The following is a 288,358-nucleotide window of genomic DNA, read 5'->3' as shown; positions in this document are numbered from 1 at the left end:
GCAGAAGAGCCAGGTCTCCTCTGCAGTTACTGATGGTCAGACACGATTTCATCAGACTATCTGCATTATTTTTCAATTTCCTAGCTCCAAAGACAGGTCCACCTGCTACAACATACAACATCTTTTAAGTAAACAGTTGTGGAGTATTATAATTACTATGCCCCCTGCCCTATTCTCTCTGAAGAAGTCTTGATCAGTACGGTACATTAGTCATGATTAATGAACCCGGAATGACATATCAAAGTCTGTGCTTTGTTCAGTTACCTTAGTTTCCCCTCAATGCCCTTTCAGAACTAGGATCCCATGCAGGTTACCACACCAGATTTATTCCTTAACTGCCTCTTGGTGTGACAATGTCTAGACTCCCCTTGGCTTTGATGCCCCCTTTTAAGGGACACTGGCCAGGCATTTTATATCTGGAATGCCTTCCCCACACCCCTTGGGTTTTGGGGGCTGGAGAGATGGCTCAGTGCGTTAAGAGTACTGGTGGCTGTTTCAGAGGACCCAGATTCAGTTTCCACTATTTATTTTACTTATCTATTCATGTCAGCATGGATATCTTATACTCAGAGTCATAATCCAATACTGTATTGCTTTCTTTTGATACTAAGAGCTGCTTCAGTCTGGCCACCGACAGCTTTGCAGTTGGTTCCTGTGACTGTCTGACATACTCCCATCAGTGTGTGAGCACATGCCTGAGTCATGTGGTACTTCCTTTAAACATAAGACACTCTGCCTCATCTTGTACCTTTCCTGCTCTGGGCCCTGGCTTGGAGGAGAAACTTCAATCCCAATGTGCCCCCAAAATATGATCTTGGCTTTTCTTTGTTGTTCTTTCCTATGTAGCCAACACATGGCTATTTCTTAGTTTCTCTGAATCTATACCCCTTATTTACTACCCCAAACTGGGAAATTACTTTGTCAGGACCACTTGGATCATACAGAGAAATGGGCATACAGCCACACCACTTAAGCCTTCCCACCTCCTGGCTAACGATGAGGAGGTCTTAAATCTAGAGCTTTGCTTACTTAGAAAGGTTCCACTGAAAATCCAAGGAAAGAATGAGAGAGAAAGGAAGAAGATCCCCTGCCAGCATCACCTCCATCTTTATGACCAGTGTTTCAGTGGTGTTAAATATATATATATATCTGAGGCAAATAGCAAGTGCTAGCAGCCTCAGTCCTTGGTGTGAGAATGTGGCTGTTTTCTTCTTTATACTTGCTGTAATTCTTCAATTAAGGAAGATTTTTTTTAAAAAAAAGAGCAACCAAACAACAACAAAAAAACCCCAAACACCAACCCTTCAGTTTTTTTAACTACAAAAATAGCACCTGATTAGAGTTAGAAACTTGCAAGACATGGAAAAATACAAATGATGAGGAACACCTGAATTCACATACACTACAAAGGCAAAACCAAGCAGCGAGATGCTGAATTACTCCATGGACATAGATCTGCACACATATGCATATGTATATATGTTATGTAGTGCTTCTTTTAACTGTATATGTATATATGTACATATGCATGTGCATTGATACAAACTTTTAAATAAAGGAAGTATGTTACATGAATATTTTGATATGTCAACATAGTTGTTAAATCTAGTATTTAAAAATCATGAAAGTTGGTAGCAAAGTAATGGGTTTCATTACAGCATCTTCATACATTTGTGACCAAACACTCAGGTTTCACTTGCTCATATCCCCCACTCCTCCCTCACGAAGTCAGTCTGTGCTTCAGCTATCCTATTATGTGGATTCCAGCACTCCGTTCACTCTTTCCACTTCCCTTAACAACTTTTCCTTCCATGATCCCTTTCCTAATTTTGTGATACATACATACACACACACATACACATACACATACACACACACACACACACACACACACACACACACACACACACAAATTTAGTTTCTGCATGAGGAAAAACACACATGGAATTTGTCTTTTGGAGACTGGCTTATTTTGCTTAACATAATGATTTCCAGTTGCAACCTTTTTTTTTTTTGCCTGCAAATGTTATTTCATTTTTCTTTATGGCTGCAAAAAAAATTCCTTTGTGTATATATCCCACATTTTTGTTATCCATTTATTTGTTGGCAGAATCACAGGTTGGTTGCATTTCCTGGTTTTTGTGACATGCAGGTATCACTTTGGTACACTGGCCCAAGAGGGGGGTGGCTGGCTCATATGGTAGCTCTAGTTTCAGTTTTTTGAGGAGCCTCCATATTGACTTCAACAAGTTTACACTCCCGCAGCAGTGACTATGGTTCTCCTTCTCCCACATTCTCACCAGCATTTATTATTATTCATTTTCATATAATATGCCAATATGGTTTTCGTAATCAGTTTTTATTTTTAAAAATGCTATGCATTTATTTAATATTTACGTGTGTCCATGTGTGTGCTATGACACGGGTGGAGATCAGAGGACAGTTTGCCGAAGTTAGCTCTCTTTCTACTGTGTGGGTCCCAGGGATTGCGCTTAGGTTGTCTGGTATAGAAGCTAAGAGCCTTTGCCTGCTGAGCCATGTGAGCAGTGCCTATTGTTTTAAGTCAGGGTTTCTCTACTTTCCCTGTATGACCCTCTTGCCACCTTCTTTGGGGCTGGGATTACAGGCAAGTGTCACATGCTTGGCCACAGTTTGCTTGAATTTCAAAGGGACTACATTTTTTGTCTTCCAGTGTCCCAGTCTCCATGAAGTCTGAAGCCACCCTGATTTCTGCCCTTTTTATGTGGTCCGTTTTTCATTTCTTTATGCAAGTCCAAAGGATGGTAGGTTCGTCTTGGTGTTTCATCACAGTGTACCTCCTGCATCTGTTTTCATCCACCGTGTTGGCTTCTCACTGCACAGTTTCAGTTTCTCTAAGACTTGATTGGGTTGACTCCCCTGCATGTTATGCTTCCTTCTGACTTCTGCCGATGCAATCCTGGAGCTGATCTACCCCTCCTGGTCTCTGATTTCTCTGCTTTTCAACTTTTTTTTAAAAATTTTAATCTTTTTTTTTTTTTTTTTTTGGTTTGAGACAGGGTTTCTCTGTGTAACAGTCCTAGATGGATGTTCTGGAACTTGCTTTGTAGACCAGCCTGGCCTCGACTCACAGAGATCTGTATCTTCCTCTGCCTCCTGAGTGCTGGGATTAAAGGCAAAGTAACACTTAATTTTATCTTCTAATACTTGTAGAGAATTGCTATCAGGTTTTTCTTAAATTTCATGACTTTAATCCCAATGAGATGGTTTTAATTTAGTGCATTTTGCAAAAGAAATTCAACAGTTAATAATAATAACTTAAAAAGTGCTTGGTCACTACTACTCAATGCATTACTGAGGCTGAGGCCCAGTTTTTTCTTGCCTGGCACATCTTTTGATTTCAGAGCTTGACTTTCTGGGCTGTCCTTTGTGGTGCTGTTCTGATTCCCAGCTGGCTCCTCTCTGGGAATTGTAATGACAGCTTAAAGTTCACCCTTTCCAGTCTCTTTCTTTCCAGTCTTTATGTATTGGCTTAAAATGCCTTCCTTGGGAACAAACGAAAATCCTGGCACACAGGACATTGGTTGATCATGTAAACAGTGGTTCTCAACCTTCCTAATGCTGAGACCCTTTAATATAGTTAGTTCCTCATGTTATGTTGACTCCAAACCTTAAAATTATTTCATGTAAATATCTGATATGTAGGATATCTGATATCAAGAATAACCTTGTAGCTCGATATGCCTCTTTATTTTTATTCCTACTGTTTTGGCTACATGGTCTTTGTCTTTGCACATGAGAGTCAGTATCACTTCCTCAAAGGAAAAAGAGAATTCAGTTTTTTCTTCAGTAGAGTTGATTGACATTTGTTTCCTACACGTATAACTTACGAAGTAATTATGTTTCCCTGCTAACTGGCAATGCATAAATATAAATTTAAAGACTGATGTAAGATTTAGGAAAATCTCATATTTCTTTTATAAATAAGCTAAGATTTTGGGGCACAGTTCAAGATTTATTATATAATGCTAATCTCAGTGCTCTCTAAGTTAGTGACAGTAACTATTTTGTTACTGACATCCTTGTAGGTGACATGTCATGAGTTGTTATCTTTGTTGTGTCTTTCATATTAAACCTACCAGAAATTCCTGTCTTATCGATGTGTTCATGTGAATTGCACCTATCCATTAAATGGATTCTCAAACAATTATCATTAATATTTAAAGTTGACTTTGTCTCCTTACTGATGACTAGTTTTGGGTACAAACTGAAAATACTTTGTTATATTGCTTGATTTCCATTGATGTAATTGCTCACCTTACCATTATCATATTCATTTTTAAAACCAGTTTCCCCTCATTTTTTGTAATGCTGGGAATTGAACCCAAGCTTACCAGGCAAAGCATTCTACCAGTGAGCTCAGTTTCTCCTTTAATTTAAAAATAAATTTAAAGGTGATTTCAAAGGTACTTTTTGTATACTTATAAGTCAGAGCTAGGTCATTTTTTATTTGTTTTATTAGAAATGCCCCAAACTGCCTTTATAAATGGTGGGTAAAACACTATAATCTCAACTCATCTCCTAGTCCCACCCTAAGAAAGGCCCAGGTAATGCCAAAGCTGAGTGACATAAAGGATAATAAAAAATACTAACAACAAACAATAAAAATTAATTATGGTAGAAATGCTTTCAGTTTAGAAAAACAGGCCCATGTGACCACAAGGCTAGGGCTCCTCCTAAAGGGGTTGGACAACATTCATGCAAGTGAGGGTTCCTGAGGTGAGGTTTTGTTAGTTTTAGAGTAATCCACCTTTACATCCCCTAGTGTAGAGCTCTCTGTCGGAGGCAGACCCTTTGTCCTTCTGCTACGAGAGTGTAAAGCAGAAGGAAAAAGGGAGATGCCTGGGCTCTATACTTCATCCAAGCCTGGCCTTGAGCCCAGCTTCACCCCACTCCAGAGGTACTTAGAGTTACTAGGCCCTGAGCTGCTGGGGTTCGGTAATGGAGGGTGGCATGGTTCTTGGTATTATTGCCCAATGCCAGTTTCAGGTTTGGCTTTTTTCCACCTGTACAGGTGGGTGTGAGGCAGTATTTCATTGTGGCTGTGACTTGCATCTCCCTCAAGATGCCAGACGTCTTTTTGTATGTTCATCGACTAATATGACCACTGGAGAAACACACAGGCTTTTCTTTGGTCCTGCTGAGTTGTGAGAACTCTGTTTACACTCTGGGTCTGTTCCTAATCAGATACATGACTGGTAAATGTTTTCTCTCATCTATGGATTCATTTTAAAAAGTAACTGAATAAATGCTTTCAAGTGTTAGAGTTTAAAATTTTGATGAAGTTCAATTTACCTGCCTTTTTTTTTCTTAGATGTTCACGCTTGTTTGGTGTCATATCTAAGAATCTTTTGTCAAATTCAGTACTGTAAGGATTTATTCCTATGTTTTCTTATAGGAATAAATATATGAGAGTTTTATAGTTGGGCTCTCAGGTTATAGGCCTTTGATCAATTATGAGTTAATTTTTGTTTATGGTGTGATGTATCTCATCCTCTGCAAATGCTGTCTTGTTATCTTAGCGGTTTGTCGAGATGATTCATCTTTCGGTTGTCTTGACATCCTTGTGAAAATACCAACTGGTCACAAATGCAAAGGTATATTCCGGACCCTCAATTCCACTCCATTAGTCTATAGGCCAGTACCAGCCCAGCTGACTGCAGCTTTGGAGTAAGATTTAAGACTGGGAAATATGAGCCTTCCCACTTTGCTCTTCTCAAGATTATTTTAATTATCCGTGTCCCCTTTCTTTCCAGATGAATTTCAGTGGTTTATTTTTCACTCTTAAATCTTGTATTCATTTAGAATTTATTTTAAGTGTGTGACTAGACAGTTGGTTTAACAGGAGTTAAAATTTATCTTTTTCATAAAACTGGGTGTGCTGGCACACACTTACAATTTATAATCCCAGAGACAGAGACAGGCAGATCCCTGGGGCTTGCTGGCCAACCAGCTCAGCCTACTTGGAGATCCAGGCCAGTGAGACCCTACCTCAAAAGACAAGGCACACAGCACCTCGAGACAACAGCTGGTGTTTCTGGCCCTGACACACATTCTCGAACATGTACTATATAACCTTTTTTTGGTGTGTGTTGGTATGATTTTTTTTTTTCTTTTTCAGATAGGTTCTTACTTTGTAGCCCACAACAGTTTGGCACTCATTCTATAGTACAAGCTGACATTAAGTTCTCAGCAATCTCCTGCTTCAGCCTCCTAAGTACTGGGATTACAGGCATGTGCCACCATGCATGACTTAAAAAATGTCTTTGAAAAAAATCATGTATTCGTGTTAAATATTTCTACTGTTTCATATCACAGACAAATAACATGGGCTTAACTATTTAGGGTTACAAAAACTTCTTAACATCAAGTAAAATTATTTCCTTCTTGCTGCATGTCTTTCCCAGGTAATAGTTAGGGCTATTTTTGTTTTATTATTCAAGATGAATCATCTGCTATGGTCTCCCTCCACACTAAAACCCTATAAATATACTTAATATCATTAGAAATGCATCACACTCATAGGACTCTAAGTGTGTGAAGAACCTATATCCATAGACACCTAAGTTAACACTTAGGACAGCAATATTTCCATCTGCTCACTCAAGTTTTTTTTTTTTAATTGACCCCCTTAGTCTTAAGACTCAATTCTCTGTTTCTTTTTCTTTCCTTTCTCTTTTTCCCCCTCCCTTTCTTTCATAAATAGGGCTTCAACACTTATTTCAATGGCTATTAAGAGCCCAAAGTAATATTTAAATGTGAAACTTTTAGCTCCATGTCTTAGGTATGTTTCATGGTGGTTAATGCCCCCCCCCCATAGGCTTCTTTTTTTAAATTTTATCTTGCTGGATAATTTACCTTGTAACCACTCACCATGCCTACATACTTAACCTATATAGCCTACGAGACTCAACTGTGGAAAAGTTAGGTTTTCCAAATAGATATAGGGAAATAATGATAAAATGTTCCTTTTCTTTACCAATACTTATACCTACTTCCTGTCTAGTTACTGTGTTAGTTAGAAGTGGTCTTTTTTATTATTTATTTATTTATTTATTTATTTATTTTTTTGGTAAGAGTAAGATGGCTTGCATCTGATCTTTCACTATGAAATCTGAAAGGAGCCACTGATTTCAGCCAGAAAGCCTGCAAAGGAAGGAAATAGTTTTCTGTTGCTAGATTACTAGAACACACAAAGATTGCATTTTTGGCAAGCCAATGTCTTGGCAGCATGCATCTGGGTAAGTAGTTTACTCTCCTATGACGTACCAACGTGATAAAATGAGCAAATATGTTTCCTAATACTGAACCATCCTGTCATTACTGAAGTGTTTGCTTGGTAAAGGGCACAGGCTAATTAACCTCTATCTGTCTATATCTTGCTTTCTGATTATGACACATAGCTTATCAAAGACAGGGACTGAGTGCTTTCCTTTTCTGCAACCCTGGCAGGTACTGTTTTAAGCATAGTGCAACATTCTCAGCCTTTTGGTGAGCACTTGATGCATCATTACTAAGGACTGCCTTTCATGCCAAGTGCAGCGCTAGGTTCTGGGGACATCACGACAAATAAGGAAAACTTATGCCGTGACCTCATGGAGCTTTTATTTCATTCCACAGTGATGAATGATTAAATGAACGAGTAAAAGGAATGCACTGTCCCAAGCTTGGGTCCTGCAAAATACTACACTGTGATTTAGGGTTCCTGAAAAACACCCAAACAACTCCCCCACCACACACACTCTTAGACAAGGGTATATAAAGACCAAAAAAGGTAATGCCCTTTGGGCTTCCAATCTGACGTGTGATCAGAACCAAATGGACAAGGAATGCCATGAGCCAGCTGCAGATCAGAGTTGGCCTTTGGCCTCTGAAGCAAAGCCTGGAGAAGTTACCAGAGCTTGAGTCAAATATATATGTATGTATATATGTATGTATGTATGTGTATGTATATGTATAATACACAAATATAATAATATACAAATGTATAATATGTATAATTATATATATATATATATATATATATATATATAATTTTATGTATGAGTGTTATGCCTGAACGTATGCAAGTATACCAAGCGCCTGCAGAAGCCAGAAGAGGCTGTCAAATACCTGGAAGCGGAGTTACAGATTGTGGTTAGGTACCATTTAAGTGCTGGGAATTGAACTCAGGTCCTCTGTAAGAGCAGCAAATGCTCTTAACCACTGAGTCATCTCTCCAGTCCCTAGTGCAAGGAATCCTAAAGGGCTTTTGAGGATACTACAAAGGGAGAGGAGTTCCCTGGGTTGTTGGATATAACCCCATTGTGCCCAGGAAATGACTAGAAACGGGGGCAGATAGGATATTCCCTGACAATGACATGGGGCACACTCCCAGTGGACAGTGGAAGATGACAAGGAGGGGAACAAGAGAAAAGAAACTGTAGCCCAGCTACATTTTACCAGGCTCCCTGTCTCTCCATCCACGTGGCAGAGTCTGCTCTGGGGGGACGGCAGCAAGCATGAGTGACAGCTAGGGGTGCAGCTGGGTCACAGGAGGCTCATGGGGCTTCTTGTTCCTCCTATCCCAGCTTTCCTCACGTTCTCCTCTGGGGGCCAGAGGGGCAAGCAGTAGCCCAGAGAGAAAAGTAAGGTGTGTCCCTCAGAGAATCTCTATGCTCTGGGAGAATCAAGAAGCGGTTCTCTCTCTGGAATGGTTGTCACGCTGGCCACTCTATAAACACAAGCACCAGAGGCCAGGGGAAGGGATATTTTGGTCTCACTAACAAAATGGAGAAAATAGTCCTCAGCCTCTAACATGCCTCACCTCAGAAAGAAAACAAAAAGCAAAGCAAAACAAAACAAGTTCCCTGTGTACAGAGGAAAAGGATGCCTTTTTTTTTTTTTTCACAATAAAGAAAAGTCAACAGGATGTTCTCCAAAGCTACAAATATACTTCTTTCAAACAGTAAATATCTCTATTAGTAGCACGATGCCAGTTGGCTAATTCTGTCTCAGTGGAACCTTCCAAAAAAGTTCCTGCTCTTGTGTAACATCTATTTACAAAACAGCTCTTTTGCATTCTCCATTTGTTAGGTTTCTCAATCTTTTGTTTCCTCACCCGCCTCTACTGCAGGGGCAGAGACAACAGGCTGACCCAGATGGTGGTTGGGTGGGGATCCCCTGGGTCACCCCAGCACATCACTCAATTCCTGCCTTCTTGGGAGCATCCTCTGTGCTCATTATATGCAACAGCCGGGAGTTCAAACCTCCATACACTCTCGTGGCTTCACCTGGCCTTCCAAAATTTGTTGCTAGTAAATGGAAATCTAGGCCTGGTGGTGGAGTGAATCCCCAGAATGATTCAGGCTCCCCCATTATGTACCTTTTGATGTCCAGCTGGGCAAGAGACACACAGACACACAGAGCTGGGGGTGGGGGTGAGAAGAAAGGAGGGCTGAGCAAGAGTGGGCGGTGGTTGATAGTGGCTGAAACCCTGGCTCCCCAGGGAGTGGTCTGGGCCTGAGTCACTGTCTCAGTAAGAGAGAGGAAGGTGGGCGTGAGGCAGCAGCTTCTTCAGGCCCCAGCCCTGCCCCCATCCTTCAGAGGCTGTGTCTGGAGTCCTGTCTGCTTTGGTTTGAGACCCACCAGGCTACTGCCACCTTAACACTCAGAAAAGCAGAGGACCAGGGCCTGGGGCAGGGCCAGGCAGGGCTTATCAATTCGTGTGGCACTGTTGGGACAGGCGCTCAATGGATCTATCTTTTCTAGTTCCTATGCTGAAGGCCAGAAAAAGGTCAGTCTGAGAAAGGGCAGGACAGACACCCTTAGAGGGTAACAACCTGGACTAAACTTCTCCACCTCAGGGCCTATGACCACAACCTCCTCCCTTGGTTCATGTCAAGCATGACATGAATCAGCTGCATCCCAGACTAGAGAACAGGGAACAGGACCCCTGACCTGCTATTCATTTGAAGAGGGCATGTGCACAATTAAAGATAAAAACCATGACTCTTTGACTTGGCTGACTTGTATGTGGGACCAGGACAATCCACGGGCTCAGCTGTGATCCCTCCTTCCCGATGCTCCCAGGCTGCCCTCTGAAGAGGAGACAGAATGAATCACATGGTGTTAGGTCATGTAAACAAGGACGCCCACTGGTTAAAGTGAGCGTTTATTTTTATTTTTTAAAAGATTTTATTTATTTATTATGTATATAACATTCTGCTTCCGTGTATATCTGCACATCAGAAGAGGGCACAAGATCTCATAACGGATGGTTGTGAGCCACTATGTGGTTGCTGGGAATTGAACTCAGGACCTTTGGAAGAGCAGGCGGTGCTCTTAACCTCTGAGCCATCTCTCCAGCCCCAAAGTGAATGTTTATTAAGCATCTATTATGGTCAGATTCTAGGTGCTTCTGATACAGCGATTCACATGAAGCACTCTACTCTGTATTTCACAGGAGCAGCACTGGAGGAGGCCTGGGGTTCAAATTTTGGCTGTGCTCATCAGCTGTGACATTCACACAAGTTACCTCAACTTTCTCAGTTTCCTTACCTATAAAATAGGGCAAGCATCTACTTATCCTCCAGGGCTGCTGAGGGAGCTAAGGATTTTTTCCATCTTTTTTTTTTTTTTAATTTGAATTAGAAACAAGATTGTTTTACATGTCAATCCCAGTTCCTACTCCCTCCCCTCCTCCCCTCCCACCCCCCCCAACTAAAACCCTACCTATCCCATATCCTTTTTGCTCCCCAGGGATGGTGAGGCCTTCCATAGTGGGGGGGGTCATCAGAGTCTATCATATCCTTTGGGATAGGGCCTAGGCCCTCCCCTGTGTGTCTTGGCTCAGGCAGTATTCCTCTATGTGGAATGGGCTCCCAAAGTCCACACCTATGCTAGGGATAAGTACTGAACTACTACAGCTGGTCCCATAGATTTCTGAGGTCTCCTCACTGACACCCATGTCCCTGGGGTCTGGATCAGTCCCATGCTGGTTTCCCAGCTATCAGTCTGGGGGAGTGAAGGATTTTTAATGCTTGAGACAGCTCCTGACATGTGGAGAGATTTGCTGTAAGGGGGGTGGCAGTGCTACTGTGATGAGGTGCAAACGGAGGCCTAGAAGGAGGGCTGCACACAGAAATAAAAACACTGAGGAGGGGGTTAGAAAACTTAAAATTGTGTGTTGTTCTTGAGGCAAGCAGCTGTCCTGTAGCAGACTGTACCAAAAGCAGGGCCAAGTTATCCTTCAGCTTACAACCCTGTGTGTGTGGGGGGGGGCGGGGGTGGGAGTCCTCCCTAAACAGGGAGGAGATTTGTGCTAGCGGTCTAGAGGTGCTTAAAGGCCAGGAAAAGAGAAGACAGAAGATTCAAGGTATTTGGTGATGACTGTCTAAGAAACTTACAGTGTTTGACAGACAGGCCATCATCTCTTCTCATTCTAATTGACTAGACACAAGGGAGGGAAAGGGCGGGTCCCAAAGAGCCCGCCTCATTGCTGTCCTTTTTGTTACTCTAGAAGAGTCACCATTCTGAATCCAGGATTTCTTACTTTCTTTCTCACATTTCCACTACATGTGTCCAAAAGCAAAACCTAGTATCTTTTTCTTGGTCTAAACTTTACATAAGTAGCAAATGCCATTGAGATGTCAGCTTTTACACCCTGCAGTATACTTCTGAGACCATCCATGTTCATATAGAAACCTATACCTCGCTCTCAATCTGTAGCCCAGGGTGGCCTCAAACTCAGTGTTCCTGCCTCAGTATTCCAAGTGCTGGGATTACATGTGTGTCCCACTACACCTGGCTACCCGGCTCATTTAACATGTCACTTCACTATGTACATATATTATAGTGGCTGGTCCTTTATAGTGACAAAACTGGCTTCTGGCATGTGTTTCGCCTGGGGTCCAGGCTACTGTGGCTCCTCCCATTGTACCAGGTACCACAGCATCCAATTTACCCCTTGAGCCCCCAACAACCCAGTGAGTTCCCACTACTCCTCACCTTCGGATACCTTTTGCCCCTCTGATGGCTGTGAGATGGCACTGTTGATGTAATCTGTTTGCTGGAATCTGGCAAGGCTCAAAATTTCTATAGGCTCCCATTTGTGGAAAGTGACAGTGATGTTTTTTTTTTTTCCAGCTCCCCTGCTGTACTTTTCCTCTCTTCTCTTTCCCCCTCCTCCCTCTGTCTCTGTCTCCTTTTTGGTATTGGAGACTGAACCTAGAGTCTTTGACAAATGCTCTACCACTGAATTACATCCCTACCCCACCCTCCCTTTAGGAATTTTATTTTTAGTTAAGGTCTTATAACCAAGCAAAACCAGTCAAATAAACACCTATATTTAGGTTGCTGAAGTCAGAAGTGCTAGTTTATAGTCTGAATATTTATGGCCATATTCCTGCAAAGTCAGTTTTCAAACTGAAATCCATGCAAAATACCTATCAAATTTCTTTTGGGGGTGCTAGGTTTCTAATCCAGGGCACATAGATAGATCAATTTAAACCATGACACATTGTTTCATACACACACACACACTCATATATATATATATATATATATATTATATATATATATGTATATATGTATATTTATGATACATATATTCATATATATTATCATATATATTATATATATTCATATATATATTATATATATATATATATATATATTATAAAGGAGCCACAGAAATCAATGGAGATGACACATTCTTTAAAGCATGAAAAAGAAGGCTGGGCAGTGGTGGCACAAGCCTTTAATCCCAGCACTCGGGAGACAGAGGAAGGTGGCTCTCTGAGTTTAATTAAGGCCAGCCTGGTCTACAGAACCAGTTCCAGGATAGGCTCCAAAGATACACAGAGAAATTCTGTTTCGAAAAACCACAAAAGAAACAAAACAAAGCAAACAAACCAAAAAAAAAAAAAAAGATGCTATATATATAGAGTGCGCTCACATATACTGTATGAAACTTTAATTGTGAATGAATGTACATGTATGTGTGTGTGTGTGTGTGTGTGTGTGTGAGAGAGAGAGAGAGAGAGAGAGAGAGAGAGAGAGAGAGAGAGAGAAAGAGAGAGGTCAAAGGTATTTCTAGGGTGCAGGAGATGGCCCAGTTGATTAAGTGCTTGCCTTGAAAGCATGAGGACCTGAGCTTAAATCCCAGCACACACGTAAAATGCCAGGTAAGGTGACCAGTGCTTGGAATGCAGTGTCATGGAGACAGGTGGAGGTGAAACCCCGAGGCTTGCTTCTCAGTCAGCCTGGCTTTATCAGTGGCTGCCAGGCCAGTGAGACTTTGTCTCAAAAAAACAAGGTGGAGGGACAACTGAGAAACAACATACGAGACTGACCTCTGGCCAATACACTCTCTCTCTGTCTCTGTCTCTGTCTGTCTGTCTGTCTGTCTGTCTGTCTGTCTCTCTCTCTCTCTCTCTCTCTCTCTCTCTCTCTCTCACACACACACACACACACACACACACACACACACACACACACGTATTTCTAACTGTAAATTGTGACAAAACTATTGGGAAGATATCATACAAGAAGGCTTTCATGGTTTCTTTCTTTCTCCTTTCTGAGCTACCCTGCAGGCCATAGCCACAATAATTCAAATCATTGCTTTTGCTATACTACCTCCCTGCTTAAAAGCCTTCAATTTTCCAAAGGCCAGGCTCAATTTCAATTCCTCAGCAGGGCATTGACAGGAGTACAAAATGTGACTCCCAACTAGAGTGCCAATTCCCACCAGAGAAGCCTCTGCCCAACCACTATTTACTGCATCGGCCTCCCTACTGACTGTCCCTACCAAATACTCCCCATGTACCCTTGACAATCACCTTTCCCATACTCTTCTTGTCACCTGGATCTTGTTCTCAGGTCCCCATGGAAACAGCAGGCACTCGCTAGGTCAAAGTTCAGTTAAGATCAGCTTGGAATCGATCCTGACATCATCCTGACATGTGCTCTCTAGGACTTTCCAGGCACTTAGCAAAGGAAAGTGCTGACTCTTACAGCCTTCCAAATGTCCCTCAACATTTAGCACCTTTGTGTATTGTCAGTGTTTACCAGCATTTACTCAACACATATTGGCTGAGTACCATCTGTGTGTATCACACTATACAGCTCCATAAACTCACCAGAACTGAAAAGGGTCTTAGAGGAAGAGGCACTTACTGACATCTAACTTCCCAGACCCTCTACTCTGCCTGTGGAGGTAGCATCAGCTGCTCACTTTCCAGACACACCGTGGACTGAGTTTGAGGAACAGCAAAATCTAAGAGGAAGGAGCCGTTGTCTCTGCACACAGCCTTCATGCTTACCAGCAGACTCCTGCGGCAGAGCATCTTCTGGGATTATCTACACCACGTTACAGAGGGTGTAGACAGGACCCGGAAAGACCCTGTGAGCCATGAAACCTGGACTTGAACACAGCACTCAACTTCCTAGTCCAACTTACCTTTATGCTTTTAATTTCCTTCCTTCTCAAATGACTAGACACCTTCAGCATCCCTCCCCTCTCATCATTTAAACCTCAGATTACCCTGGTATGTGGATTCAGGGAAAGCTACAACTCCTGGAGACAGCTTGGTTACAGCCACTGTTCTTAATTTGTTTTGGATACAGGGTCTCACTGCATATCCCTGGTTGGCCTGGAACTTACAATGCAGACCAGGCTGGCCTCAAACTCACAAAGATCCACTTGCCTCTGCTTCCCTAGTGCTTGGATTAAAGGCATGTGCCACCATGCCTGGCAACTACTCTTTTCTTTCTTTCTTTTTTTTTTTTAAGATTTATTTATTTATTTATTTATTTATTTATTTATTTATTTGTGTGTACAGTGTTCTGTCTGCATGTGTCCCTGCAGCCAAGAAGAGGGCAGATCTCATGGTTGTGAGCCATCATGTGAGTGCTGGGGATTGAACTCAGGACCTCTGGAAGAGCAGTCAGTGCTTGTAACCTCTGATCCATCTCTCCAGTCCTCCTGGCAACTATTCTTAATTGTACTTAATTTTGTCTGCATACCATACTGAGCACACTTATGCAGAGACTGGTGGGGCAGGGGTGGGAAAGAAGTCGGGGCAGCATTTGATTCGGGGCCAAGAAGTGAATTAGTGCTCTGAGAGGCAAATATCCAATGCTTTCTTCTTACTAGGACAGATCACTGGTTATAAGCCTTACTGGTAGGCTAATGGGTGGGTGGGTGGGTGGTAGTGCAGGTACTCACTAAATAAACAGGGGGTAGGCAGGCTGCCTGAACACAGGAAGTAGAAAACAAAGGCCTCTTACTCTTCACGCAAAGTCCACAGTGTGCAAAGGGCATCAATATTGGGCATTTCTCACTGTGACATTTTGAAAGTACAGCCTAGCCCAGAACAATGGATACCCTTTGGGTACCATGGGCCACTGTAGCCTTAGGCCTTATTTAACGATGCTTGGCATAGTCCATGTACTTGGTGAACTTGACCTTGGGCATCAGCCTCCCATGATGGCTCTACGTCACTCTAGTCTCTTCCCCTAGTGAAAATTCCAATCTCAGATGAATGGATGGATTCATTCTGGGAGCAGGAAAACCACGCTAGGAGTGAATCAGAAGGACCCAACCCTCGTTCCTTTGCCAGCCATTGAGCTAGGAACTGAGTGCGATTGTGTGCCCAGGCGCTGGTGTTGGTCCCCTCTCTGGGAGACAGGGTCAGGGTCCACGCAAGAGATGACGTAGAAGCCCTCTACACAGGAAGAGAAAAGAATCTCAGCTTCCAGGGACAAAGCCACCCTTTTGGTGGTGACCCTCAATCGGAGGAGGTACTAAGATGTGCCTGTACTAGTAAATTAGTTCATGAAAACCTCAGTTGCTGCCAGTTACAATTCTCTCCAACCTAATGGAACTCAGGAAACAGGATACTGTTTTTTTTTTTTTTTTGTATTTTCAGAAAAAAACATTCTGAAAGACAGGTGAAGACAACTTGCATCAGCTCATCCATCCAGAGAATCTATGCTGCTAGCAGTCTCTGCCCTATTCTCTCTATAAATGCCAGGCTAAACAACAACAACAACAACAAAAGCACATGTACTTTCTGCTTTCTGCTTCAGGAAAGAAATTAAGCAAGAGAGAATCAAAGATTCAAGGTGCACAAAACAAGATGGCTGGGGAGGGGCCCAGACTGAGGCTTCGGAGAAACAATTCCTTTAGGAAAGGGAATTGCAGAAGTGCTACCTGACCCGCCAGGCTATAACAAGATGGGAAAGTTAGATTTTGGGGGTTCCAGCCCTCTGTTGGCTTCTTGGAATTAGAGGTTGAGGGGGAAATGAGCAGCTCCTGCTGGGGTTTATTGGAGTGTTGCAGGGGGGTGTCCCTTCACTGCTTCTCCAGCTGTGTGACATTTGTCCACTAATTAATGGAAGTCTGAGAAGCAGGTGGATGAAGGGGCAGAAATGGTTTACACAGTACATTACAGAGCTATCCTTGACATTGACTGACATAAGCTGCTTGTGGCCAAAGCTTGGTCTCCACTGGTGGCCAAGCATGAAAGCCTTCCCAGAGGGTGACTAGCTAATTTCATCCATTCATGGCTGATTATCATGCACTTATTTTGCATAACAGTCTAGGCTCTGGGCAAATATGGCCTCTACATTAATGGCCCTTGGGCTCTAAAGAGGGCTGATGCATCTCGTACTTCTCTGCGCGCCAATTTATTCATACAAATGCATTATAAGTAGTTGGAGTTTGTGAGACGGACGGAGTACTGTGAACACACAGGCTCTTGGGTCTAATGATAAAGTCTTTGACACAGACAGCCTTTAAAGAGCCCTAGGAAGACAGAAAATCCATAGCTTTTTTTCCTGTGAACAATAAAAAAAAAACCCTAGAGTAACAAATAAGGCTTTTGGGAAAAGAGAACCTTCTGCAAGTTAACCACAAACGTTGGGAAGTATCCACCGCGAGCTCCTCACCACTTGCAGCTGTGACACTCTAACTCTAAGCTCCTTGGTTTGATGATCCCCATAAAGTTTAAGCGAACTATGTCTGTTTCGGAGGCCCGGCAAGTGGGTCGTAACCCTGGAAAGATTCAAACAGTACAATCACACATTAAAGGGGCGTCCGTCGTGTGATTCTGGCCCCATCCATGTGAGAATCAACTTTTAAATTCTTAAAAAGAATTTTGTCTTTTGAGGATTGTTAGGGTGGTACTATTTCAGTTGTCTGAAAGCTGATGGGATTTTATTTTATTTTATTTTATTTATTTTTTGGATCAGAGAACTGTGCCTAGATAGCCTCAGTGAGGGACACAGCTCTGGAGCTGACAGTCGCGGTGGAGAGACGCTCACGGGAGCGAAGGAAGATACTGACTCCAACTAAACGAGGTTAAACTAGGGAAGAGGGAAGAGAGACTGCTCACACCAAGGAGCTGGAAGGAGAAGGCGAGTTGAGAGAGAGAGCAGGCAACAGGACCAGATGCGAGGATCCCAGGCTAGGGGATCCAGCCTGCCTTCCCGGGAGTCCGGCCGAGAGATGGAGCCTCCGGGAGGGCAATCGAGGAGGTTCCCGGAACCTCTACGGAGCGGGGCTGTCGGGTCGCCCCTGGCTCCAAGCCGACGCCGCCCGGCCTCACTCACTCACCAGCTCATGGTCCCAAACCCACGCCTGCGGTCGGGGTCCTCTGCAGAAAGTCGGTTCTCGAGGATCACTTCCGGATTCGGTCAGTCTCCAGGAAGTGATGTAGGACCCGCCTCCTCTGCCCGGAAGAGGCGGGAAGGAGGCGGGCCTAAGCGTTAACCCCTTGTTTACTGTTCGAGTTGGAGTTTCCTTTGCAGGGTACTGTTGCACCCTGGTCTGCTGTGAGGCTGCCTACATAGAGCCCCTCACCGGCTAGTCATCGCAGTTTCTCTGATATGGGGTTTCTAACCCAGAGACACAAGCAGAAACTGTCGTGTAGTGAGCTTGAGGAGACACAGTGGAAGAGAAGCTTGCGTTAGCTCTATATACTCTTTCGTACCTATAAAATAAATATTGCATCTCTCACATGCATCACCTGTAACAAGAGGGTCGTGTGCCCCCCTCCCCAAGACGGCTCGGGGCTCAAATAGAAGCACAGTAGATGCTTTTGAGAATGGACTATTCTGCGAAGTTATTCAATGAGGGAAGACACAGAGAGCACCGGTGTGATGAAATGTACCTTTATTCATAACACTCTGGAGGCTGAGGCAGAGAGGGGTCATGAGTTCGAGGCTAGTCTAGGCTACGTACATAGCAAATGCAAGGCCCATCTGAGCTTCATAATCAGTCTTTGTCTCAAGACAAAACAATACTCCAAAACCCACCAAACAACAACAAAAGAGGAGGGTGTGTGGAGAACTCTGCAACAACGTTAGGAAAGTTCCTAAGTTCTATTCCTTTGTTTAAGAAAAAAATGTGCCAAATACGGTGCTAACCTGGGGGATACAGCCTTGTAAAAGGAGTATTGATCTTGTCCCTGTGCCCTCTTGGAGCTACTGTCTTTTGGAGAGAGGTAACAACAACAACAATGATACAGGATAGAGCTAGAAAAAGGTGCTGTGCAGCCTGATAGGGAGCCCTAGAACTGTACATGGGGCTGTAGAAGAATAATTGCTAAGCAAGAAGTTGATTTGTCTTTGGCCTCAGAATTCAGAACCTCAGAGTTACACAAACTGCCTGGAGTTCTGCACTGAGCTGTATTTCTCTGCCCAAGTACCTGTTTTAGAAGAGAGAAAAGCGAGCAGTGAGAGAGCCATGCTTACTCCGACCCCCTGACCTTCTCTAGGAATTCTCTTTCTTCAAATGGGCCTTAATGGTTGCAGGTGCAGCGTGGGGAGCAGCTAAGCCCTTGGGACTTAAAAGTATATACAGTGTGTCCCAAATTCCTATGACACGGAGCCTCAGGGTAGGAGGAACAAGAATGGTTCATAGATGAGTTTAAAAGGGCTTCCCAGTGGGAGGGGGGGTCCCCAAAGGCATCATACAGATCAGCTCCATCACCATGCCATTTTCAGGAAATTAGCAAGCATGAGTGCAGGAGTGGTCTTGAAGAGAAGACCCAGAATTCTTGAAGAGCATCTCAGGCAGAGAGCTTGGGTGGGGAAAGTCTTGGTCCTTGCTGCTTTTTGTACAGGGGGAGATGAATAGGAGGGGTAGTATGTGTTTATGAATCTCTTGATGCTCCAGCACCTATAGATGGTTCAGCCCCATTTCCTCCCTTCTGCGTACTCAGCCTCTCTCAGACATTGCCCATAGTGATAAGTATTTTCAAAAGTTTTAGCCCAGGCCACTGCTGTACACCAAGGGAAGTCTGTTTGGGGACTGTAGGTTGGAGTAGCAGACACATTTTGCAGGATAAGAATGGATGAGATCTGGACTGAGAGAGCCAGGAAAATCTAGGGCTCTATTTCCCTCTTTGACATCATGACCAATTTTACAAAAGTCACATGACTCCCCTCATCTACAGGAGGGGTAGATGGAGCACGCTGCTGAAGTCTCCCTCAGTTTCCAAGTTCACTGTTACATTGATTCTAGAGCAGTGGTTCTCAACTTCCCTAATGCTGTGCCCCCTTAATACAGTTCCTCTTGTGTGGTGATGCCCAACTACAAAGTTATTTTAGTTGCTACTTCACTAACTATAATTTTGCTACTGTTACGAATCGCAATATAAACATCTGATACCCAGGGTATATGACCTCTATGAAAGGGTCATTCCACCCCTCCACCCCACAGAAGGGGTCATGACCCATAGGTTGAGAACCACTGTTCTAGGGGCTCTTGGGAAATAGGAGAGGAGACAGGATCTGAACAGAGAGGCAAGCCCAGAGAAATGAGCAGGTCTAAGCAGTCATTGATGTCTGAGAATGAAGCTAAATATGAATCTTCTGGGAGAAAAGGATTCAGCCTGTGGCCTAACTGGGGTTGTTTGTTTACCATTCACCTTGGAGTTCTAGCATAAACAGCAAGACCTTCTAGGTTACTGGGGATAATGCTGGCTTCCCCGGGGGTCTGTCTGGAAATTATCTGGAAGTCTCTGAACTTAACATGGCCTTCTTTCTTCTCAGCAAGCAGGGCTGAGGGTGGACATTCAGGCCTCTTCCTGTCTGTACATCTTGAAGCTTCCCTCTGCCGACTTGAGTGGCATTCAACCCTTGGTAGCTGTGCACAGGAACTTGTGCATACACTGTGGAGGAAAACTTGGCCTTCAGGATTCGAACCTGTGTCTTGCCTTTCTCTAAAGGACAATACAATATGGGTTGATCCTGCCTCTTCAGAGGAGGGGGAAAAGTGGGAGAGTGGGCTTATAAGTAGAAGCCAAGAGTGGAGAGGTGATGCCCCTGGTTGCAAGCCTTGTAATTATTGCTTCTTCCCCAGATGTCAGGCAGCACAGGTCTATTTCATGGACAAAGCTATAGAAGAACTGATTTATATCTACCTGGAGTCTTTAACTCAGAATACACAAATGCTCTCTATGGAACCTTGTCTCAGGACATGTTACATCCTGCTTTGTCCCAGCCTTTTCCATATGAAGCTTATGGCTGGCCCAACTCTTTTACTATGCCAGCCTCAAGGAGGTCCCAGAAGCAGACCAAGACCCAGGCATGAAGCACTCTCCAGCTTTGCACCTGCCTAGGGGGTTACCACCAAGTCAGAGTTCCCTGAGAAGCCAACACCCAATGACATGGGATGCCAAGTCAGAGTGGCAGAAGAGGAAGATGTCAAAGTAAGAGTTTGTGGAGGATGGGAAGCCCACATGGACTACTTAGAAGTGGTGAAGTGTTGTATCTGAAGCTAGGCTAGCAAGCAGCTATCAGGACTAGAAACACCTGCTGGGTCTTGGTTCTGCCTCCAAGTGGGTTGAGAGTTACTTGTTTCTTCCTACAGGCTTCATTTCCTTGACAATGCTTTGCTGTTCATTTGTAGGGAGCAATCTATTATCTTGGCAGCAGCCAAGGGTGTTGAGTCCAATGTGAAGCGGCCAGACTAAACCAAGGATATCAATTTAGACTGCCTATTAGCTATCTAGAATACTATATTGAGGAATCTGGGGACTCACTCTTCCACTTGTGAAGGCATTCTGTGATTGATTAGTAATGCCTGCCATGAATGAGCAAAGGGGGTAAGATGGTATGTGTGCCATCTTATTTTGTTATTTTGACAAATAGTTAATAATCAACTGTGCACGCTGTGCCATGTACTAATCTAGGCAATTAATCTTTAATCTTTACAACAACCCTATAAAGTATGTGGCAACAACAACACAATAAGGTAGGTGGTACTGTCACTGTTCTCACATTTTGTATGCCATGCATATAGGTATGAAGCACAGCCGTGGGGTGATGAAGAAGAGATCCCAACCTGGGCAACCTAGCTCTGATTCTGATTTTTTTTTTAATCACTCGAGTACATCACCTCTCCTTAATGACTGCCAAAGTTCCTGCCATCTCTGTCTTTAGTTCTGTCGAGGTGCAGTGGGGTCTCAAGCCAGCATATGGGCCAGAAGGAGCATCAGTTCAGAAGGGACAGCACGTGACCAGGCAGGCCCTGACAAAGAATGCTTTAACTTGTATGCTTCCTGCCCTTTGGAAAGCTGGCACCAGCAGATGGCAGCACCTGGCAGGGTGAGACCAAAGGGCACCTCCTGACTCAGCCTGGAAGACCTTCAGGGGGCCCATAATCCAGATGTCAAGGAAAGACAGGGCTAGCAAGAGTGTGAAGGAAGCTTAGCCTAGGGCCCCAAGGAAGGAGGAGGACCCCAGACCTTAGATCTGCAGGGAGCCACCAGAGCACATGGCTTTGGTTCCACCTCTCGCTTGCATTTCATGGCTCTTGCTGCGCGCTCCCCCCACCCTTTCCTCCACTCTTGGAAGAATGACTAACTTTAAGGACTAAAAAAAAAATGTTTTGATTACACTGCCTTTTCACCAACTGGGAGCATTAGTCACCCAGGATTGCTGCAGATAACGGGGAAGGCAAGCAGCGTCCCCCTCCTCCCCCTCCTTCTCTCCAATTAGCTCACAGGCCCATGGAAGAGATGAGTGAGTGTGTGTGAGAGAGAGTATATCAGGATGCAAAACAATCCCCTCTGGACGATGCACTGCCCAGGCATTGGGGTGTGTGGTGCTGGAGAAGGGCTGGGGAGACCCCCAGGTAGATCCCACCCCAGGGTACCAGGTTCTCACTGGACACAACTATCAGAGGGCATTAAGCCAATGCAAGCTGGCCCTGGGTGGCCTATTTCCCCAGGCAGGTCCAGAGTACACTGGGAAGAGCAAATGGAGGTAAACCATTAAAGACATGGCTCCTCAGGTGGGGACCCTAGTGGGGATGCTATGAAGGCCATACATAGTGAGACTAACAACTGTCCCTAAATGGGGGCTCTGAAGAATTTGGAATTTGGGACTCACTGTAGTGCTAGCACCCACATCCTATTCTCTGTGTCAGCATCTTCCCTTCTTTGTCCTCAAAGAATGTGCTGTGTTGGGCTGGTCTTACCTGAATGTTGTTTCTGCCCCTACCTTGGTGCTGTGATGCTGGAGGGCCAGCACATTTTCCTGCTCTGGCCTATTGTCCCAGGGGAGCATCTTTGGGCTTTTTGGGGAGGGCCTTTTGTCAGGGATGGGCTGACTCTGGGGATCGTGGTCTCTTTCTTGGCATAGATTTGTAGCCCATTCCTCCTATTCTGAAGAGAAACTGTTCTGTGTGCTGTGGTTATTTGTGTGAAGAATTTCAAGTCCTGGGATATACAGTGTTTTAAATGCTAAACATACTGAAAAAAGCACAGACAGGACCTTAGTTCAGTTCTTCCCAGGAGCGGGGTTTCAGCTACACCTCATTGCTAGTACAGACTGGTTTTTGCACATTTCACATCCACAAGTGTTAGATGCCCACTTTTTAGAGTAAATAGGGTTGAGAGAGGTAGAAGCAGGTTCTCCTAGACCAAGGGCTCTCAACTTTCCTAATGCTACAACCCTTTAATACAGTTCCTCCTGTTGTGGTGACCCCCAACTATAAAATTATTTCATTGCTACTTCATAACTATAATTTTGCTAGTATTATGAATTATAATGTACTCTGCTATGCAGGATATCTGATATGTGACCCCTGTGAAAGGGTCATTTGACCTGCAAAGGGGTCCCGACTCACAGGTTGAGATCTGCTATCCTGGAGGGAAGAGGCCTGTAAACTGTCACTCAACTCCTGGGCCACAGCTGCCAGGCAATGTCTAGGAGTCTCTCCTGGTTTTGCTTTTCTGCGTTTTCTGAGTATCTTTTGATTGCTTTAAGAGGCTTCCCACTGCTACTGTGCCCTCTGCAGTTCCCAATAACCATAAGTTCCAGTGGGGAGTCTTGGTAGCACCCGGTAAAGAATGCATTCTGCATGTATAATACACCCTGAATAGCAGTTCAGCAAGGCAGTTCTCTATCTTCTTTTTTTATAGATGGAGAAACTGAGGCTGAACTAGTTACCCCAAGGTTATAGACTTGACCACGAGAAGGGGATGCATTTAAACCTAGGCTGTCTAAATCACCTTTTGATTAAAACAAATAGCAAGTAGCATTTATGGAAGATCCACTCGCAAACATCATCTCACTAAGTCTCGCTGACATCCTGAAGACAGTAAGCTGAGAGTCAAGGTGGAGGTCTTCTTGCTTGGTGGTTGTACCTCCCATTGGTCAGATTATGGATGAGGTCCCCCTCCAACCACTCTATAACGGAAGACAGCTCATGGCTTGGGCTGATAGTGGTGGAATGAAAATTCTGAGACTCTTGTCTCTGCCCGGGGCACCATTCCCCCTTAGATGAAATCATTGGATGTCCCAGGTAAGCACAGCTCCCAGAGGCATATGGGTTTCCTAGGGAATCCTTAAAGGTCCTCTGAGTGGGAAGCTGACCAGGATGTGGGCAGGACTGCCCTAACCTGACCTTGCTCCAGGCCTGGCTGCCCCATGTCTGCCTACTGTTGCTGTGGACGAGACAGCCCCCAGACACTGGCAGGACAGGTGGCAATTATCCCTGGGCACTGATTACACCACAGGGCCAGCAGTGCCTCAAATAGCCCAGCAACCCAGTCTGGTGCTAGGAGTGGGGGAGGAGAAGGGTCCTACAGGAAAGGAAGGGGCAGGACTATAGGGCATGGGGTGTAGATATGTCGGGAAGGGCTGTAGAGGCGAGGGGAGTATTCCATCTCCAGGTCTCTGTCTTTTGGATGGTCTAGAACAATCAGAGAAAGGGATGAGCTGTTGATGAGACAGACTGGTCCTAAGCAACAAGACAAGGCACATGTCAATCAGTGTGGTCAAGGTGGAAAAGTGGTGCCTTGGTTGAGACACAGGCGGCAAAGGGCTCACTCCTGTAGATCAGTAAGAGCCGAATCACTGAGTCAGGCCAGCTGTTACCTATCTTGCTTGACCACTTCACTGATTAGGAAGGGGTCCCCATGGGAGATGTGTATCATGGAAGAAGAAAGTCAAAGCTGGGGTGAGGACTCCCAGTCCCCCACCTGGGGAGGGCCCAGCCAAGACACTCCAGTCCCCAATAAGTCCTCTTTCGGCCTTGGCCCTCCTTGATCTTGTGTGGGACTGTAACTGCCCAGTTCCAGGGCACCTTTCTCAGTGTTCCTTTCAGTCAGAGGCAAAGCCACAAAGCTACAGGCATCCAGGGTGCTGGGGGATGGGATGGATGGTGGCTGGCTGGAGCATCTTGTAGGACTGGGCTTAGCTCAGGGAGGTCTGGCATGCCACCCACGCCCCCCATTTTTATTTGTTCTGCCTTCTGCAAAAATATTCTTGCTCCTTGTCCTTAGACCGTAGTTTCCCTCAGCTGTCAGAGAGGCCTGGGCTTCTGCACCTCCACATGGAGGACAGCCCTGTGAGGGTCAGTAGAATGGCCCTGATGGCCATCAGGTGAGGCTAGAGAGCTTCCTTTGGGGACCTGTCCTGAAGCTGGCTTCTTTTCAGACCTGTTTCTTGGTGAGCAGCATGGATGACTAGAATGACAGTGGAGAGGGGACATTGGGAGGGACAAAAATGAAAAAGAGAAGTCTCCTCATAACATGACCCCCATTTCTCCCACACACCAACCCTTCCTATTTGAAGAGTCTGCACTCACGGTGGCTTCCCTGCCTGTAATCTAAGGGAGGGCCTCAACTCTTGGACCCTATGACCTGAAACTAGCTGCGGGCAAGCAAGCCAGTGGCTGTCCCTATACTTGACAAGCTGGAGACCAGGCAGGACTGACTCTGGTTTCCCCAAACATCATTGAAGAGGGTAGCAGAGACCCATGGTAATTGGTGTCTATACTCTTATCTCTTCCACTCCAGGGACCCTGCCCAACAGGTGTACCTCCCCAAGTGCCACGGGAAAGTTTTGGAGACCAAGGCCGAAGCAGGAGGCTGTCAGTGGCTCCCAACCACCTCTCCTAGCAGCCCTGCTAATCCAAATAAGATAGGAAGAAGGCGGTGGGAGGAAATGATAGTTTCATGGTTATTTTCAGAAAGGAAAGAAAAAAATGCAAACAGGAGCACACCCTGCATTTTGGTACAAAATCTAGGAGTCGCATGGAAAGGAACCCACAGTTCTTCCTTCTTCTTGTCCCTCTCACCAGATGCTGGGGAGAGGTGGCTGGCTTGTGGGGGTTTTAGGCTGCTTCCCTCCCCCCATTCAAGGAAAGGGAGGTGGGGGGGCTACAGTAGACAGATGTGGGAAAAGTCAGCAAAGACCCTATCTATAAGGGGTGTCAGAGAAAGAGGCATTTTTGTTTTGCGGGCCTCCAGGGGCCCACCCTTTGGGGGTGGAGGATCCGATGCAGGTTCTGGAGCCTGTAAGAGCACAGTGGCAGGGGTGGGATTGGTGGGTTGGGAGGGTGTGTCTTAGAGACACAGTGCAGAGAGAGGAGAGAGGGGGAGGAAGAGCAGGAGCTGCTGAGTGCATGTGTGTGCAGGGTGTGAGCAAAGATCGGGGCGAGCTGCACACATAGCCTGAGATGCACACAGAGGGGATTTCGGAGGGTCTCACCATCTCCAGGGTGCAGTGTGAACAGAGGCAAAGCCCAATTTCTTGTCCCTTGAGGAGACTTGGGCTTCACTGACTATAATCTGTGCATTTCCTTAAGCAGGACAGGGCTGGTGGAGAAGGAAGCAGGACCCTGGATTTGTGGGAGTTTTGCTTGAAGGCCTATTTGGTGGGTGTCATACTTGCTGAGGTTCCCACAGAGACCCTGAGAATAGGACGTGAATGGAAAAGAGCAGCTTGCGGCATGGATAATACAGATACATCAAAGCTAGGCAGTGATGGCACACGCCTCTAATCGCAGCACTGGGAAGGCAGAAGCAGGCAGATCTTTGGGTTTGAGGCCATCCTGGTCTACAGAGTGAGTTCCAGGTCAGCCAGGGCTATACAGAGAAACCCTGTCTCAAAAGGCAAACAAAAAACAAAACCAAAAAGATGCATTGAATTAGGACTCCTAAGTGTTTATGGACCAAGTATTCTAAGAGCAAGCGGGGGAGGATGCACAAACAGATTAGTATCCATAGAAGGGTGGCAAGAAGATCCTGGGAACTTAGCTGACCCAGTGTCCTGCCCTGAGGCAGACTTACAATTACCCCATTTTATAGATGTGTCATCCGAGGCTGAGGTTTATGGATAGGTCCAAGTTTCCATGACTTATCAAAGAAAGGGGTGGGTGAGGAGATAGTGAACAAATTTAGGAGTGTTGTTGGATGGTCTGAATGGTGAAAGGGGCTGTTCCAGGGGAAAACCAAATGAGGCTGACTGTCAGGAAGACTGGTCTTGGGAGGCTCCCAGGCTTGGAAGCTCGAGACATACAAGGTTGAAGCCTGCTGAACCAGCCCAACCCTAGGACCTGGAAGGGCTGGGAGGAGAGGGAGATAATGACTCAACCTGTCCGACACTGTCTTGACCTAGGAAGGTTGGGTAACCTAGCAGACGCCACAGCAGAGTAAGGACGGAATAAATGGCTGATGCTGGAGATAAGGGCATGAGGGTGTGCCAGCAGGGAGGGACCACTGGTTCCTGGCAGCTGCCTTTGGGAGGAGCACACTTGGACTTTGGGGATGAGAAGCATCGAGGTTCCCAGACCTTTGTGAGAGGCAGAGTCTCTGATGGTTGCTTTGGGGTTAACAACTAAATCAGAGAGTTCTAGCAGCAGGGGGTGGAGGATGGCCCTGAGATAGAGGTTCTGAGCCTTCCAGGTCTTTGCTGCTCCCTCATCAGGGTAGATGTTCCCACTAGGGCCCTCTGGTCTGAACAGGGCACACTATTGGACATTTTTGACCAGGGTGTCAATGGGACCTCAGACTAGAGACTATATTCCATGTCAGTTTCTATATATTTTCAACAAAATATAAGAGAAAAAAATAGGATTATAAACATATTCTAAGAAGCAAGCACAGATCAGAATGCTGCCTTAGGCCAAAAGGATACAAAGTCAGGTAGCCGGGCCCCAGGACTCAGAGTCCCAGGAAGTCAGGTGGAGTCCCTGAGCCACCTATCTTGAGCAGCAGAAAGAGGGATGCTTAGGTTTGGGCCTTGTCTTATATTTCTGAGCCTGGGCTTAGCTCTAGATAAGAGATAGGAAGGTGTGTTTTTGTGTATGGTGCGATAGTCCTAGGACTTCTGCAGATGGTGCTCAATGGGTCAATTGCTATGGTAGCTTTTTTGATAGGGACTTCAAGACCCAGAGAAGGACGGTGACTCTGAAAATGTCATACATCTTTGTCCCAGTGTCTGAGCCAGAAGGAGAAGCCAGGTTTTCTAACTCCTGAGGCAGTGGAGCACAGAGGCACAGACCTGTTACATGAGCCATCTTCTCATTGGTTGGAAATTTCGGTGCCCTAAAACCCAGAAGATGCATTTCCACAGAGAAGCAGGATTGTTCCTAGGCTTGTCACCTCTGAGCCATCTGGAGTCTATGTGGCTTGTTTACCTGACCTGCTTAAAGTTAGACCTGGTTTCTAGAATATTTACTCACAGCAAGAGAAGTGTCCCTACTTGCCTCTCCCAAAGGTCTTCAGGCTTCGGGACCAGGGCAGTTTTTTCCATAATCTTACATCACAGCAGATCCTCTATCAACACCTAGTGTTATAGATGGGGAGTCGGGCTAAGCCACTGAAGAGCATAAGTTCCAAAGGGACAACTTTGTCTTTTGGTTGGGATGCCTGACCTCAACACCAGCAGCAGCAAAGGAAGGGCAAAGTGACCTGGCTGGGAAAAGGGAAGGTGGCAATTTGTTCATTTCCTGCATGGTGGAAGAGCTCCCCTCTTTGAGTTCTACATGGAAGAGGCATCCACATGCCAAAGAGATGTTCTGCTTATCACAAGCAAATTTGAAGGTGGTGTCTCCTTCCTCAGCCCTCTCCTAGCTCCAGAAAAGTCTTCCCTGTAACCAAAAGAACAACCAGGATGTATCACAGGGGCTTGTCTTCTGGATTGGACAACCTCCATGAAGCCTGCTGTTTACACTCTAGAGATGCCAAGCTGTGTGTTGTCCTGGGTCCCAGAGCCACTGCTTTTTTTTTTCTCTCTCTCTTTCACCTTTGGGAAAAGGACAAAAAGAGCGAGTATCCCACTGTCCACCAAGGGAGGATCCTGATAGGTCCTCACTACGTGGAGTGCAGTGGGGGTATTTTTAGTGGCATTCTCAGCTCAGTACATGGCATATGGGAAATGCTCAATGTGGTATACTTTTGTACCATGGGAAGACCTAGAAGAGGATCCTGAGGTCCTCTAGAAATTCCTCTCCCCTTCACAACTTCCAGGCTGCTTGCCTTTCTACCTCCCATCAGACTCTTGTTTTTTTTGTGTCTCCCTACAGGGGACCACCAGTCCCAATGTGTTGAAATCATCTGCTGCTCTCTGTCTGCCTCCTCTTTGTGCCCCATAAGATTCTGGAAGGCCAAGACAATGTCTTGCTTAACTTTGTAGTGTGGGCGCCTTCTTCTCCAAGTGCTGTGAACTCTATATGGTTAAATAAATTTCTATGAATGAAAAGAATGAATGAATGAAATGTGAGGCAGTTTTGGATGGCACTACACTGCCGGGGAAGGATGGAGACTTGGGGGAGATGTGAAATAGAAGGCCCCAACTATTATAAAAGCTGTAGAAATGAATCCACAAGACTGAGGTTTGCAAGTATTGGAACATGGCACGGAGTACAACATGGTAGATCAAATTCTTCTAGGGATGTCCCATTTTCAATGTTCAGGACTGAGGGTATGTTCAGGAATATGCCTATATTGGCAGAGCCTGGCCAAGAGAGCTTTGGTCAAGGGAGGAAACATGGTTATTCCGGCCACAGACAAAGCAGGGAGTTGGCTTTGCAGCAAACCATTTATGACTGAGGAGGCCAAAGTACATTCCTTCTCCTAGGCTGGGCAGTAGGAAGAAGGGTTATCCATTCTGTTAGTAACTTGGTACCCTGGTGAATGTCAGCAGGAGTATGGGATGCTTTAGGATTGCTGTTCTCAAGGGAGGCATTTCCAGTTCTCCTTAGGTAAGCGGGAGTGTAGGAACCACCAGGGACCTCTGACCTCTCACACATGAAAAGAGAAAACCAGGGTCAGCAAATCCAAAGACAGATGAAGCGAGGCAGAGGGATGGGGGCTCTGGAGGTGGGAAGGGGGAAATGATAAGGCAACTGCCATTTGGCCTAATAGTCCAGGTGCATGTTGGGACTGTGCAGGGCTCTCGAGACTCCCCCCTTTTTTCCTTGCTTCTTTTGGATGTATGAATTTATTTTAAGGAACTGCCATGATTTGGCCCCACACTGCCACTCTGACTCCACTTCTTATAGCTGGCTAACTTCCTTTCTCTAGCCTCCCTGGCTCCCAAAATTCCTTTGAACATTCTAAGACACATTATCTCCTCAGGACCTTTGCACTTGGGTATCCTGTGCTGAGTCTGCCTGTTCACTCCATCTCTTCTTGGGCTTGTGCTTACAGGCCCCCTCCCTGTGAGGCAGCCCTAGACCACCCATTGAGCAGTAAATCCTTCCCTCCAGCACTCTCCATTCTTTTTATAAGCTCCACTCTGCTCTGTTTTCACTCCATATCTCATATCACAGTCAGCCACAACACATATTTGCTTGTTTGTGTTTTACCTGTCTCTGCCTTGGAGAAGATGAGCTTTGAGAAGTTTGGGCCTTTTGCTTCACTGTTAAATCCTCAATGTTTAGAAGAATGTGTTGCAAATATTTACTGGACTAGAAAAGCAATGGATAGTTTCCCTGGAACCCTCCACTGACCAGAAGAGGATCTGAAATGGGCTCTGCCCTTACTAGCTGCATAGGGAAAAATCTCAAATTTTTGTGACTTCTGGTCCCTTACCTAAAAAAAGAGTTGTGCTAAATGACTACAAATTTAAGAGAACCTACCCAAAGAGGTAGGATGAGAGAAGGACTTTGGTGCCTGTGGTTCTCTCACAGAACACCATGCCATCAAGTCTCAGGAACGGAGTCTACTCCAAAACTGGGGCGGGTGCCAGAAGACCTTCAACTGGAAGACAAGAGCTGAGTTCAAAGGTGGATGATAAGGAACCATGCTGGTATCAAGGGTGAGGGATGGACAGAATGCAGAACTGGGCCAGCTGCGTTTTATTTAAATCCTTGATAAGAATCAGGAAGCAGGCAACAGCCCAATGACACATTAATTGACTTTGTAGATGATACTGGATCAGGAAGGTATTACATCCACCCATCTTGGTAAGAGAGAGAGGACAAAAGAATCAAGGAAAGGGTCAGGAACTAGGTCAGGAAATGACAATAGTGAACCTCAGCTATGGCCAAGAGGGAAAAGAACCTGTGTTCTCTGGGTGGATGAAGGGGTTAGCAGGAGTGGAGAGTACCTATGTTGGGAACCACATCTTCGGTGGATGTCTAGAACTGGTGAGGGCTACACTGTCTTCTCGATGTATTTCAAGTAATGGAACCAACTTCAAGTTGGATATAGAGCCATTTCACTCACAGTGTTGTTTAGAAGGTAGTGGCATGGGACAGGATTAAGAGACAAGACTAACACTGGTAGGGTGTCTTCAACGAGCCAATACTATATAGATGACCTTGTTTGAATTCTACAACAGTTATGAAAAGATAGGCAGAAACTAAGCTTCAGTAAGACAAGAAACTGGTCTGGGTACATCGTTCAGTGGTAGAATACTTGTGTAGAATATGAAAACTGGACTTGGTTCCCAGCACTGTAAAGTAAACAATAACATCCATCAATAGTTATGCTGTGACCAAGTTGAGATTGGAATCTTGGATGGAGGTCACAGTTCCAAAGCAGGTGAAGAGTCGGGGGCGGGGGGGAGCAGAATAACTATGGGGCTGTCAAATGACTCCTAATTTTTAGAATTGAGAGCACCCCAGATGAAACTTCCTGTGGGGCCTCGAGATCCCATGGGACAACTGATTCTCTTGTTTGGATGAACTGATTTTCCTAAGCATTAGAGAGAGTATACAAGGAGAGAAAGAAGACTGTGAGAATCTATACAGCTTAAGGCAAAATACTAATTATCAAGTGACCCAGAGCTCTTTTGGCCTGTTATTGAGAAGATGCCAAAGGGCTTAAAGTCTCAGTTCTTTGGTCCCTTGTCTGATACTTTGGTAGGGACAAGGAACTGATGGATCTCGGTTGATGGGCATTACCCAGCAGAGTGTGCCACTCAAATGACACAGGCCCAGGGATAAGGGCAATGTCCTCTCAGAAAGATGAGCCAACCACACCCTCAAGAGCAACAGACCTCTCTTTTCCTTGAGGAGGGTGAGAGGTTGGGGACTTTCTAAGACTACAGTGAACAACTCAGTAGATGATGCCAAGGACAGTCACATTTGCAGTTGAGCAGTATATCTCTGCACAAGCCATGATGCCAACAATGAAAAGTTCAAGACATGGATGGTTGCCAGGCCTGGGTAAGCAGGGTGAGGAAAATCATCTCGAAGGACTAGTGACCATGCTTCATGTGAAATTATCAAGGCCCTGTGAACAACACTGGATCAGAATGGTAGGATACCAGGGGCTCCAGTCAGTGTGGAGAAAGAGACTGCAGGGATAGAAGGAAGGCCTAAGGCCTGGGGAAGGCATTTTGAGACCTACAGAAAGGGCCCTTTTCATTTAAGGACATTTGGGACCAGACCATGTGTCCTGACCCTGAAAGAATGTTCTGAGGGACACCTGAATGGGTGGCCAGGAAGCAGGTTAGGCAGTGTTAAAGAAGCCTTGGTGGGTCTGATTCCCATGAAGCCTGGCAGTTAAACTTTTGTTGATATTCTCCTTGTTTGCAGCTCTGTGGCCATGTTTTGTTTCTATCAGTGCCATATTGAGATTGTTGACAAAACATTTAGTCATTTCTGTGTTTGCTAGATGTAAAGAAACAGTGTTCTACCCTGGAGTCAGGGGCTCCTGGTGGCAGGTGGGTGGCAGCGACTGCCTCGGTCCAGTCCCGAGAGAAGCCCTGGCCATGTCTAGGATAGTAAGAGTCAGGGACACATTAGAGACCTTATTGCCCATGGGGAGAAGCCTTATCACACTCCTCTACCCTGACCTACCCCTGTTTCTGGCACTGAACTGTAAAGATGAGCAAACTTGAAAAAAAGGTAGAGTGAGGGGAAACATTTAAACAAAGGAAGGCAAAGTATTAAGAGTTGAAACACAGAGAAGCTACTGGGCCCAGATGTCCTCTAGTCTCTGATGGATGAATAAGACTATCTCCTCCTGGCTTTTCTAGGGTCTGGCCGAGGGTCTCTGAACTGTCCCTTTTCTTTCTAGACCTCTCTCTCCTCTCTCTATAAAGAAGGGATTTTCTGAGATGACTCTTTTGGGAGCATGTCAAGGATGATATCCTAATTTTAAAACTCTATGACTCCTTTTAGAAGATCACATTTCCCTGCTAGTCACTAGAGTTTTTCTTCCTTACTTATCAATCAGGATATTGATTCCTTACTTAACATCAGGGGAGCTCATCAGGGTCAGCAGAGGCAACTCACCATCCCCTCATCTATGCAGGCAAATCCTGGATTATTAAAAAGGGAACACTAAAATAAACTAAAAACTAAGGGAACCCTAACAACTCTCCAGAAGCTAAGGCCTGCATTCACCAACCTCCACCCCGCGATTCCTTTTTACATACTTATGAATATGAGTTCACTACTACTGTACAAACACACATTTCTCACCTCAAATTCTTAAAATGTACCTCATTTATGCCTAGTCCCAGTTCATGGAGTACAATTTTGCAGCCATGAGTTTTAGTGTGCCACGCCAGAGGCGGTGCGTGTGTCCGTGTTATGCAATACCCTTTCATTCTCCTCCTGACCCTTCAAATGTTTGGAACAAGCCACGGCACTAGGTTATTTGTCTATACCTTTATGTCCATTCTGTCCTGAAGTTTCAGGCTCGAATCTCTTCTCTACTTACAAAACCCAGTCAGGTTGGGTAGCAAGTGTGATGATATCTGGGGCAGCCTTATCTAGCTAGCTACAAAGTTTGAATCAGTGATTACACCACACTGGGTTGGTGCCAGCCAGGCAGGCTGCCGTATTGCCAAGTAACCCAGTGGTTGAACCAGGTTGGATTGAGTAACATCCACCAATGGGAAGTGAGCTTATTAATCATGCAGCATGGTTTACTGTTGAGAGCACAACTCTGAAGGCCTGGTTTGGTTGGAGAAGGTACAGGTGGGGCAGGATACTAACTATGAAGACATCCAGCGATAATATCTTCAAGTCTGATAAAAAAAAAAAAAAACTCACCTGAAAAACCACACAGACATCTGGAAGGAAACATCTAGTTCAGTAAAGAGCTGGGCTATAGGTTCAATCATTGAGACTTTCCCGCCATCTTGGACTCCTTTGGTTGAAAGGAGGACAGCTGTGTGGTTGTGTATAATGCTGGAGTTTAGAATTCTTGGTTTTGTAAGTGAAGGAAAAATTCAAGATGGCAGACAATGAGCTAGAATTGTGTGGGTGCAAGAATTTAAGATTACACACGGCATTCTCTTTATTCATCTCACACTTCAAAAACATTCTTTTCTAGGGCCACAGCCCACCACCCTCCCCACCCAGCTCTGGCCTTAGATTACTGGTAACTATAGCCAATCTGAAATAACATCTCTATTTCTTGCTGAGATGGGCCTGCTACTATTATCAAGAGCAGTTTCTGTGACTTTGGGCTGGCGCTCTCTCTCTCTCTCTCTCTCTCTCTCTCTCTCTCTCTCTCTCTCTGTATGTATGTGTGTAGAACTGACTCCTCATTACAATCTGGTGCTGTGTTTCCATAACCCAGTGTCAAGCATCAAACACCAAATTTTGGTGAAGCACATCATATGTGAGATACACAGCAGAGGGGCTCAGGTGAATTTTCTACAGAGAGGCAGGCAGGATCGAGTTTTCTAAAGACTGCTCTAGAACAAGAAAGGGTTCTGAGGGCTAGAGCATAAAGGAAAAGATAGATACAGACAAAGAGCAAAGGGCAAATGTTCTCTTAAGAGCAATGGTGGAAACGCTAGGCTAGCTAGAAAAGTCAGTTAAGGGTGAGGGAGATAAGGAAGGGCATGGGAGGCACTGTTTTCACAGGAGATGGAAATCACGAGATGCAGTGCATTGCCACTACACAACCTTTCCCTGTCCTGTGTGTTCTCCAAATCTCAGGAGTCCTTTCTTGCCTTAAAAGCATCAAATCTTTGAGTCACTTACAAGAACCACTTTCTAAGGAGAGTCACCTCTCTTAGATGTTGAAAAGCAGGGAGGACTTTGGAAGGTCTGTCCAAGTGGGATTAAAGCTGTAGAACTTTAAAACCAGACTCCCCTCTCCCCATTATCTGACCACAGAAGAGCTGCCAATCTCTCTGGTTATCTTGCCAACCCTGAAGAATCCCTGTCAAGTCTCCACCTGTTTCTCAGGCTTCAAAAGCTTAAGCAAGAGAATTTCTCAGAGCTGTTCCAGAGGCCCTTTAGGGTCTTGTTCTAAGACCAACAGAGAGATAGTTTACCAACCAGGAGCCTTACCCATGGAAACCATAGAGAAGGTTCTAGAAGATTTAAGTCACTGCCCCGACACCCATGAGTTCAGTTTATCCAATCTGCTCATCTAATCGCTGTTAGTCCGAAAATCGCAGAAGGGCTAGAGTGGAATCCTCTCAGAACCAGCATTCCAAACTGGATTAGAAACACCAGAACCCACACAGAATCCTGACCCATGTCCAGAGATATCTGTTCTACTCTGAGGGTTCTCAGAGCAAGAAGCATAAATCCAGGTATCACAATCTATCAAACAGACCACTACACCCCAAACAAAACAAGAGCAAAACCAAAAACAAACAACAACAAAGACCCCAGGCCAAACCAAAACTTTATACCATGAAAACAAGAAATAAAATGAGATTTAAAGGCAGGCTGATTGTCAGCAAACACAATATATTTACTGAATTGGCATTTGCTCACAGGGCAAATGGTACAACATTACACCGTTTCAATATTTGTTTTTAAAAATGCTGTTTTCATTAACTATATTATATTGGCATAACAATGTGACAAGGAGTAAATGAAATGTTGGTGAGGAACCTCACCTTTTCACAATATCAAGCATCTTTTAACCTTAGTATAAGGTACTATAAATCCAAGAAATAAAAACATCCACAAAATATATTACATCTGGTTTGTCTTTTTCTAAGTACTCAACTGTATACAAAAGTCTTTCAAAAAATATCATTCCCCATAGGTTTTCCTGTTTAAAACCTGATATTTTTTTCTCTCAGTTCACTTAAGTTAGAGTGCATTTTCTTTTGTTGGTTTGTTTAAAACATGCAGACATATAAAAAATTGGGATAGCACAACCTTTTGGCAACAAAGTTATTTTTCTCTTAGTTTAGCTTAAATGTCTGAGAACAGTTTTATTAAAACAAAGGAAAAGTCAGAGTTATCATGCAGTGACATGCATATTTCAGAAGGAGGAAGGAAAAAATTAAAGGATATTTGATTCCTCCTTCCAGTTTTGAACTGACCAAAATTTTTATGTTTTTTAAATAATCATCACATTATAAAAAGTATTCAGCAAAATACTGTCTCTGCAAAGAAAGATTTTACCCTTCAGCTGAAAAAATATGGGCCCTCCTGGCAAACTTCTCCTTCTACAAAAAGCCCGAGTACCTGGAAATTCACAATCCCCTACTCTTTTGAGTTTTCCCTCTCCTTTCACTAGAGTCCTTTTAGTATTATTTATCCACCACCAAAAGACGGTGCTTTTTTTTTTTTAGTTAAAAAAAAGTGGGAAACGCATAAAGTGACTTTAAAAACAGACATTCTGTAAACTCCAGACCTTTGTCCCTTCTCTCTGGGCAGCTCACTGGCCACAGGAGAAATGACGCTAATAGGAAACAGTATACATTCAGTCAAGACTGTGAAGGAAGCTGTGTCAGAGAGCACCCTTCTCTATGTCTCCACTTCAAAAGGGCCACCCTGTGTGAGGAGGGGCTGGGCAGGACAGCTGGGGAAGAGGGGCTCCTGAGAAGAGGTGAGGTAGGGCGGGGAGAAAGTGTGATGGGGGCATGGGGGGATGTGCCTCACTCATCCAGCAACACAGATTAATGTAAAAGTCCCCATCTGTTTCTGAGGACAATTTGAACAGAATGTGTATGCATATATACACATGTGTGCACATATATTCACATACACATACACAGGTAGATATAATCTCATCGGTTAACATTTTCATAAAAATAAATCATTTAAAGCTGTATATGCCTACAAATTCTCTTTATTCCAGTGCACTGCACTGGATAACCAAATGCCTTAGATTTTGCTAGGAATACAGTGTGTTATGTAAACATATGTGTATAAAGAAATACACACATACATCTACATACACACACCAACATCATATACATAGATTTCACTTATATCTGTTGTGTTGGCGATCACAGAGGGCAAATGAATAGAGCCAGCTTTCCCAGGAATGGGGGAAATGAGAGACCGGTATGTGACAGAGACAAACAGCCGGGTGGTTGATTGAGGCCTGCCTCTCTGGGTAAAGATCTTGAGAGACCTAGTGAGAACCTGAGAGGGCAAAGGAGACAATGGGAGGGAAAGGCAGAGGGCAAGCTCAAGAACACGGATTTTGGAAAGTGGGGGGCTGAGCAAATGATTTTTTTTTTTAAAGGCAGGCTCAGGAGATGGTGGCTCTTTCTCCCCAAAGATCAAACTGCCCTGAGGCCTAAGAGGGAAGCGCTCGGAAAGGGAGGGGGTTTTGAGGGGCCAAACCCGAGGCGGCGGCAGCAGTACCGCAGCAGCTGCGTCCGAGGCATTTCTGTAAGAAACATTAGTACGGAGCAGATGGAAGACCATCTCCTCCGGCCACATGCAGGTCCCCAGCCTGGGACATCTCCCAACGGCTTGGGGACCCTATGTGAAGAAGAGTTTGGGGGTAGACACAGCCCAGTTCAGCTCAAGAGTCTCACACACGCGTGCGCGCGCGCACACACACATACACACGCACACTCACTCACATACAGGCGAGCACGCACACACTCACGCGCATCACCGCACGCTAGCGCGCGTGCGTGCGGCGGGCAGCAAGCTCTGCGCTTTGGTGCGCTCCTTACCCCCTCCCCCTCTCGGGTATTCGAGGGGGAACACAGGGAGACACTGGAGGGGGAAACAGTGAGGTGCTTGGGTCTGGCGAGGGTTGGATGGGCCCCGCCTTCAGTCCCCCGCAGGTCCTTGGCCCGGCCCAACGGCCCCTGGATCAAGGCGATCCTAACTGAACAAAGCGGGCTAGACGCCACCTTTCCGCCCCCACGCCTTGGCAAAGGGGGGGGGGAAGCAAGGAGAAAGTGCCTCCAGCCCTAGCCCCCAACCATCGGCCGGTGTGCAAGGGTGGGAATGGGGGACATCGAAGGGGAGGCAAGGGGGCCGTACGTCCAGGACGAGACCAGGGCGCGGCCCCTGCGCCTCAGTGGCTAGCTTTCCCCGCTGCTTTCAGGCGACCAGCCAGGAGGCACTGGTAGGGAAAAGAGGGGATCTGGGTGCCCGAGCCTCAGGCGCAAGTGGTGACCACAGGGGCCAAGGACACGGTGGGCGCCGAGGATGCAGAGGGCGCACCCCCTTTCTCCGACTTCTTCTCCTTTTGCTTGAGGTGGATCTTGGCGTGGCGCTTGCGCTCGTCGCTGCGCGCAAACTTGCGCCCACAGAACTCGCACGCGAAGGGCTTCTCCCCGGTGTGCGTGCGGATGTGAGTGGTGAGGTGGTCGCTGCGGCTGAAGCTCCGCATGCAGATCCGACACTGGAAGGGCTTGTGGCCCGTGTGGATGCGTAGGTGCCGAGTCAGCTCGTCCGAGCGGCTGAAGCGGCGGTCACAGCCCTCTGCGGGGCACGCGTGGGGCCGCTCGTGGAGCGGGGTCTTGCTAGGCCGATTCGGGTACTTGCGGGGCCGGATGGGCTTGAGAGTGAGCGGCGGCTGGGGTAGGCTGCCGAAGCCCGGGTGGATCTGCTTGTCTTTGAAGGCCTTGATGGTCTCCAGAGGGGTAATAGGGGGTGGGTTGACCCGGATGGGGTCCATGCCCTGGAAAGGCTTGTGTTCCGGAATGGAGCCCATGTCGTTGGGGTGGTGGTACAGGTTGTAGTCAGGAATCATGGGGAAAAGATTGCTGTCCAAGGCTGGCTTGGCCGATTGGTAATCCTGGGGAGAATAGGCGAGCCCAGGGTTACCCTGGGGGTCGTGGAAAGACACGGGTTCCGAGTAGAGATCACCGCAGTTGGAATAGGGGGGCAGCGCCGGATACATGGCCTCCACGTCGCCCTGCGGAGGCTGCACCATGCTAGCCGTGGACGTCTGCGTACTGAGTGCCCCTGAGGCCGGGGGCACCCCCAAGATGCCGGCGCTCATGAGGCTAATGATGTTGTCCTGGCACCAGTTGGAAGGAGAGTCGAAAGCGAACTTTCCCAAGTAGGTCACGGTCTTGTTGCCGGGGGCTGGCTGGAAAGAGCCCGAATAAGAGAGTTCCGGATTGGGCTTCTCGTTGGTCAGACCGATGTCCATCACATTCTCTGCGGAGAGCGGGGGAGAGAGGGGAGGGGTGAGTGAAGCCGAGCCGGCTCCGGGCTACGGCGCCCCGGTCCTTGCCTAGGAGTAGAGGGTGCGGCCGGCTGGAGTGCGCAGCGCGTGGGGTAAGAGGAACGCTGAGCCCGGCGCAAAGCGGGCGGTGCCGCGCTCCCCGGCGCAACCTGGATACAGCAAAATACTACGGATCGGGGTGTGGAGTGGCTCCGGCACACACACCGCACACGCTGCGCACACACTCACGTACCACACACATACACGCACGCGCGCGAGAGAGCATTGTTGTTCTTCCCGAGGTGGGGCGGACAGGTAGCTGCAGCTACAGGTAGTTTCAGACCCGAAGCGCGCCCGGCTCTCGCTCTCCAGCACACACAACTCGGCCTCTTCCCCCGGCCCTGTCTACTCCAAGACGCCGCGCCTTCATGCCCCAAGCGATGTCCCCCTACGGGCGGGCGCCGAGCCCGGGTGGCCGACCCAGAGCGCTTCGACGCTTTTGTCCTCGGAGCGCAGAAGGGTGCCGCCCGTAAAGGGAGCCTTTCTGGGCCCCAGTCTCCTCCCGGCCTGAAGGAGCTTTCGGCTCGTGCTGGAGGGGAAAAGCCTAGAGCCGGCTATGAGTGGAGAGTGGCGGAAAACCGGCCGGTGTCTCCACAGCGGGAGCAGCTGCCTTTCCCAAGCTCCCGGGTCCCAGGATCGCCCCCAGTGGCAAACCCTTTCCCCCGCCCCGTGGGTGAGCCCCCACCCTCTCCCCGCCGTCCCCACACCCCCAATGGCTTTGCTGAACGCCCGGAAAGGCAGCGTCGCAGTACCTCTCCCACCGCGGGGACTCCACGCCGCACATGGCTCCATCCCGGGTGGGAGGCTGAGGGAGTAAGGGGGGGAGAGCGCGGGTGAAAAAGACGCTGAGCTCCTCCCGAGAAAGGGGCTACAGCACCACGCCTTTTGCACAGCCCAACGATCGGGGCCCCCTGCGTGGGGAGGGAGAACCCCAGAGCTGCTCGTACCTACCTCCCTCCGATCGGCGGCTGCCCCCACCCGGGAGAACCGAAGCCTCAACCGTGGCGTCGCCAACCAAGCCTTCCCGATCTCGGAGGGCGGGAGGAGTGGGTGGGAAAAGCAACTCGCCCCCCGGAAAATTCCCAGCGCGCCCCCCATCTTTCCATCCGTCTCTCCATCCATCCATTTCTGCATCCATCGATCTATGCATCCATCGCTAGCTCGCTCCCTCCTCCTCTTCCTCCCCCTTTCCTTCCTTGCTTGCTGCCTCGCCGCCTCACCGCCACCCTTACCTGTAGCCATCTGATTGTAATGGGCTACCGAGTCGCTGCTGCCGGAGAAGAGGTTGAGCGCGCTGGGGATCTCCTCAGGGTACAGATTGTCAGGCAATTGGTTTAGCAAACTGCTCATGGTCACCGGCAGCTTCTCGGCGAGTTTGCCGGTCATAGCAGTCCCGAGCTACCGCCGCCACCGCCGCCGCCGCCACCGCCGCCGCCTGTTCCTAACGCAGCTTCCAGGCTAGCGGCATCCGAGAGGCAATCCGTGGTGCAGGGGAAAAGCATGCGAGAGGGAAAGTTCGGAGGGAGGGGGAGGGAAGAGGGGAAGGGGTGGACCAGGGGAGGGGATCTATTCTTTTTTGGGGGGGTGAGAGAGGGGCAAAAAGGGTAATCCTCTCGGGTGCTTCAGCTGGTGCGCGTGCGACGCTGGGTCGGTCGTGGGGGGGTGGGGCGTGGGAGTGGGATGGGATGGGGGCTGGGCTGAATCTAGGCTCCAGGGGGTCCGACGCGGCTTCAGTATTGATCTCACAACAGACACGCGCCCGCCGACCCCCCGCCCCCCGATCTGCCACAGCCGCCGCCGCCGCCGCTGCTGCCGCCGCCACCTCCTCTGCCGCTGCTGCTGCCGCTGCTACCACCACCACCAACCCCGCCGCTTCCTAGCTAGCTCACTGCTGCCCAAAAGCTCCCAGCCAGGGAACTCCACCAGTCTATTTATCTGAGCCCCGGGAAAGCTCCGTGACGTAGCTGCCCATATATGGACAGACAAAGCCCAGCCGAAGGGGCGCGACGTCACAATGGAAGCTCCTCACAATGGAACATTAGAAAGCAGGAAGCTGGCCGCAGCCAATGTGCAGCGTCCGCACCGCTAGCCGTTCTTAAAAAAAAAAAAAATTAAGAAAGAAAGAAAGAAAGAAAAAAAGAAGAAAAGAAAAAAGAAAGCCAATTGGAAGATTAGAAAGAAGGAAAGTGGGAGGAGAAAGGAAAGAAGGACGAAGCCGAAAGCAAAGCGCGCGCTGCGTAGTGCATAGTCGAAAACCCAGTAACCAAACATGTAGGTTTTTATTTGAGGTCTGTATTAGAGATAACATTTAGGGGCTGGAGGGGTGGAATTGTTTGCAACTGGCCTCCAGCATTCCCAGCAGGGAGAGTTCAACTAGGAGACAGGTCCCTTAGCAGTCTGGGAATTGTTGGGAAGGGGGAGGTGACTGCTGCAATCCAGGTTCCCCCACCCCAACCCTATCCTTCCTTCAGCGTCCTACTCTGGGCTCAGGTGGAGAGAAAGAAGGAGTACTTCCCTTTGGGGAAGGGGTTCCAATGTCTCGGGGCTCCTTGGTCTAGTACCTAGAACTTTCCTGCCTACACCATTCTGATTCACCGCCCACAGTCCTGGCCCCTCCCTTGGCTCTTGACCGTGTGCTGACTCCCAGCTGTGCGCAGAAGTGGCCCAGGAATTTGTTGCGCAGGGGGCAGAAACCCCACATCTTTGGGGACGAGGAGTGAGTTTTTGGTGAAGAGCAAAGAGTGAAGTTTAGGGGATAGAAAACACGTGCACTAAATAATTCCCAGATAAATTCCCTAACGGTTCTAGAGCAAACCCCCTTTGGCCACAGGATGGCAGGAGGGCCCAGCAGGCCAGGGCACAGTCGCTGTTTACTGCAGCCGGCGAAGGGCTTGCGGCTGAATTACAGCAAGAAAATGCGAAACCCACAGTTTCTAAGCCGCCACAGCGGTCTCTCTTAGTCTCTACCCTCCTGGTCTCCCAAAAGGCTGTCCTCATTGTTGCCTGAGGGTGCCTTGCATTCAAGGGCGGCCCCTGTGCCGACCCGGGGTGCTGTCACCTCCCCGAGCGACAGCGGATCCCGGGGGTGGGTGATGTGTTCCCCGAGGCCTGCTCCTGAAGCTCGCAGCCTTGGCTGAGAGCGAGGGGGAGGAGAGGGAGGGAGCATGGAGGCGCGACCCCGAATCACACCGGCTTGGCGGGGGAGGATTCCCTCCTCAGTGGCCGCGTGGGCATGGTGAATCCCGCGTCCCCCGCTGGAGAGTCGGGGTTGGGGGAACTTGCATCTCTCACGGAGAGGGGGAGTGCTGACAAGGAGGAAGAGAGGATCCCCGGGCCTCACGCCGTGGGAGGTCCGTGCGGGGCCGGGGACATGTAGGAGGAACTCCCGAGCTGCGCATTGTGATGGGGGTGGATGACAACCTCACTCCTTCTCTCCTCCCCTCAGTTTGGTGGAGAACAGTGGGTGGGAAGGACCCAGACTCCCCCGGATCTTCTCTAGCTCTTAGGAAAGGAGGGATTCCCGCCGCCCATGAGCCCCCTCTCTGCTACCCCCGCCGCCTCTCCCTCCAGGCTACCCATTCCTGTGCTCTAGAGGCATTGCGCCCCCGGGTTCTCCTCCGCCCGCGCGGCGCGGGGAGACTGCGCGCTGCAGCGGTCCTGGGCTTCGGCCGGAATCAGGGCATGCAGCGCTTCCCGCCCCCGGCTCCATCCCTGGAGGGGGGAGCGGCCGGTCAGGGGCGTGGGCGGAGGTGTGAGCCTGGCTGGGTGCGGGAGGGGCCTCCGCGGCTGCAGGGAGGGTCGCGGGGCAGCGGGCCAAGCCGGGAAGAGCCATACAAGGAGCGGATCCGGTGACGCGCCGGCCGCGCCCCTTCTCCTGCTCTATTTGGCTGCCGATTCCGGTCCCCGGATTTGCATATTTTGGCATCCAGTGGAAAGGGGAAGAAGAACGGAACCCGCAGCCTTTAAAGGAACCGCACAGACTGTAGCGTCACCTAGGAAGGCGGTCGGGGTGGGGGGGGGCGTGAAAAATTAGCCTGGAGCTCTGGCCTCTGGCTGGAGAGCCTGGCAATTGGGGAGGGACAGGACGCCTAGGGTACCCGCAAGCTTTGGGCGCGCCTCTGCAGCGCTTCCTGCTGCGCGTGAGATGGGAGGCTGGCGGGCTGCGGTAGGAGGGGCGGGGTGTCTCGGTTTGTTTCCTGCCCTCTGCCAGGACGTGCCGGCGAGGTTCTCAGCCCTGGAACAAGTGGCAGGTCTAAGATTGACTGCAGTGCCCATGTCTCCCCGCGGGAGGCAGAGATCAGCCTGAGGGGGTGGTGGGAAGGAAGTGGAAGGCCTTCTGCGGCCTAGGACTCCAGATATCACCCACTTTCCACCTGTTGGGCTCTCTCCATAGGAAGAGCTCTACCTTTTCCATAGAGGCCTGTGGTGGAAGCATTTTGGATTCTCAAAGGCTTTCTGGTTCCATTGTCTGCTAATGCTCCTCCAAGGATGTCCCAGAACACGAGACTAGTTTGTTGCTTCTAAGAGGGAAAATGCATAGCGAGGCAGGCCCACTTGCACCAGGACTTTGTTGCCTACTAGGCCTTAATGGAAAGGCTGTCATTCTCCTTACTGCCAGTTCTTCTAATTGAGTGGAAGCTTTCAATTCAAAGTATTTATCAGACCTTCATTGTGACAAGGCACACTACTGAGCTTATCTATTGATTGAGGCAAAAGTGCAGGCCTCATAGGAAGAATTAAATCAGAATTTTCATAGAGTACTTAAATACCAGACCTCTAGCAAGCACCCAGGAAACTATATTCTCCTCCATCCTGCTGCATGATGGACATACTCCTTGTATGTCCAGAGATGTATCCAGACTGGTGCAGGTAGTTAGTTATCCCTTCCAGCTTGTCATGTACGAGAAAAACTTTATTTACAGAGAAAAGGAAATTTCTGCTTGGGTACCTGATAGCTGGGCCAGTCTAGGGATATTTAAGGACTGGTCCCCCTTCTGCAGGAGCCAAGACCTGGATTAAGACTTCAACTGATGGTGGTGACACTAGACCTGGATCATTCTGTAACACCCTGGAATGCCTTAAAAACTACATCAAAATAGTATTGGCTGAGGCTCCCAGGAGAGGGTGGAGGATTCTGGGGCTTTTCCTTTGCCACGAAAGGAGCCTACAAGCATAGGCCCTTAATGACTACTTTCTATTTGGGTCGTAGTGCCAACAGATGCCCTCTGTCACCCTGGATGATGATGGTAGGTGGAAGCTATGGTTCTGTGCCAGTAGGCACAACCAGGAATTTGGAGCAGCACAGGGTGTTTACAGTGGCAGTTTTGTAGATTGCTATAGTTCCCTGGTTGTTAGGGGTGGAATTCAGTGTAGAAAAAAAATTTTTTTCTCTTCCTCACTGTCCCTCCCTCTTGGTGTGTTTCCTTTCTCCATCCTGGAGAGGGGCTGAGGGTGTTTCAGGTTTATTGGCAGGCTCCAGAGAGATTGCCAAGAGCCTAATTGCCTGAACCCTAAATCCTGAAGTTGTTGGGGAGTGAGTAGGCACTGGTTCAGGGTATACTCCCCTGGAGCTGGTGAAAGGCAGGCGGACCATCCCTGTGTAAAAGAGCCAAGGCTGCTGTCTCTACGGAGGAGGAATGGGTGTCTTTGTTTTGGTGAGGATAAAAAAAGATGTGGTCCTGGAATTCTATGGCAGAAACAGGCGCAATTCTGTCTTGGTCCTTTGTTTCAGGCATCTCTGAACTTTAGCTCTCCTTTTTATTAACCACTCTTCTATTTTCCAAGAGTTCCTCCTTCCCCTCGTTAAAATGAATTCAACTTGGCATGTTGGCCATTTAATGCCTTACCTGTCGTAGAGGGCATTTGCATTTACATTTATTTGTTTTTATGTGTATGGGTGTTTTGCCAGAGTGTTTGTGTGCAGAGGCCGTAAGAGGCCTTCAGGTCTCCTGGGAGAGTTAACACAGATGTGAGCCTCCCTATGAGAGGTGGAAAGCCAAATCCCTTAGCTGCTGATCCATAGTCCCAGTCACAAGGGATTTGCCTCTTAAATGAAAATGCTTAGAAGTGGGGATGTAGCTCAGTGGTTAGGGTACTTGTGTCTCCTATCAAGGGCCTGGGATCCAAGCCTTCCAGCAACTTCTTTTTTGGTGTGTGTATTTTATGTATGTGTCGTGTTCATGTGCATGCTCATGTGTGTGTGTCTCAGTTGCTCTTCACCTTACTCTTTTTTGAGATACAGTCTGCTAAAGCTTAATTTCACTGATTGGGCAAGATTGGCTGCACAGTGAGCCTCAGGGATCCTCCTGCTTCCGTGTTACAGCTGTGTGCACTTTTTACATGGGTGCTGGAGATCTGAACCCAGGTCTTCATACTTGAGCAGCACACAGTTTTCTGTTTGAGCCATCTCCAGAAAGGCAGCTGAGACTGGCCTTACTTGCCTCTACCTCCTAAGTGCTGGGATTATCCATGTGTACCTTCAGGAGTAGCTCTACTACCTAGCATCTTGGGAGAAAAAAAAATTCTTAACAAGAGTTACTAATGAAACCTGAAGATATTAAGCACAATACTCAGAATGTCACCCGGAACATGGAGGTACTTACTAATGCTGCTAGAATGGAAATCTGGTTGTAAGACATCGGGCTCAATGATGAGAAATGGGAGTTTGGGGTTGCTTAAATCACACCAAGTATGTATGTAGAGAACCTGTCCTGGTGGCATTGCTCTTGAACATCAGTTGTCTTGTTGTCTTGAGGGTCTTCAGGTGTTTACCACTATTGGGTGCCACCCAGGAGGGCCACTGGAGTCCTATTGCTCATTAGTGAAATCTCTAGAAGTCATTGTTATTTCTCTGGTAATGACAGCCAGTTTAAAGGAGAGGCTAGGTAGAATTTTCCCACAAGCTTGAAGAAGGAAAGTGTTTGCTGGTGCTTCTGGTTGATTGTATCTCTAGACCGCTGACACCTGATGTTTGCTTTGCTTGGCCAGACCTGTATAGACACTGTTTTCCGTGTGTGTGTGTGTGTGTGTGTGTGTGTGTGTGTGTGTGTGTGTGTGTGTGTGTGTTAACCATGGAGGTCAGAAGAGGGCGTCAGAGTCCCTGGAACTAGAGTTACAGATGGTTGTTAGCTGCTATGTGGGTGCTGGAAATCAACCCCTGAGTCCGCTGTGAGTGCTCTTATCCACTAAACCATTTCTCCATGCCTCATTTTCTTTACAACAGCAATGTGAGGAAGATTTTGGGACTGCCTTCCTCATTTTTTACTATTCAGGGAAGATCTTTGTGGTTGGGAGGATCTTAGTAGCTCCCTGGAAGTTAATGGGGTCTTAAAGTGGGCGATCTATTTGAACTCACCCCAATGTAACTCCAAAAAAGAATGCTTTTGACTTTAGCTGTTGTCCCTTTTGTGTCTGTAACAGAAGGAAGAAATAAGGTGGTTGGTGTGGGTAGAAGGATGGATGGAGTTTCAGGCAGTTGTGAACAACCACATGGGTGCTGGCAACAGAACTAGGCCCTTTGAAAGAGCAGTAAGCACTATTAATCACTGAGGCATCTCCATCTTCTCCATCTTTATTTTTTAAAGACAAGGTCTCTCACTGAACCTGAAAACCTGGGGGGGGGGGGAGCAATGAGGAATAGGAAGGAGGCTTGACTGTGGTATCCAAGCATGCTTTGGACCAAGCATGGAGGTAAAGAAAGAGCCTAGGGGCCAGTAAAGGGGTGTAGGTAGCACTTGCACTTCCTAGAGTTCTGCCAGGATCTATTAGTGAGCCTGAGAGACTGTGTTACTCTAAGCTCCAGCCCTCCTTTCTAAAGCTGTTGCAATGGCCACAGGATCCTCTCCAAGGGTAATCACATACTTCACTTTCGTGTGTTTTTGCATGTATATATTTGGTGTGTGCATGTGTGCTCATTTGTGTGCACCCGTGTCTGTGTGTGGGGGGGCGTTGACTTGAAGTGTCTTTCCTCAATTGCTTCCTACCTTTGTTTTTAAAAAGATTCTCTCTCTCTCTCTCTCTCTCTCTCTCTCTCTCTCTCTCTCTCTCTCTCTCTCTCTGTGTGTGTGTGTGTGAGTTTGTATGCACCATGCTCCTGCAAGTATCCTTGGAGATCAGAAGAGAATGCCAGATCCCTTAGAATTGGAGCTACAGGTGATTCTAAGCCATGTGGATCCTGGAAAAACAAGCCCTAGTCCTCCTGCTAGAGTGGCAGCACTGCTGAGCCATCTCTCCAGTCTTTTTACCTTTCGAGTTTCTCTGCAGTTCATTGATTTGGCGAGGGTAGCCAGCTGGCCAGAGGACTTCATGGATCTGCCTGTCTCTGTATCACTTCTTCACAGCTGGGGTTACAGGCACATACATGCCCAGCTTTTTGCATAGTTCTTCAGGTCTGAACTCAGATCCTCTTATTTTGCCTGGCAAGTACTTTATCAACCGAGCCACTCCCCCAGCCAGACATACTTTTCCTTTACAACCCATTGGTCTATATTCAAATGAATTTATCCTAATCATGTAGAAATGGGATATTTGGGATCATACTTTAAGTAATTTCTGGGTGTCTGATAACCAGAGAGAAAACGTTTTGTTACAGAGTACCACTTACTGAGAGCGTGGGAGTAGCCACTAAATTCCCAAAGTGGTTTATCCTAGAGATCTCTCCAAAGACCTGAGTGAGGACGAAGAACTAGTTAATTGTCATAGGTAATCCAGAGGCCAAGCATTCAGGACTGAGCTGGGGCAGGGAGGAAAAGGAAATATTAACAGGTAGAATTGAGAAAAGTGTACATTGTAGTTAAATGTCCAGCACTAGCCCTGGCCTGGGAATCAAAAGTCCTGATTAACTCTCCGTGTATGACTTTGGCTATGATTAATCTTATTCATGGGCTTCAAGAGAGTTGGACAACCATCCTTTTCTCTTAATTTCAGCTCCAGGTTTTGTCAATTCATGGGGTTTCTGAATGAATTTCTTTTGACAGGGGCTAGGAAGGGGAGAGAGAAAGAGAATGAGCCAGGTCCCCTTTCTGAGCTCTCTGGATTTCTGACTCTCTTAGGCAGGTGTGGGAGGAATGTGTTGAAGTTTCTAGTTACAGTTAGAGGTTCTAGAAGGAGGGGTTGAGTTCCTGGGGCAAGGGTGGGGTGTGTGTATGGGGGGGGGAGAGTGGGTCAGCAGATGAGGGCTTGTAATGGGAACTTTGCTGTCTTAGCACAGGGGCTCATAGAAGGTCAATGGAGTCATGTGCTCTAAGGGCCTGTCTCTCCCCTGGGACCCACTGTGGGATAACCCCTTCTCAGTTAGGAGGGATGGTGTCTCTGCAGAGAGGACTCTCAGGGGATGGTGCTTTTTGGAAAGAGGAACTTCATGATTCGAAATGAAGCAGAAAAGGTGTGTGTGGGGGGAGGGGCAGGGGAGAAGGCAGTTGGGGAGAAAAATGAGGAGACAGAAAAGAAAGTGGGAGGGACCATGGGTAAGTTCTTAGCTCCGTGGTTTGCAGCACACTTGCTTTTGCTTTATTCATGAGACAGACGCTAATTCTTTCCCTTCACCCTCACAAGAAAAACTCGAGGTTTTAGAGAGGGTGTCAGGCTTTGAGCTCTTATCTCAGCCTCAGCCTCAAACTGTTAGCCCTTTAGTCTCTCCTATCCCACAGAAGATTGGGAAGTACATCGTTGGCTTCTTTTTTCTTTTTTCTTTTTTTTCTGCTGTATGTATCCAATCAAGTGGGATTCAAGGAAGCCCTTAATGACTCTCTAGAGCTCAGAACTCTAGCTCTTGGTGGGATTAGTGCCCTACTCCATGAGCAGCTTAGGTGTGGGTTTAATGCCTTTGTAGGACTGGCAATCACCGAGGAAATAAGTCTTTGGGAGTAGAGGGCTTGAGGCAGGGTCTCACTGTGTAGCCCAAGTTAGACTTGAACTCTTCATTATCCTACCCCAGCCTGCCCACTGAGCACTGAGCACTGTGATTAGAAGTGTGAGCTCACAACAGCCTGTAACTCCATCCACCATCCTACTTATACCAACCACTTCATCAGAGACTCCACAAATCCTTGTTCAAGATGGAATGTGCTAAATACTTTACCAGTCCTAATTGTGAAGTGTGTGTGTGTGTGTGTGTGTGTGTGTGTGTGTGTGTGTGTGTGTGTGGCACTAATTACCAGTGTGGAGTATGAGGGTTGGGGGACCCAGAAACAGTACAACAGGGAACCACTATGGATCCCAGGTTGGGGGCAGGGGTGGGGTGGGGTGGGGTAGGAGTCATCCCAACACAATCTCAAGAGGTAATAACCCCATTAATTGAGAGGTAATGATCCTCGGCATTTTCATCTTCAAAGCCAGGAACAAACTGTAATTAATGCTCCCACCACCCGGGGGCAGGGTGGGGTGTAGGGAACCTTGAGCCACTGCTACTCAGGGAAACTGAGGCACTGGCAGAAAATCTTTAGGAAAGAGGAGTGGAGCCCAGTCCATCTGGGGTCTTCTGGGAGCTTGGAACATATCAGAGCACTGCCCTCTCCAAAGCCTGGAGAGAGTCGGGGAGAAGCCAAGGTCGTGTGTAGGATGGGAGAAGCTGAAGAGCTACACAGGCCTCGCCACAGGTGGTAGCCGGGTAACTGGGTTTGCTGGTGTCTCAACCTCAGGAGATTCGACTCAGGCTGTGCCCAGTTTCCCAGAGCACAGCCTGGGATGCTCCAAGGATGGATCTTGCAGTCCCCAGCGTGTGCTCCTGTCTCTGTAGAGCGCAAAGGGAGAGGACGTGGAAGTCCAGATGCAGGCGGGCTCCAGGCAGGCACATTCAGAGTGACTCATCAGGAGACTCCGAAATGCCTCCCGGTTTCTTCATCTCAGTCTGGCTACCCCAAGCCCGGAGGGAGTTTTTCATTATTAGCATGATTATCCTGCTGTTGTTAAAAGCTGGTAAATCTCACTCAGAGACCAAGGCCGGGAGCAGCCTCTGAACTGCAGTCAGGAGTTCATAGATCTCCAGCTGCGGGCCAGCGGCGCCACTCCAAGTCTCCTGTGACCAGTTCAAGCCCAGATGTCCGAGTACCCGGGCAAGAAACGCAGGCTTTTGTGCAGTCTCAGGGGTGTCATCCTCGCCCCCCCCAGTGCTCACCCGCAGGGCATACTGCCAGGTTCTAGGGGATATCACCCTCTGCAGGACATGGGGTGGGTTTTCACAGCCTTACACCTCAGTCAGCCTTCTTGGTGGGAATGTTGTGGGGATGCCTTAGCCACCTGCATTCCTACTCCCCCGCCCCCACATTTGTGCAATCCCTTGATAAATGTGCCCCTTCAACACATGCTCCACAAGGGCAGAAGAGTGACTTCTGAATTTGTGCAGATTCCCATTGCCCCCCTATCTCTTCCTGGCCACACACCATCCCCAGCCCCTGACAGGAGCATCTGGTGTTTAGTAGGCCATTGCCCCCCTCCCCTCTTTTAACAGTATTCAGGGGGGTAATAGAATGGTTTTTAATGACCTGCCATCACTCCCACCCTATCCCCAACATTATTGGGTCCCCACTGCACTATCACACATTGGGCCTTAAGTAAGGCACCGATGACAGTAGATCAGGTCTTTGCAGAGGGGGAATGCAGGTCCCAGGAAGCTTCAGGGTGGGCAGAGAGAGTAAGGAAATACAGGTGATTTGGTGGTAAGGAGTATGGGTAAAAATTATTTAGGAGGGGTGAAGACTGGTGAGGTCTATCTTGGCAGTCACTCTTTGATCCTTGCATTTGGAGCTGTATGGCTTGGTCTGCTGGACTACCTATCAAAGTACTGATTTCCAATATATGGGCCAGAGTGTTAGTCCAGTTATGTCTTCAGAGCACTAGATGCTCTGAAATATTCCATGTGGTCAGGATCTTTATTATTTATTTTTTAATTTCACCAGGGGCTAGTGAGATGGCTCATCTGGCGGGTGACTGCTGCTAAGCTCAACAACCAGTTTGATCTTGAGTCAACTGACCCTGAAAGTTGGCCATGCTCGTGCCAGGGCACACGCACATCCACACGCTCATGCACACACAATTAAACACACACACACACACACACACACTAGGGACAGTCAGATCCTGAAAGCAATTGTCGCTTGGCCCCTGCCCCAGGAGTCAGCCCCTCTTCTTCTGGATTAGCTCCTTGCTCTCCCGCCAGTGTTGTGAGATCAGGGTCGTTTTCATAGTCTTTCTTAGCCTGGGGGTGGATATAATGGGGTAGCAGATTATTGGTGATGGTGGCTTTGGGTGCCCAAGCCCAAAATCTTGGGATCACACTTCTTTCTTGCACAAACTGTTCTTTTTGGGGTGGGTGGGGTGGAGAAGCTTCTTCTAGACCCCAAATGAAAGAAAAAGTGGTCATGATGGAAACTCAAACAAATTCTTCCCCATTGCCCTACTTCCCTCCCGTGGTCACACTTCCGGCTGCCACCACAGGGTATTTTAGGCTCAAAAACAAAGCATCAGATCTATCTGAGCAACTTTTGTTCCATCGGAGTAGAAGTGGAGGGGCCTGTGGCCGCCCTGGGCTAGGCCACTTCCCCAGGGAACTGACGCGTTTCCCCTTCTCTGCCAAGGTCCAATTTAGCAACTTAGTCTGGCCAATTTTGGCTTCTCCTTTCCCTGGCTGGGCAGTACACAGGCAAGGGGCCAGAGGTAGGGCTGCTAGAAAGATGGGCATGTGTCTGGATGCCTTCCTCATGAACTTTAAGGGAAGGCCTGGTTCCCTTCTTCTAGCACCTCCCCCACCCTTCCTTCCCCAGTCACACACAAGAAACCTTCACTGCAGTCATCAAAACTCCACTTGCAGCAGTAGGAGATTGCAAAGTGAGAGTTGTGGTTAGGTCATGTCTGGTCCTTAGTCTCCTACAAATGGAGGTGTTTTTCTGTGTTGGGGGTGGGCTGTGAGTGAGAGTATGCCCAGGTTCAACAATGTAATCACAAATGCAGCTTTGTCTAAGATGTCTAGAAAGAGGCTGGTGGAGTCCATACCCCGTAGGGTCTAACGGGTTTGTACACCATGTGATTTTGTGTGGGTTGCTATGTTAACAGTATGTGTGTGCAGGTTGCATCCAGCAGAGGTGTGTTGTAAATGTGGATGCCCATGCTTGGGTTATGTGTGGACGGGCAGGACGTGGCTGGCAAGAAGCCAGAAGATTCTTGAATTCCTGACCACTGAGGCCAGTGTCCGTCCATGTGGCCAAAGGTTAGGTTGTACATAAGAGGTTTTCAACCTGTGGGTCGAGAATCAGATATCCTGCATATCAGATATTTATGTTACCACTCATAGCAGTGGCAAAATTACGTTTATGAAGTGGCAACAAAATAATTTAATCAAGGGGGTCACCACAACGTGAGGAACTGTATTAAAGGGTCACAGTGTTAGAAAGGTTGTAGATGCTGCTGTCGATGTCACTTATGTGTGGATCAAGGCTTGGAGGGCAGGCTTGATGAATTTTAGCTGTGCTCACTCAGATAAGCTTGCTGCTTAGTACTGGCCAGGGATGAGCCACTTTAGGTGCCCATGGGTGCCTTGATCTCTGCCCTGCCATCTCAAGTCTCTTTTCCCATCCCTATACACTACAGCATGCCCTCCCGGCGTGCATGCCCCCATCTTGTGAGCCTGTCTTGGACCGCTCTCTTCTGAGGCTTCAACTCTTGATAGACTTCACAATCACACAACTGGTGGGCTGGGCAGTGACTTTGCCACCCATGGGTTTCCCTAGGGCACATGCAAGACTGTCTGTCTCTATTCCTGTGGGTGGGAGGGAGTCTTGGGAAGCAGAAAGCATGTAGGCTTGCAGGCTGCTACTCAGGCCCTACAGGAAGCATGCTTTCCTGCTTTCAGCAGGAGACTCAATGTGAAAGTGGGAACCCAGGGCAGCTGGGTCCCCTCCTGACAGACTCTATCTTGTTCCTTTTAACCCATTGCTCCTGACTTAGGATTCCAGCTAATGATTCTCTGTGTTGCCTTGGGTCCCCAAAGTGACTATGAGGCTTCCTCTGCTTGGGTTTTGCCTAGTTGGCCTCTGAAATAGATGTTGCCTGTGGGATATCCCAGGGTCATCAAAGGCCAAGAGAGGGTGGCTGACTTGCCCAGGAAAACAGAGCCGTGAATGGCAGAGATGAACAGCCCACCAACAGCTCCTTTGCAGCAGGAAGTATGCAGCTTTTCATCCCCTTTTCTATTCCTGATTCTTTGCTGGTCTCAGAAGGGGAGATATTGGCCTAGGGCATACACAAGTGCGTGCGTTGAGTGTGTGTGCGTGCATGCGTGAGTGCGTGTGTGTGTGTGTGTGTGTGTGTGTGTGTGTGTGTGTGTGTGTGTGTGTACAGGTACACATCTCATGTGTCTCAGCAGTTACTGGGCGGGGGGCAGAGGTAAAAGTTAATTACCAGAGGAGAAAATGTGTTCTGGAATTGTCTCAGGTTATATTAAGATGGCTAAGACAGTGGGGGTAAGGTCCTAGAGGCGGATGGCTCTGCACTCCATTCCTTCAAAGTAGATTAGACACCTGGAGAGGCTTGGGGGGGGCGATATTCTGAGTGAAGGGTCTTTATCTTTATCTTTACTGGGAAATGCTTGCTAGTTGCTAAGGAACTGGGTGTCTTTCCTGATCCAAGCCTTCCAATGTTTTCTTAGTTTGGGAGGAGGATGCTGGGCTGGAGCTCAAACTCTCTAGCTAGTTGGCCCTCTCCCTGGGATGCCCAGGCTCTTACAGGTCTGATAGGAAGGACTCTTGTCTGGAGGAGGTTGCTCCTTGGTCTGAGGCTCATTGCTTGTTTCGGCTGAGCTGGGGAGAACAGGTGAAGTGGAGGCCGTGAAGAAGAAGAGGAAAACATGCATTTGTTGAATAGCTGGAATGCCAGACACTTCGCTCCAGTATCTGCCCTGTTATCTCATTTAGGGTTGTAACCCATCCTAGAAAGAAGTCATTTACCCCTGCCCCTCCTCCGCAGCTTTTCATTGTATTCTTTATTGCATTTGAAACAGAGGTCTGAAACAGTTAAGCTGCTCAAGGTAACTGGATTGTCGTGTGGCAGATATCCATGCGAATTTAGGTCTTGGAGGGGGTGGGCTTTCCTTCTATTTTCTGGCTACTTAGCCCTAACACGTAAGATGTACTGCCACCATTGCCACCACCGTCATCACCTTGGCTACTTCCACTACCATCTCTACTATTCTTGAGCCCTCCTAGGTGGCTTTCCCTCCTTTTCCACTTGTCTACCTTTTCTACAAGTAGCTATCACACAGGTGTATGTGGGGGAATACAGAAGGGAGACTCAGTTAATCAGTGATGACGTGGTGAAAAGGTGGCCTTTGACAGGTAGGGAGTGGTGGTATGGTCTTTGTCTGTGTCAGCCTGTCTGCCTTGAGTAGTCTGAGGCCCTAGCTTTCTCCGCAAAGATCTGGGAGGGCTAGCAGCCTTTTCCCCTTTGGCCCAGTCAAGCCCCCGAGTGAATAAAAGACCCAGACTTTATTTTATATCGCCTAGAGAGTAAAAGAGTTCTGTTTCCCTCTGGATACTGCAATGAGAGGCTTTACGTTAATATAATATTCTGCCATTGCTTTTTATAAATCAAGAGAGTAGGGCTCTGTTTCCTCATCTATAAAATGAGACTACTACCTGCATCGTTAAGTTGTGTCAATCACATGAGAGAACAAGTACGAAGAACTAAGTAGGCTGTGAATCAGGGTGGGTATACAGCAGTGTGAATCAGGGTGGGAATACAGCAGTGTGGATCAGGGTGTGAAAACAGCAGTGTGAATCAGGGTGGGAATACAGCAGTGTGAATCAGGGTGGGAATACAGCAGTGTGAATCAGGGTGGGAATACAGTAGATGAAACGTTGCATGTAAAACATCTGATGTTTTACATGTAGTGCATGGTGTGCAGCAAGTTGAGTAAGTAATATATGATGATGATGATTTTTTTAAGATGTCAGTTCTCTTTAGTGTGTAAAGGATCACACTGCATTCCCTCCCTTATATTGCATGGCAATTTACATGCCTTTGTTTTCTCTTGGTGGAGCTAGTGAAAAGGGGTGTGAGGCCCCCGGGGTTCTGCAGGTAAAATGCTGAGTCAAGATTAGGCACCCCCACAGGTTGCCCTCCTGGACTTGAGGTTTTCCCTCCACCTCTGGGCCTTCCCCTGTGGTTCTGACAGGGCTGGCTTTAGCATAGGGCCTGAGCCAACTGTGTTTTTCACCTTTTAGGACCTGAAGAGTGGGGGTCCCTCATGGAGCTGAACTCCAATCCTAAAACTCTTGGGCAAAAGAAAGAAGAGGTGAAAAAAAGGGAAAGAAAGCAAGCAGATAATTTCCTCGAAGGATAAACATCCGATTTTTTTCCCCTCACCCCAAAATAAACATGCTAGCCACAAGGAATTAAAAGCAGAAGAGGGAGGATGTCTCAATTTGGGGTTGTTCCAGCAAGCCAACCTTCTATTTATCCTAGTCCTGGGCACCAATTGGAGCTGCCAATTACACTCTGCACCTGGCATGGTAAGGGTTATGGAGAGAAGGTTCCAGGGAACATGGAACCCAAAAAGTCCCTTTTGTGGCTGTCTTCCATGACACTGAGAATGGAAACTTCCTTTTGTTTCTTATTTTAGCTCTGCTTACAGGCTTGCCTGGTGGGGTAGAGGGAGCGGGAGGTTCCTTTTGCCCTGGGCTGGCATCTCATATGCTGCTAGAACATAAAGAATTTGCTCCTATTCTTTTGGGCAGGGATCCGAACCTAGTGATGGAAGGGGCAGCATTCTTCCGAGGCCCAGAGTCAGTGCTCTGCCCCGTTGCGTTCCTCAGATCCCATCAACTGAAAGTTAACTAATGAGTTAAGAATGTGTTCCACAGGATGAAGGGTCAGCTGAGACCCCTCTACCTTGTAGGCATTGTGGCGCATGCCTCTAAGAGGGTAATAACCGCATGGCTAGCTTCATCCTGCTCCTTTTCATCTAGAGATCTCAAAGCACAGTGTACATGAGTCACCAGTGGAGCTGTGTCTCAGCCAAGGTCTCCACATCTTCTCGGAGGGAAACTGGTTGAGGGGGTCTTGAGGGAAGTAGAGAGGACTAGGGTGGGGGGAAAGTGGCTGAGGAAAGGAGCTATGGTTCCTACTGCATGTGAGAGGAACAGGAATGCAGCAAAGCCAAGAAGCATACAAAGGAATCTAAGGACCTCAGATGATGAAAACCCTTTCCCCATGCACACCAAGGAGCCTCCTCATGGATTCTTGTTGCCTCATCTGATTTCTGTCATCTGTCTTTCTCTAATCTACTTACCATTCCATAATTTCTTACTGTTTGTAAGGGATTCAATTCAAAACTATAAAGGACTGGCCTGGCCTTTGTCTACCTATCCAGCCAAAGTCTTTCTTGCATGCTGCCTCCCAGCTACTTTATTGGCCTTTCATTTTCTGGAAGATGCCACATGTGTTCCCCCCAGCAGCTTGGGGAAGCTCTTGAGGAACGCCCTGCCTCCATTTCTAGTCACTGAACTAATCTCTACCCCACACGCCAGCTCCAGCTTCAAACAGCACTTCTTCCACAGGCTGGTCTCTTGTGTTCCTACCAGAAACCAGGTCCTCTTTACAGCCTCTAACACTATCATAGTTTGCTATAACTTTATTGGGACTATCTGATGCTTAACACCCCCCACCCCAGATTATTAAGCTCAACAAGAGAAGCACCTCTCTCTCTCTCTCTCTCTCTCTCTCTCTCTCTCTCTCTCTCTCTCTCTGTCTGCCCTGTGTCTAGCATGGTGCCAGCCAAATTCCCTAAATGAAGGCTGTTGGCTGTTGGAGCTGGAAAGGCACATGATCAAAAACCCCAATTTTCACTACCATTTTTTCCTTCCCCAATGCCATAGCTGAATGATTTGGCAGCTCAGTCCCTGGGACCTGGTCTCCTGCCTGTCAGCCTGACTCACTTGCATTTGTAAGGAATCCTCAAACCTTGGCCTAGACGCTGGTCCAGTCCTCCTTGCTTGTCTTCTTTTCTTCTTTCCTTCTGTCCCTCCTGTTCCTCTTTCTTCTTCTTCCTACTCCTCCTCAGGTGTGTGTATGTTCATATGGGGGTGTGTGCATACACCCATGTGTTTGTACATGAATGTGAGGTCAGAGGAAAACCTCAAGCATTGTTGTTCCTCAGGCAAAGTCAACGTTTTGTTTAAGACAGGGTTGTGTCCCCCACCCCTCTTGCCTTCTTGATTTCTCTCTCTCTCTCTCTCTCTCTCTCTCTCCCTCCCACCACCTGGTTTTTAGATAGGTTTTACTGTTTAGCTCTGGCTGGCTTTCCTGGATCTCACACTGTAGGCAAGGCTATCCTAGAGATTTGCCTGCTTCTGCTTCCTGGGTATTGGCCAAGTAGCTTAGGCAATTGGCTAGTGAGCTTTGGAAAATCTGTTTGCCTCTGATTCTTATTTTCCCATCACTGGGCTTTTTACATGGGTTCTGGGCATCCCAACACAGTTCCTAATGCTTGCCAGGCAAGCTCTTTATTGACTGAGCCATCCCCTTAGCCCTTCCCTTGTTAATTTTCAAAGGAATACAGGTTAGGAATCAAATTGCCAGGCCCTGGGTGACTTTTTCTTTTAATTTGGAAGTTACCAAGAGGATATTATGTCCCGTGACCATCTGTAGTAGGTTCCATGACATGGCACACACCTGGAAGGTAAAGTTGGTAGCTCAGTGAACAGTTATGTTTCACTGGATTTGCCTTTGGCTTCGTTCATTTTGTAATATTGTAGCACAGTATCATCATGTTCAGTCATGTACTGGGTGCTTGATTCGTGACTCTGCAGCTTGTGGTCCTGCAGAAATTTTTCCAGTTTCCAAGAAGCTAGAAAGACAGACAGACCACAGAGAGACAGTAAGAGATAACCATAGACTTGAGATGGCCTGGCGGGGAGAGGTCATCTCTCAGTGGACAGAGCTACTCTTTGTCACTGAACTAGGGAGTACATACTGCGTGGGGAATCTTCTGGGTCATAGCTTTAGGAGGCTCTGGGTGTTTGTCGAGCTCCTAACACATGGCAGAGTTAGATGCCGGCTTGCTAGAGGGTGATGGTGACCTGGCGCAGCGAGTTAAAGTCACCTCGGGCTTCCTTCCCCAGAGCCTTTTATTTCATATACATTGCTGCCTTCTCACCCCAAGTAGAGAGAGCCAGTAGATGGATGTTGGCCTTCCCACCTCCTCTTCTTGAAGGTCTTCCGACATGACAGGGGCATGGATACTGCTCACCTTAGCTGAGATTGGTGCGAGCCTATTGCCGTTCTTACACCCCCCCCAAAGCACCAAGCACCCCACAAAACACAGATCCTCCTTAAGGTGAAGAGAGAAGGGCTGCCCTTAGATCCTCTGTGGGGATCAAGTATGGGAGACATGTCCCCTGCTTAGGGCTGGAGAGTCCTCTACAATGCCTAGGTCAGAGGCTTCTGGGGGGGGGGTGCATCAACCCAACCCGTCCTGTGATGAGAGTAAAGGGGTCTTGTGTCAGAGAAATAAGTGTACAGCTCTAGGCACTGAAGGAAGTTGAGGGAAGTGTTTGCAGGTATGTTCCCATCTTTCTTTTCCAAATCCTGAGCTTCAAGCATAGCACCCTGGCTAGAGGGTTGCCGGGAGAGTTCAGGAAGCACTGGTAGGTTTGGATTTCAGATAACAAGTAATTTGCTGTGTATCTTCCCCACCTATTTCATGGAGTATACTTACTGTTAATTTTTTTTTCTTTTCCTGTTTATTTGGATAACTGTAATTCACGTGTGTCTTACAGTGTCTTATTCTTTTAGGGGGAAGACTAACTCAAGAAATCTTTCTAGGATGGAAGAACACCCAAAGAAGGCTTCACAGCCAGAAGACCAGACAGGCAGTGACCAATATGCCATGGTTTGTGGAGACCAGTTGTCACTGAGATCCAGATGGAAGAGTGCCAACGTGAGGCTGGCAACCTGGAAGTCCCGGCACAGACTCACCTTAGAGTCATAGGCCACTGGTGGTCCCCGGATATAGCCACAGCTGCTTTTATGAGGATGAGATGATGTTTACCATGTTTCTTTCTCAACTTACCTCCCTGCCCCCTACCGGGTAAGGTTTCAAAGATCTTCTGAAAGGACCAGAACATTTTTTGCAATACCAACTCCCCAAAGCTATAATGATGACAATGCAAACAGAAAGATGAGCGCACATCCCTGTAGTATTTCCTAGGAGCCAGTGTTATCACAGGAGCACCGCATGCATTACTTCATGTCACTGTGACTATTCCAGCTCACAGATGCGATTGAGTGTGGGAGTGTGGGGGTGTGGGGGTGTGGGGTGTGGGTGTGGGGTGTGGGGGTGTGGGGGTGTGGGGTGTGGGGGTCAGGATGGGGATCCAAAGCCTTTCTAGGTTCCTTCAACACTGCTCAATAACTTCATGTTTGACTCAGCCTCAAGGGCTGTAGATTTAGAGCTTATGCTCTTGGGAAGGTGGCTGAGATGCTGCAAGCTTGACCCATGGGTAGGTTCTGGCTACACCGGACAATTCCATGGTGTGGCTTTGTGTCACTGTTCTTTTGTGTACATTGTGCCTGCTGGGAACCCCTGTACCCCAGGAGCCAGGCTGGCTAGAAAGAAATTTTAGCTAATCTGGCCCTTGGAAAGCACACGCAGGTGTGTTTCTGTGTGAATGGGCATGTGTGCCTCCCCCACCACCAGTGTGTGTGTGTGTGTGTGTGTGTGTGTGTGTGTGTGTGTGTGTATGTGTGTGTGTGTGTATACCAGAGAAGGGATCTTGGGGGAAGAAGTGTGTGGTAGTTATGAGGGGACAAGGTGGCTTTCTCCTTTCCTTACTGAGTATGACAGGAAGGAGCCTGGGTGGCAATGAGGGAATTGAAACCCATCACGAGATCAGAGCAAGCCGGTGGAAAGAAATCCCCTATGTCCCGAGAGAGGCCTGGCTCCCCTCGAGCAGAGCTGGCCAAACCTGACTAGGCAGCTTGCTGTCTTTTGTGTGAACTCAAGAGTGTCCTGAGGTAGTTAGGCTCCTCCTGGCCATATTTCTAACAACCTATGGTTCTCGGCAACTTGGGCAGCAGCTCCATAAAGCCAGGACCCAGGCTAATAGTCTCCTGCTGTCTCTTCCTTTGGCTCAGCAGGGACTCCTTACACACCCCCACTAGTTTCCTGCCACAGAGGGCAGGAGGAACTGACCCAGAGCAAGCTCTAGAAGGAAGAGGGGTGAGTCAGGCCCTCAGGGGCATGTGGAGAGAAATGGAGAGCTGTGGCTTCTGTGGTCACTGCTCAGAGGAAAGCCCCTTCCTGTGTGGCACTGCTCTGTCTTCTGGCTGCAGGAAGAGGGCGGGACCACTACCCTGGTAGCCATCAGGATTCTTCTTGGGACAGGGCGGGGTGGTGAGTTCAGCCTCTGGTGTTTATATCCTGAGCTGCCTGGAGGCAGCCACATAGAGGCTTAACTGCACGGTACTACGGCAGAACTACACAGGTCATATGCACTCTGGTCTCTGTACAACCCTAGGGCACGCCTTTCATCCCACAGAAGCAGTCATAGCAGCTTTTCCCAGAGGCCACTGCTTCTGCTAAGAACTGATGGAGAAGAGGTTGGCCAAGGTGCTGATGTTAACTTGGTTGTGGAGGGCGGGCATGAGGGGAGCAAGAGGCATGCTATCTAAAGCCTGGAGGAATTTGAACCACACCATATACCCAACCTCACACTCGGCACCAAGGGTAGGAGAGACGAAAGATCCTTTCTTTCAGCATCCAGGAGAGGGACTACTCCTCTGAGTTTTACTCCTGGGGAATGCTATGGCCAGCAGGTTTGGAATGACCTTGGTGGTAGATGCTGATGGCCACTTTCTGCACTCTAAGTCACGAGTCCATGGGTCTGGCTTTTGCAATTTGGAAATGGCAGCTGTGTGTGTGTGCATATCATTTGCAGGCTTCAGGGGAATGAGATGAACACTTCATCTCCTAGAGTTTGTCCATTCTGAGTGCAGGGCCTCCCTGAACCTCTCGAAGGCATAGGTGGTGGGAGCTGCTTTATCTAGCTTCATTCCTGACCTCAGTGAATTTCTGATTATTAGCTAATTAACATTGGATTAAAACTAAACCAGTCTTGGTCAGGGAGGCCTAGTCTAGTAGAACAACTTTGTAGCTGGCTCCTCACTGATGCTTATAGTCCTTGTGGCAAGCCTACTTTCAGATTTCCAGCAATCATAGGTCAGTGCTGCCTAGACCTATTCTGGTGAAAAGAGTTTCCATCTGACTTTCCATGTGGTCCTTTCAACTTTGGGATGTGGGGTCTGGAGGCTGAGGGAGACAGCCCCCACTCAGATAAGGTGGAGAAGACCAGGCTCTTAGCTGTTGACTTTGGCCTCCTGCCCCAGGCAGTCAACACAGGGACCTAGACATCTGGCTCTTAGCTGCCTGATTCCCCAAGGCAAGTGACTTGTATCTATCCAAGGTGTCTAGCCCCTTGCCTGGCCTTGGCCTTGCTCTGCTCTCCCTTTTGGGAGAGCAGGGGATGGTGGCTCTGAAGAAAACAACAGAAATTCAAGTCCAAACTAATAACTACCCCATGGAGAGCCTGGCTCAGGTCTGTAATTTGTTTGACTCGCCAGGGCTGAATGCAGCGATAGAAGCGCTGATGCCTTCTGCAGAGATTAATGATGTCCTGGCAGTGGTAGGCGGGAGGCCTGAGCCTTTTATTTTTTGTGCCATTAAATGACATCCAGAGACTTTTGCTCAGGAGCTGAAAAGCCCTCGTTCCATCACATCCAATTACTTCTGGAGAAGTATTTGCTGAGTGGCTGATCCTGCTGGCTTGAGAGGCTTTGGGATAGAGGGACCACTGGGACCTGGGACTTTGGTCCATATGGGCAGGGCCCATTGCTGTGAGGAGCTGTCTCTACCCTCTGTAGAAGAGAACCCAGGAGAGCTGGAGGATGAGATTTCTCATTGTTCAGTCAGGGGGCACTGGGGCCTCCTTCTGTCTTGTAGCCAAGGGCAGTGATGGAGAAGGGAGAGAGACTAAGGAATTCAGTGGCCAGGTTAGCGCCCACCAGTTCCTGTATTTGGTGGTAGCAATGGCTGGCTGGGATTTGGGAGTTATCTGTTCTCCTTGATCTATGTGTCCGATTTTGCTTTGAATGGTCTGTGTTTAGTCTGGCTGGTGCCCATTTCTCCAAGAGATCTACCTTCAACCTAAAGTCCCTTGACTGGGTACCTGAGTGTGTGCTACCTAGGATGTTCCCAGCTGGGTGCCTGCCAGGAACCCAGAGGTACCAGGCTCTGCCAGGTGTGGCCCTAGGAAGGCAAAAAGAGAGCTGTCTGCCACACAAGCCCACAGTGGGAAGTGATCAGGGGCTAGGCCCTGGGGGATTCTGGGGCCAGGCCAGGTGAACCACTGTGGGAGGTCATGGGGGGTTGGGTTGAGCTGTTTTGCAGTGGGGCCTGTGTGTGTGTGTTTGTGTCTGTCTGTGTGTATGTGCTGGAGGGTAGTAGTTTGAGGGCGGGGCTGCTTTACAGATTCGACCTCCCCTTTTCTGGAGCCTCTTCCCTTGATGCTCCCCAGCTCTCTCTGAGATTTACCTTTTGCCTACAGGCCTGTGGGGCCCCTCCTAGCCTTGTTCCTGAGTGTCACCACTGCTTTTGCTTTGGGGCTCTGTTGCTTTTATGCCTGTGGCCCCACAATGGCCCTGTCTCACTCACCCAGAGAGCTCTGCAGGTGTTCAGATCCATAAGCAAGACTTAGAAGCCACTCTATGGCAGACCCATGTCTGTTCCTCCTCGTTGACCCTAGAGTCCAGATGTCTGTGTGCTGGGGAGCCCTTTACAGTTGTCTAGCTTCAAACCTTAACCATTCCTGCTTGCCATTTTCATCCCATTTTACAGCAAATGAGCTTTCCCACTGAATGTCCCTGGGGTAGTGAGTCTCACAGTGGTCCCATCCTGGCCTTGTGACCTTTGAGTGGTTTCTGGAGCAAGTGGTGGCAGGCCATCTGTCATCTCATAGAACCTAGATCACGAAGCCCACAGATATTCCACAAATCCCAGCCAGGTGTTGCTTCTACCAAATGACTGCCAAGCCCTTCCTCTACTCTCTTCTATGTCCCCCTCACACAAAAGGAGCATGAGGCTGGCTTGTGATAACCGAGGGCCAGTGGTTTAGATGCAGCATAGTGCAGGAGTTTGAGGCTTATTCAAAGGCAAGAAGGTGATATTGCATACGATGATCACCTTCAAGCTCCAGACAAGATACAATTGCTTCTTTTCTGTCCCTGAAATCTGGTGATCTGGAGGGGAGAGCAGTGTTGAGTGTGTTGGTGCCAGTGTCAAGAGCCATCTGCTGGGAGAAGGTTGGCCTGCTGTTAGCTGTAGATCGTTTGTTTCTCATGGACTTCAAATTTCCTCAGTCATTCAGGGGATGTCAGCCACTGTCCTGCCTCCTGACATGGTGGAAAATGTCACAGAGTACAAGGCAGGTGGCAGAAAGGCAGCCCTGCTGGTCTGGGGTTGGACAGGCAGGATGTGGATGTAGGGATTGTCATTTGAGGGCGTGAGCACTCACAGAGGTTGAAGGATGTTGACATGGTGTCTATGTCAACGTGGGGGTGTGAGAACGTACAGATCTGTGTGTGAATGGCCTGCAAATGTGTGTCTGTGGGTCTCTCTCTCTCTCTCTCTCTCTCTCTCTTTCTCTCTCTCTCTCTCTCTCACACACACACACACACACACACACAGTGACTGAGAGGCCGCAATAGGCTTGGTAAAGTGACAGATGATCAAAGGGAGTACCTCTTCTCTCAAGGAATCTCTAGTGTCATGGTGGATGTGAGTAGAGCAGTATTTACTAACACTGAAGAGACCCAGGCAGATGCTTGAGCACAACAGCAACTCTGGCACAGTGACGGGGACACTAACAGGAGTGTAGGCAAAGCTGAGCTGACAGGGGACAGCCCTGGGTTACAGTGGGACACACTGAGGAACAGTCCAGATAGGGGGAGGGGATTGGCAGACAGGGATGGGTGAATCAGTTGTTCTGGCAACATGTGAGGTTCCTAGGAAGCTGTATATTGTTGGGGGCCTGCTAAAGGATCAGTTGATTCCCCCGGAATATAGAAGTGGCAATATCAAGGCCAAGGATGCTGCTAGGAAAAAATTACAGGGAAACCATAGAGAATTACAGATTAGCTGAGGCTATGTTTATCGTGTGTGCGTGTGTGCGTGCGTGTGTGTGTGTGTGTGTGTGTGTGTATGTATGTGTGTGTGTGTGTGTATGTGTGTGTATGTATGTGTGTGTGTAGGTAGGTAGGTAGGACAGGACCACCCATCAGGAAGCAGAGAGTGAAAGTCCAGTATGTTCTAGGCTAGAGTCATCTCTAGCTCAAAGTCTGGGCAAAGCATGGCCTTTGGGATGATGTCAGTGAAATATGACCTGCCCTTGTCAGAGGTAGTGGCTTCAGCGGGCCTAATGATACTTGATATATTTGCATACCTTCTCCAGAGTATTCTGTGTGCTCCCCAGTACTCAGGCTACACCAGGGGGACACACACTTCCAAGGGAAACAGAGACTTGCAGTTCTCTTTTGTCCTGTCAGCACTGGGCACGATGTTGGGCACAACTTAGCATGAGACATTGTCCTTGGAATTCAGAGGGCATTGGGCAGTCATGACAAGAGAGGATGGGCTGTGGCACAGGAGTGGCATCGTGGCATCACAGGACGTCCTAAACTAGACCAGGGTAGCTTGAGCCCCTCTAGGTCCTCCCTGTGGAAATTCCCGCTTAGAAATGTCTGGAGTTGGCCCTTTCAGTTAAGTCTTGTCAATGCTCTCATTCATGTGGTGGAACTCAGGAAAGAAGAGCAGAGGAAATCAGTTCCAGGCCATTCCACTGTAGAATAATCCACTCCATTTTCACGAGATAGGCTCAAGGTGTAGGGGTGTGAGGTGCTAGGTCACACACAAATTGAGAGAGCTTGAATGTCAAGATGTCCTTATTCTCTGAGGACATGTATTCGTCCTGAGTCACCAGACACAGAAGTCCTGAGGAGGGTTTCACCCTCTTTGCTTTGAACAATGCCACCTGCCACTCGTTACCAGTCGTGGCAGGCTCAATGACAATTCATTACCACATTCAGCCTGTCACATACAAATGGGCCCCAAAGAGGACAAGGCCCTGCATAGGAATAGAACACAACTGGCTCTACATCTATTTATTTATTTTTAAAGTGAACTGTACCCTGCGTCACAGTGGGGACCTTTAGGTTACTTTAGTTTCAAAACTGCTTTGCAAATGTTTCTTATAATTGTCTAGCTAATTGACTCAGCCAGCTTTCTTCTTAGATGTCCCTTTGCCTAACTCCTATAGCTTCACCTTTCCCCTTCAGCCTCTAGAAGCTGTCCCTGCCTGTTCACCCTAGGGGATATGGCATCTGATGCTAGCATACCTACATCTCTCATAGCTGTAATCCTATGGACAGAAGACGAGATCAAGGCAAGTCCCGGGGCTTGTGTTCATTGGCGGGGCCCTATGCCCTGACCTGAGTGTTGGTTTTGCCTCGGGCTCTGTGAGTTCCTGAGCACTGTCAGTGCAGAGTGTACCAAGCTCTCAATACTCTTTTAAGTTATGCAAGGGCCACAACAGTCTCTGCTTTTGTAATCTCCCTGGGTCCATCTCTGTTGGCCTCTCAGTGCCTCACATCAGCACACCTCTGGTGGCCTCCTGCCCCTTCTGATTATTTGGATTGCTTGTTTCTAGAGAGCGACCTCATGAGCTGCCTGTCCCACAAACAATCTTTACCAGCTTCTTGTGGTTTACCCACTATCGCCACATTTCTGGTGGCCTTCCCTCTGTTTTTTTTTCCTATTTTCTTTCTTTTTAAATTTTACTTTATTTATTTATTATTTATTTAAGACAAGGTTTCTCTGTGTTACAGCTCTGGGGGTCCTGGAACTTGCTTTGTAGACCAGAAGTCTGCCTGCTTCTGCCTCCTGAGTGCTGGGATTAAAGTTGTGCGTCACCACCTCTCAGCTTGCTGTTTTCTTACTTCAAAACAACAACAACAAACACAACCAACTTTGCATCTCTGGTTTCCACAACCAATGGCTCCCTCTTCCTTCACTCAAGAGTTCGGATCTTCTTCTGCAGGGCCCAATCTCTCCTCCACTCCTCCATGAAGCCCCAGGGCAAGAAGTTTGCAGACTGGACGCCAACGGGCGCCTCATCTTTCTGGAGAGGAATCTGAGGCCCTGAGAAAATTATCACCAGCTAGAAAGTTGAAGAAAGATTTCCTCACCCCACAGTCAAACACTTTTCTTCTCTACCTGGGAGAAGAGGGGTGCTGTTCTGGAGAGAAAGAGACCCCAGGAAGGGACAAGATCTACCCCCAGTCCACATGATATTATTGTGTACTCCGTGTCAGAACAATGCAGTTAAGGACTTAATTATAAGCTGTTCTGCACTGTTATTTAATCAGTTCCAAACTAGACTGTCAGCTCCCTGAGGGCAGGGAAAATCCTGTGGGCTCTTGGCACAAGACTAGGCACATGGAAGGTAGCCCCATGGTGGGACCAGAGCCTTCGGTAGCAAAGAAAACTATAGGGGCCTTATTCTGCTCAGATGCAAGCTAGCAGCAAGTGTGAGTGTGCACACATAAGTGATGCTGGTTCTGGTAAAGATCCAAAGTGATTTCTTTTTTTCTTTTTTCTTTTTCTTTTCTTTTTTTTTTTTTTTTTTTTGGTTTTTCGAGACAGGGTTTCTCTGTGTAGCTTTGGAGCCTATCCTGGCACTCGCTCTGGAGACCAGGCTGGCCTCGAACTCACAGAGATCCGCCTGCCGCTGCCTCCCGAGTGCTGGGATTAAAGGTGTGCGCCACCAACGCCCGGCTCCAAAGTGATTTCAGGCCTCATGGATTTGCAGTTTTCTTGCCTTGCTGTCTGTCCTAGGAGTGGGGGTGGGCAGCCTCTGCTGAGTATTTGAGCCACTGTTTCATGGATGGTAGGCTAAGTCACATCTCTGGAGGCTTGTCTCAACACAGCAAGGCGGTGGGAACGTCTTGGGCACACACTGCCCCCTTCCTCTCTGGCCCCTGTCACTGTTCTTCCTGGCATCCTCTAACGCACCCCTTCACTTTCATCTTGTCATAAGAAAGCCAGTGTCTCAGAATGTCTCAGTGTGAGCCTATTCGTTCTGAGCATTTTCCTGGCTGAGGCACTGGGCCTTGGGATCCTGGAGTCTAAGGTAGAGCACGAGGCACTGCCTTATCCTACAAGAGTCACATAGAATGGGTGATAACCGGGTAGAGGGCATTAGTTCCTGGCACCCTGCAGCTACACAGTCTCGGTGGCTTCCTGTCATTTTGATGAACTGGGTTCCCAGGAAGCTGGGGAAACATGAGACTTGTTTTGGTCTGGTCAAGATGCATTCTCCCCCCCCCCCAACCCCACCGCTTGATACCCAGATTTAAGAGTGTGCCCTTGTCAGAGCTGTTTAAACAGACTTGCATATTGGCAAGGGGCTGGAGGCACCTGGGAGGGTTCATGAGTGGAAAAGTGACACTGTCTTGGATCCAGGGCTCCAGGGCTTGATGGCCCCTGCTGGGCACACATCTAAAGGCCTTGCTCCACCAGTGTGCCAGTCCCATTCTGGGCTTCAGCTCCTTACCTCTGGAGCCTCAGGCACAGGGGATGTGACAATACCTGTGCTGGTTTCCCAGTGGGTGGAAGTTACTTGGGGTCACTAGGGGAGAGGAAACGGCTGCCCACATCTGCCTTCCCACAGCCTGGGGCATGTGTGCTTACCCTCACACTGCCACCTGTGACTTCTGCAGGACCTCCCCTTTCTCCTAAACCTGGGAGGTGACAGAATGCACAGGGATCGCTGCATTCCCATTTCCCAAAGAGAAATCTTATGCTCACACGGTGAACTACATGCAGTCTGCTTGGGAAGTTTCAGAACCCCATTGGTGTGGTGACTGAGGCCAAACAGGCAGGTTAGCCATGGGAAGGCTGTGGAAATGTGTCCTCCCCTGTATCTGAGGAGAATTGCTAGGGAAAGCAGGGGGGAAGGGGTGTGGCTGGGGACATCTTTGCCCCATAACTGAGATGGCAAGGCAGACCAAGCAATTAACCACTAATGAAGACAGACCAGAAGGGTGGCATTCCAGGGTACTCTTGCCCAGATTGGCCTCAATTATAGGGCACAATTACCTGCTGAGGTGTTGTAGGGCAGTTGCCTGTACATGCCATACAAAGTTTTGGGGGGCACTCCTCAGCTGATGTGTTTACTTCTGGGAGACCACATCTGAAGCCAACACTTCCTTTAAAACATTCATCCCAATCAATCTACTCCCAAGAAATACTGCCCTTTGATCCCTAGCCTCCAAGATTCTTGGGTGGAAGTGGAAGTTCTGACTTCCCTATAAAGATACACAACTTCACTTTTGCCCCAGAATCCCACCTAGCTTTGGTGTGAAGGTGCAGATGGCCTCACCTCGGTTTCTGTTTTCTTTGGTGGGGATGGAGATGTCCCTATCTCCCTGAAGATAGACGAAGAACTGGTAGCGGTGTAAGCCAGTGGTCGGTGGGGGGCTAGGAGGCTGGTAGTCTGTAGGGAAAAGGACAAGAGACACAGGTGGACTCATCACCGTGCTACCCAGGGTGGAGCTCCTGCTTAGAGCATCTCCTGGCTGCTCTTGAAAAAAAAAAAAATTCAGCTGTTTTTTTCCATCCCTGGCGACCTTCCTAGTGTCACTCAAATAAAGTCACACCTATTGAGTCCCTCCCTCCCCCATTAGGATTTATGCTTGGTGAGATCTCCCCTTTGTGTGTTTATTTAAAGTGTCTGTTAGGGACAGGTAGGTGTGTTGTTGTTAGCAGTGGAACTTCAGGTTGGCATGGAGGGTTGAGGCTCCCAGGTGTTCTGGGCCAGGAGATGGGGCAGTTGGTGGTGTTCTGCTTTTGTTTTAGTCTATCCTGATCAATTTCCTGCCCCAGGAGAAACCCATCTTCCCCTATGAGTGTATTTGGCAGTGTGTTTTAATTAAATTTAATTCTTTTGTAAGGATTTCCTTATGAAGTCAATCCCTAAAGAAGCCAGTTTCTTGGCTGATTTGGGAGGATCTGGAAGTGGTTACTAGGGTGGGTGGGACTGGGTTCAAAAGGTCTGATCACAGGCACTGTAGGAGCTGGGAAGCTCCAGGCACTGGGGAGAAGGCTCCCTCCCTCTCATTCTCCCTCTTGGAGGTTGGCGCTTTTTTGGGAGGGTAAGATTGTAGGGTGAAGATATCCTTCCACTTTGCCTTGTACCTACACAGCAACAGGGGACTTGGTTGGCCTGGCCTAGGCCTTCTAAGCTGGAACTCTTTCCAAAGCTGCCTTGCCCCTCTCCACTTTCCTCTCCCCATTTTTCTTTCCAAGGAGGATATACAAGCTGGAGCCAAGAGTCTTCCTGGGTTGGGGTGGTGGTGGTGGGAGGGAAGGCATGATTGTAAGGAGGACGCTAGTGGGTGGGAATACTGATTCTTCATGGCCATCCTCCTCCTCCTCCTTTCCTCTCTTAACCATGAAACAAAAGGGGGACTGACTGTTGAGCATGGTTGGAAGTGGTTCTCATGATATATTTCTGGCCACTGGGCCACCAGCATACTGAGAGCCAGGGAATTTCCTGACTGTTCATCTTTCCCGTTGCAGATCAGATTGTGTGTGTGTGTGTGTGTGTGTGTGTGTGTGTGTGTGTATGCACGCTGAGGGAATAGAGCAGGGTCTGCCAAGAGCTGTGCTCATTTGTGTGGTTGAGGGTCTACAAGGAGGCAGGTGACAGCGTGCCAAGGCCCCCAGGCTGCTTTGGAACTTCGGAATTTAGGCAAATCAGGGGATTCCTCTCAAACACTTCCAGGGCTAAGAAAGACTTCCATCATGGGGAGTAAAATGACTGTCACTTCATGTACATGGGTGTGTGGAAGGCAGAGGTAACAGGTGGCCTCTGGCCAGGTTGGTGGGCTCAGGGATTCCCTAGTGGTCAGAATTCTGCATGGACAAGCATGAAATTAGACTTATGGATTTAATCTCAGGGAAATGGGGACTTACCCTTAACTCTCTTCCTCGGGCTTTCCTGAAGAAACCTCCCCCATTCAAAACCTCCAGGAGTGAAGATTTGGGAGTGGGGAGTGGGTCCCCCACATGTTGGCTGGGTACATAAATGACAACTTCCTACCACCCAGGCCTCAGTTAGATCTATTTTTATGAGGAGACTGAGGTTTTGAGAAGTGAGACTGGGCCCCCAGGAAGTGGAGCTGGAATTGGCCTTCATGATGCCAGCCGATGCTGCTTCATTCACGGACTGTGCGAGACCATTTGTCTTTAGTCTTTTGTCTGGGGCCCACTCGCCATCGGAGTATCCCCTTTAAATAGCATCCAAGGCACACCTTAAGGGTGGGGACCTCAGAAGGCAGGGAATGGGGGTCTAGGAGCCTGGGAAATGTAGTCATGAGTGCCCTCCAACCAGCTTGGCCCTTGGCTGGCCTAATGCCTTCCTAGCTACATGATAAGGGGAAGCCCCCCCTCCTTCTGCCTCAGCTTCTTTAAAAGTAGACCTAGGGCCTGGGGCTATGACTCAGTTGGTAGAGTACTTGCCTAGCATGCTTGAAGCTTTGGGTTCCATCACCAGTATGGCAGAAACCGAGCATGGTGTTGTATGCCTACAATCCCAGAACTCAAGGAGATAGAGGCAGGAGGATCAGAAGTTCAAGATAATTCTTGAGCTATGGTGAATTTGAGACCACCTTGAAATACATGAGACCCAGACTCAAAAAAATAAAACAAACATAAAAAACCCAAAAAGCAACCCCCCCAAAACCTGGATGTCAGTGACCTAGCCTGCAAGTAACCTCTATAACTGGTATTTTTACATTGTGAATTAGTGTCATGGTTACTCTTATGACTGTCATTAATTCCCTGCTGGAGAAGGGATGCTGGGAGGACCCACTCACCTGTTATTACATTGCCTCGAATGTTCCCAGCTTTTATGTCGGAACCCTAAAAGGAGAGAGGGGAAAGACTGTGGATTATTTCCTGGGCAGTGATGGTAAAGGCTGACTCTTGCCTTGCTTCACCAACATTGTCTTTAGCAGCTGGCCTTTCTCTGGAAGCAGGATGGAGGAGGGGTGTGGCTGCTTCTGGGAGACTAGTTGGGGGTTGCAAAATGATACTTCAGGGAGCCTGGGGGAGAGGAGACAGATGCAGAGTGTCAAGGGGTGGGAAGTGTCCTGGAGACAGAGACTTGATTTCTGAGGGATCCTGATAGACACCTTCCCAACAGGTTGCCTTAGGCTCACCATCAGCAGCACCTGAGACTGGGTGCAAGGTGTAACTGTTCATGGAACACCTGGCCTGGCTGTCCTTAGCAGCTGGCTAGTTAAGTCATCTTCCTAGGGGAGGACTCTGCTCCCTCAGGATCCTTTAGCCTATGAGGCAAGGAAGCAAAGGGGAGGTCAGGGGAGAGAGTGGACTGCTTGACTAGACTTAGCCACAGCTCTGGGCAGTCTGTTTGGCCTCAGTTTCTCTCTGCTTCCCCCTGCCCTCCTTCCTTCCACTCAGTGTCTGTGGGATAATGAGTTGCTCCTGGAGGCGGGCGCTAATTATTGTTTTTGCAGGACTGCTGGATGCTTAGATGAAAGAGGCTGGAGCCAGGCCCCTGGGTCTGTGCCACAGCTCAGGGGCCCCAGGCCATGCCAGGGAGCCCTGAGGGCCCTAGGTGTGGGGTTTTATAGCTGTAATGATGGTGATTAGCGTGGTTCTTAATTGATTCTGCCAACACCTAACTGTGCCCTGGCCCCCTTTCCACTCAGTCCTTCCTGGGGCAGTCTATGCCTCTCACTCCCTGAAAGTGGAGGCAGGATGGAGGAGTGGTGGGGGGGAGGGAGTGAGGGCTGTACCATGGTTAGCTTATTGGCCATTCTAGGACCTAAAAGGGACACTGATGGGTGGGGACAAGGATCTGACCTCTTCTGCTTTAGGCTATGCTTGTCCACTGTTCATTGTGGGTCTCCTTGCACGTGTCCCTTCTCTAGGCTCAACTATAAGGGTCTAGGTCATTTTCAGTTGGGAGAAGGGGCAGGAAGCTAGAAGGACAGAATCTTACATCATAAGTCCACTGCCTCTGATTTCCTCCATCCTCCCCCCCCCATTCCTGCAGCCTCAGGTGCACCAGGGTAGCCTTCAAATACAGGCTCTTGCATTAATGCCCACTGTAGCCTTCCTGGTGCTTCTCTTAGTGCAATCTCTTAGCTCCTCCACTTTGGGGCCTGCCATTGTCTGGGGCTGGTATCAGAACCAGATGTGACCAGAAGCTGAGATGCCAAGGCTGAGGTGGAAGTAGGATGGAGGTTTGGAGCCTGGAGGATTTTCTTCTTAATGTCTGTCCCTTCCAGAGGGGAAGGTCAGGACCAAAGTAAGCCTAGAAGCACTCTCCCAAAATAGCTCTCTTGACTACCCTAACAAGATGGGGGAGGAGGCAGGGAAGCCCAGCCCAGCAGGCTGCTTTCTCTTCCCTGGCCTCCCCCTCATTCCTCTCCAAGGAAGCCCAGCCAGTGGTTTGTTTAAGCCAAACAATAGCAACCTAGGCTGGCTGTTTCTCTTCAATTTCCCATGAGCTTGGGTCCCACCCAGAGCAATAAGCAGGCTTCTCCCCTCCAGTGAGGGCAGGGAAGCAGTGAGGGTGGGGACTGAGACATCTGTATGGGTCAGGGAGCTGCTGTTATGGAACCAGAGCTGGGCCCATGTGGAAAGAATGACTTGAGACCTTGCTCAGGCCTTGAAGTATCTTCTCACTCACCAGGGCTGCTTGGTTTTACAAAGACTGGATGCAAACCTTTGGGTTGAGCTTCCAGCATCATTCTGTTTGTGTTTCTACTGACATCCTTTGTTACCTCTCTATACCTGTGTTTCACTTGGGTGCTCAGGACGTTTAGCTACTTGGACCAGCCTAAGCTGGTCCCACAGACAGATTCCACTCTTGCTGGCCAGAAGGGTAGAACATGATGGCAGTGGAGCCATATGCAGTGAGTGGGCAGAGTGGCTGTGACTTACTCAGGTTGGGTGAGGGTGGCTAAGTGTCCTTTGGCTGTAATCCCTCCTCAGTTAGTCCCCGAGGGGGACTGAAATTTCTACTGTGGGATCAACATCAAAGAAGCCAAACTCTAAAAGCTGAGAAAATTGGGGACCCAGAGAGGTTAAACAAATTGTCCCAAGCCATTTGAGTAAAGAGTGGGAGAGCTCCAGAATGCTCAGCAAGTGAGGGACCCCGGGACTCTCAAGGCTGACTGATCAAGGTTCAGGCCTTTTAGCCCACATTACTGCCTTGTGCCTTTTCATGACATCTTGACAATATCATAGTTCCACTGGTAAGCATTGTTGTTCCCAGTTAACCATTATTGAATACACAGGCATGTGTATTCAATGGGTGAGGGCATGGCTTGATAGAATGGAGTGCTTAGCATGTGTGGGTCATTGAGCTTAATACCGAGTACTAAACCAAACCGAACAGAACCAAATAGTATCTGGAGGCCTGGGGTTAAAATATCTTGGCAGAAAATCATATCCAGCCTGAAAAGCCGGAACACTGGAAGATGGTCCGGACTCAGTAGTAGAATGTGAGTGCGATGTTGAGAAATGCCAGCTCTGCTCTAGAGGCAAGGCCAAGAAGGGACCCTGATGGGGGTGGGTAGGGACCTGGTGTTGGAGGGGCACAGACACCACACTTGCACTTTTGAAGGAGAACCTGCAAGAGACCAGGGATCCTCAAGAGCCCCCAACTGCCACCTTTAGGCTTCCCTGCTGCCCACCACCTGCTGTCTCCACCTGCTCTGGGAGACTCCAGTTATTCTTGGTCTTCTTTGAGACCCGACAAACCCAGCCCAAACTTCCTTTCCCTTTTTGCACCTGAAGACAGACTGAAATTTTCAAAAAGAACTTTTCTAAATGCTCGGTTAAAAAAAAAAAGAAATAATTATAGAAATCACAAACACCATAGGTGCAGTTGGATTTCTGACAACCCAGGAAGACTAAGAAGCCACGGATGGATAAGCTTTGTAGAGTGGCAGGACTAGGGTCCTTTTAGGCATGTTTGTGTCATGTACCTGGGAGGACATTAGGGAGCCCTCATAAGTGTCAAGGACAGATGGCAACAGATAGAAGCAACTTTTTTCATAACTATTTCCCATTCCTCCTATTCTGGTGAGGGGGACCTATTAAACTGGTGGGTATCCATGGTGGGATGAGGTGTGGGAAACTGCTCTGTAGGGAAGACCCTATGTCTATGTGTACAGGGTGTAAGAGTAGTAATTGCTCTTGTTTCTTAGAAGTTGGCCTTGAGTGCGTACTCGTGTGTGTGTGTGTGTGTGTGTGTGTGTGTGTGTGAGAGAGAGAGAGAGAGAGAGAGAGAGAGAGAGAGAGAGAGAGAGAGAGAGAGCACACACGTGCGCGCGCACTTGCTTATGTGACTGCATCTATCTATGTGTGCATGCAATAAAGTGCTGGGTATACACACAACTACCTGGCATAGGAATTCACGTAAATTATAGTAGGGACAGAATCCAAGGCCAGGTGCATTCTAGGCAAGTACTCTACTACTGGATAACACCCCCAGCCCTAGCACAAAGATTCTAATTCCACAGAAGGATCTGGACTCTGGGAGCACATGGGTTTCTCTGCGTTGGTAGACAGGAGGTTTCCTTTTGCTGGTTTCCCTCTCAGCATCCACTGTCCCTCTGTTGAGCTAGCTTAGAACTTGGAAATAGATACTTAGGGGAAAGTTGAGGCTTGTTTGAGAGTCACCAGAACCAGGAAGACTTAAAACATCTTAAAATGCTTCTGATTTGTCTCAGGTTAAGTCAAAAGCATGGTTCTGGAAGCTGGTGTGTGTGTGTGTGTGTGTGTGTGTGTGTGTGTGTGTGTGTGTGTGTGTGTGTGTGCGCGCGCGCGCGTGCGCGCGCGCGCGCGCATGTCTGCCTGCCTCTGTCTTTAGCCACTGTTTACTAATGTTCTGATTCTCCAGGCTACTATTCTGTTGTATGATCACAGCATACTCCCTGAAATGGGAAGATGGAGAGTGGTAGATGATGCAACCAGACAGAAAACAGGGGTTGCAGTCTCTCCAGGGCAGGGTCTGTATCCCATCATCATTGTTCCCCTGGGATGTCTTGCGCATAGTGGGCAGGGATGTTGCTCCCCTGACCTTTGCTACCCCAGTCAGTTCTACTTCTCATCTATACCCTTTGTTTCCTCTTCTTGTGGGGACACTTGTGTGCTGTTCTATCCGAGACCTCTCACTTCCTTTGCTCAGCAAGTCCACCAGATAAAGGCTCAGATTCTTGATTTGGTTCATGAATCTCTCTGGTGGGTGCAAAGGGGACGGACCATTGCAGGTCTCAGCAGAGTTGCTGGCCTGCTGGCTTCATTCTGCTGCAATTACCTACAGCCAACTGGACACCCCCGTGGGGGATTGGTATTCAAAGCTCCAGGTCCTCGGGCTACCTGACCTCCAGGTCGAGAATCATGACACATTTCCTCTAACACTCAGGAGATGTTTTAATCTCTTCACCCACGTCTTCCCATTTCCATGGAGGACTCAATCACTTCTGCCTGATGGGGGATTCCCTCTGGCAGAGGGGAAAGTTTCACTTTTTTATTTCAGGGGGAGTGGAGGGCATCAAAAAGAGCACCAGATTTGAAGGGCAAGGCACAGAGAGATAAGGGAGAGTGGTAGGAGAAATGAGCAACAGAGAGTTCTTGGGTAGAAAAGGGAGAAAGACAAACCCCAAACAAAACAACAACAAAAAAAGGAAACTAGAAACGGAGTCCAGACTGGTGACACTGGCACCGAATGAGAAAGATCCTTGCTGTTTCGCACAGCTGCCTGCAAGCTGCCAAGTGGCAAAGGAGCCAGGAAAAGGCACAACACTGGAAAGTGCTACCCAGCAATCTGTGTATTCTGCAATTAACAAGGGCTAAGTGAGTGGAAGGCATTGACAGCTCCCAGGCTCTGAGATCCCCAGGGGCTGTGGCTGCTGGGCCACCAAATGCCAGCCTGGAGGAGACCCAGCTCTGGAGATGGTGCCTACTCCAAGGGAAAGTCTTCCAGTCAATTAATCCTATGACCTGCTCTTGCCCTGGGGCTTGGTCACTGGAGCAAGTGGAATGAAGCCCATGGGAAGATGGAGGCACACAGATCTGAGGCCTCCTGTCATCTGACTGCTTCTAGACCCCAGGGTGTAAGATGGCCAATTATTTTGCACATTTGGTTCCTTCAACATATGTCAAGATCAAAGGCTTGTCACGTCTTTTCCCTCTGCCCTCATGGGCAGTAGAGACAGCATAGCATGGTGAACACTGGTGACAGACCAATGGTCAGGCAGCAATTGACAACAGGATCCCCTGGGTTTTGATTCTGAGCTTGGGTCTCCAGATATCATAGTGGGGTGTAGCTGAAGAGGAATGATTTATTTCTTCCAGGAAGTAGTGGCCCAGATGGGAGGCACATCACCCAAAGCTTAACCACCCTTTATCAGACTGGGTTAATAGGCAAATTTCCCAAGGCCAAGGTCAAGGTTGTCTATGGCCCTTTGTTCCAGGCCATGTAAGGTATAAGTAGTGTCTCAGTAAGTCCTTGCTCACTGGACACTCCCTGTATGTGACAGTCTGTGGCATGGAACTGATTCTGAGGAATGATGAATGGTTAGAGAGATGAGAAGATAAACGAATAGATGAGATGGTCTGTGTTGGGCATAGGACTAATGAGACACAGTTCTGGGTGTTCTGAAGCCCATGATCCAGATGAGCAGATAAATTAACCAAGAAACAACTGTGATAGCTGAGGCCCTGAAGGCAGTGCTCAGATGACGGAAGATACAGCTGGAGAGGAAAGAGAATGATACCTGAGAAAACTATGGAGAGGAGATTAGTTTTCGAGCGATGAAGGATATGTAGTAGTGTTTTGTTTTGTCAATGGGTAAAAACAAGGGAGGGAAGGACAGCTTAAGTTGCGAATTAAGTTGCCTGCTATTTTTCAAGTCTGCAATGTCTCCCACAGGCTGTGTGTTTGAACATGTGATTCTCTGGCCAGTGGTGCTCTATTGGGAATTTGTGGAGCCTTTGGGACACGATACCTAGATGGTACCCATAGGCAACTGGGGACAAGCCTTGAAAGTTCTTCTATGTGCTTCGCTTCTGGACCCACAGCCTCTTATGGAGCCTCCCCAATCGCCAAGCCTTCCCTACCATGATGGACTGTTCGCTCTGAAACTGTGAACTAAGACAAATCCCTCCCTTAATTTGTTCATGTCAGACCAATGAGAAGAGTAACTAACATACTACTTGAGCAATGTGCGAACATGGAAGTGACGAGCAAGATGGGACTAGACTGGATCACCTGTTAGAGCCAGCCACCAGATGCATGTCTGAAAGAGACTCAAGAGAAGGGCGGACATGCAAGGGAGAGGCCAGGCTCCAATGCCAGGGAGTACATCAGATTGTGGAGAGCCAAAGCTGTCAGCAGGTGTTGAACCTCAAGTTGAACTCAAGTTCATCTCTGAAGCTTGAGTTCACAGATCCTAGGCAGAGGCTTTCTGCTTTCCAGAGACTCAGCTGCCATCCCAGGATGGTTAGTGGAGCTAGTTGGCTGAGCTGCTGTTCAGGTCAAGAGGGGATGAGGGTTAGTCTGGGCTTTGGTTCCCTGCCATGCCAAAGGTCAAAAAGAAAATGCCTGGATTCCATTATCAGTGGCTTCCCTCAGAGCATTCGAGCTTAGGATCTGGAACCCCAAACACTTCTCTTCCATAAACACTGGTTTTTGTTTAAGATTACAAAAGGACTGAACGCTTCTTTTACTTGAACTAAGTGTGGTGAGTGTGTGTGTGTGTGTGTGTGTGTGTGTGTGTGTGTGTGTGTGTGTGTGTGTTGTGAATGTGTGTGTGTAGGGGGGAGCACAGGACATCCTCAGTGGGGTAGGCAGGCTTCTCACCAGGGTTTCTGCATGAGTTAGTTCACATTGTCGCCCACTTCCCAGGAATGTCTGTGCTCAAGTGCAGTCTCTGGGAGACTGCCTGCCTGGAGGGTAAAGGCCTGCCGCCCAGCATACGGAACCATGTTTCCTGGTCTGACTTTTGGCAGTCACAGACCAAGAAAATGGAGACGTCCAGTTGATAGGCGACTCAGGCATCCGACATGACTGTGATACCAGGCAAGCCAGACTTCTGCCCAATGTCATGACCAATTAGCTTCGTGACTTTGAGGAGCCACTCAATTTCCAAGTGTCTCAGTCTCTGTACCTCTAAGTAGTGATGGTGATGTACAGTTGGGGTTTCTCACAGGGTTGCTATGAAGTTGTTTGGAAGCAGAGCCCTGAAGCCCCACAGTGCCACCCAAGTGTAAGGGTCATTACTGAGATGAACTCTCTGCTGAGGCTTCAGGAAAGGCTAGTGGAGGGAGGAGGGGCTCTGTAGCTGCCAGTGCTCTTGGATTGCGACAGACCCAAGAAGTATCTGTGCCGGGTCAGGCTCACAAGGCTAATGGCTGTGCCTAGGGCTTAGAGGTTACCCAGCTGTGACTGCGGCCTGTCCCGCTGGGCCTATGCTCACCCCAGGCTTCTGGAGCAAGTAGTATATAATGTTTATTAATAGGCCTTGATGAGGGGCATTAGTGTCTCCTAATGACACCATCTGAGCCTGGCCTCTTTTCTTCTCTTACTCCTTGATCCTTCTGCCTATTCCCAGCCCCAGACACACACACACACACACACACACACACACACACCACACACACACAACACATTCTCTCTCTCTCTCTCTCTCTCTCTCTCTCTCTCACACACACACACACACACACACACACACACACACACACAATGTCCAGAGAACACATGTCTGGAGGAGGATTGTGCCAGAAGGCAAAGACAGGAGCCATTGTCTGAGGGAGAGAGGGCTTTGCCAATGGGGAATGGATGGGAGGTCTAGCCTTGGGAATCAGAGGGAGGGTCCCAGTGGGCAACAAGGCAGGAGTTGTGGAAACTTGGCCAAAAAATGGCTTGACGACTGAAGGGGAGCAGAAAAGTGGCAAGACCTTTTCAGAACTGGTAGAAATGGGAATGGCTGGGGATAGTAGTAGCTTCAGAAGGCTGGCTTCCTTGAAGGGAGCAGCAGCTGGGTGGGGAGCTGGAACTGAGGAGACTATCTGGTACCCTGGAGCTGGGGCTGACAGGGATAAGTGGCAGTGGAGAGACAGTCAAAGGCATGGAGAATGGTGACTGATACATATACTCAGACCCCTATACTTAGGTACATACAACACTCATATGTACTCACATGTGTGCACTGACTACACCCACCCCAATATATGTATGATCACACTTATCTGCTGATGCTTACTCACCACAAATATAATATACAGAAACATGTACACTCAATATGTTCATAACCTAAACATCACTCAGGTGCTCACATATACACATTTATGGACTTAAACACAGCAAATACAACATGCTCTCATGTACAATAGGTTCATACACTCACACAGGCTCACACACAACCACAACACATAATCTCACATATGCTTGCCTCTATATTCACATACACATGAAGAGGCACATATATATGTGCACACAAATACACTCACACACACACACACACACACACACACACACACACACACACACACACACGCTTGCATACACTAGCGTGCTCATACTCAGACCCCTATACTTACATTCTCACAAATACACAGATACGTGCGTGACCCTCACTCACACACTCCTCTCCCAGGCAGCCTCTCATTGGTGGTGTTGTCAGAGTTTAAACATGATGGGAGGAACTGGGCATGTGTCTAGGCTACAGCTTGGACCGTGGGAATCTGACAAGTGGCAGGGAGTGTGGACAGACAGATAACAGACTGATGCAGAGGTCTGTGGGTAGGCCCAGAGCTGGCTTACCAGCTGGGAGGTGCAGAGAGTATGGGGGGCAGCCTTCTGGGAGGTGGGCCCATAAATCTAGTCCTCCTGGGCCTTCCTCCCTGGGTGCTTGTAGGAGGCTGCAGGTACACTGGCTCCAGCAGCAATTAAGAAAGGAGTGCAGTTAATCCCTAAAACAAACAGGGCTTGAGAAATGGCAGCCCAACTAGAGCTGCAGGACTCACTCTTCAGCCCTGGCTCTTATCAAGCCTCATCTCTCACCTGTAGAACCCTGTCTTTCTGGCTGCTGACTGCACCCCATACCTGGCATCCCCCTCCCTGCCCTGCATTGTGTAGAGAGATGAGCTAAGGAGGACCCATATGCTGGGAGGAGGTGACCCTACCAGACTTTTGCTTCCTAATTCACAGCAGATCCCTAGGGAGTGGTGCCTTGCCAGGCCGATGTCTAGAATGCCATGCCCCAACTTGGGAGGCTCCTGAGGTGGTGGGGATTGCTCCCAGGAGCTTCCTGAACCTGCAGAGCACCTGGCCTCATAGAGTCCCCTTGACCATGATCCTGCTAACCATCTGTCTCCCCTTGTTTGGCTGAGACATTCTTCACTCCTCACCCCAACCCATCCATTCACTTTCAGCTGCCAGCAATCTCTGGGCTACTTGGACCTCCCCCTCCCCATCTAAGAGATGAGGGGTCTTCTTGAAGTTGGGTCACACAGTGGGCTAGGGTATAGAGATGGGTGAGAAACCTTACCATCACGAGCCTTCTGCTGTGGCCTCAGATAGGGTGGGGGAGCCAGAGCAGTGGCAACCGGACTCTTGGGTTCCAGTCTCTGCTTTGCTCCCCCCCTTTGCCTTATTTGGTGAGACTGTCCTCAGCATATATTTCCTAGTTGTCAGGAGAGAGCAAATGGGTGAAGGTAGGGGGCTCAAGGGACACGTCTTAGACAAATAAAGGATCAGAAGCAAGAGGACCTGCAGGGCCAGTCCCTGCTCTGCAACTCTGGTGGCAAGAGAAACTGTAATCCAGACTTTTGAGCCTCCGGTCCATGGACCCAGGCATGGGGCTGCCCTGTGACCAGGGAAAAGGGAAGGAAGGAGGGAAGGAGGGGAGAAAGGATGAAAGAAAGGAAGAAAGGAAGAAAGGAAAGGAGAGAGGGACCTAAGGAAGAAAGATCGGAGCTTTTTGAAAGAGAAGATGCTGGGTAGAATTGGAGGCTCTGGGAAATGGATGCTTGTGAGATAGTGTGACAATAGGCAGAAACAGTCTAAGTCCCATTCAAGTGGCATCTTAATCATTCCCAAAGACTGACAGTGACCTTGGCTTCTGCCTACTAGCCATTAGCCCCTTGTTATTGAAAAATGCAGCTGTCCCAGAGCAGCAGCCTGCTTGGGATGGCAGCTCTTTAGAAAACACAGCATCTGGGGTTCCACTCTCGGCCTAGAAAATCCCACCATTTTTAAAAATAAGAACCTGGGGGAAAGCTGGTCCCAGTGATGCAGGCTTGCCATCGAGACTGAGGTAGGTGGATCACAAGTTGAAGATTAGACTGAGCTACAGAGTGAGTTCGAGGCCAGGCTGGGCAACTTAGTGGAACCTGTTTCAAAAGTTTTTAGACGTGGAAAAAGTGGGATGGGTGGTTAGGGGTACAGCTCAGTGATAGAATGCTTGCCTGGTATAGGCAAAACCTTAGGCTCAATTTCCATTGTGGTCAAAAGGAACAAAACAATCCCCCGTCCTTCACCCACCCAAGGTGATTCATGTACACACTTAACCTGGGTACTACCTGCCACAGATTCCCTAGGTGTCTCTGGGCCCAGGAAGGGGATTGCCTCTTCAGCAGACATATGATGACAGCAATGGGAACCCTCTGTGTTCTAGTCCTGGATGGGCTCTACTTTCCTGTCTTTTCCAGGCTCTGGTCCCTTGGAAGCCTTTACTTGATAGGCCCTGGCTGACCTTCAGGTTCTAAGGTTCCTGCTTTCAAGTAAGGTGGTTCAGACAGGATGGGACAGTCAGAAGAGGGTCAGTCACCTCACACAGGGACACTGGGCTTTGAGCTCTTGAAGTCTTGGGGGTGAAGTGGTCACCCCATTTGACAGGTACACGAGGGCTTCTGATGCCCTCTGGTAATCCTTCTCCAGACACTACTCCCTCTACAACTCTATGTGATGTGAGGTATTTCTGTTCTCCAAGTAGGTGGGGACCTCAGAGGCCAATGCAGGAGGGAGGACACTGGAAAGTGGGGACCTATAGACCGGAGGATGGTGCGGAAGCACTTGGTCAGTCCTGAGGGCCATAACCCTCTCTGTGGGTTCTGGTGGCAGTAGGAGGATTGTAGCTGAGCCCCTTCCTTGTTTAGTTCTCTGTCCTCCCAGATGTCCAAGGCGCCCATCCATGACCCGATACCGTACTACCCTGTCATTCCTTGGCTGTGCTAGGACCTGTGTGGTGGGCCTTCATGTCTCTGCCTGCCTGTGACAAACCAGATCTGTTTGTTAGGCCCAGGGAATTATGAATGGGGCCCACCAGAGCCCAGCCAGGGGCTGGGGCCATGCAGTCTCCAGTCAGGCCCAGGGCTTGCTCTCATTCCATTGTGTCACTTTTTACAGTGCCCAGCAGGCAAATGCCAACCTGGGGAGCTTGGCAATTACAATGAGAAAAACAACTCAGGCTAATACAGCAAACTCCACCCTGACCTCATGGCTGGTCCCATAGGTTTCTGGAACTGTTGGGGACTGACATGACCTCAGGGAGCGGAGAGCTCCTATGAGAACCTGGGTAGACATTTCTTAAGGGCCACTCAGTGCCAGCAGTCACTGGGAAGGTGCATACGAAGAGGTCCTTGGCTGCTTCTTGGCAGGCGGAAGAGTAGGGGGCAGGGCAGCTTGGGGTGTTTGGCATCCAGCCCCTGTAGGGAGCATCCTCAGTCTCAGTGTGTTGAAATGAATCTTTGCACAACTTTGAGGAGGGCCTGGCCATTCCAGGTGGTGGTGCCGAGGGGCATAAGGAGATGGGAGGAAAGGGGACCAGGTGACAGTAGAAGAAAACTCTAAAGGGGGTCAAGGGATATCTGCTGACTCCTTAACCTACCTCCTACCAATAAAAGCCCATTGTAATTATTCCAGGGTATGCCTCACCTCTGTAGAGCAGTCTGGAAGTTTGGATACCTAAGCTAGATCACAGAGAAATGAGACAAAAACCTCTGTAGGGGCAGCCACAGTGTCTGAGGCTGCTGTGCACATAGGCAAAGGGGTCTTTAATGAATGCAAATGACAGCCGATTAATCTGCAGGCTCTTCTCTGTGGGCTATGGCCACGCTCCATTCATCCTGGATGGCTTGCACCATTGGGGTGGGCTTACTGCTCCTGGCTTTTCCATCCCCTTGTCCCTCATGTCCCTAAGGACTAGAGTGGGATAGAATGGCTCTGGAAGATGGGTCTTCACCCTCTCAGATTTTGTTATCAGGTGTTCCCTCATAGTGAGATGGTTACCTTTCTGGGGACAAGGAGTGGGAGTAGAGTGCAAAGGGAAGGCCAACTAGCCACTGGACCGACTTATAGAAAGGCGTTAAACTTAGGAGGTGAGCAGGGCACCTCCTAGGCTGGGTAGGCAGCTTACTTCTCAGTCACCCACTGACTAAGGCCTTGAGAAGGTGGCCAGGCCACTAGACCTGTTGTCTTGTAGCAAAAGACAGGAAGAGGAATTGGGGCTAGGACAGTGTCCTCCTTCTAGCTCAGTCCACATGCCCTGTCCTGGCTCCTAGCTCATGACAACTCAGCTCTTAAGTACTGCTAGGTTCTGAGTACAGGGCTTGGTAGGTTCTGAGTACAGGGCTTGGTTTGAAATAGCTCATAGTGTATCAGGGATTTGAGAGTACAGAGATACAGCTGCGACCAGAGCTAAAGAAGGGGACATATGGAGGACCTAGTGGGGATAAGGAGGCTTTTTGGGAGGAAGCTGTGTAAGTAATGCCTGTGTTAAATGAACCTGGTAGATGAAGGTAGAGAGAGTTGTCCACTGGGATGGCAATGCCTTCTTGCTCCAGACTGCCGCTGTCACTCCTAAGCCCTCAACAGGACCCGTTTACAAGAAACCTCAGAGTTTTCAAATACCATTTACATGCTACCTGTCTTGGGCTGCCTGGCATCTGGAGGTTGGAGAGTTGGAGGGGCAATAAGAGGCAGTCCTGAGACTGAGGCTTACAGTCTTTCCCCTTGGCTGGACAGCTTCTTTGGAGACAGGAGCGGTACTCCCTTTGGGGGAGAAACCCCTTCAGTTTCTACTGCCATAAAGAATGGGCCAGAGCTCTCACTGCAGCATCTAATGATGGGGTTGGATGTAATGAATATCTCTGGTCTCATAAAACAGGCTAATGACGGCCCTCATTTCATGGACCCCTTTTATCCTCACTGTTCCCAAACTAGAAGGGACTATCTTGGGGGGCTGAGGCCCTGATCCTGATGGCAGCCATAGTCCACAGCTAGAGTTGCATGGGGGAGTTGCGAGTAGGGGGTGTCTGTTGGAGATTTGCCTGCTGCTCTTTCATCCCTTACCTGGTACAAACAGCCTGAAGAATTTGGGTCAATGGCCGAGAATGCTCAGCCCGAGGAACTGGGCAGGGATTATGAAAGGAGGACACAACTTAACACCCTGATTCCTAAGAACCCATGGACCCGACAGAGGCCGAGAAAGCACGTGAGTGCCCAGAGGCAGTGCCACACCCTCTTCCTCTGGCTGGGTGCTGATAGGAGCTCACTGAATCACTCCAGTCTCCATCTAACACCTGAGAAGAGCTAGACTCCAGGAGGGAGGGCCTGCGCTGCTGAATCACCAGCAACACCTGTGTTTTGCTTGGGAGGTCTCCTGCTCCTAGACCAGCCAAGCCTGACCCTGTTTGGCTTCCTGGAGCTTGGTGAGATCACAGCCTAGGGTGTTATGGCTGCAGGCCAGTGTGACCTGCTATGCAGGAAGGGTTTTTAAAGAGATACTTGTGCCTGTGTTCCCAGGACTAGTTCAATGAGAGAGAGAGAGAGAGAGAGAGAGAGAGAGAGAGAGAGAGAGAGAGAGAGAGAGAGAGAGAGAGAGAGGAGAGAGAGAGAATGAAGCTGTTTTGTGAGCCCACGGCCCCATGGGACAGTAGAAATTGGTCATTGAACAGATCATCACCCAGGATACACCATGAAGTGGAAAACAGTTCTACCCGGGGGTGCACAGGGGATCTTGGTAAGCCATAGCACCCAAGGGAGAGAGGATAAGCATCATTAAAGCCCCCAAAGCCTCTCAGGAAGGAAAGAAGATTCTAACTGGAATCTTCTGGTCAGGATAAGGTCTACAGGCCACCACGGCAGAGTCTGTAGCAAGTGGCAAGGGTCATTTCTGACTTAGTCGGGCACTGGCCCAGCCCTGCTTCCAGGTGACCTGCAGATAATTGGGGTCAGCAGAGGTCAGAGGATCTCAGGGATGCAAGTTCCCTGTGCCCCAAATCAACCTTCCCTTTCTATATCCTCTCCCTTCTAAAGTGGGACCAATACAGCACCCCTAGGTCATGCTCAGCCTCCAGCAGGGCATAGAGGGAGTACCCTCTACCCCAGGCATTCCAGGCCCTGTGTGACACTGTGTCATATACTCCTTCAGTTTGCAGTTGGAGAGCACAAGCTCTTGGGAAGTGACACCCCCCCACACCCCCCGAGATCATTGGGCAGTAGAGTTGGGAGTGGAATCCAGGCCCATGTCTCCCTCCTGGCTCATGGCCCAAAGTGCTTCAGCTTCCACTTTGGAACACAGGAGGGCTGTGTGAAGGGAACCAGTCCTGAGGGGAAGGCTGGTTTCTCCTCTTTGCTGTAATCTCTCTGGCAACCTTGGGATGAAAGGTGGTCAAGTCAGGACTTCCTATACTTCTGTACCATGCCAGGTCCGGGCAAGAAAGCTTTTCTAGACAGTGACAGGTCCCTTTCTATGATGCTTACTTACCTTAGGGCCTTTGGTGCCTAAGGTGCCCCTGAGAGGGGAAGGGGTATGATGAGTCAGCAAGTCTCTACCTTTGGTGCCCCTTGCAATCTGCTTGGGGACAGAGACCTGGGGGGCGGGGGTTATAGGGCAGACTGGGTGAGTGAGTGGGGCTGGAGGTTTCACCATGCAAGTCTGAGCAGCCTTTGTCTGACATGACCAGGGAAAGCTAATGAGTTACAGTTCAGCCTGGCCTGTGGGTTCTCTGGGCTAAGTGTCTTTTTTTTTCTTTCTAGTCCATTTCACACAGCTTCATCTAGGAAGCCTTCCTAAATTGTCATTTTCCAGTTGCTCCTCTCTCACGCTCTGTGTTGGTCTCTACTGCCAGGCCTGGCTGTCCCTTCTTCTGTGAACAATCTGACGGGACACCATCCATTCTCCACCTTCCACCTCTTGTGAAACATTTGGAGGGCCTGCTTTGCCTGTGAGTTTTTTTTTTTTTTTTTGGTTGGAAGGAAAATGAATTTACACTAAACATGTACCAACCTTTTTTCCCCCTTGTCATTACTTTCTGAAAAAGCAGTATAGTAACTATTTGCATAGCATTTACATTGTATTAGATATTATAAATTACCCTGATTTAATGTATACAAAAGGGTCTTTTGTTTTTATTCTTTTATTAGTTCAAATTAGGAACAAGCTTGTTTCACATGTCAATCCCTTCTCCCTCTCCCTCCCCTCCCCCACAATATCCCACCTGCCCCTAGCCATCCCCCCTCCACTCCCGAGGCAGGGTAAGGCCCTCAAAAGGGGCTCCCCAAAGTCTCCCACATCATCCTGCCCATGAGTTCTGTATCACTTGGAACCACTCAATCAGCACAGCCAGGTGAGAGAAACTAAGGTTGGAGAGGACGGGGCTGTACAGCTCATTAGGTAGCAAATTTTAAATGAAAGCTAGGCTTTTCTGAATTCATGAAGTATGCTATTTGCCCAGCATCATGCTGTCTTTCAAATGTTTACTTAGAAGGATGCCAAAAGAAGTGACAATTGACTATTGATGTGCCCATGTGATGGAACCACAGTGCGCTCTGCTTTGGGAAGAGTGGTCTGTTTGTAGCAGGAGAAGCAGTTTTGTTAAAAAGTTTAAACATTACACACACACACACACACACACACACAGACACACACACACACACACACACACACACACACACACACACGCACGCATGTGTGTGTATGTGTATGTAAACATTCTTTCATGTGTGTGTATGAGTGCACCCAACCACCCAACACAGTGCCTGGTTTTCTCCTTCCAAGATGTGTGTTCCAGGGTTTGAACTCAGGTTGTCAGGCTTGGCAGCAGGAGATGCATTTTTGTATCATTAGATCTCACTGTTTAATCTGTCTGTCTCTCTGTCTGTCTGTCTCTCTCTTTCTCTCTCTCTCTGTGTGTTTCTTCCTCCCTTTCTTTTCCATGCAGACATATTTTTGCTGGCTTGATAATGAAAAGGACCTCCAGATCTCCCTGTTAGATCTGTCCTCCCATGGGAAACAAAAAGCAAGGGGCATTCCTCTCTGCCATTATGGGCTCAGGTGTGGAAGCCTCCTGAGGGGTAGAGGAGCACGTGGTCAGAAACAAGTTGGGTTCCATGGATATCTGTGATTCTAGACTCTGGCCCTTCTGTAGTAGGTGGGAGACAGTGTGTCACTCTGGGCCTGGGGCCAGGGCCAGTTGGTGGCATCATGGCATGATAGAGCGCTTCAGAGTTGTCGCCTCAGCTCTTGTCCTCTCTTTTTCCTCCCTCACTCTCCCATCGTTTGTCTCTCTCAGTCCTCACCGTCTCTTCCTTCTTCTGCCAAATCCTCTTCTCCTTTTGTGGAGCCCATCAGCATCACCCCCCCTCCTCCCATTAGGCCATCAGCATCATCCTCTCATCAGCAACATCATTGCCCCAGTCTAGGCACAGATCCCTCAGGAGACTTCACCTCCCACCCACCTCTCGCCAGGTCAGCCTTGCCCTTTGCAGTGTTCTACCATGGTGGGAATGTGTTCTTTTTGCCCTCCTACAGGGCAGCTGTGGCCCTGTGTTCTCATCCATCACTGTACAGGGAACTACCCAGGAAGAGAATCAGAACAACAATGACTTCATTTTACTTCAGCTAAACGGAAGGTGCTCCTTGGAGCTAGTGGTTACTACACTAGACATCAGAACTCGGGGTGGTGGTTGGGGTGTAGACTTCAGAAATCCCCTGGGAGTACCCTCGGCACTGTCTGGGTAAACCCTACTCCAGTGACTTTGTCCAGGTCTACCTCCTGACCCAGGACTCAGGAGAAGGTGTGGATAGAGGTATAGGTACTAGGCTTGGAGATGGATGATGACCTTGGGCAAATCACTTGATCTGTGTGCCTCTGGAGCCTTTTCTGTGAAATATTGAGGGTAATTTCTTACACACCTGCTCCATCTCTAATTATCGTTGAATAGGACCTTGCTATGATCAGGGTGTGAGCTAGAGGGCAGGCAGCTGTGCCTATATGTGTATTTACATGTGCAGGAGCAGTGAGTGCATAACAGATTTCTTTCTTTTGGGGGAAGGGGTAGGGTAGGGTTTGAGACAGGGTCTCACCATGTAACCTAGACTGTCCCTGACCTACTCATTCTCTTGTCTCCCCAATGCCGAGATTACAAGGGCATCTGGTTTTCTGCCTAGGCCTGTTGCACCAAGCAGCATGGGTCTAGGAAATGGGTTGAAGGCTACAGAGCCATGAGATGGTTGCAACCCAATTCCACTCCTGGCAGGCATCTGCAGGTTCCCTGGCCTGGGCTGTTTGTTTCACAGTGCCTAGATTTCCTCTTTGACCATAAAAGTCTCCCGGAAAGCCTTCCCACAGAGGCCTCAGGGGCTTTCTCAGGGAATGTGCGAGTATGCGCACACAGTCATCGAGTATGTTATCCCAAAGAGCTGTGGTCTAGCATGAAGGAGTGTACTTATGTGTCTGCCCCAGCTCGGGTGAAGGGATCCAGGACTTAGGGCCCTGGCTTTATGAAATACTTAAATTTCAAGTCAGTTTGAACAGTTGAGGCATGCACACATGAGCTTCTACAGATAAGCATGTACTTTATGTAGAGAGGTATGGGGATGAGAGATAATTATTTCTTTGCTGCTATATCCTTCTTGCAATGCCTCTGCCCATAGGTCTGCTCCACCTCCCCCAGATCCAGAGAAAGGATGGTGACCCCTGACAGAGAGCTTCTGTCAGGCTGCTTGGGTTTGGGGCATGTTTACAGACTTAGGCTGAGGGAGGTCTGATGCAGCACTGAGAGGAGGGCCCTAGGTTAGCGGGGGGGGGGGGGGCGGGGGGGAGGTCCTGAACTCAGCATTAGATGGACCATGGCCAAAGTCTGCACAGCAAGGGATGCCGCTCTCTTCCTCCCCTAGATGGTGTCCAGGCCTTGGGTAACCTGGCTCGTAGAACCTGCCTGTCAGAGTGTAGCGTCAGAGTGAAACTGCACTAGATGCCTCAGGGGAGAAGGCAGTGAGGGCTTATGAGTCCAATTTTCCAACTCGAGGTGCTCAGGGTCAAGTCCTTGGACGCCACCAGCTCTTCTCCACATTCCCAACACCACTGCACTAGACCTTCCACGGCTGGATGTGGTCTCTAGGGGCATGTGGAGAGTAGGGGTGTGAGTCAGAAGTGACCAGGCTTTCATCAGCCCTGAATCAGAGGGAAGGCAGGGAGGAGGGTTGGAGTGACTGTAGATAGTCTTGCGGTTCCCCCAGCTAGGAATGAAAGCATCCCCGACGAAACCAAGGCCTTCTGGAAGGTCTGAGGCTCCTGATGCACCCAGATATGCAGGCCATTGGTACACACCCCAGAACAGGACAGGCCACCAAAAGCTTGAGAGAGTTAGGAGAAAGGCTGAGAGGGGTGGGGGTAGGGTGGTAGATCCCTTGGGTTCCTGTGAACTCTGGTTCCACACAGAGGCTTCCCTGTTTCAATTCACTCCCTTGCCCTACAGATCCAGATCCCCTGGCTGAGAGTTGAAGTGGTTTCTTGTTGTGACAAGAGGAATAACAGACTGGGGTCAGGGGACCAACATGGATGTGAGTATTGGGTAGGTAGTCCATCTCCCAGAGTTCTCTTGTAGTGTCTTCATTCGCCTCAGGGCTTTTCTGCTTCCATGTAAGTAGAAAAGAATGGAGGTGTTTTTGGGTTGTGTTGGGTCTTTACAAAGAAGCTGTGGTGGGATGCGGTTTTCTCTTCAAAGCTAGCAGCCACGATACCGTCTAATATAGTGAGGTTGAGGTCTGGCCCATTGCTATCTCCTCCTAGGTCTCTATGGCCCTTTCTTGCTCTTCTTGCTTTCCATCTAAATGCAAGAAATTCCCATCTGTGTCAGGATGGCACAAACATCACAGCTCCCCGCTAGAGCTGGAGAGCCCTAACTGCCCTAGACTGTGCCTCTATCCATCTCGCTAGACAGAAGTGTCACCGCACAGGGCTACAGCCATTCATCTAGCATAGAGTATAAATAAACTCTGCGGGGTTCTATTTACAGTCCGTCTGAACATTGCCTCACCTCCGCTTCCTTTGAGTAGACCCTTGATCCAGGTAGGCTGCTCTAGGCAGTTGTGCAGGCATGGATGAGCCACCACCAACAGCTCCATGAAAGCACTATATGATGAGCCAGGGCCACGCCTACATTCAACAAAGGGCCACATTCGTGACCCTGGCATCTACAGAATCAGGTACCTGTAGCAGAAAGGGTTTAGAGCCCAGTTCTCTTGATCTCCCCACTCAGTTTTATAATCTTTAATAAGACAATACTTTCATTTTCTTAGGACTCTTATGCCTGGAGTTAGGAAAAATTTATCTGGGTGGAGTGTTTTCTTCTCCCAAAGCCAATGGTGTTAGGTACTGGGCACAGGACTGCTGTTTAATAAATGCTTGCTGATGGGCTTGCATCTCTTGGGGAATCCTGTGTCATCATCACTCTTCTCATCCTCGTCATCACCACTCTTGAGGGCAGTTAGCTAGAAATGAGATAGCAGGTGAACTACTATCCTCCATCTCTTGGGTCACAAACCCTCACTTAGCTCCCCTCAGTCCTGAGATCTGAGCAAGGGAGGAGGGCTGTGCGGTGCTGCCATCCTGACTAAGTGTTGGAGAAATAAACAAGATGCTATTATGCCAAGAAGAGAGAGGAGTTACATCAAAAGTATCTCTGAAAGGAAGAAAGCCAATTTTTTTTTTTTTTTTTGCCTTATGTGAGATGCATGGATAGGGGGAGAGAGGGAAAAAAATGCCTGGGTAATTAACTTAATAGGTTTCTTAAAGAATGCCCTTGTGAGTGATGTTCAACACATTCAAGTGTTGACAAGAAGGCATTGAACTTCACGCCCACGCAGCGGGCAGAAGCATGCTCTCGGCTCTGACACACCTTCGTCTGAAACGTGTAGTAAACTCGGTGCTGGGTTGTGAAATTGGTCCCAGGGAATCCATGCTGTGGGGGCTCTGAGGTCAAGGTCCCTGCTCCTAGGTAGGTCAAGGCGGCTATCCTGGATGGAGATCCTACGAGTAGGATAACAGGGGTGGATAACCTTGACTTAGAAGTCTAGGGATGCTGCTGTACAGAATGAAGCCCTGTCCCTCCTTCCAAACCCCAGATGCCTTGAAATACATGAGTCTAACATCCAGGGGCATCTGTGAGATCCCAGGACTCCCCTAGAAGAATTATCAAAGGAATCCAGGTGAATGTGTATCTATGGATTTTCCCTTTCTATGAAATGTAGAGAGGGGAGTGAGGCTGCCAACCATTGGTGAGCTGGCAGAATAGGAACTTTACCTTAGAAGGTGTGTGTGTGTGTGTGTGTGTGTGTGTGTAAGTAACAAATACTGATTGCTCTTGGTTGAAGCTATAGGGGTGCATAAGTCATCTTGATCTCTCAAATAGAGGACAGTACTCTTTGGCAAGCAGCCTGCTTCCAAGGCTGTACATGAGGGTGAGCCTTAACCTCTGTGCCTATTTAGTGTCTACCAGCTACCTCCCTGTTTGTCTGTCATCCGGCCTTCCTGTCATCAGCGATCCACTCATCCATCCTCTCTTTCTGTGATGTGAGGCTCCGACTTATCAGATTAAACTTTTCAGGCTGAGACCTGAGTGGCAAGGGACTCCATGGCAGTGATGGTGGCCAAATTTGCCAAGTGGAATAAAGGTGATATGAATGTCCATGTGAAAGAGCTTTTCTTTTCCTCTTCTTTCCCCTTCCTTCTTCCCTCCTCTCCTCCACCTCCTTTTTTCCTTCCTTCTCTTTCTGAGACAGCGTCTTCTGTGGCCAAAATGCTTGAATTATTTGTGTAGCTGAGATGACGTTGAACTTCTAGTTCTTCTCTACGTCTGGGAATTGGGATTGCAGGCATGTGCTTGCCACTATGCCTGGTTTATGTGATGCTTGGGATGGAACCAAGGGCCTTGTGCATGGCAGGCACACATTCTACTAACTGAGTCACACTCCCAGCCCCAAGAACTTTTCTTTCTTAGGTTCTTAAGAAAATGGTTTAAAACACAACAAAACAAAACAAAATAAAAACAAAACAAAAAACACCACCACCTATGCCTATAGTTTAGACAGCTCATATCAAGGGTGCCACTTAAAAACCCAAATTAAATCCCATGATTTAGGGTTTTTTTTTGAGGGGGGTAGGGCTGGCAAAAAAAAAGATCAGCAACTGTTTTCACCTAAAGACATACACCAGACCGTGTGTGTCTCTGTAAGCTGGGAGAGCGGGCTGACCTGAAATTATGCCTCATTTACAAATGGTGGTCCATGAAGTGGGCCCTGCCTTGTAACTGCAAAGTCTGGATTAGCTCTTTGCTCCTGTCCTGGACATTAGCACTTTGTTTGGGGCTTATTCCTGCCTGGAGAAGCCAGTTCTTGGAAAGTGCAGGATTCTGGAGTTTCAAACACACCCTTAGTATACTTCTAGGAAAAGGGAATGACTGCCCATCTTTCTGGTCACTCCTGAAACATTAGGGCGTGGTGTCAAAGAAAAGGCCCTGTCTAAATAGGGGACACAGTTCATTTCAGTCATCTCCCACACTGCCACTACCATTCTCCACCATGAAGACACATGCTTCTGCCCTTCCTTTTCCTGATTGCCTAATCTGAGTTTCCCAAAGGCAAAGTGTAAGCGTTGATCAGATTCCTCATTTGCCTTTTGACACTGATGTGTGCCAGTTCAGCACACCCTTACTGAGCACCTTCGATGTCTAGAGCCAAGGCTGGTGTTGTGAGGTATGCATCCATAGTCCCCCAGCTCCTTGTCTTAAGGAGAGGTTATCACCCAGATGTTACAGAGCCTCCCATACCATTCTAAAGCCCAGAGGATGAATGACACTCCATGTCAAGAGCCAGGAGGAGCTTTGGAAACCTTAAAAACAAACTGGGTTCCAGAGATGCAACCCTACCTCAAAGCTGCAAGACTGGAGGGTGCACATGGATCTCTGCAGGAATCAGTCATGAGAGTGGCATGTCTTTTTTTTTTTTTTTTTGCACCCATCATACATGCGTATGTTTATTAATGTGCATATGTGTGGAAGCCAGAGGACAAGCTTGTCATTCCTTTTTAGTGTCTCTTAGAGTGTGAATGTGCATGTGGTCTGTGTCTTGGTGTGTTTACACGAGGGTGTAGACTATGTGCAAGTATGCGCACCCGCATGTGTGGAAGTTGACATCTGTAGACTTCCTTCATCACTTTCCACTTTTTTTTTTTTTTTTAATTGAGGCAGGATCTCTCCTTGAACCAAGAGCTCACCAGTTGTGGTAAGTACAGCCAGTCAGCCTGCCCCAGGGATCATCTGTCTCTGACTCTCTAGTGCTGTGACTACCAGCAGGCACCATGCCTTTTATGTGGGTTCGCAGGATCCAGACTCCAGTCCCCACACCTGTGCGGTATGCATTTTACCAAGGGAGCCATTTCTCCAGCTTCAGCTTTGTGTTCTGAGGCAGGGCCTCTCACTAAGACCTGGGGTCTGCCTGTCTCTGCCTCCCCAGTGCTGGGACTACAAGGATACTCCATGACATTCAGATTTTACGTGAGTGCTGGTGACTCGAAGACAGGTCCTCAGGCTTGCACACTAAGCACTTTACCAACTGAGACACCTCCCCAGTCCAAGCTATTTTAGAAAGTAATGTTTATTTCACTTAGAGCAGTGGTTCTCAACCTGTGGGTCATGACCCCTTGGGGGTTTTTGAATGACCCTTTCACAGGGGTTGCATATATCACAGATATCCTGCATATCAGGTATTTACATTACAATTCATAACAATTATGAAATAGCAATGAGAATAATCTTATGGTTGGGGGGGTGTCCCCACAACTTGAGGAACTGTATTAAAGGGTCACAGCATTGGCTTCTAAGGCTTGAGAAAATAATGAAATCACATCAGAGCCAGGTGGGTCCTGAGCAGCTGTCAAGACATTGAGATTTAGAAGTCTAAGGTCAGGGAAGGTGCAGACTTGCTGGAGTGTTTCCTAGGCCTGGATGCCCCGGGAAGGGCAGGAACCAAGGTGCTGGGTTATGCTGTGTGAGTGGCCACTTAACGGCTTTTGGATTGAGAAGAAGAAAATCTCTGGACTAGACTTCCCCACCCTGGCGTGGGAAGTGTGAGGGGCTGGAGCAGGGAGGCAGGAAGTGAGCACAGATGGACAGGCCTGGACAGCTGTGCAGGGAACAGAGCACATCTGTCTGGGAGTAAGTTTGGCAGGGCCCCTCCCACAGCCTCTCTGCAGAGTGTGGGCTGGGTTTGGGTCCCAGATGGGGATTATGATGAGAAAGAAAAGGGCCAAACTAGAGGCTGGGGAAGGAAACTGGAGAGAGAGAGAGAGAGAGAGAGAGAGAGAGAGAGAGAGAGAGAGAGAGAGAGAGAGAGAGAGATTTCAGATGGAAACTAAGAATATTGTTAAGCCTGACCTGAACATCGGGGAGCTCTTGGTCCCCAGACTGATAGCTGGGATACCAGCATGGGACTGATCCAGACCCCAGGAACATGGGTTTCTGTGAGGAGACCTCGGAAATCTACGGGACCTCCCGTAGTAGTTCAGTACTTATCCCTAACATAGGTGTGGACTTTGGGAGCCCATTCCATATAGAGGAATACTCCCTGAGCCAAGACACATGTGGGGTTGGCCTAGGCCCTATCCCAAAGGATACAATAGACTCTGATGACACTTATGGAAGGCCTCACCATCCAGGGGGAGCAGAAAGGATATGTGATAGGTAGGGTTTTAGTTGGGGGGAGTAGGGGAGGAGAGGAGGGAGAGGGAACTGGGATTGTCATGTAAAACAATCTTGTTTCTAATTCAAATTAAAAATCTGCAAAAAAAAAAAAAGGAAAAAAAGGATATTGCTAAGCAATGTGGAAATGTGGAGAGGGAAGACACAAAAGGCAAAGCAGAAAAGTTCGTTGAATGAATAAATGGTTTTGTAGCCTAAAGTAGCCTGAAATTTCCTCTAATTAGCTTCAAATACTGCCAGGAAGTTTATCCCAAGTAGACACCTGGCAGAGATCTTTGGGAGACAGAAGCAGGATCAGACTTCTCCTGGGGAATTTACCCTCGGGCGTGGGGGGTAAGTTCGTCTTTTTGCTGTGTTCTAGGGAGCAGGGCAAAGAGGAAAGGCCTCATTGTTCTGGAAACTGTAGATACTGGCTTGTCATCATGGCCATCTGTGTGGCCTCCATGGGGTGGCTGTCTGTTCTTCCACGCAAAGCTAACACCTGCCCAGTGTGGAGCTGGAGAGGTGGAGCATCTGGAGGTGGGCTGCCACAGAGAGGGAAGCCATCTTGGCAGCTGATAGAGTCCCCTGCGTCCACTCTTCTGCCACCTTCACTGGTTCCCACTGTGTGAACAGAGGGAGATGGGAGCTTGCACTCCAGCTCTGCTGGGCACTCCTGCGTCACCCACTCTTCTTTGAGCCTCGGCCTTCTCATCTGTATAATGGGAGGCTGTGCCAGTGGACCCCAGTGACTCCTCTAAGCTCTTCTGTCTTGAAATCTGGGAGGGTGGCAGGCGGGAATATGGCCTTCGAAGGTTGTTCCTGTGTCCCGTGTGTTTGGGCTGGGCACTTTGCCTTCACTCTGGCTTGGGAAAAGGGGAAGAAGGCTCAAGAGGCACTGACTTCACCGGCTGCGCGCTGGGCTCACTCACTCGTGCAATGGTGACTCCTCTTTCTGGGTTGACAGAGCCCGGTCCTGTATGGGGTCAGGAGGTCAGAGTGATTCCACCAGTTTCTCAGACTCTTGCTTCTGGTTTCCAGATGTCTAGTAGGTACAACAGACACACCAATAGGCAGGCAGGAAGAGCTCTAATAGTCACTGTAGTCATCACCATCATCATGCCCATGATTAATATTGCTAAACATTTATTGTTCTTTATTCAGCCCTGTACAGTGGATGAGTAAATTTGCAGGAGGATCTGACCACAGACACTGGCCCCATCCTAGGCATCTCTTAGAAACCGGTGAACTTGACCTCTACCTAGAGGCCAAATCTCACTCATGGCAGAACATGGAACCAGAGGCTTTGAGCTCTTGTGTTTGCCAGGATGCTCTTCTGGAGAAAGATAAGCATCAGAATTCCATGTTCCTGCTGTTGCTTCACAGCCGTGCCTTCCAATGATCTCTACCCCTGTAGTCCTACACCAGGGTACAGCAAACAGTGCTGGCTCAGCGTTGATTGATACTAATTTTTGTAATGATGAATTATGATACATTTGGCAGGGGAAGGGGGCCTGGAATAACCCAGGGGGCTAGGAGCTTCTGGCAACTGAGAAATCCTTGTCTGGGGCATCTTCCAGGCTAACGCCTAGAGCTTGAGAGCTGCGGGTTGCAAGACTAGCGTGGGATTGTTTTGCAGGCAGGGTGGCAAGCTGCAGACAGGAGGTGAACTGCGGGCGCCTCCTTCTGGCCCTGCAGGGCTGGAGCAGGCCTGGGGAGGGCTCCTGCCTGAACCTTAACCCCAAGGCTGTGGTATGTGACCCTCCCTGTCCATGAGCCCCTTCATGGTCAGAGGGAGAGAGGAGAGCCCCAGCTCTGGAGAGCTATTTGAAGAGCGAGAAGGAGGCTGTTATGTAACCAGTTTACCTCCTCATCAAAACTGGTGACTAATTCAGACCTTCGCTGCCAGATTGGCTCAGCAGCCTTGCTGTTAGCTTTAGAGGGCTCAGCCAGCCTGTGACGGGTCCTCACACCCTCTGCTGGATAGATTTCCTCTTCACTGGTCTCAGCTCTCCAGATGTAACGTCGGTCTAGGAGCTACCCAGACCTGGGTAGTTAGCCAGGCAAGCATTTCCTCTCCATGTCCAGCCCCTCCACTTCTGTGTGTTTTCCTGCTTTGATAAAGGAGGCCACAGGAAGAGAGTTCTGTCTGCCAGGAGACCCACTTGCCTGGGAGCTCACGGAGGTCTGTCATCTGTTCCCCAGTGACAGTGGCCAGGGGAAGCAGGCAGCCAGGCTGGGAGCTTTAGCTTACAAAGGTTAAGGGAGTTGGGCTCAGAGCTCAGTGGCCAATCTCACTGTGACTCAGGGTGGAAGGGCCAGCCCCAGTCTTCTGACCTTGGACTGTGGGGGTAACTGGATTCTAGGATGATGCCCCTGGGGACTTATGCTCACTCCTAGAGTTGTTCTTGTTCCAAAGCAGGTGTGTGGGGCACACAGTCCTTTTCTACTGCAGAAGGCTGTCCTCAGGAAGCCAGCCGCACCTGTTGGCATGTATGTGGAGACAGCTCTCAGAGAGACAAAAGCAGGTATTTCCTGTGACAGTTCCAAGGCACTTGCCATAGTGAGTATGCCCGTTGTATGCCAGGGCTCGTTTTACTTACTCCTTTACTTTGGCCCAAGAATCACCTGGGGCCTTGGATTATTCTCATTTTATAGGCGAGGAAGCAGAGGCTGAAAGAGAGTGTGTGGTTTCCCAAAGCTGTTAAGTGGCTGAGCTGGGATTTGAACTGATGTCTCAGAGCCTGGGAAGCTGGATCTGGTGTGACACTTCTCTGTGGCATTCCCAGGGCTGCCTCAGAGGTCTTTGAGACAAGCCCCGTCCCAGCAACTTCACAGCAACTGCCCTGCCAACTCCAGAAGATAATGCAGCCTTGTGTTCCTCCTGCCACTTCCTTCCTCCAGGCAGCTCACAGACATGACCTCACTCATGTTCCCAGATCCCTTAAGACCTGGGAGATTCTGACTTCTGAATTCCCAGGGAAAAAAGGCAGGCACAGAGAGGCACGGAGACCAGCCATCAGTCACACAGCTAGTCAGGGCTGAGACTGGCCTTTTCTGTCCTCAAGGACAGTCACTTAGCTTGGTGGATAGGAGCCCAAATCACCCCTAAGATCTTGAAAGGGTGGGAAGGGTGCTCCTCCTGGGGTAGGGGTGGGGTGGGGGATGATTCAGAGACTGAAACAACTCCAAGGGAGTTGGGCTGGTGTTGAAAAGGGAAATCTGAGATGCACAGAAATTCGAGCCTTATGGAAAGCAGGGGTGGCCTGGGACCCTCCTGCCTGCCTGCCTGTGCTCCAGCTTCCCTTGCTGGAGGCCATGGGGATCAGAGCAGTCTGGTGTGATGGTCAGAAACTTGCCTTTGGTAGGGTGATCCCTCAGTTACTCACTCCATTCCTTCTTTTTACACAGAGTGGGAATGCTAACTCAGGAAGATGACTGTGTGGGAACTGTTTCATTCTCAACCACAGAGCCTGCAAGAGGGCCACGGCTGCTGTCCCTAGCCCCATTTTCTCTGCCAGACACATCCATCTCTCTCTCTCTCTCTCTCTCTCTCTCTCTCTCTCTCTCTCTGTGTGTGTGTGTGTGTGTGTGTGTGTGTGTGTGTGTGTGTGTGTAAATGGCTTTGAAGTGATTGAACTACTTCTCAGGTTGATGTCCTAGGCCCCAAATCTGGCTTTCCCTCAGTGCCCTTCATACCTGGTATATGTGGTAGTCAATGCCTGGTCCTCACTGTGTGAGCCATCCCTGGGCAGCCTCACACAAAACTTTCTGTAAAGGCCCAGGTATTGGATGTCTGAGGCTTGGTGGTGGTGGTGGGGTCACACATGGTGTTAGTCATATATTCTCTCTGTGTTTGCTTACCATCTTTGAAAAACACAAAAGCCATTCTTAACTTCCAGGCCCTGCAAAAGCAGGCTGATAACTAGAGTAAAGGTAGGCAAGGGAATGGAAACAGGAAATACCTGGCATCCAGATTTGGGTAGCTGTGTGCCCTTGAACCTTTCCTTTAACCCCTTTCAGTTATAATGATGCTGATCCAACTCCATGCTTTTCATTGACGTCAAAGTGGAACACGTACTGAGCGCCTTTTGGGTACTGGGTGCTGTGTGAGGGAGGGCTGGGTGTACTCAGGCATCCCTCCTTCCAGGATGCCTTTGCTTGTGGATGGGACAGGGCTCTCAATCCGGGGCTGTGGAAGAACAAAGTCCAGACCAGGGGCGGGGCTCTCTCTCTCCTGTGTGGCCTGAGGTCAGGGGAGGGCTTGAGGCCCTGGAAATTTTGAGATTTTTAATTTTATTCTCTCTCTCTCTCTCTCTCTCTCTCTCTCTCTCTCTCTCTCTCTCTCCTCCCACTCTCCCTGTCTCCCTACTTCTCTCAGAAACACAGGGAGAAGGGGCTGGCTCTCTCTAATTGTCAGGATACCTCATCATTGCTCAGCCTGTGCCATCTCATGGCTCCTTCCGAAGGGTTCAGCTGGGACCCACCTCCTGGGATGTCACTCAGCAGGGTCCAGAAACCCTGCTGCTCATTTCTCCTCGCTGCACTTGGGCTTTCCCCTGTCTAGCACTTTATTGCATCATCTCAGTTAATGCTTACAAACCCATGAGGTGTCTTTCTGACTCCCATTCCAGAGGCTTATGGCAGCCAAATAAGTTGCCCAGAGTCACTTAACTGGTAAGTACTGTAAAATCTGAGTCCAGGCAGTTCAGTTCTAGTGCCCTCCCTCCTAGTTACAAAATTATATTGCCTCTCTTCATTACTTATAATTGCCCCAAACTGTAATTAGAAGTTTATGGGTCTGTAAGCATCTTACGAACGGAGACTGGGACTAACTCATGACAGCTGCCCTGGAATGCAGCACATAGTATAATGCACACAGTAGGTGCCTAATGGATGTTTATGCAGTGAACCTTGAAACTGTAGGGCTGAGGCCACTGAGGAAGGTGACATATCTTAAACAGGCATGGGAGACAGACATATGGCAACAGTATTGGGGGAGGGGGGCTTCTGGAACCTTGCAGGGGTAGGTGCTCGGGGAGCTTGTGACATACCTAATCTTACAATTGCCATCCTAGCAAAGGCAGCAGAATCGCGTCTTGACCCACTTACTACAAGGTCTAGGATGCTTTGCACATAGGTGCTCCAAGTCCAGAATAAAGAAGAACCATTCAAACCCTTAGACAACATTCTCATCCCTGTGGGATGGACTTGGGCAAAAGCGCCCCCTGAAGGTAAGGCCTGGACTATGTGACCTTAAACGGGCCTCTGAACACTGCGGTCACTGAGTTACACACAAGGAGGTCCCTGTGTGTAAATGCTCATGTGTGCTAGTTGTTCTTATTTAGGGTAGAGCAGGAGGATGCATATGAGACCTTTATTTTCTGCCTGGCCCTTGCTCATGGTGGGTGGGGCTTGTCCCACTCAAAGCTAACAGAACCCTCCTGGCGTGCTCCAGTGGGCCTGTGAGGTCATGCACCCTGGATTGTAAAAAAGCAGCTGTTGTATCTTGCAGGTGGGTCTGTCTAGGGAGCTGTGGTGTGTGTGTGTGTGTGTGTGTGTGTGTGTGTGTGTGTGTGTGTGTGAACACTTCATTGTGGTGACTGGCAGTGCCCCCTCAAGTCAACTGGAAAGCACTTTGCTTGCCTGGAAGAGGCCCAAGGCGTGTGTGGTTGCAGGCGTGGCAAGGCGAGGCTATGGGGGAGGAGGGAGGCTGGTGAGTGAGAAGACACCCCCTGCAACCCGCATTCATACAAAATGCATTTCCCAACGTATCCCTCTGGCCTGTCGAGGCCCTTCTGCTCACTGCTCTGTTTATACATGATAGACAACTAATTAACAGCAGAACCTCTTGAAAGGTCTTTTCAGAGGTAATGTTCTGACAGATTATGTCAGCAAGGAGCACTGATTTGTCTAAGCATGGATCACATTGTTTCAGATTGAATGAGGTGAATATTAAATTGCTTTAAATGTACTCTTCATAAAGCACTAATTACACACTCCCAAGGGAGAACAGCCAAGGAATACTAAACAGCAGCGAAGTCAACAGAGGGGTCTTTTTATAGTATGTTGCTGGGCTCTGTGTTTTTCTGTCTCTCTCTCTCTCTCTTCCTCTCTCTCTCTCTCTCTCCCTTTTTTTACAGTAAAATCACAGCACGCTAAAGAATACACATTTATAGCACAATGCTTCTCATCTAATTATATGGCAATCATTAGTTTTAAGCTGGATGCATTATATTTTCTTTGATATATTATGCCTGAGGCGCAACTCTGTATTTATTGCTGCTACTGGCAGATTTTAGTCCCCTACCCCCCTTCAAAGCCCCAACTCCTCTCTACCCACCACCCCTTAACAAATTATTTAACCCCTACTGTTAGTTTGCTTATTGTCTCAAAGGGGGGAAAATCTCCACAATTTAAATTGGCAAAAAAGGGGCCAGACAATAAACCCTTGGTTAACTTAAAGAAAAGAAAGAAAGGAAGGAAAGCTCCTGTGTTCTGGGAGCTGTGTGTTTGGTTATTAACCAGGTGGTGTCCTGAATGCACAATTTCTCTCCCCACCCCAGTAAAATTCCCTTGTAACAAATCTTACCAGATCCCGCTGAATTCCCACTTGGCTGAGTTTCATTGTCCCTCAGGGAAAAAGATATTTATATGTCTATAAATATATATATATATATCTGTAAAGAGACGCAGGGGTGGAAAGCCATGAGGGTTGGGGGGGCATTCCTTCAGAAATGCCTGTCCACAGATGCTGCCAGCATCCTGCTCCAGCAGCCTTTTTCTGGGTCTCACTGACTTTCACCCTTGCCATAGTTACGTAGAGGCAAAGTTAATTCTGAGCTGCCTTGGAGTCCCAGATCTGAAGTCCAGGAGGGAGGAGAAGAATGGCCTGATGTTGGCCCTTCATTGCCAGGTCTCCAGTGACTGATGGCACTACAGCTAAAAGATACCGCGTGTCTTCGGGGAGATAGAGCTCCTTGACCATTGAGTAGCAGAGCCCTTGTGTGCCTGTAAGCCCAGAACTTGGGAGGTGCAGGCAGGAAGACCAGGAGTTCAAGATTATACTTGTTTATACGGGAAGCATGAAAACTGGCCTGGGCTACCCAGACCTCAAACAACATCAACAAACCAACACAACTTCCAGAGTGTATTTCTTCTATGGTCATCCTTTTTTTTTTCTCTGCACTCTGAACCTTTGGTCTATTGGAAAGGATCAAAATTATCTTTGCTCTTAGTTTTAAAGCCGGATGATCTTGATAGAACGGCACAGGGCACACCATTTACTACCCCGCAGCCACCTGCAGTTCCAGCTGGACACCTGACTCCTGACTGATCCACTTCAGACAGAGTAGATCCAAACAGCTATTTTTTAAAAACAAATTTGGCCAAGGGCAAAGGAATGGAGAGACAGCTGTCTCTTTGAGAGCTAGAAGTTATTGAGTCTGCCTCTATTGTTGCTGATGGGCCATCCGTACAGTATCCCCACCTATGAACGTATTTGTTCTTAGCTCTGGGTCTGGTCCTATGGTGCTCAGCTCAATGATGTATAGCTCAACTGCCTGGAAGGTGTTCAAGGGCAGTGACAGCTAGAGCTGGCACTCCTTTCAAATCTTGCACAGCCACCTGCTACTCAGTAGCCCTTGGGTAAGTGACAATGTTTTCTTTATGCTTCTGTTTCCTCCTTCTCTGTACCCTGGTAATTGGAGTGCCTGCCTTGCAGGGTTTTGTGAGGAGGAAGGAGATCATACATGTTACTTCCAGCCTGCTGGGCCACCGCAGGTCCACTATTATTGTTGTTAGAAAACTTGTGCTGTCAATGACGGAGAAGAACTACATGTGTCTGGTGGTGCCGGCCTGTAGAGTTACTTGGGAGACTGATGCAAGACAATAGAAAGTTCAGGGCCTCTCTGGGCTACAGATGAATTCAAGTCTGGTCTTGGCAAATTAGTAGGACTCCCTCTCAAAATAGCAAGTATGAAGAGGGGTAGGGTCTGGTGATCAGGTCCAGTGAGAAGGAGTGATTGACATGCAAGTCTGACATTGAGGATTTTGATCTCCAAGCCTTGCAAAACTTGGATGCAGTGGCACTTATCTGTAAATCTAGCACTTCCATGACAAGATGGGAGGCAGAGACAGGAGGATCTCCTGGAAGTTCATTGGCTAACATGGCACATTGATGAACACAAGGGACCATGCTTTAAAACAAGATAGTTTTGGTGGGGTTGCAAGTTAATACAGTCATTATGAAAATCAGTTTGGAGATTCCTCCCCAAAATTTAAAAATAGAATGATCCACTGTTTTACTTCTGGGCATATAACCAGAAAATTCCACATTCCACCTGAGAGGTGTTTGATCCCCACGGGTACTTTATTGTTGGTTATTCACTATAGCAAGGGAATGAAACCAACCCAGTTGTCTGAGCAGGTAAAGCTACAATGAAAGCTGGTACTGACATGAGATGGAATGCTATTCAGCTCTAAAGAAAAATAAAATTGCAAAACTTTCAAGAAAGTGGATTTAGAATGTATAATATTAAGCAAAGTCACACAGTCTCAGAAAGAAAGAAAAAACACTCACATGGGGATCCTAGTCTACTATATATGTGTATGTATGTATATGTATGTAGACAATGTATATATGATTACTGTATACTAGAAAGGTGAACAGTAAAGGCTAAATGTTAAGTAATGAAGGAATAAATGCAGGTAAAGGACACAAGTCATGAAGGAGGTAGTGAAATTAATTGCTTTTCTAGTTTTAACTCTGTCATTGATTTTTTTCCCTTTGTGTGTGTGGTAGATGAGTGCCACATGAATATGAAGATGTCAAATCCAATGTGGAGCTCTCCAGCTTCAGGATGGCCATTCTAACCATACAGAAGTTCATTGAGATGTATAGACTTTGGGTCTGGCTAATTTTGCTGTGTGTTTTTTATTTGAGAGTTCTTTCCAATAAAGTTTTAATTAACAATAAAAAAGCAAGGAAGGCGAGGACTGACACAAGATGTTATCTTCTGACCGTATATGCTGTGGCATGTACACACACACACACACACACACACACACACACACACACACACACACACACACCAACGAAACCGAAATCTATGTTTTCCAAGAACTGTGTGGTTCTGATTCTACCTTTGTGCCCCATGTGAGGTTAACTTTCTTTTGACCCAGCTGCCTTCAAATGTCTTGTTAACTCACAAGTGTCCATTTCACTAGGTGACCCCCTTGCTGGACCTGATCACCCAGTCTCTGCTTTCAAAGACCCCTCAAGCTCAGAGCCTCTCTCTCTCAGAAGGACTCCTCAGAGCCTTGGCATGCTGCTCCCTTGGCATGATGTCATAACTGCCCCACCCATTTTCCCTGAGAGGAATCTCAAGGAAGTAGAAATGGATCAAGGATGAAGGAAACTAGCAGAAAATTGATGGAGCTCCTCTTCCCCAAACGCCATAGCACTTGAGACTCATGGGTGTGGGATGCTCCTTAGCTATAGGTGACCCTCTCTCTCTCTCTCTCTCTCTCTCTCTCTCTCTCTCTCTCTCTCACACACACACACACACACACACACACCCACCCACACACACACACACACACACACACACACACACACACACACACTGGTGCCTTTGCATCTGCCACACTAGAAACCAGCAGATGATGGGTGAATCTTCTAAAAGTACTGAGCTAACTGATAGTCCCCCTGGTCACTGTATTTGACAGCTCCAAACCAGGCACCAGGATGGCTCCCTATTAATGTGACCAGTGTAGGCCCTTAAAGGGACTGAATGCTCTGTTGTCCATATCTTTGCATCCCTAATGCCTTAATCTTTGAAACTGTGTTGTGCGTGAGGTCTTATGGGACAGCACATGCTGGGGATTTGAAGTCTCCCTGGTTGAAGTGTGGTTCCACCAACCCCGACTGGTCATGCCTTCTCAGTAGAGCCCTGGGGCAGATATAGAGTGGAGATCAGGGACACCTTCCAGTGGTTTTTTTTTTTTTTTTTTGGTGTGTGTGTGTGTGTGTGTTAGGACAAACAGTGGTCATCCTGGACCCTGCCTGGCAGCATTTGGTACCTCTTACCTACCCTTAATCTAGATACCAACCAACTCATGGCATAGAGGCCACCACAGTCCTTGGGGTTTGCCCTGGCAATGGGTGAAGGTGGGCTAATGTTTTTTCCCACTAAAGGCAGACTCAGTTCCTTTGTCGTGTCAAATTCTACAGGCATGTCATCAGTCCTGCCAGGGATCTAGCTGAACACTCCCTCTGCATTCCCTTCTCCTTTGGTAGTCTCACTGAGTTCTCAGTTCTTCTTAGGAACGTCTCTTCTCAGGGACAAATGCAGCCCCACAGGAGCCCAGCTCAGTGCTGCCAGGACCACCTGTATGCATCCCCCAGCTTCTGCTTTCTTATCTCCCATGGCTGATTCTGCCAAAGTTGGCATCAAGGAAGACAGTGGGTTTTTTGTTTGTTTGTTTGTTTGTTTTTTATTACTCTCCAGCTAAAGTCCTTTCTACAATATTGCCTGTTGGTTCTAGGATAGCACATAAACTCTTTGGCATGTGGACATGTGAGTAGATGCACACACCTATGGCCTTATATATTGGCTCCACACTCTGGGTGGGTTCCCTCCACAACCCATTGATTGCCATGGTTTCATAGGTTCTTACCTCTCGCTTTCTAGAACTCATAATGACGCAACTGTGTTTTATCTATTTGTCCTCTCCCAGCCTAACACAACAATCCAGGCGTCAACTGGGTTCTGGATACAAGTTTGGTAAATTACACACCCATGATTCTTTACGTTTAGGACTCTAAGGAATCACCCTGGTGGGAATCATGCATGTGGAAGCTATTTTGAAGGGAGAGTGCTTGCCTCATACCAGGTCTAGTTGCCAGCCCTTTGGCCTACTTGGATGGTCCTTGCTCCTCTGCCAAGTTCATGTTTGCTCCCTCACTCTTATATTGCATCTCTGGGCTGTTCTATTGCAGTGAGTCCTTCTGGTGATGGGGTCATGGTGGAAAGGATGTGCTCTTCAGGATCAGACAAGTTCATGGGACTTTGGACTGTGAAGCCCACATACAGGCAGTGAGCATTTGGACAAGTCTTTGCGTAGTAGAAAGATGGTGATCATCATATTGGCACTATCCTTGCCTTATCGGAGCTTTTGGTCTCCAGTAATTTATTTAACTGACTGAGCATGGGCCTTCTCATTTACCTAAGGAGCCCAGGAGGACCATTCTACAGGGTTACTGTAGTGGAAATGCACACATGAGACATTTGATAAGGACTAAATGCTTCATAAGGTTTCCAAGTGGGCATTCGTTTCTAACCCAGGAGTATCAGAAGAAACTGGCCCTTCTGGGATGGGAGCACCTCTGCACATCTCTTTAAGGATGGGACTTGGTGCTTTGATATATCTCTGTCCCTGGCCTTGGTGGTAACCAGGAATGGGACAGAGGCTGGTGAACATGGAGAGCATCTGTGCTTCTGGTGTAGAAGCCTGCCTGCCTGGGGAATGTGTTATAAAGCATGAAGCTGCCCCTCCCCCACCCTGGGGAAAACATCCTCCTTATGTCCTAAAGGTATCTTTTCTCTCCTGGATGCAGGCTTCTTCGTCCTGGCTCAGAGATGCCTAAGACCTTCTGCTCCATGCATGGTGTGGCAAAACACAAGCTTTGGAAGAGGCCAAACAGGTTTGGAATGATGGCCTACAGGGCTATAGTTGTGCAGGGTTCCCTGCAACTCAGTTTTCTCATGCGAAAAGTGGGGCTAACAGTACTGTCTCGCTTACCTTGTTGAGGGGATGGAGAGAGTGGCACACGGGTGGCATGTGAGTTTCTGGGTCCTCTGTAGGCCTCACTAAAGAGTACCGTGGCCTTAATGGATTCTCTCTCCTCAGGAGTCCTCACACTTTAAAAGATGGTGCTGGGTGGTTTAACACGGTGCAATAGGTTGACTGGGGTGACACTTCAGGGGAAAGCAGTGGGGTGGAGACAGGAGATATTTTGGGGGCAGGAAGTGGCCCTCCTTCACTTCTGAAATCACACCACTTAGACTAGCAGTTCTCAGCCTCAAAGCTGTGACATGCTGGTGTGGGACCAGCAGTTGTGAGATGCATCACAGACAAATACGTTACTAATAATAAAGTGTTGCAGTTTTCGAATAATTTCCCCCTATTTTTTCTTTTGTGTAAATTAGAGGGAATTCAAGGTTATCTCTCTCGTGTCGTCAGACCTAATCTCATGCCCATGCGAAGAGGAAGGACCTGGGCATTGGGCCTGGCTTTTCAGAGATGCATATACTTGGTCATTGGGTCATGGATGCTCTGGATGTCATGGGCTCAAATCCCTGCCTGGGAGACAGAGAAGCCCAGTGATGAAAGTCTTTGAGAAATAGAGACAAGGGAACAAACACCTGCTTTCTGCATCTCCACAGGTGACACAAACCAGCACCTGCCACATGATGCCAATCAATGATGCTTAAATATATGCCCTGTTGGTGGTGACAGCATAGTCAAAGAAATGTCCCCAAAGTGGAGGAAGTGAATGAAGGAGAAGCAAAGTGGTGGGCCTCTTGGGGTGCCGAAGAGAGTCTATAGTTTGGGTATGGTGTCAGACGCACAGCAGAACCACCACCAGGGTGTTTAGTTAAGGTCTGCATCCTCAGGCTGCATGCCTCCCATCCTAGTACTCAGGAGACAGGAGAAGGCAGATCTCCGAGTCTGAGGTCAGCCTGGTCTGCACAGTGAGTTGTAGGTCAGCCAGGACTACATTTCCCCCTCTCCGCCCCCTGAAAAGATCTATGTCCTTGTCCTATATGTTTGCACATTCACAGGAAAATGCTAGTACACCTCCAAGGAGTCCTAGATACACAACTACAAGGGGCTTTCTCAGAGCACCTGCTGGGGGTTCCCTAAATGTATTGGGAAGGGACAGTGGGATAATCACATTAACTTGGGGGCTTTGGGAGCCTTGGGGTCTCCTGCAGGTCCAGGTTCTGCCCATGAGCTCTGTTTACACGGCATCTTCTTGTTCCATTTAGTGGCTTGGTGTCTGCTCTCAGCTACCTACCCCCGGGGAGATGACTGACTCTGCTTGCCTCATTAACACCAGTGCTTATACAGACAGGATCTTCATCAGAGATCTAATTTCTGGTGACAGCTCTGCAGTACAGTAAGAGCATGCGTGAGGCCCACAGCATGTTCGGAAGTGTTCTGTGCCTGGGGTTTCACCGTGCAATCTTGGTAAAAGGGGCTGGACAGACAACCCCCTTTAAATGTGAGGCTCCGGGAGGCTGAGGTGACTGTTCTTAGGCCACCCATTTGGAGTTCATTTTATTTGCTTTGTGTGTTACTTTTCAACCCACCCCCTCAGTTGCCAAGGAAACAGTGATGCATCGTAGGGTGGGGCCTGAGCTGGTCAATAGAGTCTTCTGAGGCCACATCCAGGGAGGTGGGCCTGGGGCATGTGTTAGTACTAAGGAAGAATTGGAACAGAGTGGGGATGGGGTGGGAGTGGTGGGCTGCTTGGCCCCCTGCAGGCCCCAGTCATACATTCTCCAGAGACCTGCCCTTCACCATGCTACCAGCAAACAGATACAAGGCAAATATAGGGCAGTGGCAACAGTCCATCCTGCCTTGGTATTTGTGGGACTTTACCAGGTCCAAAGCCTCTGAAGACTACAAATCAGTCAGGAGCCAGGGAAAAATGGATTTCTTGTAGTAGATAACTTGGTGAGGTGGCATGGGCTAGTGCTACACTCAGCCAGTTCCTTCTCTGTGAAGTGTCCTCTGTGTTCTCCAGGGAGGCACTTCCTGGCTTCCCATCCTAATCTCATCATCTGCGTCTATACCAGGATCTTTAGGACCTCCTGCCAGTATGTTTTGGCTCACTACTGTAGGCCTCTTTGTGTACCATTCTCAAACCCCCATCTCCTAGGCCCATCCTTACTTCTTCGGTCTAACCACTCCAGCTGGGAAAATAGTCTGCTCCTTGGGGTTTTTTATCCTGGGGTGTGTATTGGGCAAATCGTTATGCTCGGGTCTCTCTCACAGTCCTGGATGTATAAGGATATTCCGAGTTCCATCCTTGGCCCCAGGCTGTTCCTCCATCTGGTGAGTTGACTAAGAGCCTGCATAGGGTACCCAGAACCTCTTTTTCAAGATCCTCTCTTTGGGGCTGTGTGGGTACCCTCTGTGGTCTTGCCAACAGCTAGAAAAATCATACCTTGACATTATGCCAATCTTCTCCCTACTACAGAGCTCCCTATATCCATTCCCTCATGCTGTCATTTCCCCCTATCACCCAGTCTCAAAACCCAGGAGTTATTTTTGATTCATCTATCTCCTTTATCACCCATATCTAGTCGCTTATCAAATTCTGTCAGTTCTTCCTTCAAAATGTCTCTAGCATATGTCCCTTCCTTCCTTAAAAATAAATTTCATTGTTTTTTCCTTTGTATAACAGAGAAATATGTTCAGTGTGAAATATTTCAAAAGTACAGTACCCGTGACCAAAGAAGACAATTAATTAATTAATTAATGAGAAAAAATAATCACCCACTAGTCCCATTGTGTGGCTACTTGCCAAGTCTCTGACCCTGATAATGTGTCTGTACCCTTCACCTTTCCCTTTCCTCCCATTGTTCCCCATCCCGGCCAGCATGCTTCCTTCAAGGTCTCAAACTCTTGTCACTTGCCCCTCCCACCCTCTTACGCTCTGGCCAGTCTAAGCGCCTCAAACACTTTCTTCAAAACTTCCTATCTCCAGCCTGTTGAATTCAGGGAAGTTGAGAGTCCATAGGAAGCAGGTGCCCCACCCGGGGGTTGGGAGGGAGAAGCTCACAGTTTGGCTAGCCTATGGCCAGTTCGTCTGTGGGCATTAGAAAGAGGCTTGCCTTATTCAGGGTGGAAGTTCATGGTATGTGTGAATGTATCCCCCAAAGTCCATCCAGTGAAGACTTTACCCCCTGATACTATTTGGAAGTGATTGGGCTAAGATGAGGCCATGGCCAGATGGCACTAATGGTAAGAAGGTGAAGAGAGACTCGGGTATGCATGCTTGCTCGGCTTCCCCACCGTGAGCTGCTCACATGCAGGCCAGATACCAGGGCCACACTCTCAGACTCCTCAGCTTTCAGCCTCCAGAACCACCACTGTGCAAATCTAATCCCCCTCCCCCGCCACGTTTTTGTATGTGTGTATGTATGTTCATATGCAAGTGACTTCATGTGTGTGCTGTTCACATGCACATGTGTGCAGAGGGCCAGAGGACACTTTTGGTGGTTGTTCCTCATGAATGCCATTTGCTTTTTGAGTTGGAGTTTCTCACTGGACCTGGGATTCACCAATGAGGCTAAGGCATATTGGCCACCAAGTCCCAAGCATCCTCTGGTCTCTACTTCCCCAGTGGTGGGGTTACAAGTGTGCACTAGGGAACATGGCTTTTTTAAAATGTGGATTCTGGGGATTGATCTCAGGTCCTTATGCTTGTGTAGCATGAACTTTTACTAATTGAGCCATCTGACCACCCCCCAAAACCTGTTCTTTGTAGATTAACCTTTCTTAGGTATTTTGATACCAAGACACCAAGAATGGGCAAATAAGTGACTTGGTAGGTAGAGAACAAGCTTCCTCCTGGGGAGCAGTGAACAATTCTAGGAGGTGGCTCTGGTCAAATACCCTCTGTCACATGGTTGGCAAGGCCTAAGCTTCTGGCTTCCCAGCACTTACCATCCTTGCTTGAGCTGGGCTACACCCTGCTTCTCAAAAATGTGTGTTCTACCTCTTCCTAGGCTTCTGCTGAAGTTCTACCATTCTCCAGCATCCTCCGTCTCCCTCCTCTTCTTATGTACCCACTTCTGTGGCTCAGGGTCAACCCTCAAATGTGTACAGAGTTCAGACAGTTTCCCTGAATTCATTAGTGGGTAGGATGGGGATCTGTGATGAGGACCTGGGTCTACCAGATATCCCTCTCTACTATTAAAACAACTTCCCAACTTTTCAGTGTTGCTTGTTAAAGATGTTTCTAATTTATAACTGAGTTATAACCAGACAAGCTCATCACAAGTGTTATCTAGCATTAGCTTTAGATACATTTTATCTCCCTAATTTACAGTGCACATCACCCACTAAAGTGTTCATTGTCTCCCCTTGAGTTTATTAGATTAACTGGGAACCGAGGCTCTGCCCAGCACTATAAATTTCATAGTGTGTATATTGCTAGCCTAGGAGGAGATCAAAATTCCAAATTCCAAGTTTGGCTGGGGGTGGTGGTAGTGGTGGTGGTGGCCAAAGCTGTAATCCCAGCATTTGAGAAGCTGAGGTAGGAAGATCTCCAAGACTTTAAGGCCAGTCTTGTCTACAAAGTGGGCTCCAGGCCAGCCTGGGCTACATAGCAAGACTCCATCTCAGAACAAAACAAAGCAAAACACCCCCTGTCAACTCATGCACGGTTTCTACTGAATGCACGATCATGTTCACATTGGCCTAATGTGAAAAATTACACGTTAAACCATCATCAGCTTGGGACTTATCTAATACTTTTAAAGGCCTAGCCCAGGTACAGCAAGGATGTCAGCTGTCCTACTCTCCATCAACCTATTTCTCCTTTGAAGCATTCTGGCCCTGTGCCCCACCTCTCTGTGGTCAACTCTGCTGCTCACACAGAAGGACTGTGCCCATCTTGGCAGTTCTGGCTGCTTGATGCAGTGGCAAACACTTGTTAATTCATCCACTCAAAGAGACACATGGAGTATCCTTTGCAGATTTCACAGCACTTGGCTTTGGCTTCTGATTCCAGAGTGTTCTGGAGCAAGTCACTTACCCTTTCCAACCCTCACTATCTGACCTGTGAAATGGGGATTAAGGCAACTCTCAGCCCACTCATTTGTGAGAAGGCACTAGAATCATATATGTGAAAGCGTTTTGCAAACTGTGGAGCTCTGGGAAGTGCCATCAGCATCCCATCTTCCTTTGTTTGTGGTGTTGTAGTTTCATGTTTCTGAGAGGTAGTGGCTGGCTCCCGATGGTCCTGAGGGTGCACCGGGATTTTGATAAAATATATGTGGGTTAGTTGGTAGAATGCATTTATATCTACCTCCTTCAATGGAGGATTTACATTGACTCCAACAGGACCAAGCACAGTGAAATAATAACATAATGACTTTGACAGTGACAAGTAACCTTGACAGAGCTCCTACTGCATGCTTGACACCTTGCTAAGAGCTTTTTGATGGCTCCCTCATATAATCTTCACAGTAAGTCCTCAAGAAAGGTACGGCTGTTGACCTTACTGTATAGACGAGGAATTAAGCTGTGTAGCCAGTGGCAGGTCTGCATAGGCAGCAGAAAAGTCGAGAACATGATGAGCCAGAAGCCATAGGCCATCAGAGTCTCAGGCAAACCCAAGCATGCAGGAACAAGTATGCATTGCCATTTGGTACCAGGCCTAGGAGAACATGGCTTTGATTTAGATCAATCCTTAGAAGACTCCTGTGAGGAAAGTATTTGTCTTAGTATCTTTTCCTGTTGCAGTGATCAAATGTCCTGGCAAAGGCAATATAAGAGAGAAAGGGTTTTTTTGGGCTCATAATTCAAGGCACAGTCCATCATAGTGGGGAAGTCAAGGCAGAAGTCGGTCACATCACAGCCACAGTCAGGAAACAGAAAAGGATGAATACATGCTCGAGGCTGCTCAGCACCCTCTCTCTACTTATATACAATCCAGGATCCAGCCAGGGAATGGCACTGCCCATAGTGGACAGGTCTTCCCACCACAATGAACTCAGTCATGATAACCTTTCACAGGTTTGCCCAAGGGCCCCTTTCCCAAGTGTCTCTACATTGGCAAATTGACAGTCAACCCTATCAGAGTCCTCATGTTCATTTTACACGGGAGGGAAGCAGCAACCCCAGAGATCCAATGCCTCTGCCAGGCGACACAGTTAGGGAATGAGAGGCTGGCTTGGGGCTCGGACCCTGCCGTCCATTTGACCCTATCTATGGTCAGCAGTAGGGCTCCCAAGACTTCTTCCAGACAAACAGGAAAAGGATGCTTCCCATAACAGTGCCGGCCATTCTCCATGGGCCTGTTAGTGGGAAGGTCCCTGAGAAGGTCTTCGGTGCCTCTGCCACCTGCACCCACCTGGCTCAGGGATACCTCACTGGAGTGTGACGCCCAGGGTGGGTACTCACAGGCCCTCCCTGTAAACTTCAAGACAACAAAGACTTACAGTACCTATCTTGGCCTTCCCTGCCCCCTACCCATTTTCTCCCCAAAGAAAAATGAAAGAATCTGATAATTACTTCTATCTACCACCCAACTGTACTAATTACCAACCTATTTCTTCACAGTGTGACAGACACCAGCTCTGGAAAACACATAGAGATAAATTAGCACTAATTGGTTTTCCTCTGGCTGTTTGAATTAGTATTTAAAGCTCCAATTACAAAGCAGAATAATTGCTATTAATGTCCTATCGCAGTACAAAAGGCAGTTCTCTCGAGAACCAGCCCAGGTGTATGATTACTCTGATTACAGCATATTTAACCTGGCTCGTTAAGAGGGAGAGGAGCAGACAGTTTCAATATGGCCGACAGGCCACTTCCTGCAGGGCTATGGCTGGAGGGAAGAAAAGGCAAGCAGAGAAGGTGGGAGTGGAGTAGAGGGTGGCGGGGTGCAGGAGCGCGAGCCTACCTGCTCCTTAGCAAAGACCTGCTTGCAGAGACTCTTCGAAGATGTCTGAGAGGATGGCACAGGGGGTGGTGCTTGGTAGTGGTGGTGGTGGTGGTGGTGGTGGTGGTGGTGGTGGTGGTGGTGGTGGTGGTAGGGTGGCTCCGATGTTACTGCCAGATTTGGTACCAGCCGGTAATGGGCCTTCACCCGCAACACCTTCTCCTTGATGGGGTCTCAGCTGACGGCTTCAGGACATGAGCCTGGGCCTCACTCTACCTTCTTTGCTTGCCTCAACCCTCCCACACCTTTTCGTTCTTGCCCCTCTTGTTTCTCTACCAGGGTCCTTCCCTTTGCTGACCAGAGATGGGTATTGGGAGAGATGGAGGAAGGGTGCTCCCTGCGTGCGTTTTGATGACTCTGCAGAGGTGAGCCGAGTGGAGTCCTGGCTTTCTAACTCCTTGGCTAGATGACAAGCCCTCCAGCCTCCACAAGCTTCAGTTACTTGATCTATAAGAGATGGACCACAGTGTCCCTGACCTGTGAGGATCTGCTGAGGAGAGATGTGGGAAAATCCCTTGTGAATCCCAGCACACTGCATCTCTGTTCACTGTGGAACAGCCATGGCCGGAGCTGGACCCTTCTCTTCTCTCTTCAGCCTCCTCTTCCTTTCCCATTAACTTCCTTCCTCCTTTTTGTCTCTTTCTCAGCTTCCACTTCCTCCCTTCCTCTGGGCCTCCTCCCAGATCTCTCTCGGCTCCTCATTCACACTGGGATGCTAAGATCTCAATGAGTTTTCCTTTTCCAAAGCAGCTGCATTTGAGAAGGGAGGGCTATGTTTAACCCAAAGAAATGAGTCACTAATGGTGAACTTTCAGGCAAACTGAGATGATATTTTGTGGGGGAGCCAGGATGTCACAGCGCTCTTCAGAGCCCCCTAGGCAGCTGTCTACTCGCTGACACACACCGGTTTTGGCGCGGGCCTGTGCCAGGCTGAGTCTGAGCCAGGGAAAGAAGAAAGAGGCCCATGGGGACAAGACAGCAAGATAGGAAGCCTTCTGCAGGCACTTAGGCTGCAAAGCCATCTGTGACTGCTGACCTGGATGTTGAGGTCACACGAGGCTTGGTGGTGGTGGAGTCCCATTCTGTAAATGATTGCAGGGAGGAGCATCCCTCAACCGTTTGTCCCCACTAAAGTGCTCAGTTGTGTTTCTGGACTGGTTGTCCCTGAGGCTATCCTAGAAGTTCAGTCTATCTCAGGCCTGCCATTCTTTATCTCCTGATGCCCTGTTTTTCCCCTTGTGGTCACATGGGAAACAGGCCACTCTGAATTCCCTCTACAGGTCTACTCCAGGACCTTGACTTTCACAGCCTTCCCATCTCTTGTCTGCTTTCCTTCTCAAGTCCACCTGACTTTGGTCCTGTCTGTTTTCTCCCTCAGTCATTCTGGGAGAGACCCGTCGCACAGCTAGGGGGTGGTGGCCAAGTTCAGCCCAGCTCTGCATCAAGTTAGCCACACAATAAGCTTTATTTTGCCTTCTCAGCCTCAGTGTCCCACCTGGATTATGAGAGATTGGTCCCAAGGGCTTTTCAAAGGGAAGTTTCTAGCTTTGGGAATTCTCCACTCCTTTCTTCTTTCACCCACCTGGTCTCCTATATCAAGGAGCCTGAATATCTGGGCAGCATCCTTCAGTGGCTCTGGGCCCTCAAGAGCTTTGGTTGAGGGGTTCCCAAGGTTAGCAGTGAGACAGCCACCAGGGTCTGTCTGTGGTGAGAAGTCCCTGGGTGGTCTCTGTTGGGTGGGCCTAGCTGTAGCAGCCCAGGCAAGAGGCAGCCTTGCCAACCAATCCCTCCTTTACAACCATGCTGGGAGGGACGTGCAAGGGCCTGTGGGTGGTGTTCACGTATGGGGGGGGGGATTTCTTTTTAAGAGACAAGGTGGGTGGAATGGGGGAAGCCAGCTGGCTGTGGGCTCTATTTCTACTGACAAGGCTTTACCCTGTAGGTGTGAGGAATTCCAATTAAATATGCAGCCTATTTGTCTGTGTGTGGGAGAGGGTTTGCTGGAGGGAGGGGGATGGAGGCAGCGTCTCTGCGGCATACCAGCAAACCAGAAATTAGCTCCGTTCATCACAGGCGCACGGGGCTTCCCTCAACCCTCCTGTGCACTCGCAGGAGTCGCAAGGAGGAGACAGACAGAGGAAGCTAGAGAGAGGTTGGGGAGGCGGGTTCCCGGCTGGAAGGGCTTCCGGAATTTCTGAGTGGGCAGGAAGGATTGCCCGACTCCTTGGCTCTTGGGGGGGTTTTCCGGATGCTGGCAGCTTGCTCCTCTGGGGCATCTGTCCCCACTGAGGAGGATGGCCAGGGTGGGCTGGGCTCACTCCTGGAAGGGTCTCTGATATACTTGGAGGACTGTCTGAGGATGGGGCAACCACCACTAGCCCAGAGGATCTACTTCCTCCTCTACCTCTTTTCCAAAGAAGCATGTGGGGGGGCCCCAGTTGGGTGATGGTTTCTCTGCAGAAAACACCCCTAAGATGTTGGTTTGAGGATCACGCAGAAGCACTTTAGGGTTACACAGGGCCCCAGGAACTGATGTGAACCTTTTCTTTCCTGTCCCTCGGTTCTCTTATTACTCATAGACAAACAGAGGAAAACACAAGCGCTTTCTAGACTACAAAGACCAATCTGCATTGACCCAGATAGAGCCGGTCTTCTGACAGTAAGTTCACATGGTCTTTGAGGAGGTTTGTGTGAGTGCCTGCATGTGAGACGTTTGATGGGCCAGTGAGCATGGCCGCAGGGATGGTGGGCTAACCTAGTCATTGCCTTTCTTAGTCTTAACAATCAGCCATCAAACCATTGGTCTTCTATTCAGCCGGCCACACTACCATCTTACACCCCACCTACCCATTTCTCCATTGGTTAGGGCCCTGAAATTTTGAGTTTTTTTTTTTTCCCTTAAGGTTGCTGCTCTCCCTGTCTGCTCCCCTCTCCTCTAAATTCACAGCTTATTTCTCAAGGGATGAAAACATACTCCTGTGGCCACCTGGGAAGCAAAGTAGCTGGGTTGATACAAGAGGGGAGGGGGGTTATCAGGTGGCTGTTTTTCTGACCAAGGCATCCAAGATGTTGGTTGAGTCATCCCGTGCTAACCAGCGCCTCCTCTTCTGAGATGCCCCGGTGTGGAGCCCTGCTGAGTATGGAAGGGTTGGCAAGTGGCTTCATGCTCCCTTGAAGGATGGCATGTGGGCACAACTAGGATAGGTTATAATGGGTACCAGGGAGGCAAGTCTGGTAGAGCAATGGGATGTGTGTTGGGCAGAATGGAGAATAGCACCATTGAGTTCTGGTCTAGAAGGAGAGGGCTAAAAAGGAGGCAATTGTGCAGGTAAGTGGGCTGGGCCAGAGCCACCAGTGGGTAGCTGGGAGTCTAGTACCAATTATCCAAGGAGGAGCGCAGACAACAACCTCTGCCCTACCTTCCCTGTGTCCTTCCTTCCTTCCTTCCTTCCTTCCTTCCTTCCTTCCTTCCTTCTGTTTCATCTCTGCTGAACCCCTCCTTTATTCCACCGTTCTCCCCATACCCCAATCTGTAGCACCTCTCACATCTACAGGGTTGGGTGGGGAAAGGGCTTGGCTGCCTCAGGGGAGCCTTGTGGAGCAGAGAAGACAAGACCATTTTTCAGAAGGTGCCCTGTCGGGGTTTTGAGTTCAGTGCCCACAAGATAAGGAGCCAGGGGAGGTGCACCTGTACTAGTCACTGCATCCACTCTGTCCCTTGCCCCTCACTTGATAGAAAAAGGAAATACAGGTAGTAGCTTAGAGGGGAGGGCTAAAGTAGAGGTTGGAGAGCAAGGAGCTAGAGGGGACCAGAGGAGGCCAAAAGCAGAGGACTTGGAGAGGGTGAGGCATCTTCACTTCACTTTGGGAACATTAAGTTGGTAACGTCGGGTTATATGTAAGTTATCTCTGAGAAGAGAGGCAGTCCTTCCTCAGAGCAGATGTTTGTGGGAAATGCTAGAGTGACAATGGTGGACTGAATTCAGACACAGGCCAAGGAACCGTGGAGCTCATCTTGAGTCCTCTTCAGCCGATGTGAAGAACACTCTGGACCACGAGGTGAGGGACAGTGCTATGGCACTTCCTACACTCTTTTCCCAAGCACCTGCGACATGTGATTCTATGTGTTATGTGGCTCCCACAGATGACATCAGCACTCCCTCTAGGAACTCACTGACGAAAGAAAAGCATCTCTGGGGAGGGAGACATACCTCCTCATCATCTCTTTTTCGCTGCCCAAGATGTGAGCTAAATGGTACCCGCCCTTGTTTTAAGGGAGAAAGAATTTGTTTTGACTCATATTAAAGAGGGTACTGCCCCATCATGGGAGGGAAGACCTGCCAGCTAGAGTGGAAGGGATTGGTGGTGTGACTTTTTCACATCTTGTGGTTCAGAGGTAGAGGCAGAGGCAGAGGCAGAGAGCTCTGGTTGGAAATGGGACTAGACTATAACCCCAAACGATCTGTACCCAGGGACCGCCTCTACCAGCCACATCTCCTACCCTAAAGGTCCCAGAGCTCCCCCAAACAGGTGTTCACACCGCAGCTTATGGTAGGAGATATTTTACATTCAAACTATAATATTTCACCCCTGACCCTCAGGGACCAGGACAGATGAGCTATTCAGGACTGAGATATTTCTCCAAGCCCAGCCACAGCAAGGCATGATCCTTCCCCTTGGCAGTACTTCCCAGAGGGAAATCCCCCTAGTCAGGAGGTTGGAGAACAGCTGGGCTAACATTACACTGCTAAATGATGTTAGGAATGACTGCAAGCTTGGGTACCTGGGTAGCTTAAGCCACAGGTAGGATTTGTACTGCATTGGGGGAGGTGGTGGGTAAGAACTTTCTAGACTATGAGGAATCCTTGAACCAAAGTCAAGGATGGATAGGGACGAGGTTGGCTGTGCAGGACCCTCATCTGTCGAGGCATCTGTCGAGCTACATTGGACAGGCTCTGCCTGTAACAACCCGAAGACAACCAGGGAACGCCTCCCCAGTCATGTTGCTCCCAGGGTCCTCTGATGTTGCTACTACAGCATGCCTGTTGCTCCAGAGCTGGTGGTGGCTGGGGCACGGGGAAATGTGAATGGCAGAGGTGCTCCCGGCCCCCAGCCTCCATCTTGAGCGGGAGGAGAGAACCCGACCACGAGGTGTTTTCCAGACTCCAGGCAGGCGCTAGGGATAACCTTGTAGGAGGGAGGGAGAATCCAATTAGACATGCAAGGCTGGGAGCTGTGTGGTGAGTGGGCAAAGCTTGAGTCTCGCTTTCTGGCTTCCCTGGCCCTCAGTGGGATGTGACAGCTTGGCTCCCTCATGGCAGCCCCTCTCGTCCCATTTTCCTCTCCAATCACTGTGCTCTGACCACCACCCTATCTAACTTGGAGTGTAGTCATGACAGAATGAGCCCTGAGTCAGCCACACCTAAAGGGAATGATAACCACTGTTCCCTTCTCTTCATTTGCCTCTAACTTTGGGTAGGGTGCTGCCTCCTGCTCCCCTGGGAGTTTCATACCCATACTTCCCTCTTCCATTTCTCTGAACTTTGCATAAAGTGCCTGTTTTATCCCCTCTACTTGGCCTTGACACAAATAGTGACAAGTGACCTTGTTCCTTCTGGAATCATCATCCCAACTGTCCCTAACAGCCAACTAGATGAGTTACCATCTGAGCCTGGACCTTTCTGCCTCCAAGGTATCCCCATTATCCTTACTGAGGGACATTGTAGTAGACACCTAAGCATGTTGGTAGGAAGTGGCTTACTGTGACCTCGGACAGACCCCTGACCTCCTCAAGCCTTCAGCAGCTGGTCCCTCCCATTTGAGGATCCAGGGAGGGGAAGAGCCTGTTGGTGGAGCTTCTACTGTGATGGGTGGGCCCAAGCAGCAACCTTCCTCCCTGGCCCCTGGGTAGAAGTTTCTGGAAGTATTGTTTGGTTGGATGCTGAGTACCAACTTCATTTCCAAGCCTCTTGATGGTCTACCTGGCCCTTCTCTTCCAGCTCTGCTGGGGCTATCTGAAGGGGGCTTTTTTGGGAAGGTAAGATCTGTGGTTAGTCTTAGCACCCCTCCAAGAGTCAGAGCTCGACACTGCCCAGGTACTTATTCCTCTGTCATTTCATTAGACTGTCCTCAGAGGTGTGAGGAACTCCAATTAGACATTCAGCCAGCCTGCTTGTGTGGGGGCCTGGGCTGTGGGGGAGGCTCCGTTGAGCTGGTGAGGTGACTAATCCTCACACAACACCAATTATGAGCCTCTAGGGAGGAGATGTGGGAAGGTGAGGGGGTGGGGGAGGCAGGGAGGTGGGAGGAGGGGCTTTCCTCACCCAGTTAGCTGCCTCTGGGCAAACGTGCCTGTGGTGGTGGCCAGAGTGTGCAGTCCTCAGAAATCAGAGCCACAGGGACTCAGCTTCCTCACAGAAAGGGCCACACCGTGTGGTGGGGTCCAAGGCACCCACCCCATGTTTGGATTCTCTCTTTGAGGACCAGGCACTCCTCCTCACAACTCCAAGGTGGCCCCAATTTAAAACAAACAAACAAACAAAAAAAACAAACCAAAAAACCCCAAAAAACAAAAAAAACCAAAAAACCAAAACCAAAAACAGTATCTGAGCTACAGAGAAGCCAGTGACATATCAAAAGTCACTTAGCTAAGAGGTGGTGGGGTCGGACGAATGTGTGACTATTAAGGCTGGTGGGTTTCATGCCGTCCTGAGTTTAAAGGTCACAAGTACCTTCTGTCCCCATTCTGTGGGGAGACTAGACATGCAGGGAGATAGCTAGCTAGGGTGGGTTCCTGGAAACCCCCCCCACACACACACACTCTGCTTGCCCACTATGAGCAGAGTTCTTGGGAATCTGGGCAGTGTCTCTACTGAGATGTGTATCCGTTTGGCTTAAACATCCCCAGGCCTGGGCTTCACACTAGGAAGGGCCAGGAGAGCCAAGTCGCCAACAAAAGAGATTTAGCCTGCTCTTGAAGTTCAGTAGCAAATGTAAGAGGTGCTGAGGGGCCCAGAAGAAAACAGAATTGGCTCACTGGGCTTGGGAGAGGCTGGATTTGAACCCTCATCTGGAGCAGAGTGAAAGGAGATATGCCCTTAGGGGAAGAGACAGTATCAGAGAAGACAGGGGGCTGGGGCCTCTGTAGAGCCATCTCAGCCCTTGTCCCTCAGTCTCTGCTAAGAGCTCAGGCCCTTTATCCCTGGGCACCCTGTTAAGGGGAGGCCTGAGAGAAGGGCAGGAATCAAAGCTTTAAAAGCAGCAGAGGGCTCTGGGAAAATACGTGGTGGGTTTCCAAACCTGCATGACCGTTTCTTTTGAGGCATTTGCACATGGAAAGCAGTGGACTGCTTCCCTTTCCCAGAGAGAACCAAGGAGAGGGACCAGGGCTTAAACTAGCCCACCGGGGGACATGTAAGATGCATTCTTGAAGAGGACTGGCTGGGCACAGCACCAGGGCAGTCTCTAGGGAGTCTTGACTTTTTCAGCTGGAGGCGGGGTATGGATTATAGTCACCTTCCTCGTGGCAAAAGCCCTTGTTTTCCAGACCTTTCCTGTAAAGTCCAGGGCAGCCCATGCCTTGTAATACATTTGTCCAAGACTAGAGAGATGGCTTAGTGATTAGGAGCATGCGCTGCTCTTCCAGAGGACCTGAGTTCGATTGCAAGCACGCACATCAGGCAGCTTACAAACTGCCCGTAACTCTAGGACCTGGGCATCTGATAGTTCTAGAGTCCGGGGACCTCTGCATTCATGGCAACAAACCTACTGCCTTCACATACACATGATTAAAAACAAGATACATCTTTAAAAAACGAAACTACTTGATCGGAGGAGTCTCCTTTTATAAGATGGCAAAATGCGTAGCAGGGGGAACTGAGGCATTTGTGGCCCTTCCTGAGCCCCAGTGAGGGATTTGGGGGTCTGACATAACATTTCATCAATCTTTTAAGGCCTCTTGAGAAGATTCTTTTGAGAAGAGAGGCAGATCCCCAGGTGGGAACTTTTGGGCCTGAAGGGTTAGGGTTAGGGTTGGTCCACCCAGCCACATGTCTACTGGGTGGTTGGGAACCTTCAGCTGGAGAAACATGGATGGAGGAAGCTCAAGTGTTGGGTACATTTCTCAGGTCCCAAGCATGACCCGCATTCCCTGTGGTTTCTCCCTTGGCATGGAGGAAATACCTCCCTTCGTGCCATGCTGCCCTTAAGTCATCCTAGCGAGTTACCCTAGCAGCCTTCTGGGTACCCCCTACATCTTCAGGCAAAGGAACCACCCAGCTCAAAGTCTGAGAACATTCCCCCAAAGTCTCACAGAGAGCAAACAGCAGTGTTGGGCATCAAACCTGGGTTTGTGTTTTCTGAGAAGGCAGCCCTTGACCCTGGGATGGTAAGTAAATAACCCCTTACTCCCCGTTGGGCTGACCTCCGGTGGAGGGACAGAGTTCCCAGAACCACCACTGTCTGGTGGGGTACGTAGTGGGGCATGGCGATCCCTTTTCGGTTCTTTGCCTTGCCCACCATGTTGGGTTGCCCTCAGCAGGTGGGCGGCCTCTCTTGTCAGTCCTGTGGAGGAGTTAGGAGTTCCGGGAGAATAGGAGGGGGCCGGGGCTGATGGAAACTCCCAGGCACGGGGCTGGGAGTGGGGAGGAGGGACACGGGGGTGGGTCCAAGGCTTTTCCCCACACTTCCTCAGGGATCGCTTTACATAACCAGGCCTGCTTAGTCACTGCTTTTTACTTTTTTTTTGGAAACAATTTTCTCAGCATCACAGCTCCCCGTCTCCATCCCTTACTAGTCACCGGTGCTAGGGAAGTCCCTTTTCTCCTGTTCCCTAGGCAACCCAGCACATTTGCCTTTCAAATGCTCCAAGGCCTGGGCGGGGGTAGGAGTTCCCTCCCCCTGTACCCAGGCCTCCCACACAGCCACTCCTGCCTCAGTTGGCATGTCAGGTGGCCCAACTGCCAGAGACATCTGGGGAGACCAAACTCTTGTGCCTGGCTTTGGACCTCTTTCTGGACCCTCTGGCTTAGGCCCCCAGCCCCCAGCCCATGTCTGGAGATGCCCATATGGGGCCTTTGGATGTGGCTGGCTCTCCTCCTTCTTCTCTTGGGGAGAGAAAGCAGGCCAAGAATCCCTGCGAAGTGACAAAGCTGGGTCTGTCTCAACAAGGCCCAGGGGACTTGAGGACTGTAGAGGACATGCTGCCTGCCGTTATACCTCACGAGAAGGGCCGACCTAGTGTCTTGGCTCCTTTCCTCTCAGTATGGGGAGTGAATATGGACTGAAGTCTACTTCCTTGCTCCTCTTTGGCTCTCTCAAAAATCCCCATGGCAGCCTTGGCTACACAGCAGTGCCCAGTGACTTGGGAAAATTACTGGGGTGGTAGTAGGTCTCTCACGAGGTAAGAAACACAGGGCAGAGAATTCAGAAGGCCTGACCTTGTGTGCCTCCTCCACTTCCTTACAAAAGACCATCGTGTGTGTGTGTGTGTGTGTGTGTGTGTGTGTGTGTGTGCCTGCAGGCTCATGCATGTGAGAGCTGGTTGTCTCCTATCACCTGGGTCCTGAACTTAGTGGCAAGCACCTTTACCCATTGAGCCATCTCACAGACCCCCCTTAATGCTGGATATAATGATGCTATGAATTAAGGGGCTTGACGCTATGAATTAAGAGCACTTGTATGAAGTATAAAAACAGAGATGCAGTATTATAGATCACATGGAATCCTTTTGCTTCTTCATTCAACACACATTTGTGGGATACCTACTATGAGTTAAGTGTTGTCCAAGTCTTTAAAACCATTAGATCCAGACCTCTGCCTCTAGCAGATGGGTGACTGTCCAGGTCACCCATCAGGGTGTGTTAGAGAGCAGTAGTAGTCTTCACATAGGGACCGTGGACCTCATGTGGAAAGTCTCACACACTCCCAGAGGAATGCTAATTAGGGCAAGGTCTTGAGAATGTCTGGGAACCATGAACAGATTCAGTAGATTGGCAAATGGGTAGAAATGGAAAACTTCTATACATTTGAGTAACTTTGAATGGGTGCTTCATTAGGGCAGTGGTTCTCAGCCTTCCTAATGCTATGACCCTTTAATACAGTTCCTCATGTTTAGGTGACTGCCCCCAACCATAAAATCATTTCATTGCTACTTCAAAATTATAATTTTGCTACTGTTGTGAATTGTAATGTAAATATCTGATAAGCAAACCCTGTGGAATGGTTATTCCACCCCCAAAAGGGTTGAGACATGCTGCTCTAGGGAGAAACCACCACTTGTATCTCATTGGGGTCTCTGATTGTCTAGAAGGTTCTCTAGAGGCTGACCCAGTTTCAGAAGCAGCAGGGCTTGAGGTTACCCTAAGAAGGAAAGCTACACCAGCTCTCACACACCTGGAGCTTAGACTGTAGTGACCTGGCCAGTCTTCCAGATCTCCCAGTCTTGCCACAGCCAGGGCCATAGGGAAGGCCTGTGGCAGGGAGAGGTCAGCTATCTCAGGCCCAGCCTCTGACAGGGAGCCCTGGCAGGCATCTGCTTCATGAAGGAACTCTACTGAAAAGGGCACCCCCAAATTGGGGGAGACTATGGAAGCTGGGCTCCTGCTGTTCTGGAATTAAGTTTGGGCAACCAGGTTCTCAGGATCTACTCCCTACCCTGCTTCAAACCTTTTTATATTTTGATGTTTCCCAGTCCTTTCTTGAGACTAAGTAGGCACATGTAGCTGTTTTCTTGGTCCTTCAAGTTGCCTCTAAGGAAAAATGGGTGCGGCTGTCCTGTCAGGTTAGAAGCTATCGATGGCACACACTTCCTTAGATTTCCACAGGACCATTTCTTCCTGGCCATTGGTTTCTGTTTGCACCACCTCCATGGGTACTGACATTTGGATGGACCTCTTGAGTCTCACAAAGGGCAGGGCCCCCAACAACAGCCTCTTAGATGTCCTTGCAGGCCCCCAACAGCAGTTTTGGGGCTGGTGGTCAGGTGCCCAGTGAGAGGCCTGTAGGTTCCAAGCAGACCAGAAGTCTATGCTTCAGACATAATTCAACCTGGGGCCATGTTCTTTAAGCAAGACCTCAGCCTGGTGATCATTAGGCTGACAAATGAACAATGCTCGCATGACATGTGCCGGTCTCTGAGTGCCTCTCACTTTCGGGGAACAGAGTTTGGAGTCAGACCTTTAGGAAGGCTCAGAGTGACTCTCACTGCCCCCCTGTAACCTCCTCGGGTCTCAGTGACTATACTAGTGGCAGGTTGAGGACATCAGTTCTAGGCTGTTACGAGGGTTACAGAGACAGCCTTTTGGCATGCAGCAGTACCCTATGTTGGCTAGTTCTTTTTTGTTCCTGACACCCATGTCCCCAGTGCTGAATGCATAGTGATATTCAGGGACCATAGGACAGCTTAGTGGAGGAAGTGGAGATGGGGTTGAAGGAAGAACCACAACACTAAACACAAACCACAGCCTTGGACGGGAGGATGGGCTCAGAAACCAGAGGCGGAGAAGACTCTAGAAACAAGCAGCAAGAGACAGCCTAGTTCTCTTGTGGCACCTTGATTTTTATGGAAACTGAGGCAGAGGAGTGGCCAGGACAGGTCTCCTCACCTTGAATTCTGACCCCGTTGCCAACGTCCTGACCTCCTGTCCTGGGAGCGGTGCCAGGCCTGGGTGCTGCCAGGCGGGAGCTTGATTTAGCACAAGCCTTGTTAAGAGAAACTAATTAACAAACCTGCATTTAAATAAGCAGCTGCCTGGGTGTTTGTAACCACCGCCTTATTGAATTGTGACAAGTTATTAGCCCTTGCATGTTAAATGAAACAGAAGCATCCAGGAAAAACCCCTAAATCCAATCTGCATAAAGCAGATTCCTGCGGAGAAAATGACGGGCGGCGGCAAAAAACTGATTCACTCTGCTGCTTGGGGAGAACTCCAGGCCTTCACTCTGGGTTACATAACCCTCTGTCAACAGTGACGACACCAAGGAGAAAAGCGTTGAAGCGCTATGGAGAGGACCATCAGAGACACCTTGGGCTCCACCCAGAGTTCAGCCGCCTTTTCTGGGTGGTATAGCCGTATCCAGGTCCACACGATGCCTGCAGGTGCCCCTTGGTCATGTGGCTGTCACTATGCCGGTTTCTCAGTCAGCACCATGGTGTGTCCACCTTTGCTACTCAGTTCTACTCTGCTTGTCCTGTATCTGCAAGTTGCAGTGGGATGGCAGAGCAGATGAACATAACTTCATGTAAGAAGGGTCTCTTTGCATTTTCTTTAATTGATGGGAGCGTGTGAGCAAAGGTCAGATTCAGTGCTGCCCTGGTTCACTGAGAAAAAAAAAAAAAAGTCATCAGCTTTCAATGATCCCTAATCAAGGATACCAGTCCTTAGAGAAGAGGTCTGGGAGTTCCTTGTCCCTGTGAGACACCTTTGGGAATCTGGCCGGGACCTTTCCTGGTCACTCCAGTTCAAAGCCCAGGTCACAGCTGAGGTTTTATCAAGATTCCAGACTGAAGGCAATACATCGGGCGGGGAAGACAGAGGGGCGGGATATTTTGGAACATTTCTTTCTGGCCACAGATGCTGTTCTTTAGGAGAGGAGGCTTGAGAGAAATGCTGGGAGGGGGTGGCAAGATGGTCAGAAGTACAACTGAGTCAGAGGGACTCAACTCTGTCCAGCTTCCTCCTTGAAAATGAAGACAACTGGCCAGCAGGCAGGCTCCTTGGGGTCCATAACGGAGGAAGTTGACAGCGCTAACAGAGAAGAGGGAGGAAATGGGACCAAGAGATGAACATAGAGCAGCTTTGTGGCTGCCTGCTAGTGGAGTCTGGAGACAGCAGTTGCATAGGTAAGGGGGCAGACAGTGGAGACAAGAGGAGCTGGGTTTAAATCTCTGCTATATGACTCTGGATGAAGGGATTGACTTCTCTGGACATCGATTCCTGTGTGTCGTTCAGAGCTCATGAAGGTGTTTCAGTGTGGTGGGAAAGGGAAATGCTAATTCTTCCATTCTGGAGGATTCTGGATTAGCAATACCAGCATGGGAGCCCCTAAATACACTGTTGTATCCTGTGCATGTCCCCCTTAGAATGAAGTTGGGATGTGTGGAGGATGGCTTGACATATTATTGGACATCTGAAAACCCATCTCTTACTGTTGCTGTTGTTACTGTTTAACAAGTGGCTAAGGCAGCTTGAGGGTGCAGGAAGGAAGCCTTTTCTTCAGTCTTGTCAAACCTTCAATGCTCACTCATCAGACAAATGTCTCTGACACAGCTCCATGCTACAGGAAAGGGAGCAGAGAAAGAGTGGGGATGGCCGGTGGCCCTTCATAGGAAAAGAGCTGTTCCCTTGGGTTGGATCCCATGTTCATGGGAGAAGTCTTCACTAGTGGGCCCTTTAGAGAATATCCCCAAGATGCCTCACTCAGAAGGCAATAGGATGGGAGTTTTAGAAGAATAGATATAGTGAGGAGAATTGAGAGCTGAAGGGCTGCTTTAGACATGGAAGTCGGGTTATCATGTAGAGTGTATACTGGAGAAGTAAGCAGAAGACAAGAATTACAGCAGGTCTTAAGTTTCCAAATGACCTTTTCTGATGACTGCTATTATTCAGGCCTGGGAATTGTCAGAAGTAGAGGAAGCAGGCGAGGGTGGCAGTGCTTACTCTGACAGACGAGGGTGATTTCCGTGGTACCCATACCCTCTCATTGAAGTCAGAAACAACTCTTGGTCTAGACTTCCAGTTGGCTGGTAATGGCAGGGAGAAGAGGATTTACTAGGTCACGATAATATTGGCTCTTTAGTCCACAAACACACACTGGGGTTAGGTCCTCTCCAGTGCTGGAACCTCGTGGGAGATTCAGGGAAATAAACTGCCATGACCTCTAAATGTGCTGCTCTACTGAACTTCAGGCTGGGGTACTGTGCACACTTTGGGGTACCTGGCTTCCTAAAAGGCCTGCCTTAGGAGATAAGATGTTTATGGTCAACCTCACAGGATGCCCTAGGCAGGTGAGCGGGGAGGTACGGGCGGGAACAGGCAAAGTTGAACTAGTATTCTGTCTTATGCACCCTGAAAGCCTTGTAGGGTGTACAGGGTGAAATAGGTCATAGGCCTACCTGGGGAACCATGGACAGAGGTAGGGGATGCGTGGCTGAAGTCTTTGGGAGTAGAGCCACTTTTGTTGGGAAGCACAGTGGGGAAGGGGTCCTGGGAAAACTAATCAAGACAGGGACAGTCAGGCAGTGGGAGGTATCTGGGAAGGATAATGGGGTGGGGTGGCTGGCCAGGGAGTGAAAGGAGAGCCCTGGTAGCTCATGGAGACAGCTCTGCAATAGGAAACATCTCCTAACTATGCTGGAGATGTCCCTGGGATAAGAACCAACATGTTTGCACAGAGAGGGCTGAAGGAGGAGCAGTTTATTGGGGGGAAAGATATGTGAGGGGTGATGAAGGAGCCCTCTGTAGGCCAGTATCTCTCGGAGTCAGCATGGCTGTGGAAGACAGAGGAAGATTCCAGAAGCCTGAGTTATGGCAGTGGGGTTGGGGGTGGACAGGCTGGGCAGTTGGGGGATTCAAAGACGGTCTGTTACTTCTTAGCTGTGTTAGGTCTCACACACTTGTGAGGAGTGCCCAGGACAAATACTTGACTATACATCTACCAGGCTTCAGTTTAGCCATGTACAATGTACAATGTACAATGTACATTGTACAATGGAGGGGCTAGAGCCATAGCCTCGTTTTATTTCTCTTCAACCCCCTTCAAATATGGCCGCTAGAATTCTAAACAGATAGAAATTCTAAACCCTGGATGGTGTTTTAGTAATGTGTACCATCAAGCCTTTGAACACATGAAGCTCCTGCCATCTGAGGTTGAAGCTAAGAAAGCGGCCATAGAGGTGAATGAAGAGTTATCTACTCACGTGTTCATTGTAGCCTTGGTGATAATTATATATGTTTGAGGAAAAAAAAATGAGACACAGCCTAATGTCCAACAGTAAAGGATTGGCTGAGGAAATTATAGTACATCCATATGGTAAACTACTTCTGCAGTAAAAATCATGGTTCGGAGGATTATGTGTTGACATGGGAAAATGTTAATGATATATTGCTAAGTAAAAAAAGCCGACTACATTACGGAACGTACAGTATGATACATTCATTTTCAAAATTTTTGATTAGGACACAGACCAAATCTTTAATTAATGTCATTTTTTTCTCCTTCTCTTGGCAAGCAAGAGGAGTATTATCTGGAATAATGTAACCAGAAAATGAAACAGAGAGACAGAGTCCCACACTGAGTGTGTCACGTGGAGTTTTAGAATCATTAGGATAGAGAATAAGCTGTTGGCAAGTCAAGGAAGTGGAGGAGCAGAGAAACTATGGGGTTTCGACAAGTGGAAACTACCCTGGGTTCGGGGACTCAGGCATTTCACTTTGCAAATGGTTAGGTTTGCTTGGATGTTCAGGCCAGCTAGTTGGAATGAAGGGGATGCTGTGCCAAGACCTAGGGTCTCTCAACTTCCAGTTTATGCTAATATATTGCTACCTCTCACAGAAACTATGTTGATCTTTATAGGGGACCCCATTTCTAAGCTTCCTGAACTGAGATGGGGGTTTCCGCCATCCTCCATCATTGGATATCTATGTAAGTCAGAAGGTGGCAGGGTGGTGCCTGAGACCATAGCATAGTTTTAGGTGACTTCTCTAGGGATGCTGGGGCCTATGGAGCTGATATTATGCCTCAAAGGGAAACTAGTATCTGGGTACTCATTAGCTAGGCATCACAGGTTTTCCAAAGAACGTACCTCCAGGTTCTCAGGTACTTACTGAGGTGATTTTCCTTCCTTAAAATGGGTTTCTTCATTCTCAATTGGCTAACTTACCATTCAAGGCAACATTCATCTTAGCTGACTTCAGCTCTGAGACATGGTTCAACTGTAGGTGGTTTTGGCTCTTGTGGTCATGGAGACCTGTGGCCTTCTTTTTCACTCAGTTGGACTACTGTGTCACAAACTACAGTTTGTGACATTTTCCTGCTTCTACCTTGAGTCTTAAGCAGGCAGAGGAATCCTGTTAGGACCTCTGTAAAATGTGTCCCTTCTCTGCTCACATGCCCCAAGAGCTCCTGATAGACTCACCAGAATTGTGGAGCTTGGCCAGGCCTGCCTACTATATTTGCCCTTTCACCTCCCCCTACCTTGGTCTGAGCTTACTCTCCTGAAGCTACAGCCTCCCAGCACCACCTTGGACACCCAGAGATATACTTGCCTTAGGCTCTTGTCATTGGTTGGTTCTTCTCAGACACCTCCTAGATATCTGTAGGCCCCTCCCCCAATTCCTTGACATTTTCATTCCAATGTCACCTCATGGGGAGACCCTCCCTGGCATAGACTGTAGCTCTTACCTCACTCTGCAGTCCTGTTCCTGAGTACAGACTACCTACCATACTTTGCATTGGTTTTTATTTTTTAATTTTGGTCATGGTGTTGGGGACTGAGCCCAGGGCTATGTGCTTGACTGCCACACATTCTACTACTGGGCTATGGCCTCAGCTCTCTGTTCTTTTATTTTGAGACAGGGTCTCATTAAGTTGCCAGGTTGGCCTTTAACTCACTCTAGAGTCAAGGTGGTCTTCTTCCTGTCTCAGCCTTCTGACTGACTAGGATTGCAGGCCTGTGCCACTAGCCAACTGCATTGCTCTCTCTCTCTCTCTCTCTCTCTCTCTCTCTCTCTCTCTCTCTCTCTCTCTCTCTCTGTGTGTGTGTGTGTGTGTGTGTGTGTGTGTGTATGTGTATGTGATGTATGCATGTGTGTGTGCAATTGCACATGCTCTTGAGTGTACACAGAGGCCAGGTGAGGACACCGGATGTTCTTTCTGTCACTTCCCACCTTGTTTCCTTGAGACAGGTCTCTCACAGAACCTGAGACTTGCTGCTTTGTGGCATGTCAGTAAGCCCCCAGGAGCTGTCTATCCCCAGTTAGGAGAGCACTCAGAGGAGGGTTTAGGTCTGTTCAGTGTTCATGGGTAAAAAATGGAAGCAAAATTGCAGGTACAAGTTCTGTTTCCACCCCAGACTGTTCCCTGCCCCTCCTCCCCCAGCAGCCCTGGAACTCCAGTCTCTACTGCATATACCCCAAAGGCTTCTTTTGTTCCTGTCCATTACTGTAAGTGCTGTGTGCTGACTAATTGGCCCATTTAACTTCTCATTCATTTATTTATCACAGCCATCGGCACAGACCTAGACACAGTTTCTTTTTAAGCAGACCCCAAGTCCGTAGAACACAAGTGCCTTTAGGACTGTCTGTCCCCATAGCAAATGGAAAACTATTCTGAGAGACAGATATAGGAAGTCAGGGGAGAGGGCCAGGGAAGAGGTAGACCAGTAAGTTGCTGAAAGTGTGTGTGTGTGTGTGGGTGCAGGGGGTAGGTAAAACAGGAAACACCATGGCTATTCCTGGGTTGCTATGGCTGGTTGAGATTTTGGGGTATCTGGGGTTAGGGAGGACACAACTGAACTGGAGCCTGTCTTCGGAGGGTCTTGAGCTATCTCTGAAGACTTGCTGGTACAGTCCCCACTTGTACATTTTACAGGCTTCTGGAGAAAGGGGGAGTTGGCTCCTCTCAGCAAACAGACGGGGTTTAATTGCTGTTACTGTCAGTGTAGTTGCAAATATCATATAAAAAGGGCTTTTTGGCTAATTGTTTTTAGGATAAAAATTCAAGAACTATGTATAGATATTATGCATCCAAGGGATCTTTAAAGATCAAACTGTTTCTATTACCCTTCAACACAGTCTTTAGCATGAGGCACTGAGAACTGTGAGTGCCTGGGATATGCAATGATCCCTCAGGGCTTTGAGATGCTGGATCGGTGTGACAGAAGTCACTTTCTTTTGCTGTGGTACTAGGATGAAGAGACAGCTAGCAACTTTTGGTTGACCAGAGGTCCAAAAGAGTAAAGCTGGTAATTCACAGGTACCCTTACCCTCGGGGACTAGTTTCCCATGGACAACCTTACCCCCAGCTCCGCCCCCTCCCCTGAGCACCCAACGAGGAGCTGAATTGTGTGGGCTTCTGGGGTGGGATAGTGAAATGGGCTACAGTGTGCACTGGGCTCCTGGACAGACCCAGGAATGTGGGTTTTGACAGCTGGCAGCCTGGGCAGAGGAGCCACAGTGCTTCCGGCGTCTCGCTTCCCTCACCTCAGCTTTTCTTCCCTCTCCCTGAAATGGTACAGTGAGATTTTCATGCTGCACAAATAAAGCAAATTCATATCTATTCATTGCCATCTCGTCCTCATGTTCAAGCCTCTCAAATTTTAATTTGGGAGCTTTTAGAAAGGCAAATTTATTTGTGACACCATCCAAATTCTATTTTATTGGAATTCTATTCTCAAAGGATGCAGTTGACTCCTGAGAAAGCTGTGGGCTTCTCCTTTTGATATTTTCCCAAATAGGGTGTGTGTGTGTGTGTGTGTGTGTGTGTGTGTACATGCATGCACATTCACTTTTGGATTCTCTGCATATCTTATGTACAAATACATAATGCATATTCACAAGGCAGCCACAGAAGTGTGTATATATACATATGTATTTATCACATATATGTGTGATACTGTGCCGACTCCTGTGAGCCAATATTTAAGTTCTATTTAATTTATGTAACAAACATTTAATAAGGTACTTACGATTCATTAAACACCATCCTAGGCCCTGGGCATAAAGCAGAGAGCGAGTCAGATGAAAACTAAAAAGACTCAGTCTTGGGTAGCTAATATTTAAATTCATGGGATTCGTAATAAAAGGTTGCCAACAAATGCAAGGAAATGTGTATTAAAGGCATTGAGTGAGCAGACTATGGGGTAACGCCACAGACCAGTCTACATAGAGAACGACCCTTCCTGAGTGCAACAGTGGTGTCAGGGCTCCTTGCCATTGATGACCTCTCAGGGCTACTGGGGCTTGGGGTCCAGTAGAGTAAGAACTTCTAGATCATTCTAAAATGTCAATGAAAAGAGATGGTAACAGGTTGGTGGAATATTTCTATGGTAACCTGTACGATTTGTGCATATATGTGTGCGCACATGCTTAAGCGCCTTGGTGTGTGTGCCTCTCTCTCTCTCTCTCTCTCTCTCTCTCTCTCTCTCTCTCTCTCTCTCTCTCTCTCCTCTCTCTCTCTCTCTCTCTCTCTCTCTCTCTCTCTCTCTCTCTCTCTCTCTCTCTGTGTGTGTGTAGGCCAGGGAACAATCTTGGTTTTTGGGTGTTGTTCCTGAGGCACCATCTACCTTGTTTTCTGAGACAGTCTGTCACTGGCCTGGAATGGTTAGGCTAGGCTGGCTGGCCACGAGCCCCAGGGATGTGTGCTAGGATTACAAGTGAGTGCTATAATGCATAGCTTTTAAAATCCTGGTTTTGAGTGAAACTCAGATCCTCATGCTTGTAAAACAAGTACTTTACAGACTGGGCTGTCTCCCTGGATCCCTGAGGGACCTTTTATCTTCTTAGCCCACAATGATGCTGGATTGTGTGTGACTTTGGTTCTATCCTACCCGTTTCCAGGCTTCCACACTTCTTCCTCCTCTGTAAAACCTTCCTTGCTCTTACAAGTTAGAACCAATATTCATAGACGCCCCATATCTGTGCGACTCATCCAGCATCTGACATGCCTAGCTCTTTCAAAGAGCACTCGGAACTTCAGGGTGCTGGCTCTGCCCATGGGGCACTCACTCTCATCCCAGCACTAGGGCAGACATGCCACCTGTAATTGCAGATGGAGTTCCAGGTGGATGGCAGAGGCATATGCGGGATGTAATAAGGGCAGTGGTGGTAGGGAGGTGGGGGCAGGGTGCTCTTAGAGCTCCAGGGCCTCCTAAAGGAAGCCTTGGGACCTTTCAGAGTCCTCCCCATCACCCCTGTAGCTGTGATGGTCATATGCTCTGCTCTGCAGTTTAATTTTTTTTAGACAGCACTTAAAATATGGTGATAAAAATACATATTATATAATATTTGGAAAAACATCTAAGCCCAAAGAAGAACATAAAAACCACTTCCAATCCTACAGCTGCCGCCTAGATTTGACTCTTAGGAACATGCTGGTGGGTACACTTTCCAGTTTATTCTCCCGTGCATATTTTTCCGTAAACCCAAATGGGGTAGGTTCCATCTAATTATTTTTACTGGGCTGAAATAACCCTGTGGGCAGAACCAACGTCCTTCACGGATGTAGTTGTAGACATTCCCTGAGTGTTCTTTGATTAATCACTGCTTCACTATTTTTCTTTCTTTTTGAGGAAGTGCCTTGTTAATTGGCCCAGGCTAGCCTTGAGTTTGGAATCTTCCTACCTCAGCCTCCCTCCCACACGGCGGGGTTACAGATGTGCACAATCGCGTCCAATGTATGCCTAGGAACTCAGGTTACTTTTGTTTTGAGAGTGCAGACCTTGTATATCCCAGATTGCTCTCTAACTTGCTATGCAGCTGCTGATGACCCTGGACATCTGAGCCTCCTCTCTCCATCTCCCTTTATTTAGACCAGAGGCACACACTACCACCTCCAGCTTACGCAGCACTAGAGATAGAAACAAAGGCTTTGTGTATGCTAGGCAAGCACTCTGCCGTCTGAGCTGTAGCTCAGCCCCATATCTTTTTAAACCACTTTTAATTGGCTTTTTCATTCCACATAGCAACATGGAGTAAATATCTTGATGAGGTCCTTGTATATTATGTTTATTTTAATGGCTGCATACTATTCCACATGCCACTATTAGATGTCATTTTTAATTTTTAGGGTTTTTTTTTTTGATGTTGTGACATTCTAATTTGTAAGTAGCATAAACTACTGGAAATGAATTGTAAATGATAAGCTGTTCACATCCTCTATAATTTTCTGAGTAAACCCGGCACCTAACATGGGCGATTTTATTTTGTTAGATATCACCTTTCAATATAATTTTTGTACAGATTTCTAGAAGGAACCTTAGGTCAAAGCCTGTATACATTTTAAAGGCTTTTGACATTTGGTACATCTGGCAGACAGATGTCAGCAATTTATACTGCCACTAGCACCATATGAGAGGATCCTGGGTATTAATAAATTAATTAATTTTAAAATAAAGCCACCAGTGGTGGTGCACACTTATAATCCCAGCACTTGGGAGGCAGAGGCAGGTGGATCTCTGTGAGTTCGAGGCCAGTCTGGTCTACAGAGTGAGTTCCAGGACAGCTAGAGCTACACAGAGAAACCCTGTCTTGAAAAAGCAACCCCCACAAAAGCCTAAGCCACATTCAAGAATTGCCAATTTAATGGCCATAGTCACCATGGGGCAGGAAAGTAGATGATTTCTTGTTTGGTCTACATTTCTCACTGCCTGTATAGATGTCCTTTTTTTCATTATCTAAACAGAATTTTCTGGACTGGTAGTGTGGTTCCGCAGCAGGGTGCTTGTCTAATATTCATGAGGCTCTGGGTCCCATCTCCAGCCCCGCCCAAAACATTCCTATTTATGTCCTGTGCTATTTTTTTTATGTAATGTTTTCTATTGAGTGCTAAAATAGATTGATAACTGCTAAAATGTATTATGCCAGACACTGAGAAGTTTACATGCTATTCATTTTCTTCCTTCCTACAACCCCATGAGGTATGTGCAGCGATTAGCCCACTGTAAGTGCTATATATCTCCATGGCTGTGACATTTTGTCATCTGCACATCGTGTTTTTCCAATGTGCGCTGTCTTTTAATTGACCTTTGAAGGTTTTGTACTTACAGTTTCAAGGTTTTACACAACTATATAAAAATGTTAGTGCATTTTATTCTTTTATGATTTAACATTAAAAATTAACATTCACAGTTGGGCAGTGGTGGGCCAAGCCTTTAATCCCAGCACTTGAGAGGCAGAGGGCAGGTAGATCTCTGTGAGTTCAAGGCCAGCCTGGTTTAGATAGTTCTAGGACTGCTAGGGCTACACAGAGAAACCCTGTCTTGAAAAACCAAAAACCAAAACAAACAAATAGCATTCACATATCTAATTTCACATGGTTAATTTAGAATTTATTTTGATTATGGGATGAGAACTTCGATACCCTTGTTGTTGTGCTGGTAATTAAACCCAAGGCCTTCCACATGCTAGGCAATTGCTCCATCACCAAGATACAGACCTCCTAAATTCTTTATGTTTTGAGACAAGGTCCCAGTAAGTTGTCCAGAATGGTCTGAAACTCATGATGTAGACCAGGCTAATCTTGGCTCACATGCTATTTCCCTAAAACCTCTTGTAGGGTAATCCATCCTTTCTCTTCTGTTTGAAATGGCCTCTCCAGGCTGGACTGAAAATTCTAGTTGGTTCCAGATATTTTTGTTCCATCTCAAGGACATGTCTGTGTATTTTCCCACCACAACTATGCTTTAAATTACGGTAGTTTCACAATACGCATCAATGTCAATAAAACTGCTCCATCTGACCTCCTCCCTTTAGTCCTCTTTTACAAAGTTTTCTTGAACATTCCGTATGAGTCTTTTTTTCCTCCCAGGGAACACCGGATACCTTAAACTCCAATAAAAACATTTTTAAGAAAAGATTTATTTATTTATTTTTATTTTATGTATGTGGGTATTTTGCCTGCATGTGTGTCTGTGCACTGTGTGTGTTTGTGCAGTGTGCATGGAGGCTAGAAAAGGGTGTTAGGTTCCTTTGAACTGGAGTAGGTATATTGTGGTTAGCTACCAAGTGGGTGCTGGGAATTAAACCTGGGTCCTCTGGAAGAACAGCCAGTTCTCATAACTGTTGAATCCTCTCTGCAGTCTATAACAATTTTATATTGGATTGAAATAACATCATTGTCTATCAAATTAGAGACTATCAACTTACAAGCTGACATGTGTCCATGTACACCTGCATGTCTATCTACCTATGCATATATTTATGTATCTATCTACCTACTTACATATTCATGTATCTGTCACCTATTTCTTCAAGCCTTTCACATATTTTCTGAAACATTTCATTGAAAATTTTCACATTTATTGGATGTTTTCTTGCTGTTTCCCACCCATTTACTAGTGTAACATATAAATGGATCTATCACACCTTCTGAAGTATCAGTACAAACATGATGGGTTCTGTGCTTCTAAGTGTCAAGGACATTTTAAGAGGTGCTTCTTAGATGTGGAAATGTGGTGATTTCAGAGCCTTTCTATGGTTAAGAGGACCACTATGTGGAGTGTTTACGATGGCAACAGAAGCAGACAAATCCCATCAAGCCCCAAAAAATACAGTTCCTTTGATGTGGTGGACACCCCGTACCCAAATGTGGCTTCACATTTCGTGTTGCCAGAGTCTGAGAGTCAGATGTCAGCAAACCCAGAGGAGGCATTACGAGCAGCATTCTAGACTGGCATGGGCACCAGGCTATTGGTCTATGGATCATCTGGTTTCCCCAGCAAATCTCAGATGGTGTACTGTGTATGTGTGTGTGCATATGTATGCTTATTTCATTTCTCCATGGGGTTTTGAGTCTCTTGAGGCTATTTAATACCAACCTTCTATAGCTTCCTACTATACTTAGCAGTTGAGAAATACAGGGGTGGGGGAATGGAGGTGTGTGCCTGGTCAGTCATGTGTGGGTTAAGTCATCTTTTGCTACTGAAACTATCAACGACATGGTCAATAGTATGGGATGGAAAGAAGGCTTCTCTACCCAGCATATGGTGCCAGCTCTGGGGAGAGGATGCATCAGCCATCGCAGTTCCCATGTCTTCTCCCATGCTGTCTGAGAAGACATTCTTGCCTAGGTCAAGAAATAGCTATCTAGTCAATGTCAGTGCCCCAGATGGTGATGCCCATAGGGGCCTTCGTGGTCATGCCGCCGATTTGTCGTCTAAACTGGCAGTATCCTGAGGCCGGGAAGATGAGCCATCTCACCAAAGTCAATAAACTCATGGTAGTCAGGTTCATGATCTCCTTGGAAGCCATCTTGTGGCCTAAGCCAGTCTGGAAACTACAGAGCACTTTGCTGTGGGAGAGAAGAGGGAAGGGGAATCGAGGATGCTTGCAGATAGGTGCCATACCTATTTCAACAAACCACTCTTCCTAATAGTGCCACTTCCGATGAGATTAGGGGGGGCAATTACATTCAAAGTACCAGAGCAGAGGATGCTGCAAACGATGAGCAGTGGTGTGTGGTCCATGCTGGAGGGTGAATGATTATTGGAGGAAGCTGTGAGAAGACCTCTACTAGGCCTGTGCAATCAGAAGGACTTGGGGAAGAGAGGAACAATGCTATGTTAGCCTGGCTGCCCACTATAAAAGCATCAAAGGCAGTACAATCAGAACTGGTACTCTAGACAGGATAAGAGTTGATGCCAATGCACACAATGGAGCTCAGGGCACAGGTTTGGACATGCACCAGTGTAGGAAGGAGGCAAGAGGAGGCTTCCCAGGGGGCTGGGAAACTGGGACAAGCACCTTGAGATGGCTAGGGAACAAGAGAGTGTGGAATTGGGTGCTAAATTGTGCGGCACAGCCTGTACTAAGTGGGAGGTGGGGGGAAGGGCCAGGTCCTGGAGTCCCAAGGAAGGCACCTGAAACCAGTGGACTTTGAATGGAATCATTTCAAAAGAGCAGTGTTCAGAGAGACAGAGTGCCAGGGGGCCGGGGGTGAGGGAGAGAATTACCCATACTTTTTTTTTTGTCTTCTGTGTTTTGTACTTTGATATGTTGAGACTCATTTGTTCTGGAAATATGTCCCTGCCATGGCTGGCTACTTCCTAAAGACTCTAAGGCACGCCTGCAAAGCACACCTGTCACGTACACACCAACCAGCCCTGGGCCCATCCTTTCCATCACTTCCTTTCCCTAACTCTCTCATACCTAGCCAATATTCTCCTGCCCTGCACCACTCTAGGGCAGGTATCAGACAGCTGGAGCATACCCCTATTGCCCCAGAACCTGCTGATAATGCCAGCTCACCAATCTTAAGCTCGTTAGCACTTGCTTGCCCTGGTTCTGCTCTTTGCCTCCAGAAACCACAGAAAAGGCTCCAGGCCACACTCTCCTCTGCCACCTCTGCTTCCTGACACACCCAGGGACTTCCCCATGTGGCCTTGTGTGGCACAGCCTGACAGGCCTACTCCTGTTGAAACTGTGAGTAATAAAAACTTTCAGTAGCATTGATCTCTCCATGCCATGTCTATAAATCATGACCTTGATGCCCCTGGGAAGAAGGAAGGGAGGGAGGGAAGTAGGGAGTCAGGGAGGCAACCATCACTTCCAGGGGTCATTGGTATGTCAAAGGACCAGATTTTGCAGGGAGACAAACTAGGGTAAATATTCTGCTGTTTCCTTTTACTCTCCCAGGTTGCCTAATTTGGTCTTCTCTCCTTGTGCAACATTCCCATTTTGTTTACTGACGAGGTGAGTCTGGGCTTCAAGTCAAGTCACAACTTCTTCCTGTGTGTGGCCCTTTCAGCCAGGTCTTCAACTCTGTTTTTTCATGCTACATTCATTGGCAGTTCTAAAAAGCCAATGGGGAAGACAATTTTGGAGCTAAAGATGGGTGGATGAGGAAAGCTTTTCTGGTACCCCTAAAGTCACAGCCAGGGCCAAGTGAAAGCCCAAATGCCAGGTTTTGATTTCTGAAGGGAGAGAAGGTGAGAGCTGAGCTGCCTGGGGTGAGCTTCCCCTTTCTTTCCCATTAGTCAGATCCAAAAGATGGGTCCCTTGGCACCCCCGGAGAATGAGCTAACCACCTACTAATCTCCAGTGGTTCACCAGACGTGAGCTGGAGGGTGGCTTCTCTCATCTCAGCAATGTCAGGGTACTAGAGACTAAGAGTTAGGACCCTTCCTTCATTGTGGACCTTGGATCTCAGTGTCTTCATGGATATGACCAGATGAACCTGCTACTATTTCTAGAGATCTAGAAGACTATGAAGCAGGGAAGAGCCAATCTATCGTGGCAGGCTTGTCCCAGTTTCAGGCATGTGTTGGGACTCTCTCTCTCTCTCTCTCTCTCTCTCTCTCTCTCTCTCTCTGTGTGTGTGTGTGTGTGTGTGTGTGTGTGTGTGTGTGTGTAGAGGTCAGTGTTGGCCATCTTCCTCTATTGCTCTCCACCTTACTTTTTGAGACAGGGTTTCCCACTGAACCTGGAACTTACTGATTAGCTAGACTAACAAGGACCTAGGACCCTCTTATCTCTGCCTCCTAGTGCTAGGGATTCGAACTCAGGTCGTGCATGTAAGTACTCTGTCCACTGACCCACACCCCCCCCCCCAACCCGGGGGCTTTTGACGATTTACAGAAAGGAAATAAAAGATTTCCTCTTCTCAGAGTCCTTCTAGGGCATATAGTCTCTGCTAGCCAGTTGCCCTGATAAACAGTGCCTTGGGCTATAGGGGACACATAGCATGTGCCAGAGTCCCTGGAGCAACAGTTCAGATTTACTCCTAGGAATCTGAGCCAGACTGGGGCAGGTGGCATGCTAGCTGCTCAAGTGGAGTGTCCTGCCCAAGGAGGGGCTGCAGAGGGCAGCAGATGTGTGTCTTGGAGCCAACACTCACTGCTCAGGATTCTTCTTTACCACTTATCACTGAGAGCTGAATGAATGGCCCCTTTCTCCACCCATCCCCATCCTACCTGATTTCAAAGCCCCACCCACCCTCACCTCTTTACCTACCCGACCACTACAGCTTCTCTGAGGGCCAGGCTCTCTGTTGTGACATTCCTCTAGCCACACACGCTCCCTCCCACCCCTGCCTCCAGAACATAAACGGGGCAGGTGTCCCAAGCAAGTTTGTTGACTGATGAAGCCGTACTGAGGAAATATTAATGGGCAGAGAGTCCCTTTCTCCCCAGAAGGGAGGCCATTCGCAGGTGGGGGTACTGAGGGTACATGTTCTGTGTGAACTTAGGTGATCTCATGAGAGCCTAGCTTCAGCCCCGTGAGGTGCCTGGTGAATCTGACTTTACAGATGGGGGCTCCCTGAGGGTCATAAGCACATGGACCCAGGTCCACCAGACGCCTGTGTTCCTGCTCCTGCTACTCAACTACACTGCTTCCTGGCTTTTCTCTCTAGAAACACCTGTTTCTAATGTGCAGCAGGCCAGGGGACACGGGCAAGGTCTCCACAAGCAGTAGAAGAGGGGTCATGACTGGAGCTCTGGGCACCAGCAGCCTTAAGGCCACTTTCCAGGAGATGAAGGATTCTTGGCAGGGGGAGGGGACTGGGGAGACAGCATACGTCTTAAGGAAAGGGATGGGCAGGACCTGAGCTTACCTCCTCAGAAGCAGTTTTGCACAACACATAGATGGGCACCCACACACACAGTGCGCACACAGGCACACATACACACATGCCTCCCTACCCCGGAGCAACATGGCTTCCCAGCCACCTCGACCCTCCCCCCACCAAACCCCGTCTCCCTCCTACCCTATATGTGCAATCTTGTGAAAACTCCACCACTCTTAAGGTTAATAAGGCTCATTTGCTTAAGATAGCACCTGTTTCTATGGTGACTCCTGCCACCCAGAATCTGTTCATCAACGGAGACAAGAGAACAGTGACTTCCACCCTCTTTGAAAGGAAAGAGCTAGTTCTTAGTGAAAGGTTTGATAGGCCAGCAGCCCATAGAGCTCTGTGCATTTGTCCTTCACCCCTGGAGGGGGTGTCCATCTGTGTGCCCCTCCCCACCGTTCCACAGATCTGCTGAGCTCCTCCACAGGAGTATGGAGGAACTCTGGACTGGCTTCCTCCTCCTCCTCCTCCTCTTCCTCCTCCTCCTCCTCCTCCTCCTCCTCTTCCTCCTCATCTCTTCCTCCCTCTCCTCCTCTCCATCCTCTTCCTCCACCCTCCTCCTCTTCATCCTTCTCCTCCTCATCTTCTTCCTTCCTCTCCCTCCTCTCTGAGAAACAAAACTCCAGTGAAGTAGAGCACTGTACTCTGGGTCACCAGCTACTTGTTCCTTGGTCTCTGCTCTCCACACTAGCTCCACGAGGGTTCTGAGAGGCAGAGCAGGCTAGCTGATGAACCCTAGGATGCCCCAGAGTCTTTCTCCGTAGCCTCGTTGTCACACCCTAAGTCTATAGCCTTAGCAGGTCTAGATTCCTGTAGCTACCCACCCACAAGCATACCTCCTGGCTGGGGCCTTATCCATCCCCAGTGTAGCCAGGATGCTGCTGGCTCCTCCACCAGCTTCTCCTAAACGAGAGGTGCTCAGGACCCACCCTACTCTGTGGCCCACGGTGGTCTTCTGGTAAATAACTCAGGTTTGCAACACCGACTGGCAGTAGTACTAACCACTAGTGGCAGCTCACTAGGGAGGTAGGTTCCCAGGCAGGTGTGACTAACCATAAAGCCCCACTGAGAAGTGATTCTCCTTTTAAAATTAGTGAGAGCAGCTTCCATGTTCTCCCTCCAGCAATGCCCCTCTTGCTGGTATTTGGAAATACTCCGTAGGCTGGGAGAGCAAGCATGCAGAGAATTGCTTGGAACTTACAGCTTGCTTTGTGTGTTCTGAGACCTGGGAGAGCAGGTTGTGCTCATGAACCATTTTTTTTTTTTTTTTTTTTTTTTGCAGGAAGATTGAGGCCTGCTCTGTAGAGAATCAGGCCCAGAGCTCTTTTCTGTGGGAGCTTGGTACCAACCAGCACCGAAGCCCACCTGTCTATCTCAGTTTGTAAGTGGGACATAAGAGATCCACCCAAGAGCAGAGTCTATCGCAATGTCACCCCAGCTGGCCAGTGGCCTGGCAGACAGGCCTTCTGAATCCCGCTCCCAAACTCTGAAGTGTCGTCATCCAGTCCCCATCAAGACAGAGCTGACTTGCCACGACTTCCAAAGTCCTGTATACCCCAGCCTCTCTGCCTTTCTTATCTCCTCTAATAAGAACAGAACTCTGCTAGATCAATGCAGGCTCCTGATGGGCAGAATCTGAGTCCCACAGTTGACTGTCAATCTAACCCAGCCTCTGGCCCCAGCCCTTCAAGGCAGCTTCTCCTTGAACATCTGCAAGAATAACTCACTTCCTCTCTCAAGGCAGCAGGACCTGACTGCAAGCACCCAGCACACCTTGCTGTGCTAGGCTCCTGTTATGCCCTCCTGTGACTTCAGATTCTTTCAGTCTCCTATTTGACATCTCCACAAGGAGATCCAAGAGGCCTTTTAGCATGACCTTGTCCAAGTGTCTCAGAACACTGTATATGAGATTTACCCCTTGAGTTCTGAGTGTCTAAAACAACATCGTTAACTAGGAACTGGAACTTAATTATCTCACACAACCCAAACTTGAGAGATGTTCCACGGCAATACTCCACCCCCCCCCATCATCTCTCAAGCACATCTGCCTCACCTGGGGAGCCTTAAAAATAAGTGGATACGGAGCTCTACCCCCATGGCTCTGATTTAACTGCTCTGGGTGTGTTTCCAGGGAGGCTCTTGGTGAATGGTAAGGAACATTAGAACCTCCATTTTTTCGTAGTCTCTCTCGTCATCTCACTGACCTCCTCTCCTGAATACTTGCCCTAGACCACTAGCTCCACACTGGAGTCCTCTCCCTTTACCTTGTTGCCTTCTCTTTACTTGGTGACATGGAGAGCATCTACTTGGCTCACAGGCCCATACCTCTGGGGAGTCTGCTCTTAGTCCTCTTTCTGATTCCCCATGGTCCCCAAGACTTCACTCCATCCCAACACTCCCCACTCTGTGCCAGTCATTAGTTTTCTTTCCTGGTCTCTGTCGCCAGGCAGGAAGTTCTTTAAAAAGAAGGGATCTGACAGCACCAGCTTGCAGATGACTGAATGGGACCTATTGCTCAGGGTGTGCTGAGCACATACTGAGTGAATGAATGAAGAGTGAATGGACAGACATGGTTTAAACAGGTCAGAGGAAGAGCATCCACGAGCATCTTCAGCCATCAAAAGCCTCTTCCTTTTCTGATGTGGCCTAAGATTATCCTGTCTTAACTCCTGCATTATGGTTTGACGTTCTATTATTATCTGAAAATTCAGATTTAAATTAGCTTAGGAATTAACACCAACTCGTCTTGATCTTTTCCTTCATGAACCTCTGACATGCCAGATCTTCCCCATCCTGAATGCGCACAACTGATTTGAAGCCTAAATATAGAACTTTGCATCAATCCCTATTAAATCCTTTTTTTTTTTTTTTTGCACTGAGGGCCCCTACTTCCTGTTTGTCAAAAGCAACCGTTTTATGTTCCTTATCATTAACTACTTCTCGAAACTCTGTGTGACCCACAAACATGGTGGCATGCTATCCCTAAGGCACAGAAAAAGGCAGTGGCTTGTCACCAGTGACCTACTTCACAACCACTGCTAATTCATTTGTCAATACTCTTCAGGACTGGTTTGTTAATGAGTCACAAACCCATATCACGCCACAGTCATTGAAGCCAAGTCTCCCCTCCTCACCCACGGGCTCCCATGATTGGTACAGTTTAAGCCTTTGCTAGTCAAGATGTGCTGTGCTTGCTTAAAGCTCCCTTCTGTCCAAGGGACCAATGCATGTGCCAGTGAAGACATCAAAGTGGTCTGGAATGACTGGTTTTTAGTGACTCTGTGTGGATTCCTCCTGTTGAGTTTCTCAGATGGTCTGTTTATTAAAATCTTGTTGAATTCTGATAAGGATTGGCTAGAGTGATGCTTCCAGTGGCTAAGAAACAGAACTGGCTGGGTCCAGTTGCCAGCATCCACTTCAGACAACTCACAACCACCTGTAATTCCAGTTCCAACAGGCCGGACACCTTTCTTCTGGCCTCCACAGGTATCCGTGTTCATATAGTGAAATACATAAACTTAGGAACACACACACACACACACACACACACACACACAAACACACACAAAGTGAAATAAAGAAAAGTTAAAAATAAACATTTTTTCTTTTGATGAGGAAACTGATGAGTTTAGGACACTGTGCTGTCCATTCCCATTTCTGAAGGTTTCATGACTATGTATGTCATAGCCCTTTCTGGACCCCGAAGGTGTAATTCATCTGGAGCTACTGGCCTATTGAAAGCTCCTCATTTTTGCAGACTGCAGAAGAGCTTGTAGGATGAAGGGACAAAGCAAATAATGGTTCTCAGAGGCTATGGCTACAGAAGGGTGTGGAGACTCCACAGACAGATCAGCAGGAGGCTGTGTAGTCTTCAGGAGTGGGCATGGGCCTGGAGGGGGTAGAATTTGGTTTCCAATAGGAAAGCTGTCTGATCATTTTTAGATTTTTAGAGAATGCCAGCCCCAACCCCACAACCTAATCTCATCCTGATAGGCCCCACCTATTTTTAAAATATTTTTTTTATGTGTGTGGGTGTTTTGCTTGCATGTATATCTGTGTACCAAGTACATGCCTGGTGTCCAAAGAGGTCAGAAGACAACACTGGATCCCCTGGAACTGGAGTTACAGGTGGTTTGTGAGCCACCATGTGTTACGTACCAGACCCAGATCCTCTGAAAGAGCAGCAAATGCTCTTAAACCACTGAGCCATCTTTCCAGTCCCTGTGCTATTTTAAATTAATTAATTATTTTTAATCCATGTACCTGATGATGGAATCCTATGCTAACTCTACAATGCACTACTGTGGATTTTGCAAGGGGGTTCATCCTCTGGGCCACTGGCTCCTCCTTCTGACCCAGGAGGCAGTTCCCTGGGTCACCCATGGACAGTTACTTTAAGTGACAAGGACCTCACTCCCCCTTGCAGTAGACACTAAGTTTTGGGTAGTTCAAATTCTTAGAAAGCTTCTCCTGCTAATAAGTATTGCTTCCTTCCAAATACTGTCTGTCCACTGGTCTTTCTGAGGCCCAAAGGGAGCTGTAGGAGGTCCCTGCCTCCTGGTGACATGTTCACACATTGTTAGAGACAGTTACCTTGACTATTTCCTGGGGATCATCCCTGAAGGCCGTCCTCCTCCTTCCTTTTATGACTGATGATCTGCTGGGGTAGTTTCTAAACAGCCTCCTGGTGCTGGCTGCTTTCTTGGGGGCAGGTCACCTAGCACCTTAGGGAAGTGTGGCCAGGCAGAGGCCCTCATTCTGAATGTGGCATCTACCTTAATGCTTTCATTCATCTCAGGAGCATTGCAAACAGGCAGAACTTACTTTCCTTGGGTCCTGGGAAAAATCAGAGAGTCTGCCACAGCCCCCAACCCCGACCCCTTCCTGTCTCTGCCAACCTCTGTGTGTTGGTTAGTTTTATTTATTGTTTTTTTTTTCTTTCCAGTTTGACACAAATTAGGGGCATCTAAGCAGAGGGAATCCAACTGAGAAGATGCTTCCATCATATTTGCCTGTAAACAAGTCTGCGGGGGCATTTTCTCGATGAATGATTGATGTGGGAGGGCCTGGCCCACTGTGGGCAGTACCATTCCTAGGCAGGTGGTGCTGGGTGGTATAGGAAAGCAGGCCGAGTGAGCCATGGAGGGTTAGCTGCAGTCCTTCATGGTCTCTGCTTCAGTCCCTACCCTGAATGCCCTTGATGATGGAATGTGACCTGGAAGTGACAAGCCCAGGTCCCTTACATTAGGACAGGAATAAATTGGGACTGTGGGTGATAGTTGGGTCTGATAACACAGCTCTGTCCAAGAAGCAGAGCCAGAGGTGCAGCCCTGCTCTTCAGGGTTGCTGGAGCTGGAGAGGAACAGACTCTCTCTCTCTCTCTCTCTCTCTCTCTCTCTCTCTCTCTCTGTGTGTGTGTGTGTGTGTGTGGTGTGTGTGTGTGTGTGTGTGTGAGAGAGAGAGAGAGAGAGAGAGAGAGAGAGAGAGAGAGAGAGAGAGAATGTTTTCTGCCTGCTCCAGGAATTCTCCTGGATGGCAGAATTGGTTTCCATAACGACTTTCTGATATAAACATATTTGATAAAAATAAGTTAACAGTGGAGCTGTGGTAGAGCAGATTCTCTGAGTGCAGGGAGAGGGAGGGAGGGAGGGAGGAGAGAGAGGGGGGCCTTGAAGAACAGCATTTTCTTTCTTATCCTCCCCCCTCTTCGACTTACCATAAACCTACTGAAAATCTTTATCCTATCCCTATGTACACAAGCCCCCTTTCTTCCTGGGCCTCGCATTCATGTGCTCTCTCCCCCTCGTTCTCTCTCTCTCTCCCTCGTTCTTTCCCTCTCTCCCTCCCTCCCTCCCTTCCTCCCTCCCTCTCCTTAGTTACCTGAAGCACTGCAGTATGTATGGGATAATATGATAAATTCATTTCCAATTCACTGCATTATCCCTTGAATATTTTAATGACTCATTGAATGGAGTAAAAAAAGCTATTTCAAATGAACAATTATGCTGCATTAGTCTAAGGGCTGATTATATTTAAACACTGCTCACATGGGTAACAGGACACAGCGACCTCAGCAGAGGAGAGCTAATTTGGCTCTTATCTCCAAATAATTTTACACCGCAAATTACCGTGAAAACCTAAAGGGCTTTAAAAACATTCATCAAAAGATAATATTCCACTTTGTAGCAACGTTTTATTTAAATTATTTTGAATGGGAGTGAAGGCATCTCTGGGATAGGACAATGACAGCTGAGTGGGGCACTATGAGTGATAAGAAACTGGCAAGGGGTTAAAAACAAAGCAGGAGGTATTGGGAAGGAAGAGACTTGCAGCCTTGGCCCAAGAGAAGTACACAGAAGCCAGACCAGCCCAGGAAACCCGCACCTTGCCCTGATGCTGGGGAAGGGAGAGGGCTGATATGGTCCAGAGGTCAGAGGGCACTCAACAGAGACTGAGTGGCAAGACTGACTGCTCCCAACCCTGGCATGGTGGCACATTCCTGTAATCCTAGCACTTTGGAGGCAGAGGTGGGAAAACTGCAATAGCAAGTTTGAGGCTAGCCTAGGCTACAGAAAGGGTGGCCCCTTTGGTAATAATAAAACAAACCCCAAGACATCAACAAACAAACAACAACAAAAAGGAATTACTTATCAATATCATCCCTTCAATTTACCCTCTTTACCTCAACTGGTGGTCCTGATAAAGATAATTTATTCTGCTTCTGCTTATTGTTGTCAGCTGGGTTCTGGATACACACACACACACACACTAACCACATGCCATAATTATTTATAGGTACATATGTAAATTTCTACAGGGTCTGCTGCTTGATTCATTAGGAATGAGGAGAAAATGCCATTCACTTTCTGTGGTGCCTCTTTCTAGGAAGCCTCCTCCTCTTGGTGAACTGAAACTCCTTCTTCCTCACCTCTGCCCTGGGGAAGAATGTTCTGTGTCCAGTTTTCAGTGGAGAAGCTAAATTCTGGGAGATGTCAGGGGACTTGTAGGAGATCATTCTGGAGCACATTGGAGCATGCATTTAAAACATGTATTTATTTAATGTGTGTGCACAGGTGCATGTGTATGCATATGTGGAAGACAAAGGCCAACCCCAGCTGTCACTTCCAGATGCTCTATCTTTGAGTAAAGATTTCTCATTGGCCTGGAATTTAACCAAGTAGGCTAGAAGAGCCACAGGGACCTTTCTGTCTCTGCTTCCCTAGTGCTGGGATTACAAGAGTATGCCTGGTTTTGGCTTCTTTTTCAACTATTAATTAATCAATTAACTAACTAATTAATTAATTATTTTAACATGGGCTCTGGGAATTGAACTCAGGCCTTCATGTTTCCAAGGCAAGTGCTTTGTTGGCTGAGCTATCTCCCCGGCCCCAGGGTGGATCACACATGCTGACCACAGAAGTCAAAAGCAGGGAGAGCTAATTCTTTCTCTGTTTGTTGGGTTTTCTATTTCTCTTATTCACTTAATATACTTAGAGATCCTTTAAATACACACACACACACAGACACACACACACACACACACACACACACACACACACACACACACACACACCACACACACACAACCTTTTATTACAGAAAAAAAAACTCAACCCTATAGAAAGGTAGACAGAATAATGACCCCTTAGAAGTCCTTTTGATTCAACCCAGAGTTGGTTGCCATTTATGGCTGCCAAAGGTTGAGGGCATTGAATGAAAGGGGAAGTGTGAACTTGGCAGCTCCTTTTCTCTCTTAAAACAAAAAAAGACATTCAGGACAAATTTTAGAATCATTGACGGTTTCTAGGAAGATTTTCTTTTTTGGAAGAAAAAAAGGTACTCGTCTCCTTAATTATTCTTCATATTCTTTGTCACTAGTCATGATAGTCTTTGTGGGAAAGTATTCATGTACCATCTTCCTGTGTTTAATATTCCCATTAACAATAAAAAAAAGAGCCTAATGAAAATATCTGCATGAAAAGCTCCGAGCGCTAATTTCAGAGACAAATAAGACAAGGAGCCAATAAATTCTTCTCCTGGAGTGAATGATGCAGACTAATTGATATCTCAATTGGGCCTCAGCAGAATTGAAGAGCATCTGTAAAGAAACCTGAGGACATGGCACCGGGGAGGAGGATACTATCCCACTGTGTGATGCTAGGAATCAGCAGTCCTTTGTTTGAAGGTAGCATCTCAGTGCACAGGCCAGGCTAGCCTAGAATGCCAGGTCCTCTTGCTTCAGCCTCTGGAGTGCTGGGGTCAGAGGTGTGTGTCACCATGTCCAGCTTGGATTAGAAATCTACTTCACTCACTGAGAGAGTTTCAGAGAGGGATCAAGGAGCCCATGTGTGCTATGTCTGCATCCCTGCATTGCATTCCTTAGCATGGCGAGGTTGGCTAGTCTTGTTGCTGAGCCGATGGGAACTGACAGGTGAAGGAAGTTCTACCCAAGCCTGCCCCTGGACCCTCATAATACCTCCCCTGTGTAAGATATCACCTTCCTGGATTTCATTTGCATTTGTGACTCTAGAGCTTAAGAGGTACTTGGCTTGGAGCAATGGCGATAGAAGCATAGCGCCCAACTGTTTAAAGCCAGCTATGGGCTATGGGCTATGGGCTTTTGCTCTAAGCCTTTTGCCTGAGATAACATAGATAAACATGATTTTAACAGTGTGAGACAGAGGTATAAATATTTCCACTTTACAGATGAGTACACTGAGACCCAAAGAAGCTAAGCAACTAGCCAAGGATTATACAGCCACTAATGGTGGGTTTGAGATGTGAATCAGAGCAGTCTGAGTCCAGAGTCCTTTCTTTTAACCACTACACTAGGACTGGTCCTATTTCTGGGCCTCTTTCTACCTTCTACTTTTTATCTAAGATGCCCACATGCCTAGAACTTTATCCTATTCTATCTGGACCCTGTGAGCCAGTCTTTAGGGGACATGGCTACAGATGCTCCCCCATGTTCCTGTTCTGGTGTGGATAGCCTTTCAAAACATTATCTCCACTGAAGGGATTCTGTGGCCATACCCTGGCCTGATGCGCAGTTATATCTGGCTGCCTGATACCAAGGCTAGCTTAAGTTCCTCTGAGTCTCTCTCTCTCTCTCTCTCTCTCTCTCTCTCTCTCTCTCTCTCTCTCTGTGTGTGTGTGTGTGTGTGTGTCTCTGTCTCTCTGTCTCTCTATCTCTGTCTCTCTGTCTCTCTGTGTGTATGTGTGTGTCTCTGTGTCTCTCTGTGTCTCTCTATGTCTATGTCTCTGTCTCTGTCTCTGTCTCTGTCTCTGTCTCTCTCTGTGTCTCTCTCTGTCTCTCTGTGTCTCTCTGTCTCTCTCTCTCTGTCTCTGTCTCTCTGTCTCTGTCTCTCTCTCTGTCCTCTCTCTCTCTCTCTCTCTCTGTGTGTGTGTGTGTGTGTGTCTGTCTGTCTGTCTCTCTGTGTCTCTCTGTGTCTCTGTCTCTCTCTCTCTCTCTCTCTCTCTCTGTGTGTGTGTGTGTATGTGTGTGTGTGTGTGTGTGTGTGCGTGTGGCCATTGGGAGTCACAGGGCCATTGTTACTGTTTGCAGTGACTTTACTACATGGCTTACTGGTGAGGGTGTTTGGGTAATGGTGATGTTTGGGGTGTAGTTTTATGGGACCTAAAACACAGATCAGGTATGCAGTTATTATGCCAAGGTAGCATTCCCTGGGCAGTGTGCCCTGGAAGCCTTTACTCATTCAGGAGTGAGCTGGAGTCATGGGAATGGGGCAGAGATTGTTTTCATCTTACAGAGGTGTGGTCCCTGGACAAAATGGGACTGATGGACATCATGGGACCCCCACAATGGTGTAGCATGGTATGAATGGTTTAGAGTCTGGGACACACAGTCTACTACTACTGCTAGTGGAGGCTGTCACTGAACCTCCTTAGCCCCTGCTTTCCCATCATTTAGTGGGGGCAATGCTAGCTCACAAAATGATTGAGGTTTCAACAGTTTCCAAAATGCTTTTATTTGAAAACAGCCTCGTGGGTTGGGGAGATTGCTCTTCCAGAGGACCTGAGTTCAAGTCATAGCAGCTCACAACTGTCTGTAACTCCAGTTCCAGGGAACCTGACACCCTCACACAAACATACATGCTGGCAAAACACTGATGCACATAAAAAATCACAACTGAAAAAAGGAAAGAAAACAGCCCCACAAATAGATGACACCATCTCCATCCCAGGCCTGAGCACTGCAGCCTCCCCCTGCTGAGAGCTGGTCAAGGCGGAAGTTATGTTATTTGTGTGTCTGCAAATCTCTTCCACAGCATGGCCAGGGAACTGGGTGGCACCTTGGAGGCTGACTTGGTCACTGTCCAAGACTTTGTCAGGGCCGTGACCCAGCTGCCTCTGTCCCCTTGAACTTCCTGGGAAGGTCCTGGTACCCGGAGATGAGCCAGTTGCCAGCAAATGGGCTCCTCCCCACCCAGGTTTGTGGAGTTCTATGGAGAGGTGGGCTCAAGAATTTCTTCATGGAATCATCATGGCCTTCTGTGTGAACTCCAAGTTAGAGGACGGGCTCCTAGGCTTGGCCAGAAACCCCACTCTCCACTCTTCTTTCAACAGAGCTCCAGGATCTGAGACCTGAACCCACTTGGCTAATGCCATCTTTCTGGCTAGCAGAACATGGGGGCAGGTGGCAGGGCCAACTAACTCCATCAGGGAAAGGCGCAGCTTCCTGCCAGGCACCCAGAAGAGGGAAAGTGGGTGGCAATGTGACTGAAACCTGAGCCTCCTCTGGGCAAACGGGAAGTGAGGGCCATGCCCTGGCAGGTGGTTTTAGTTAAGCTCTGTGGCTTAGCAGGCTTGCCTGACAGCTGCCACCTGTCACCTGCCACCTGCTGTGTCTCTAAGCAGGCTTCTGGGGCTAAACCTTTGTTCATAGCACAGATCTGGTGTGAGGGATATGTCCTGAGTGAGTATCAGGGTGACAGGAGTGGGTGGGGTGGGGTGTCAGACATCGCTAGAGGCCCTGTCACAGTCCCAGGGCTCCTCACCTGGGAAACCATTCTGCCCACATGGCTTTTCCCTCTGGCCAGAGAATCCCGACTGGAATCCTCTCATTGGGAGCCCTGTGTGTGTGAGTGCATGCGTGCGTGTGTGTGTGTGTGTGTGTGTGTGTGTGTGTGTGTGTGTGTGTGTATGAGCGTGACCTGGAAAATTCCTTTCTTGAGCTTCCACCCCATGAACTTTACCCAAGTTTGGAAAACAGCAGTACTCTAGATGGAGGCCAATCTGACAAACTGCCCATCTTTTGTGCCCTCCACTGCCATCCCCGCCACACACCAAGACCCTCCCTCGACACTGCCCCTTTGCTAATCGCTAAGTTCTCCAGCAGTTCCCTGATGCTCAAGAAGCCCACCTGGGCTACAGCCAGACTGTTTCTAAGGAGGGCTGTCCCCCCTGAACTTCCTAGGGAGGCTCCTAGTGCTGGGACACGGGTTGGTTGCCAGGGTAACTCTCCCTTCCCTACCCACTCCGGTGTGAGAGTCTTCCCTTGTCAGGAGTCAACAGCTAGTCAAACTGATGTCCCTGCTTCTGCCTGTGGCTCTAGCATTCAAGACACTAGCCTTTGCACCTGTGGTTTTACCTCCAGCTTCTAGGATGTCCTTCATTGGATCATCAGGATGACCATATGAAGCCAAGAGTTTGGTTCACATAGGAACTACATGAGCGATAGGGAGTGTCTGGTCTCTGAGCTGGCAACCAGCTCTCAACTCGCAGCACGTTCAAACTTCATTTGTGCTAGTTTCCATTGTATTACCAGGCAGAGGCCCTTGCACATTCTTTGCAAAAGTCACTTGTAGGTTGTCTGGGCACAGATCCCAAAGGCTACAGGCTAGTGTGGATTTCTCCAAAGTATACTACCAGGCTGTTCATGAGTAGGAGAGTCCGTAATACCACAGGATTGAGAAACAATTGTGGGTTACATAGAGTTGGGCCTCTGTTCCCTGTGGGTTCCACATCCTCAAATTCAACCAAAAGCAGATTGAAAAAGAAAAAATGGAGGATTACACCTGTGAGCAAGTGCAGGCATTTTTTTCCTCCATCATCAATCCCCTAAACAGTATAGTACAACAAGCTATCTATGCAGCATTTACATCGAACTGGGTGTGATAATCAGTTAGAGATAGTTTAGAGGATATAAGAAGACGTGCAAAGGCTCGATTCAAATACTACTTTACATAATAGACTCATGAGCGTTTCCTGAGGGTACTGAAGGGTGACTGGGATGTCTATTAAGATAGCAATATCTTTAAAAGGCCACTTGATGAGACACGAGTTCAAGCTAGAAGGTCTAACACTTGTGTTGATATAGAGTGTTCCTCAGACATACTCCTGAAAAAGGCAAGCTAGGCTCATCCCCAGATATCATGAAACCAACTAGCAAGCAGCTATATTTCTGTATAAAGAAGGGGGCTCTCCCTGCATCCTCTCAGGCCCTCGTACAGCAGGAGGAAGGCCCATCACATGATCCTTCACACCCTGCCAACCAAACTGGGGACCCCCCCACCCACACACCAAACCCACAGTGATGTGCTTGTACCACCTCTTAGACTTCCACAAGTTTTGTGAGTCAGTTCCTCAGTCTTTAGTACCTTGAATTTGGTATCAGAGAGGAGACTTCTATCACAGACACAAAAAAAAAAACAGCAAACACATAGAATCGGCGTGTTCTGCTGCTCTTGTCCTGAGATCTTGTTCTCTAGCCCACCACAGCTCACATTCAGATGTGGTTTTCATGTTCTTAGGACATCACATATCACATCACACATCTGACCCAGAAGGCCTCACTCACCCTTATCTCCAGCTCTCCCAGATGAGTGCTAAGAAACCTTACAGGATGGTAACCTCAGCTACAGTTTGAAACAGTTCTGAAAACACCCGTTGGTCTCCTTACTTTGATGTTGGACACCACCCAGTGTCTCCAGTATTTGGCCCTGTTGTCATGCCTGCTGGGGGCATCCGGATCCACCATCACCAGCAGATATTGTGTATCCTGTAACACACACATCAAGAAGTAATGTAACATCGTGGCTGGCACTTGACGGGGTAATACCAAAGGGGAAGACTCTAACCCACTTTCCAGCTGAGCATGCAGCGGGTGCCCACCACATCCTACCTGCTTTGTTCTTATTCTCATGGCGTTTTCCTCATGTTGCATGTTTATTCTCAGAAATAAACATGAAGTCTACAAAATAATTGCTCGGACTCTTGACCTTGATAAGAAATAGCTCCAACAAGATTTTACTAAGTACCCGGGGATGAGAGTCCATGGCTCCATGCCAGGTACCATGGAGGAAACAGTAAAAGCCTGACAGCAGGCTGTTTGCCCTGCAGGAACTTCCAGTACACTTGCAGGTAGGGCTCACCCAACAAATCAGTGAGAGCTCGCTCCACATCAGAGCCACCAGGGTACGGTCATCCCTTCAACAAACACTCGCTAAACACCTGTGTGCTGGAAACTGCTCCAGCTATTAGAACATGACACAATAAGAACCACATGCCCAGCAAAGGTTTGTTTTAAGGCATGAGTAATAAGAACGAACACATAGGAAAGGACATAGTCAATTGTGACCAGTGCTCTGTTGAAAGTGCAATAGGGAGGGCTGAGACAAAGGCATTGCAGGAGAGACAGAGAGAGGGGGAGGGAGGGGGAGGGAGGAAGAGAGAGAGAGAGAGAGAGAGAGAGAGAGAGAGAGAGAGAGAGAGAGAGCACTTTTAGGTGGGGAGAAAAGGGATCTGGTGGATTCATGGAAAAAACTCTTGTTTTTTTCCAGACAAGGTGGGGAGTGGACATGTTGACTGGAAGGTGGCAGTGGGGAGGCGCAGAGGTTTTCTAGGCATGGGTTAGGAGTGAAATATGACTCTAAGTACAGCAGGATCACTCAGACAGTGCTTATACCTTGTTTTACTTTTTTGGAAGTTCGTGTGAGCAGCTGGGAGAGAATGAGTGGTGAGCAGGAAATTTTAAGAGGCAACAGGAGGAGGCTGGGAGAGGATGGTGATATCTTACTTAGATGGAACCAGAAACCAAAAAGTGGCTTAGAGAAGCATTTTTAGGTAGAATCAACAGGGCTGGCTAATGGATTGGGTAGTAGAGCGGGGGGGGGGGGTGACGTCTCATTTTTATTTTGGCTTGAGTACCTTTTGTTTGTTTGTTCTGTCTTTGAGACAGGGTCTTGCTGTGCAGTCCAGGCTGGCTTCGAACTCACATTCCTCCTGCTCTTGCTACTGAGTGTTGGGATTACAGGTGTGGCCCACTATGCTTGGCCAGCAACTGGGCAGATGAACACAATGGAGATTAGGAGGAAAGAAGGGAGAACACTGGCTTTTTGTTTCAGATCTGGTAAGCTTGAAAGGTGGGCTAGAAGAAATCTAGGTCTGCACATCAGAATCCCCAGGTCAAGGATAATGTAGAGCCAGGCGGATATACACACATGCGAGCCACAGACATGGAACCTGTAACATAATGAGAGAGTGCACACAGAGGAGAAGAGAAGGTTCATGGCTGAGCTCTGAAACCTGCCGACACTGAGAAGAAGCCAAGGAGGTCGGTGAGACCTGGAGGACAGGTGTGTTCCAAGAAAGGGAATGCAGAGCATTTGGTAGAGTGCTTGCCTAGCATGCAGGAAGCCCCGCATGAAGGAGGCATGGTGTACATGTCTACAATCCCACTAGTCAAGAAATCAGAAGTTCAAGGGCATCATTAGCTACATAGGAAGTATATCTCAAACACACACTCACACACACACACACTCACACACACACATGCAATGAATAAATTGAATGAATGAATGAATGAATGAATGAATGAATGAATGAATGAATATCACCCCAAAGTAAAGGAGGATGGGCTCAATCTCATCAAATGCTTCTAGAAGAATAAGGTGTGAACTCAGGCATGATAAAGTGAGTTGACAACTTGGAGATTCCTGTTGTCTTCCCAAGGCCCATCTGGGTGGAACGGGAAGGAGTGGGAGGGGCTGAGAAGGGATGGGTCATGAGGAATTAGAGATGCTGTTAAAGATGGCATGGAGGCCAGTTGTGGAGTGGCTGCCACTAGGGAAGAGGGAAGTCAAGAGATGTTTTATCTATTTATTTTTGATGGATGATACATGGCAATGCTTGTAAATCAGTTGGGATTATCCAGTAGAAAAAGGGATATAGATAGCAGAGAGGAGAAAGAGGATCACTGTAAAAAGCCAAGTCTCTGCTAAGACAGAGAGGATCCAGAAAAAAAAAAAACAAAACTGGAAACTAGGTCTTTGATAAGTTCGGGGACAAACGCAGGAGAAGTAGAAGGTGCAACAGTGAGGAACCCTGGTGCTGTCTTATTGTTCACGGCTTTTTGTGATTCAGGGATAAGATTATTAGGATGGAGGGATTATGGGTAACCTGGGGATAGGAAGAAGAATAGGATTCTATTCTACACTGGCAAGCTAGGTATCTGTGGTAATTAGGCTTAACTTGGATGGAGACTTAGACTGATCTACTGGAAGAAAGGAGCAAGAGAGTAATGGTGGGAGAGGGGTACAGGCATCTTGGCCTTCCTCTTGGCCTGGATACACACATAATTGCTCTACAGTGTCCCAAGCTTTCCAGTAGAGGAGCATCCAGGGAATGCAGAAGAAGGTGGCTTGAATTTGTCTACCTTAGGAATACAGGTTTGAGCTTGATCTCAATGGATGAACAGGTGAAAGGACAGCAGAATCTCTCGAGGTAAAGCAAAAGACCTTGGGCTGCTTGGGGAGGGAGTGGTCCAGAGTGAGTCTACAATTTTCTCCTGGGCAGATTGTGCCACGCTGAGCTGAAAGACAATGCTCTGGTGTCTGTTAGGGTTTCCATTGCTGAAAGAAAAATAAACAAACAGACAAGCAAACAAACCCACTATGACCAAAAAGGAAGTTGGGGAGGAAAGGGTGTATTTGGCTTACACTTCCAGATCATAGTCCATCTTTGGAAGGAAGTCAGAACAAGAACTCAAGCAGGACTGGAACCTGGAGATGATTCAGAGGCCATGGAGGGGTGATGCTTACTGGCTAGCTCAGCCTACTTTCTTATACAACCCAGGACTACCAGCTCAGGGATGGCACCACCCACTATGGGCTTGGCTCTCCTCCATTGGTCACTAATTGAGAAAATACATTTCCTCAACCGATGACGCTAGCTTTCATCAAGTTGACACATAAAACAGGCCAATATAGCTAGTAAGTGAAGAGTTGGAAGAAACAGGTAGTGATGGCCTTTTCATGTGTTTCCCAAGACTTGGAAAATTAGCAGGTATCTGGGGATCCCAAAGGCCATCCATGGACGTGTGCCAAACCAAGCAAGAACCCAGGAACTCAAAGGAGTGTGGAGATAAGAGAGCTGAAGTGTGTTTGGAGATGGCACTGGGGAGATGTGGATCCACGGAGACCGTGGTCGTGGCATTAGGGACCGCTCTTTATTTTTTGAGGCAAGACAAAGATAAAAACACTGATCACAGAGTGTTAAAATATAAAGGAACAATGAACCACATATTGGACCCTCAGGAAACAAAATCTGAGAATCCAAGGATAAAACTCAAACAAAGTCTCCAAAGACTCAGCAAGGAAAGATAAAAAGATGAAAACTCAGGAGTCCTGTGTGTGGTCCCAGTGGATTTCCAGAAGGTGGAACCTGTGTGTTTGATGCATCCCAGAACTTGTTTTAGCTAAGCAATAAGGAAAAACAAACAAAAGACAAGGTGCAAGTACAGTGAAAGAAAAAATAAGGCCACTAAACCTTCTGCTTTTTCCTTTTTCTCCCCAAATGACACAATTATCTGTATGAAAATCCCTTTTTAGAACCCCTGAAAATAACTAAACTAATAAAAAAGTAAAGTGACCTGATGCCAAAAGCACAGAGCCACTTACTAATAATAGTAATAAAATATACTTTAAAACCCCATTTGCAGTTGTAATAAAAATCTACACTGTCTCAAAATAAACATGATAAAAAATGTATGACTTATTTTAAAAACACACACAAAATTGAGTAGATGGAGAGACACATTCTACTTTTAAACTAAGTATTTTACAAAACTTCAAAATGTTTTAATTAATTCATTAGTATAACCATAGTTCTAAATAAAATCTTAAGTAATTATTTTGCAAACTTCACACATGGTTCTGAAACTTATAATTAAATTAAAAAAACAAGCAATTAAAAAATCATCAAAGGCAGCACTGGAAAAGATGAAATAGGGGATGGTATTGACTTTGAAGACAAAAATATATTATGAAGCTAAAATAATTAGAACAACATGGCATTGAAAGACAGGTACAAGAAACACAATAGAAAATCTAGTGAGAAACTGGAGTTTCAATGTATGTACATTAATGTATGATAGTGCTCTTTAACATGTGAGATTTAATAAATGACAGAGTTGTATCAAGTCAGAAGGGTAAAGGTGGGCAATTGTTATTAATGCTATAGGGTGCCAGGTATGGTGGTGTACACCTTTAATCCCAGCACTGGAGAGTCAGAGGAAAACATGTCTCTGTGAGTTCAAGGCCAGCTTGGTCTATACAGTGAGTTCCAGCCAGGGCTACAAAACAAGACCTTATCTCAGAAAAAAGAAAACAAATTAAAAAATATATAAATGCTCTGGTGACCTAATGGTTGTGTTGATGAAACACCCCAACCAAAAGCAACATAAGGGAGGAGGGGATTTATTTGGTTTACAAGTCCAGGTTTACGGTCCATCATTTTGGGGAATTTGAGGCTAAGGAACTCAAGCTGCAAGTCACATCACATCCAGTCAAGAGCACAGAAAGGATACAGCCATTCCTACTCACTACCTCTACTAAGACACCTGCTCACCCCTTACATAGTCAAGGGCCTGATCATGGAAGGCACCCCCCACCCAGGTTCAGACTGGGTCCTTTCACTTCAGTTATCAGTCAAGACAATCCCCCACAGACCAACAATTCCTCACCAAAACTCTCTTCTGGGTGGTTCTATGTTGGGTCAAGTCAACAGCTAAAATTAACCAGCTCAGGATTAATGAGCTATTACATGGGTTAGATAGATCGAGGGCTCTATATCTTTCAGACATCAGAAAACTGTCAAAATTAAAGACGAATGTAAGAAAGGACCACCTCTAAAGGCTGGTTTAATAACGGAACATTGAATTCATGCAACAGAATATGCCACTGGAGTGAGATCTTTATATTACTAATGTGAAATAAGCAAGCTGCAGAGCAGTGTGTATGACATCTTAAATGTGCAGGAAACTTTATATATCTAGCTATATATATATTTATAGATATATCTCCATATGCACAGAAAATGTCTGGAAAAATACATACCAAACTGTTAACAGTAAATGGCATGGAAGGAAAGATTGATATAATCTGACTGGATATATTTTAAAGTCTTTTCTATGGCAAAAAAAAAATGTAAAATAAAATCCAAAGACGACAAGTTGAGGGGAGATAGTTACAAGATCTATGAAAAATGACTATATTCTTAATATATAAAGTGCTTTCTTGAATCAATAAGAAAAAGACTAGTAACACAGTGGAAGAATAGGCAATGCTCAAAGTCAATTTTAAAAATAAGAAACACAAGTGATTAATACGCATAGGAACAAATGTTGACTTTCACTAACAGTGAAATACAAGCAAAATATAAAATCAAATCCTATCTTTGCCTATAAATGTATATTTTTAATATTTATCCCCAGAGTTTTGAAATATGTAAGATGAAAGGGTAGGTGAGAAAACCCAATGGACCCCATGGGTTCACTGTCTTCTTGTATTTTGGTTGTAAGCCTAGCCTCTAACAGTGAGTTCTTCTTCTTCTTCGTCTTCATCGTCGTCGTCGTCGTCGTCGTTTTTCGAGACAGGGTTTCTCTGTGGCTTTGGAGACTGTCCTGGAACTAGCTCTGTAGACCAGGCTGGTCTCGAACTCACAGACATCCGTCTGCCTCTGCCTCCTGAATGCTGGGACTAAAGGCGTGCGCCACCACCGCCCGGCCACACTGTTTTCTTAAAAGGAAGAAAGGCACAGACGATTTGTCACACACGCACATACCCTCTCTTTAGTGACCCTCTGGACTGCCTTTTTGTCGCTGTGACAAATGCCTTACCAAGAACAATTCAAGCGTGGAAGGCTTATGTGGGATTAGAACTGAGGGGGTGCATACAGTCCACCATGGAGTGGAAGGCTCCGCAAGCAGGAGCAGGAGGCAGCTGGTCACGTGGCACTCACCGCCAGGAAGCGGGCCAGGCGCTGAACTCTCAAGGCCCCAGACAGGTGACCCAGTTCCTCCAGTGAGGTGCCACTTCCTCAAGGTTCCACAGCCTTCCAAAACAGCGCCACCAGCTGGGCCCCCCGTGTTCAAACACGTGAGATGATGGGTGGCCTTGCACAGTCAAACAGCAAGAAGACTGAGAAGACTAGAAAAACAGGAAGTGCAAATGCATGTGACTGACAGCTCTCTTAGGGGTAAGGTAATTCGCAATCTTTTTCCGCTTTGTGCTTTTCTACAGTTTCTGAGCAAAAATGCTTGCTTTTGTGCTTAGGATCAAAGAATCAGATCTACAAAAAATAAAAATAAAAAAGTAAAGCCACTGTACAAAGGTCCAGAATCTTCCTTCTCACTCAAACAGCACCTAGGAGCATTCTTGCCCATAGCAGGCTTCTCTTCCATCCCCGTCCTTGACTTTCCTGGCCCCTCCTCCCTGGCCCCACTGCAGCTCTCCTATGCTCCTGTTGGACCCTTCTGCTTAGTGCTCCAGTCCTTTTGGGTGAGCCTGTGCTGCTCTGCCCTGCCCAGGGTGGCCCTCTGTTAAGGGTCACCCTAGAGCACTACTGTGGCTTGAGTGTGGTTCATCCCCCATGACTTCATCTGTTTCCATCTTGGTCCTCATTGTGATGGTATTGTGGTCCTCCAGCCATTAAAACTAAGCCTTTAGAAGAGATTGTTATAAATTCTGAGGAGATCCCAGTTAATCCCCAATTGCTTTCTGGCTTCCTTTTTACCATGTGTCTTAATTAGGGTTACTGTTACTGTCTTAGTTAGGGTTACTGTTGCTGTGATGACAAACCTGACCAAAAGCCATTTGGGCAGGAAAGGGTTTATTTCACTCACAGTTCCATATAACAGTTCATCATCAAAGGCAGTGAGAGCAGAAACTCTCAAACAGGGCAGGAACCTGGAGGCAGGAGCTGATGCAGGGGCCATGGAGGGGAGCTGCTTACTGGCCTGCTTCCCCAGGCTTGCTAAGCCTGCTTCCTTATAGAACCCTGGACTGCCAGCTCAGAGATAGCACAATTTAGAAACTGCCCTACAGCCTGATCTTATGGAGGCATTTTTCTCAATTGAGGTTCCCTCTTTTTCAGATAGCTCTAGCTTGCATCAAGTTGATATAAAAGTAGGCAAACACACCATATGATCCTTGCATATTCCCTAACATTGTGATGTCACCTACTAAAATGTCCTCACTAGCACCGAGTATAACTTGTGGTCAGTCATGCCCTTGATTCTCTAGAATGCTGACTCAAACAACCCTCTCCTCTTTATACATTTTTCCCAGCCTCAGGACAAAGAGGCTGACTGAGATGATCTTGGCTCAGTTTCTACCATTTGAATCCTAAGATTTCTAGGCACTGAAAAGGTGGGCCTGCTCATTATCTAATCTAGCAATCCTATTTCTTGGGTTTGCTCAATGGAACTGGAATCTGGGTTTCCGAGAGGTAAACTCAGAACTATACTCCCGTGTTCACCGTAGCATGAATCACAACAGTCAAGATACAGAGTCACCCCAATGTCCGTCAGTGCACCGGCATGCTGATGGTGAAACAATGGTTTATGCAGATGCTCCTTAGCTTGTAGTGGGCTTACATCACTAGAAACCACGGCAAATAGATCAGGCTGAAAGTTGAACATGTATTTATCCTATGTATCCTGCCAGCCATGACAGCTTAGCTGAAATGTGTTCAGAAAATGTTAGGTTCACTTGTATTTGGGAATCACGAGAGAGAATCATGCTATCGCTAGCTTGGGAAATTTCCTTTGAACATGCTACTGTCATACCACTGCAAAGCCAAAAAACCCTGTCAACATTTGCAAGTAGCTGCCCACCTGTATACACAATGGAATCTTTGTGTATAGCCTTTAAAAGGGAATTGACTGTAATATGCAACATGAGTGAACTTGGAGGATATTATCCTCCACAAAAGAAACTACCATACAATGACAAATGACACAGGATTCCACCTGTATGCGGTGTTGGAAATGGACAAACGGGAGGTAGAGGAGAGAACAGAGGTTGCTTAGGGAGGGGATATGGATGGTTGTTAATTGATACCTATAAACTTGTACGCCCACTTAAACATTTGTTAAGGGTACATTATTGTTAAGTGGTTAAGAGTTCTTCCCACAAGTAGAATACAAACAGGGTGAGGGAGATGGCTCATTTGGTAAGGAGGTTGATGTGTAAGCATGAAGACCTAAGTTGGGATCCCTGCCATCCACATTTCTAAAATGTCAGTTGTAGCAGTGTGTGCTTATAATCCAGCACTGGGGAGGCAGGAATGGGGGATCTTTGGGGCTCACCGGCCATCCAGACTAGCCTAATTGGTAAGTTCCGGGTTCAATGAGACAGCCTGTCTTAACAACATAATGTGAAGAACAATTGATGAAGATGCCCGTTATTGACCTCTGGCCTTCTACGTGCATATATGTACATGTGTGCTGCCCACCCGCCCCACGTATGCAATGCCCCATGTGTGCTTTGGAAAACTCTCCAGGATAAAGTGGGGAAAGCAAGATGCAGAGCAATCCATCTAATGTCTTAGTTTCATGTCAGAAGGACAGAGTGTGTCTTCAGATGTGCCGGCATTTGCGTAAACAAGCTGACTTGTGACTTGGTGACTTTTCTGTTTCTGTGATAAAACGTCATGACCAAGGGACACATATCAATATGTGTCAGTTCTTTAGTTTTTCCTTCTTGCTGGAAAGCATCTTACTGCATGAGGAAACATTTTGTTTATCCGGTTAAGGGACACTTGGGTTGTTTTGTTTAGTACCAGTAGTGCCGACATGAACACTTGTGCACGTCTTGGTGGTCTTCATTTCTCTTGGGGAGATGCCTAGAGAGGAATTTCTGTGTAGGATGGTGTGGTAGTTTGAATGAAAATGGCCTGGTAGTCTCACAGAGACTGGCACTATTGGCAGGTGTGGCCTTGTTGGAGTAGGTTTGGTGTTGTTGGAGGAAGTGTGTCACTGGGGGTGGTCTTTGAAGTCTCAGATGCTCAAGCCAGGCCACTGGCTCACTGTCTCTTCCTTCTGCCTGCCAATCCAAAATATAGATCTCTCAACTCCTTCTCCAATCCATGTCTGCCTCCACACTGCCACACTTCCTGCCATGCCAATAATGGATTAAACCTCTGAAACTATAAGCCAGCCCCAACTAAATGGTTTCCATTGTAAGAGTTGCTGTGGTCATATTGTCTCTTCACAGCAATAGAAACCCTAACTAAGACAGATGCGTGATAGTTATTTCTGTTAAGCTTGACACAACCTAGAATCACCCAGGAAGAAACTCTAAATGAGTGACTGTCTGCATTGGGTTGGTCTGTGATTATATCTATGGGTGATTGTGTGATTGTTTTAAGTTGATTGATGTGGGAAGACCTAGCCCACTGTGGGCAGCATCATCCCCTAGGCAAGCAGACCCCGAACTGTATAAGAGAGAGGAAATCAAGCCAAGCACATGCAAGCAAGCGAGAATGTATGCATCCATTTCTTTTGGCTCTTTACTGTACTATGATGTGACTACTTGTTTGAAGTCCTTCCTTGACTTCTCCACAGTGATGGATTGCAACCTGAAACTATAAGGTGAAATATAGTCCTTTTCAGGGACTATATTTGGACAAATCAAGATGACCTTATACCTGGAAGCCCCAGTCCTCAATAGATTGGTATTTGGATGTAAGAACTTTTAGGAGGTGGTTAAATGGCAAGGGTAGAGCCTTGATGGGGAGATTATTGTCCTTGTAAGAGATGCATAAGAACTTACTCTTCAACCTCTGCTCTCTATCCAGAGAGGGCTGCCTAAGAATCAGGAAGTGGGCCTTCTCAAGCATTGAATCTGCATGTGACTTGAACTTCGACTTCTAGCCTACAGATTTGTGAGAATAAATGCTCACTGCGTGAGCCACCCAACTGACGGAATAAGCTAGACAAGCCTATTCAGACTCGTGTGTAGAACACTTGGACCCTAGTTTGTGGCAATATTTTTGGAAGTTTGTGGAGCCCATGAGAAGTGGGGCCTGGCTAGCAGAGGGGTGGGTCTTTGAAGATCATATCTCACCCTGGCTCCGACTTAATGTCTCTGCTTGTTGATCTACTAAAATGTGAAGAGACTCAGCCGCATGCTTCCACCATCATGAATAGAGCCTCTCTGTCCTGCCTTCTCCAACGCAGTGGACCAGAACAAGCTTTTTCTCCCTTGGGTCACTTCTACCAGATATTTTGGTCACAGAGGCACAAAAGAATAATACACAGCCCAAGTGACAAGACAGATGTCCAGGCTGAGGGAGGTGTCTCCCAACATAAATATGAACGGGTGAGTCTCCAAGGTCCCTTCCTTCCACCTGGCCTTTTAAAAAGAGTCTTCTTCCCCACATAGAAGGAGGGGATGAAAAATAATCCTAGGACAGAATATGACTGGCTCTCAGTAGCCTGTAGGACAATCATGAGTCCTAGGAATACTGAAAAGATGAAGCCCATATTAATCACGTCTTCTTTTCTGGTGTCTTGATGTCTTGCTGACCTGGACAGACAGCTTCTGCTGCAGCTGACTATTTCTCAAAGAGGGCATATTCATCAAAGGCAACCTGACCTTGCTGAGCCTCTGCACCCCAACCACCTCCCTTAGAAGGCTGAGCCACTCTCCCCAATGGAATTATTGTTCTGGTTTGTATTTTGTTCCCGTGATAAAATCAACTTGGGGAGGAAAGGGTTCATGTGGTTTACAAGTTACAGTCTATCACTGGGGGGAGCCAAGGCAGAAACTCAAGGCAGTAGCTTGAAGCAGAAAAGCACGGAAGAATGCTGCTTACCGGCTTGCTCAGCTACCTTTCTTTTTGTGGGGGCAGAGACAGGTTTTGAGACGGAGTTTCCTCTGTATATCCCTGGATGTCCTGGAACTTGCTCTGTATACCAGGGTGGACTCAAACTCAGAGATCCACCTGCCTCTGCCTCCCCAGTGCTGGGATTAAAGGAGTGCACCACTGCCACCTGGCTTTCAACTACCTTTCTTATATAGCCTAGGCCCGCCTGTAGAGGGCTGACACTACCTACAGTGGGCTGGGCTCTCTTTTTATCAATCAACAAATTTAAAAAAAAAAAATGCTCCCAGAAATGCTCACAGGCTAATCTGATGGAGGCAATTCCTCAATACAGATGCCCTCTTCCCAGGTATGTGTAAGTTTGTGTTGGGTTTACAAAAAATAAACTATGACAATCATGGCAGAGGAGTGAGCCCACCAGCATCCCCCAGAGCTGTTCAAGTCAGTCAGTCTTGACCCTATCCCCACGCCTGTCTGGCCCATCCCTACCTGGGAAAATTATAATGGAGAGGACTCTCTCTAAATTTGTGTGGTGGAAACTTAATGGAGTTGGAAAGTGAGATTAGAGGAGGTCATGAGGGTGAGGCCCCTAAGGTGGCATTAATGGATTTATAAAAATGGTGTTATGGTGTGAGACTCTTCTTACCATGTTCCCAGCCTCCAGAACCACAAGCCAAATAAATCTCTACTCTTCACAGCTACAAAGACTGTAGTATTTAGTTATGGCAGCATCAGGTAGACTAAGATTCAAGACTTTCCCCTTGCTCCTTCTACCTCATGATCTGTCACAGGACTTCCTTGTGTGACCCTTCTTGGTGTGCTGCATTTCGTGTCTAAAGGTCAGAGTTCCCTCCTTTGTCACACTCACTTGTGTCTGCCTGTCTTGCCACTCTCAAGTAGAACAAATCTCAAATACATTTTTTAAAGTAGGGCCCTTGATGCTGTCATGCCAGCTGTCTATGAAGCCCATCTGGAGACTTACAGGAACATGGGATGTATGTTCCCATTTTCCAATAGGACTATGGGTGTGGTATGTTCCCTATAGCATTCCTTTATTGGAATCTGGGCTGGCAAGGCCAGGTTTGGGTTCATGGTCAAGTTTAGTGGAAAGTTTCTCTCTCTCCCTCCTCCCTCCCTCCCTCCCCTCCCTCCCCCCTCCCTCCCCTCCCCTCCCCTCTCTCTCTCTCTCTCTCTCTCTCTCTCTCTCTCTGTGTGTGTGTGTGTGTGTGTGTGTGTGTGTGTGTGTGTACCTGTACACACAGGTATGGAATCCAGAGGTCAATGTTGAATATCTCCCTTTATCTCTGCCCACTTAATTTTTTGAGACAAGGTCCCTCATTGATGCTGGAGCTCACCAATTGGCTAGACTAGTGCCAATTGTCTAGTGAGCCCTAGGGATGCTGTCTCCACCTTGATGCACAGGGATTATAAATGTCACACCTGGCTACTTAAGTGAGTGCTGGGGATGCAAATTCAGGGCCTCATGCTTGCTCAGCACAGACTTTACCCACCGAGCCATCTCTGCAGGCCCCCAAGGAGCCATTTTCTCCAAGATGATGCTGCTAACCCCGTCTGCATCTGAGTATCACGAGTGGTGTTTTTCAGAGCACCAGGGCTAGCCTCCACTTCCCTGGCAGAGGTTTGGATTTACAAACACACAGACATTTGCACTGAGCTGGCATCCTCCCAAGAGGGTTCTCATGCAGAGATAGGGAAAGAACTCTGAGCCCTAAAGTCTGGTTCCCTCAAGTCCTCACCAAGCTTCCCATCATAACCACATGGGTTCCTTTCCTCCTGCCCAGCATACTTGGCCCTGCGGGGGACCCCTTGTGTCTTCTTTGTAAGGAAGGGAGCCTTCTGTAGACTCAGCTGTGGTCCTTTGAAAGGACTTGGGCACCCATGGAACAGCTGAAGCACAAACACAGTTGCCCTGGGCTCCCACGGCTCGTGATGGTGATGGGTGGAACACAAATTTAGCCTGCAGTGGGTAGAGGCTCGAGCCACCCCCACGAAGTTCTGCATGGGAAATCTAGTTAAGAACCTCCTTCCTGGGAGGCTACAGCGAGCAGCTGCTCCTTGCTGGGAGGGTGAGCCTAACAGGATACCAGCTGGGCACTGCCCTGAAGCCCAAAGCCTTTCATACCGGGATTGGCTCCTAGTCCGGCTACCCTCTCTCTGGGAACTGCTGAGGAGTGAGTACCCAGGCTAGATGAACAGAGGAGACTCCACCCAAGATCTGGGACTCCTAGAATACTTTGTGGATTAATAATTTCTCTTGTGGTGTGTGACCAAATGCCTGACAACAAACAACTTATAGATCTATCATAGCTTATAGTCTGAGGAGATATCATGGCGTGGAAGACATGGTGGCAGGAGTATGAGTTTGGAAACAAGAAGCAATGAAGGAATCTCTATTTGCTTCATTCTCTCCTTTTTATTCTGTCCAGGGCCCCGTCCCATGGGATGGAGCCACCCACATTCAAGGCAGGGCCCCTTCAGCTACACTTCTCTGGAAACACACTCATAGATAAGCTCTGAAGTGGGTTCCCATGGTGATTTTAAATCCCATTGCATTGGTAATGAATAGTAACCATCACACTTTGACATGTTGGAAAGAGGGTGTTGTATGTTAGTTACATCTATGTCAACATGACCAAATCCCCCACACAACTGATGGGAGGACATGGCTTCGGAGGCAAGGTGAAGTCCGCCATCAAGGCAGGTGAAATTCATGGCAGCGGGAGCCTGCAATGGAGCCTCCTCATGTTATAGCAGATCAGGAGACAGATACAAAGGGCTAGAAGCAGCGGCCAGGCTACAATCCTCAAGGCTGGGTCCTTTATGAGCTACCTCTGCCAACCAGGCCCTGCCTCCTCAAGATTCCGTAGCCTCCTAAGACAGCGTTACCAGCCCGGAACAAACACAGAGATCATGAGCCTATGGGAACCATTTCAGAATCAAACCATCACACTGTGGATCAGCCGTCTTCCCTCCCTGTCTCTGTGGGGGAGGAGGGGGTGATGAGTATTAGATTTCCTAGTGTTATAATGAAGTAAAGCATTGCTGTGGCCAAGATGTCAAAGGGAGTCTCTGGGGAGGAGGTCTCTCCCCGAGTAAAAGGAAAAGTCACTAAGGGAAAACCCTAGGTGTCTTTCATTTCTTTACCCATTCTCCTTCCTTCCTGGAATGTAGATGTGATGTTGCATGAGTAGCAACCATCCTGTGATCAAGAGGGAACAAATACAAAGTTGAGGTTCCATGTATTAATTCTGAGAAGCAAAAAAGATGTGAACAGCTTGAATCTGGCTGAGGTGGCCAGCCTCTAGACCAGTGGTCCTCAACCTTTCCAACTCTGCGACCCTTTAATACAGTTCTGATGGGGAATGTCCTTCGGTGTATATGTTTCTCTTATTGACTGATGAATAAAACACTGTTTGGCCAATAGTCAGGCAGGAAGCATAGGCGTGGCAAACAGACCAGGAGAAGGCTGGGCAAAGGAGGCAGAGAGAGGCCGCCAGAGGAGCCGCCATGTAGAGACGGGGAAGATAGGATGTGCTAGGCGTTCTCTTGTAAGATAAGGCCAAGTAGAAATACATAGATGAGTAGTTACGGGTTAATAATTAAGAGAGAGCTAGCCAGTAAGAAGCCCTAGCCATCAGCCAACAGTTTAATAATTCATATGTCTGCGTGCTTATTTGGGGCTGAAGGGCGGTGGGACAGAAACTTCCACCTATACCGTTCCTTCATGTTGTGGTGAACCCCCCAACCATAAAATTATTTTGTTGCAACTTCATAACTATAGTTTTACTACTGTTGTGAATCATAATGTAAATATCTGATATGCAGGATATCTGATGGGTGACCACTATGAAAGGGTCCCAAAGGGGTTGTCTCCCACAGCTTGTGAACCACCAACCCTAGACTCTTTGCATGAAACAAACCCTTCAGCTTGGGTGGCAGAGATGTACATATTCCTAGAGATATCAGTGTCTTGTTCGGGTAAGAAGGTGCTAGAGGCTCTGTCTAAAAGCCATGCTGACATGCAGAGTACCTGGCTTCCAACCCCAGTTGTTCATCAGAATGGAGGTCATTTACCCTCTCTGGGGTGTCTTCTACTAGGCTGAAAAAATGATCGGTATTGTCTGCTTCCCGCCACAACATTTTTCTGGATGTAGAGTGAGTTGTAGGCATAATGATGATTTTTAGCAGTGTGTAGGGGTCAGGTTAGGTTTGCATGAACATGTGCCCGGGTGCCTGTCCTCAGTGGTTCCTAGAACAGCAGCTATCTTGATACGACTTTCTCCAAGTGTCTGGTTCTCAAAGACCAAGTGTGGAGACACAGTGCACACAGAATTGTGGCACCCCACACATCGCTTCCTCATCTTCCTCTCTCTCCATGTCCCTAGGAAGACTGTTCTTTCTCAGAATGGGATGGATTGCAGAATCCCGGAGTTCCAGAATGACTAGGAGTGTGTGTCTCCATGGGGAATCTAGCAATGACTGCCTAGCATCTCCCATATCCTCTGGGCCTTGGGTACCACTTGCTTGGGCTCCTCTCAGATCCTTATGAACAGCCATTCTCACAGGGCTTTATAATAAAAGCTTTCTGGAGACATTCATGTTGTTACAGTGTGACTGTACAATAAGTTCCGTCCTTCTCACACACAGCAATCTCAGACCCTCGGAACCAACACATTCTCCAGCCACCTTCTGTTGAAGTTCCTAGTGTCTTTGACTAGTTTGGCTCCTTGCACTGAGGGAGCAATATGTCAACAGCCACAGTTAGGAAGGGCCCCACCAGACCACAATTTAAAGGTGCAAATACATGGATGTGGGGGCCCAGGAGAAGGTAGGCTGGAAGTGAGTCTTCATAGAAAGTGTGTGTGTGTGTGTGTGTGTGTGTGTGTGTGTGTGTGTGTGTGTATTTGCAGTGCTGGGGATAGAGTCCAGGGATTCATACAGACTAGACAAGCACTCTATGACTGAGCTTACATTCCCAGTATGAAAAGGTGATTTTTCTTTTCTTTCCTTCCTTCCTTTGTTCTTTCCTTCTTCATTTCCTTTCTTCCTTCCCTCCCTCCCTCTCCTCTCTCTCTCTCTCTCTCTCTCTCTCTCTCTCTCTCTCTCTCTTTCTTTCTTTCTTTCTTTCTTTCTTTCGACAAGGTCTCATTAAGTAGTCCTGGCTGGCCTGGAACTGACAGAGATCCTCCTGCCTCTGCCTCTGCCTCTTGAGTGCTGAAATTAAAGACATGTGTCACCACACCCTTCCTGCAAAGGTAATACCTAATGAGGGAGAGACAAAGGGTGGTAGTGGCAGGTGACACAGGTTCAGGTCAGTCAATGTCATAATTTGGTGTATCCAGAGTCTCATAACTGGGAATAAGAACCACAGCTTGGAAATACCTTAAACCAAGTTGTTTTTCAGAATCTATGGGTAGAAATATTGAGGCTTGGGGGAATCAGCAGGTGTGCTCCATATTTCCATAATATACTTTAGTAATGAGACTCCAATCAGCTGCTGGGCTGCCTTGGGAAAGTTGCCTGAACTCTCTGGGAACAATAATGGGTCAACTCTCTTAAATCACTCTGTGCATTAAGCGAGTTAACGCATAGCTCAGAAGAGAGCCTGGTGCTTGTCTAGTGAACAACACAATCCAGTCATTAGGGACAAATGACCTTCTCTGGGATTTCAGACCATGGCTCTGCTCTCTACTTTTACACAGAGGGACAGGTATCACAGGGGGAATGAGGAGCAGAGGGACAGATGGACAGATTTGGGGGGGTCTGTTTAATTTTTTGGACTAGGGATGGAACTCAAGGCCTCACCCATGCTGGGCATGTGCTCTGCCATTGACTTCTACTCATAACGATATAGTATTTGTTCTCATGTTACAAATCCCCGACACCAAAGTCTCTGGGTACTGGAGTAATTTTAATATGTGTACCTCCAAGATGTACTTGCTGGAAATAAGTCTAGAGTCCCCACTTCTCAGCTATGTGCCACAGTGCTGCCCAGTCCTCTGGAGACACTGGTCCCCTACAGCGTCTGTCCTCTCAGTATATCTAGAGGAAGGAAAGTGGTCTCTGGCTTCATGTGGCTGTGTGCCAAGAGGCTGCTGACATGCCTAGTGGCAAGTTCAAGTCCTGAGCAGTTCATGTCTTGTTCTTTCCTGAGACTCTGAGTGCTTGGGCCCCCTGGGGCACGGAAACTTCCTTGTTAATAAAGCTGAATGATCTATTTAAATGCAAACATTTCACTAGCAGCTGAGCAGGCAGCAAAAATCACTACTACATGTTGAAGGACAAATTGAGAAAGCACCCATACTGCCCATACAGGAGGCAGGAGCAGAGGAAACAGAGTCCTCAGGGACTGAGAGGGGTGGGGCATTTCTAGGATCCAAGCAGCAACTGTGTCATGACTGGCTGCACAGTCATGTTCATAGCTCCACCCCGGCAAGTTCCTCCTCTCCCTCTGCCTTTTCCTATAAACAGCAACGTCACTATAGCCACTATAGTCACCAAGTGCTAATCTTTGGACTCTTCCTTCTGTGCCTGGGGTCCAGTCTGGCTTCTCTGCATTCCTTCTGGCACATCTGTGAGGGTTCTGGAAGCTCATGTCTTGTCTCCACTACTTCCACAGCTTCCTGATGGCTGTCTTTCCTTCTTCCCACCCAAGTGACCCTTGATGGCCAGGAGAGTGATCTAGCAGAATCCTGGCAAACTTATTCTCAAAAATAAATGAATAAACCAACCCCAATTCACATTGTAGGCCATTCATGTAGGTAGATATTCATACTCGCTAATGCCCAGGACTGGCTGTGACAATGGCTGCCCGAGAACACCCCTAAAGAGCTGCACCACACAGACCTCAGGCTATACACATCTCCCTCCCCCCCCACCCCGGGAATGGGAGGCCTTATTCAGCTTGTCCAGCTGTCCCCAGCAGGCCCTCATGCATGCCCTTGTGAAAGGCGAACCTTTCTGGTCCCCAGTGTGACTGACTTTTTCCAGTTCTGTGCCTCTGATTGTTCAGGTCCCTGTGCCCATCAGAAACCCCTCCTCATCCTCCACGTCACTTTCTCCCTGTGGAGTCTTCTGTGTCCCTTGCCCCCAGAGAAGTGAAGCCCTACTGCATCCTGCTTGCCCTTTGCCGGGAGCTTCCACCATTTCGCTGCATTTGTAGACATAGCTTTGTCCCGGGATTATTTATTCTGGCTAAACATCTGGCTCGTGAGAGCAGATCTTTTTCATTTTGATTTATCATTTTAGGTGTTATAGCCCAGTATGGCAGGGAGGTATGCTGGCAGGACCAGTAGGCAGCTGGTCACATTGCCTCGAGAGCAGACAGGGGGCAGAGAGCAGACAGGAAGTGGGGCGGGGCTGTTAAACCTCAAACCCACCTCCAGGACCCACTTGCTCCAGTAAGGTTCCACCTCCTACAGGTTCCCCAGCCTTCCCAATTAGTGCCACCAGCTAGGGACCAAATGTTCATACCCAGGAGCCCATGGTCAGAGTCCCTCTTAGTAGATGGTTTTCTTCCATGAAGGAAGTGTGTAAAAATAAATAGATAAAAAGCTTCTTAAAATAATTGACCCTTGACCCCTGTTGTGTCAAAACTTTGTTTTTCCATATTTTAGTAAGGGGGAAGAGATGTTTCTGGTCCCAGAACTGAGTTAGGCCCTGCCCTGGGCCATTCACGATGGAGCTTTTGCCTGACGCTTACCCTGATTCCAGGAAGTAAAAAGCAGTTTGGCTGTTACCCCAAGAATCCACTGAAATCACTGGCCCTCTGGCTGCCACTGGCACCAGCACACTAAACATTTGCCTAAAGACCAGGCCTGTGACTCGGTCGTCCCAGGATGCCTTGGTGGTCCAACCTGTGCTGGGGCTATCCTGTGAGGCCTGCCCTGAGCTGTGGCGTGGCCTCCTCTGTGTTGGGCCTGAGCCTCCTCCGTGGTTGCCAGGGCCCCTGGTGTGAAGGAATTTGAGTTCTAACTTTAGGTGGCTACGTGGCTGATGGCTGTTTGTGAATATCTCATTCCTTTGGGTGCCCAGCTGGTGGGAACAGAACGGCAGTCATGGGACTGTCATCGTGTGCTGTCCAGGTTAACATGTAGCGTTTCTATTACTATTAACAGACTTTCTGCTCCTCACTCCATCTGTTCCTGAAATAATTGCAGTTGTACAGACCATGCCTTCGCTACAGGCAAGCTCTGGGGAAGAGGATAGTGCTTTTATGAGGAGGAGAAAAAAAAAGTGTTAAAAAATAACAGCAAACATGAGAAGAGAGTGGGAATAGAGCGGGCAGCAGCTTTCCGATTTCTTTCGGATTCCGGCCTGCAAAGGCGGCGTTTTTTTCACACTCATCAGGGTGACCAAGCCCAGCTCCATGGGGTGAGTAGCTGGGCTGGCGGCTCAGCCTTTTGGAGACAGGGTTGTTTTCCAGAGGGTTGGACAAACTGAGGTGAGGACACCTTGGTCTGAGTGCCCAGCAGAACCTTCAACCAGAGGCGGGGCATTGATTTGTTACTGGGTGTCCTGCCCAGGGCTCTGGGAGGTACCACTGCCTGGGGAGAATGGCAGAGAACCAGGCCAGGCCAGGCCAGGCCAGGGGTAGGCTGGAAGCTACAGAGCTGGCTCTGTCGGGGGGCCTGTTTCTCCACACACAAAATCAGAAAGGTGGAAGCTTGGGGAGACATTAGGACAATGGCTGGGTTACTACAAAATATCCAGATTCTTCCAAGGAAGGGCTAACACAAAGGAAGACCTAGTGTGTGAAACAGACACCATGAAATAAATACGCTCAGCGAATCTTGGCAGGTACCACATGCTTTGAGAATGAACCTGGTGTGGGGTTTTCTCCCTATGGGGCATAAAGCCATGTGTCACTGTGAGTCCCAGTTAGTAGGACCTGCTCTGATTGACACCTTCTCTTTCACCACCCAGCTCCTAAATGTGAGCTGCCTACCTCATAGGGCCGCATCTCATCTCTTAAGGCTGAAGACAGAGCTCACCCATGGCCCAGGCTCTTCTCGGGATGGTTGAGGAGGAGGTACCACTGGCTTCTTATGGAGTAAGCAGCATATGGATGAAGCCAGCTGTATGCTTTCTAAGTCTTTTTCCAATGTCAAGACAGTGTTTTCATTCAAAGAAACTCACATAATGCAACGAGACTGCTGTAAATAAGACACTGGTTGGGGGGGGGGGTTATGTGTGTGTGTGTGTGAGAGAGAGAGAGAAAGAGAGAGGTATAAACTGTTCTGTTTTCCAAATCCATCAAAAGATTCCAACAGGGCCAGTCAGATGGCTCAGTGGGCAAATATGTATGTTGCAAAAGCCCGAGGACCTGAGTCTGATTCTTCAAACCTGTGGTGGTGAAAGAGAAAGCAGGAACTGACTCCCAAGAATGGTTCTCACCTCCACACACACCGTAAAACTTGTATGCCTGCACCGTAACACACGTATGCCTGTGCCCTTACCACACATACCCACACAATAATAATAAGCAAAATCTAGAAAAGCATTTAAATAATGATTCTGCAAGGCCCAGAGAATCAGACGGGCCTACTGGTGACAACTTTGCACACGCAAGACAGATTTTGCCCCATTCTCATTCATGTCACCCACCACCGTGATCAGGCAGTTCTCAGTCTTTAGAAGCAGGCTCTGAAGACCACAGAGACTGCCTTGGAGGCATGGTGGAAACATGGCCTCCATCGGGCAGTGGCCCCAGAGCAACCTACTTCTCTGTCTGATTAAGGAGTTGGGAGTGGGACCCTGTGTGCCTAACTCTTGCCTAGTAATACTTTCTCAGAGCCACAGGATCTTAGGGAAGCCACCTGTTCTTTTCACAGATCTGACTGAGGGGAAAGAGAACTGGCCCCTTGAGCCAATGTCTATGCATGACATTTCTGCCAGGCTGCACATAGACATCCCATCTCTTACCATTGTGACAGGGCTGAAAACCTCCTCTGGTGTGTTGCATTGTGGCCCATGCCTGTAATATAGCATTTGGAGGCTGAGGCGGGAGGAGATCAGATTTGAGATCAGCTTGGCTATGTAATAAGACCCTGTTTTAAGAAAACATAATAAAAAAGAGTATCATGTGACCAATGTGTTTGCTTTAGTGGTGTGTAAGCAAAGCTGCCCTGGTGTCGCTCCTATGAAGTATGGTGTAGACAGTTACCTATTGTCCCTGATGACACTAAAAAAATTCCTTTTCTTCTTTGTATATTTACTAAACTGTTCATTGCTATGTTTAGATATAGTCCTCCTTTGCCAACAACAACAACAACAACAACAAATTATACAGTGGGGGTGGGGTGATGGCTCAGTCAGTAAAGTGCTTGTTACATAGACATGAGGGCCTGAGTTCAAACCCCAGAATCCATATATAAAAACCATTTTATATGGCCCATGCTTGTCATCTCAGGACTGAGAAGCTGGCAACCAGCAAGTCTCTGGGGCTTGTTGGCCAGCCAGCTTAGCCTCCTTGGCAACCCCAGACTAATAAGACACTCTTTTCTCAAAGAGCAAGGTGGATGGCACTTGAAGAATGACACCTAAAGTTGACCTCTGGCCTCTGTACACATGTTTGTGTGTGTGCATGTGCATCCTCACTCCCCTGTGCACACATGTAAACATGTGCCCTACATGTAAACAGCACATGCTGTGTTATGCTGCAAGGCTGCCAGTGGCCTCAGGCAGCCCGCCCCCTCTGTTTGTCGAGTCAGGGTCTCACTGTGTAGCCCTGGCTGGCCTGGAACTTGCTATGGAGATCAGGCTAGCCTCAAACTTACCGAGATCCACCCGATTGTGCCTCGTGAGTGCTGGGATTAAAGGCATGGGCCACCACACCCAGCCCTTTCTTGTCTCTTGATTGCATGGGAAAGCCACATGCTATGTCGGCCTGCACTAGTCTAGATTTGTGTGAGAACATGCTAGGATGGTCACACCATGATGGGATTGCCTAAAGACCCAGGTCTCAGAGCATGGCCCTGTTATTAAATGACACTTGACTACTTCTACATGGTTCCTGGCACACATCAAGTGCCCAGAAAGTGTGCAGGCTGAATGCAGGGACCGAACACGCAAGCTATGGAACAAGTAGTACACGCCGCCAAGAAGCTGACCGCAAAGGAGAAACTTCTCCACAGAAAGCAAACTCTGAACAGGGTGTGGTGTCATGGACCTGTAATCATAGCCACTTGGAAAGGGGAAGGAGAAAGCTCTCCAGTTGGAGGCCAGCCTGGGCTGCATAGCAAGACTCTGTCTCCAAAAGGAAAACACTGGCATTACAAATGGATGCAATCAGTGGTAAAAAGAATCTTAGGCAAATAACAGCTACCACAAATCAGACCTGCTTATGATGTTTGCCAAACACTCTATTTCCCTTGCCTTGTTCAGCTGGTTAATGCACAGCTCAGCACTATGGTGCCCACCTTAAAGCTAAGAACGCTGCCACACAGGGGGAGTACACAACTTGCCCAAGAACATGTCATGGTCACAAAGCAAAGGCAGAAAGTCAGCCGCATTCTGCCTATGGTTCAGGACATCTGGGGCCTCCCTCTGCTGACCTAAGATAGGGGGAATGCAGGGTCTCTGTCCAGGTCATCCATGCTTTCTTAATCTGATGGCTTCTTGTGGGAAGGGACCTAGTCATCAGTCTTACAAAGGCTTTTCACGTTCACGTACTTTGTCACTGACAGAGAGGAATTTAAGAGACCAACAAACAAGCCTTATCCTGTGCATTTCTGGCATGTTTCTGTGGGTTCAATTCCACCTTTATATGCATGGTAAGAAAAGAGACCCTATGGAAATGTCATCCCATGGGCATGAGTTTAGATTCACCAAGGGGTCAGAGAAGTTGAGTGGGTTAGAGCCTGGCCAAACTGAGGATGACTACTTGGAAAAGGGTGAGTGGCTACAGGTGGTTCCCAGGAGACAACAGCCCAAAGGTCTCCTGCATCCTAGAAGGACAATGGAAGGCTGCCCTTCAATGGTAAGTCACCACACATAAGATAAATCAGTGCTCCTTAGCCTAGAACCTGAAGGCTTTGTGCTCACTGGGGCTCTGGGACATTGAGAGGGACATCCCCCAGGTCATACAGAAGGATGCAAAGAAGAGAGTCCCTGCTAACATCACTTGAGGTGTGACTTGTGTGTCACATTACCAAGAGGTAAGAGACACAGTCTTGGACCTGGAACCCTGGGAGGTGGGCCTGGAACCCTGGGAGGTGGGCCTGGAACCCTGGGAGGTGGGCCTGGAAAGACCCCCTGCCTCTTGAAAAGGAAGCAGCAAGCTTGCAGATGATAAGAACCTACACTGGGGGTAAAGGGGCTGTAGGGAATGAGCATACACAGAAGTGTAATATTCCCCACCCCCAAATCTCTGGGTTGTGTTAGCTAGAGGCAGCACTCACAGATTTGACAGTCCAGAGTGGATATGGACGTGGAGTGCCAGTCAGGTGCTTTTGTCAGACTGAAGGAGGTAGGAAATATTTCTGTATCCTGAGAAGATAAAATAAGGCTTATGTGAAGTGGTTTCTGGTCCTTACAAACTCGGAAGCCGCACGTTCAGACGTTGGTAGAGAAAGCCTTTTTAAAAAAATCTGAGTTAAACACTGTGATGAATGGTAAGCAAATGCCTCTGTCACCAGGCCAGGATCACAGTCAGCCTATAGGGACAAATGACAGTTGTGCAGGGCCATTCTGACCACCTCGGAAGCAGGATGAGCCTCAGCCTAACACAACCGATGTGACTGCACAGGGCCCCACACTTAGGAGGGTCCGGTGCTTGCTTTGACGTTCCATTATCTAGAAATGTTCAATAGATTTTGAATTGGGGACTATTTTACAGTGAACCCCATGATATATAGCTGATCCTGGTTAGGAGCTACTCCTCTAGCACAATAGTTGGGGGGGAAGGAGGCCACAGAAAGGCTAAGGAAAAAGGCCAATCGAGGCAGCTGCATCCAAATGATACCAGGCAGCAGAGCATGTATAGAGGGGACAGTTTCCTAGGTAACGGGTTGCTCCATCTAAGTGTCACACACATGCTTTGCTAAAAACAATTTCTAATAGCTGGGAATAAAATAGAGACCTGGCCCTAGGAATACGGGGTTCAGGGTGTGGTACTCAAGGACTGACTTGTATAGCCAATTTGTGTATGGAATCATCTAGAAGAGAGAGGGACAAAGAGAGACACCTCAAGTAGATGTGTTAGAGTTTATGAGCAGTGGGAGACACATTTCACACCCAAACTGTTAACAGCCCTGAATACAAGCTCTTCAAGCCTCCTAGAGATCTCAGGAGTGGCCCTGGTCATGAGCTCAGGCCATCACTTGACAGTCTTTCTGAGAAATGTTCTGTGACTGTCTACAAAGAAGCTACCACTCACACCACCACACCCAGCCACAGGCTTCTTAGTAGATCTGGAAGCAGAGTGCTGGATTGGAACCAGAGTGGGGAATAGGTTTCACCGCTCACCACATACCTTTACCAGTGAGGACTGAGGTCCCTGCCCCTCCACAACTTCCCCAAACAATGTGGTGGTGCACACCTTGAATCCCAGCATTCGGGAGGTTAAGAGCAGGTGGATCTCTGTGATTTCAAGGCCAGCTCTTCTGCCGAGAGTTCCAGGTCAGCCAGGCTAGATAGTGAGTCCCTATCTCAAACAAAATGTAAGGAGTCCCCGTCACATGTTCCCTTTGCCCGGAACCCCTTTAGGGCTTCCCCACCATGATGGACTGGGCCCCTGGAAATCCATGAGCCAAAATAAGTCTTCCCTCTCTCAAGCTGCTTCAGCTGGGTATTTTGTCACAGCAGGACAAAAGTGATTAGGACAAAGGTGATAAGGACATCTTGAAAGGGGAGATAACAAAAGAGTTCCAGGAACCCTTGTTGGGCAGAGCTTCTGGCTCCTCTCATCTCCAGAACCACTTGGAAGTGACATTTCTAAAAATTGTTTGCTTTGGGGATGAATTGACTTTCCCATCTTCAAAGCTAGTGTTCCCAAAATGCCATTGGGGAGCAGGGAGGGGTGGCAGAGGTGGGTTACTATGTGAATAATTAACTGGCTCAGATGGTCCCGGAAATAACTGCAGAGGAAAACCCAGGGTAAGTCCTCATATGGGATTTCTACACAGTCACCTGTGCAACGACAAGCTGGCAGGTCAGCTGAGAGAAGTTATTGTAAATGATGAGGAAGCCTTAAAGCTTTGACTATTTCGACAATGGCAAGGGGCCAGGCCTGGTGGCCCCTTAGATACTTTGTTGTCTTAGATACTTTCGAGGCTCAGGCAGGAGGATGTACTTGGCTATGGAGTGAGTTTAAGGCTGGGCTGAGCAACCCTATGAGCTATAATCTTGAAATGAGAAAATAATAATAATAATAATTAACAGGACTAGGGCTATAGCTCTGTGGTGGAGCACTTATCCAGAGTATGTGAGGCCCTGGGTTCAAGTCCCAATATCAACAAAACAAAATCAATTTCAAGACTATCCCAATAAAGGGGCCCGTGGGACTTCTTTCCCTTTCCCTTATCTGTATTCTCTTCAGAAGCCTGGTTTTGCTAAGGCATATTGGCTCCAGAGGGACTTCCTTTCTTTCTGCTGGGGCTCTGGAGGCAGGCAGAATTGGGCAGGAGGGCAGCATGTTTGGAACATGACCCTTGTCCCCCTCTTTGCTTTTATTTGTTGATTTGGACACTAGTTGATTGGACCACGGCAGGCACTTGGCCAGGGGCAGCCACTCTTGTGTCCAGCCAGTCCTACCCTACCACTGTTATTAGTACTTTGAACGGAGGTGGGGAAGCAGCAGTAGGAATCCGGACCATGACCAGCTAAAGGCCTATGGGTGCAGGTGAGACTTCCAAGGGGTTGTAATGACTTAACATCACAGGGTAAGCATGGCAGAAAACAGAGACTTCAGTTCCAAGGCTCCCCTGATCCCTGTAAGCCTCCCCATTCCCTATCTGATCCTCACTGATAGGGAGGGAGGGAAGGGAAGATTCAGGTGTCCCCATGAAAAGCAAAGAGAGACGGATTTCAACAGCCTGAGGGAGTCCTTCCTGAGAGCCCATACTGGGCTTCCAATGGACTGCTGGGTGTTGAAGCGGGGAGGGAAACCAGTACATTATCACACTATGGGGAGATCATAGCAAACCGGGAGCATCCTCCAGTGGCGGGCTCTGTACCTAGCTGCGTGGACAGTTCTGGAAAAAGCCTTACCACCCAAGGCTGAGAAACCTATCCTGTGTCACATTTAATTCATCCAGAGATGTTCTGCCTCGGGCTCTGTAAGGCATGTCTCACCTCTCTACGTTACTGGCAGGCCCTTCCTTCCTTCCTTCCTTCCTTCCTTCCTTCCTTCCTTCCTTCCTCCCTCCCTCCCTCCCTCCCTCCCTCCTCCCTCTCGTCTTTCTTTCTTTCTTTCTTTCTTTCTTTCTTTCTTTCTTTCTTTCTTCTCTAGGTAGGTTGCACCATTATTCTTAGGACTTACACAAGGCTTGGGCAGGTAGAAGAGGATGCTCCAATCGACAAATGAATGCCCCCGCCAGGTCTGGCTCCCCCACACCTCCCAGCCTCAGCTTTTATATCCCTTTTGGTTTAGATTGAGTCTGTCTGGGGGTATAGCTTGGATGGCAGAGACTGTAATGGGGCTGAGTACTTCCGGAAGGAGGGAGAGGCTGGGGTTGTAGCTCGGTAGCAGAGTGCTTGTTTGGCATGTGAGCAGTCATGGGTTTGATCCCGAGTGCTAGAGAGGAAGAAGAAAGGAAGGGAGAGAGGGAGAAAGAGAAGAGAAAAAAAAACAAGAAGAAAGATTAGCTAGGTGTGGCTACACGCATCTATAGTAGTAGCAAATGGGAGACTGAGGCAGGGGGTATTGTGTTAAGTTTGAGGCCAGCCTGGGCTATATAGCCAGTCCCATGCTAATCAACACTGCATAGTAAGACTGTCACAAACAAAGAGAGGAAGGGACGGGGTAAAAATGATGGACGGAATCATTCCCTATGAGGCGCAATATCCTTTCCCACAGGAAACCCACTTTGATTTGGCACAAGTGAACCCCTTCCCTTGACTGTGTCCTCAGAATGTCATCCCCTGCATGAGCACTTCCATGTGTGGATTGGGACGTCTGGCTCCCTCAGGCGTGGGAGGAGGCAACACATGCCAAGCGAAGCAGATTGGTACACAGAGAGAGCCTAGAGCCTGAGAAATGCTGGGAGTCAGAATTTTGATCCTATGTGACCAAGGCTAGCCCCTCCCTCTCTGTGCCACTTTTTAGGGTTGGCAAAAGGAAATGGTGTTCTTAGGAGTGAGGGCCTGGTGCTTGTGAAGAAGGCTCTGACTGGGAGAGAATCCTGTGGACTTCGGAGCCAGCACAAGTTTGAGAAACAGTGGCTCAGTCTTTGTTTTGTAGGGTGATCCTCCGACCCTAACATTATGCTCATCACCCCGTTGGAAGAAACCTTATGGGATTCTCATAATCCACCTGATCTGCGTTCTCTTCTGAATGCTGAATGCCCACTCCAGTGCCCACAGCCCCCTTTTCCTCTCAAGAAGGAAAAGGCACAAGCGGCAGGGAGCCCCAGTCTATACCCTCTGAGCCAGGCAAGAATGTATGGTACTAATTTCAAACATCCCTTGGAAAATCGGCTCCCACTAGGCCTGGGTCTCGTATTCTCTGTCTATATTTGTGGTGGCCTAAGGAAGATCATCTCTGTCATCTGCAGAAAGAGGACTCGATGAGATGCCACTGGAATATCTAATCAGTCCTCACCTCAGGTTGAGGTCAAGCAAGCAGACACAGAGGGACAAGGAAAGCCATGGAAGAGGCATGGGGGAAGAAATCTTTGTGAGCTTGACCACAGGATAAGCAACATCACTCAACTAGTGTGCATGGTAGTCACTTCTGCCTCTTTCCCCCAGGTCAGTTTTCTTCATGTCTCAGGGGCAGGGACACCCTCTGAGGTCAGGAAGGGCAGGAAGGTCAGGGAATCTGTACAAAGGGCCAAGAGTCAGAATTGGAACTGAAATTGTAGTCCTTCGCCTGCCACAAGTAGCCTTCAATCTTTTAGGGTGTCCCACTTGCCTTGGAGATCACTGTATTTAAAGCCTAACCTTGGGAGAGAATGCCCCCCAGCTCCCATGTTTGGAGGGATTTCATAGCCTGACTAATTGGGCAGGCAGGAGGATTCACCTTGGTCTTGGCTTTGTCACAAATGAATTGGTGATCTTGGGTCTCCTTATTAGATGCCAGGCTGAGTCCCCATATTTATCACAGGCTTCACTTCAAGGAGAAAACTTCAGAGTTTTTGTGAGGTAAGAGCTGGGGCCAACCCTGACAGCCCCTGATTGGGTGGAAAGGTGAACCCTTGTCTCTGTATGCTGAGGGAGGGGCTGCCTTCACCACTGCTCAGTCTAGCCCTGGGAGTGCTGGAAGGGAAGACAGTGGTGAAGGGACCTGAGGAAGGCCTGAATTCCACGTGTCACCTCCAGCAAGCCCACCATCCCCTCCCTAGTCCCTAATGTAGTGTAGGGTGACAGCACCAGGGCCTGAGGTGGCTGCCAGGAGAACTGCCGCCCTCTGAGCTGTAATTGCTGAACTCTGTGAGCCAAACACCTCAAAAGAGCTAAAATGACTTTAAATGCCTAAACATTTTAAAACAAACCTTACAACACAAGGCTTTTAATCTGGGTTTTTTTTTTTTTCCCTTGCCTTTTTTTTTTTTTTTTTTTTTTTTTTTTTTTGCCCCTGTGCTAAAGCTCTTTCTGTCTCTGTGTGCTTTCTCTTTTGGGGGAAATTCAAAAGCCGTTTTCCGCCTCATTACCTGCACACTGTGAGTGATGTCTGTCGGTCCTTGCGCTGTAAATACCTTAAATCATGCTTCATTAAGAATATCTATGGTGCTATTAAAGAGCTATAATAGACAACGAGTTAACAGATGATTAAAGATGAATTCCATTTGTGTCACTCAGCAGCCAGGAAGAGACGGGAGGCTGGAAGTTCTCAACTCATTATCCCACAGCTTCCCTGCCCCCGCCCAGCACGGGGAGGCTAGAGATGGGATGGGGGGCCTGTCTGCTCAAGGGAGGGAGGTACAGTGAGGGCCACTGAGAGGAGGCAACAGGACCTAGGACAGGATCAGTATGTGGGGTCAGCCAAAAGAAATAAAGGAGAAAGAGCCCTGGAGGCTCGGGGAGGAGGGAGGTGAGCCTGAATGTGTTCATATGTGTCTTTTGTATGTACATGTGTGTTCAATCCTCCCACACTTGTGTCAGGAACTGTGCCTGCTGTCTGATGCCACTATTGGTGATTCCTGGCTATTTTTCTGCAGAGTCAAACTCCACTTGCAGCTGTAACAAAAAAGGTCAGCATTAGAGCTAGCTAGTGGCGGCCCATGCTGTAATCTCAGCACACTGGAGGAACAGACAGAAGAATCGGGAGTTCAAGGCTAGCCTTTGCCTACTTAATGAGTTCAAGGATGGGCTGGGCTATATAAGCCTGTATATCAAAACATCAAAAAGAAAAGTAAAATAGGTCAATATTAGTCCCATGTGATATCATACATAAATATCTGAATAACCCTAGCACTTAGGAGGCAGATGGCCTAATTACTGTGAGTTTGAGGCCTGCCTGGGCTGTAGAGACAATCTAAGGCTGGCCCTAATTTAAAAAAAAAAAAAAAAAAAGGATCAAGTTGAATACCTGATTGCCGATCAGAGAAAGTTGGAAGGTGACATGAGGAGATGGGCTCCACGGTGAAGATGGTACATTTGGGCAGTGACTGTGGGAATCGGGAGGAAAGGAAAGATGCCCCAGCCTCTACTGTGTTTTCGGGGTGGGGAGCAGAGGAAATGCTGTCACTAAGTGACAAGGAGTTCTGGAAAAAGTGGGCCTGCTAAGGGGGCGGGATTGCTTCCATCTGGAGAACCGTGGACGACCAGAGTCCACTGCTTCACCTCTGGGTCAGGAGATGCCAGGATGAGCTGGGGTCACCACTTCCTTTCCCTATGACAGTGCAGGGCCTAGGCCAGAACATGTCTAGTGCTTGGACCAGAAGAAGCGTCTCAGCAGGAAGAGTCAGGTAATGTCACGGTGGATAGTTCTAACAGATGTCTTTAACACTTCCTGTGGGTGTTATTTATTTACGTTTTTCTCCTTAATTCTTTAAAAGACATGAAATTTTTCTTCCCATTTACAAGGGGAGAAACTGAGGCACAGAATAAAAAACACTGAGGTGGCTGTTGAGTCTGTGGGCACTGTGCTCCATCTACTGAGGCACGGGTTTTTGGCATCTAAAAGCCAATCCGTTCACGGTGCTTCAGGATACAGATGGCAGGGAAATGAAAAGCCACCAGCTGGGGTCAGTAAGAGGGCAGAAGACAGCTGAGATGTGGTTACTTGTGTTAGCAGCCTCGGTGGCGTCTGTGTGTCTCTCGAGCAAATGATAACACACCAGCTCGTCTTGGCATCTCCTGACCCAGACGGTGTTTCTGTGCCCACTGCCAACTTATTGGAGCTCTGTCGGCAACACTGATGTGTGTCATTATGCTATTCACGTCCCCAGAGCGACTGTCACATTCTCTGACATCCTGGATGTCACCTGCCATGCTGTCTTGAATGTGCTACTTGGCCTGGGGTGTTACTATACTCTTTGCTCCTCTGTATCTACTTTTTATGCAGAGAGTGAGAGAAAGGGGGCAGGGAGAGGGAGGGAGGGAGGAGAGGAGAAGAGAGAGAATTAAAGTGAAAATATTTCAAAAGCCAACCCAAGACACAAACATTCACAGTTTTATATGTGTGTTTGCTTTTTTTTTTTTTTTTTTTTTTTTTTTTTTTTTTTTTTTTTTTGTAGTCACAGGGATTGAACCTAGGGCCTTGTGCATGTTAAGTGAACCCTCTACCCCTGAGCTAGATTTCCCTAACAGGTTAATGGTTTCAGGCTGCTGTCTATTGCCCTGAAATGATGCAACCAGTATGGCAGTGGGGCGGGGAGAGAGGATGTCAGTACAGCTTAAAGAGAGAGTGGCATGGGTAGGCGTTCGATCAGTGCCTGGCAGGGACGGGACAGCGGCACAGAGGGACTTGCATCCTACAGCTCTCCACTCCTATGAACTTAATGGCTTCCTCCAAGGATCCAGTGAAGGAAGCATTGCCATCAGACCCTTTAAAGACTGACAATGACGACGATGACATCAAGTCCCATGGCTTGAGAAGAGTGTGCCCGCCAATACTTCATCATGAATGAGGGGGACTTATGAGGGGCAGGGTGGCCACTGAAAAGTTGCCCATGCACCAGTAAATAACCTCCCAGCCATGCTCGTGCTTACAGTCAACCATAATTGAATTCAGTGGGTCACACACAGATAAAGGCATGAAAAGAGGGACTAGCTGGAAAGGAAGGGTTTTATCCAAGGTCGGGAGATGAGAGAGGATGGGGGCAAAGACAACTAAAATTCATTAGATGTATTTTGAAAGCATCAAAGAATAAATAAATAAACTTAATTTAAAGATGAAATAAAACAAAAACCTGTGGCTTAGGAAAGATGAAAGGTGGACCCAAGGACTTGGGTAATGGAGTGAGTAATGGAGCTGGAATGATCATACCTCTTAGGACTGGAAGGACCCTCCTGAATGCAATGGAGACAGTGGACAGAGGCCAGGTATGGCAGGGCATGCCTTTAAAAGCCAGTGCTGAGGCAGCAAGGACAGGAGGACCTCGGGGGTTTGCTGCACAAACCTAGGTTAGCCTACAGGGAGCTCCAGGTTCAGGGGAGATGCCTCCAAAGAGGAGGTTGAGAGTGGCTGAGGGAGATGCCCAGTGCCAATGTCTGGTGTTCACAAGCAATGCACTTGGGCCTGCAAGCATGAAGACATATAACATGCACCCTAAACAGAAAAGAGGGAATGGGGACCCGGACCACTGGTCAGCATCTGTGATTAGTCTGTCACATCCATTCAGGGCTGACAAGCAGCTGCAGTCTCAGGACTTTGGGGAAGGGTAAAGCCTTTCACTGCAGTGTTTGCTGAGTATAGAAGGGATTTGGAATAGACTTGAGTTCAGATTCTACCAGCTTCATGCCACTTTCCAATTCCAGGAAAAAAAAAAAAACCAGGCTTTGTTGGAAAAAGCAAACAGACTCCTAGAGCATCTTGGGCATCCAACAGTTCTTAGGAAACAGCATTTGGGCAAACACCACTGAATCAGCAACGCTTGGATTCCATTTCTAGTGAAAGCCTCACAAACTGAGAGAGACTGAGAGGCAGCGGGTGGGGACCTGGGAAGGCAACCCCTAAGGGACAGTGTCCAAAAGGATCTTAGGGATAGTCTCTATCTAGTTTCTGCCTCCCACCCACACCTATAGTACAAGATGCCTTGAAAGAGTTCTGTCATGTGGGACCTTATATAGATTCTGGGCTTCGTAAGGAAGAGGGTACCGAAGACCCTGGACCAGAAGTCCAAATGTGCATTATACCCGTACCTGCTACCGGGGCCCTGAATGGCCTTTGTTGTGACTTTGTGCACAAGTTCCTTTGAAGATGCACCTTTAGAATGAATGCTTTCTGTCGAGGAAGTGCTTTGGGTCCCTCAGGATTTTCTGACTAGATGATGAACTCAGAGATAATCAATTGTAACTGTGTGTGTGTGTGTGTGTGTGTGTGTGTGTGTGTGTGTGTGTGTGTGTGTGAGCTCCTGACAGCGCATGCTCAAGAGCGCACATGAGGATGCTCAGATGTCATTGCTAGGTGCCATACACCCTGCTTGTTTTGAGGCAAGGTTTCTAATTAGCCTGGAGCTCATCAAGTAGGCTAGACTGGTTGTCCAGGGAAGCCTAGGGTCTGCCTGTGTCTGCCTCCTCAATCCTGGGATTATAAGCACGTACCGTTACACTCCTCCCACTCCCACCTGGCAGCCCCCACACAGGTTTTCTTTGTGGCTTGTGTGGCAGGCACTTTACCAACTAAACTATTGTCACAGCCCTGCTGTAAGTTACTATTGTACGGTGGGTGTTGGAGTGGGGGAGAAGTGAGGCTCAGAAAGGCTGAGTGACTTGCCCAAGGCCACACAGCTAGAATCAGTGTCTTCTAACTGATATTCCAATGCTTTTCCATGGTGTCAACCACGATCAAAGTCACCCACAAAGTCACTGATAATGAGAGAGGGGGAAAAAATCTCTCTTGCTTATAGAAATTCCATTACCCAATGTTACCAGGAAGAGAGAACCCTAAACACGCCACTGGAGAGCACAGGTGGATAAGGCGGGGGAAGGGACATGCATAAGGGAGAGAACACCCATTGCCCTGATAATTGAATCTTGTTGTGGAGAGACAAAGGGACACACTGAAATTGGGTTAAGCGGAAAATGTGATTTCTGAATTGGTAGACATCTTTTTGGCCCAAGGCCCCTATCATTTACTCCAAGTACCTGGTGGTCTCGTGCAGCTGACCCCTGAGCTCAGCTGAGGCACTGGTCAGCTGGGATCAGCTGTGTGGGGCAAGGAACGAAATTAATTTTCAATTCCCAGGGGCTGTAGCTGGTAGACCAGCAGTTAAGGACAAGGCAGAGACAGGGAGGAGAGAACACAATCCTTCCCTGAGTTATTGAGCTCCCAAGCACCCTTGCAGGAGGGGAGGAGGTGAGGGAGAGGCCGATGGCAGCGGTCCTCCTCGGCAATCCTATCACCGGAGCTTAATGGACATTCCCTTCCTGAAGATTCGGCGTCTTGCTGATTTCTCTCTCGAATATTTAATTTCAAACTCCTGCCCTCCACCTCCAAAGCATGAACCCTGGAAATGAGAAGAACTGAGTTTCTTCTCCCCGCCCCCCACCCCCACCCCTGCCCCTCTTTCTTTTCTTCCCACCTGTTGTACTGAGGCTAGAAATTGCTTTGGCAAAATGGGCTTGTTCCAGTGAGAGGAACAAATCCTGGGGGCCCCCACCCCACACACAGCTCTCTGGAATGCAAACATCCCAATTTCTTGTTGGAATGTACACAAAAAGAATAATGTATGCGAAAAGACAGAAGGCCGGTCCTACTGTCCCTCTGAGCCCACCTTTCCTAGGAGCTGGTAAATGCACAGCAGTTTGCAACACCACAAAGCCGAACGGGGAAGAGCCCGGAAGAAAATCTGTTTCCCAACAGGAACTCAGTTCCAGCAGTCTTTTGTGACTGTGAAGAAAAATATGAATTATGGTTCCTGGCCATGTGAAGTCTTCACTGAACAGAAAGGAAAAAAAAAAAAAAGAGGAAGAGCAAAGAGGCTGCATCTGTTTCTCTTGCTTGCTCACATGTTTTCAACACAGCCTTGAGGCCTGGGTCTAAATTCACCAGGTCCTAAGCAACTTAAAGTTAAAAAGTCAAGATGGGAAGGAGAAAGAGGACAGTGATGATGGGTGGATCAGCTGAAGTGCGGGCGCTGACGGATTTTTGCATCTACCTCATGAACCCCTGTGCAATCCTGGCCCTTGTTGAACATGGGGAGCTCAGCTTCCAAAAAGGAACCGGGCGGGCATCATTAGCACAGTGCCATCTCTTTCTCAGCCCATAGCAATTACTGCCCACACCTTCAGGCTGCAAGGTGCTTTCATTACAGGGGAGTTAGAGGTCACTTGACCCAAGCCCCATCTTGGGCTAAAACGAGCATTTTTCTGCACTGAAAATCCATGGCTTCGTTTAAATCCGTAATTGCTTTGATTTTGGTATGTATGGAACATGGTGAATGCATGACTAAGAAATACATTAGTCAATAAGTTTGCCACTTTTATGAGTCATTAGTCATCCCTCGTTTTAGTCCTTTCCTGCACTGCACTGAACCAGGGTGGTAAACTTCTTCCCCAACCCCCACCCACTCTGTGGGGACCAGAGAAATCATCCCTTGAAATTACCTGTTCCAGGGATAATTGGTTTCTGCAGGTCACAGAGGTGGGATGGAATCAGTGAATGCTAAAGGGGACTGCCCGACCTGTTTCCATTCCCTATTGCCGAGGTCAATGGGCACAATGGAGACAGTGTATCGACAAGTCGTTACACCATTGAAAGCTTTGAATCTAATAACTATTGAATGTCTATCAGCTGAGGCCCAGGGAGATGGGTGGGAGCTGCTGGCCAGGGATAAGGAGGTGCAGAGACAATCCCCGGACTCTCCACCTGATTCTGTCTATTTTCAGCCTGACAACGACCCCAAAGCCATCTCCTTTCCCTGGAGGAAACGAAGTATGGTGAACTACTGCTATTGCCTTTTGGAGACTCAGAGCCCACACTTTGAACTCAGCCCAGACCTCTTTCTTTGTGCTAAAAAAACCACTACCCCAGTGAATTTGTCAGATAAAGATAAATACAGGCTTCTGCTTCCTGGCCTTAGGATGGATGAACCATAGCTCACAGACATTGATCACAGGACATGGATCTCCACTGGGACAAAAATTGCATTAATTGTTTAAGATAGGTGTTTCATTATGTTGCTCAGGCTAGTCTTAAACTCACTATCCTCCTGCCTCAGCCTCCTGAGCGCTGGGATTACGGGTGGGCTCCACCATGCCTGGAACAGTTTTTGAGAAACAGGCTAAGAATTATACATGGCAAGAACAAGAGTTGCCTGTTATTCCAGCACTCAGAGGCCTGAGGCAGGAGGATGGTAAATTCAAGGTCAGTCAAGGCTATATATTGAGACCCTGCTTTAAAAGGAGGGGAGTTTACAAAAAATAAAAACACAACAGCAACCCCCAACTTCAGAATCCAGAGACCATGAAGCTACTATATATATATATATATATATATATATATATATATATATATATATATGAGAAGGGAATACATCCAATATAATAACCATATACAATGCTATGCACATCAGTAATGTCACAGCACCATGATGAGAACTCCCTCTGTGTGTGTGTGTGTGTGTGTGTGTGTGTGTGTGTGTGTGTGTGTGTATGTGTGTGTGTATAGGGTTACACCATGGGGCATGACCTGCTCTTAGGAATTGAACCAGTTGTAAAGTGTCTTTTTGACCACCAGAAGCCTGTGACTAAGTGCTTCTGGGTGTTCCAGGTCAAGAAAATAAAACTCCACAGTTAGATTTCTCCCCACAACCTGGGACAGCTCCCCACATACATATACTCATCACTTATCTGAATCTTGGACACAAGATTCAGTCTGGCATCCCTTTCTCTCACCCTGTCTGCAAACTGATCACCTTAGAGGGGAAGTGACCAAAATGTAGGGTAGGGTAGGGTAAACCCACTAAACATTCCTGATAAATTGTAGCTGTGTGTTGATGACACTGGAAGACATATGTCATGTCCCCAGACAGCCTAGGGGGCAGCCATGCGGTTGTGGTGCACACTTTTAATACCAGCACTTGGGAGGCAGGCAGATCTCTGTGAGTTCGAGTCCAGCCTGGCCTACAGAGCAAGCTCCAGGACAGGCTCCAAAGCTACAGAAACCCTGTCTGGAAAAACCAAAGAAAAAAAAAGAAAGAAAAAAAAGTGGGTGGGATACCCAGGGGCTGGGCTGTCAGGGAGCTAAGGGGTTAACCTTGCCATGCCCCACCTTCACTTAAGGGAATCTGGATTCTTGATCAAGTATTTGTCAGAATTGTTGTGTATTTACTGTAATTACAGAACATCAAATGTGCATTGACGTAATTACCATAAATATGTGTAAAGACATTATAACGTGTAATTATGTCATCTAATTCTTTAATAAAGCATGCAGGAGAAAAATTACTCTGCACATGCTCATTTCTCTTTCTAACTCTACCTGAGGTTTTATTTGCTCCCCCCCCATTTATCCTTTTCAAATTGCAGAGATAGTTTCTTCTATTTGAAAATACCTAACAGAATAGTGAAGTTAGATATTCAGATTCTCTCTCTCTCTCTCTCTCTCTCTCTCTCTCTCTCTCTCTCTCTCTGTGTGTGTGTGTGTGTGTGTGTGTGTGTATGTGTGCACTCATCTCAGGTACTCGAGAGTGTGTGCGCATGCACACAAGCAGATGGGGACCATGAGACATTTATTTTTCCTGTGGAAGTGGTGTCACATTCTGGGGATGACCTTACCGGTGGTGATAAATCTTTGACCCAGGACAAACCCCTTTTCCTCTCCCCCTATACTCTTCTCACTTGTAAATTGCCTCATGACCTTGCCCTGCAGGAATGGGCATGTCAGTCAACAGGCCACACAGTGTTGTGACAATGAGAACTCCTAGAAGAGGGATGCTTATTATGATGTAGACATTATTCTGAACCTAGAAAATGTCTGCCAAGATTTGAACCAGAAGGCAGTTCTCTCAGGTGGGACTCGTGGAGCTGGGTGTTCAAGCAGAGCTTCAATTGGTTAGAGCACATTTAGGGTCTATGCCAAGACCTACATTCTCCTATTCTCCCATTTTCACCTCACAGGTCTTTTGGAGCATGACTTCTCTGAGTGGTGGTTTGAATAAGAACAGCCTTCATAGGCTCACATATTTGAATGCTTAATCATCAGCAAGGTTTGAGAGGGATTAGGAGCTGTGTCCTTACTGTGTCACTGGGGGTGGACTTGCGATTTCAAAAGCCCAAGTCAAGTCTAGGCTCCTCTGTCTGTCTGTCTGTCTGTCTGCCTACAGATCAGGATGTAGCCCATAGCTCTCAGCTACTGCTCCAGTGCCTGCCTGTGGGCTGTCACTCTCCCCTCCATGAGGACAATGGACTAAACCTCTGAAACTTAAGCCAGCTCCCAATTAAGAGCTTTCTGCCATAAGAATTTCCTTGGTCATGGTGTTTCCTCACACCGATAGAACAGTGACTAAGATACCGAGGCACACAATTCTGGAGATAGATAGCCTGGAATGTTATGCTCTTGTGAGAAAAGGTATTCTGGATGAGGAAGGCCTTCCCAATAATAATAATATCAAACTAGGAATCATAAAGGGAGGAGCTGGAGAGATGGCACAATGGTTAAGAGTGACCTGACATCCTCTTCTGGTTTCCATTGGCAACCAAGTACATACAAAGTGCACATACACACATGCAGCAAAACACACACACACACACACACACCCACCCACACACACACACACACACACTTTGGTTTAATGCCTTAAGACATTCAGAAACAATGCACAATTTGTAAAGAAAGCCTCCGAATAGCATTGGTCTCACACTGTGCACCAAAGACTACACCTGCCTCTTCCTTCCACTTATGCATTATAAGGACACACATGTCCAGAGCCAAGTTCTCTCCTTCCTTTCCCTCTCTTTCTTTCCCCCTCTCTCTTTTGAGATGGGATCTCATGTAGCTCAGGCTGGCCTGTAACTCACTAGATAGTTGAAGAAGACTGTGGCCTTCTAATCCCCCAGCTTCTACCACACATTCCATAAGATTACATACCTACTTTATGCAGTGTTTGGGAGCAAACTGAGGGGCTTCATGCATGTTAGGCAAGCACTACTGAGCTACATCCCCAGCCTCCAGAGCCAAGTTATTCAAGGCTCATCAGAAGTTCAAGGGTAGATGCTCAACTTTATTTGGGCTTCCAAGTAGTAAGCAGGATTTAAAGCAAAACTGGGAGCCAGGATAGCTGGCTAGAGCTAACCTGGTTGATGGGTTCCTTGAACTCAGCACTAATTCAAAGAGTCTTTCTGCTGAAGTCACAGGGCAACCCCAAGTTGTGGGATCTCATGGAGTTGGCTCCACTGCATGCAGAGTTCAGACCATGACAGAGATAAAAGTGGCTTAGTGTAGTGGTTTGACTAAGAATGGCCCCTGTAGACTCATATATTTGAATACTTAGGTATCAGGGAGTGGCACTACTTGAGAAGGAGGTGTGGCCTTTTTGGAGGAGGTGTGGCAGTGTTGGAGGAAGTGTGTCACTGGGAGTGGGCTTTGAAGTTTCAAAAGCTTAAGCCAGCCCCAGTGTCTGTCTCTTTCTGCTTCCTGCAGATCCAGATGTAGAACTCTCAGCTGCTTCTCCAGCACCATATCTGCCTGCATGCCACCATGCTCCCCACTGTGATGACAATGTACTAAACCTCTGAAACTGTAAGCCAGCCCCAGTTAAACTCTATCTCTTGTAAGAGTAGATGTGAGCCGGGCATTGGTGTCACACACCTTTAATCCCAGCACTCGGGAGGCAGAGGCAGGCAGATCTCTGTTCCAGGCCAGCCTGGTCTCCAGAGCGACTGCCAGGATAGGCTCCAAAGCTACACAGAGAAACCCTGTCTCCAAAAACCAAAAATAAAATAAAATAAAATAAAATAAAAAAGAGTAAATGTGGCCATGGTATCTCTTCCCAGCAAGAGAACAGTTGCTAAGGCACACAGTAATCTGAAGAGCCAGAACCCAGAATCAAATCCTGAAGTATTCCCAATTTACCTCTCCGCTGATCTGTCCCACTTTGTATATATTTAAGACAATGTATGAAACCCGGCATCCATGAGTCACAGAGATGAACGGGAAATGACGGATAGGATTCAAGAGAAGAGCTTCCGGTGAGAACTGTCTGACATGGGAGGTAGCCACAGGGTGACTTACAGATGTCTCACAGTGCAGAGGGTAGTAGGCTATTTTTAATGAACCACAAATGGAGCAAACTCTTTGTTGTCATGCCAACCATCTCTTCCACCTTCTGTACAACATGGAGATCATATGGTAGAATTCTTTGAGGAGACTTAAAGGCGTTTCGTTCTTAGTGCCATTGTGACTAAGGATGGGATCCTTTCTATACCCCAGAATGAAGGGTAGGAAACTGGAGTTGTGTCCACAGACTCAGCTAAACAAAGGCTCAAAGAGGGGGTGTTGAAATGGGACAAGGAATATGAGAAGTTGATGTATTCCCCCCCCCCCCGTGGCTATCAGGCAGTAAAACTGTTAATTCAGTTGTTTTGAGCAATGCTGCCAAAGAGAAGAGGGGAACTGGCTGTCTTTAATGAATGACCACTTCAGTGACTGTTCATCATCAATCTCAAATGTGAGAATCACTCCTAGCAGGTGAGGCAGTGTACCTCTGTAAATCTAATCCCAGCACCTGCAGAGGCAGAGACAGGTGAATCTCTGAAAGTTTAAGACTAGTGTCATCTCCATCATAAGACCCTATCTCAAAAGGATGGCGGTGGGGGGCAAACAAAGAAAAAAGGAAGGAGTGTGTATGTGTGTGTGTGTGTGTGTGTGTGTGTGTGTGTGTGTGTGTTCCTGTGTGGAGGTGCATGTATACATATGTGTACATGTACAGAGGCTAGAGATCAATCTCACATGTTGTTCCTCAGGCCTTATCCACTGGGCTGGCTAGTTTAATGTCAACTTGACATAAGCTAGAGTTACCTGAGAGGAGAAAATGCCTCCATAAGATCCTGCTGTAAAGCATTTTCTTAATTAGTGATTCATGGGGAGAGCCCAGCCCATTGTGGAGTAGCCAAGGCCACTACCCTTGGACTGGGCCTGTGGTCCTGGGTTCTATAAGAAAGGAGACTGAGCAGGCCATAGCAAGCAAGCCAGTAAGCAGCACCCTCCATGGCCTCTGCATCAGCTCCTGCCTCCAAGTTCCTGCCCTGCTAGAGTTCCTGCCCCAACTTCCTTAGATGATGAACAGATGCAGAAGTATAAGCCAAATAAACCCTTTCCTGCCCAAGTTGCTCATGGTGTTTCATCACAGCAATAGAACCCTAAGTAAGATAGCCATCCTGTTGTTTGAGACAGGCTCTTCCATTGGCCTGAAGCTAGACTAGGTAGACTAGGCTGGGCAGCCAATCCCCAGAGATCCAGCGATCTCTGCCTCCCTGTTGCTGGGATAACAAGCACACAGGCCACCACACCTGCTTTGTTGTTGTTTGTCCCTTTTTATTTTATGCAGTTTTGGGGGTTGAACTCATGTCCTTACACTTGCAAGGCAAACACTTTACCAACAGAGACATGGGCCAGGCCAGAATTCTCTCTCTCTCTCTCTCTCTCTCTCTCTCTCTCTCTCTCTCTCTCTCTCTCTCTCTCTCTCTGTCTCATACTGGGACATCCACAATACTGTCGATGATGAGCATATTATTATTATTATTATTATTATCTCATCTTGTTATTCACAGTTCAAAATATGTCCTGTTTCTACTTCATTCATCATCTCAATATCCCTAGAAAGTCGGGAAGGAATGACACACTCATTGCAGAAGAAAAAAAAAAAACAGACTTGTAGAGAACAGAAGCCTAAAATTCTTGTGCTAAGTCCACGATGGAGCTACATGGAGAGGCCCATCTTGTGGCCATCTGGCTCCCAGTTTTATCTAGAAGCCAGCCTTGCATGGGTGTGCCCAGCACACCCAAACACAAAGGCTAATAAAATACAGCTGGGCAAATGTCACTGGGCAAGTCTTCAGCCGGTCTCAGGCAAAGAAAAGCCCAGGAAGTGAACCAAGACAAGGTGGCACCTAGGAGCTCCAACACATGGCCATTAGACCTCTCTGGGAGCTTGCACCTACAGAAAGCCAAAGAAGAGAACTTAAGGAACAAAGGAACTAAGGCAGATCCAGGGACAGGCCTTGTGTTCAGCTCACAGCACTGAGTTGACTTGTTTATGCACAGTTGGGAAAAAAAGCCAGGTGAATCAGGCAAATCTCATGTATTCCCATCGGCTACTAGAGCTAGAGCACTCAGGGGGATCAGTTAGGGCAAACCAAAACCAGGTCTAGAAGGGAGGCAATAGCACAACATGATTGCTCACAGAGTGCCCTCAACAACTCTACAGCAGCCAAGGTTGAAGAGAACACTGAAAGCCATCAGCAACACACAAAATTGAAACTGAAAGTTTGAACTTCATACTCTTCGGCATGGCATTCAAGGTCCATTTTGCCTCCACATGGCCATATCTCTCACTTTGCTCTTCAAGTTCAGGCCCTGTCTGTCAACCATCCTTTCCCTTGCACTGTCAAGTCTCTCCACTTTACCTCCCACCCTTATCTTCACTTTTAATGCATTCATTCCAATGCACATGCTTAAGTTACTTTTTTCTTGATTTGACAAAGCTCCTGTCAGAAACAACGTCTTGGGGTGGGGGATACTTGTTTTGCCTTATGACTTAAGTGTATACGGTCCATCACAGTGGAGAAGACACAGTGGAGAAGCTGGAGTGGCCCGCTCTGACTGCAGGAAGCTGTGACATGGCTTATTCACATCTTGAAGGGTCAGGAAGCAGAGAGTGCTAGACTGGAACCAGGGCTGGGTCATGCCAACAAAGGCCTGCCCCTTAATGACTCAAACTGTGGGCGAAAGTTTCTGTCCTGCTAGGGCCTGCAGCTGTTTAGTCCCAAATCAACACACAGAGGCTTAAATTAATTATACACTATTTGGCCAATGGCTTAGGCTTCTTATTGGCTAGCTCTCTCTTAATTATTAACCTATTTCTATTAATCTATTTGTTTCTCCATGTGGCCCTGACTTACTGGAGAATGCCCAGGTATCTTTCCTTCCCAGTAGCTACATAGCTTCTCTCTCATCCCACTAGGAAATCTCCTCGTCTGGTAGCCCTGCCTATAATTCCTGCCTGACTAGATCCTGCCTGTCCATAGGCCAAAACAGCTTTATTCATCAACCAGTAAGAGAAACATATATTCATAGCATACAGGACATTCTCCCATCACTCTACCTCCTCTGCCCAGCCCCTACTTCCTAAAAGCTTCAGAACCTCTCTAAACAATGCCACCAGTTGGAGAACAAGCATTCAAATACAGGAACCAGTTAGGAACATTTCAGAGCCAAGCTGTAACACAAAACATATAATTTGTCATTTTAATTCATTAATTATGTGTGTTTTGATGTATATGCATGTTCAAGTGTGTGAGACTTGACACCCCCAGCATTCAGAAGTTGACAGTTTCTTAGAAGCTGTCAACATTACCTTCTTAGATAGGGTATGTCACTGGGACCTCTGATTTGGCTCACTCATTTGTCTACACTGGTTGGCCAGCAAGCCCCAGGGATCTGCCTATCTCTACCTCCCCAGTGTTGGGATTGCAAGTGTGCACCACCATGCCTGGCTTTTTATGTGTGTGCCAGAGACTGAATTCAGGTAGTCATGCTTGAGTTGCAAGCACTTTACTGGCTGAGCCATCTCTGCAGTATCCATCTTAACTATTTTTAAGTACACTCTTCACCATACCCATCCCTGCAAATACATACATGTCTAGAATATGTATCATAAATATGCATGTGTCTTAGTTAGGGTTACTATTGCTGTGATGAAACACCATGACCAAAAAGAACTTGGGAAGGAAAGGGCTAATTTGACTCACACTTCCACATCACTGTTCATCCTTGAGGGAAGTCAGGACATGAACTCAAACGGGGCAGGAACCTGGAGGCAGGAGCTGGTGCAGAGGCCATGGAGAGGAGCTGCTGACTGGCTTGCTTGCTATGGCTTGCTCAGCCTGTTTTCTTATAGACCAAGGACCACCCACAATGGGCTCCCACATCAATAACTAAGAATTGCCTTACAAGCTTGCCTACAGCCTGATCTTATGGAGGGATATTCTCAGCTGAGGCTCCCTCCTTTCAGATAAGTCTAACTTGTGTCCAATTGGCATAAAACTAGCCAGCCCAGCATGTGTATGTTATGTATGTATGGTATATGTATATATTTGTGTATACAATATATGTGTCTATATAGGTATCATGTATATACATGTGTCTGTGTGTGGCAAAGTACAATTTCCTACTCTTAAGTATATTCACAATGATATATAATCAATCTCCAGAATTCTTCATGTTGCAAAACTGAAAACTGCACTCATTTTTAAAATTTCCCATTCTCCCCTCCCCTCGAGCCCTGGCAACCATGATTCTGCTTTCTCTCTAGGAATTTGACTACTCTGAGAACTTTATATAAGAAGAAGAATATAGTGTTCGTGTTTTCTGTGGTGAGTCTATCTCAGTCAGACTAACGTCTTCAGGGTTCATGTTATAGCATGGATCAGAACTCCCATCCTTTTCAAGGCTGAGTCATCTTCCTTGTGTGGAAGAAACCACATCCCCTTGTGTGTTTCTTTGACCTCTCCGCATCTGAGAATGTCTTCAGAGCTTAAAAATTTCTGCTTCTCCATGAAGCTGTCCTCAAGGTCCTTTGCTGTAGTGGGTCATTCACAAAGGTCTTTGGAGCCCCAGTTCTGTGTCATGTGGTAGTGGGACTTGGGATTGAAAAGCCAATGTCTCCCTCATGGTCTGTCCACGCCCAGCTTCCTGAGCACACTTTGAGGGACTCCACTACAGCCTGTGTGATACATGCCCACGCTGACAATACTCCTATGGCTCTGATGTCTACTTGGTGCTTTCCGAATTACCTGTCCTACCTGTAAGCACTTTACGACCTAATCCACGCCTTCTGTCAGCATCTCTGACCAGCACAATGTACTGACCCAGCAGATGCAAACAAACACTGCTTAACTAGAATTGGAACCACACCCCTGGCAATGCATGGCTTCCTGGCTTCTCAGCCATTTACCAGTTGACAGGTTGAGAAAGAAGTTGTTGCCAGCACCGACACTGATACAAGTCCAGGGCACAGGCTTGGTTCCTGTGCCCAAGCTGGAGTGGCCACCTCACAGCCACTAATGTCACTCTGTGCACACGCAGAGTTTGAGGTTCAGTGTGCCCTGAAATAGGGCTCAAAAATTGCCATGATGCACCGTGCTCTTCCACAGGCCTGGTTCTCTCAGTGCTTTCCATAAACCCACTGAGTCCTCCTGATGAACCCCAGAGATGGGTGTTTGTCACAGATAAAATTAATTTTTATACCATGCCTATTCTCATAAGCAGTAAAGTGGAGGCATGAAGGCTAAACACACCTGAGTCCACAAGTAAATTATAGAGCCAGAATGAAGATCCAGGCAGGCAAACTTTATGACCTTTTAATAAATACTATTACACCTATTTATTTGTGTGTGTGTCAGAATTAGTTTTCTTTTTCCACCATGTAGGTACTGGAGGTGGAACTCAGACAGTTAGCCATGGCAGCAAGCACTTTTATCTTTTGAGCCATCTTGACAGCTCTAGGCTTTCTTCCATAACCCCTGGACCACCATTTAAAACATTGCATGATGGCCGGGCATTGGTGGCACCCGCCTTTAATCCCAGCACTCGGGAGGCAGAGGCAGGTGGATCTCTGTGAGTTTGAGGCCAGCCTGGTCTCCAGAGCCACTGCCAGGATAGGCTCCAAAGCTACACAGAGAAACCCTGTCTCCAAAAACCAAATAAATAAATAAATAAATAAATAAATAAATAAATAAATACAAAAAAAAAAAACCAAACCAAAAAACATTGCACTATGGAGTGTTTTGTATTCAGCATGGCACTGAGCTATAAGAAGGAACAATGATGGTCAGTTTTATGTGTCAGCATGGCCAGGCTACAGAACACAGTTATTCAGCCCCATCTTGCGTGATGGAGAGAGGACAGTACACAGCCACCAGCTCCTCGTTATGATGCTGCCAGTATGGCAAGTGGCCAATAAAAAAAAAAAAAAAAAACAGGGTTATCTAAACAGCATGGCTGTCTTATTCTAAACACACTTTTGTTGTCACTTTTAAGAATAAACAGCAAACATTAATGCTGGCATGGTTGTGAAGGTATTCTGTGTGTGTGATTAATATCCAGTGACCAGGTGGGCTCCATTTGATCAGTAGGGATTTCCTGGGGGAAGAACTGCCTATCAACGGAGGACAGGTCCTGCCAGTGAGCTGCCAGCCTGCTCTTCCTCACAGCCTACTCCATGGACTGGGGACTTGCCAGCCCCACAACCATGGGAGCCAGGGCTCTCTGTGTTTCTTGGAGGCTCTGCTTCCCTGGCTGATGCCCAGATGATACACAGGTGAAGATTCGGGAGCAGGAGAAAGGGGATTTGACTGAAATGCTATACACGACACGCCCATAGGTCCAGGTGTGCGCGCATGAAGGCTGGGGCTCCAGGTGGCACTGCTGACTAGGAGGTGGGAGGAACCTATAGGAGGCATGACCTACCAAAAGGTTATTAGAGACTGGGGGCTTGCCTTCAAAGCAGATTGCATACCCTATCCCTTGCTCCTTCTCATTTGCTTCCTGCAGTGTGGTGTGTGTGCACTTTGCCACTCTGCAAGCTCCCAGCTCACCCTTGCCATCCTGCAGGTTCACCAGAGACCCACAGCTATGGGTCTATCTGGTGTTGGTCTAGAACCTCTGGAATAAGGAACCAAAAGCAACCTTTTTTCTTTACAAGTTTATTGTGCCAAGTGTTTTGCTAGTGGTCGAAGACTGCCTAACGCAAATGAGGGGGAGGAAAAAGAAATGACCAGAAAGGCTTGAGGTGGACTGACTCTGTGTGGTGGGGACAGAACCTGAGCCTGCTGAGCAGTGTTACTCACAAAGTGACAAGAGCAGGGGCTTGGGTTCCAGCTCCAGCTCCCACTGGTCACAAAGGTAAATTGATCTCTGGGGACCAAGAAGGGTGGTTTGGATCAGGAGCTTGAGATACCATCCAACGAAAAACTTTACAGGCATATTTCATCCTCCTCCAAAAGCTCAGCCTCAGGCTGGAGAGACAGCTCAGCAGTTAACAGCACACAATCCTTTACCAGGGCACATCCGGCACTCACACCTGCCTGTAAAGCTCTAGAGGAATCTGACACCCCTGGCTTCTGCTAGCCCATGCACATGAGTGCACGGACATAGGTACACATGATCAAAGACAAATCTTTAAGGAAAAAATGGCATTGTAACAAGGTGTGGTGCCTCACTCCTCTCATCCCAGTATTTGGAAAGCTGAGGCAGGAGGATTCCTGGGAGCCTGAGACCAGCACAGTGAGTTCTAGGCCAGGCCTGGGCCACATTGTCTGCTGAGACTCTGTCTCAACAACAAAGACAGAAGTGTGGCTTTCCTAAACGAGTGTATGCTTTTGTCCCCAGAGGTTGATAGAGCACAGAGCCCTGGTTCCCTTCGCATGTATCCAGGCCTTAGAGAGGAGGAAGCAAGGCTACACAGCAGTTGTTCTAGTCACCAGCAAGAACCGTACCTCACATAGGTCAGAAGACTCTAACAGCATCAAGTCCAAAGCCCACCTTCCCCCAAAATGGCAGTGTTGGTGACATTGTCCTAAACAGAACAACTCTGGCAGAAGGGCTTTTGTCAAATAAACAAGCCTAAAGGTTTCTGTTCACTAAAAACGCAGATTTCTGGCAAGAGCCCTAGTGCTGGGTCAGTCTAGTTTGGTAGTTTATCTGCACTGTTGCTTACAGACAACATGGCCAAGTTAACATTTATTCAAGGCCCGCCATAGGCCAGGCGCTTAAATGGGCATCAGCCACTTCAAGCTCCCTAAGAACTCTACTATATACTTCAGTATACAGTTGGAAAAACCAATGTTTCTAAAAGGTGACTAAATCCCCCTAATCCTACAGTCACCCAGCCAGCAGGGGTGAAGGAGCCAGGGTTTGAGCCTGGATCAGAATCCTGCCCGACCTCATCTTGTCCGGCTACCATAGAACCGCCAAGCAAAACATCCAAATCTCCTGTCAGATCAGCTGAGTCTGCTGGCAGGAGACCATCTGGGGCATGCCGGTGGACCACTGTCATTCCTGCATAAGATGGTGTTGGGTGGGTATGGAACCCTTATCTGAGGTCCCAGCCAATCTTCCCTGCCGTTTGCACGAAATTTTGCCCTAATTGCATGTGGTTCGGGTCTCGGAGGTGCTGGAGTATTTAGTCTGGGAAAAGCTAATTGACTAGGGCTCTATCGATGTGACTATAGGGAGCCCACCATCCATGCTGGGTGATGACTTTATAGTATGGGTCAACTTTGGGGTCACCCATGCTCTTTCCAACAAGTAGCCCCTCACCCATGCTCTGCAGGTAAACCCAACAAACTCATTGGTTCCCCAGAATGAACATGGGTGGCATTGAATTCTGGGCTCTCATTGGACCCTTATAAGGATGGGGTAGATAGTGTTTAAGAATTCTCACAGTAGCCACACTGGGATTGGCTCCTGACAGGTGACCAGAGGAAACTATCTACAGGGAGAGAAAGCCTGACATCTCCAGGCCTGCAGGATGCTGATGTGAAGGTCCAGCACCCAGCACGCCTGACATCCCGAAATGGGACTGCTGAGTGGAGGTGCCACGTGTCCTAGTGTCCTCCCTTCTGAGTATCCTAGGGACTGACCAAAGTCTGCCATCTGTACAGCCTTCCCCGATCAGAATATATACTGATTACTACAAGAACAGCTCTGAATTTGGGGTTTGCAAGTAGGGGCCCTGAAACTAACAAGGAGATTCCCGGCAGGTGCATTCCCAGATCCACAGAAAGGGCTGTGAAGACCAAGCAGGGAGCCCTGCCAACTTCCTTTCCAAGCTTGTGATACAAACTGCTCAGCATCCCACCATCCTGTACCTCTCCACTCCCGGTGCAGGGAGGATTTCTGATCGCTTTGTTTATGCTCATCTGAGCAATCCACCATTCATTCAACAAGCTTTCAGAAGCTCAGAAGATATGCCTGGCCTCTGGTTGCCATGGCAGAGTCAGAAGGCGGGGCACCTACCTCCCTGGAACACTAGGCATCCAGCTCAAAGGGGGCGGGGCAGCTCCTTCCACCTGTGTGAGGAGGGCCTGACTGGGCTTCTGGGGAAACGCCTGTCTCATAGACACCTGGTCTAGACATTTGTCATCATCTGCCCACGTTACTGCAAGAGCCTCCTAACCTATCAACTCTACTCCCTTCCAGCCACCAGCATGATTACCAGACCCACTTTGGCTAGCCCATGCCAGCCCACCCTGGCTGAAGTCTTTGCCTCCCATCTCCTCCCTCGGCATACTTTCATTGGCAGCAACCCCAGACTTTCTTTGCCCTGTGTTTCTATATAAGCACTGACCTCATGCCCTCTGCTTAACTCTAGCTCTCAGCCACAGTCTGCACTCTGGTGTCATTTCCTCCAGGAAGCTCAATAGGATTATAAGCAGGCCATAAACATCACCGACCACCCTCCTCCTTCCCTGTCTATGCCCAGTAACACTTTCTGTAGACGCAGGCCAAGCAGGACGACCAGTTTCTGGGCTCACCTGTCTGTCCTGGGAAGTTGGTCATCTTGAAAGAAAGGTACTGCCTGTCCTCTGAACTTAACTCAGGACCCAAAGGCAGAAGGCAGAACCACCAACAGGTGGGGGAAGCTTAAGGTTTCCTGGGTAGGTAGCTGGATCACCTCTCCAAACCCTAACCCAGTGCCTCAGTTTCCCCTACTAGAACCCCATTGAGGAGGGAGAAGTACATGCTCCCTCACACAGAGGAAGAACTCCCATTCATTAGCATTTGTGAAGGGCTCTGAGTGCTGCAGATGGAGGCTGCTCCTAGCAGGCAGCTTGGTGGGACTAAAAATAGAGTAGCGTGGCACCTTCTAACACAGAGCCGGGGAAGGGTGGAGGGGTGAAGGAAAGGTAGTCAGGGGTGGAGGTGGCTGGTCCAAGACCCTGAGAACTACCAGGGGATATTGTCTGTCCTCTCCAGAGCACGGGACAAGGGGCAGAGAGAGAGACTGGACCCTAGGACTTAGACACTGTCTTCACGGTTCCAGGGATGGCAGGTCAGGCAGGTGCTAAGGTGGTTGAGGGTGGCCCATCAGGCCGGGTTATATAGCCAGGAGGAAGCCGGCTGGGCTGTGGAGCTGTGGGTGGTGAGCTGGCCGCAGCTGGGGCAAAACCTCAGGAGAAGGCCAGGGCCCACATTCTCTTGTGACTCAGGTCTGACTCAACGCCATTTCTGAAACAGCCTAAGGGGGTGGGGTGGGGAGGGTGGAAGGTGTTTTTGCAAAATGACAAAGCAACTTGTTTAGGGCAGTCAGGCAAGAGGTTCGAGCGGCTGGGATGAGAATCACCCTGGGTCTCCTTGTAGGGGCTCAGGATCCTTGGCTCTCCACACACACCAGGCCCCTCTATATGCGCGTGGTTGTGGGGGTGCGCTGTCCCAAGACCGGGTTGGAAGGTGCCCCCACCACCACCACCACCACTGCGTGGAGGAGAGGAAAGAGCCTCCTCGGAAAACTAAAAGAAATGATGCGCTGTCACCAGTGTGCCAGTCCCCCACCTCCACCCCCACCCACAACCCCGCGCTGCCACTAGGAGGGGATTTCCTCAGCTTAGAGTGTGGTCCCTGCCTCCTCTCCCCCCGCCCTCCCCCCCGCCCGGCGCGATGCTGGGAGAAGCCCGGGATACTGCCCATGGGAGCAGGCAGCAGAGGACTCCGTTTTGGCTGTAGCCCGAGCCCAGGATGAGGGGGCAAGCCGGAATGGCAAGAGAGGTCGCTCTCCTCGCCCACCAGATGGGCGAAGGACACACCCTGGGGGACAAGAAGGGCAATTGTGAAGGTGCCCTGAAACCCACCACACAGTGGGAGTGTAGTCTTTGGGTCTCTCATACTATGAGGTCCTGGCTGAGCGTAGAGAGTCTCTTAAGCAGGGGCCACAGAGGCATCCAGCTGGCTAGGGCTTCTAGGGACTCTCGACCATTGTGATGCCTGTCACCCACACGTTATCTGCCAGGAGTCCTTTAAAATCAGTCCACTAAAGCTTCGCTTGGAAAGTAAGACTTCCTGAGGAGGTCCACAATGTCCTGCCTGTCTCGAGGTCTCCATTTGGCAACCAAAGGAAGGGGGCCATCAGCACACATAATTACGAGTACTCTCTCAGCAATCAGTGGGACAAATAAGCACTTCTCCTAACAGCAAATCTTGGGTTCCCTGCTCTAGGCATTATCCTTTGCCGATACTACACTGCCCGTGGGGTTGGCTGTTTACATACTCTTTCTGATACTAGGGTGGAAAGATGAAGGTGGGCTATCATGAATGCAGGAACTGCTCCAGGAGAAAACATATAAAAGCTTGGTGACAACCACATATTCTAAACACAAAAACAGTTGCAGCCACTGTTCAGGTCTCTGAACTGCAAATTTAAATACAGCTAGACTCCAGTACTCACTGGCAACTCACCACTATGATAGTGGACCTCTTTTGTGTTTAAATGTTTCTGTCTTCACAAGAGCAGAGGAGTGAGTGGAGTAGGGACCTGGAAAAAGGCACACAGAGGAGGGAGCAAGCTTTGTATATCCCTCTGGGGGTGGGACAAGAAATGGCAGGGGAAAGGCCTGTTGGGAAACTGAAAAGAAAGGGATGAAGTAGAGAGAAGGCCTCGGGCTCATTTCTAGGGAAACCCCTACTAGAAGATTCTAAACCCCTAATATTGCCCTGCAACCTGCCCTGCTTAGAATTCCCTTGGGGACCAGAGAGAGTGATCCATAAGTGGGCTGAGATTCCTGAAGATTATTATGTGATAAATCTTTTTATTTCCCCATCTTTGGAGGTAGAAAAGCTGGGTGTGGGACATTAGATGCTGCCGTCAACATATTTGGGTCAGAAGGTGCCAAGTGCTGGGAGAGAAATCAAGGCAGATGGAATGGGCTGTTCTGGACGCATTTTCATTAATCTGGTCCTATTTCATAACTCAGTTTTACTCTCTCCCCGAGTAGAGCCTGTAGAGACATTCCATCAATAACCCCCACTTGGCCATTCTGCCTATCTCTCTGAGGTCTCCTCAGCACAGGGTCTAATATCAGCCTTGGATTATTAAAGCACTAGATTCTCAGGTGGTGGATGGCAGGTCTTGTCCCTTACACCTACCCCGGGCTTGTCAAACTGCCCCGTTCCCCTTTCTTTGACTGGGAACCTGGAATGAAGGCCAATTCATTGTTCTTCCCCCCTCCTGGTCCAACCCCAAGAAGCTTTGCTGGCTCCTCCCACTCCCACCCCAGAGATGCGCAAGGGAAGCAGCCTAGCAGCTCCTCCGAAGATTCCCGAGCTCCAGGCTGGAAATAGAGGGGCCTTTGCTCACGTCATTGCATGAAATTCACCATCTGCCACTTAGCAAGAGAGTCGGGGACGCTGAATGTGAAAACTCTCGCCTGGGCAGTTGGCTGCTTTCCAGGGTGAGGACACAGCTGGCATGTTAGACCAGGGACCTGGGCTACTGAAGTGAGGAATTCACCCAATACTGAGCTCGTATGTGGCAAAGTCACAGTCATAGATGACTTCTCTTTACACAGCTACCTCATCGGAACTCACAGACTATAATAGGCAGCAGGGCCCAGGCCAGCATTACCTGGCCAAAGGGCCCAGGGTTCATCTGATTGGCCCAGGACATGGGTGGGTGTGGGTACCACCTCCCCTTAGCCTTCTCCCTCTGCCTGCCTTGGCAATGAAGAGGCAAGCAGACGACAGTTGTGGTTATCAAAACCCCAAAGTGTCTATGTCTTTGCCACTGGGGAAAGGAAACGTATCAGGACTTCCCCCTTCTCTGTCTTTTTAGTAGTGAGCAGTTGTGGTTGAAGTGGGGGTGTGGGGTGGTGGGGAGATCCCTCTATCTGATCCTCTTGAGTGTGGTTTTTGGCAGCTTGGATTTCTTCACCTGCCTTTAACCTCAAGAGCGTCTGGAAGGAGCTGCTCTTGGCTGGGTGTGGCTGTTTTATGAATTGGTTTTTCTGAAGTCTCTACACCTCCCTCTGGAAGTCCCCGAAAAGGTGGGGCCAGGAGGAACAGGATTCTATTCTTTTGATGCTCCAAAGCACCCAGCTGTGGCATGTACACAGACAGCCCTGGACTCCTAGTCCACCTGATGAGGATGCCACCAGTGTGAGCAGAGCGGATCTCAAATGTGACTTCCTCCTCTGTGCAGTACCCATCTCTCAGACCCTTGCACCTCCCTGACTTAGGTCTCAGCACTTCCATCGTTCCGGGGATCAGGCTGATGGCATGAATACATCTCCTTACACATTCAGTCCAGCATCAATCCTACCGAACACCAGAGGAATCAAGTTGAATCTGACTAATGCTACGTCCTTCTTCCATCATGTCCTTCCAGTTTGCTGCATTGGCCTCCCTGTCTGTTCCCATCTGGTCCAGCCTTCAACTTGGAAGCCAGAGAACTGTTGTCAAAGGCTCAGTGGAATCATGTCACTCCTTTGCTCAAATCTCCCTCGGTGACTTCCCCACTTCTCTCCGAGCAAAAGCCATAGATACGCAAGGACCAAGAACTTCTAGGATCGGCACCCTTCTACATGCAACCCTGCTTCTTTATCCAACAGTGATCATACCCAGGCTCCTTGAGACCACAAGCGCACCAGCCATTCTCCTGGTACTGTCCCTCTAACTTCTCTGTCCTCTCATTGTCCTTTAGCCTCAGACCATGGGAATGGTAAAACCTTCCCCTCTTGTTCTATTCCCATGTTAGACTCAGATCTTGATGCCATAGATATCAATATACTCACATCTATTTTAAACCCTTATCTTGATGTATGTGCCCCTACCAGAAAGTGTGCTTTGCAAAGTTAGGAACTTTACTGGTTTTTTTTTTTCAGGGGTGTGTCCCCAGGACTTGGTGCCTTGTCTAATGGAGGTGTTTAAGGGATGGGCACACCTTTCAGTTTGTAGAATATGACGGTCACTCACCCACACACTCTCCCTGTGGATCCATGCCCTGTACAAGTACCCTGGCTTCTTTTAATTTCATCCAGCAGGCCTGCTGGATGTAACAAGATGGGTTTTCAAGGAAGGAGACAGACTAGAAAAGATGGGGTTGATAAAGGATGGAGATATAAATATAAAAAGAACACTAAAATGAGCAATGCAGATAAGGAAATGGACCAGAGATGGGAAGTATGCAGAATGCATGCTTAGATGCCCCGGGTTCAAGTTCTAGCACCAGAAGAAAAGAAAGACCAAAGCTCTGAGGATGCTTTTACCCAAGAAGAGTGTCACTCGCCCCTCCCCAAAACCAGCAGTTTTGACTGCTAAATTTTCAATTATCCCAAATCAACCACGGTTTGCAAATATTACATGGAAAGTCTCAGAACTAAGCAATTCGCAGGTTTTAAATTAGATGCATTCTGAGTAAGGCTGATGAACTCCAACACCCTCTATTCCATCCTGCTGGGGTAGGAATTGTCCTTTGGTCCCGTGTGTGCTCTGTATGCACCACCTGTCCATTGGTCACTTGGTAGCCTGCATGGGTTTCAGACCCTCTGTATCAGGACTACTGTACTTGTGTACAAGTCACCTTCAGTTTACTTCAGCACTGTCCCAGAACACCAGGACAGTAATGCCAGCAACTTGTATATGACAAAAAAAAAAATCCATAGAGTATCATTTAAGTGACGAGGTGAAAGTTTTTGGCTTCAGGAAGATAGTCGTGCACTGAGAGCTTGCTAAGATATACAGTAAGGATGAACCAATCCACCCATGAGATCATGGCGAAGAAAACAAAATTCAAAGACGGCTTCTTCGCTGCACCTCAGACTGCAAAAGTTAGTCACAGTGCCTGATCAATGCTTAGTGAAGATGGAACAGGTATTAAACCTATATAACCATCCATGGTTTCAGGCGTCCAGTGGGGCCTTGGGAAAGTATTTGCCATGGGTAAGGGGGCAATATTAAGTGCAGGTCCCAAATAAACACATGGAAAGAGGTTCAGCATTGTATGTCACTAGAGCATTACAAACTCAAGCCATCACCCCTGCTAGAATGGTCCCCATCCAGAACACTAACAACATTCAATGCGAGTGGAGCATGGAGCAACAGGGATACTATCTGTGCATGGTAGAGATGCAAAAATGGTACAGATACTTTGAAAGACAGTTTGGCAGTCTCTAGTGAAATAAAACACACTCTTAACTGTACAGTCGGCAGTTGTGCCCCTTGATAATTACCTGAGGGAGTTGAAACCTTTTGCCCACCTACGTTTATTCAAAATTGCTAAGACTCACAAGCTGCCAAGATGGAGGTGAACTGACAAACATGGTGTAGTATACCCATTTGATGGTATGTTACTGTCGCTTACATGATCAATGAAGCCACAAAGTGATACGGGGGAACTTTGAATGCATTATTACTATGTGAAAAGGCTGCATACTGTCTGATTGCAACTCTGAGGCATTCTGGGGGAAAAAAAAGGAAATTATGGAGACCTTAAAAGGCACCAGTGGTTTGCCAGGGCTTAAGGGAAGGGGAAGAATAGATAGGAGGATGCCATGGGAGTTCTTTCTGTGCTGCCTCAGTGACGGATGGTTGTAATTGGGCGTTAGTCCACATCCATGGATATGTACTTCCAGGACTGAAAAGAGAAGACTTTACGCAATAGTAATTTTTCTACAGGATCATTGTATCTAACACCCATAGTCTTGTGGGAGTTATTGAGAGCTGTGTGTGGTGGGGTAGAGGGATGGTTGAGGTTGAGGGTGTTCTATGAGAACTTCCTGTGGCTTTTACTTAATTTTGCTATAAATCTAAAACTGTTCTTAAAGCATTGTCTATTGCTTTAAGTTGAATTGACCACTGGTCCTTTTGTTTTGCTTTTCACAATTTCATACATATATGTGATATATGTTTATCGACCCTTCCCCCCCTCTCCTGCTGAGCCCCTCCCCCTTCCCAAGAAGTTTCTTTCCTATTTTAAGTCTCTTTTTCTTTTGAGGCCCCACTGCATTTAATTAGGGTCGCTCTCATGAGCGTGGTGTTATTTACTCAAGTAAGGGCAGCTTAACTATCGTTCTTAAATTTTTAAACTTTGAAGAGCTACCTCTTTCCTGTCTAAAGAAGCCTCTGGGCCTCAGTCAGGGATTGGGTTTGTTCTAGAACAATCTTCATCTCAAAATGGTCAGGATCCAAGAAGACTGGAGATGCAGGAGTGTCGAATCCTCTGTAGGTTACCTTTCCTGCTCAACTGGAGAACAGCATGACAGACTTCTCCATGCTGCCCTCAACCCCACCCCTGGCCGTGCAAGCAAGATCCCTGAAGCCACTGAGATATTCCCATGCCCTGGGATGGGGTAGAGAGAAACAGAGAGGTGGGAATACCAGTGATGGATGGTGCCAGGAAGCAGGGCCAGGCCTCTGTGTAGAAGTCAAGATGAAGCCAGTCCTTCATTTTTCTCTCACAGCAATTCTGTCCTGAGGACATTTCAACTTACAGTTTGTCACCCATTATCTGTCATTGCTTGAAGTGTAGTTTTTGTTCAAGCCCATGAGCAATAAGGACAAGAATGAATGAATGAATATAAAATCACTGTGGCTTTAGAGATTTGGATTATGCTAAAAGAGTCACACATATGATCTCAGTTAGTCCATACAATAGTCTCCCCACAAAAGTACAAAATCAACTTGCCCAAGGCAGCAGCGTAGGTATGTCAGTGGGCTCTCAGGCAAAGAGATAACTAAAATCCAGTGTCTGGGGGCTGAGGAGACAGCTTGGTGCTAAAGAGTATTGGCTGTTCCTGCAGAGGACCCACGTTTGATCCCCAGCGTCCACACGGCATCTCACAACTATCTGTAACTGTAGTCTCAGTCTATCTGATACCCTCTTCTGGCCTAGGAGAGCACCAGGCACACATGAGGTACACAGATATACATGCAGGCAAAATGCCCAAAAACATAACATAAATCAATACATTAAAAAATTAAAAGTAAATAAATAAAATAAGATTCAATGCCTGGATACCTTGCCAGGCCATAAAAGGAGGAGGAGGAGCACTTAGGCCTAGTGTGTATGAGCCTCCAACCCCCTACATGCATGAATGCAGGAGACTGCCTCCAAGAATACACCAGTGATGTGGATGAGGAGAGGAGAAAGGGAAACCAGACAAGAGTCTTTTTTTTTTTTTTAAGTGCCTGGAAACATGAGGAAGGAAAAGAATTATTATTTCCCTTACTGCATGCTGTGGTTCATCTGTGGTCTCTCCCCCAAGGGCTTGTGTGCTGGAAGCTGTGTTCTCAGTGTGGTGATGTGACAGGTAATGGGACTTAGTGGGACTTGGGGAGGTCATTGGGGATGTTGCCCTCAGAAGCGATGAATGCTGGCCCATGAGTTGCTACCCTGAGAGTGGGCTGTGAGTATAAAAAGTGGGGCTCAAGCAGAGGAGGTGGTTCAGCAGGCGAAGAATGCTTTCTGGGCAAACCTGATGGCCTGAGTTTGGATCCCCAGATCCCACCCGCACCCCCCCCCCGCCGCAGAAAAACATCTACTGAAGTATTTTCAATATGTAGAGATGGGAATGAATCACCAGAGGCTCAGGTCGGCCAGTCTGAATAGACAGTCAGGAAGAGACTCTGTCTCCAACAAGGGAAGGTGAAGGCCAGCATTGGAAGGCTGTCCTCTGACATCCACATGCCCACCCCCAATACACACTCACACACACTAACATATACACGCACATTCATACACATGCACACTCACACTAAAATACACACATATGCACACACAGATATACACATGCACACTAACACTAAAATACACACATATGCACACACAGATATACACATGCACACTCACACTAAAATACACTCATATGCACACACAGATATACACATGCACACTCACACTAAAATACACTCATATGCACACACAGATATACACATGCATACTCACACTAAAATACACTCATACGTACACACAGATATACACATGCACACTCACACTAAAATACACTCATACGCACACACAGATATACACATGCACACTCACACTAAAATACACTCATATGCACACACAGATATACACATGCACACTCACACTAAAATACACTCATATGCACACACAGATATACACATGCACACTCACTAAAATACACTCATATGCACACACAGATATACACATGCACACTCACACTAAAATACACTCATATGCACACACAGATATACACATGCACACTCACACTAAAATACACTCATATGTACACACAGATATACACATGCACACTCACTAAAATACACACATATGCACACACAGATATACACATGCACACTCACACTAAAATACACTCATATATACACACAGATATACACATGCACACTAACACTAAAATACACTCATATGTACACACAGATATACACATGCACACTCACACTAAAATACACTCATACATACACGCAGACATACACATGCACACTAACACTAAAATACACTCATACACACACATACATACACACATACACATTCATACACACACACACACACACACACACACACACACACACACACACACAAATCTGGCCTCTTCCCATTGTGTGGTGTTTTACTTTCCCATGGGACTCTAACTTGCACGAGCTTGCCATTGTGAGGTGATTGCCACAACTCCTTCACCAGAACTAAGCAGAAGTTAGCACCATGCTCCAGAACTGTGAGCTAAGGAAACCTCTTTTCTTTATAAAGTACACAGCCTTAGGCATTTTGTTTTAGCCATGGGAAATGGATGACTACACTACAAATGACAGTGCTGCCCTTGACGTTTCTGGCCACTTTGGGATTTCTTTGATTTCCTGCCTAAAATTGTTTCTAAACCCCAATTCCTGACTTCCAGGTTTGTTTGTTTCTAGATTAGGGAAAATCAGACACAGAAATGGACACATTGCTCTAGGTAAAACTGAACAGCAGCCTAAACTGAGCAAGTTCTTCCCTGAATCCCTTGTTCCTGGTGAGGGTACATGGAGAAAGCCACCCAATGGCTGTACTTCCATTGTTCATCTTAAATGCCATCAGTCTTGAAAGTGACACTCTTTTCTTTCTCTTCACTGTCAGCATGAAGGAAAGGATGTCTTAGGAGACAGCTTTACATTTTTTTCAGTTCAAGTTAAGTTCACTAAGATAGCATTTAAAGTAACTGTGCTCACGGAAGCACAGGTTAAACACACTGTTCTTCCTACTGTCATGGCCCACACCACTCCTGCCTCAATTTCGTGTGTGAGAAATGAATGCAGCCCCTGATGCTTGTTCGTGTGAGTTCCTGGGGATGGCGTTACTGGCAGCCTGGAAAAGGTCTGCCCCAGACCTCGACCTCGAGGTGTTGGGTGTAGGGGACATAGAGCTTGCCTAGCGTGAGACTTCAGGATTTGCAGGCTCCCACCCCTCAGTGTTCCTCTGTAGCCTTCTCTCCTCCCCAGGTGTCTGGTCACCACATCTGTCCACTCAGCTCTAAAGAAGTAAAGGTAAAACGACAAACTCAGCAAAGAACTGCAGCTCTTGCTCGCTCCCTTCCTCCCAGCTGGCTGTGTGCTTGGAGCCATCCTGTGGTTGTGAACAGGGAAGGACTGTTCAGGCTAATGGAACCCAGATGCCAGAAGCACACCGTGCAGCTTGGGAGTGGAGAGAATTTCAGCAATAAAAATAAATAATAAGGTCAGGAGAGTGCAAAGAGAAAGAGGGCAAAAGTCCCTTTTTAAGTACCTGGGAAATTACTATTTCAATTACTATGAAAATGTATTTTATTAGAAGAGGGGAATTTATCATTGACACTCAAAAACCTGAAAAGCAATATCCAGCTCTGTAATATGCCGGGTCTCCACGCAGGAAGAATGAGTTATTAAATCAGAAGACGAATGCTTGCAGTTCAGTTAACTGCGTCTGTTAAAAAAAGAAAGAATTCTAAACTAGCCGTGGATTCCCATCCCCTCTGCATCAAAGCAGCCTCTTGCCAGTCCCCGACCCTGTCTGTATCTTCAAGGATCTGGATCCCACAGCCCTTTCACATTTTCCACCGGCTTATGAAAATTCAGGTCTAAGAAAGAAAAAAAAAACCAGCAAATTAAATGCAAACCAGAGAGGTATTTTATTATTATTAAAAAAAAAAGCAGTTGCATATAGTTCAATTGTTGGAAGTGTGAGGACGTAAATGCGATGCATTCTTATGTATAACAGCTTTTCCTTCCGCTCCCATGGCAGCCTCAATAACTCCGTGCTTCTGTTCTGCATGAATAAATATGTATAAAACGTAATGCTGCAAAGAAATAAAATCCGATAACTGAAAGATAGCATTTCTTCGATTCCGGGAGCAACATGAGGTACCTGCTTTCCTGATTCTTTAGTATTTGTGTGAGGAGGCTTTGAAATGATAATGTGGATTTCATTATTTTTTTTCCAGAGGCCAGTCATTTCCAGCTGTTCCTCCGGTCTGTAAAACTCAGATAGAGGGTCCATCTACCTCTGCGCTGGGTGGAGTTGGTGGCTGGCTGCTGGCCTCCCCATTCAGGCCTTTTAGCCAGAGCTTCCAAACTCCTTCAATGGCCTTGGGACCTAGCTTTGTTGGTGAAATGATAGATGATCCCTTGTAGTCAGCCTGAGGAAGCCTTTTCTCCACTGAGATTCATGAGGTTTCGTGTGCCAGATGAGAGACAATCCCATAAGCAGGCACAGGACCAAACTCCCCCCTTTTCTCTGGAGCCAAGAGTTACTTGAGGTACTGATCTTCAATATGACCCAACATCCCACCCCTCCCCCTCTCCCCCAGACGGGGTTTCTCTGTGGAACAGTCCTGGCTGTCCTGGAACTCACCCTGTAGACCAGGCTGGCCTCAAACTCACAGAGATCCATCTGCCTCTGCCTCCCGAGTGCTGGGATTAAAGGCGTGCGCCACCAACGACCAGCATAATCCATCCAACTTTTTGTTGTTGTTGTTGTTGATGTTTTTGTCTGTTTTTGAGACTGAGTCTCAAAGCTGACCTTGAGCTTGTGACACTTCTCTTGTCTCAGCCTCCCGAGTACTGGGATTATAGGTATGCAGGGCCATACCCAGTCATCAGGAGTATTTTTGTGTTTTAATAAAGGAGGATCTTGTTTACAAATGTTGGCATTTTCCATGTGTGGGCACATGCTGTGCACATGTTCATGGCATGGCATGTGTGTGGAGGTCAGAGAGGACAGGACCAATCTTCACTTTCCACTGGGTTGAGACAGTCTCACGTCCACTGCATACAGCAGGCTAGCTGGCCCTCAGGCTTCTGGGGATTCTCTTGTCCCCATCTCCACCCTCTGTAGGAATATGATGGGACTATAGATGCTTACGCTTTGACATCCAGCTTTACATGGGTTCTGAAGATGCAAAATCACGCCCTCCCGTTAGTGCAGCAAGCACCTTACCTAGTTATTGACCTATTGCCCCTGCCCACATTTTGTCACTTTCTGTTGATAATAAAATGCTCAGGAGCCTGCCCCAGCATCTGTGAGGGCACAGGCTGGGAGTTAGCGGGCCAGGTCTCTCTGATCCGATAACTCAAGGCTCTCGAAAGCCTGCCCAGCCCATGCACCCTGTTCCTTTCCCAGCATTCCCATTCACACTGCTCTGGAGACTAGCAGTTTGGGGCTGTGCTTCAGAATCCATCCCAGCACCCTAGACCTCGTCTTTACATTCTCTCTTTCCTCCAGCTGCACTTCCGGGCCTTTCGAAACTGGCTCTCCTGGGTCTTCAAGGTTCAGATGTCTCCTATTCATACCTGCTTCTCTACCTGTCAGTTCATTTCTTCTGCACCTCCACACACCTTTTGTTTGTGTGTGTGTGTGTGTGTGTGTGAGAGAGAGAGAGAGAGAGAGAGAGAGAGAGAGTGACAGAGCAAGAGACAGAGACAGAGAGACAGAGAGACAGAGAAACAGAGACAGACAAAAAGAGAGGCAGAGAGTGTGTGTATACTCATATAGCTGGTCTTGACAGCTAGTTAAATTTGTATGGGATTTGCCTTTCAGAAGAGGGTTCCTAATTGGATAAATAGATGTCTGTGTGTTTGTCTGTCCACACACCTTTTGGGCCATCTTGGCAAGCTTCCTATTGGGCAGAGGACATGTCCTAGGACTTTCTGCATGATCGGTCCTTGGTGTCATGGTTACATGAACAGTATCCACAGTGTCTGTTGAAGAACTGAATGAATGAACTACCCAGAACCAATGGTACCCAGCTCACTCCTCTATTCCTCAGGACGGTCCCCACTTCGGAAGGAGAATGTCTGGGGGCATCCGAGAAAGCAGAAACTGAAGAAAGGGGTTCCTCCATGATGACAGAGGTACCACGTCCTGTCTGTACTGCAGCTTACAAGCAGGCTTCCTTCCAGATGGTGTATGTTTGCAGTACTTGGGCTACGAAAGAAAGTGAGGGAGAATCTCTTTCTTCCTCAAACAAACCTATTTTTCAGATGGGCTGCTGGGATCCCGTGATGACTATTCTTGGTTGTTAATTTGACTATACATGGAATTAACTAAAATCCCAAAATGGAGGAGCATACCCAAGAGGGATTTTGCTTAATATGAACTGGGAAGATCCACCTTTAATCTGGCCTTCTGATGGCAGCCTATGTAAAGGACATAGAAGGAAGTTTTGTTTTTTGCCTGCTTGCTCTCTCCTTGCTAGCAAGTCCATTCTTTTATTAGCATTAGAGTCTACTTCTTTGGGATTCCATTGTATACTAAAGACCAGCTGAGACATCCAGCCTCTTGGAGACTGAACAACTACTGAATTCTCGAACCTTCCATTCATAGGCAGCCCTTATTGGATTAGCAGGACCATAGCCTGTAAGCCATCCAATAAATCCTCTTTTTATATAGAGTTTCATTCTATAAGTTGTTACTCTAGAGCACTCTGACTAATACAGGTCCCATTAGCTTCCTTGAGCAAAACCCAAACTAGGAAAGTTAGCTATGGAAAGGAAGACTGGGATTGGTGGGAATCTTTCCCTTTGACTCTGTGTGACCTTGAGTTAGTAATTTGATATCCTGGGCCTTAGCTGGTTGTGTTTTAAAATGAGAATAATCACCATGCCTCCTTCCCTAAGTCCAGGTAAGGCTCTAAACACGAATCACACAGCCTGATTACTGGAACAGAGACACTCTCTATACCTATTCAGTCTCTGAATTATGGCCCGAGCCTCAGGGATCTACTAACCCTTATAAACTCATCAAGTGGACTTCATGCTCGAGGGAACAATTCTAAACAAGCTTTCCTAGTGAGATAGAACAGTCCCTAAATAACTAAACAGTGAGGATACTCTCTTGTACTCAGCTCTTCCCGCCTTGGGCACAAGGTTCCTTAAACCATTCATCCCAACTGGCTTTCCTTTCCAGTCCACGGCCACCTGGGTGAGATCACATCACTATGAATCCATCCCTCTACTTAACACTCTGCAGGTCAGCTCGGATGTGCTGGTATCCTGCACAAGGCTCCCATCTCTAGGTCACACTTTCACATTTTTTTTGCTTCAGGCCCAGGTCCTCTGTACCCTCTAAATGGACAAATGGGTCCCTGAAACTTGAATGTTTACAAGGGGGGTCAGCTTAGATATTCTCGCTTAGAGAGTGTAGACAATTACTATGTCATTCCTGGACACTGCAGTCAAGAGCCACGGAAGCCCCATAGCCAATCTATTAGAAAATACACTGGGAGGGACAGAGAAAGAAGTTACATCGTCCTGGAAGCCTGGGATCAATGTTTTGGTCATGGGTATCGTGGGCAGGCACGTCACAGCCAGGAGGCCCACAGGTCAGTTTGGTGCAAGCAGTACACCTGTGGGTGACTCAACTCCCTGACCTGATACCCACCAAGCCTGCCAGGACAATTGCATGCATGGGTAACAAGGGCTTTCTACATAAGGCATTCACAACAGCTGCTTGATACAGCGCTGCCAAGCATGCTGATTACACAAACATTGCCTACGGGACACCTGCAGTGTTTGACAATAGGAGTCAGAGCAGCAGCAGGAGGGAGGAGGCACCTGGGGACCCAGCAGCATCCAAAGAGATCACTTCTCTGCCCCACTGGAGAGGGAGATGACTTCACACCCACACATCACATCAGTCAACACACAGGACTGTTACCTTTTCGTCTGAACTGGCCAGGCTGGCAGGCAGGCAGGCCAGCAGATCCAGCCTTTCCTACATCCTCCAAACTAACCTGGCTGCCACCTCAGGGAACCTGAGACCCCCTGCTGCTTCAGGCTGGATGTTTGCAGGTAAATGGAAGACAGGTGCAGTAGCTCCAGAGAGGGAGGAGGACTGAGGGTGGCATGTGTGGAGGGTGAATTCCCTGGGGTTTCAGATTAGGGGGTGTAGGATTACAGCCTTGTAACTAGCATGTGGGGGCTCTCTACTTAACACTCTGCAGGTCAGCTCAGTGCGGAGTCATGGGGAGGTGCCAGATGCTCAGGAGAACTCCCAGAAGGAGCTGCTCTGGTGTAGCTACAGAAGGCTCCTGTGTCTGGGTCACAGCTTTCACACTTTTTTGCATCAGTTTACCTGACGCCAAGTTAGTGAGATTGCTGCCAGTGAAGGCTGTGAGTCTTCCCATAAGCTCACATATTGTTGCAAAGCACAGAGAGAGTAGAGGGCTTCCCTCTGTTAGGCCTAGGTCGGGGTCTCCAAGCATCTCTTCTCCCAAGCCCCTCACGTGGGTTCTCCATCCCTGGCCAACCTGGGATTGAACCCAGGATCTGCTGACAGGAGTGAATATTCCTGAGCCCACCAAAGATGAGGCATAGAATGTATAGAACAGAGCTTGGGATGTGTTGGAAGCAGGAGAGACAGATCCCTCCTTTTCAAAGCACTTTAACTGCTCTTCCTGCACTGAAGACACTATGGACAGACAGCCTAGAGTCTGGAGGACAGCCAGGGAGATGCCAGCCTAATTTCTGATGACAGAACAATGGAGAGGAACAAGAGTGGATAGCTTGCCTAGGTACCTCCATCTCTTTTGCGGAAAGAAAAAGGAGGGAGGGAGGGGGAAGGGGAGGGAGGAAGGAAGGGGAGACAAGCTTTTGTACATGGACAATTCCTGCTTCAGTTCTTGCTCATGTATAGTCTTCCTGTCTCAGAGTCTACTCAGAGCCAATGGTACCATGAGACAGGTGGGTAGGAAGATATCTTCAAGTGATGGGTAAAAAGCCAGACAGACAAATGTAAGTAACTTATCTAAGCTCATGTGATGGAAGCGTGTGCCCTTGGAAGGATCCTCAACATATTTTATTGTGATGTTGAAAGAAGGTATGGGGCACAGGCCTAACAAACTCTGTACAGACCCTCACTGGTCTAGTTCTGCCGTTGTTTTTTTTGTTGTTGTTGTTTTTGTTTGTTTGTTTGTTTGTTTTTGTCAGGGTCTAGCTGGAGATAGCCATGAACTTTCTGATTTTTCTGTCTCTGTCTTCCTAGTACTGCGATTAGAGGCATGCACCACAATTCCCCCGGTTTTTGTTTTTGCATTGTCTGTCTTTCATGGGGTGCTGTGGGTTGAACCCAGGGATCTATGCATGCTGGGAAATCCTTCTGCCAACTGAGCCACGGGTAACTCCTTTGCTCCTAATTCACTCTGCTGCGGTGAGTTCCCTTGGAGCCCGGGAATGCGCTCCAATGAATGATAGACAAAAGTCTTTGTGACAATGTATCAGATTATCACCCCCCAGGCAACAGCAAGCCTCACCGAACAGATCTACCCATGATGAAGTTACACCCAAAGGATGGACCAGACACTGCTCCCTCCCTAAAGCAGGTGGGGAAAAGCCATAATGATTCCCAAAAAGGCCCTAGCAGAACCAGAGCTGAGGTAGTAGTGAGGTAGATAGAGAAGCGCCTCCCAGTCCTCTCCTTTGCTCCGTGTTCCTAGGAAGTCCCAAAGTCTATGCTCCTGGAGACCCTTCATCTATTCTTCCCAATGTGGGCACCTTGATCGAAGCTCCTTGCCTGCCTGTCACTGCTGCTCATCTTTTTGACTGGTACATTGGGACAGGTGGCTGAGCCTAGTCCACTCTGGCTCTCAGAGCCAGGGATTTGCCCTAAACTCCAGTCACAATGTATCTAATCTGAGGTCCCGAGTCACCAGCCTGGGAGCTCCCCAGAGGCAGGGACTGTACCCAAGCCACGCTTGTATTTCTAAACCGGAGCCCTGGCACAGAAGAGACACATGATAAGTGGGTTGTGCCCCTGTGGTTCATTAAATGCCAAAGACAAAATTTATCTTTCCGGGAAGCATCACAGAAACAGTTGAAACGCTCGCTGTCTTCCCGACTGGTACATCTAATGCAGTCGGGACCTCATAGCTGCTACGGTACCTACAGTGGGCTTACAGGAGACTGGGCCTGCCAACAGTCAATCATGCATCAGGGAGGAGCTTGCAGGGTCTACTCCTCCAAGATGAACTACTGGTTACTGGTGGATTCTGGAGGCAAGGTAGTCATTGCCATTAGTTGAGGAGCCCACCAGGTTCCAATGGATGGTTCCAAACCCGTGGTCACCCAGATGACCCTGGTTAAAACTCAATGGATCTCAAACAACAACAGCAATAACAATAATAACAGTGAGTGTGGGAAGGGACCTTACAGCCAGTAGTAGAGGTTAGAGAGATGCTAGAGGGAGGGGTCCTAATAATCAGAATGTAAGTAACTGTGCATTATGAAATTACCAAAAGGCAATTCTACAAAGATGGAAAGGAAAGGAAAGGAAAGGAAAGGAAAGGAAAGGAAAGGAAAGGAAAGGAAAGGACCTAAAGAAAAGCAGAAGTGAAAACACCTGCAGAACAGTTAGGTCCCAGCTGCTCAGGTTACAGGAGAGGAAACGGCATGCTGTAGAGGTGAGGCTGCATACAAACCCACACGTGTCCAATTTAAACAGGGTCAGGACTGCCACCCAGGCCACCGCCCTTGGCTGCTGGGAGAGGACAGAGTGGCACACACACACTGGAGAACCAAGCTGCACGATTCAGCCTGCGTCTGTGGCAGCAATGCAATTATCTCTGAGACCTGAGCACTGGTGGCTGGTGGGAGCTCCGACCATCAATGTCTCCTCACCCTCCCTCCCAGCCAGAAGAGAACAAGTACCTTAGTATGTGCCTATTTCTTCATAAAATACAATATGTGAAACATACTTCTTGGTGGTGGCAACCAATTTTTGTTTGTTTTTGTTTTTTGAGACAGTCTTACTATGTAGCTCTGGCTGTCCTGGAACTCACTACATAGACAAGGGTGGCCTTGAACTCACAGTGATCTGACTCCCTCTGCATCCTGAATGCTGAGATTAAAGGCGTGCACCACCATTTGTGACTGCAACTGTTTCTTTTTAAGATTTATTTATTTATTATGTGTATGTGTTCTGCCTATATTATATAAACAGTGTATGCCCACACACCAGAAGAGCGAACCAGATCTCGTTACAGATGGTTGTGAGCCTCCATGTGGTTGCTGGAAATTTGAACTCAGGACCTCTGGAAGAGCATCCAGTGCTCTTAACCTCTGAGCCATCTCTCCAGCCCTGCAACTAACTGGTTTTTTAAAGTAGTTGAAATAGTGTTTCTTTGGCTCTTCTTGAAAAGTTAAGTGGCCACACATGTGATTTTGGCTTCTAATCAGAATAGGCCCACCCAACCAGGAATGGGGACATGCCTGGAATGCCACACTTGAAGATAGAGGCAAGGAGGGTCAGTTCAAAGCTATAGGCTGCATACAGTGTTCAAGGTCAGCCCAGGCTACATGAAACCCTGTCTTAAACTAACAAAAACAACAAAACCACAATAGTTCTACCCAAACTTGGAACTGATACAAAAGAGTGGACCAGCCGTGAACAGGGCTGTCTTTCTCTGTCCCACCCAGGACCTGAGTCCAGAATAAAGCTGATAATAGGGTGGGAATTACAACAATGGGAGTCTGGGTAATGGGCTGTAGGGAAGGGTCCCCTAAGCAGAGAAGCCCTGAGTGGTCTCTATCTACTAAGGGACTCTGGTATTATTGTAGTCACTTTGTTTTGTTTACTGTCCAGGCATGAGACTCTCAAAGGGCTCCTGTGTCAAATCATGCACAAAGTCACTTGAAGGTTCACGTGGCATTATAAATAAGAAGCATTACTGCAACAAATGGAACAGAGATGGGCTGTGAATGGCAGTCTTGGAATTTTAAAGGTGAAATGGTTCTGACCACTCCTAAGGCATCTGTATTCTGCTTTTCACACAGGGAAGGTGATATTTTTCCCTCATGAAAACCAGCGGTTCCCCTGACCTACCTGGCTCCTCCATCAGACAGGGCTCACACTTCCCGAAGGATACCTGGGCTCAGGGAATCTAGAGTTCCTCATCCTCGTTCAGTTCTCCAGCCTGGAGATGGGAACTGCTCCCAGATGATGCTGACTTGGGATGGCCTCTCATCCTCTCTTCATGTCTCAGACTTTGCATCATCTACAGAAGCAATCCCCAGAATAACTACCCCAGAACAACTACCCCTTTTATTTTCACTACTCAATGTAGATTAGGACTAAGCTGCAAATTCCCAGATAACCCAGACTCCAAGGGCAGGCTCTGAAGAAGGGCTCACATTGGCTCTGGTGATCTGAGATGGCCACCTGGTAAGGTCATGTTACACAGAGGGTCCTGAGCGGGTCAATTCCCACTTCCCACGTGTGTTGGTAAATTGCCATTGTCAACTGTAATGAATTGCAAATCACCTAATAGAGATGATTAGGCATACTTCTGGGTCTGTCTCTGGGATGGTTCCAGAAAGAGTTAAGCTGGGTAGAATGCCATCTCTGAATATGGCTGATGTCATTTCCATGGTCTATCCTACTGCCAGAGGATTTTTTTTTTTTTTTAAAAAAGGGGAGGAAGAGATGATAGGCATTCCTTTGTTGGCTTCCTGATCTGCTGAAATACATATATACCACCACTCATATGGTGGTTTGAAAGAAAATGGCCCCCAAAGATAGTGGTACTAGTGGGAGGTGTGGCCTTGTTGAAGTAGGTATGGCCTTGGTGGAGGAAGTGTGTCACTGTAGGGGTGGGCTTTGAGGTTTCCTATGCTCAAGATACCACCCAGTGTCTCAGACCTCTTCCTGTTGCCTTCTGATCAAGATGTAGCCAGCACCACGTCTGCCCACCATGATGATAATTGACTGAACCTCTGAAACTGTGAGCTGCCATCCCAATTAAATGCTTTCCTTTATAAGAGTTGCCTTGGTCACAGCACTAGAAACCCTAACTAAGACAAATGCTTTGATATTTTGGGGCCTCACTGACTCTGAAACGATTGTCCCTCCCACCCCAGGGAAAGCTAATTCTCAGAGAAAAATTAATAAGCGCCACTTGGACACTTGTCATGTGCACCACGGCCAATCCTTTAGCAAGCTCTACTGCTGCAGGCCATTCACGAGCTGCCTGCCTGCAGTTCTCCAGGGCCAGCACCTTGGACAGGGACTCTTGGCACAGAGCCTACTGAATTCATCACACCAGCCAGCCCTAAGCCTGCCTGCCTGCCTTACCTCACCTGCTCCCTTGTTGGAACCCAGCCCCATGGGGTCTCTAAGATTGTTTTCCAGCATAACCACAGGTACCTCCTGTTTTCCTGACCTCACCCAACTGGGATCCTGTAGTGAACCCTTTGACCTGGGGTTTTTGTAAATTTGTATATAAGGTTGCTCCACAATAAAGGTGAGAGACATTCTCTCAGAAAAGGACCAGGAGTCTTGTGGTTCATCCAAATCTCCAGGCTTTTGCCCAATACTCAGACTAAGTGGCCAAGAGCAGCCACACTCCCTCCCCCTGAAACTGCAATCCAGAGTCCTTTGCGTGCTTTGCCCTCACTTCCTGACCAGCCCTGGTGCTTCCCCATGAGGCCCTGGGTAGCATGACTTGTTTCCTGTGTGAGAATGAAGTCCTTCCTTCCTATCCGTCATCTCCCCATTATTGTATCTAATCATACCTGAAAACCAATCCCAAGGACCCTCAAGCTAACAGGGTTGCCCAGACAAGGCAGGGATTATATATGTTTGCTAAGAGGTTCAGAAAGCTTGAACCTAGAAGGATTCTTACCACAATTGCTCTTAATTATATCCTTGATCCAACCCTTTCTGACATGTGGAAATAACCTAAGGAGCCGGTAGGGAGTCCTGGTACTCTTAAATGGTAAGACTAACTGGAATTGGGTCCAGAGAGGTATCTCTGCAGTTAAGAACACTTGTTGCTCTTGCAGAGGACCCAGATTCAATTCCTAACACCCACATCTATCTATAACCCCTGTTCTAGGAGATCTCACAGGTGCACATTCATACTGACCAAAAAAATTCATATGCATAAGGAGAATACTTTTTAAAATAATAGGCCTGACCAAAATACTGTTTGTCACTTTCACTAGGCATGGTGCTTTGTGCCCTTAATCCTAGTACTTAGAAGAGTCAGAGGTAGACAAATCTCTATAAGTTTGAAGCCAGTCTGGTCTACAAAGTGAGTTCTAGGCTAGCAAGTGCCACAGAGTGAAACCCTGTCAACAAACAAACAAACAAACAAAAGCACTATCACCTCTGCGTTGTGTCTCATCCCTTAACACACCCAGACTACTCCCCAATTCTGGCCACCCAATCACTCACCCCAATGTCTTTGCTATGCCCCACTGGCTGCAATGACCAGATCCTAAAACTACATCCCTCTCCGGGGGAGACTGTATCTGCATGCTTAATAAAAAATCAAATGTTTGTTTTAAAAAAAAATACCAAGCCAAAGATGGCACAAAATTAGTTCCTTCAACAGACACATTTGCTCCTGAAACACTCTGCCAACCTGCTAATGAGTCGTCTTGAACCTTGCACAGTGTTACCTCTAATTTTATAGCCTGCTAGGATTTGAGTTCTGTGGACAGCCTCGAATTTGGCTTGGAATTATAGGCTGAGTTGCTGCTCACTCCTATTATTGTGCTGTCAATCCTGCATTAGCACATTATAATATGGTACACTGAATGCACCTGTTCCTTATATCGAGGGGCGGCATTGTCATTTGTTGAATCATTTTGTCTTATATGATTGTTAAGCAATTATTTCATCTTGGGCGGCTTAAACTCCGATGACTGTATTCTATTTATGGAAGCTGCAAGAAAGCGGGAGGGGATCTCCACCGTTGGCTCCAGTGTTCACAAATATTTATGTTGAGGTAAAAAGGCTTCCTGTACCCTGGACACACTTCCTTGAGTCGCACAAGGGAACCAGAGGAGAGTATGGGGGAGGTACGGCAGGACCCTCCGAGGGCTGAAGAGTCTGCAAGTTTGGAAGCCACCGAAGAGCCACTTAGATGTCACTCTCTGTCAGCAGCAGCATTTCTGCTGGTCCCTGTAATACAGTGAGGGACCACATATGGGTTTCAAGCATTTGGCCTCTAAAAATAAATATGAAATGTACCTGGTTCTAGTAGCCAGTTATGAAAGTTGAGCTGTTCTCTGAGATTTGTAGCCCAAGTCAGTGAGATAGAGTCTCCTAATTAGTAAGACAAGGAAGACTAGAAAGTTGCTAAAGCTACCTGGCAGGGCTTGGAGCCCACTGTCACCATTGCAGTGACAGTACTGCCTTCTCTGCTGAGCCTATTATACTGTCAGGATATGTAGTCTCCTTTCTGGGTGGGATGGCGGAACTCACTGGCTGTGAGGCAGGAGCCTGCGCACATCAGAAGTAAGAATGCAGGAGAATGCTGATCAAAAAGAGCCTGTGGACAAGACTTGCTTGCCTCATGCCTGTTTGTGTGGAGGGGGGGCGTCCCTACCAAATGCCATTGTTCCCCCTCAGCTTGAACTCCACCAAACCCAAGGTGCTTCCCTTTTTCCTTTAAGTGCCTTTCTCACTTGTCCCCAGGCTTCCCGTGACAGAGCTCCATGCTATTCTTTCTCCATATCCCCCCAAATGTCTTCTCACTCTTTCTGCATCTTCCACTGCGGATTTTTGCCTCCCCGATCTTCAGCCTTTCCTATCCTCTGTGCCCGGCCTGAAAAATCTTCCTCATTTCCCTCTGTTCTTTCAAGTCCCTCCCACCTCTCCCAGTTCACCTCTTCCAGTAAGCACCACCTTAGCATGTGCCTTCATCTCAAATCACAGCAGCATTTGCTGCTTAATAATTGCCCAGTTGCCTCCAACACAGAGCCCCTCCGCCAAACACACACACACACACACACACACACACACACACACACACACACACACACCATGCACCTGTTGGGAGTAGCGATGGAGTAATATCTCTTCACATACAGTGGTCCACTCAGTGATGAGTGGAATTACCATCGTACTGAAAACATGTCCTATCCAGCCCTGGGATGCACATGTCATCCTTGCTTGATTCTGGCTAATCAAGAGAACTTTGATTTGTTGAGAGTTGGGAACTTTATGTGAGTTATGCCGCTCAGTTCTTCCAGCAGTTCTCTGCACTCATACATTTCCTGTTGCTTGAACAAGACTGGGTGATGTATGGTGCATAGTGCATAAATGGGAGAGGTTTATATAGCTCCATTTGGAGACTAAAAGTCCAAGCTCAGGAGTACCATCTGTGGTCTCTGGTGAGGGCCACCTTAGCTTCCTTAGAACATGGTGGATGGTAGGAGTGGGTGGGACAAGATCACTTGATGAACAAGAACCTGAGCAATCTCAGGAGCTGGGCTTGTTCTTTTTAAAACTACTTGCTGTCGTGGGAACAAGATTCGCCTTAACCTTACCTGAGGGTAGAGCCTCCAACAACTCATTGGCTTTTCGTTAGACCCCACCCCACCTTTTAAAGTTCTCTCAGCTCCCGACACACTCCCATGAGCCACCTTCAAGCCCTGTCGGCTTATTGAGGCATTGGCCCACTCCAGTGGGCCATCAAAACATCTGTCCCTCACCCAGCAGCAACAGAGCCAATGGCAGAGATAAAAGATGGTGTGACCTACCTAGGTGAGACCCTGGTACTAGACACATTATGCAGAAAGCAGGGACTATGGTAGAAATAACCCAAGGCTAACTGTGAGCATCAATCCGTTTTCTGTTGCTATAATAAAATACCCAAGACTAGATACAAAGAACAGAGAGTTTGGGGATCACTGTTTAAAGTCTGGAAGATGCAACGGCATGGTGCAGGAATTTGGAGAGGGCCTTTAGGCTTTATCACCACATGGAGTAGGGTACCACATAATACAACAGATGTGCTGTTCTATACCTCAAGCAAATGTTCCTTTTCATATAAAGCCGCCAATGCTTCCACAGTGGACCCATCCTTGTCATCTTATCCAGCCCTAATGACCTCCCAGGCATCTCACCCCCAGACTCCCTTAACATACACATTTGGAAGGGCAATGTTCAACATACAAATGCATCTGTGTGTGTGTGTGTGTGTGTGTGTGTGTGTGTGTGTGTGTGTGTGTTTATGTGTGTGTGTGTGTGCACTCTTGCTTGTATGTGTGCAGGTCTGTGGAGGCCGGCAGATGATCTCAAATGTTCCTCAGGGGCCCTTCCATTCTTTTCCTCCTACTCTTTTTATTTTTGTTTACATATATTTTAGTATGTATGAGTGAGAGAGACGGGGGTGGGGTTGCATGTGTCGTGGTGTGCATGTGGAAATCAGAGACAATTCAGCTCTTTCCTTCCACTGTGTGATTTCCAGAAATCAAAACCAAGACCATTAGGCATGACAGCAAGTGCTCTGACCCACAGAGCCTTCTCACCAGCTGGTTTTTGTTTTGTTTTGTTTTGCTTTTTGTTTTTTGTTTTTTGTTTTTCAGCTCTAGAGATCAAGCTCAGGTCCTCACGCTTACAGGGCAAGTGCTTTATTCACTCAGCTATCTCTCACCACTACTCCCCAACAAGCGAATTTTGCAGACACACTCAAACAACAGCACTTCTCTAGTTCCCCCCCAGGAAGGCCACCAGGCTTGTGACCACCTGCACCTGCTCCTCTTCAAACAACTATGCGGGGCGTCGCCAGTGCGATGACACGAACTTCCCATAATATCTCTGCTTGCCTTCCCCAGCTGGATCAGTTAGACCCGCTGGAGGGCCCAGCTCATTTGTCGGCCACCTTCGGCATCCCCATAGTGCCTTGCTACCTGCCCTGCACATCTTAAACCTCAAATAGACCTTGATTTGATTTGGATTCAGAAGATCTAAGTTTGACCTCTTGGAGTCAAAATCTATATAACTATGAAATGAGAATAATGTTCCCACCACACTGGACCATTGGAATCAGGGTTCAAAGGTCAGAGTGTCCTTAAGGGAGTCTCCTCAGAGTCTAGAACCATCATGGATGAGCTGAGGCCTGGGAGGGAGGTGGACTCTGGGAGACATGTCTCAGCCTCCATCAGGAAAAGATGCTACCTGGTACTCCATTTTGCTCAAAGGCCCAAGGGAGCTTGGAGTTTAGGGAGATAGTAAGTGGGAGAGAATATTAAAGGCAGGAGAAGTCTAAGGAAGTCGTCAAAGCGCAGCCAGATGAACAGAACCCTGAAAAAAAAAAAGGAGGCAAAAAGTAATGCCGTAAATTACAGCTTAAAAGCCTCGCTCTGGGCAAATTGCTTTTTAACAAGTAGACAAGCTCTATCAATAGCATCTACCGTATGTTTTTATAAAGTGCAGAAATATGTTTTTAAAAGGCCAGTAAATAAAGTTCCTATCGATTTGAACTCAAGTGTAATCTGTTTTTCTGTCTGCCACCAGCACGGGTAATAAAGCAGAATCATGTAATACGGTATTTCAGCTAATGTGACTATACATCACTGCAGGGACGCCCCGCACTGTGGCGATCTATCATTTTCTATTGGTATTGCTTAGCTGCAGAATTTATAAACTTGCTCCAAATTGATGCAATGTTCAATTTTCTTTTCCAATTTATTTTTTGGTTGAGCCAAGCAATATTGAAGTCTCTGAGTACCACCAGATGTTACCTGTAAGACATAGCACTCCTTGGAAGGACTGGAGAGAGTCCCAACTAGACCTCACCACACTCAGCAGGCCACAGGGCTAAGGACTTGGAAGCAGATGCCTATAGAAAAAGGGTAGATCTTGCCCTGAGGATGCTGGGTCCAAAGTCAAAGGTAATTTCCCCAAGGAGATACACTCTTGAAGCAGAGTGAGGCAGAGGCTAGCTCTGCCTTCCTGGGCTACAATAGTCACATGACTGTGGGGTTTGGACAACAGCAATCCAGCTCATAGGTATGGGGAGAGAGTCCTGGAATGAGAGACCTTTAGACTCCATGTTCTCAAGTCTACCCCCTTACTTCATGGGAGTTGTCTTAGTTGGGGTTTCTATTGCTGAGATGAAACACCATGACCAAAAGCAACTTGGGAAAGAAAGGGTTTATTTAACTTCCACTTCCACACTGATGTTCATCACTGAAGGAAGTCAGGACAGGAACTCAAACAGGGCAGGATCCTGGAGGCAGGAGCTGATGCAGAGGCCATGGAGGGGAGCTGCTTACTGGCCTGCTTCCCCTAGCTTGCTCAGCCTGCTTTCTTATAGAATCCAGGCCCACCAGCCCAGGGATGGCCCCACCCACCATGCACTGTGCCCTCCCCCTTCCATCACTAATTAAGAAAACACCCTACAGGTGGATCTTTTGAAGGCATTTTCTCAGTTGAGGTTCTCTGCCTTCTGAAAACTCTAGTTTGCATGTCAAGTTAACTAAGACTAGCCAGGACAGAGAAGTTTAGAAGCTTGTGGATCAGTGAGGCTGGGGCTTCCTCATCTTCAGACTGTAAAGATTGCAGCCTGCCAGTAAAGTGGACAGTGACCTCTCAGCTTACCAGATTTCTCCTCAGTAGCAGAAAGAGCCTAGCAACCTCCGGCAGGCCAGTTTAGGTAGCTTTGTTCCTGGTGGGGTTTTCTGGAGGCCGAAGCTCCAGCCTCCTGCTTATTCCATCACACGTGTTGAGAGTACTTAGTTTCCTGCAGTAAGTTTCTGCTTTATACAACTAGAACATGGTTTGAGTCTTTGGCAATAAGCAACTAATGCCACAGCATTAGAAACCAGAAGAGGGCTTTTGGGTGTGTGTGTGCTTATTTATTTGGGTGGGTTTGGGGATCTGCTGGTGGCAGCCAAGATGAGTGCCAGAGGCAAGACTTACCTTGCTCCCTAAGATCATGGAAAACTAGTGCAAACATGAGCGACGACAGTGATTTTAAGACTGGGTTTCAAAGCGTGCCTGAGAGTGAATCTTGGGAGAGAACAAACCAACGAGGGAAATCCTACAGTCCCTGCAGCTTTCTGTATGGCTAGTGTTCCTAGCTGAAGTGCAGAGAGGAGCCTAGGAAGACTAATGGTTGCCCTAAGCTGAGGAGACAGAGCTGAAAGTCCAAGGACAACAAAACACCCAGAATTCACAGGGTAGAAAGAGAATTCCAGAATTAGCAGAAGGCACTCCAAACTTTTGTTTTATTTTGTTTAGTCCTACTCTATAACCCTGGCTGCCCTGGAGCTCACTATATAGAGCAGACTGGCCCTGAACTCACAGAGATTCACCTGCCTCTACCTCCTCTATGCTGAGATTAAAGGTGTGGGCCACCACGCCCTGCTCTCCCAACTCTTCAGCAAAGAGCTGACCAGAACACAGGGTCCAGGGATCTAAATTCAGAGATAGCACTCCCACTCCCACTCCCCCTCCCCCAAACAAAGAGAACAATGTTAAGGAAGGACCTAGAGTAGCTGGGGTTTGTTGTGGTTTGGATGTCAAATGTCCCTCACAGGCTCCTGTGTTTGAACAATTGGTTCCCAGCTGGTGGGGCTGCATTGAGAGATTGTAGAATCCTGAGGAGGTTGAACTTGACCCAAGGAAGTGAGTCACTGGGGGTGGACCTGGAGGTCTGACAGCCTGTTCCCACTTCCTGTCCTATTTTTACTTCCTGCCTGTTGGTCTGACACAATTGTGAGCAGCCACTTCAAGCTCCTGTCACCACACCTCCCCCGCCCCCGATGTTGGGCTGTATGGCTTCATAAACCCTGAGCCCAAAATAACCCCTGCCCAGTCTCAGTAGCTTCTTGTTAGGTATTAAACGACGACATTGGGAAACGTAACTCGTGTAGTGTTCCCACCAGACTCAGTGAAGAGCCCCCTAAAGCAGCAGTGGGACCAAAGCAGTTCCGAAAAAACAAAACAAAACAAAACAAAACAAAAAAACAAACAAACATGTTATCACTTCCCAAGGCATAATCTCAAACCCCAGAAAGAACTGAAGTGTTTTAGTGAACCCAGCAACATGCTAGAACAAAGCTGAGACATGTTTACAAGATTACAGTTACACTTCACACCTAACGAAGTAAAGATTCACGAGGTCTGGCACCTAACATTTTCACTAGGCATGCAAAGATGCAGGAAACTACAAACCGTAGCAAGGACAAAACTCAGTCAATGGGAAAAGGCCCAGAAATGGTCCTGATAATCAAAACGTTACACAGCAGCACATTAAACGTCCTTGCAACCCCTATAAGCAAGAAGGTCTAAGAGTGCTTGTGCATCCCCCTAGAGAGATGGAAAGTCTCTTCTGAAGACGCTCCCACAGAACTTTCAGAGACACGTTTCAGTGTCTATGATAAACATGAAGTGAATGGGGGCGGGGCAGAAGGTGAGATATGCAGAAGAGGCAAAGCAATAGGAGTCCTCAGTAAGAAGTGGGGCGTCTCCAGCTAACCACACATGCCAGTAACTGAGTCCCCCAAGAAAGAGACAGAGGAAAAAAAGGAGAAACAGTGAAATTTCCAGATGTGGAAAAAAAAAAAAAAAAAAAAAAAAACTACAAGCTAAACTGGGAAAATGGGTCAGCTGGTAAAACTCCTACCATGCAAGCATGGGGACCCCAAGTAAACCAGCATCCGTGTAAAGCCATTGAGTTTGGTATAAACACTCCCCATGCTGGGAAGGTAGAGACAGGCAGATCCCTGGGGCTTGCTGGCCTGCCAGCCAAAGCTAATTGGCAAACTCCAGGCCCCAGTGAGACAAGGTGGGTGGCATTTGTGGAACGATGCCTGAGGCTTTTCTTTGGCATCAGCACACACAGGTGCACACATGTACACAAACAAAACAAGATAGTTTTTTAAATTGAATCTTGTGGACCAATGAAGAGTCTAGACCCAAAGAATTAGTTGTATTATGAGTGTGATCCTATATGCTAAGTGGGTTTTTTGACAACATCTGAGCTTAATATATCCTGTACTACATGAAGCCAAAGTGACAAGAACTCCTTGGTGTGATCTAGAGGGAACAATCTTGTGGTGGTATATTATTTATGATTTATTAAAGCTTGCCTGAGGGTACAGAAAGCAAAGCTAGCCACAAGCCATAAAGCCGGGCAATGGTGATGTACACCTTTAATCCCAGAAGCCATACTTGCTATCCATAGAGCCAGGTGATGGTGACACACACCTTTAATCCCAGGATTTAAGAGACAAGCAGATGGATCTCTGTTAGTTCAGGGCCACACTGAGCTACACGAAATTCATCCAGCCCTAAAGAGAAACAGTTCACACAAAGGTGATCTCAGCACTTGGGATCACATGCCTTTAATCCCGGGATTTGAGAGGTATAAAAGGAGGAGGCAGCAGTCTGTGATTACAGTCTGAGGCTTGGTAGAGACACGATTGCGGTCTGAGGCTTGGTGGAGAGATTTATTCTCCAGCCATACTGAGGAGAGGACAGCCCTTTCAACCTGAGGTAGCAGTAAGAGCTAGTGGCCGGCTGGCTGCTTTGCTTTTCTGATCTTCAACTTGAAGCTTGAACTCCAATATCTGTCTCTGGGTTTTTATTAACCATGTTACAGTCTAAATACCAAGAAAGCTACAGGAATGTTGGAGGAGGTTTGGCTTACATACACAGTCACCCTCACAGCTCTCCAACTCTGTCCCCTGAAGACAGCTCTTTGGAGGGCACATAGAGAAGCCTTGATGAGGGGAAGGTCAGCTTTCTTTTTCTCCGTGGTGGTTTCAGAGCTCCTGGATTTTAGGCGGCTTGGACATGGTATATGGGTGATTGAAAGAAAATCCTGATTCAAGTTCTCTAAGCTTCATGGCTCTGTTGTCTGTTGTCTTCCACTACTTTGGGAAAGTTGTTGGTCATCGTCTCACCAAACATTTCTCCCAACCTATGATCGGTCTTTTTTCTTAATGGAGTCTTAGTTATGTGTTTGTTAGTTGTATGTATGTATGTATGTATGTATGTATGTATGTATGTATGTATGTTATTTCATGTTGCCTCACACTGCTTGGATGCTCTGGCCTGTCTGCCATGCTTCTTTTTGTTTGCTTAGATTGTGTCTTTAAGTTCATTGGTGTTTTCATCTGGGGTGTCCAATTTGCTAGTGAACTCATCCTAAGTGTCTATTTCAGTAAGCTGGCTGATGGTCCAGGCTTGACTCTGGCTCTGCCGTCTTCCCCAGAGGATGGGACCTATCCCCAAGTCCAGCCTAAGTGGCACAGGCTATACTTCTGTGGGGATAAAGAAGGACTAAGAGAGGAGTGGGATTGGGGTGCATGAAGTGAAATTCCCAAAGAGTCAATAAAAAAAATTATGATAAGGAAAGATTTTTTTTTTCCCCAGGGGCTGAAGAGCTGCCTCAGTGTTTAAAAGCACTTATTGTTGGGTTCCCGGCACCCACATGGGGAGTCACCATCTGTAGCTCCTGTCACAGGGCGTCTGATGCCCTCTTCTGCCCTCCTCAGGTACCACACATGGCACACATGGCACACATACAAACATTCACACAAAATGCTCACACACATAAAATAAATTTTAATTAAAAATATTTTTTCGTCTATAACTGGCTGAATTCAGGCATGGGGAACCTATGGATGCGAAGGACAACTGTTTATCTACACCTTTGCTTTTCTACCTCTGTGTGTGCGCCTGTGTGTGAGTAATATACCAAGGATACCATGCATTTGTTCGTTTGTTTGGTTGGTTGGTTGGTGTTTTGGTGATGCGGTCTCACTATGTCACTCTGGTTGTCCTTGGAACTCACTGTGTAGACTAGGCTGGCCTGGAACTCACAGAGATATGCCTACCTCTGCCTTCCAAGCACTGGGATTAAAGGTATATACCACTGTGCCCAACTTAGACTAAGTCTTAATCTTGACATTAATTAATCACACATTAATCTTGATGTGTGAGAAAGATTCAAGAAGAGTATAAAGGAAATGCTTAAAGTTGAGCAAAAAAAAATCTGTTTTTTTCTGCTAATTGAGAAAAATACATCTTTCCTCTTTTTCCTCTTCTTTCTCTTCCTTCTCCTGCTCCCTTCTCCTCTTTCTCTTCCTCCTTCTCCTCCTCCTGCTCCCCCTCCTCTTTTTCTTCCTTCTCCTGCTCTTCCTTTATACTAAGACTACTTGGCCTCTTATTATGCAAAGTCCCTTGGGATGGACAATACTTAAGTTTCCATAGTCTCTACCTGAGACATGATATGGCCTGTTTCAGAAAAGTCCTATGTGGACACCTGCGGTGGGGTGTGTGGAAGAAAGGGATGTGGAAGGGGAACGGCCTGTGGAAGGCCAACAAAGGAGAATGGTTTCACGGTTTCCCCAATGCTTGTCACTGCCGTTCGACTCTCAACCGTCAGCTCTCTGCTCTTAGCATGCATCCATATAGTGCCAAGTGGTTTGCATTCTTATTCAAAACTTGGAACAGCCCTGTGACTGCGAGATGGGTATTACTGCTTCTGCTCTGCAGTGAGGTGACTTTCAAACCTCCTTCTGTCTCCAGCCCATATGACTCCCTTGAACATTAAACTCTTGTATAAAAGCATTCTTCACATATCTGCCTGGTATCTGACAGCACCTCTAACTCACCATGCCCAGACCAGAGTCCTAGAGTTCCCATACCTGTCTTTTAAAACTACTGCCCTTTTTAATCATCCCCTTATGTGGTAGACAAAAACACTGTTCCCTGAATTCACAGTCCCTATGCTCAGTGTTCGGGCATTTGGAGATGAGGTGTTTGGGAGGCGGGACCCTCTTGATGAGATTAGTGCCCCAATGTGAACAAACAGCAGAGCTCAGTCCCTTCTGCCACCATGTTAGCACAAAGTAAGTTCTAACACAATTTGAGAACAAGACAAAAAATCTGCCAGCACCTTGCTTTGGAACTTGAACCTCCACAATCATGACAATAAATGTTTACTATTTAAGCTTTGGATCCGTGAGATTTTGTTATGGCAAAGTGAAAGATTTGCCCACTCCATCTCAGAACATGGGGGCAACCTTCCCAGTCACCAGCAGCTCAATCTAATATGTAGGCTTCCAACCGAAGTGCTCTCTACTCCAGTCCTGCCTGTGATGAACATAAACACAGCTGCTTTTCCTCAAGGGGGGTGGTGTGCTCTTCTCCTGTCTTGCCCCAGATGGATAGACGGTTGGATACACAGTTATTTCTCCTCCCTGCTTTCTTTTAAATCTGCAATTAGTAGTAAGTCTGTCTTAGGAATTCTGAGGTATATGAGCTACCCCTCATAGAAGAAATGCATGGTTGAAATCCTAGATGCTTCAGAAACACTGGTCTATACCTGTAGTCTGAGGACTAGAGGGGCTGAGGCAAGAAGATCAAGAGTTCAAGGACATAAAGGGTAAGGGGACAAAAGGACACAAGCAATATGAAAGTGAAGGGGTGGACACTTTGATTCCTTTAAAGGTTTAAGTGGAGATGGGGTGCTAGGAGTGAGGGTAGGTTAGACAAAGCCAAAAATGTGAAAACTTACTTTGTAAATTAACTAACTCTCCCCCCTCTCTCTCTATGCGTGTGTGTGTGTGTGTGTGCGCGCGCACTTGCGCACGTATTTGAAGTTTGAACTCTGGTACCCTGAATGAGTGAACAATGCTTGCCCCAGAAGACACGGATTATTAAATGAAAATCTCAATGCTGGGTGTAAGATACCTCCCTCCAAGTTACTGATCAGGCAGGCCCCAGAGCCTCCCATCCCAAACAACACAGGTTATTTTTATTGTCATTGTTATTTTTTAAATTAAAAAGAGTCATGTGCATGCATGCATGCCTCTGCGTATGCATGCCACATATGTGTGGGTGCCAATGGAGGCCAAAAGAGGACATCAAACTCCCTGGAGCTGGAGCTATAGGTGGCTGTGAGCTGCCTGGTGTGGATACTAGGAAATGAACTTGGATCCTAGAAAAGCAGCAAGAACTTTTAACTGCCAAGCTATCTTTCTAGCTCCTGCCACTGCTCTTGATCACCTACCGTATATTGGCAAGACCCTTCTGCTGAAGAAGCAGCACACTTTGATTGTAAGACATCGAGAAATCAAGCTGGAACTAACCTGAACACTTCCTCCCTGCTGGCTAGTCTTCTTAGTGCCAGAAGGTGCTATGCAGGCTGACAGGGGAGAAAAGACATCAGTGGTCTTCACTAGTGCTGGACCACGGGGCCCTAAATGCTACAGTACTGCCAAACAAACACTGGTGTAATAATGGCATGAGGGTTACAGGGGCAACCAACCACTGAGTTCTGCTCCCTAGGAGGGAATTCATACTGGTATTAGAAACCTAATCAAAAGCTCATGGTTTGGGAGGTCATAGGCCCTTGGGGGAACCTTCTGCTGTTGTTTTGATGAGTAGACATGTTGCCAGACTGCCTTCTAAATATCTATGTTTATACCCATAGGTTAGTCTTGGCCAGAGCAGCCTCTCTCTGCAGTTGAGCAATAGTGCAAAAACTGATAGGTAGTGTAGTGCTGAGAATAAGTGACTGTTGAGTGCTTTGCCCTAAATGGATATCTATACCTGTAGGAGGCATACTGTGCTTACAGATAACCACTAGGGGAACCAAGAATGCCAAACACACAGGGTCATCTCTTCAAAGGAAGACATGTATAACCTGTTTTCTGCCCAGAAGGCTGGGGGGAGCAGATGTGGTTAATAACCTTTGTGCTCTCTGTGAGGCTAACATGCCAGATCCTCCCCAGACCATTTTATCTTGAGCTTGTTTGTCTCAGTCAATCTATGCTACCACCCCCCCCCCAAGACTCTTATCTTGAGCCTGTGCTCTCAGTTAATCTATAGGGCCCATCTTTATAGAATATGTCACTTGTACTCCACACAGTTTCGACGCTGTCACGTCTTAGGCTTTGACACACAGGATTAAGTTGATTACCGTTAGGAAACATTTTCCCAAATAGTCCTTTGTTTAAATATGCCTAAAATAAACTACTTGAATCAGACTTGAAACAACACCAGCTAATAAGTCTTCAAACAAACTGCTTCTTGCCTCTGGTGGATCATTACTCTGCTGTCTGTGGTTTTACAGAGACACACCCTACGTGCACATGCAGCCGCGCGCACACACACACACACAAACACACACACACACACACACACACACACACACACACACACACACACACACATAAACCAACCCTTACCGAGGCTTAGGAAAAACAGCAGACAAAGTGTAAGGTCCAGGAAATGGGGAAGAGTGGGGTAAAACGTGCCTTCTTGGATGAGGAAAGATGGCTCAGTGGTTAAGAGCACACTGCTCTCGTGGAACTTCATTTCCTAGCAACCATGTGGGGATCTAACACCTTTTTCTGGCCTCCTTAGACACCTGCATTTATGTCCACATCCCTACACGCAGACACACATTTACTCACAATTTAAATTTTTAAAAATCTTTCTTTTTTTGGAGACAGGTTTTTTTTTTTAATTACATACTTTTTAAAAAGATTTTATTTATTTATTATGTATACAGTCTTCTGCCTGCATGCCAGCAGAGGGCACCAGATCTCATTCAGGGTGGTTTTGAGCCACCATGTGGTTGCCAGGAATTGAACTCAGGACCTTGGGAAGAACAGCCAGTGCTCTTAACCGCTGAGCCACCTCTCCAGCCCTTAAAAATCTTTCTTAAAAAAAATGAAAAGGAATGCTGTCTGCTGGGTATGGCATGGCCATTGCACTGGTGAACTCACTGCCCCTATGGTCACCTGCAGAAGATTTGTATAAGGCTGAGCCAGTCAACATTATTAGTCAGCATTCCACCAGGCAGCATTAACTAGACAAATAAAATAAAGTCCATGAAGGGGAGGGGGAAATATTGGTGTCTGGGAATGTGGGAGGGGACAGTTGAGGGCGGGTATTGTGACCAAGATACATCTCATACATGTGTGCAGTATAAAATATAAAATTATAAAAATAAATAGAAGATAGTCTTTAAGAAACAAAACAAAACAAAACAAAACTTTAAGGCCACCCTAGGCTACAGGACAAAGGGTAGGACAGGGCTACAGTGTCTCCCTTACTAGTTTGGAAAGGAGATATTGAGGAAGACAGGAAGGGACTGGCCTCATCAAGAAAAAAAAAGAAAGAAAAAAAGACAGGAAACCGAGCTCCAACCTCCCTTTCTGGTCCCTGCTGCTGTGAATGTTTCGTAGAAGTGTGTCATGGTTAATTAAAGCCACTGACCCTCGATAGACAGTACAGCATAGTGGTCAGTCAATATATAGCCTCTAGAGCAGCGGCTCTCAATCTTCCCAGTTTGGTACCACACACACACACACACACACACACATATCATGTTGTGGTGATCAACCATAGAATAATTTTCATTGCTACTTCTTAACTGTAATTTTGTTACTACTATGATTCATAATGTAAATACCTGATATGTGACCCCTGTGAAAGGGTCATTCAACACCCCAAAGGGGTCAGGCCCCACAGCTTGAGAACCACTGCTCTAGATAGAGACATATCACTGGACTTTGGAGGCCAGCCCTGAAGCTTAACCATAGTGGTGACTCAGGGCAAGACGCATCCTGGCTCTCCATATGGAAAGTGGGAATAATAGTAGGACTTGACTGGAGACTGAATGATGACTATGCAAAGAACTTGGGGAGCTGGCGAGATGGTTCAGTGGGTGAGAGTGCTTTCCGTGCAAGAATGGGGAGCAAACTTCAGATACCTACCACCCACGTAGAAGCCATCCATACCATGTATGAAACTATAACCCCAGCACTGTGTGGAGTGGAGACAGCAGGATCACTGGATCTTGTTGTCTAGACAACCTTGGTCCAGATTCAGTGAGGGTCACTGTCTCAAAGAAATAAAGTGGAGATTGATAGAGCAGGATATGCACACACACCACACACATCACACACACACACATCTTGGGTAGTACCTGATGTATAGTCATTTCCCATCATGCCCTGCTCTCTGTCCATAGAACTGTAGACCTGGGCCACAAGGGCTGAATGGGGCCATGCAGCCTCATCACCCTTGCCCAGCTCAAAGGCTCTCTGGTTATATGCCATCTCCTCTCTGGGTGGCCGTAGAAGGTTAAGGGGCATGCTCACTGTCTGGGGCCTTCCTGACCGGGAGAGATCCAGCTCATTCACATAAGGTAGTTAGGCTTTCAAAATAATGAATCTTGAAAACCCCAAGCTTGGCAAGGAACTTTCTTCAGGGGTGTAGGGCAAAGTGACTGCTTTGTACCTGGGGAGGCTCTTGGGTATGTCTGTCTTTTATTGTTGATGCTGGGCTCCTGGCCTTCAGGTCTCACCTTGTGGGTCCATATCATAGCTGCTGGGCTGTGCATAAGGTGGTAGCACCTTTTGTGTCCTCAGAAGCAGATTGGATTGCAAGCTGCTGTTTCCTGATGGCTAAAAGGTGTTGGGTACCTCATTTACTGGGTGAAGTTAGAAAGAACTTAAAACATTGATGGTGGGCTGGTGAGATGGCTCTGATGGGGGAAGACCTGTGTATATGTCTCTCTTACTGGTTGATAAATAAAGCACTGTTGGCCAATAGGGGAGCAAGTTAGGCGGGGCTAGGAGAGAAGGAGGATTCTAGGAAGTGTAGTAAAGACAAGAGTTGCCATGTGATCCCAGGAAACAGGACACTAAGACCAGCGTCCTTGATAAGTCTTTATAAAATATATAGATTATTGGTTATGGTTGATACTTAACACAGAGCTAGCAAATAAGAAATCCTAGTCATTGGCCAGCAGCTTTATAATTAATATAAGACTCTATGTGTTATTTGGGGGTCCTAACGTGGTGGTGGAACTCAGGCAGCTGGCGGAAAGAGTTATCGTTACACGGCTCAGTGGGTAAAATGGGCTTGCTGCCAAGCCTGATAACCTGAGTTAGATCCCTGAAACCCACACAGCAGAAGGAAAGAACTGATTCCCCCAAGTTGTTCTCTGACCTCCCTGAGTATCCTATGGTACATGCCCATCCCCCAAATAAATAGGTTTTTTAAAAAAAATCATAGATTTGCACATCAGTCATGGTCAAGTGTTTTTGCTGGTTTTTTTTCCCCCTTTGAGACAGGGTCTCACTGTGTAGCTCTGGCCAGCCTGGAACTCACACTATATAGACCAAGCTGCTCTTTAACTCACAGAGACCCACTTGTCTCTGCCTCTCCAGTGCTGGGATTAAAGCTGTGTGCTACAATACTGAGCCTGACCCAAGAAGTCAAGATCCTGCATGGCTAACCTTACCTGTGGCCGTCAGGTAAGTGATAACAGAAGCACGGCACAGAGAAGTTTCTAGAAAGACAGGAGACCTGGCTGGGAGTGGGGAGTCTATGGCCACTTGGGCAAGAGCCTGTGCTTCTGCAGGCTTTGGCTTGAGAACAGAAGACAGGGAGACTTGCCACCCAATCCCGGAGGACTGATGCAAAGCTGGTGAAAGGGAAAGGGACTGAAAGGAAGCAGCTTTCTCAGTGGAAGATGTGGGGAGAACACAACTCCAGAGGAAGGCCACCCATCCCACTAAGCATTGCTGAGTATAAGAAGCCCTGGGGGAGTACAAGATGGCATTCAGTGGAACACCTGCTGCGGAAAAGACTCCAGGCCCTTAAGTATATTTCCCCATGGGTGTGTGTGTCTGAGCACGTACATAGAGACCAGAGGAAAACACAGGTTGTCATTCCCCAGATGCCACCTTTTTTTTTTTTTTTTTGAGACAGGATCTCTCATTGACTTGGACCTTACCAAGTAGGCTAGGCTGGCTGGCCAGTAAGCCTGGGATTCACCTGCCTCCACCCAGTGCTTAAGTCAAACACACATGCCACTGCACTCAGCTGCCCTCCCCCCAGGTTTCTTTAACAACTCAGCTATCTCTTCTGCTCCTTTATCTACTTCTACAGAAGGTCAAAAGACCCTGAGAGGTAGGTTTGTTAGCAAAATGCAGAACTGGGTGCTGAACTCAGCCTTGCTTTGGTTTGCATTTGTGGATTGAGCTGAGACTGTTCGCTACGTGGCCTTCTTCTTGGTCTTCTCCAACAGGGAAAGGTCACACAAACACATCTTTCGTGTTTGGGACATGTAGGCTAAAATCCAGGCCCTAAACTCACATGCGCGCGCTGAGCCTATTTACTCTTAGTTTAGACATAATTCTGACACTCCCTGCTATTAGGTTTCCCATCCTGTCAAGAATTAGAGGGACCATAAGGATACTAATCATCTTTTGACAGCAGCAAGAAGTGACAGATGACAGGAGGAAAATAAATTTTAAAATAATTTTAGCAGCCTTGGGTGGTTTCAGGGAAAAGCAAGGAACCCCACAAGTTTCCCTGATCCCCAAGATACGACTGAGCACTCTTAGAAGGCTCCTGCATTCCTCTTAAGTGTGGGTTACAATCTATATTTGCCGAGCAGACCAGGCTCCAAGAAGTCAAACCTCCGCCTTGAGTAGGGTAACTGGACCTTTCCCAAGTCCTCAAGATCTTCTTTTCCCTTTCTGAGACACTGTCCTAGCGATGGGGTCCTGAGTTTTCCCCCCACACCCTAGCAATCAGGAATTTTGAACATGGTTAGTAGAGATGAGAATCCATAAATTGGAAGCAGATATGTAGGAAATATAAAGCCAGATGATCCTAAGCAAAGTAACCCCTGCTTTACCATTTCCGTAATGACGAACCAGGCTGGGACCCTGCTGTGCTCGATCTAGTCAGAGTCTGGTGTTCTGTTATAGCAACAGAAACAAGACTAAAATACCCCCGGCTATCTGTCACTCATTGAGGACAAGTCATTAGAATTCTGGGGGTGGCCTCAGTCATATAGGACAATGTGTCAGACAGCAAATAGAAGACATTAAAAATGACACTGGCAACATAAAGTCAGGATGGACCAGGAGAGGACTTGTTCTTCCCCAAGCCTCTACATCAAAGAGGAAGGCAACCAACTCCCTCCAAGAGCACAGACCTTTCTAAGGAGGTGGAAGGGGTGTTAGCCAAATTCATAGTCAAACCCGCTCCTGGGCCCAAGGCTAGATTGGCACCTGGCAGGGCCCCAGACCTATTCATCCTTACGGAAATGATAAGAAAAGACTCTTTCAGAAAAGACATTTCCTTGGCCCACAGTTCTAGAGGCCAAAAGTCCAAGGCCAGGCAGCCTCATCTCTGTGGCCTGATGAGGGTTCCCATGGTGGGATCACAACCCAACAGAAGAGAGGGAGGGGGAGGAGACACGGAGAACAGAGAAACTGTTCCTGTGAGACAGGAAGTCAGAGGAAGAGGCAGAGGGCAGACCTGCTCTTTGATAATAACTCACTTCAGTAAGAACTCACTTTATAAGAACATTAATCCATTCCAAAAGGGATTCCTCCAACAACCTAGCCACCTCCCAACAGGCTACACACCTCCTAACAGTTCCCTCGCCATGCTTCAACTACCCAGGGCATCAAACCTCCAGCCCACACCACATCAGACCATAGCAATGGGTGACTTTCCTTCAGGGAGAGATCAACAGAAGGGGGCAGGGGAGAGAACAATATGAAACCAGATGATCTGGGACTAAGTAGCCATTTGCATCATTTGCATAATCATTTACATAATCAATAACTAGGGATCAGGACCCTAGTGGATGGGTCCAGTCTTAGACTTGGGCATTTGGTCTTGAAACTGTCCCTCAAGCACTTGCTCTCCACCCTTGGATCTGCCTGTGCTCCCAAAAGGGTGTGGCCTTAGCCGGGCAGAAGCAAACCCACTGAACCCTATCAGGATATGAGCTGGCAGCTCAAAGAAATGAAAGGATGGGACATGAGAGAGGGCACCACAGCTGTTTGTGTGACAGCTGTTTCCAGGGATGAAACAAACACCTTCAGCAAAAGCCAAACCATGTTCTTTAGGCCCAGCCTAGGAAGACAAGGTCATATGCAAACTATTTTAGAAATGATAGGAATGATGCAAATAAGAAATTTGGGACCGTAAATGAACAAGATGATGCTACTCAAAAGATGAGCTTTGAACAGCTCCTTCCATCCTGCACGTGGTCTGACTGTCACTCACGGTAGTGATTAAAATTCAGATATACCTCTTGACTCCAAGCCCATGTCACTTCGAAGCAGACGGCACCAAGTTAGTCCCCAGATCTCCTTTAGTTGCATCCTGAGACAAAGTATTCCCATTGCTGTAGTTACCAACCATGAAATTATTTTTGTTCATAACTTCATAATTTTGTTACTATCATGAATCACAATGTAAATATCTGATGTGACCCCTGTGAAAGGGTCATCCAAGCCCCCAAAGGGGTCAAGACCCACAGGTTGAGAACCACTGCTCTAGAGACACATTGTCAGACTTTGGAGGTCAGTCCCGAAGCTTAACAGTATTGACTCAGAGCAACACACATCCTGGTTCTCCATATGGAAGGTGGGACTTTGACAGGAGACTGAATGATGACTGTACCTGGTTGCTGAGACCCGTGGGGGGTGGGGGCTCGCCTGAGTTTGCATACACTGTGGGTGGGGTACAGGTAGACTTTGGACCCTCTGCCTTTCTCTACTGCCATACATACTTTATGAGCAGGGCCTGGTGGGACTGAAAAGAGGACCATGGCCTTTCAGGTTTGGGTTTCACGTCTCTCTGATGGTGTCTGATGGGAAAAATCAGCCGTGGTGCCAGAAATATTAACAGCAGGATTTATTTACCAGTTGTGTAAAACACGGGGATGAGGAAGTGTTTAGATGCATAAATGTGAGGCAGGAGCCGAACTAAACAGCCAGTATCCTGATCCAAATCTGGGCTTCATCGATCCCCAGCTGTGTGGCCTTGGGCAAGTCGCTTAACTTCTCTAGACCTCAGTTTCCACATCTGTGAAACGGGTAATAATGACTCTGAAAAGTAGATGGGATAATGTTTCCAATGTGCTTGGAGCCCTGCCTGGCACATGTCTGTGCCTGCTAAATAAAACAAAATAACCAGGCACGGGCGGGAGATAAAAAAGGCGAGGTGTTCCCAAGCAATATCTCTGAGGCTTAAACGCATGGGTTCTCTGTCATCCTCAACTCCTCACCCCAGAGGCAGTAGCTCCTGAATGGGTCTGCTGGGGAGGGAGTGCACTGAAGGGTTAAACCATGGAGTGCACAGAAAAACAAGTTCCATCTGGTCCCCGGGACAAAGCGACAGCCTGCAAAGCCCCCAGCCCGGGCTCCTGCTCAAAGGACACATTGCTTTTTAAAATTCCAACTTGTGGCTGCCTCAATCCATTCTCCACACCCAAGAGCTCCCAACAGGATCTGCAAATGGCAAGTGGCAAGCCATTCGGTGGCTTGAGAATAGGCGGAGACAAGTGCCAAGACTACCTGGTATCCAGCCTCCACCTTTGGCTTTGCTTCAAGGTGAGCACTGTCTCCGTTGCAGAGGAGGAAGGCAAGGCACAGCAAATGGGCAAGACCAGGCTTGAGCTAGCAAGACTTTCATTTACATACTGAACTCTGCAAATTGTTGCTTTCCGATCCATACCCTTTGACGTTCATTGTGCCAAAAAAAAAAAAAAAAAAAAAAAAAAAAGTCACTCACCATGTGGTGACTGGAACCCCATCTTTGGGTGTAAGGCTAGGAAAGGTACAATTGGTACAAGAACCATCAAATGCTTCTCAGAGGCTTAGAAGAACCCAGATCAGAGGAGCAGGCTCAGTCCCCAAGGCAGTTCTCACCCCAACATCTACTGTGGGAGTAAGGGTCCTCCCCATCTGAGAGAAGAAAAGAAACCAGAATGAAACCACGGTCCCCAGTTTCCATCCCCCCCCCCAACCCCCAGGCACGTGTCAGCCTGGAGAATGCTGAATCCAGCGCCTGCTCTAAGCCTGCAGAGCAGGAAAGTAATTCACAAAAAGTTGGGCAATTCAAAGTTATGGTTTCCACAGCAACCAGCACTCAGACCATTTGGGTAGCCAAAGTCTTTTCTCTTGGCATTCACTTCTTTCCCCCACCCTAAATAGCATTTTTCTTTATTATTAAAATAATAATACTTGCTCATTGGAGGACATATGGAAATTACAGAGAAATGTACAGAGGAAAATAAAATTCACCCTGAATCCCACCATTCAAAATGATCCAGTGTCAACATTTTAATGTAGTCCACATTTGTTTAGGGTTTTTTTTTTTAATTTTTGTTCATAAAAAAATGGGGGCTAGAGTGAAATTACTGTTTCATCATTTGGTTTTCTTTCACTTAAAATACATTGTGAGACTTTTCAATAGCCTTAAATATTCTTTGAGAATGTGATTTTTTAATGGCTTGCTGGTATTTTTTTTCATATGGATAGAGTACATTCACTTTTGCCTGCCTATTATTGAACATTTAGATGGCTTTCATTTTTTTCCCTTCTATTTTAAATAACACTACAATGAACATCCTTTACATAAATGTCCATCTGTATCTGATTAAGTCATCTGATTAGAATAAATTCCTAGAACTAAAATTACTGTCCATACAGATGAACGTGCTACTAAGTTGGGTACGCTTTACCAAATCACCTTCCTGAAGAGGTTGCAGCAATTTGTACTTTCGTCTGTAAGACACTCTCCCCTTTAAGAAGAGGATCCAAACTGCCATCTGGCTGGTTTTACATAAAGTCTATACCATTTTTAAGTTATATTTTAATGTGGGGATGAGGATGCAGCTCAGTTGGTGGGGTCCTTGCCTGGTATGCTTGGAGCTCTGGATTTGGTCCCAAGTCCTGCATAAAACCCAGGTGTGGTGAGCCTGTCTGCCATCCCAGCACTTGGGAGACAGAGGCAGAAGGATTGGAAGTTCAAGGTCATCTTCAACTACAGATTGAGTCTGAGGCCAGCCTGGGCTACAAGATTCCCTGTCTAAAAAAATAAAAAAATAAAAATAAAAATAAATAACAAAAAAACCCTTGCATGTTCTAACATATATTCAACCTCCCATATTTTTGATGAACTTTTTTTTTCCTAGAATCATCTAGTAGCATCCTTTGCATTCTATTCCTATGGAGTGTTCATCTCTCAGATACTGATTCATGAGAGCCCTTAAACGTGTAAAGGCAGCAAGTGCTTGTGTTAGACTTAGCCCTGCAAGGCACTTTTTATGAAGTGCAGAAGTTTTTAAATCTTGTAGCTCACATCTGTCCTTGGCTTGACTGGCTGTCTTCTGACCCCCTCTTTAGGCAGGCTACCACTCTGACACACTGGTGTAACCTAAATGCTGTTCTTCTGGTCATTCTGTGTTGAGTTTGGTTTACATGAACTGCTGCAAGCCACCTTGGGTTCAGGCAGGTAGGCAGAGTACACACTCCCCTGAAAGCTCTGAAGCTGCACCCTGGTGGGCTGGCTCAGCGCACACTGCCCGGCAGAGGCAGGACCCGATCCACCTGCTCCTCCTGTCTTGTCTTGGCCCTGTAGATGCCCTCTCTTGGGGGCCCTGGAATGCTGCTAATGATTGGAGGAGAAAAGGGCCATTCTATGATCACACACCAAGCAAGATACACTTCACATGGCCTTGGTTCCCTATCTGGGAGGATGGGGAGCACCATGTTTGAAGAGCTGTCAAGTGTGCTAGAAATATGGGAATCCTGCCGGGTGGTGGTGGCGCACACCTTTAATCCCAGCACTCGTGAGGCAGAAGCAGGCAGATCTCCATGAGTTCGAGACCATCCTGGTCTACAAGAGCTAGTTCCAGGACAGCCTCCAAAGCCACAGAGAAACCCTGCCTCAAAAAAACAAAACAAAAACAAAAACAAAAAACACAAAAAATAAAACAAGAAAGAAACAAACAAACAAAGGAAGAAAGGAAGGAAGGAAGGAAGGATGGATGGTGGTACAAGCCCTTAATCCCAGCACTCGGGAGGCAGAGGCAGGCAGATCTCTTTGAGTTCAAGACCAGCCTGGTCTACAGAGTGAGTTCTAGGACAGTCAGAATTGTTACACAGAGAACCCCTGTCTTGAAAAACAAACAAGCTAAAAAGAAAGAGAGAAAGAAAGATAGAAAGAAGAAAGAGAAAGAAAGAAGGAAAGAAAGGAAGGGAGGAAGGAAAGGAAGGAAGGAAAGAAGAAAGAAAGGGATCCAAAGCCAAACCTGAAACTATCACTGTTCTACTTGTAAGATGGACTTGGAGAGGAGTTCTGTGACATGGTGCGTCATGAAGAAATGCTGGGTGCAGAGAGGACATAGAGTGTCTGTTCCCCCAAATGCTGTTCTTTTCTCCAGTCCAACCCTACTCAAGGGTCCCTAGATTCCCAGGCAGTTCCTGTGGTTGTGAACAAAGGCAGTTCAGATGGCCCCTTGTCTAGTCCCAGAAGATATATACACCTTCTTCACCAAAGTCAGGTCTTTGGGTGCTGACAAGCAAGAGACACTGTCATCTACTCCTCAGGGTTCATGGTCTAATGCCTATAGAGCTCTGAGTCTGGCCTTGTTGGTCTTCTTCTCTTCATATGGAGACATAATGTCTCCCTTCTGTCTCCTTTCCCTTCATCTATCAGCTGGGGAGCCGGGAGGGTGTAGAGAAGAGGAACTAGCATGGACAAGATCCTGGACTTGATCTCCAGTGATGGAGAAAGAAAACAGAGAGAAGAGGAAGGAAGAAGGGGAGGAGAGAGGAGGGGAAGGGAGGGCAGAGAAAGAAAAACTCAATTTTTACTCTCCTGCCAGCTAGACTCAGCCTTGCTTTGGCTGTCAAGTTGTAAGGTTGTACCAGTCACCTGGACAGCTGATATCCACCACTTTGTTACCTGTACCGCCACTGCCGCCGCCACCACCACCACCACCACCTCACCAACAGACTTTGCATGCAGGAGCCCTTGAAATTTTTACTGAGCAGTGAGACCCAGAAGTTGCAAAGTTTTGGTTACCCAGGAAGTTTCGGAAGGCTGTTCCACGGCTGTCATGACACAAGATGAATACATTAAATTACACTGTAGATGCTATGGATATTGTTTGTATTACTATGAAAAACCGAGAAAAAAAAGTCAGAAGGCTCATGGACATTCAAAGAAGAAAAAAATGGCCTGAAGGCTAAGCTTACCATAAACAGCACTATGCTGAGAAAACACAAATGAAAAAGACGATTAAGAAGCACAGAGAGAAACAACAAACAAAACAATGTCAAGACAGACTCCACAGGAACGGAAGAAGGTGAGGAAGAGGATGGTTACTAAAGTCTGCTTTGGCAATGGTTTTATGAGGAAACCACCTAAATGTGAAGGTTCATTAGGCCAATGGGCCTGCGTTTCAAAAGAGTCCATGTCACACATCCTGAGTTGAAAGCTACCTTTTGCCTGCTGATACTTGGTGTGAAAAAGAATCCATCATCCCCATTACATACAGCTCTGGGTGTAATCACCATGGGTATAGTTACTGACGTGAACACGAGCGGGTTGGGCCTCGTGATATGAAGAGGCAAGGTCTGTTGGGGAAACCATGCCCAAGTTACCAACCATCCCTCCTGAAAATAATGGGTGTGTAAATGCCATCTTGCTGGTTTGACAGGGAGTTCATCCAAGTCACTCCAAATTGTTCCTGAAGACAGCAAACCATCGGGAAAAACACCATGGCTGTGATTTTCCTAAGTACTACCAAGCTGCCTTACCAATGTGCAGTAAAGAAAAATGAAAACGGAACAAACAACAGAAAAAACAACTGCCCAGTTTTACAAAAAAAAAAAAATGAAAAGAAAAGAAGGAAAGAAAGAAAGAAAGAAAGAAAGAAAGAAAGGACAATCTTCACTGAATCATACCTATTCAGAGCCTGCTATGCAGCAGAGACTGTCCTCCAGCTTAAGGTGCAGCAGAGAGCTAAGCCAATAAAGGGTCCTGACCTCACAGAGCTTACATTCCAGCTGTGGGGTAATGGTGGCAACAGAAAAACAAACTAGCAAAACCCAGAGTTCTCAACAAAGTTAGATGTAGATTGGAAGGGTTTCGAATAGAGTCAGAAATCAAGAGGGGTTAAGGGGACTCTGCAAGGCCTCCTTGAGGAGGTAACTTTCAAGAAGGAGAGAGCCATGCCAGTAAAGGATGTGGGGGGCAGGGGGGGAGAGGAGAGAAGGTAGAGGTGACTCCCTGGTACAAAGGACCTTAGGGATGCTGAAAAGCCAGCTAGGGTAGGTGGACAAATAGCAAAGGAGTTGAGGAGAGAGGATGTGAGGCCGGCGCGGGGGTTGGAGGGGGGGTCAGAACCCAGGAGACTGACAGGCACTAGTAGTGTGGAGGCTTTTACTCAGGAAACCGAAGCATGACAAATTTTGAGCAAAGGTTTGGACTGAGCAGGCCAGTAGATTTAAGGGCTCCCTCTAATGGCTGGACTGAGAACACGCTGGGCCTTGGGGACAGAGGTGGTTGGTGACAAGGAAACTTGGGGAGAGGCTGTGGCAACAATCTAGGTCAAAAGAGGGGTGGCCATGGGTATGGACCGAAGGGAGAGAAGTAGCCAGCTTCCAGGCCTTTCCTCTGGTAGCACTATGGGAGAGACAGAGAAACTACCCCTGCTGCCCATCCTGGAGTTAAAACTGAGGATGGATAGGTTTGGTGAAGGGCAAGTTGGGGATTGGATGCTTGGGGTTGGACACACCACATATGAGGATCGTACAGGATAATTGAGATCACTGGTATGTGGATAAGGTTACCCAAGGAAAAGAGAGACAGGGAGGGAACAGAGAGGAAGTGGCCAGTCCAGAGAGTATAGGTCCTGGAAGCCATCTGTGTCTAGCAGCAGGGAGACACCCACTGGGGGAAGCATCCCAGATGAGGCCAAAAGGATTCCACAAAGGACTAGTCTCGAGGTCCTGACCTTGAAAGGGGTAGTCTTGGGACCCCAGGGTGAGAACAAGGAATCTTAGAGGAATGGGCAGTTTGCATAAGGTGGCAGAGCTCTGCGCAATCGCACCAAGGTTTAAGCCTTCCCAGAGTCCCTGGCTTCTCATTCTCTAGCCCCTGAGCCTCCTCCATAAACTGAGGCAGGCAGCTTTCACAGCTCAGTTTCCACTCAGGAAGTCTGTAGGCTGGGGAACCCCGGGCTGAGCAGGGAACCACATGCGCTTCTCCAAAATCTTTGTGATCTGAGGTAGGCAGCGGGAGGTAACCTACTGTTCTTCCCTTCAGGGGTTTCACCCCGTTAACCAGGAGTTAGGGGCGAATTAGGGGCATTTAAAATGGAAAGCATTCCACTTCTAGTTACTTGCAATGTCATAAGCAGAACTGCATTTTCCGCACTGGACTGGTGAAAAGAGAGGCCCGGCAGAGCCTGGGGCCTAAAAGCTTCATACCATACCCACGTGGAGGACTCTGTGCTTTCATTCATGGGTCCCTCTCCACCAACTAGCAGGGGCCTTCCTACCTTGGTGGCCCCAGCCAAGCACTGGGCTTTGGGTTATCTGGGGCGGGATGACGATCACCTATCTCCCCCTGGTGGTGACTCTTCCAATTGCAGCCCCAGGCGGAGCAGAAGGCCATTTCCGCCTACTCACAATCAGGTGAGGGAACTGTACCCAGGAGCACTTTTGAGTTCTCCCTCACCACACCCTCCTGCTATGTCTAGGGGGGGGGAGCGTGGGGGTTACACTCCCCTGAGTCCTCATGGCCCAGTCCCTCTACATTCCCATAGTGATGGAAAGAAAACAGGCCTAGACACCTAAATGACACTGTGTCGCTGCAGACCCAAAAAGTAGCAAAGAAATCTAGGATCCTCGATATACACACACCTCTGCACTGCGCCAAGCCCACCCCACCTGTCCCCGGGTTACGGCACTTGACACTTCTGGAATATTCACAACCATTTACAAGCACCTATCCGTAAAGGGAAGCGATTGGGGCCAGGGTCATCTTGCAATCCACCTGGATTGTTTTCCTGAACCTGGGAACACATTTGGGTGTCTAGGCCTGTATTCTTTCCATCACTGTGAGAAGGGACTGGAGCATGAAGGCTGGGGTGTGTGTGTGGGGGGGAGGCTTCCAGACTCACAGCAGGAGATGGCAGTTGGGCCACATAGAGTACTCGCCATGTGATGGCTCTCCTCACCGGAAGCAGTAGGAAGCTCAAGTCTGGACTCTTAAACGGAGGAATCTTCCCGTGCCCAGGTCTCCTAGAATCTACCATCCAAGGGGACACCAGGGCTTACGTGTGGTTATATTCTATTCACAATGTGCTCCGTTCAGAGCCTGGCAGCATGGAGGAAGGCCAGTTAAGTATCTCCATATACGCACTGGGCATGGTGGGAATGGAGACAGGTAGGAAATAGTGAATGACTTAGAAGGCAGTACATCAGAGCTTTGGTTTCCATGTTGTAGGAAAATAATGTCCCCAGGTTGTGACAAGACTCAGATGAAGCAAGGAGGCAGCAAGCCAATGGGTACAGGGCTCTAAGCCAATATACACACTTTCTGACAGGATCTTATGCAGTGTGGGCTGACCTTGAACTCCTGTATAACCAAGGATGACTTTGAATCCATCCTTCTGCCTCCCTTTCCTGAGTGCTGGGCTTACAGACACACACCACCACACTTGGTTTTATTCAACACTGGGGATCAGACCCAGAACTGATACCAGTCAATAACTCCACCAACTGAGTTTCACCCCCAACCCTCACTTGCCTTCTCTTGGTGGATCTGGGGAGAATGCCTATGCCTCTCTGGACCTCAGATTCCCTCAGACAGAGCCCCGCACCTGTCCAGCCTGTCTGCAGGGACTGATCTGAGATAAGAAATGTGAAATTATAGCATGGCATAGAGCACACAGAAAAGACTGTCATAACAGGGAAAGTGCTTTGAAAATCATAACGCTTACCCTGTTATTACCAAGGGACAAAACTCCCAGCGGCCTGCACTCTGCTCCGTATCGCAGCGTGAATCTCACTTCATGACAACTACCTATGATCTTGTTTCTTTCCCAGGCATACAGATATCTCTATCCTGGAGAAGTTTATATTCTCACTTGAGAGACAAAGAAGAAGAAGAAGAAGAAGAGGAAGAGGAAGAGGAAGAGGAAGAGGAAGAAGAAGAAGAAGAAGAAGAAGAAGAAGAAGAAGAAGAAGAAGAAGAAGAAGAAGAAGCTGTTGAAATTGGCCCCAGAGGCAGAAGTGGTGGTCCCCTCCGGTCACATCAAAGTCTTGGTAGAAATGTCCATTTAAAGGAAGAGCAATCTTCAGAAGAAAAGCTGAGCCCAGGGCAGTTGGCCATTGGATTGAGCAAAGATAGATGGCATTTTCTGAACCCTCAGAGGGGAGGATGACACTACCACAGGAGTTAGGAAGCCTGGTGGCAGCAGAGGCTCTGCCAATCTGAAAAGGTTACAGTGCCAAATGATTCCAACTATGTAACACTCTGGAAGCATTAGAAACAGTGAAAGGATCAGTGGTTGCCAGGCATGGTAGCGGGGAGGAGGGATAAACAGGAAGAGTACAAAGTGTGCTTAGGGCAGTGAGCTTACTCTCTCTGGGTTACTCTGTAACAGTGGTTGCATGTCATGAGGCCTCCACAAAACCATGGAGTGTACAACCCCAGCTCTGGGTGACACAAATGGATATTGACAGCTATGTGCATAGGAGCAGCGGGATGGGGGGGGGGTGGTTTCTGTTTCATTCCATTGCAAATCTAAAACTGATTTAAACTATAAAGTCTATTAAATCATTTCCCTGGGACTGTGTTTCCTCATTTGCAAAACAGAGGCCCTGAGACCTGTCCAGCCTGCTTATGATACCCACAAGGCTGTGATTAGGGCTGGCAGACTTCATGATGTACAGTGATCTCCCTAAGGTGATGGGGCACACTGATCCCCACAAAGAAAAAAAAAACCTTTCAAGTCTGGGTAACAAACAACCATCCACACTTCACTTCCTCCTGTGGCTGTCCTTCATCAGCTCCTTGCCTCCCTTCATCATCAGCTGGGCAAGTGTGAGCAATAAATGACGCACTGTACCTCTTAAAAACCTGCAAGCCCTTTCTCAAAGCACCTCTTTGGACCTGCCACCTTCTTTCTGTAGTGAGAGCAAGCAACAAGTCTTTGTTGCTTTTGAGACACATGTGCTCAACCCTCTAAATGTCTGCAACAGTGGCTGGGTAGCTGCTCCAAACTCTAAACAGCCTTCGCTGAAACTCAGCAGACCACTGTGAACAGATTCCAGCCAGTGAAGAGCCCCAGCCATGGACACATGTTCCTGCCTTTTTTTTTTTTCCTCAACCAGATGCAAACCCACTGAACTCTGCTTTCAGGTCCCATGTGCCCTTCCACACAGCGGCCCACACAATTGTTCAAAGAGACATCATTTGATCTGAACAAGCATCTGCAAGTGCTTCCCCAACCCTTTCCTGGGAGCCTGGGCTGAGATCAGACATCAGATGCTGTGTTCCTGAGCAAACACCAGCTGGTGCTTGGGGTGACTGTTTTTGGGGACCCCTGGGGTTAGACTCAGGTCTGGCTGGTGGTTCTGCAAGCCCTAAAATACTGAGTTCAACAAGAAAGATGTTTGGGTGGGCATGGGGAGACCAAAGAGAACAGTGTCAAAGGTAAAGACCCAGGAGCTTCCCAAAGCTGTCACCCTGGAGTAAGACACGGGTCACTAAGCATGCAGTTTATTTTGCTTTAGTTTTGGAGACATGTTTATTTTTTTGAGGCTGGCCTCAAACTCAGGGTGTAGCTGAGGATAACCTTGAGTTTCGCTGAGATGACAGGTTTGTGCTGCTACAAAAGGTGTATGGGGAGAGCGATAGCCCCAGCTCTACTATGCCTGGTTTTACAGCTTCCATTCAGCTTTCAGTGTTTAAGGAGCATAGAACGGCAGTGGGGAGTATCCTTACTACTCTGAGATATCTGGGCAGGGCAGGGTTTGCTGTCTGCATCCCTTACTCCTGAAATAGTGTCTGCCAGGACTTGCAGAAAGCAAACCTCCGTCAAGATTAGTTCCAATAGGGGGGTTGGAGAGACGGCTCAGTAGTTAAGAGCACTGGATACTAGGTCTTGAGTTCAACTCCCAGAAACCACGTGGTGGCTCACAACCATCTATAATGGGATCTTCTGCCCTCTCCTGGCAAGCAGGTGTACATGCAGATGCAGACTATACATAAAATAAATCTTTAAAAAGATTAGTTTCAATAAATAGATGATTGGATAAGCGGAGACGTGGATGGATGCGTGGATAGAATGAATGAATGACAGGTGCACGGATAGATGCATAAGCGAATGGCACCCTGAGTCTAGCAGAAACGCTAGGAGATGCTCTCAGGGCGGATTTTAGAGACAAGATTACATATGTGAAAGAGCAATGGGCCTGTCTGCTGTCTGGGGCTACTTATCATCTTTGGGAATTTCTTGGCCTCCTCATCACCACTTGGCTTTGCTGTGTCCAGACGTGCCCCCAGACAATGGATGACCATGTGGTCTAGGCTGACAGACAGGACAGACCACTCAAGCTAAGAAGCCAGTGACAACCGAATGAGCATAGTCTCCCTGGGTGAGCCTCCAGCTGTGACTGGCACTATCACCTGCCTACCCAGATTCAGTTCTGCCTGTTGGCACCCCTACTTCAGCAGCCTCACCCTCGTGGGCTCACCCTCCAACCACACAGTCATCCCACTGCCTCAAAAGCAGTCATTCGCCTACCTTTTGCCTTTCAGAAGACAAACTACAAACACCCAATACAACCCAATACCGTTTATTAAGCTCTGGTTTGGTGCTAACTAGTGAGCAAATATCTCGTCACTTCTTCCCCAAACCTTCATTTGATGTGTCAGTGGCCTTCCTGCTGGTGGTCCCCTGGCCCCGTCACACTTTACCTTCTGTTCTTAGATGACTCTTATCGGGTGGTCAGATTCCCTCTCTTATCTGGGGAAGGCAAGGGACAAGGACACCATGACCCCTCCCCACTGCTACTGCCTCTCATCTTCTCCTTTACTTTGCTTTCCGGGTATGCTCATCCCTCATGTTCTGGACCAAAGCCACTCATTTCCAGGACACTTCCCGCATCATTTCTATGCCCCGGAGTTGGGGCTCCGCTGATGGGACTCAGTGCACAGAGCCCTCACCCCAGAGCTGGCAACTCCTCCTCTTCCACTTCCTGGCCATCGGGAGTTCCTGCCTCTCAAGGTCCAGTCAGTTCCAAGGTATAGGGGGCCAGTTGCTAGTCTTCTCTGTGGACTGTCCCCTCTTCAATGTGAATTTTTTCAACAGAACCATGCTGGATAGAAGAAGCTATTACTGCCAGGTGCTGTCCCTGGAGCACTGAGGCTTCCTTTGTGTCCCTTGCTTGATGGAGGTCACATTCTTAGGATCAGTGTACACTACTCTGTGCTGTGCTGGGACTGTGCCCAAAGAGACCACATCGAGGCATGATTATAACAATGCCGCCTCCATTCTTAAAAAGTCTTGTTCGGAATGATAAATCAAGTATTCAACCTCACTCAAACCCACCTGCCCATCATCGCTCCCAGAAACCTGAGGATCACACCCACTCTACCCTTCTCCTGATATCCCCACAGACACAGCACCCCTGAATGCCACCACCCTAACATCTCTTACTACGTTTGCCATGGATTATTACTTCAGTTTCCCCTCCCCCATCCTATCTGCTGCCACAGTGACCTTGCCCTTCCAAAGTTGTTCACAATCCTCAGCCTAAACATGAGATAGTGGCTTCAAGACAACATCCTGGCTCCACATCAGGGCCTTGCTGCATCCCACACCTCACTTTCCCACCTGGCATTGCAGCTGTTCTCTGTCCCTCACTAGTCGTGGCCCACAGGTACCTATGTCCCTCCGCTTTGGGGCTACCTGCCTGCCTCCTCCAGTTGTCCCAGAAGTGATGGCATCTTCTGGCTTTAAATCAATAGCACTTGCATGGTGCTGAGCACACAGCTAGTGACTCACTTCAAGTTGCTAACACAGCTAGCCTGTGGGGTCACAGACCCTTGAGAAAATGCCTAGGGGCCACAGCCCACCCCACCCCCGTATATATGTGCACTTTCCCTCTGCTTGGAAGTCCTGCTTCCAGGTCCTGTGAGTCTGTCCCTTCCACCAGGAGCCACTCTGCCCAGAATTATCCAGGGTCTCTGAAGCCCTGTGTCATTCCACAGTGAATTCTTCTGTGATGGTAGCAGGCCCTGCACCCCTGCTCTGTGTGGAAAGAGAAGGCTGAGGTTGGCCTGTTTGATCTGAGCCCTCCTGAAGGCACTCTGTGGCTGCCTGCGCCTTATGCCTGTCTCCAGATTGCTAGCCCATGAGGAATTTGCCTTCACAATGTAGGCAAGGAGGCGGTCCTTAGGGAACAGCAACACAAACATGCTGCTGCAGACAAGGGTGGTGGTGGTGGGGCGGGGGATTGTGCATGCTTAGCTCTGGAGAACATTCAGGGTCACTGGCTTTCAGGATCCTGATTGGAAACCCAAGGGACAGCAAGCAGGGCAGAGCACTGTAGCTTTTGTTCTATCCCTCTAATGCAAGCACATATTCCCCACTTAAGGGCAATTTGTTCCTTTCGAAAGGATTCCAGCTGGTTAGATTTAAGGTGAAGAATAAGCCTTAGTCAAGATGCTTCTCGGGGCTTTTCAGTTTTCCTTGGCTGGAGAACAGGAAGAATTTTAGAATGTTGGCCACTTAGTGCTTGTCAGAAGGAGCCCCAGGGAGGGAACGTGGGGAGGGTATTCCGGGAGGGGAAGCATCCAGTAACCAGCTCCCTCCTGGATCACAGGGAGGCATCCTGCTTCCTGAATTCCTTTGCCCTTTGAGTACCCCTGACCTTCTCCATTTCCCTTCCCATCCTTAGCGAGCTCCACCTGGGCAGAGAATACTTTCCTGAGCCCCTGGTCTCAACAGTGCCCAGGACTCCAAACAACTTAACAGGCAAGCAGTGGGGCTTACCAGCCACTGCTTATACACCAGGGAATGTTTTTGTACCTGCCATCCATTCATTCACTCATCGGTCCACCCATTCACTCATTTTTCCATTCGCCTGCATATCCATCCACCCACATGTTCATCCATCCATCTACCCACTCTTCTATCTGTCCATCTGTACCTCCATCCACACACTGACGGGTCCACCCGTCTGTTTACGCACACACTAACTTATCCATCCATCCATTCACCTGTCCGACGCTCATTGATCCATCCACCCGTCCACTTCTTCATTCACTCCCTCTTAACCAGTCAGCCGGCACAGGATCTGCCATGCTGGCAGGGGCTGTAGGTGAATCAATGTTTACAAGGTGATTGCTGTGGTATGAGATAAGGTTGAGTAGCAGAAGGAGTGAAAATACTCTGGTTAGAAGGCATGGGGATAGTTAAAGAGCTTGGAGCAAGACATCATCAGCAAGGATGGAAGCAAGGTACAGAGCCAGCAGTCAGGGAAGGCTTCTTGGAGGAGGAAGCAAAGCCCAAAGATGGGAGAAGCCTGTGCAAAGGTGTGGCGGAACAGGGATCTCCATGGGAGCACAGAGGCCTATCCCATGCCTGAGACATTCTGGCCCAGGCCTCAGAGCTTGCTTGGCAGGGTGGGTAGGTGGGGCGGGGGGGGGGAGGGGGAGCTCCCTGGGTAAGTCCCCCGATAGTTGCCACTTTGATGACTTCAATTCAGCTACTTTGGAAACGGGGTGCTGCCTCCGCTGAGCCGCATGCCAACTCTTGCCTTTTTCCATCAACCCTGGGGACTCTGAGGAAATGCCTTCATCCTCTAGCTGAAGACGCGAGTCCTTCCCACCCCTGACTGGCTTTTGAAGTACCCGGTTCCAGGATGGCACCTACCTCCTCTCCAGCCCTGCCTGTTGTTCTGTCTATAGCTGTCTCCTCCCTTGAGCTCTTTGAGAGAGATCCAGCCACCACCTTCTTTAAGGGCCATCCCTAGTGTCCTTCCCACCCCCTTTCCATTTTCACCAGAGCAGCTTGCCTTCAGTGCCCCCTCAAACCCCCTAAGACCCCTGGCAGTGATTGACTGCTGGAGCCCAAGGGTTCTAGGGTTGGACATTGGACAGACCTATGTGTTGAGCCCGGCATTGCCACCACCCAGCTTAACACTGGCTTAGATATTTACACCCATCAGACCAGCCCTGGCCACCCTCCCCAGCCCCTTAGTGTAGAGAACCCATCAGGATATCCCTGGCCACCCTCACCAGCCCCTTAGTGGAGAGAACCAGAGTCACTGTTTGGTTTGGGGACTAACATGTAATCCAGTCAGGATCCTGGGACTTACCACTAACCCCTTTATGAAAGCAAATACTTAGTCCCTAGACTTGAGAAGAGAACTGGGTAGACAGAGGGTATCAACGCATGAAGGGACACGTGGTGCAAGCTTTACAGTAGCCCTTCTCACGGGTCTGGTGCATTTTCAGAGAGCATCGGGTCTACACTAGTACACACCCTTTTATTCTTTCTGCCCTCTGCTTCCACCAAACCTTCCTTCATCAGTCTTCTTGATTCTCCTTGGTTGCATTAAGTTTCTTTTCTCTCATTTCCACCCTCACCTCCAGGCAGAGTTAGTAGATTTCAGAGCAGGGCAGAGTCCATCGTTTCTCTGTTATGTGTCCACATCCCAGGACAATCAAGTAAACCCAATGAAACCAGACTCTCCTAACTGGCCTCCTATTCCTCCCATGAGGGAGATGAGGAGCTTGGCAGTCGACACTTCCATCTAGTGGACCCCTGCAGTAATAGCAACAGAGTGGGAGCCTCCCTTGGGATTAATGAACTAATGAATTAAGGGTGAGTCCAAAGGTCCCATCCTACAGGGATATATTGGTTTCCATGAAGCCTTTAAGCCAGTTACTCTTCAACATGTGGGTCGCAACCCCTTTGGGGGGCAGATGACCCTTTCTTCGCTGGGGTTGCCTAAGACCATCTGCATATCAGATATTTACAATTCATAACAGAAGCAAAATTGCAGTTATGAAGTAGCAGTGAAAATATTTTTTGTTGTTTTTTGCTTTTTCGAGACAGGGTTTCTCTGTGTAGCTTTGGAGCCTATCCTGGTACTCACTCTGGAGACCAGGCTGGCCTTGAACTCACAGAGATCCGCCTGCCTCTGCCTCCCGAGTGCTGGGATTAAAGGCGTGCGCCACCAACGCCCAGCTGTGAAAATAATTTTATGTTGGGGGTCACCACAACACGAGGAACTGTATTAAAGGGGTTACAGCGTTACAAAGGTTGAGAACCACTGACCTAAACAATAGTTGCTGGACTCCTGAAACATGGCCCTCAGGGCTCCTCATGAGGCTCCAAGTCCCCCAAGAACAGTGAGCCAAAGGCAAATCAGGACCCCAATCTCTCCCTCAGCCAACCCAATTCACTCACATCCAAGGCTTCAGGAAACTTCACTATCGGCTCCGACCACATCTGTATCTTCTGCCTGTATTCATTGCACTGAGGGACGATTTTGCAGCTGATGTTCCCCACCTCTGGATAGAAAACTTCAAGCGACCTGTGGAAGGAAGAAGGCAGCCATTCACGCCAGGGTTTTGATCAATCCGGGGCTCACAGGCTATAGTCCAGCACCACCGGGCATGCAGAGTTGAATGGGATTAAATTCTTAAACCCACCACTAACTAACCAGCTGTGTGACCCAAGAGGTGCCTGATGTCATTGTCCTAGGTCTCCTTACCTGTAACAGAGCTAGTGGCTACTTCCCAGGGTTGGTGTCGGGGATATAACATTGGTCAGAGGATAGAGCAAAGTCTGGCACACTGTGAGTGGCTCAGGAAGAAGGGAGTCATCTTTGGTATGCCCAGAGACTGGTTCCAGGACACCTGACCCATAGAGACTCTCAGATATGTGACTCCTTCGAGAAAACGGCATGATGTCTTGTGGTGATATTTTGTTTGTGGTCTAACAAATAAAGCTTGCCTGAAGATCAGAGTGTGGGGCTAAGCCACTATTTAGGCATAGAGGCCAGGCAGTGGTGGCACACGCCTTTAATCCCAGCACTAGGGAGGTGGAGACAGGAGTGATATGGCTGAGTGGGGAGAGGAATATTAAGGCAGGAGGAAACAGGAGCTCATTGTATTCCCTAGGAACAGAATCGCCCATTCAATCTCTGGTTTCCTAGAGACAGGACCTTGCCCCTATGGGTCTGAGGATTTCTTAGAAGTAAGAACTCTAGCTGCGGGCTCCTTTGCTTCTCTGATCTTTCAGCATTTACCCCAATATCTGACTCTGGGCTTTTGTTATTAAGACCAATTAGAATTCATGCTGCAATGTCTGCATTAATGCACACATGTCTTTCTGTGTAGTCAGATCATTTCTATATTATGATACACACAGCAAAACTGCTATGCAGTGGTATCCTTTAGGAAATGAAGACAAAAGCCTGTACATGCTCAATAACCAATGTGTGTGTGCATACGTATGCACGCGTTTATTTATGTATATGTGTATGTTCACTTATGTGTATATATATGTATATATGTGTTTATGTATATAGTGTTCGTGTGTATCACATACATGTGTACATATATGCATGTGTGTATTCATATATTAATGTGTGTGTGTGTGTGTGTGTGCGCGCGTGTGTTACCCAGTGACTTGTACATACCAGGAAAGCACTCTACCATTTAGCTATACTCCCATAGTCACTGCCCTTTTTTTCTTTTTCTTTTTGAGACAGGCAGCCATTTGGACTTTTGTCTTCAGGCCTCAACCTTATAAATGTATGACCATGCCTGTATCAGAGGTAATCCCCCATCCAAACATTTCCAATTAATGCTTGGTTGAATCCATAGATATGGACCCTGCCAATGCAGAAAAAATGATCAAATTGGGCCTACAGGAACTTTACAGGTGAACTTGTCAGACATTCTTCTTACACAAACAGCAGGTGCTGTGGTCCCCAGCTTTCCTAGTACCCCAATACAGCTGAGCTAGTCCCCCAAATAGACAGCGGCTACCTACAATAGTCACCCATGCCCTGGGGTGATACCTGATGGAAACCCAGGGAGAACATAATGTAAGGATCGCATCATCAGAAGAGTTCCTGCAGAGCAGAGCTGAGAAGAGGCTAAGGGCAGGCTGCCTCCTAGTGAGCCCCAAATGGCCCTTCCAACCCCTTGTCCTCCATCCTTCCCGCAGCTCCAGATGTTCAACTTTGGACAAAGGCAGCTGGGTCCATGGGCTGTTTTGGTCCAAACATAGGGTGCTTTTGTGGGTGGGCACCCCCACCATCAAGACTTGGTCACTGTGGTCCCCAGAAGGCGGAAGAAGTAGTAAGTGTTGGCCAAACCAACAATTCAGGAGTGTTATTTGTTTCTATTAACTTTCTGCATTGCACAGCATTCTTTTTGGATGGCATGGTTTGGGCAGTTTTTGAAGACATCTTAGGGAATGGGTTTTCTTTCATTCATTCATCTTGGGTTTTTGTTTTGTTTTGTTTTTGAGACAGAGTTTCTCTGTGTAGCTGTCGTGAAACTCAAACTCACAGAGTTTCACCTGTCTCTGCCTCCCAAGTGCATTTGCTGCAGCCATGGAGGGTACCAGACAAAGTCAGATGGATAACCATAGTTCTTCCAGTTCTGAGACTGAGCAAAACACACTCAGGCCTACTGCTAGAAAAAAAAAAATCATCTCGGATGACGGACACGGCTTCTTTTCATTAAAATGCCACTTTGTTGAAAACCTCAGGGAACAAGCTTTCTAGGTGGGTTTTGATGACTAGCTGTATCCGCAGGGTCTTCCCCCCAGTACCACCCTCTGTCACCCTCATCAAGGTGGTCTCCAGGCTTTATGCTTGCTCTCACAAAAGCTAGTTAAGGCACAGTGCTGCTGAGTTACAGATGCACACTCCAGGAGGCCACCCCTTCCCACTCTGCCCACTCTGTTTACCCGCATAGTCCCCTGTCTGCTTGTGGTAAGAGTTCAGGAACACATGAATCTCTTTCTCCTCCACCTCCTCCGCCTCCTCCTCCTCCTCCACTGCCTCCTCCTCCTCCTCCTCCAGTGGACTCAGATGTTGTCATTGACAGGCCCAACCACACAGCAGCTGCAAGGAGGCAGAAGCAGAGGGCCACTGCGCCCATCTTCATTGACATTATTCCTGGTAACTGAAAGGAAGAAAGAACAAAAAATAAATAAAAACAAAAAACAAAACTGTAGTGATGCTGTGACCCTGTGCAGCTCTCTTCCCCTCTTAGGCCCCACTCCAGGGTCCTCCTGGTGGGCAGAGCTCTGGGCTCCAGCTACTGATCCATTAACCAGCTGCGTGCATTTGGGAGGCTTCGGGTCTGCTACAAGCTGGACTCTTGTTTCCTGTCCTGGCTGAGGCCCCTCCCTGGCAGGACATAGCTCTGTTGTCACTCTTATGCTGGCTGTCAGCCCTGAAAAAGAGTGTAGAAAGCACCTGGCTGTGAGGTTCGGGGCCCATGCCTTGGGCTTCACGTCTGACTCCAGGCTGGGAAGGGCTGTGGGTTCAGCTGAGGTATGTTGGACATAGCAGCCCTTCTTACATAAGTAAGAAGGGCTTACTATGTAAGAAGGGCTGCTATGCAGAACAGGGCCACCACCCAAAGACCAACTGTAAAATGCCACCTGGGGACAGACAGTGCTGAGCTCAACACACTCCCAAAATAACAGTATCTGGAGAAGTAGGCTGGGTAAAGCCTGAAGGTGGTCAGGAAGAGTCCATCCAAATCAAAGGGAGGTGGGGGAGGGGGAGAAGTGGGGGCTGGGAGGAGGTGGGAGTGCTGCTCCTGGCATGAATCATTGCTCTCCCTGGAAGTAGCCCTTCAGTTGGGCCTGAGTTGGGGAATTCTGATTAGAACTTGCAGCAGAGGCTGGATAGGTGTGATCCACCCTGACGGTCCCAGAGACTGGGGACTTTGGACCCCGAGATTCTTCTCCAGTAACTGCCAAGCCACGGGGTGAGGAGAGACTCTTCTTCACTAAGCCACATCACTCCCCATCACTAGAACAAGGTGAAAGACCCTGACACACTCAGCCCTCACTTGGGAAAATGAGATTGGAGGGTATGTCTCTTGCTTCTGAATGGAACTCTTTTCTGCTTTCTGCTTCCAGGACCCCACACTCGAGGCAGGAAACCCTTCCTTTTAGTTCTACATATTAAATATATTTTTAAATCTCATACTCTGAAGCATGCTAAGTATGCACAGATCCCCATCCTGAGAACTTACAGTCAACACCACCAGAAGAATGAAAGGAAAAATCCAGCATTGAAAGGGGAGGGGGTCATGCAGTAAGTGCTCATTTTGGATAAGCTAACCACTCCTCAGCTCCATTCATCCATTCAACTATCTCTCTATCTATCATCATCTATCCATCCATCTACCCACTCATCTACCCACTCACCCATCCGTCCATTCCTCTACCTAGTCACGATCCAGGTTGTGCCATATGGACCAATTGCTGTGCCTGTGTTCACAAAGCTTGTAGGTCACCCAGAGCTAGAGCATGGTATTGCCTGGGGAAGATGGCAGCTGAATTCCTGGTTCCCTTTCTCAAATTGGACAGGGCAGAATAAACTTCACTTTCTTTAACAAGACTTTTATCTAACTTAAGTCTCAACTGAGGAAAGACACAGCAGGGACTTTGGGCCCACAGATAACTGGAACAAAGAAGACAGATGGAAATACATCATAGAAGGAGCGTCTGGGGATGGGATGCTGTGGAAATGCAGATATTCAAAAGCATCTGTGATGGGGAATGTACTGTGTATGTTTATCTTATTGATTGTTAAATAAAATACTGTTTGGCCAATGAGACAGCAAGTAGACAGGACTAGGAGTCAAAGAGGATTCTGGGAAATGTAGTAGAGAAGTGATGATCCAGACAGGGAATGACATAGAAAGGAGACTCGTTTAAGCGAAGGAGAAACAGGAAGGGCCCCTTTTTCCCGTTCGCCTCCTCCAGCGGCAGGATGTGAGCCTCCAACAAGGAGGGACGCCAATAAGGCGTCCGATAAGATAAGTCTTATAAAATATATAGACGTATGATAATTGAGACTGAGATAACAGATGAGAATCCTAGTCATTGGCCAAGCAGCATTGTACCTAATACAAGTTTCTGTGTATTTATTTGGGTCTAACTCGGGCAGGCGGCTGACATAAAGCTCACACGTGGCGGTGGGGCTCAGGCAGCTTTTGGCAGAAAGATTTATCATAACACATCTGTATATAGAAGAGTTGAGAAAGCCACACTCAGGTCCATATGTGACATCTGGTTTCTCATAGTCTTATCCCTAGGCTCAGATCTAGTCCCTAGCCCAGGCAGGCAATGACAGCCTGGTGATGGGGGATGAATTCACAATTCGGGCGAGCCAGGTGCTTCAATCACTCAATCCTCGTGTCAAACTTGTGAAATAGAAACTGGGTATCATCACCTAGGTCAACGAGACCTACACTGAGACATGTATTTGAACTACTAAAAACCAAAGGCAAAGGAAATCTTCAAAGACGCAGGAAAAGATGTAACTTGTCCTGTACAGACTCCTCAATAATCATTAGTAGCCAACTCCTTGTGGGGAATCCTGGAGTCCAGCAGAAATGGGATAGTGTATTTCAAGTGCTAAAACAAGCAACAAACAAACCAAGAATCAACCAAGAATTTTATATCCAGTAAGACTATCCTGAAAATGGGAGGGAGAGGTTAACAATGAAGCTAAGCAAACTGATGAGGGGGAAATTCACTATCAGTGGAGCTGTAATGTAAGAGGTGATAAAAAAAATGTTCAGGTGGAAATGGGTGAAAATAGATGCAGAATAGATATGAAAATCTCCATTAGAGGCAAATAATAAAATAAAAATAAAGGCTTGTTATTTTCATGTTAGTGTGTAACTCCCCTTTTAAAATACAAGATTTGAAGACAATACATATAAAGAACCATGAATCTGTCTTTAGCAGGTAAACAGTACCTAAAGATATAAATTGTGACATCAATAACATAGAAATGGAGGGCAACATAGAGGTCTCTAAGAGCATTTTTATAAGTAATTGAAGTCATATTGCATCTATTCAAATTGGATTGTGATAACTTTGTGAGGTCTTATGTGACCCACATGAAAATCACAATGTAAATTTGTAGAATGTATACAAAAGGAGATTAGAAGTGAATCAAATGCTTCTCTCTCTCTCTCTCTCTCTCTCTCTCTCTCTCTCTCTCTCTCTCTCTCTCACACACACACACACACACACACACACACACACACACACCAGCTGATCACATGAAAGAGTGGAAATGGGGTGGGGGACCTAAAAAATTTTTTTGAATGTCAAAACAAGTCATTGACTATCAGTGACTACTTTAGATTTATATTATCCAATTTGTAGGCTCAGGAGAGCTAGCCCAGTGGCCTGGGCACAGAAGAGCTGACCCCGCCCCTTCCTGTCAGAAGACCGGGTTTCAGTTCTCAGCACCCACACATGGGGGTTAGCAACTGTCTTAAAGAGGATTGCTACCATCAAGCCATGTGGGAGTGATGGACACTCTGTTCCCTCTGTGACTATGTTAGAAACTAAGCAATGTAGAACCTAGGCTGTAATAGTGAGTTATAGACCCAGGTTACATAAGGGGAGGTTACATTGTCTCAAGAAACAATCAAACAAGAAAAATAAAAACAAAACAACAAGGAAGCAAAAGAAGGTAGAGACTAAAGAAAAGTGTTTAGTGATTAAGGGCTCTATCTTTGCAAGGAGTTAGTGACCAGGGTTAGTTTTCACAAGAGGACTGTCATAATGGAGTAAGTCTGAGAGGCAGCTCTCTGGCTTCTTGACTCATATGATCTCTAATTCTCGCACTGGATCTGCCATTTTGGTGCCACATACCACATGAGGCAGCCAAAAGGTTCCCTATCAAAGCCAGGCAGATGTTGGTACCATGCTTTTGTACCCACAAAACTATAAGCTAAGTGAATCCCATGTCTTTGTAAAGTAGCTTTCCTTGAGTATTTATTTTAGCAACAGACATCAGACTAACACAAAATATATAAATATATTGTTAATGTGCATTAAAAGAATTAAATACAGAATTAAATAGAGAAATGGATAACTTGACGATAGCAGTTGGAGATCTCAATAGCATAAAGTTTTTTATTGCATTTACTCCTTGTGGAGAATGCATAGATCATGGTATGCATGTGGAGACCAGAGGGCAATTTATGGAAATTTTCTTTCACCTCCTTGGTCCTGGGAATTGAACTCCAATCATCAGGTTTGGCCTGGCACCAAGTGTCCTCACCTATGGGCCTATTTCAATAAAGAAACAGAGAACCTGAACAATACTGTGAACCAATTGAATGTGTTAAGATAAACCTAATGGCTCGCACAACAACAGGATAATGAACATGTTCCCAAACTAAACACAGGGAATATTCTCCCACATACTGTGTTAGGCCACAAAAGCAAGTCTTAATGGATATAAAATGTGGAAATCATACAGCATGCATTTTGAATTTCATGGAGTGAAACTAGAAAATAACATGATCATAGTTGGAGACTTCAGTACTCTCCTGAAAAGTCTCAGTGGGTAAAGATATTTGCTGCAAGCCTGAAGAAATGCTGGAAAAATCACAAACAGATTGAAATGAAATAACACACATTTTTGGTGATGCTGGGAATAAAACCCAGAGTCTCATGCCTGCTAGGCAAGTTGTCTATCCCCTAAGGACATCCCTAGTCCATCAACAGCACACCAGTAAACAGACAAAGAGATCATGAATGAGGTCAGAGAATAACCAGAGAGAAATGAAAATGAAACACAATGTGCCAAGGCAGACTGGATACAGAGAAAGCTGGTCATGCTCTCAGATCACTGCAAAGAAACAGTGAGAGAAAGTGAATGGTTGGGCAGTGGTGGCACACACTTTTAATCCCAACGTTTGGGAGGCAGAGGCAGGAGGATCTCTTTGAGTTCAAGGCTAGCCTGGTTTATAGAGTGAGTTCCAGGACAGCCCCGGCTACAGAGAGAAACTCTGCCTCAGAAAGGGAGAGAGAGAGAGAGAGAGAGAGAGAGAGAGAGAGACAGAGACAGAGACAGAGACAGAGAGACAGAGAGAGAGAGAGAGACAGAGAGAAGAGAGAGAGAGAGAGAGAAGGAGGAGGAGGAGGAGGAGGAGGAGGAGGAGGAGGAGGAGAGAAGAAGAAGAAGAAGAAGAAGAAGAAGAAGAAGAAGAAGAAGAAGAAGAAGAAGAAGAAGAAGAAGAAGAAGAAGAGGCGGAGCTTGAAAGAGGGCACCATGGTTAAGAACACATACAGGTTCCTCCTTTCACTTACCCGGTCTATGATATCAGCTATGCCTCTACCCTCATTTCTGGAATTTCGATCCGTTTTGAAGCTGGCAGAGGTCCCCCTTGGGTACCCTTACAATGTTTGCCCTAATGGGCCTGGGAACACCCAGAGGAAGCACAGGACAGGGGAAGCAGTTGGCTGTTGGGGAGGCAGTTGGAGAAAGTTCCAGGGAAGTTCCAAGGAGGTGCTTTTACTTAAGGTGGGAGGGGTTGCCAACCTTCGGAGGATTCTAAGGCGGAGAGTGGGAACTTCAAGGACAGTTCTTTCCCTGCTCCTCTTATTTTCCAAGGGACACTATAGAGGCAGGATGAGAAAGCTGCAGACAGATGCAGAGAGTCAAAAAGGCAAACGGCTGGATCCAGCATTTGGAGATAGATAACAGCATTGAAAGAGTGCAAATGGCAGAAAGGCTCAGACAGAAAACTTCCTTGGAGCCTTTTGCCTCCCTGTCCTGGTCCTGTGTGACCTGGAGAAATTCAAACAAAGAACTTACTTCCAGGTTCCATAGATGCAGTCCTCCTAAAATCAGGGAGCACTGTTCCTGCCACAAATAAAAAGCTCAGGACAGAGTTCTGGGTCTCACTCAGCGCATGGATCCCCTGCTGTGTTTGCATAGCCACACCTGGATTTACAGCTTTACTTAATTCCTTCCAAAGAATAAGAATAAAGGACTTGAGAACACTCACAACCTCAGTTACATGGCAAACTGAGACAAGAGAGACTTTCAAGATTAAAGCCAGACTATGGAGGGAGTTCAAAGCTAGTCCCTGCGACTTAGTGAGATCTTGTATCACAACAAAGCATAAAAAGATGGGGAGATGGCTCAGTGGTTAAGAGCACTTGACTGTTCTTCCAGAGGCCCTGAGTTCAATTCCCAGCAAACATAAGGTGGCTCGCAACCATCTGTAAAGAAATCAGATTCCTTCTTCTGGTGTGCATGAAGACAGAGCATTCATATACATAAAATAAGCGAATAAATAAATCTTAAAAAAAAAAAAAAGATAGGGGCTGGGTGATGGTGGCTCATGCCTTTAATCCCAGCACTCAGGTTTCCAAGACCAGCCTGATCCTCAGAGCAAGGGTCAGGATAGGCTCCACAGCTACACAGAGAAACCCTGTCTCAAAAAACAAAAAACAAAAATATAAAACAACAGCAACAACAACAACAAAAAAGATAGGGGCTGAGAAATGCGGCTCATTTGGTAGAATAGAGCACATATAAAACCATGGTTTTGAGCCGGGTATTGGTGGCACACGCCTTTAATCCCAGCACTCGGGAGGCAGAGGCAGGTGAATCTCTGTGAGTTCGAGACAAGCCTGGTCTACAAGAGCTAGTTCCAGGACAGCCTCCAAAACCATAGAGAAACCCTGTCTTGAAAAAAACAAACAAACAAACAAACAAAAAACCATGGGTTTCATCATAGCATCACATAAATTGGGCATGGTGGTGCAGACTTGTCAATCACAGCACTCAGGAAGTGGAGACGAGAGGATCAAAAAGTTCAAGGCATCTTCTACTGCACAGCAAATTCAAGGCCAGATATATGAGATATATGAGAAGCTGTTTCAAAAAAAAATTAAGAAAGAAAGAGGGGGTAGGGGTATATAGTTCAATCATACTTTTAACACCCTGTAGTGGGAAGGAGACTGGGAGGAGGAGGAAAATGGAGAGGGAGGAGGAGGGAGGGAGAGGGAGGGGAGAGAGAGAGAGAGAGAGAGAGAGAGAGAGAGAGAGAGAGAGAGAGAGAGAGTCAATGGTCAATAGATATTCATGCACTAGTAGTTCATTTTCAACCCTGACTTCCCATCTCGACCTGGAAATAGCAAAGGCTGTCATAACCCCGGGAATTCTGTCAGACTCTCTGAGAGTAAGACCCAGACACCGTTAGTTGTTTCTTAGGAGAGTTAAGCATAGGTGAGCAGCAGGTGTTCCCTTGGAAGGTACTGAAGGCAGGAAGACGCTGATCCAGCTACCCGCCTAGCTCAAAGCTTACCACATTTCACCCAAACCGAAAGACTGGTGTTTAGCTCAATGGTCGAGTGCTGGCCACAGATGAGCAAGTCTCTGGGTTTGATCCCCACTACTACAAACAGAACAAAGTGGAACTCCAAGATGGCAGTTCATGAGGTGTCAGTGAGTGCCAGTTCAGTGAGGGCATCCTTCCCGATAGTCCCTGCTGCCATCCAGGGATCCTTGGGGGCCACTGAACTGCAGAACCGTGAGATCTATCTTCACAGTTAGTGCCAGCCTCCATCACTTTTTGGAACCGCCTCCAAAGGAAGCTTCTGGACAGACATATCTAGCTGCCCTACCATTCCCCGAGCTGGTCTGCAGGAAGGAAAGAATGCATTAACACTTCCCGCCTCTGCTCTCTGTCTCCAGGTATCCTGCCCCTCTAGATACGTAAGCCACTGAGCCTGTTCCAAAGACAGTGACAGTGTTGGCCTTCACCATGTCCCAAGGACCCTGTGAGCATGTCTAACTTGCACTGTTCCATTTAATCCAGCCCTGTGACCTAGGTCCCTGCTTTGCAGCTGAAGTTTGGCATACTTATCAAAAGCTATGTAATTAGTGAATGGAAGAGCTGGATCCCAACCCAGATCCTTCTGTATCCAAAGCCTGCGTGCTTACCCTCCCCCATGCTGAGATATCCTTGACTGTGTGCTTTTACTGTGTTCCTCCCAAAAGTCCTGTGACCAAAAATGCCCCTTCATTTGTCTCTTTGATTTACAGCTTCCCCAACCTGCCATGGTCACAGGACATTTAGAGTCCTGTTTCTTAGACACTCCCTGTGTCTCTTCCTATTGATTCATTTATTCATTCACTAATTCACTCATTCAATCAACAGATAGTTTCTGGGTCTTCTCCAAGCCAGATGCTGCCAGTCTTTGGGGTTTGGCTATCTTGCTGCTATATCAATGTAAAATTAGAAAGGGGAAAAAATAGTGGTCTCAGCGAGGTCTAGAATGGTGGCTTAGCTGTTTTCCTCTGAGGAAGGGGAGGTGAGAAGGCGTCAAATCCTAAACATCTTGGAGCCCTTCCACATGCAAAGCGGTGATCTCAGCTTGGCATATTATTGCCAGTCTGCATGCTGCAGCATCTTTTAATGGGAATGGGAAAGTGGTTGAATGGGAAAGGCATACATTTACTTAATATCAGAAACTGTGATGAGAAGGAACAAAAACTAAAAAGCAGACAACAGGTCCTGAGTTAAAGAGCTGTCTTGAGTCAGAGGTAGGCTTAGAGCCACAGTCTTATGAGACTAGAACTGAAGATTGTATAGCACTTTGGTGAGTTTTCAAGGCCGTGTGCTGTAAGCGTGACCTCTGTTCTTTGATGGACCAGAATGCATGTATCAGATCCTTAGGGCTTGCCTTTGTTCCAAGCCCTCACATCAGGTCCTGTGATTGCTGTGCTGTAGGCCAATAGAGGGCTGAACACATTACCCAAGACAATCACCTACAGCAAGTGTGGCCTGTTGAATGAGAGAGGCCCTGGCCCATGTGCTGGGGCATCCACAGACACCAGCCCAAAAAACCCCAAAGGTCAGGCCTGGGATGAGGCTGGGGTCTTTATCTTCCTTTGAGAGCTCAAAGGAAAGCTGAGAGTGGCCTACTGGCAGCCCTTCTCCTGGCATGCCTACTCAGAGGGGAGGCTGTGTCAGAGGGTACTTGCTAAGAAAGGGGCAAGTCTTTGTGACGTTTATTCTGTCTTCCTTTTAGATACAACCCCACCTGTGTAATAATTTCCCAAACCGTCCCAGGGTTTGTGGGTAAAGAGTTAGGGGAGGTTTGCCATCCTAGGAGAGAGGGATAGAGTGACCTGGAGGCAGGTTTCTAGTTAAGGAAAGCAATCATTAATGAACTATCTGGGGACTCACAGGGAACTCTTTAGCAAAATGTCCAGAGAGGTCCTACCATGCCTAAACAGGGACATTGCAAAAAAGATTCCACTTTCAGGGGAAGGATGGATTTGAAGGTCTGAATTTTCAGCCTATGCTCTATGGAGGAGCTTCAGGAATCTTTGGGGTACAGCATGTGGGGAGGGAAGTCAAGTGGTTGGAGCATGGTTCCATTTTCTGCGTTGAGGTTCTGTATTAATTACTTTTCATGTTACCATGATTAGTAACCTAACAGAAATAAATGATGGGAGATAAAATTTATTTTGGTTCAGGGTTTCAGAAGTTTGAGGTATGTTATAGCAAGGAAGGCCTGGCAGAGTTCCTGGAATCTGCCAGAGTGAAGGCTGAGAGGCAGCAGAGAGAGCTGGACCCAGGAACCATAGAAGCTTCAGATGCTCACAACTAGTTCAAAGGATGGACCAATGAACAAACTGACAAGGAATAATGAAATCACTGTGCAAAAGGTAACATCCACAGTTTCTTCCATGGTGGCTGTCCCGCCTAGTTTGTCAACTAGACAGAAGCTTGAGTCATCTGAAAGGAGGGAGTCTCATTGGGAAAATCCCTCCATAAGATCCAGCTACAGGAGGACATTTTCTCAATTAGTGATCGATGGGGGAGGGGTGGTACCATCCCTGAGCTGGTGGTCCTGGGTTCTATAAGAAAGCAGATTGAGCAAGCCAGGGAGAGCAAGCCAGTGAGCAGCATTCCTCCATGGCCTCTGTATCAGTTCTTGTCTCCAGGTCCCTGACCTGTTGAGTCCCTGTCCTGACTTCCTCTGATGATGAACTGTGATGTGCAAGTGTAAGCCAAATAAACCCTTTCCTCCCTAAGTCACTTTGGCCATGGTGTTTCATCACAGCAATAGCAACCCTAACTAGGACAGTGGGAGATACGACTTCAGGTGAACCTCTAGCAAATTTTGTCCGGTGCCTAGAGAAAAAAAATACCATGCTTGACAACTAAGGCCCATCATCCAGCCTCCAGGACAAGCTACCCTCTACATCTCCCTATCAATACCACCCATTGACCTCTTTGCCCGCCCCCTACTTCATCCCTTGAGGATGTTCAGACTCACTCACCATCTGCTCTGCTCAGATCTTGGCATTTATAGACAAAATCCAGCACCACACATCTGAGATACAGTAAGTACATGTCCCGCGCAATCGCCTTGCCAGCAAGAACGACACAGGACATTCGGATCCTTCTGCAGTAAAGCTTTAATGCGTCTTGAGAGGAGAGCATAAGCTTACCAGAGCGGAGACCCCGAGCCAAGAATCCCGTCCCCTAATAAAGGCTGGCAGCCGCCGCCTGGGACGTGTCACCCTATGATTGGCTGCAGCTCATCAGGCCATATGACGCCACGGAATAGGCAGAGATCAAGGAATGGAAAATTACCCAGCGCCTGCGCAATAATCTTGTTTACATTCAGTGCCTGCAGGCGCCATCATTGTAATGGAGAATGCAGGGATGGCTCCCTACAAGTACACTCAGGCCTCAGGCCTTTAACTACTCCTTCTGAGTGCTACCAGCCTGTCTTGCTGTCTATGCTTCAAGGCTCACCCAAGACTTTACCATCTCCCAGAAGTATTCCACTCCAGCAGCTGGACCTCTCTTACGTCTTCCTAACGGCTTCCTTCCAGCTCTCCAATTTATTCACTGCTTCGTGCTACAACTATGCCTCAGTTATGTTCTTCCCTATTTACAAACCTTTACAAACCTTCTCCTTCCTCAATAAACATTCCCCCGGCTTCTCTCCTTTGTATTTTTCAGGGGAAAATATGAGTTATTGACAAGGGCTTCCAGAATTGCCCCACCTTCCTTCCAACATGGAATGCCATCCTTCCAGGACTATAAGACTTTTCTCTTTTCCTGGCTTCAGGCCTCTGCTTCCTGCAGATTATTTCTTTCTTTACCTTCTCTTCAACTTTGATCCCTCCCTTTCATTTGCTTCATCTTAGGAGCACTTTCTAAGATGTCTTCAAAGGGGTCTGTAGTCAATGTTGCGATGTGTTAACAGGCGCCCCCTTCTGGTCCCACCTTACTGTTGACAGTGTACAGCTCCTTGCCCTGTGGGAACTGCCAATCACAGCTGCCTGGGCCACACTGGCACCCATTCTCAGGGCAGGCCTCATCCAATGAATTATAAGTTTATTTTATTAAGATGTAAGTCACACAGACACATATGATTGTCACAAGAGGAGAGGCTAAATGCACACATCCCAATATACAGGAGCAGATGAGATAGGCTTCACAAGCATGGAGCCCTAGGGTGGAATCCCAGCATCCTCAAAAAAGTATCCCAGGGGCAGAAGGTATGTTACACAGTGCCACTTGATGAAACACAGTCATCCAGGAAACTGAGTGGGTAGGGGTAATGTGACCAAAAGCCTTTTTGTGACTTCTACTGAAAATATTAGTAATGTGGGCTGGAGAGATGGTTCAGAGGTTAAGAGCACTGGCTGCTCCTTCAGAGGTCGCAAGTTCAATTCCCAGCAACCACATGGTGGCTCTCAACCATCCATAATGAGATCTGGCTCCCCTCTTCTGACCTGCAGGGATACATGCAGACAGAATACTGTATACATAATAAATAAATAAATTTTTTAAAAAGAAAGAAAATGTTAGTCAACAGTGAAACAAGGTCCGTTTGCTTCATTTCAATAGTTTAAATGGGCTTTAGGATATCCCTCTCCTCAGTCTCAGAACCTGACATGCCCAATTAGGGCATGATTGGGGTGGGTCATAGTGGGTAAGCCCAAATGAAATGACTGGAAAGCATAGGCTTTGGATTACTATAAATGTGAGAAGATGTACTTGGGGGAGTAATTTTTCACCTCTAATAGCCAGCCTGGAAGGTGAGCCAATCTCTTTAAGTTAGTGATCCCACTTCATGTCAAAGTATCAGAAACAAAACAAAACAAAACAAAACAAAACAGAATTTAGAAAGATGTGTTACATAAGTAGAGCAATGCTCCCCCTTTTTCATTTCCCTGATGGGGGATGACAGAAGGACCATCACCAGCTCTGGTGAGCTCTGCAAAGGTGTTCATTATCTCGGCACCACAGGCCCACTCCCCCAGTGGCTCCATCCATGCTGCTTCCCCCCACTCAGCGCTCCCAAAAAACTCCCCTGCCTGCAAACTCTCATCTTGGCATCTGTTTCCCAGGGAACCAACACAGATGCTCTCTATACCCCCCCACAAACCCACTAACCACCACCCCTATCTCTCTTTTCTTTCAAAGCCGAACATCTTGGAGGAAGAACCCCTACCCATATCTCCCAGTTGCTTTCCACACTCCCTTGGATGGAGGCTAACACTTTCTTGTATGTTGACAACTCAACACAGAAGACGGGCTTCACTGCAGACATGCTGGCCTCTCCATAGGGCTGACACTTGGCCACTGCCCACTTGGAGTCACTTCCTCTGGTTGGCACTACCTCTTCCTCTCGTGTGTGTGTGTGTGGCTTGGCCCATCTTTTCAACGTCACTATCCCTTGGGTTCTTCTTCTTAGATTCTTGTCCTCGTAGGGTCTGCCCAAACAACCTTGGTTCTCCCTTTGCTTCAGTAAGCCCTTACAGCCATGACTTACACATCTGTGTTGGATCACCTGCCCTGCACAGCCAACTGTCGCCTCCTCAATATGTCTCGGGTATCTCCTGCTTGAACTTGAGTGAAACAGGTGGGGTTGTTTCTTGCTTCCTCCATTCTCCTTGTTTTTAATGTCCATCTACCCAGCACCCTGATCCCAGATTTGGAGGATCAGTTACAATGTCCCATCTTCCTCTGCTTCAGTCAGCAAAAGGCTGGCCCTTCTGGATCTCTCACCTGACCAGTTATGGCTGACTTATCTACTAGGTACAGTGAGGAGGGCTCAGTTCTTGAGGAGTCTATACATCTCTTTTTGCTTTTTAAAAACTCATAAGGAAAAAAGTTAACACAGTCCACCCTGGAGTATACTTATCTCTATGCCAAATGTAGTCATCAAATATAAGTTTTGATTGTATGTGTGTGCATGCACATATTTGTGGCCAGATATGCATGTGTGTAAGTATGTATGGAGGCCAGAAGACAACCTCAGTGTCATTCCTCAGGAGTCACCAGTCTTCTCATTGAGACAGAGTCTCGCTGGTCCTGGTCTCTCCAATTAGGCAGTTTAACTGCCCACCTAGCCACAGGAACCCACCTGTCTCCACCTCCCCATTGCTGGGAATAGAAGTATACACCATGGGTTTTTCACCTGGGTCTCATAGACTCAGGTCCTCATGCTTGCAAGATAAGCATTTTATCCTCCAAGCCTCTGGAACGGTGTTGAAATCACAGAGACCCACTTGCCTCTGACTCCTGAGTGGTAGGGTTAAAGGTGTGCATCATCCCTTCCAGCCAATTTTAATCTTTATTAATGGAGGAAGGAGCCCACTAAAGTCACCAAGCTCACTAGCAAAACATTTCCCAAAGCAGACACTTTGCTCCAGCCCTGCAGCTAAGGCCATCCGCCCTCCCTGGGTGTTCTTCCTCGCCTGGCCCTGTTCCACACCACTTTGTGCCATAACCAGACATCACTCTAAGCTGCTCAGGCCCTGGCCTTCAGCAGTTCCTCAAACCTTAGCACACACCAGAACCTCTACCGTTGGCCCACTCCCAGACTTTCTGATACAATAGATCTGAGGGCAGGTCAGAGATTTGCTTTTCTATCCTGCTCTTTGCTACCCAGGCTTTGAGAACCCTCTGCCTCAGTTGTTCCCAATGTCATCAGGTTGGAAAACATACTACCTGCCACACGAAGTCCTTTGTGACTGTGTGGCATTTAATCACAGCATCATGTCTATCCTTCATCCCGCCTTTCACAATCTATCTGATGGACACTTGTGCTCCATGTGGCCTCTGGGCCTTTGCACATGCTCTTGTCCTCTGTCTGGACCATCTATAGCTCTCCTTCCTTCTCCCTGAACTGGCTGGTGCTCTTCAACCTCCTGTACCCGCCCACCACCACCCGCATAGCCCCTGCACCCTCTGGGTGCTCCTTTCCTGTGGCCTTCACTGTTTTGCACTCCGCCCACCTTGGTCCTTGGCTCTCCCTTTTTCTTAATCCAGCAATTCAAGCAGCAAAGAGATGGTCTTTCTCACACCTGGCTGGGAGCCAGCTGGAAACACAAAGGACAATGACATTTAAAGGATGTCAGAGGAAAGACAGCATGCACCATGACAAGAGCCAGAGAGGACCAGCTTGGGGAGGAGAAAGGACACCTGGGAAAGTGTAAGGTAAACCTAGGAGCACCACAGTCAGTCCGGAAGTCGAATAGAAGTAGTGTCAGATGGGAATTGGAACTTTTCTCTTCGGTGAAATGGCCACTGAAGAAACAGAGAGATGAGTGAAGGTAGGACACCTTGACAGAGGTCTCCTCCTGGCTAAAGTGAGATGGAAAAATGCTAAGCCAGAGACTGTTCCGGACTCTAGAGAATGCTGGCCACAGGACAGCCTCTGCTGCTGCTGCTCCCTCTGGCTATCTTGTCCCTCTCCTCCCCTCCTGCCCCCATCCCTCTGGTCAGATGAAACCCACCCCAGGCACCAACCCTTCTGGGAGTCACCTGACCCCTCCGAGGCTCCTAGCCAGCTCTGGGAAGTCATGTGATCACTTAGGCATGCATGACAGGCTCCCTGGGGATGCTTTGAGGGGTGACCTTGTGCCCAACTCTTTCCTTGCCTATAAAGAGGGGCTGACCCCCTCATCTGGAGAAGAGAGAGAAGGCCTCTGAAGGGACAGGGCAAGCTTGTATCCCTCTGTCGATTTAGGGCCCCAGTTTCCTAGCCTGGGTTATGTAACACCTGAGGAGAACTAGGCTCCCCTGTCACCTGCACATTTTTTTCTTTCTGTGGAGTGCTTCCTAGCCGCAGCTGCCTCTCAGAGCAGCTCTATTTTGGGAGCTGTTTTCGTTTGGCCTATATTAAGCACAGTCACAAGGCAGAGGCAAGGTGCGGGTGCAGGGTGGCCTGCGGGTTCTTTGTGTCTCTTTTAGTGTTAAGGGTGAGACAAACAGACAAGATGGAGGCTGCAGCTCTAGAGGGGAGACGCAAGTGGCCCATGGGTCACATGAGGGCCCAAATGACAACAGAAAGCTGACGTTTGGGTGGCCTCCCTTTAACTCCCACAGGCCTAGGCCCCTGCTCAATTTCTCATTCTAATTTTCCTCCCCAAGGCCTTGCTAAAAGAGACTCCTGTAGTCATTGCTACACAGGTCAGAAAAAACGTCTTGGTTCTCTGAGGCCTGCAAGGCTTGGGGGGCCAGAATGGATTGATGCTGGCTTGTGAAGTATAGTTATCAGGGTAGTCATGGGCTAGGTAGCCTCTACTAGGAGTTCCTTCCTGAGTTCTTAATTAAACCACACGACCAGTAGGGGTAGAGCAAGGGCTGCTGGGAGGTGGCTGGTCTAGGTTCTAGGACTCCTGCTTGGAAGGCCTGTGTATAAAAGGGGCAAGGTCAAGAATCCACCTACTAAGTACACACTGTGTCCTTTACTGAGTTTTGTCCCTTGTGATTTTTCCTATGGTCTCTTTAGATGTACACATGTGTTCCCAAAACCTACATCTCCTGAACCTTCTTTCTCCAGAGTCAAAGCCTGCTGCCCCACTCACTGAGGCAACAAGCCACCTCCACACCCAGATTGCTACCTTGCTAGGAGTGCTACTGTTGGCCAGGTCCTGCCGTCTGCCTCCTACCTTATTTGTATCTTAAAGGGGGTAAATGAGGACTTCCCTAACCCATGGGGAAGATGCTGAGGTCACATTTAAGGAAGGACTGCAGGCTATGGATTAGGCTTTCGTGCATGGCTGGCATTGAGATACTGGGTTTGTCATGCATACAAAATGGGTCACATGGTTCACAACAGAGCTAGCTGGAAACATCCCCAAGAAGTGAGGAGAGACTCTCTGGAAGTTGTTACAACGTTACATGGAGTGGGTTTTCTATGATGCAAGTCCTGATAGGCAGAAGGAACCCAGGAGAGGGGCCAAGAAAACGTGGGCTAAACACAGAGATGAAAATCTATAGGGCTTGAGTTTAGCCTTGAGAGTGATAGATCTGAGCTGGGGACAGAGGATGGCTAGAACCTTCTAGCAAGGACACAGCTCAAGAGAAGACAGAGTGAAGCACATCACCAGTGTAGGTGGGACACTTACAGAATGGTCCCTTATCAGTGATTCACTCTATGTAGTCTACATTACCCTATCAACTTCTGTCCACAACTACTCAATGGAAGATTCCAGAAAGAAATAATTCTTAAGTTTTACACAGTGCCTTGTTCAGAGTAGCATGTTGAAATCTGGCTTCATATGGCTCTGTCTCATCCAGGACTTACCTTATCCTTTTACCCAGTGTATCCTCTGTGTATAGGCTACCTGCCTCCTAGTCACTTAATAGTCATCTTGGCTATCAGACAGACTATCTCATTGTCCAACTGTTACTGTTCAAGTATGAGTGTTTTTCAGTTGTTGTTTTGTCTTGTCCGCACGCATGTATGTGCACCATATGCATGCCTGGTGCCCATGGAGTTCAGCAGAGAGTGTCCGATCCCATGGAACTGGAGATATAGGAGGTGGTGAGCCACCATGTGGGTGCTGGGAACTGAGCCAATCCTTTGCAAGAGCAGCATGTGGTTTTAGGTGATTGTTAGGGAACCAAACTCGGGGCCTCATACTTATGCAGCATGCATTTTACTAACTGAGACATCTCCCCAGCACTCTGTGTGTGTGTGTGTGTGTGTGTGTGTGTGTGTGTGTGTGTGTGTGTGTGTGTGTGTGTTAAGACAGCAAGCATCTTCTTATATAATCCCGCCTGGCTTCCAAGTCATTATGTAACTCTGGCTATCCTTGAACGTGTGATTTCCCTGCCTTAGCCTTACGAGTAGATTACAGATGTGAGCTACTGTCTGACTTAACAACGGCTGTTTTGGTTGTTGTTGTTGTTGGATTTTTATTGTGTAGCCTTGTGATGGTCTCATTTCATTTCCCAAATGCTGGAATATGTGAACAGCATGCCTGGCTTCGCCCATCATTCTCGATGGTGGTAACCAGCCTGCTGTTGGTGTGTTTACCGTACTGTGCTTTTATCACTTTCAGAATGCACTCCTTCCACTCGTAAAGCTCCCTGTGAAAAGGGAAGCTGTCTTCTGCCAGCAGCAGCTTCACGCGCCTCAGGGTTTACCCCAGCTCCAGATTGCCATTTTCTTCTGTGCTGGATTTGGGCTTGCACTCTTTTCCTTAACACATGCTGGAGGAATAGACCCCCACACCATGATATAGACCATAGGCCTGCATATGACATAGATCATGCTACCTAGTTTGCATTGCATGATTGGGATGCTTTCCCACCCCAATCTAAAGTTAAATGCATTATATAAATTTGGAAAATATTTTTTAACATATGAAGAAAAATAAAATGTTAAGATCTATAATTCTGACATCTAGAAATAATTTTATTGCATGTTTCTGCACTTTTTCTTGTGGGTGAATTCTTCCTTAATACTTGAGAGTATACTGACAATCAACAATTATGTAGCTGTGTGTGTGTGTGTGTGTGTGTGTGTGTGTATACACTGGGACAGTCAATGCTACCCACATTCCATCTTACAGACAGACATCCACCATTCATTTAAAACTTCCCCTAGGCTGTGGCAGGCTTGTTTTAGTTCATGTTTTTCCCACTGTTAGTGATATCACTAAATATTTCTGGACTACAGTTATTTCCTTAGATTTTATTAGACTTTCTCAGATCAAAGTAGATGAGAATGTTTTAAGCCTCTGAATGATGGGGGAAGTCCTTTATGTTTCTCTTATTGGTTGATGAATAAAACACTGTGTGGCTAGTAGCCAGGCCAGAAGAATAGGTGGGGCTACCAGAGGAGGAGAATTCTGGGAAGTGTAGGCAGAGAGGAGTCACCATGTGAACCCAGGAAAAGAGGATGCATCAGGCATTCTCTGGTAAGCTGAGACCATGTGGAAATATATAGATTAATAGTAATGGATTCGTAATTAAGACAGAGCTAGCCAATAAGAAGCCCTAGCCACCAGCCAACAGTTTTATAATTAATATAAGTCTCTGAGTGTTCATTTGGGGCAAGGCAGATGCAGGACTGGGCAGGAAATCCTGTAACATCTGAATATATATGAAAAGAGGAAAAAAATGAAACAGCTGTTCTTCCCTATTATTTTCAGTCCCTGCACCTGAGAATTAAAGTGGTATAAGACAGGTTTAAAGGAGGCAAAAGGGTTTATTTGTACTTCCATGGGGTCAATGGAAGAAGTAGTTGGGGACTGGAGCGACGGCTCAACCTGTAAACTGTTCCAAAGGACCAGGTACTCACATGGCAGCTTACAAGGGTTTGTGACTCCAGTTCCAGGGGATGTGATGCTCTCTTCTGGCTTCTGAAGGATCTGCACACACATGGTGGACAAATGTACATGCAGGTACAACACCCATATACATAAAATAGAGGTAGCTGGCTCCTAAAGTGGTTAAAGTCTTAAATAATCTTTATAGTAGCTCTGGGGTTCTGGCTGAGTCCCTACATACACCACCTAAGTGTTTTCTAGTTTGTATTCCCACCAAGAAAAGGGAGTAGAGTATTATCTCTAAGGACGTTATAACTTCCCTGTGTGATTTTCTACACCATAGCCCAGTATTCGGGAGAAAGACAGGAGAATCAAGAGTTCAAATCCAGCTCAGTCTACACAGGGAAACTGTACTTTAGAAACAAGCACATGTTTTTTGTTTTTTTGTTTTTTTAAGATTTATTTTATTTAGTTATTTGTATGTGTATGTTTATGTGTGGGTATGTGCACATGAGTGCCCGTTCCCTTGATTTCCCGCCCTATGTGAGTTCTGAAAACTAAGCTCGGGTCCTCTGCAACAGCAGTAAGTGCTCTTAACTCATGAGGCACATCTCCAGCCCCCACAAAAGCATTCTTATGTAGCATGCTTGAGGGAGGTCCCGGGTTCAGGCTCTACTACCACCAAAGGGAGAGGGTGCTTACTGGTTGATAGTTAAAGTTAACTTAAGTCAGAGCACTTTCTTCCCATGTGTAAGTACAGAGCTGGAGTTCCTTACCAGGTGGTTGTGTGTGTGTGTGTGTGTGTGTGTGTGGGTGGGTGGGTGGGTGGGGGTTGGGTAATCTAATTTTCTCTTTTGTTTCCAGTTCTGGAGATGCCAAGAACCCAGGGCCTCAGGTATGCTAGGCATCACTCTACCACTGGGCTACCTCCCCTAGACTTCTTTTTACTTTTTGTTTTGAAACAGGATCGTGTTAAGATGCCCAGGCTAGCCCAATATTCATTCTGTAACCCAGGCAAACCTTGAACTGGAGACCTTTCCACCTCAACCTTCCAAGGATCTCAGATGACAGACTTGCCCCATAAGGCCCAATATAAAATGTTTTCAAGTGTTTCCATATTTAATTCTTTTTAATGAATCATATTTGCATGTTCTTTGCCTATTTTTAATTTGCTTAAATAATTTACTAGTACATTAAATCCCTGGAGGCTTAAATGTTCAGTTGTCACATCAGAATATTTATAAGGACAGACAGTGAAAAACCTGAGTATTTTCTTACCAGTGTTCAGTGTGAACAAAAAAAAAAAAAAAAAGAATTCATCTAATCACCAAATTCCTTCGTAATTTTGGAAAAACAGAAGAGTTGGCTCATTTAACCAGGACAGTTTTGATTGTTATCCTAGCTGTCTTCAAAGTACAATGCTACACGGATGTCCGGTGCCAAGTTTTTTCACCAAACAAATTCTGCAGATATTTAAAATTTCAGCTCTACATTCCAAGGAATCTAATCTCCCCACAGCTTTGGGTGACACCTCCAAACACTTGAGCAGTTCCAAATTCCAACCTGGGTCTTTCGACTCGATCACTGTTAAGTGCACCCAGACCCCATAGCCTGTCACCCAAAACCAATATTTTTAAAGTTTCCTCACATCTCCTATATTTAACTTTCTCTTTTAGCTACAGCCAATCAAAAGAAAATTGCTCTGGACCAGCCTTCTTCCTGGTGTCATCTGTTTGTAGATCTTAAAGCCAAAGATTTTTTTTTCCTTTCTTTTTTGCAGTCTCATTTCCTATTGTAAAAACTAATCACTAATGCCCTGGCATAAGGAGTTCTGTGTAATTCTTAGGGACAGGAGTTTCTGCAAACACGTTGCCGGGAATTGTTTCATTAAGTCTGGTTGTGGTGACAATTATTTTCAAACCTGGATTGTGGGGCATTTCAAACCAATGTGGGACCTTCCAGAGCAGCAGGAAGCCCCTCCCACCTTCCCATCCCCCAACCAACGCCTCCTTTGCTTCCCTGGGTCTGACTAGGTAGGGCAGGTCCCTCGAGACTGTACAAGTAGTCTGGTTTTTAGAGCTGAGTCTTTTGCCAACCACAGTCATTTGAGAGAGTCACCGGGTTCCTACCGGGAATCTGCAAGCAGTGGCCAGCTGGAGGGGGAAGGCAGGCAGGGGCGGGTCTGCGAAGCCTCCCCCACCCCCAACCCTGAGCTTGCCCTGCAGTGCTTACGCTACACCCGCAGGCTACACAGAGGCCAGCTCACACTGAGAGTGCCAGGTCCTGGCCTCACCTTGGCCCGGAGCCGGGTTAGCTGAGTGCTAGCTGCAGCGACCTCGCTGGTGGCTGTCGCCCGGGGGCCTCGGTGTCTGTGCCACTTCCGCCCAGGTGCCGCAGTCCTCTGCTGAACCTCAGCATCCCACCTCAGCTCCAGACATCCCTCTTGGGTTCTCAAAGCCCGCACCTAGGAACAAGACTTTGAGCACTGGGTCCTGGTGATGGAATCTCGCTCCTTTTACTAAACTACATCTCTGGTTCTCTTAAATTTTTATTTTGAAACGAAATTGCCCAGTCTAGCCTTGAACTTTTGCCTCAGCCTCTCGAGTGGCTGAGATTGCACACCTGCCAGTCCTGGCTTAAATGTCACATTCTGGCTGTGCCCTCACTTGGCTTGCAAACAAACTCCCTCAGTCATTTTTAGGACACTAATCCTGCTTACAAGGATGGGGACCTGTGACCTAACCATTTTTCTCAAGCTCTGCCTCTCAGGGTCAGATTGTATCTCTCTACCCTCCCCCATCGCTTCATTATTTTATTTTATATGTATGGGTGCTTTTCCTGCATGTATATCTGAAAACCACAAACGTGCCTTATATCCCCAGAGACCTGAAGAAGGCTTCAGATATCTGGATTTACAGGCTACAGTGAGCTGGCATGTGGGTGCTGGGTACTGAACCCTAGTCCCTGGAAGAGCAGCTAGTGCTCTTAACGGATAAACCACCTCTCCAGTCCCATACAGATTATATTTCTACATAAACATTTAAGGGACACCTCTAGACCCCAGCTATCCCAAGGCAGAATTTCTGTGTGAACTCCAGCCCTATGGCTTAGACACTGTCTGGACTGTCATGCATTTCTGATATCATTTTAGAAAGCACAGAGACCAGGCAGGAGGGCCCTCTGCCTGCCACCTGTGAGCCAGGATGCGGAAGCATGGAGTTTATATTGGTAGGCAAATTCCTTCTAGACTAAATCAATGAAATAGTGCAGGTAGTTTAGACTAAAAGGTGAAGGGCGTGAGAGGGGTAGCTGGAGAGACAGTGCAGTGATTAAAAGCACCTACCACTCTTACCCGGGACCCAAGTTCAGTTTTCAGCACCCTTAGCTTCCAACTGCCAGTAACTCCAGCTCCAAAGGACCCAAGGCCCTCACACAGTACACCCACCCACAGATACACATGTAAGTTTTTGAAGTGAGATAAAATTTTGAAAGGGGTGATTTTTGAGTCTGATGATTTAACTGTAGGTAAACATGCGGAAAACCTTTGGTAGTAACTGTAGACTAGATTTTTGTTTTCTGCCTTCAGGAAGGAAAGGATGGGGTTCTGATCTTTTCTCTTAAATAGCCAATTCCAAGGACAGGAACGTAGCTCAGTGGTAGAAACTTTCCCAGCAAGGCCCTGGGTTACATCCCTACCACCACCTAAATAAACAACTGAATCCAGGTACTCTGTGTTATAATAAAGCACAGGGGGGACCTTGGCAGATTCCATGGCAGGCGAGGGTGACCTAGGGACAAACATGTCAGGCAGACAGAGCTTAAGTGAGAAGTTTTATTAGAAAGGGAGGGGGGGTGTCGAAAAGAGGTAAAGAGATGCAGAGACAGAAGAGAAAAGGGAGACTGGAAAAGTTCTGTCTGCCCCAGGGGAACAGCAAGAAAGGAGTGGGGGGAGCATAAAAGGGCAGAAGTCTTTGTTTTAAAGGGGGTCCTTTGCACCTGGGCTGACTAGGGTACTGCCTGAGTGCATTCTGCCAGGTGAACGGGGCAGGCAAGCATAATGCCTGAATCCTTACAGTCTGGGTGCTTCCATGAAATATTCATCAATATAATTTATTTTCCTGGCATTCGAATCAGCTTCTTTGGAATTATACAGGGCAGGGAGGGTCTCCTGAAGATACACCTGGACCAAAGGAAGCAGACAGGAGCAACCATGGGCATGTCTGGGAGGTCTTTATTATCAGTGGTATCGTGGTAGTGTCTGTGATCTGGAATATTCTTTCCTTCTTGCCAATGAGAGCTGTCTGCTCCTGGGAAACCAATGAGGATGGCAGAAGAAATATTTAAATTTCAGAGTTGTGTGAAGCTTGTTAGTTTTTCTTCTATTTTGTGTTTTACTATGAACTTGTAGAACGGAAAAAAAAAAAAGACATAAAAACGAAAGCAATCCTATGTACAATGTCATGCTGGTTTCAGATTTCAGTTTTCTGTATCTACTGGTGGTGACTATTTCTGTAATCTTTTTTTCATGTTTTCCAGGGTTCTTTTCCTTCATTTATGAGTGTATGTGTCTATGAAACCAGGAAAGTGTTAATATTTTTAATGATTTTCTTTTTTTAAAACTTTTTTTTCATAATTTATTTAACCTTTATTTTATGTGTACTGGGGTGAAGGAATCAGATCCCCTGGAAATAGCGTTACAGACAATTGTAAACTGCCATGTGGGTGCTGGGAATGAACCCCGGGTCCTCTGGAAGAGGAGTCAGTGCTCTTAACCACTGAGCATCTCTCCAGCCCAGGAAAGTATTGTTTTAAAATATTTGTTATTTCCCTTCTGGTAATGGAGCTAGGGCCTTTCACATGTAAAGCACTGTGCCACTGAGCTATTTCTGGAGTACAGAAAAATTTGTTTTGATCTTATTTATTGAGTTTGAGAGAAAGAAGGTGTGAGTTTGTGTGTGTGTGTGTGTGTGTGTGTGTGTGTGTGTGTGTGTGTGTGTGTGTGTGTTTGTCAGTGTGCATGAGGCAGGCAGAGGACAACTTTTCTAGAGCCCATCATCTTCTATGTATTTGAGGCAGGGTCCTGTTTCTGTGGTTCTGCTGCTGCATCCTAACTGGCCTCAAGCTTCTGGGAGATTCTTCTGTCTCTGCTCCCAACCCCATAAAAGTTCTGGAGTTGCAGGTATGCAACATCACATCTGGTTTAAGGCTTTTAAAGTGAGTTCCAGGGATTAAACTCAGGTAGGCAGGCTTCCATGGCAAATGCAGTGCCAACTTCCAGGCCCAGAAAAAAATTCTTTTTAAATAAAATACTACTTTTCTAAGGACAAAAACAAGCAAGAAAACCCTCCCAATTTTTAAATACCAAGCAGAGAAAAGCTCTAAGAGGAAAAGCAGGACTTGGCACCCAAAGAGAAAATGGAGAAAATCCAATTAGTCATCTTGGGGTAAAGAAGGGCTTCTCAATTAAGACAGAAAAGCACTAGCATGAAAGAATGCTTGATAAACTCAACTGCAATCTAATTAAGGATTTATGTTCATCAAAAGACACAATAGGGATGTCATAAAACTCCACATTCCCAGAGAATGCGTTTGTCATGCTTATAATTGGAAAAGGTCAGAGGCACAGGCCTGAATCTCAGCCTCTTGTCAAGGGGGCAAAGGCAGGCAGATCTCTGAGTCCTGAAGTCAGCTTGGTCAACATACCAAAATCCAGGCCCACCAGGGTCATATTGTGAAACCCTATCTCAAAAAAAAAAAAAAAAAAAAAAGGTTGGGAACAGGGGATGGATGGATGAGAGATGGTTTTCAGCATTTAAAAGCACTAGTTCCTCTCAAAAAGAACCCAGGTTTGGTTTGGTTCCAGCATCTACACAGTAGCTCACAAACACTTGGACCTCCAGTTCCAGAGGAAATAACCCTCTCTTTCTAGCCTCTATAGATTCTTGTACACACATGATGCACACATACTCATAAAGGCTCACATTCACATAAGTGAAAACATGAATGAAAGAAGACCCCAGAATGTACAGATAACTGCTATAAATAACAGAGGACAAGGAGATGATAGCAACCAAAAATAAATAAATAAATAAATAAATAAATAAATAAATAAATAAATAAAAGGGCAAAAGACAGAGATGAGCATCTCATAGAAGAAGAAACACAATGTACCAAAATATAGAAAACATTTTCTTGTTCTTGTTAGTAATAATCGAACCACAGACCATACAACAAGGACACCATTATGCACCCAAAAGAAAGGTATAAGGTCATATCTAAAAGCCCATCTGGAGATGAGAAAATGATGCAACTGGAGATTTTAATTATTTTTCATTTTTGAGAGAGAGTTTTTTTTTTTTTTTCCTGTACAGCTCTGTCTTTCCTAGACTTTGAAATCCTCTTGTCTCCTTATCACAAGTGCTAGAATTGCAGGCATGCACTATCATGCTTGGCTGAGACCTCTTAGAAGCTACTAGGAAAAATGCCTTAGCATTTTCTTGTGCAGTTGAACATGCATATTTTCTACCATTCGGGCATTCCGAATCCAGGTATTCTACCAGTGAGGAAGGCTTGAGCATACACACATAAAGTTAAGCACAAGAATTTTTAAAGACACTGGGCAGCCCAGTGCTGCCATAACTGAGGAATAGTATTCTGTAGCAAACATAAAGAGCATTATCTATGCCTTATAAACATAGAATTGAATGAGTAAAACAAGTCCAACTTGATGGTGTGCGTACAATGTAATAACTCAAAAGCAGTCAGCAAGTGCATAGGCTGAGGACATAGCTCAATAGCAGAGTATGTGCTTAGCAAGTATGGAGGGCCTCCATTCCATCACCATTACCCTTGGCCTCCACCCAAAAGATGAAGACACATGAACACAAAGCAACCACATCCACATCACATGTTACTTAGAGTTCCTACACAGCATGATTCAGGAGACTTGAAAGTCATCAATGAAAGGACAAGCCCACGTTACATAACAAGAGTTCCCTCTGTTGGAGAAGTTAGAGGGAGAATTGGAGGTGGAGGGAGGAGGAGGTGGAGACAGGGAGGAGGAGCGGAGCTACAGGAGCACCCAGGATAGTATATAGCTTTTCCTACGCGGTATACCTATGATATTATACTTTTTTGGTGGTAGGAGCATATCGAGACAGAGTTTCTCTGTGTAACAGCGCTGGTTGTCCTGGAACTCACAATGTAGACCAGGCTGGCCTCCAACTCACAGAGATCTGCCTGCCTCTGTCTCCTGATTGTTGGGGTTAAAGGTGTGTGCCACCACTCCTAGCTGGAATTATATAGTACTTTTAAAGTTGAGTAAGGCCTTCCCAATTGTTTGGATCTCTACTGTGTTTTGTAACTCAGGAACATATAGTATTTTCTGTATTACATATTGTGAGACAAAATATGCTAATGTCCACAGAAGGAAACTGGAAGTAGCATGCCTTTGATTTGAACTCTGACAATCTGACTTAACGATTTTAAACCCATAAATCCACTTGTCCACAGCTTGGTTAAAGGTTCTTTTAATAAAGCATCTTCTGTGGGTATGGTGGTATATCATAATGGTACATCTTATGTGGTTAGAGCCCATCTTAGTCTATTTTGGTTTCCATGATAAAACACCCAGGACTGGGAAATGTGTAAAGCCAAGAGGCTTCTACTGGTTCCCAGTTTAGGGGCTGAGACCTAAGAGTGTGGTACT

General features: G+C 47.6%; 2 protein-coding genes, 3 long non-coding RNA genes and 1 pseudogene across 11 annotated transcripts in view; 4 read left to right on the top strand and 2 right to left on the bottom strand.

Moving 5' to 3' along the window:
• Bin3 (bridging integrator 3) overlaps nt 1-40,803 on the bottom strand; it is a 64,262-nt gene extending 23,459 nt beyond the window's left edge. Inside the window, exons 1-3 of one of the 7 annotated variants that reach the window (XM_035452812.1) lie at nt 40,370-40,508; nt 39,890-39,942; nt 35,361-39,070 (exon numbers count right to left, since the gene is read on the bottom strand). In XM_035452812.1, coding sequence (XP_035308703.1) covers nt 38,061-39,070; nt 39,890-39,929 — 1,050 coding nt within the window. In that variant the 5' untranslated portion in view covers nt 39,930-39,942; nt 40,370-40,508 and the 3' untranslated portion in view covers nt 35,361-38,060. Of the gene's footprint in view, nt 1-17,641; nt 17,765-35,360; nt 39,071-39,889; nt 39,943-40,369 lie in introns of those variants that run through there. The other 6 variants (XM_035452811.1, XM_035452813.1, XM_027390233.2 and 3 more) reach the window with 6 other exon arrangements.
• Nucleotides 40,804-57,706: 16,903 nt separating this feature from the next.
• Pebp4 (phosphatidylethanolamine binding protein 4) lies at nt 57,707-262,210 on the bottom strand. Its single transcript, XM_035453111.1, has 6 exons — nt 262,125-262,210; nt 259,485-259,611; nt 154,261-154,359; nt 71,115-71,160; nt 68,618-68,731; nt 57,707-57,972 (listed from the first exon to the last, which is right to left on the bottom strand). The coding sequence occupies exons 1-6, from the start codon at nt 262,208-262,210 to the stop codon at nt 57,830-57,832; spliced, it is 615 nt and encodes a 204-aa protein (XP_035309002.1). The 3' UTR covers nt 57,707-57,829.
• Nucleotides 59,500-66,814, top strand: LOC107977813. Its single transcript, XR_004772370.1, has 2 exons — nt 59,500-60,735; nt 66,063-66,814. It is a non-coding gene; the product is annotated as an uncharacterized LOC107977813 (long non-coding RNA).
• Nucleotides 89,402-120,245, top strand: LOC118239648. Its single transcript, XR_004772369.1, has 3 exons — nt 89,402-90,142; nt 106,926-107,012; nt 116,633-120,245. It is a non-coding gene; the product is annotated as an uncharacterized LOC118239648 (long non-coding RNA).
• LOC118239647 lies at nt 218,435-223,012 on the top strand. The gene is made up of 4 exons (XR_004772368.1): nt 218,435-218,969; nt 219,106-219,776; nt 220,895-221,104; nt 222,226-223,012. It is a non-coding gene; the product is annotated as an uncharacterized LOC118239647 (long non-coding RNA).
• LOC113832684 lies at nt 248,103-248,702 on the top strand (annotated as a pseudogene).
• Nucleotides 262,211-288,358: the final 26,148 nt, after the last annotated feature.

Source organism: Cricetulus griseus, assembly GCF_003668045.3.
Source record: "Cricetulus griseus strain 17A/GY chromosome 1 unlocalized genomic scaffold, alternate assembly CriGri-PICRH-1.0 chr1_1, whole genome shotgun sequence".
NCBI lineage: Eukaryota > Metazoa > Chordata > Mammalia > Rodentia > Cricetidae > Cricetulus > Cricetulus griseus.
Note: the sequence above shows the minus strand (reverse complement) of the source record. Positions and strands in the feature narration are given on the sequence as shown.

Bases quoted from the DNA above. Each gene is read 5' to 3' on its own strand.
- Pebp4 (XM_035453111.1), bottom strand. From the start codon at position 262,210: ATGTCAATGAAGATGGGCGCAGTGGCCCTCTGCTTCTGCCTCCTTGCA. The intron at 259,612-262,124 runs GTCCACTGGAGG...TTCCTTCCACAG, and splicing joins CTGTCAATGACAACATCTGA to GTCGCTTGAAGTTTTCTATC. The intron at 71,161-154,260 runs GTAAGGAGACCA...CTCTCCTTTTAG, and splicing joins GGGTGGTGTCCAACATCAAA to GGTTCCGACATAAAAGCTGG.